The sequence below is a fragment of the Lutjanus erythropterus genome, chromosome 8, assembly GCF_056507025.1.
Source record: "Lutjanus erythropterus isolate fLutEry1 chromosome 8, fLutEry1.hap2, whole genome shotgun sequence".
NCBI lineage: Eukaryota > Metazoa > Chordata > Actinopteri > Lutjaniformes > Lutjanidae > Lutjanus > Lutjanus erythropterus.
The window spans coordinates 3,011,588-3,299,945 of record NC_139324.1 but is presented as its reverse complement, the minus strand read 5'-3'; the positions used below and the strand labels follow the sequence as shown (position 1 = coordinate 3,299,945).

Below are 288,358 nucleotides of genomic sequence, written 5' to 3'. Positions count from 1 at the left end.
AAGCGGAGCGAGAGGTTAGTAATTTGCTTTGTGATCAGTAGAGTTTTTTCACAGCAGCCATATTGATATGAAGTAGTAGCGTAAACACAGGTGTTGCCAGTGATACTAATTACTGTATTAGAGCTTTTCCAGTGCCGACATGCACAACAGCAGCACCCTCCCTGACTCTGTTAGACCCGAATGCAATAAAGTCTTAATTAGCAACACAGGTAACACCTGTGTTTACACTGCTACTGCATGTCAAAATGGCTGCTGTAAAAAAAAAAACTTTTTAAGGAGACCTTCTAACTGAAACATACCAAGGCACACTGCTTTGTGAAAATGAAAAAGCCTTAAACATATTATGTACTACTACTGTCACCACTACTACTACTGATACAGTTGTACTACTACTACTACAACAACTAGGTAAGTCTTATTTTACATTAACATTGGACCACTTTCCTCAGGTCTTGCATGTTGGACAACTTTAGCTAACTTGTTCAGAATGTGTTGTAACAGCTAGCATTAGCTTGTGGCCATCAATATGTAAGCAGTGTATGTGTAGCAATACTAAGAAAAATCACAGTAACATTATATTTATAGCTACTACATTTGACGTTAAACCAAACTGCCTCCAGCGGTGCCTTGGCTAATGTTAGTAATTAAATACGTTTTATAGTCCCTGTTCTTTCTTTTTTTTTTTATGCGTTAAGTTTCATTTTACACCATTGAACTGCATAATTTAGCTAACAGACTTGACTTGTTGGGAATGTTCATGTATATCTTAGCACTAAAAAGCTATTTACCTGTAAGGTTATGTTATAAGTTGAATGGTACAAAATCAGTATCGAGCGTAAAGTTTAGCAACTCATACATCTAGATCACCTTTCTAAACTAAGTTTGAATAATAAGTAATGGTTGATTTCATGCTTAAAACTGTTTAAAGTGTACCCGCGTGGAATTCTGGGTTATTGCAGCTGTGGACATGCACATCACCACCGTGAGGGAAAATCAACAGAAAGTTAGCTAGTGAAATGTCAAGACTGAATTGAGTGAGAAACAAGTAATATATAGATACAAAAGTAAGTTTGAGAAACCAGAATTGAAGGAGGCAGCAAAGGAAGAAAAAGCAGCTTCCAAAAATAGTTTTCGGAAAGATGAGCAGCACAGGTTGTTCCCATGAGTGTATTAAGTAGAGTATCATGGTTTGAGTTTTCTTTATTTTCTGTTTTATTTTGTAGTTCTGGTCTTCCCTCATGTTTTTTGTCTTTACTTCTTGTCTTTGTCCTTTTCCTGCTCCTTTTGATTGCCATTGCTTCACCTGTCCTGTCCACCTGTATCAAATTAGTTCTTTGTCTATTTAGTCCCTGTGCTTCTCTGTTTCTTTGTCAGTTTGTTGTTAACCATGTGTGTCATCCTGCTGTCTCCTGTTTTGCCCTCCTGGAAGCTAGAAATTTTGAAATAAAATTCTTAAAATAAATTTTAAAAATAAAATTCTTAATAAAGAGTCATAGCTGACCTTGTTTGCAGTTCAAAATGTCCTGTTAATAGTTTTACAGACATCTCTTTTATTATGGTGGCCTACAGGCGAAAATGCTTTTTGGAACAGTGGCAAACATTCTGCTGCAATACCACGAGTGGCCACTGGGGAAAATTGGTGTCAAGGCTGAGCGGCTTTATTATAGGGAACTGTACCATAAACTAAAATAAAATCACACATCTGCTACTGGAGATGCACCGTCTTTGGATGGTCCCATATTGTGCAATTGTAGCCAAGCCATAAAAAAGATATTTGTGTACATCTGTCATTTTGGCCTTTAGTTGGTAGCTTCTGCTGTTTTTTTAAATTGTGGAAGTAGCAAAATGTGATTTCACTTTAGTTTACACTACAGATCTGTTGTGATGTGTCCCAAATTACCTTCTAATAAACTTTAATAAGGGTCTAACTGTGGGAAATAATACACTATAGTTTACAGTGCAGTTCTGTTGTAATGTGTCCCTAATTACCTAATAATAAAGTCTAATATGGGGGTCTTATACTATCTATTAAAGTAAAGGGGTCTAATACTATCTTGTAAAGAACATTATTTCTAATTTTTGCCTAATTTTATCCAAAGTACAGCTTGGTATGTCTTATTAGTCTACTATAAAAAGTGCAACCGATAACAACTGTGTTTACCTTAACACTACTATTTCATATCAACATGGCTGCTGCAAAGAAGGTCTATTGCTGTAAGGTCCCGTATTAAGAATCATTTGGCTTCAATTTGATTGAAATATTTGTACTCATTAAGACACTACACAGTAGGCAAGCTTGTTTTGTTGTGTGTGTGTGTGTGTGTGTTTCAGGTGTTTACTATCAATTTTCAGTGGATATAAATCTCCAGATCTGTGTTCTTCCTCTATGGAGTCTCTGGTACCACCTCATCTTTGTAAGTAAATATAGATGATACTTAAAATAGGTCTATATCTATTATAGGGCCACAGCTGCCAGTTTGCAATGTTAATGCAGTGACAATATTTTCTTTTTCATGATATTTGACCACCTCAACACAATTGCAAGGCCAACGTCAGCCACTACATTTGACCTACAAATTTAATATCTGTCCCGTACAGACCACCCCCCTCCTCTGTGCCAAGTGTTGCACCATCTCACATGTTCTACTGACCTCAGGTTGGCTAAAAATGACAAGGGGCGGGAGCCTAGCAGTGAGTGGGCAGACGGATCACCATGCAGCTGTCATTGTAGGGCTTGCTGGGCTGTGACTGTCATTTCCCCCTTCAGACTGACTGGCAGAGGTAGGGGGAGATCATGAGTGGGGTGGTTTAGCTCATGGGGTAAGAGTTGGGGGGGGGCACCGTGCATCTTGCTGGACAGGACTTGATGCATTCAAACAGAAGCCACGCAGGAACAGATCTAAAGGCCGCTGGGAATAAAAAGGGGAACTTGCTGAAGACTCGCACCTTGTTCTGTGGAGAAGTTATGAGAAGTTGGGAAATGGTTACAAAAGGCTGAACAGTCACCGGGAAACGGAGGGGGGAATAGCAGGGCCATCACTTCCAAGAGACAAGTCAAGGGAGCCGTTAATGCAACATGATCCGGTGGGTCTTGCCCTAAAAATACCTCTGGGCAGGAGAGTGGCAGCTATCTCTATCTGCTTAATTACCTGGTAATCAACTATTTCTTTTTCTTCAGACAACAACTGAGGTCAGAGAACAGTGATTTGAAGAGAATTTATCCACAGGAGACATGTTTTTAAATATTTGAATCTGGCTTTTCAAGTAAAAGAAAGTTATAGATGTAAAATTCAAAATGTGACAACCTTGTTAATAGTAATTTATGTGTGAAGCCTGTTCATAGACTCTAATGCCCTCACTGGATTTTGGTTTTGAATACAGAGAGAGGGCCCAGTCAGTGTTATAGCCACACAATCCACACACACAGTCACAGAATCCATTGCAGGATCCAACAAATCAGTTCCACCATGAGGAAAGCCGAGGTGCAAATGACCCTGAAAAAAGGGGCAGATGAGGCAGTGGCACCCCCGAGCCCCATCATCCCCCCGAAGCGGTCCAAAGCGAGCCCGGAGCAAGTCGTCCCGGAGCCTCGAGGACCCGGTCTTCCCACCCCGACGCCGCCGGTTTTTATACGCAAAATGAGGAACGCCGCTGTGGGGACGGGCTGCGACATCCGTCTCAAGGTAACCGTGGCTGGAGACCCGCAGCCTTCATTGTACTGGTACCACAACGATGACCTCCTCAACATGGAGAACCAGGAGTACGGAGGGCTCTGGATTAGGGATTGCAAACCCACTGATGCCGGCCTCTACACCTGCATCGCCAACAATCACCTGGGAGAGGCGCGGAGCAGTGCTGTGCTTGCTGTCTTGGATCTGGGTGAAGGTAATACTCATGCATACATTTCACACTTTGATCTAGTTCAGTCAAAGTCTGTCAGTCAAAAGCATCTATCTGATACCACAAAAAAAATTCAGTCATCAAAGGCACCTTACACATTTTAAAAAATCAGCACTATCATTCTCAAGCTGACTGTAACATTAAGGTTTTAAGTAGAAAATCATTTACTTTAGTAATTTCCATGAAAACTACCCACAATGCCACAGTCATCTCAAAGCCCAGCCCAAAACTTTAACATGAGCCTGTCCAGCACCATTTTCTACATCTTTTTCACAGCAGGTTTACAGATATGAAATAGTAGGGTAAACACTGATTTTGCCATTGATACTAATTAAGGCCCCATCCCATTTAGTGTAAAGTGCCATTTAGTGTATAGTTGTGAAGTTTTTTGATGAGCTTTACCTGAGAAAATAAATGAACATCTGAAGAGTCAGAACTGTTCTTCATTTTTGTTAGGGTAATGATGTCAGAATTTATTGGTAGGGTCCATGAGAAATATGTAATTATCCACATGGTGCATCTACACTATAAAAATATTTAATGACATTCAAATAGTTCTTTACAATATATATCAAAACATTAAATACAAATAAATGTAAACAATTTGAAGTATTGCAAAATATTACAAGAGATTAATTTGTATCCCAAGACAAAAATATTGAGAAGTTGTTGTTGATGGCTTATGCTGGGTTAAGTTTTCCCAAAGCATCTGGAAAGGAGCACAAAGGCCACACTCATAAGAATCTGTTACTGTACAAAGACATCATTGTCAACAAGAAATATTTTGAATAACTTTGAGGTGAGATGAATTACCATATAATGACTCATCCATTTGGATTTTCAGTGCGTCCTTATATTAATCAAAGATAGAAAGATTAATTTCTGAGAGATGTTATACTGAAGTAACGGAAGGATATCTTTTACAGGTGACACAGAGGAGGCCTTGGTTATTTTGCAGATATAGACACTCCATTAAATTGGATTTATTTTCAAGTTCTGAATGTCCTTAAGTCAATTATCTACATGCGTTTTATGTGTTATGCTTTTGGAGATTCAAATGTGAAAACAGTATATATTTTTTTTATTTTCAATTAAAAAGGAATTGTGGGTATCACTGTTTGAAAGTAGCATATGAAGAGAAAGTTGAGTAGATTTCCATCATGCATGCAGAAACACTGAAAAGTAATCATTCATTCGCTTTTGACAAAGTCTGCCAAAGCAAACTTTTCATTGTGTATTACAGTCAGATTCGTCAATGTCAGACCAAGGATTATCAGAAGACTCAACAAAACCTCTTTTTATGCATCTTGTGATCTCGAGCACTGATCTAAATTCAGCTCACCTGAGTGCTTTGACCACCTCAGCTACTTTGAAAAATGGTATTACCAGCTGCACAAACATGCCCTTCATATTTCAGCCCCACTACTCTGTCATTGTTCTGCAGTGCTCTGCGTGAGTGTGTGGTGGAAACTCATCCTTCAGTTTAGAACTGGCTTTTCCTGCTGAGAGACTGTATGTAAGCATTGGCATGCGCAGAGATACCAAGACTAATCACTGCTGAATACACTTCAATCAGTTTAACATGACTAAAGGTCTGGCAAATGATATCATTCTCTAATGATGCAGAATAAAGGAGAGAGTGCTTACATAACCTGCTGATTTCAGTCTCCAAGCTTAGATTTGGGTACTAAAAGAGCAGTGATGTCTGCAGAGTGGACAACGTGATGACAAGGATTCCTTTTAGCATGGGTGGCAAGAATCCACATATTACATTTCCTTTACTGTATAAATATTGGATGCCTGGAGAGAGTCCACATAAGACACACCCATTGACTGTACATAAAGATGGATGATACGTCTCCGCTTCCTCCCACTGTACAAAAATGAAGCCAGAATATCCCAGATATGAGCACTGCTGTCTTACAGTTGTGACATCATTTGGAACATTTAGTGATTATAAGAGCTACCTAAAATGACAGAAACCTGATGTGTGTACTTTTGGTTTGTTTTGGTAGTTCCTCCTGCTAAAATGGAGGCATTGGGTTTATGACCTATACTGCAGCCAGCCACCAGGGGGCGATCAAGATGTTTTGGTTTCACTTTTGGTGAGCTGGCATGCTGTCCATCTTTATATATATGACATTTAATGTACCATCAAATTTGAGTACCTGAAAAATCAAAACAGGAATCCACGTGACTAATTTACAAAAATGATATTGTAGAACTGGCCGATGTCCACTGAATTGACATCTGCTGATGTCCATAGTAAAACATCATGATGGACAATGATACACAATGAATGATGGCATCATCCATTGGCCCAACTCTACGATGCTGATAACAAAACACAAGTAACTGAGCTTTCCTTCTCAAATTCAGTTGTTTTCAGCTTTATATACAGTAAGTAGGACTAACCTTGTTATGAATGAACAGACTGGAAAATGAAGACATCTCATTGAAATATAATACTAGACATTTTTCACCCTTGTGTCTAGATGGAAGCTGAGTGGGACCAAGCACCTTTTGTCCCTTAACCTAAGAAGATCTTAACCACAGCCTTGTCATATTATAAAATATAATTATTTTGTACTACATGCACAATGAAGATCAGCAGGCAGAAATGCTGTGAGAGTTTCTCAATCTAGACGAAACCCTTTTTCATGGCAGCCATATATATGTATATGAAATAGTAGGGTAAACACAGATGTTAACAATAATACTAATTGAAGGAATAATATTAAAAGAAGCAGCAGTACTAGAACGGAGGCTAACCAATTTACTGCTGTGGACAGGGTCAGCAGCAAAACATATTCAGCCACGTGGAAAAAAAGGCCCATCTAAAAAAGCCGTACATTAGTTTAACTGTATGTTATATTCATCACTTTACCTTGTCATCAGACAGCCTTTTTTCATGAGAAAGTGCCGTTATGTAAGACAAATATCGCTCGCTCACCTTTGGCAAAATTTTCATTATTACTTTTACCTCACAGACCAGTTGCTGGTCAGCTGTATCTCTATCTCACAGTTGTGTCACCTCAATATTGCATCGGGTAGCCGATCACTCAAACAACAAACACCTACTGGAGATTCCCACAGTTTTGTTTCATGTGAGATTAAATCAGTTTTATCACTGTTGGCTAGACAAGAGCATTGTTATTATTAAGGGACAATTAAACCCCAAATAAAAATGATATAATATTTCTCCTTTGCCCTGTAGTGCTGTTTATCCATCTAGTTTTTTTATGTGAATTCCTTGACTCCAGTTTAATGGGACTAAATGGCACTAACTTTGTTGTGCTTAAAGCACCAAAAATATATTTAAAATTGAAAACCAGTGTCTCTTTCCGGAAATCATGACTCAGCTACTCAAGATAATCCACAGACCTTGTTGTGACCAGGGTCGTGTTTGTTGTTCATTCTTTCTTCCTAGTAGAAAGAAAGTAGTTCCAGTAGATTCTAAAATAGTTTCTGTAGATTCTGCTGCAAAAAGAAAGCTCACAACAAGGTGTGTAGTAATGGGTTTATGAATTTGGGATTTTTGGTTTTGAATTTTTCTAGTGTATTTGTTAGCACTATGGGCACCACAAGCTGAGTGCCATTTAGTCCAATTACATTTGAGAGAGGGCAGACATCTCTACAGCTGATATCTCCCAAACTCTGCAGCTCACACCAAACAATCTAGATGGATAAATAGCACCACAGGCCAGGGGAAAATGTGTATTTTTGATTCTGGGGTGAACAGTCAGTGAAGCTCATACAAGCAGCAATCCATATGCTCCTCTTGATCCTCTTTTATCTGTTGTGGCACGCTCAGAATGATCTTAAAAAGACCGTGATTTTTATGCATCATAGGGGCCTCCAATAGTAAATACCGAAAACAGTTGGAGCTCCTCACTATTAGCCACAACTTTCTTTAAAGCTTTAAGGCAGGTTTGAAAACAAGCTCTTGGTTCAGAAATTTTCCTTTGTCTCTCCATTTTAACCTTCAGTGTGAATCAGCTCTCTACTGCTTTGCCATGTGCGTAGTCTACAGCTGTTCCATCACTCAATGATGCTGCCCAAACCCTCTCTCTCTCTCTCTTTCTCTCTCTCTCTCTCTTTGAAAATGTCTCTCTGTACCGCCCCCCTCGTCCACCGACTCTGCCTAGTTATTTATACAGTGGAATGTGCCAGGCCTTAGATTTTTGTGATGTTAGCAGGCCAACGTCTCTCCTGTTACATGGGAAGACATCACTGCTAATTTTAGGCCGGCCCTGTATGACTTTTTTTCCCTCCACTGATCAGGCAAAGGGCTGATTTTATTTCCAGAACATCTAGTAAATAAGGATGTCTGCCACATGTAGTGATGTCATTCATCTTTCATTACCCTTACCATTTTGTACTCAATAATGTCTCTATCCTCTTTTGAGCTCTGCATTAGTCATTTATTTGACAAACTGATTAAAGGACCAGTATGCAGGATTAAGTGAAATCTAGCAATGAGCTCGCAGATTGCAAACACCTCGCCTTCCCCTCCCCTTCCAACCATCCAGAAGAACCTACAGTGGCCTAAAAAGTTGTAAAACAGGCCTTCTCTAAGCTAATCTAACTGGCTGTGAGCGGTAGCTTCATATTTGACTGAAATATATTAGAGTGATATCAATCTTTTCATCTAACTCACAAACCAAATATTTCCTGAAATGTCCGACTATTCCTTCAAAGGACCAGTGTGTAGGGTTTAGTGGCATTTAGCGGTCAGCTTACAGATTGCAATCATGTTGTCTCACCCTCCCTTCCAAGCACATAGGAGAAAGTACATTGACCATGAAACTCCCACAACACACAAAAAGGCCATATTTAGAGCCAGTGTTTGGTTTATCTGCCTTGGGCTGTACTGTAGAAACATAGTGGCCTCCATGGATGACAACTTGTGTCCTCTGTGGATATAAATTTATAATTATAGAGTAATGAAAATACAGTGATTCTTATTTTCAGGTGATTATACACTAATGAAAACATACGAATGGATATTATATTGTATTTCTGTCATATTCTGCCAATAGATCCCTGTAAATCTAAAAACAAATCATGAAGTTGTTATGGTGAACGTACAAGCAAATAACTGTCAATTCCTGTTTATTTGTCAGGCATATAGAGCATTATTAGTATTTACTACGCGGTCACCTGTGTTTAGCTCTGTTTTGGTGTCCACCAACTCCTGAGAAAATGATTTGACACTTCATCAGGTAAATGCTGTGCTGTGCTCACCTCCTGGTTGCTAACTTTGCCATTTCTTGCTTGGTATATGGTGGATTTCAGCTTTTTCGCTAAAAATATGTGCAGCTGAAAGTGATGCTGATGAGAGAGTAAATCAAAACAGCAGCGTTGAGGCAGTAAAACCAAGACAATGAGCTGAAAGATGCCAAAAAGTTGCATAAAGCTAACAAAGTTTGGTGTTTAATAATAGCTCAGTAACTGCCATTAAAAAAAAAATCTTGCAGAGTAATCTTACAGTTAGGAGAGACCTGGGAAGTTAAGATGTCGCCACTGAGTGTGACGATGGCCCCTCTCCAGGGTGTTTGGATAGTTTCCTCACCATGTTGTCCTCCTCCTGGACCATGAGCGTGAGTGAACAGGTGGAGCTGCAGTTACACTGTGGAAATCCCCTACACCGCCCCGTTGCTTTAATAAATAGATTTAGTTGTGCATCAACAAAAGTTTTGTAGCAGAGGAGAAATCCTGAAGGGTAATTATGGAGAGAGCTGAACAGTTTTGAGTAGCAGATTTTGAGTTTTCAAGTGTATGAGGATTTTTTTAGTTCCCATGTTCACATTAAGTAGAAAAAATGAGTAACAGCTCATGAAAGATAGAGAAGGACATAGTGAGTGAACGTGTAAATACTGAAATCTGTCCCCACATCACACATGTGCTGAACTACTGCACATGTGCAGAACATGTCCTCCAAGCGGGCTCCACAAACAAGTAAACACAACTAATAGGTGTCCATGATGTCCCCAATTCAGTCATTACCTCACAAGTTGCACAACAACAAACCTTGCACTAAATTATGCAGTTTGCCAAGTCAGCTATGCAAAAACCATTAAAAGACTGTGTAAAAATACAAGTTTTTATGATGGAAATACTGTATTTTATTTATTGAGCTACACTAACAACAACAGCTGTTTTCAATAATAGGTAGTAGGTATTGAATCATTATGGATTTATTTCACTGCATCTCTTAAAAAGTCAGTGCAGTTGAAGGCTGGATTACAAAGCTTCTGGAGGGGTACTTGTAAAGGTACAGCACTAGTGTTAGCATTAGCATAACTTTAGCCTTCCATGCTTTGCTACTGTACATTTACTGGCAGACTGACAGCTTACTGCTAAATTTAAGTTGCTGCTCTGCTATAAGCAGTACTGACAGTCTCGTGCTGACTTTCCCCCACTTGCACACCCCATACGCTCATGTACTGCCCTATACCTTAAAGGAGCTACACTACCCTTATGACAATACGCTTGTCATATGCTATGTTGTTATATGATGCTTTGTCACCACGGTAAGAAAAAATCTAAACAATCACAGCCCTGGTTAGAACAAATCAAGGCAAAGTTAAATCCATTCCTCACACATCTTATCTTGTGCTTGTGGTACCCTCTCTAAATCCATTGAGACATTGAGTATCGTTCTTCAAGCTTGACAGGCCTGTAGTGCCTAGTTACAGTGCTAATCTATGATTGGATAGTTATTATGTGTTTCTGTTGTCCATCAGTGTGTGCTGAGATGTAAGCTAGCTTTCACTTCAGTCTGTTAGCATTAACATTATAAAATATACACAGCTCTTAAGTAACTTTAGATCTTAAAAATGCTCTTACAGAGTTCTTGTTTTAAAATCTGTCAGATGGAAACATTAAAAAGTCAGCGGGAGACAGACTTCTCAGCTCACTCAGTGTGTTCAAGCATTTGCATTAGCTTACATGAGCTATGTTAAATCTGCCACCGTTATCACTATAAACAGCATATGTGCACTATGAGAATGGGAAACGTGACAGGTGCAGCAACAGCATCTAAGGAGGGGGGGCTTAGCAAAGGGTACTGGAAGGCACACCTCACATAGGTGATATTGGCAGGATGTAGGTATGTCATGACTAGATCGTTATGCAATGTGAAACTAAACCTCATGAGATCAAATGTATAAGTTTAACAAAAACTTTCACATGTGAAAGCACCTCAAGAAATTTCTCAGAAAGGCTAATATTTCTACAGTTACAGGGAACAGACGATTATTCTGCTACAGGTTGTTATTCAAGCACACAGCCTGTGCCAACGCATGCTGCAGCTAGCACTAACACATTGTGGTATTTTTGTCACAAGACTGAGAGTCATGACAGATTTCCCCCTTTTTAAACTGATGTTGGATTCATGTATAAAAAAAAAAAGCAGAAAAGGTCCACATAAAGTGCAGCTGCCAAGGAAACAAGAATACACTTTCCATGACCTGAGATTACATAATCAGCAGACCGTGTAATTAAGCCTGTAGGTTTTTACAAATTTTCTGAACAATACACAGTTGTAGCTGCAACCATTAGATATTTAGTATGAATTATTATTTATGTACGGTGTGAAGCAAGTTAGTGCCTTTTTTAGCCTTGGTTTATTTATACCTGTTCGCTTGCACGTGTGTGTGTGTGTGTGTGTGTGTGTGTGAGTGAGTGAACTCTCAGCATGCTCACGGCGTTATTTTGTCCTGAGCACAGTCTGATGCTATGTGAATTGAAATGTCATTCCTAAGCGTAGCTGTTTCTGTTACTGATTTATACTCAGCGGTGAGATGAAATGTGTAAGCAGTGATGCCTTTTCTGTTCCCTCAGGGGAGAGAATTCTTAGAGACTGAGTCATTCAAAATGCACCATGTGATAACAGAATACTCAACAATTATTACACCAAAAGTATCAAAAAATGAGCAGCAACACCAACTGAAATCACAGTGTAGAAACATACAATAGCAGTGTTATATTTTAGGAGTGTAGCAGTGAGCGCTGCAGTTAAATCTATCATATCCCTTGTTAATAGGGTTGCTTTGTGTATTCAGTGTAAGCAGCCAGTAACACATTTGCTGTGAGAGCTAACAGTGTTCCAGCAATGCAGAGAGGAGCGAGGAGGTCCCTGTAGCGGTTGCAGTGATTCTCCCCCTTCTCTGCCGACAACACAACATCGGCTCATTACACCAGTAGCAGAATAAGACACAGACACATGGGGAGGTAGGGAAAAATGAAAAATGTCAACCAATGCTGTAGAAACACTGATCTCAAGAGGGCTGGATCACTCCCACTGGTTTTTCTGCCTATCGGTGTGCACTGCCTGTAGGGTGGAACACAGCGGGGGAAGATGCTTACACTGTCGCTGGCTATTGTGTGGACAGAGGGGCTCCCTCAGAGTGGATGATATGCATTCAACAGACATTTGCACCTGCAGATGGAGGCTCGCGTGCCGTGCTGTTCAGAAACGGATTCTCTGAGAAGAAGTGCTGACACTCCGAGGTGCAACTTGTTATATAATGGACCAAAGTGCCTTCTTTCCATTTTTCTTTGCGTTTGATTGAGAAGCTTTCACCTGCATGTTAGCAGACTTACAGTATATAACAAGTTGAATCTTTTGCATCCAAGTCAGACATTTCTTGGGGATGTCTGTAGAATATTCCCTTATTTAGGCGTGTAGTAATGGCTCGGAACCCCCAGTGTATCTTGGGGAATACCCTGCTGCTGAATGTAAGCCAAGACAAAAAATACCTGTCGAGGACATACCAACAGTGGCCATGAACAAAATCCAGACCAAAGAAAAAAATCAGGCAAGTGCTATTTTATGTTATCTTTGCCAATCATACAGCTATTTGTTTTAGTCCTGTACTGATTAAATCATTTACTGTGTGTAGAAATGTACCATTTCAAATGTTGACAGAAGCATTTTATTAACCTTAATGCTCAAAAACTGGCCACACAGTGTTTTCTGAGCTGATGCAATTACCAATGACAGCCTTAATCAGGAGGAAAAAAAGATTAGACCAGTGTTATTGTGGAATATAATTACCTCAACCAATAGAAACCAAGCTCAAGGCATCGCCATAGCGTTGAACTAACTTCAAAGAATTGCAGAGGACTTTCAGAGTTTCACTAAAATGTTGATATAGTGCGACTTTTCTCAAACTGATGTTCCTTTATGGGCTTTCTAACCCTAATATTACAGTGTGAATCTTAAATAAGCAGAATTGAAAACAGAATCACAAAGATGGTGGAAAAAGAAAAAACCTTTTCTTTCCCGCTCTTATGTCACAACAGCAGAGATGTCAAAACTGAGACACTGAGGAAGTACTCAGCCAAGTATAAATCTCATCTTGGAAGATGTAACTTGAGCTATGTAGTTTTCTGCGGGGTTGCAGTGACGGGTTTATGAGCAACACTTTGCTGGAACTATAGTAAGACGTGTACAGTAATACCCCATGCAGACGCCCAGTGCCATCATACCCCTGACTAATTAAGCTGTGTGATGGCTAATAGACTTACCTAGAACTTGCTTACTACTGAAATTGTGTTTTGAAAAGAAACCTTTTCAATGTATAAACTTTTTTCTAATTTACCTACACATGTACATACCAAAATCTAAGAGGGAGAGGCTCGGATTGTTTGATGAAAAATTTTGGTTACTGTTCGTTTCAGCAGCTTTTACAGGTGCAATGTGTAAAATGTGGTCAGATTTTTCATTTGAAACATTAAAAAAAAATGAACTGACACTGTCAACACAATGTGTTAGCAGAGATATATCAACTAAAGTTAGCATGCTAACCAGCTAGTCCCAGCCCATCCTGTTTAATAATACCACTCAGTGCCTTTAAAGGTGACATTCTGATCCCTCCATAGTTTCAGCTTGGAGGTGCAGGTGGTGAGTTCACAATGTTCTGCAAGCTCTCTTAGCTTTTTTAGTCTTGTAAATAAACAAAATGAACTATACAATTATTAAGATGTCTATGGCATCACCTGTGCATAACAAGTGTAAACAAGACCCTGCTTATAAGAATTGTGCCCTGTAGTGCCACTAGTGGTCGATGCCATGTCCAAAATCCATACTGTAGTATATGCTCCATATTCAACCATACAGTATGCTGTTTTTACACGTATAAATATTTTTTATGCTAACTAGAAATTTCACACTGTCTGGGAACCATGGATGTACACAGTTGTATACCAAACCATCTTACAATGTACAGATGTTTCATTGGATAATTGAAAACTTTCACTTTTCACCTGCTGGTCGTGCATTTGAAAAGTTGGTAAATTACCAAACATCAGGAGGATTCATCCTTTTGAGACCATGAATGTGGACAATTCAACCAATAGTTGTTGGGATATTTCTGTCTGGACCAAAGTGGTAGACTGACTGACATTGCCGTACTTTGAGCCATTTTGTCATTTTTTTCCCTGTAAAAATGACACAGGGCCACATCCTAAGATGGCTAATGTTAGCAAAATTCTTGCCAACTAGCTACCCAATGATTGATGTAGATTCGTTAGCTAGTTAGCTAGCATTTTGCTAACATAAGCTAATTTAAGATGTGAAAATGCACTTTTAAATACACTCGTGGAAAAGGGGCAGGACTTAGCAAGGATCAGTTATAATAAATATGTCAACAAAAACTGTGTCTTTTCGATTTTGTTGCTTTTTAAAAAAATGTTTTGTTTTTCAGTTTTCTCTTTCTCTCTTTTTCAAGCCCTCCCCTCTTTAGTCAGTTTTCTTTTCACGCTAAAGTTATGAAACAATTGAATCTTCAAGGCAGAATAAAGAAAGACATAAGTTTGTCGAGGCTTACAGAGCTCTTACCATTTTGGTTTATGCAAATCATTTGGATTATCAAACTTTACCTTAAAAACACTTAAATAAATTGACTTTTTATTACTTTTCTGATTTAAGAATTGATTGACTGTAAGATACGTCTGTGTCATGTTTTGCTTTGTGAACACAGCTTCATTAAAATCTGATGATCACCTCGGGGAAGGCTATATATGACTATATATGATCTATGACCTAATATGCATAAATAAAAGTTCAGCATTTGTAACTGCTTTATTTGATTATGTGCTATTCAGGGAAAAAGATTGCTTTACAAACATCCAAGGGAGTTTTATTGTGAAATCTGCAGTGCAGTCATATGACATAAATATCTTGCCAATTATTATGAATGTAGACTGAAATGCTTTGGGTAACTTCATTTGCTTGACACACACAAAATGTAAACCACTTCATTCCATCAGTTTTGCTTTTTTACTTGAGAAAAAACAGGTTGACATTGAAGAGCAATACAAATGTACCGTGTAACATTTGCTGGATTTTGTCTTTCTTCTGAATTCACACGAACATTCCCAGTATTTTTCTACCATCAGTATTACCACATTATCCTATTGTGTTCTTTTACTGCAAGGGAACAACAGCCTCTGTTTTTTATAAGTAATTCCACCTACTGTGAAGCAAACACCTCATGAGAGCTGCTGGGATGCCAGTGACTCAATAGTGCTTTCTATTTTGAGTCCTACCAATGACTGTTTTTTCTCTGTCTGAGGAAAATAGTCAAATCTTTTTAAGATGGTACAACTGGAGCAAATTTTAAGGCTTAAAAGAGATAAAATGGAAAGAAGTTGTTTTTTTCTTGAAAATAGTGAAACACCTCTGTTTATTTTTCTCTGATGTGTTATATTCCCTCCCTTAACATTAACTTGCAGATGCTGATGAGATAATTATGAGGGATAAAGACTCAGCAACAATTCAGCTGCCGCCAATTTAGTACATTTAGCTTAGCTGTGCTAATGAGACCCTGAGGGTGACAACAATCAAGTAAAACGACATTCATAATCAAATAGAGTCCAATGCAACACAGAGGGAAACTTTATTTGAATAAGATTTCATTCTCAGATATGCAATTTTTTTTTAACACTTATGATGTATTTTAGAGTAGCTTGCCTGTTTTTTCTTAAAACCTAATATTTCGTTCTAAAGAAATTAAACCATTGAAATGTGTCACCTTCAACATCAGTTTGCACTGAGAATTTTCATTTGCCTCTCACTAAACATCACCTGAATCGGATACTGTATTCTAGTGGTTCCTATAGTAACAGTGTGCCCCCTCTGTTTCTTCATCTGCCTCTATGTAAACATTCTTTCCAATTAGCCTCGCGCAGAGAGATCAAAAACTGAATAATATTCAATTGTGTCAATGAATTTGTTTTGTCAAAAAAATGTCTTTCAATTAGCAACATAAGTAACATTTCATGTGCGAAATGTCATGACATTTAACTTGATGTTGTCATTTAACACACTATTTTCCTCCTTCCTTTCCTATTTTCATCTTATGGGATCCTAGTCAGTAAAAATGATTTTTCCATTGTATTTTTGTCAGATTCCGAAACAACAGAGGATGAAGGTGAAGACCAATATGAGACCAAAGAAGACAGTGGGGATGCTGAGGACCAGGCTGTGCATACAGGTATCCATCATGTTTCTAGCTTGCAATTATTCCTTTAGACAATTTTCTTTTATTCTTGTTTTTACTGAGTTCTATTAGTTTATACATGTTAATGAGAATTTTGAAATATTCAGAAGGAAGCTTTTTCTTTTTCCTACTTTTTGAGCCTTACACACCATGGAATGAGCTGAAAACACCCCATAAAGTTGCAAAGGTATTAGTGCCCTTGCTTATGTAAAATTCCAGCAAATACAGAACAATGTTCTGGTTTATTTGGAGCATCTTTGTGTTTACCTGATGAGTGTAAGTCCAGCATTCACTCTCCCATTAGACCTGTTTTGGGAATACTGATACTTCAGTTGCCAATTGCTCCACTGTGTTTACCATTTAGTTGCTAAGAGCTTTTTCTGTGAAAATGTTTTCCTGCCTTGGCTGCATGCTGAAAATCCAAAAGAATGAACTCAGATGCACTAAAATGCTCTGCAGAGCTGACAGGTACTGCACACATGGATTTTATTTCTCTGTGGATTCTTCACAAAAAGTGACCCCTTTATAGTTTGTCATCTAGTGGTTATGGGAAAAATGATTAGTGCAGCTTTACATTTGCCTTGTTTCATATCATATCTCTTCTTTACACGTGATGCAGTGATTGACAAATGTGCAGAAGATGACAATAGAACACATGGACATGAGGATCACTCTAACACAACCAGGCAAGGAATTATTATTTGACTCAAGTTCCATACTAAAATACAATGTTATGCAGAATGTGAATTAAAAATACACCTACTGAGATTTTGCCTCACATCCTTTCAGGAGCCATTCAGAGAACTTTTCAAGAGAATCCCCTCCACAAGTCCTCCCACCCCCATCCCCAAGACTCGTCAAACGTACCTCCACCTCTCCAATGCCAAGTCGCTCCGGTTCAACTACACCTCTCAGCTTGCGCAAGAAAACTGTTGTGCCAACTGAATACCAAGACACAGTGCCTGGGGAGTTTGAAGAAAAGGTTAAGCAGCCAAAATCCGCATCCCAAAGTAACACCCAGGACTCCCGACCGCAGACTCCACTGAGCGAGTACTCGCGCAAAGAATTTACTCCTAGACCATCCCCGAAGCTTACCAGGGCGAGCTCAAAGGTGTTTGAGAAGGTACGTGGCTTAGAAGAGCGGAGACGAAGCCTTGATATTCCAGAGGGTTCCATTTCGGGAAGATCCTGGGCAGGGTTCAATCGTGCTGGATCTGTAGATTCAGATGACGGAGGAAGCCGGTTGGGCATCTCTAGAGAAAGTTCAAGGGAAGATCTAAGGGAGGCTTTGAAAGAGGATGCTGCTGAACGGAGATCTATGTTTAGACAGAGAGCTGCTTCCCTGGAGGAGAAACCTCGCTACTCCCAAAAGGTTCAGGACATTGAGAACAAGTTCACTGAGGAGCTGCAGCGTATTAAGAAGCTTGTTGGTAAACCTCATATGAAGAAGTCATTCTCAACTGAACAGCTCACTCTGAAGGGCAAGCAGCGCCAGCCTCTCAGGAAAATCGAACCTATTCCTCCTCAAGTGCTTCAAAAGCTCCAAGAAAGGGAACGAGCACAGTGGGCAAAGGAACAGAGAGAAAAGGAACTAAGTCAGCAACCAATGCAGCAAGTACCGCAAGACCAGCATAGATCCCAACCGCAAAAGACAGCAAGCACTGGTTCAACAACTGTAACAGTCAGTAGATTTGGAGAGGTTGCAGGCACCCCAGAGTCCATGCAGTTATCTGACTTACCAGGACAACGATCAGTAAGAGAATTAAGTCGAGTCAGTCCAGTTACAGAAATCATACAGAGGTCATCATCACCAGCATTATATTATCAACAAAGAGAAGAGTCGCCAAGCAGAAATGTTGCTGAGATGACATTACGCAAGGTCGAACGAAGGCCACCAAGTCCACTTGTACAAAGGGTATCTCGAATGCAAGAATCCCAGCACATTCAAGAATCTCTTGGCCAAACATCGCAAAAGGACGAGACATCGGGGAGAAAGACGCCAATAGAAGTAGTACTAAGAAAAATTGAAAACAGACCTGAAAGTCCACTGGTACAAAGACGGGGTGTCATTGTGCAAGATCTTCCTCCGCAACCCCCTCCGAAACCCTCCAGGATGTCACCAGTCATGCCAACTGAGGAAAAAATGGAAGTGGAGCTATCCAAACCAGCCTTAAAGATAAGAATCCCCGCAATTATTGTTGAAGATGAAAAAATGGAAGAAGATGGTCCTGTGGTGACAAGTGAGCCTCAGCCAATTAGTACTAGTGCCAAAGAGGGACAACAGCCGAAGACCAAAGGAAAGAAACGTCGCCCTAGACCCATGTCTCCAGAGTTAGGTTAGATTTGCTTTGCTTCTTTCATCTAGCTTTCTGTAGTAGTGAGAAGTTCAGTCTGCTTTTTTTCTCAGTTTAATCAACCAATTAGTCATTCTTTACTTGAGGGTTTGTATTTCTCTAATTTGATCACAGGAAAAAAAAAATGACTTCAGGCTTTTCTTAAACTGTGTAGATTCTTCAGATGATTCTTATGTGTCTGCTGGAGAAGACCCAATGGAGGCCCCTGTCTTTGAGTTTTCCCTCCAGGACACTGTAGCATCTGCTGGTGCAGATGTGCTACTAAAATGTATCATTGCCGGCACTCCCACTCCTGAAGGTAACATGTTGTACTTTATGTTTCAACAACAAAAACTCTGAGAAATTCTGAATTGTAAATTTAAAGGAACATTTTCATCCCAAAATCAAAACTATATACTTTTCCTTTGGCCTGTAGTGCTATATAGAGTTTTGGTGTGAGTTGCAGAGTTGTGGAGATGTGTGTCTTCTCTCTAGTGTAATGAAATGAAATGGCCCTCAGCTTGTGGTGCTCAAAGCACCAAAAAGATACATTTGAAAAACACTCAACAGCAATGTCTCTTTCCTGAAATCCTGACCTGTTTACTCAGGATAATCCATTGTAAATTTTTCAAATTACTTTAGTCCCATTATATTTGGGAGAAGGCAGACATCTCTATGGTCAGTATCCAAAACTCCGGAACCCACATCAAAACTATCTAGACGGACAGGTCACGCTACAAGCCAGTAGAAAAAATATGTATTTTTGACTTTGGGGGTGAACTGTTTCTTTAAGTGATCAACGCACAAATTATTCTTTTTGTCCTCTCTATTGAAGTTACCTGGACAAAAGACAACACTGAAATCATCGGCACTGCAAATTACACGGTCAAAGTGGAGGGCGAACGCCACAGTCTGCTCATCAAATCAGCTAGAATAAGTGACGCTGGAAAATACTGTGTGACTGCTGTTAATCAGATGGGAAGAGCATCCAGCAGTGCCACCCTTATAGTTAAAGCAGGTCAGTTTGACTTTTGGTGACAACTGTTTTGTGGTGATTTGTTTTTATTTCTGACTCTTCAAAACTTGAAACCTAATCCTAAATTATTTGATTATATTATATTATATTATATTATATTATATTATATATTAGGTTATACATTTATTATTATCTAGGAAGTGGTATTATTTTCTTGATTAGTCAGAATGGATGTATCTATAATGTAAGTCTGTGTATTGGCAAGAATAGTATGAGCAATGAGTAGCAATATGATATATATCACAGTTCAATATTAAAATGTAATTTTAGTAAAACTGTCGTAGTTTAAGGAGCACACCATTGTATACATAAAAAAGACAATCAGAACAGCAAGCATACAACTGTGGATAACAACACCTCTATCTAGCTGTCTACAGTTTAAACACAACACAAACACAAAATGAACCACTGCCACAAATCTTTGATACTGTATCACAAAACATAATATTGTAATACTCAAGTGTATGGATATTTTTACACTCCTGCTATGGTGCAGGTTTTTAATTGTGTCTAAAAAAACTGCAGTTGCTTATTTTAAACCAGAGATGACATTAACATGAGAGCACCATGCTGATATAATCAACATGTTGTTAATTGTTTTATTATCTACAGTGAAAAATATGTCTGTCCATTTCACTTGAATGTTCTCAGTTATTATCATAAGCTCAAAATGGCCATGATAGTCTGTCAAAAATTAAATAGGAAACTTCTTTTCTCCCCATAGATGAATTTAAAAAATACCTTACATAGTCAAAAACAGGCCAATATACATCACAGTATTTCTTATCTGTAAAGCTCCTAAAAAACATATTGTGGTCTCTTCCCACATTGGCATTGTGTTTCAGCTGATTTCTCTCCTGCTCCCTTGTCATTATCTCTCTGAGCAAAATGTCTGTGCCATATATTCCAGCTGAACAACCTCACTTATAGTTACCATAGCAACTCAGAGGCGAAACTGAACCTATAAATTGCCCACTGAGGCTCACTGGCTCCACCCACTGTGAATCCACTATTGTTTGGATATCACATTTGACATCTCAGACTCTAATTGTATTTTAAGGGCGACTTGTTTTTTTTTTTTTTAAATACATGAACTCCTGTGTTCTCAACTCCTCTTAGTAATGTAAAGTAAAATTAAGTCTACAGACACCAAAAGGTGCAGAAACTACAAGATGAATGTAACCTTGTTGTTTTTATAGAATCTGCACATGAGCCGAGGGGAAACCTGGGCGTGCCTATGGATATTAGTAGCCCTATTACGTCTGATGAGGAATATCTCAGTCCCCTGGAGGAAGGCATGGATTTTGGAGGGCCAGAGCCAAGGCGCAGTATTGACACACGATTCAGGCAACCCCCTGCATTCCTGGTGAGACTGTACAGAGCTAGACCTGATTAGATACCTCACTGTCTTTCCCTTTTAGAATATGACATGTATGTTTTAGTAATGACACTTACTCAACTGCATTTCTGACTGGTTGGTTGCTACATATTGCATGACAATGTTTTATCTCCAAGATGTCCTTGATTCTATCAATATTAATTTCTTGTATAAACATGTTGTCCACTGCGTGGTCATCCCATCAACATGTCTGTCAAATAAACCTTACAGGTAAAATGCATCTCTCAGCTTCTAACTTACATTACATTTCAAACAGGTAACAATGAGTGATCAAGCTGTCATTGAAGGACAGGAAGTCACCATGTCTGTCCGAATAAGTGGACAACCCAAACCCATGCTCTATTGGTAGGTCCCCTCACTTCATCCAGCTGCTTCAACTCATTACGTGCATGGGACATGGAAAAGACCTTCTCTGTATCCAGGCCATTCTCATTCCCAGGTTATCAAATACCAACATTTTGTTACACCTCTTGGAGACCAGGCTTTCACTAGCTTCAATGTAAATCCATCCACATTCACATGTGGAGGAAGTGGTGTGGATGGACGATATATACAAAACATAGCATACTTATTTTAACCCAAACAATGATCTTTTCCTGAGCCCAACCAACAAAACAAAACTCTGTGGCAGTGCCTCATACAGATGTTAAAGGTTGCCTTGTGCATCAATATGAGACACAGAGAGGCATGACTAATGCATCAGTATAAGGGTTGTACAATTAATCACAATCAAATCAAAATCTGAATACAGTAAAGTGCAATATCCAAATCGCAAAACAATTACCAAATTGCAATTTTTGTTGAAAAAGGAAAAATGTGTGAGAAAAGATGCCCCGGCCTAAATATCTTGTTCTTCAGATGAAAGAAAATATGTTTGGTCCAGATCCAAACAAATATGACATTGTCACAATTTTTAAAAAATTATTTATTTATTTATTTATTTTTCAGTAAAAGTGAAAACCATGATGCAAAAAGATCATTCCCACTATCGCATATCGCAACTGTAATTTCAGTCAGAATATTTGCAATATGAGTTTTTTACTGTATCATGCAGCCTGAGTATCATTATTATTATTATTATTATTATTATTATTATTGTTGTTGTTGTTGTTGTTGTTGTTGTTGTTGTTATTCTTTAACTGTAAATGGTTCAACACAAATCACCTTCATTTCAGCCATGCAACACCATTCATCATATTTACACAGCAGAGATTTTCCCTGGTTGTCACACTGCACACTGCCAGGGTTAGAAGCTCAAATGCTGTTATCAAAGGATAATGACATGCTGCTGTGTTCCAGGTGATAAGTCGTATAAATGTATGAAATCTGACAAATCATTACTAGTTAACCGCCTCCATTACTAGTTAACCGCCTCCAGACTAATTAGTAAATGTAAAACAATGTAATTTGCTAACCCTTTAGCTAACAGCTAATGTTAGCATTCAGCCACTTCTTAGCTAATGTTACCGTTTGATAGTGTTACATGGTATGAGAAGAAAGGCACAAATGAATTCTACCGCTGATGTTTGCTAAGAGGTGGTTAATCATTTTTCTATTTTTTAACAAAAAATGACATTGACCACAATAAAAAAAAACAAAAAAAAACATAGGTACAGAATAAAAACCTACGTCGGTACTGATGACCTGGGATGAGAGCAAGTTGGTGTGTTACAAACCAGCATGTTTGCTTGACTGCATGGTTTGTTGTAGGGCATGCTGCTTTATTGGATCTGTTAAAGGAAGTGGAAGCTTAATGTTTACTGCCTAACAATCTCCAGGCTGACGGAAAGAGGGAAGAATAACACGCTTCACCCCATTTACAATGGAGCTGCTCAGCGCCCAGAAACATAAATGTCTGGCAGAACTAATGAGCTCTTAGACGATCTGGAATTCACATGTGATGCTGAGGCCATCCAAAGAAGAACCAGACCTGACTGTATGTCTTTGCAAGGGTCAGGTCCTTTAATGTTTGTAGAATACTTCCTCATATCAGCCAGCAGTTCTTTGTTCCTGTTGTCAGCTAGGACAGCAGCTGGCAATATTCCATGTTTTTTTTGTTTTTTTTTCCTCGTACAAATCCCTAAAAAAAAACAAAGTCTGATATATCTTTTTCCTCTGTGCCATACGGCTCCGTTATTGTGGAGGAGCTACTAAATACACATCAGTGAGCCACGCTGTTAACAGTCACGTCAGGGTGATGGGATCCTTTGTTACCATGAGCATGAACCCTCTACTTGATTTTGAGTCAGTCTCACATACACCATCCTCCTGCTGTAAATACTCACAAGAGCACCATCTATGGTGATGAATTAAAAATACTTCCTCACACCTCTCAATGGTGTGAGGAAGAAGAAATGTAGGTTGCACATTATTTTACAATACAGTAATAAAATGTAATAAGCTGTACTTTGTATCAAATTAGACAAAAACTAGAAATAATATGTTATTTATTAGACAAATACAGCTGTACCCTAATTAGACACCATGCACCCAACGGTACACTAATAGAGAGGGAAAGTCACATCCCTCCCAGTGTACCCCATGGAACCTAACTTAAGAAGAAATATGAATTGTAGTCTATAGAGAGAGACAGATCATTGTTTCAATTCCAATTTGAATTGTTTCCTGAATAACACATATGATGTTTGTCAATTTAAAAGACAGTTTTACAAGGCAAGAAACTTGCAATTTGTGGTAGATTTGCTGTAGTTTAGTTAGGTTTTGTGTGAAACCTCTCAGTGAGCTACATCTCTCGTCTTGCACAATATGCGTCACCAACCCTAATCGTTCTCTCCCCTGTAATGTTACTGAACCTGAAGTGTTTTATCCAGCAACTTGTGGTGCTCTTATCATCTGGGAAGAGAACGGCTATTATGTGACAACATCCCAGTACAAAAACACACATGATTTTCCCCCTTCAAAAGCTAACATTAGCCACTGAAGCTATGATGCCTGACGTCACTCAGGCGACTTCTGGGTGTGTAGTCTTTCAAATTACGTATTTTCAAAGTCTGATACCTTAACAGTTTTACAACAAACAGCCACTTTCTTGACTTGTAAAGTTATCTTTTAAATTCACGGACATCATATTTGTGATTTGTTACGAAATTAAAATTGGAACAAAAAGTAATTTGTCTCTCGCCATAGACTAAAATTTACATTTTATCTGAAGTAAGGTCCCATGGTGGTCCACCAGGAGGGTCATGACTTCAGCTCTCTATAAAATGTCACAAGCTGTACATTGTATGAAATTAGACAGAAACTAGAATATGTTCTTTATTAGACAGTCTAATGTTCATTAATAAGAGGGAATAAGCCATACTTTTTATCAAATTAGATGAAAGCTAGGAATAATATGTTCTTTATTAGACAGTCTTAGACCCTTTGTTAGATCCTTATTAGACTTTATTAGAGGGCAATCAGGGACACATTACAACAGAACTATACTGTAAACTAAAGTGAAATCACATATCTGCTATTTAAAACGATGTGTGAACTAGACACTACAGGCTTATTGTAACACTGGGCAGAAAATGTTAATTGATCTAAGAAGTTGGGGTCCTTCTTGGCTGCTCTGCAAATTGGAACAACCAACAATTTCACATAAGTTTACAGTGTCCATAATTGCCCTCTACTAAAGTCTAATGAGGGGCTAACTGTGCAAAAAAGTTACTTAAGTTTCACAGTGCTGTTGTAATTTGTCTCAAATTACTCTCTAATAAGGTCTAAAACAGGTCTAATGGGGTCTAGTAATGTTAAATAATCAACATATTATTTCTAGTTTTTGTCTTATTTGATACAAAATATGGCTTGTATTGTACAATTAAGTGCGACCAAAATGTTTTAACACTTGGACTAACACCTTGTAGGTTTTTGGTCTTTTCATAGGATTTGTGTAATATAGAATAATGCCAGCCTCGTCCTTTAATACAGGAGACACGAATAGTCTGAGTCACTCTGGCAGGTTCTGTCATCAGAGTTAGTCATGACTCTCAAGAGTCAATAGCAGAAAAGAAAGTGCTAAACATAATATTGGCAGTCCTGGTAATAATAACATATCCCACCCCCAACCCCCTTTATACCTCCCAGAATAGAGCCTGCAGTTGAAAAAGTGTGTGCTTGGTCATCTTCCATTGCATAAATTAAATTTAAAAACACTTTTGAGCGCTGCACGAATGATTCATCTCTTGTTTTTAACAACAATTGTTCCCTTAATTCTACTCTTTTGTAGGCTGAGGGACAGAGTTACGGTGAAAACTGGCCCACGTCACATTGTACGTGAGAAAGAAGATGGCACTTTTGAAATGACCATCAAGTCAGCAGTGAGGTCAGACTCTGGGATTTACACCTGTAAGATCATTAATGAGTATGGGACAAAGCAGTGTGAAGGAAAGCTGCAGGTTCAAGGTAGGCTCTGCTCCAAATATCTCCCAAAATATGCTGGTATTTGTTGTTACTTTAAAGGGATAATTCACCCCTAAATCAAAAATACACATTATTCTCCTGGCCTGTATAATAATAGTAGTAATAGTGGATACATAGTATGCTATGTATCCATCTAGACCTTTTTGGTGTGAGTTGCAGAGTTTTGGAGATGTCAGCTGTAGATATGTCTGCCTTCTCTCCAATATAATGAGACTAAATGGCACTCTGTGGTGCTAAAAGCACAAGAAAGATACATTTAAGAAAAACAGTGTTTCTTTATCTACCAGAACTACTTTCTTTCTACTAGAAATAACACTACATGCCAGGGGAAATATATGTATTTTTGATTTTGAGGTGAACTGTCCCTATGAATCCACGTTACACTCAGTTTTTGTGAATAAAAGATCTGTTACTTTTGTCAAGCTATTTCTTATATTATGACCAAGTTATGGACACTAGTTCACTTATTACTCAGCATATACATTCATACCATAACTCCAAGTGAATAAAAACATTCCTTGTGACCTGTGAGTAGTTCACGACACCAATGCTCAGGTGTCACTTAACAGCACTCTTCAGAAAATGTCCTTTATTTACACCCAGCCCCACCAGTTGAGCCTAGCCTGGCTGTCATCCGCCCGGTCAAGGACATCACAGCCAAGGCTGGAGAGACTGTTTTGTTCGAGTGTCATGTCATCGGACCCAAGGACACTGATGTGGACTGGCTGGCAGATGGGAAACTGATCCAGCCGGCATTGCTCAACTGTAAGATGCACTTTGACGGAAGAAAGTGCCGGCTGCTGCTCAACTCTGTGCACGAGGATGACAGCGGGACGTACACATGCAAACTGAGCACAGCAAAGGGTGTGTTTGAATAATAAATATCACAAATATGTGTGATGTAAAATTAAAATGAATTTCATTGTCCTGTCTGCCTCTTGTGCTACTTCTGAATTAATATTTTCACTCTTCAGAGGAAGTGACATCATCTGGCAAACTCAAAGTCATCCCTTCAATTGAACCTCTCTTCACTCGCAAGCTGGACGTTCTAGAAGTGATCGAGGGACGTAATGCTCGGTTCGACTGCAAAGTCAGTGGGACGCCACCTCCTAAGGTCACCTGGAGTCACTTTGGTAGGATTGTATATAGATATTATTACTATACAGAGATATTCACAGTCACATGTTCATTTTAATCACCGGTTAAAGATGCTTTTAGGATTTAGATATTGTTCTTGCACCCAGGTGTATCACAGATTTCAACGTTTAAGGGGAAGATTCACCAGTTTTTATGTGGGTGTCCAGGCAATGTTGATGGTAAATGAAGGCAACTGAAGCAATACATTCCTCCATATGTTCTGTATTGACTGAGAAAACTGAGTTCTCCTGCTCACAGAGCCGTGCCGGCAGTGTTTACATGTACCAGAATTAGGGATGGGTATCCTTAGGATTTTGATGGTACTGCTCTTTCCAATATTTGTTCTTTTTCTATACTAAATATTTCCTTTTTAAAATTAAAAAAATAAAATAAATTTAGAGCAGAATTCAAACTGAATGTTTTTATAACTAAATATTGTTTCTAGAGCAGCAACAGTAGTGTTTACAACAGTAAAGTCACTATTTAAACTCAATAATATGTCACTGGGGAAAAAAAATCAAAATGTCAATGAAATAAATCATATTTCTGACATCAAAATCCTGAGTGAAGTTTAGAAAGAATGAAGAACACAGACATCAGTAAGGTATCGGTCATTCATCCTGTCCTTTCTCTGTCCTTTTGGTAGAGGACATGCTTTGTCTCAGCCAGTGGCTGAGTTTACAAAAATTTACTAAATTTAAAGATACTCAGCAAACTAGACTAAAAAGTTCAAATACACACAGACAGCTTTTGTTTCAGCTTGTTGGTAACAAATATTGTAAAAATTACAGGTGCACATAAAGTATTGTTTTTTTACTTGCAAAGGTTGTATTGCACTTAATTAGAGTAAGGACCATCGCTTATCTTTGAGTTATTCCACCGATACATCTTTGCTCTGCTGTTCAACAGCACTGTTTCATGTATTTGTTTGTGGAGGAGCTGCCTGGACACAGACAGGAGGCGAGAAACTGCAGCGTGACAATGAATTAAATAAAAAGTGCAGATAAAAGAACTGTTGAAGCTTATCACATGTTGCTGTGTCACCACCCTAGCTTAAAGATGTTACTTTTTTTGACCAAAACACAGTGTTAGGTGAAAAAAAAACTCATCTAGCCCTGGCTACCCAGAGGTGGATCCAAGCTGAAACAGCCTGACATCACTGAGATTTCACTGGATTTCACTGAAAGAACGGCAGCAGGAGCACTTAGCTTGGTCTAATATAGCAGTACTGAGGAGTTGATGGCTTCAATAGAGTACAAGAAACAGATTTCATAAAATGTGGCTTCCATACCTTTTTGAAATGACCTGTTCTTTTCTTGTTTTCAACTTTGTCTTTACCTTTAAACAGTCTCTGAGTTTGGCTGTTGATTTTTTAATTACAGTAGGCGACTAGTGTCATGTATAAAGTGATGTATAAATGCAGATTGTTTTTTTTTTCTCTTTAGACCATCCACTCACAGAAAGTGAGGACATCCGTATTCTCCAGGAGGGCGGCCGACACTCTCTCATCATTTCTCATGTGACCAATGAGGATGAGGGTTTTTTCACGGTCACGGCCTGTAACTGTCACGGAGAGGCAGAGAGCTCTGCCGAACTTTACATACAAGAACCGCGACCCGCCATCTCCTCACAGATGTAAAAGCATGCTATTCATTGGCTATTGGTTCATAGCTCTTGTGTATTTTGTGGACTTTTCCTGATTATGGGTTAAAAAAAAATCTCATGCTTATGCAGCAGTTGGAATGTCCTCCCTTCCCTTTAGGGCTAAACTGGAGAAGATGCCTTCGATCCCAGAGGAGCCAGAGGTCCCGGAGAATGAGGTGGAGCGCTTCACCATGCCTGACTTCATCAAACCCCTGTATGACCTGGATGTGATCGAGGGGAAGGAGGCTGTGCTCAAATGTAAAGTGGCTGGTCTGCCGTACCCCACCATCGTCTGGTTCCACAACGGCAAGAGGATTGAGAGCACCGAGGACAGAAAGATGACACAGTGTGAGTGTTTCAAAGTGGATTAACATTCAGAGAGTGTTCAGGCCTGTCAGAGTACTCAAGGCTGTACAAAGCTATTACACTCTGGCCAATTTATTTCAGAGTCCTCTGGTTTTAATAAGAGGAATAATTTAATCTAGTTTTAATTTTAACTTCTGTTTTAATCAAATTAAGATGAACAAAGAACTTTTTCATTTATATGTAGGAAAGAAAACCTTCTAAAATCAGATAAGTATGTACTTGCATTAAAAAAAAACTTGTTATGCCAGTACATGATGTATAATGTTCATACTAACCTGCTCTTGTTCTGAGCAAATGATCCCAATAACAAAAACAGTGCTCAAAGTTTCATTTATCACCAGTATACAGACCAGTACTGTATATTATAAACCAGTATACCTCATATCCTTTCATCTGTGCTTTCTCTTGCAGTCCGTGACGTCCACAGCCTGGTCATCCGCTCTGTGTGTCACGCACACGGCGGTGTCTACAAGAGCGTCATCTCAAACAAAATTGGCAAGGCCACCTGCTATGCTCATCTCTATGTCACAGGTGATTGTCCTTCATTTTTTCGGCATGCAGCTCAATCAAAAACACAAAGTGTCTGGTGCAAGAACCACTCGTATGAACAGATTTGTTGGGTAGTGGCACGAATTAATGATTTAAAGGAGAAAAATAACAACAGCATTTTAGCTGTGGTGTCTCCCTTTGAAATTTCTATTCTGGGCCTGAATAACTGTTTTTGTTTGCCCGTGTCGTGTTAATTAGAGTTCAAATTAATGCTGAATCTTTGCCGAATGAGTAAGAGTCTGTTTATGAGTTGTAAGAAATCATTAATAATCTTGAAGAGGGCGTAGATGTTTATAACTGTTCTGAGCAATATGTTACTAGAGTGTGGCAGGCAGTAAAACAGGCAGTTATTTAACTCAAAGTCCAGAGTGTGTATTTTCAGTGCAGTGGACTTTTGTCTTCAGGACATTGGGCTTAACTTTACATTGACAGACAACTGATAGTTATAAACAGCTGATCAATACAGTGGGTCACTTGGTATTGTCAGGTTATGATGTTACACTCGTCTTGCGCTCCTGCAGTGTTCCTGCAGTGTTCCTGCAGCCTGCCTGAGCTTCCAAGTCTGTGGAGGGTGAGGCGGGAGAAACAACTCTTTTCAACCACAGACTGTATATTAGATCGGATTTCAACCTATTTATTATAGCCTATGGCTCCAACTCACTGTTTGGACTCCTTTTTGTTTAAGCAATTGCTAAATATTTCTCCTTTAAGAGAATTTTACCTTTAACCCTAACCCTTCTCTGATAAATTAAGTAAATACACAAGACCAGCAGGTCCAGACCTGCTGTACAAGTCATGAACGGTTTGCCTTTCTTCATAGGGAGATATCACACTCATTTGACTTGAAAATGATAATGTCTCAGTCTGACTGAGTTTGGATTCATCTTCATGGCTTTACAATATACTGAGAGATTTTTTAGACTTTATCACTTTAATTTTCATATTTCAGCACAGCAGTTTATACATTTTAGTAGCTGATGGAAAAATTCACTTCAACAGCAGCCTCAGAGTTTTTTATGCAGGATTTTTTTTTTTTTTAGCTCAGAAGAAGATAGACATGAAAACATCACTTTAATAGATGCATCACTTTAATAGATGCAAAAAGAAGAAGGACAAACACGTGATTTGTACATGTAGAGCAGTTAAAACCCACAATTAACTCTATATATTGTGCAACAGAAAATAACTATATAACAAGAATAACAAGAAAGTACACAATTAAAATCCTGCACCATCATTAACTACATATTCCTGATTGTCATAAATAGCTCTTGGTTTCCTCTTATGATATAAGCCATAGCATGAACTCAAAAGGCTGTTGTCTGTTGTGTCACAGTCAACCACACTATAGCACTATATAATTCAGTCACTGGGGTGTCATACACACACCTCAAAATAATTCTAGCTGCCTTATTCTTTGCCTTTTGGAGTCTTCCTATGTCACTAATAGCTATATTGCCCCAAATGGCTGAGCAATAGCTGACCCGACTGCTAATTAAGGCTTGGGTTAACTGTTTTATTACCTTCATAGGCAAATAACTAGCTATCTGTCATATAATACATGCTATGCTAGAAATCTTTTTTGATAAGTGGCTGATATGTGGAGTTGAATACCGAAAACTAAAAACTATCCAGTATTATCCTTTGCTGCACCCGACAGTGTAACATCATCTACTGTAGGTTAATATTATCTCATCTAATATTTCTCTGACAGTCGTGTTCCCCTGAGCACCTTTCATATTAGTCATGGGCCAGTTTGCTTAAGAAAGATGTTATTAGCATCTAACTTTATGTCAAATATGTCAAGCCACTTCCTCTTTATTTTTGTCACAGTACAATGCTGTCCTTATATGTCAGTGGCAGCTGTACTATTAATGTTTCCAATTCGGTTCTTGAAATATTCTAATCAGCAAAGTAGTCCTCTCATATTACTATTGAAACTGATTTCTGACAGCAGAACTCGATGATCCGCTGTGTGAAAGTTTTCTTTTTGCTCTTTGGTAACATTTATGTGAATGAAACTTGCCTATAAACGGAGCAAAACAGGCAGACTAATGTGACAATTTTAGGGGTGTAGATTCCGCAGATGAATTCTCACGGATGAGTCACTGTTCATCGGGCTGAAATGAGCGATTTACAACAAGTTTGTGCGATTGAGAGGGTTTGTTGAATTGGAACAAGCAAACCTCACAGAAAGTGGTAGGAGTACAAAAATGCTCATGTGAGGCCCAATGATTATATAATAGTATCAATAATACATAGTAAGTTAATGTTTCAGGCAAAGACAGATCAGAAGCATTTATTGGCCTCTAATTCCACTGTCATCTTTTACAGATATCCTCCCTGATCCTCCCGATGGGACTCCAGTGATAGAATCCATCACTGGTAAAACCATCACCTTAAGCTGGAAGAAGCCAAGGAGGCTGGACCCTTCCATCGGTACGCAAGGATGACATTTAGAATTGTTTTGTCCACCAGATTAAGTAAATAAATTATATTTTTAGTAAATCTATCCTGCTGACATTAATGCACACACATTTAACAAACTGTAGGCTGGAAGACATAATGATCTTTAATAATCTTCTTTAGTAAAATGACATATTTACCTATAGACAGTAGACACAATAGTTTATCCTAGATGTGTTTTCTACACATAACGTCAAAAACAGCATATCGACACAAGATGTTAAAATTTGAAATTTAGTTTACCTCCTGTAGGCTATGTCAAGACAAAGTACTAATCTTAAGGGGTTAGTTCAGATTTTTCTATTGTATTGTACTACCTCCAGTAATACGATGCACCCCCAGTTTGAAAAAGCAGCACCAGTATCAGTGTAGGAAGCTAAGTAATGTACTGCTGTGGACAGGGTCAGCAGCAAAATGTATTTTAGCCACCTAAAAAAAATCAATATCAATTTAAGTGTCTGCTATATTTATATTTTCACTGCTTTATCCTTTTCCAACAGGAAACTGTCATTATGTAAGCCAAATGTTGCTCTCTCAGGCTTATATAATGACAGTTTCCTGTCTGAAAAGGCTGTCTGACGCCAAGGTAAAGCGGTGAAAATATTCTAAATATAACATATGCTTTAACTGATACTGATTTTTTTACATTTTGCTGCTGACCCTGTCCACGTAATATATTGCTCAGCTTCCTACAGTGATGGTCCTGCTGCTTCTTCAAACTGAGGGTGTGTCGACCGCCATCAGCTGAAGGTAATAGGCCTCATACAGTCCCACTTTAAAAAAACCCTAAGTTCTCATGAACTTAGATAACAAAAATGTTGGTTTCTAGAGGAGGGAAAGAATTATTTTCAACACAGTGGTGTCGCATTTTGCCTTAAACCCTTCTTCTGTCAGATCCCAGCTCCCTGATGTATGCCATCCAACAACAAGCCCTGGGCTCCATCCAGTGGACCATCATAGCTTCAGGCCTGAAGGAGACCATCTACACCATCACCACCCTCTCCAAAAGCGTGCGCTATGCTTTCAGGGTCCTGACCATCACCTCCAAAGCCTTCAGCAAGCCCTCACCTGCCACTGACCCAGTGCAGCTCCTGGACCGAGGTGCATTTAGGTTTTTAGAGCATCCATCCATCCATCCATCCATCCATCCATCCATCCATCCATCAATGTGCACTACCAGTTTATTTAATATTATATGTGTGTACATTTTGATTTTCTTCCAGGTGCCTATCTTCAGGAGGCTCCAGTGATTACTGATAAGCCAGAAATTGTATATGTGATGGAAAACCAGTCAGTCCCCATCACCATCACTCTCAATCACGTCAATGCTGCCGTCATCTGGAAGAGGTACCTGAGTCTCTGTTGTCAGATTTCATATTAATATGTCTTTTTATTGATTTTATGTTTAGAAACGGAGGACACGTGGAAATCTATATCAGACAGATTACACTCATCATCGATATGTTTAAAACATAAAGTAACACAATTTAAGACTGTACATAGATTGGTCTAAGGCAAGATTGGTCAAATTCACAGCCACTGTTTCAAAAAAACTAAGACAAGAACAAATATTAAGCAGATATGTGTTTCTGTTAGTGTTAGAGTAATAATGAAAATACTGAAACTTTTCGGTTGTGTTTGCTTGTATTATTGTTATGGAACAGATTTTTGGCATTCTATATGCAAGTTTGTTTGTTTTTTTTCTGACACACTAGGAATATCCATAGACCCCCTCACCATAATGTCAATTTTTGGCACAGTATGGCACAAGATCTCTGTCTCAATCAAAGCAGTAAAATGATGATGGCCTTTGCTATGTTCCTGGCTGGGAGACTAATCTATCTATCTATCTATCTATCTATCTATCTATCTATCTATCTATCTATCTATCTATCTATCTATCTATCTATCTATCTATCTAGCTGTCTAGCTGTCTGTCTGTCTGTCTGTCTGTCTGTGTATGATGAGTGAATTAGTCAAATGGTATATGGTCATTAGGTCGCCACCTAGTGGACTCAGTGTATTACAGGACAGTCGGGGTGTATGACCGACGAGCATAAATACAGTATGACAGTGCATACAGGCAGCTGTTCAGTTCTGAGTGATTATCAAAGATCCCAGGACGGTGAAAAAAGTCTATTTTTGTGCCTTAGCTTCACATTCAAAAACAAACAACAGCCAGTGATAGTCAGCTGCTCTCCTATCTATAACATTTTAATCCTGGTTGACAGTACAAACACTTGTGTACAGGAGGGGAGCTGTCTTATCCAGCAAGCCGGGCCTGTATGAGATGACAATGCCAGATGATGACCAGCACACACTGAAGCTGCTCAAAGTGAAGAGCGCTGACATCGGAGAGATGGTGTTCACGGCCTCCAACAAGTACGGCAGCGACACCTGCACCTTCAACGTGGAGATGGCAGGTAGGTAGGAGATGGATCCCACAAACCCCAATTCCAAAAAAGTTAAGATGGTGATGTAAAACGTAAATGCATACAGAAGAACAACTTTTTGACTTGTATTCAATTGAATCCAGTTCAAAGACAATACATTTAATGTTCAAACAGATTAACTTTATTGATTTTTGTAAATGTACAGTCACTTGATCCATGCATCTATCCTATCACTACAAAGCCCTGCAGTACCAAGAGCTGAGCAAAGAAAAGAGTCCCCTCACTCAGCTGTTCCTGACACTTAGTTCATGTACTAACCCTGTTTTGCCTCAGGACCAGTCTGAGAACAAATCAATAAGAGTTAGCCAAGTAATAACTCAACAGAAACAAAACTACATCACCAATTGGAACACACAGACAAAAGCACAGAGTGAAATGCAGTGCTATCTGGCCCTAAAAAAGACAGCACAGTGTGCCAGATTATCTGCCCACAGTGACTGACCATAAACAAAGAACTTTGTGAACAAAGTACTGACTCAGTGAGCACAGCCTGGCCATTGAGACGAGCTGATGCAAAAAATCATGGCTCCCCAAAGAGGAACACTCCTGCCAGCTGTGCAAAGAAAACAAAGTAGAGACAGAGCTGCACTTTCTCACAGAATGTTCAAAAATATCAGGCAATCCAGATTAAATATTTAAATACAAACATCCTGAATTTGACCAACTAAGTGATGCATAGAAACTACCAGTACTACTGGGGGGAGAACATAGAGAGAGCTGCAAGTTAGCAGCTGAATATGTCTTCTCCTGCCACTCTTTGAGGAACAGTGAGTGATGCCCCCCAACACACACACACACATACATACATACACACAAATACTGCTTAATGTTATTATTGTTATTATTTTCAGACCAATATCTATTGGCAGCACTGTACTTTATTATGGTCATGCCAATAAAGTCACTTTGAATATGAATTTGAATTTGAAAAAAAAACCCTGACATCTGTTGGTTACACTCCACAGATAAACAGGTTCATTTGTAACAGGATCGTGATTGGGGCATCCTTGAAATAGTTCACAAGCATGGTTGAAGTGAGGGTATCCACTTTGTGTGCAAATAGTCAACAGTTTAGAAACATTTCTCAACACAACTGCAGGAATTTAGGGATTTCACCATCCACAATTCATAATATCATTTAAAGATTCAGTAAATTCAGAGAAATCTCTGTACTTATGTGGCAAGGCCAAAAATCAACATTGAATGCCAGTGACCTTTGACCCCACCTTATCATGCACTGCATTAACAACCCACATAACTGTATAATGGATACAACATGGGCTCAGGAGCACTTTGGAAAACTGTTGTCAGCAAACAGTCTGTTGCTGCATCTACAAATGCAAGTTAAGACTCAACCCTGCAATATTATGCTGCCATCCAGATGACATCTTTTTCAAAGATGTTCCTGCTTATTTCTGCTGAAAGTTTTTGCAGATCATTTCATTGTTTTTATTTATTTACACAACTTTTTTGGAATTGAGGTTTGTATAAGTTTACCCATTATCCGTCTAAAATTAATGTAACTTGCTATTGTACCTTTTCGACTCTCTCCACAGCTCCACCAACATTTGAAACTATCATGGAGGACTTGGATGTTTGTTCTGGGGAGACCCCTCGCTTTGCTGTGGTTGTCGAGGGCAAACCCATTCCTGACATCCTCTGGTTCAAGGTTGGTATTCATTTTAGCGGTCAAAAATAATTTAATTAGGTTAAAGTTTTACAATGGAAATGTACCAAAACAGATTATTTTCTATCTTTGAAGACCCATTACTGAAGCTTACAATATTGGCTTTCAGAATGACATCCTGTTGTCGGAGAGCAGTCATTACACGTTTGTGTACGATGATAATGAATGTTCCCTGGTGGTACTTAACGCTCGGCCAGAAGACTCCGGGGTTTACACCTGCACTGCTAGGAACTTGGCAGGATCTGTTTCCTGTAAAGCTGAACTCACCATTCATGAAGGTAATACATCAATCTATCAGAGCCATACAAAAAAATCTAACTAGCCCTTTAAGTGAAGGAACAATAGTACTTTATTTGAAGAGATGTGCATAAGTTATTACACTGTCAGAACCATGTTATGACACCTATCATGAACATGAAAGAGTCTTTATGAATGTTTGACTGTTGTCATTGTCAAGTCGAGAGTCATTTGGTCATTTATGTAGTTTTTAATACAAAGCTGACATTTCTAGAGATGTCATTGTTATGACAACTTAACATTTATCAAGACATCATAACCTGTCATTGTCTTACACAAAACAACTTGACTTTGTCAAACATGAAGAAACTGTTTAGCTGAATGTTTTAACATTATATTATACCGTCATATGTGGTTAGCCTTGTCACTGGCTGTCATGAGACCATTATCAGTGTGTCATGAATATTTTCCTTGGGCTGAGTCAGTCAGTTAAGTGGCTAGCTCCACAGTGAACAAAGCTAACTAGCTAACAACAGCTACAAATAACAACAGACAGCAGTTAGCCTATTTTAGCAACAAGTAAGCTAGCTAACTGTTATCTTTCTACCAGCTGACTCTGTAAGCTAAATCATCCTGGTACAGTACTCTGTCATCAAACTGGCATTATAACATTTAACAACATTTTTATGAGTCCAAATTGCGACCTCTTTAGTTGAAGTCCAGGAAATTATTCATGATACCTTTACAAAAACACTGGACAGTAATAAAATTCCAAAATGTACCACTTTACTTGAGGTCAAAAAAACATATTCTTGGAATGTTCATGATAGGTGTCATAACATAGTTGACAGTCTTATGCACACCCCTTCGGTAAAAAGGTTTTCTGAAAAAGCTAACCTGAATGAATGCCTGCTCTTTCTTGTAATTATTTGTACACTTAGTCAGTTGTATATTTGTCTGTTTAATTAAAACTTGCTCATTACTTCAGCCAAAAGTAAAGAGGATCCAATGGATGATGAGGAGACTATTCTAAGGAAAATGCGCAGACTGACTGATCATTATGACATCCACAAGGAAATTGGAAGGTGAGCCAATTTTAAGCCCACATTTGAAATCCAAACACCGAAGTGCCACTGTTTGGATTGAAAGTAGTTTTTACTGAATGTTCAAAATGAGGCGTTACTCCTTCATGTCTTAATTCCTCCATGTTGTAGACTTCAGTAGTGATGAGCTCAGGTTGAAATCATGTTTTCCTCCTGATTTTTTTCCTCCAGAGGTGCATTTTCCTATGTGAAACGTGTGTCCCAGAAGGTAGGCAAAATGGAGTATGCTGCAAAGTTTATCTCCACCCGGGCCAAGAAGAAGGCGTCTGCTCTGAGAGAGCTGAGCCTGCTTTCCAAGCTGGACCACGAGAGAGTCCTTTACTTCCATGATGCCTTTGAGAAAAAGAATGCAGTCATTATCATCACTGAAATGTATCCTTATTATGCAGTTAAAGCCCATAGTAGTCTGCTGCAGAGCACACAATTAGTGAAATGATATGAATATAAAATGTTTGCTTGTTCTCTTTTCTTGTACTGTGGCTGTATACATTCTGTTGCTCTGTAAAGCATATTATAAACATCCATAAATACTGTAAATGTATTACAGACAAATAGCATGTATTGTACAATTAATCTCCCGGAAAGAAAAGCTTTAATCAATATTTAAAGATGCCATGAGGAGCTGCTTGACAGATTCACAAAGAAATCTACAATACTGGAGTCTGATGTAAGTCCTGCACAGCAAATCTTGCACTAAACATTTTAGTGCAATGTAATAACCAAATGAATATAATCTGATAAATAACAGCTATACTTGTGTTTTGGGGCTGTCAGGTACGTTCATGCATAAGACAGTTGCTTGAAGGAGTGGACTACCTTCATCATCTAAACATCATACACCTGGACATTAAGGTAGATACTCAGTCTCTCACCCTTATATGTTGAAGCTTTGTATTTAAACCATATTTTCTAAAATAATTGCTGGAACTGCTTTTGTTTTTTACATTTGGGAAATGATATGAAATTCATTCTGATGGTACAACATAAAATAAAATACTAATTTCTCATTTTTTCCTCAGCCTGACAACATCCTCATGGCAGACCCCCATGCTGATCAGATCCGAATCTGTGACTTCGGCAACGCAGTGGTGATCACACCTGATGAGGCTCAGTACTGCAAATATGGCACACCAGAATTTGTTGCACCAGAAATTGTCAATCAGACCCCTGTGTCTAAGGCATCAGACATCTGGTAGACTATCTCTTCAAACTACAACAAAACTTCTTTGTTTGTTTGTTTGTTGGCATTTTCTAATCCTCTTCTTTATTTTACCAGGTCAATCGGAGTTATTGTATATCTGTGGTGAGTAAAACTATTATTTTTATTAGAGTTATTTCAAATGTATTCCAGGATACTGAATATAAATGTCAGCTTTTGATGTTTGTGTTTGTTTCTTACATTTATCAGTCTGACTGGAGTTTCTCCATTCGCTGGAGAGAATGATCGCAGCTCATTGCTGAACATCAGGAACTATAATGTGGCCTTCGAGGAGAGCATGTTTTCTGAGCTTTGCAGAGAGGCTAAAGGGTTCATTATAAAGCTGCTGGTAGCAGACAGGCTGTGAGTAACACTACTTGATCTCTCTTTTTCAAGATTCATTTTCTGTAAAATTTTGTATAAAATACAGTACATACAATACATACATACATACAATACAAAATACATCATTTATAATTGCAACAAGGCATTCAGGAAATGACTTCTTAGTATACTAAAGTAAACTAATATGTGGTGGAAATATTTCTGTCAATCCTGATGCAGTTCTTAGTCTATATAGCACAGGTCTTATAAATAAATAAGATATCAGAATAAGCAAACTGGTGAGAACAGGTTTTGTGCTCTACCAAGTATATAAAAAGAAAGTCACTCATGTTAGTGATTTTGTTTTGATATTTGACAAGATGAACATTTGGTGTTTATATTCCAGTATGTTTAGTCTCTATCTGCAACTCTCATACTGTCTTCCTCTGGTGCTTTTCATTTAAGAAAAGACAGTGCAGTTTATTAATGTAGATAATGAAACAATTTTTTTTATAAACCTGGAAAACTGAAATATGTCATAATGTTTCTCTAGGAGACCTGATACTCAGGAATGTCTTCGACACCCCTGGTTCAAGGTAAGACAAGGCCAGTGGCACTTCACGCTATGGTGTTAATCATTCACAACCTCTTTTTATAGTAATGTCTGGGCTGGGCCTCATTACTAATTCCTTTTTATGACATATAATGTCTATTTATTGTGCAGACACTTAGCAAGGGGAAGGCCATAAGCACAGAGGCGCTGAGGAAGTTTGTATCTCGCAGAAAATGGCAGGTGAGGATTTTTTTTATTTCCTGTTCTGTTTTTCTGTGTTGCATTACTCCCAGAATGCCACAAATTTTAATATTTTTTTTCATTTTATCATATTTCTTCTTTCACAGCGTTCACTAATCAGCTATAAATCAAAAATGGTCATGAGGTCCATACCTGAGTTGTTGAACGATTCTTCCAGCCATATCTCCATTGCAGTTCCTCGGCATCTTAAAGAAGGTTCACCTTTGCCATCATCATCCTCAGATTCTGATGAGGACATTGATGAACTGCCTTTTATTCCAATGCCTCTTAACATGGAATTCTCTGGATCAAGGATGTCACTGAATGACATCCAGACCAATGAGCAGGAGACAGGAAAGCAGGATGGAACAAGTAAATGGTCTGGATCTCCTGTTCAAGCGCAGGAGGCAATGGAGTGTGATCCTACGCAAATGGATAAGGAAGGGGTCGAAATAACAGGTAAGAGCCGCCAGCGGAAAAGGTCATCACAGGACAATGACAAAGGTTCCTCAGATGAAGAATCACCCGCTGAATTACCACAGAAGTCAGAGCTGACTAGAAAACCCCTGCGAAGGGGTTCGAGCATGGAGTCAGACAAACCAGAGGGTGGACGACGAAGGGGAGAACTAAGACGGGGAGGCTCAGCCGACAGTGCATTGCTGCTCCGGATCACACCTGAGGAAGGTGCTGGAGAGGGTATCCAAGAGGATGGTAGGAGAGTTCTCAAGAAAGCTGTCTCTATGGAACTACCAAGGAGGAGCACCAGTCCAGGAACCGCCAAGATGAGTCAAGAAGACTATGCTCTGAAACTGGAGCTGATGAGACAGCGACTGCTTCGTGGTGGCTCTGTGGACAACAAGATGAGCGGACTGAGAGGGCCTCTGTTGGAAACATTGGGAATGGGAGATGAAAAACGTGCAATACCCTCGGATCGCTACTCTCGCACTGCTCGTTTGGGCCCTCCTCCTTTAACAAGGGCTGCATCCAGTGATTCTGCAAGGGACGATGTTCCCAAACCCAAAGTTTTGCGTAAAACTGCTTCTTTCAGTCAAGGTGATTCAGAGCCCATAGCTTTACACCGCCGGTCAGGAGCTCCATTGGAGATTCCCTTGGCACATGTAGAGGAGAGAAGGCTTAAGGAGGCTATATCTATGTCAGCTCTCACTGAGCAAATAAAGCTAGACTCACGTCCAGTGACTCCCAGGGAACCTTCGCCAAAACCGCCAACACCAGAGTCTGTTGTGCGGGAAAGTCCAACCAAAACAGAAAGTGAGGAATCATTCATGGAGAAAGAGATCAAGCCCGATGAGACTATAAATGAAAAGATGGATGGGCTCACTACAGATAGTAATTTTGATGAGAGATCGAGCACAAGTGGTTTCTCAGAGAAGGATATGAGCATATCAGAAGAACCAATGATTGAGTCAGAGTATATGGGCCAGCGAATTCCCACACCTCCTCTTGAGGTCCAAAGCTCTAAACCAGAAGAGAAAATGGAGGAAGAAGAAGGAGAAAAGGTGCAAGAAGTAAAAGAAGAGATTATGAAAGAAGAAGAGGAAAGGATTGTCAGTGTTGCTGAATCAGATGCTAAAGAAAATGTAGAAGTTTCTGAAGAAAAGGTGGAAGAAGAAGAAAATATGCCTGCTAAATCTTCTGACATGATCATAACCACAAGCTCAGTTATGGTGAAACCAACACACGAATATTCCCAACCCTCAGCAAATATTGTGTCAACCTATGTAACACCCTCGCTTCCTGCTCGAGTTGTTCTTCCAGATGGAAGGACTTCAGCATATGCCAGTATTATGCAGACCATAATGGTCCCTTCACTTCAGCCTTTCAGTGAGCAGCCTTTAGGCCCCTCTACACCCGTTGTTGTTCCAGCCACCTCATCACCCTCAGCACTAACTGAAACAGCTTTACCCACATACTCACCTGCCAGCATGCCCTCTGCTTTACCTGGTCCACCAAAGCCAGCCATCATGTCAACAACTGAGCACCCTGCCGTATACTCCAGGGTTGCATCACCTGAAATGATCACAAAAGAACCCAGTCCACCAAAGACTATCACACATTCCTCATCTCAACAAGAGCTCTCATCAGGAGCTGACTTTGAGGACATTAGCTCTGAAGAGGTCTTTGAGGCTCGCTTCAAAAAACGAGAGTCTTCCCTCTCAAGAAGTCTGAAATTTCTGTCACGGTCAAAGAACGACGACAAACCACAAGCAGTTTCATCTGACTCTACAGAGTTAGGTGAAGAGATATACAGACCAGGGCCAATTGGTGCACCGTTGGAATTAGCACAGAGGAGACTTGAAGAGAAATCAAAGTCAGTCCAAGACCTTCGTGAAGCTCAAAAGGACCAAGGCTTTATGAGAAGGCTCTCTATGCGCCTGAAGAGAACTCCGTCAGCTGAGCGCAAGGATGAAGCAACCAAAGAAGAAGATTCATTTGCTTCAAGACGCAGGCTTTCTTGGACTCTTGGCCGAAGAGGGTCGCAGGAAAAGAAGGAAGTAGAGATGACGCGCTTGGATGGTGGAGGTGATGCATCAGTGGAACAAGATGAAAAGGAGCTTAAGAAACCTAACGAATCACCTGTCTTGGCGATGCGTAGAAAGATCGAATCAACAGTGGCTGGCATCTCCACAAGAATTCGCAGCTACTCAGAGGAAAGGAGAGCATCAGAAGACAAAGAAACTAAGAGGACACCCATTCTTTCCATGCTTCGTCGGTCAACATCAGAGAGCCGTGCTCCAAAGGTTGTCGGTGTTCCCCAGAACCAGCTGGCAGCTCAGGCCACTAATGGTGCCTCATCAGAGTCTCTAGACTCTATGTCCAGCCTCAAGTCAGACACAGCAAAGGGTATGAAGCAATTACACAATTTAGTGAAAATTTTACTCCACATTTGATTATAGAATAGTATCAATTTCTTAAATGCATGATGATTGATTTATGGAACTGGTTGATCTTGTTTTTTGTAAAGGTTTGGAGGTTGAGCGCAGATCCCGCTGGGATCGATGGGGCCTGACCAGAGGGAGGCGAGACAAGACAGTATCACAGCCTGACATACCAACAGCAATCTCCAGAGAAAATAGTGCTCTGCGTTCACGCCAGTACTCCAAACTTGCTTCTGGTAAGTCACGAAAGAATGCATATGAAGAGATTGTAATTGCACTATGTCAAGGTAATTTGTAGACAACTTTAAGCAATAGTTAGACATTGTGGGAGATATGACTGATTGTTTTCTTCTAGATAATTAAATTAGAAGACCACTATTGTGTCTGTACATTAAATATTAGGCTGGAATGAGCAGGTTAGCTTAGCTTAGCAGGAATAGTGAAATAGGGGGCACATGGGAGAATTAACTTTTCACGGTTTTCTGCCCGAAACCCCTTTCCAGCAGAAATCTTGCAATTTTAAGCTAAACTGTGATTTTTTTTACCCCCCTAAATCTAACCAAACAGAGCTTTCTGGCAGAAAGTTTGAAAGCTAACTTCTCCCAAGCTCGATTTAGCTCTGTTGTTCTTTCCATTACTGTGATGTTAACAGGCAACCAGCTGATACTTAAGTGATTCTTCTGATCAAGAAATTGTTTGGTCCATAATCCCTCGTAAAATCAGAACATGTCATTTTTACCACTTTTCATTAGTGACCTTGAAACAGAGCCAGGTTAGATGTTTCCCCCTTTCTGGTCTTTATGCTAAGTTAAGCTAACCAGCTGCTGGCTTTAGCCTCCTATTTAACATCCATATGAGATATGTATTTGATTGCCTCATAAATGTACATGGACTGCCTTTCTATGTCTTATACATCTGGCTCTTTATAACAGTAGCATCACTGACCTTGGGTTTTAGTTTCACCTATCAATATATTGTCAGGGATGGACATAATTTATATGCTACAATGTCCTTTGCTCCCAGATTTCCCTCCAGTATTCCATATTAAACTGAGAGATCATGTCTTGCTGGAGGGTGATCCAGTCACACTCAGCTGTCTGCCAGCAGGCAGCCCCCACCCACACATCACCTGGATGAAAGGTATGGATGATGTAAAAATGTAAATAAGGGAGCACTACATAACTAGTGGTCTCACAGATGGATGGTCAGAATCACTTCACTTGCTAATTACAGTAATTTGCATAATTATTCTTGGGTGCATGAGTGCAGAGACATAATGATGGCTTACATTGTATCTAACTGTATACTAACATATGGTACCATGACAACAGATGGCGCATACAGCGCAAATAAATTGTACAAGAAATGAGATAAACAATTGAGATTCCTAATTACTATATAAAATGATTAAACAAACAGTTATGTGTGTCTGATCATTTCTTACAGAATACTTTTGAATCTTAACAGTACTTTCTTTGAAAAGTTAACACTCTCCATCTATATCATTTATAATTAGAAAGGCAAACTTAAATCTTCATCATTATGACCATATTTGCACATGTACGTTTCCTCAGATAAGAAGCCCCTGGAGATTGATGCCAGGATGAACATGATCGCCTGCCCTGATGGCCGACAGCTGCTGATGATCATGCAGACCACCAAAAAGGATGCAGGGGTCTATGAATGTGTCGCTACAAACCCCCTGGCATCTGTGTCCAGCTCTTGCACAATATCTCTTGCTCGTAAGAACTATGAAATACATCACTTTTATGTCAGTGTGTGAGGAGCAGTAAACCTGCTCCTATATCTAGTACGCGTATAAAAACATACAGTAATAAATACTTTTAAGGGCTCTGTCCACCACAGACCAGTGTATTTTTTGATTTTTTACAATGGGAGTGCTGCGTTTTTACACTATACTATGAACACCAGCAGTGTGATGAGTCACTGGACATCTATTTTGCACTGAGTGCTGCATTTGTGGCTTTTTTTTTCAGTTGCCATGAGTTGACAAATATTCACCCTAAAACGCTGTGCTTGTCAACGTCAGTTTTTACCCCACCACATCTCACTTACCCAGTGGAGAACAGGCAGGACAAATACCACAGAGATAAACCATCACATCCTATATTTAAAAGTACTGAACACAATAATGGAGGAGAAATTACTTCTTACTTTACTTCTTATTTGACTATCCAGATGTTCCAGATGGCAAAAGCTCGATCAAATGCTCTACCTTCTTCTGACATTTTTACATTCACTATTTGTTGATAACACAAACTATCTGCATAATTAGGCACTTGCAACACATGAATGGCACATTTCTACTACTGTTGTTCTGTATCATGGCACTCTCAAGCGCTCCCAGCTGGACATGTTCAGAACAGCGCCTGGTGCTTTCAGCTGGGAAAATACACTTTGGTGGATACAGCTCCTTATAGTCTGTTGGATAGACAATGGAGGGCCTGGGAAGAAAATGGAGGGAAAATAAGAACCAAAGACCAGATGATATGTATGTCATACTGATAGATGTGTTTTTTCAGGGTTGCCCAATCGTCCTGGGACCCCTGAAATACCTCAGAAGTACAACAACACAGCCTTGGTACTGTGGAGGCCTTCAGACACCATGGCCCCGTGCACATACTCTCTGGAGAGGAGAACAGAGGGTCAGTATTTACTAAAAATGATAAGTTAACGATGTTCCCCTGTTTTTTTTTATTCTCTATGAAATACGATGAAACCGAAGCCGAAGTTACAATGAGTAGAACTTAAGCCAGTTAAAAGGAAGAAGGGGGGCATTTCTATTGAGATGCTTTTATTTTTTAGATTATATTTTGTGGTTATAGCTGAAAAACTACTGCTTTTGTCCACAGGGGGCTCCAAATTCCCACACAATATGAGTGTAGCTTTAACTGAGTGGAGTTTTATTATGTGCTGAAATGTAACGTACAGTCGTGAACACACATGAGATATGAGACTGGTTTATGAATGTGTGTATTTGAATAATGACAAGTTGTGATATAATAATAATATAAACTGTCCCTTTGAAATAACACCATCATTTTCACTCCTCAGGTGAGACCAACTGGTTGATCGTGGCTACAGGGGTGGCAGACTGTTATTACAATGTGGTTGACTTGCCAGCAGGGGGCGCTTTCAGGTTCAGGGTGGCATGTGTCAATAAAGCTGGCCAGGGCCCCTACAGCAACCTCTCAGAAGTTGTAAGCCTGGATGTTTCAGGTATGTTCTATCTCAAGGAAAATCTTAGATAACTTTGTGTTTATTTCAGATAAAGCTTATATACAATACATTGATTATGCATTGATGCATGTCCTTAAAAATGTACAAGTACATGGATGAAAGTCGTAGTTTGTTAAATGTTATTGATGTTTTTGTCTGGGGTAATGTATTTTACAAATTATTTAACCTCACACTATACATTGTATCCCCTGTACCGTGATATAATTTGCCTTAGAATATATTTTATTTAGTGTGTTTATCAGAGTAAAGTAAAGAGTATTGGACACACACAAAAAATATATTTTAGCACAATATTGTGCTTAACCAAGCAGCTATAATTAGTTGTGCTAGCTATCACGTGAACAACTATTGGCTTTAGCTAAAGATTTGGCCCCACCGGGAGCCAGGACAGGAAATGGAGATTGTGTCTCAAGGTGGGTCACATGAAGATCTGACAGCATCAGCTAAGAAATGTGAGGCGCCAGGGTTTTCAACAGAGCCCCAAGCTGCCAAGAAGCTTTGGAAAGCCTGACTTTCTGCAATATAGATATTTTTCTAGGGGTCGTGAACACCAACCTGATTATTCTGTGGGGTCACGACTCAAAAGAGTTGAGAACCACTGTCCTAGTTGTAGATAAATACATTTTATGTATTGCCCATTTCATATATCAAATCAAGTCTTTGAGGTGTATCCTTCCTCTCCTTGTCTTTCATTAGAACCAGCTAAAACCAGTGCTCCTGTGGTGGTCAAAACTGTTCCTGCAACCACTCCTCCTCCCCCTGTGGTGATGATGTCATCCATGAAAGTGCCTCCCATGAAACCAGCTCCTAGTAAACCCACTACAACAACAGCAGTATCACCCACCCCTCCTGTAACTTCAGCTCCTGCTTCATCTGTGGTTAAATCTGCTTCTCCAGTGACCATCAAACCCACTGTGCAGGTCGATGCTAGCCGTCCTGCTGTCACTCCACCAGTTACTACGGCCCCCTCTGAACCAGCTCCCGTTCAGACTCCCACATCTGTTCAAGCCACGCCAGCCAAAGCCAAGACCACCATTAGCATCAGTGTCAGCAAACCCCAAACCAAACTGGCTCCTCCCCCTGTTGTCCCACCCAAACCTCGGAGTCCTGTAAATATAGTCCCCTCCATAACCACTAAACCTCCGTCTCCTGTACCACCACCTGCACCTGTCATCGGGAAACCTATTTCTTCTGTACCGATGTATGTGCCAGCTGCAACCGCTCGTGTTACTCCACCTTCTCAAGAGAGTTCCACTCCAACAACCACCACCCCTTCAGTCGCTCCTGCGACCGTCTCACCGCCCGTGGTGGTGGTGCAGAGCTTGACCCCAGTGGTGCAGGGAGGGGACAGCCGGAGCACACCGTCCGGACGGGTCACACCATCGGGACGGATCACACCTTCGGGACGCAGGACACCGCTGGGCAAGCCTGGGGAGGGTTCTCTGCGCCAGGGAGTCCCACAGAAGCCTTACACCTTCATGGATGAGAAAGCAAGGTAATGACTCCTGATGGAACCTGATGTAAATATAAAAAAAAATTTAAGCAAAACAAACTCAAATGTGAGCTGATAACTATAAATTATAACTGAAAGACTTTAATGTTGCCATAATCAATATTTTTATATTAACAATAGATTAAATGTCTACAGTGTGAGTGTTTTAACACAGAGGCTCTCATTTTTTTTTTTCTTTTATTAAGGTTAGAAAATAGAACAGGGACCCCCTGGACATGAGCATGTCCCTTAGAATAATTTGATGAAGCCTTCTACTTAGTTATTATTAAAATATTTGTGCCATGTCAACTAGAGCTGTCTCTAGATCAGATTTTAAGTGCACGAAAGGAAAGACCAAAAGAATTCACAATAATGATATTATTACGACTAGTCAGAGTTATCTTTAACTTTGTTTGTGGTGCATTTCTTCTCTTTTTTTTTTAGCAAATATATTCCTCTCAAAATACGCATGGTTGTGGAGAAACACTCTGTAAACATGGTGCAGAAAGATGAAGCGAGGACGGAAATTATTTAGGAGTCTGATTAGGAGTCTGAAGAATTATTTTAAATGATGTATAGTAAAAATAAAATATGAATATTAAAAAATAAAAAAGAACAGTATAGGCCTTGCTTGGGACTTTTCATGGACCCCAGTGGACTCTACATGAGAACCACTGCATTGTTTTATTTTATTTTATTTTATTTTTATAATAACTCACAGGCTTGGATTTACATCCCAAAACATATGGCCAGAAACACAACTCCAAATGAATACTGATTCTACTCCGTGTCTGCACAATGTGTAAATAAACAACTGTTTTCTAACAGAATTGCAGTGTCAGCTTTTTAAGTCAATAATATGTCTGGTTGTGTTAACTGCATGTTCCACTGCAAAAATCAGTTAACACAGGTTTACAGTTGTACTGTAAATTGATAGCATAGTACAGCTTTTGCCAATAAAATAATAATAATAATAAAATAAACTTATAGCAAAAAGTAAAGAGAAAAACTAAACTGGCCTTTATAAAACAAATAAGAGATATTTAATCTTTCTGAGACTAACTATTTGATAGTGTGCTCTGCTGAGCTGTCCAGGGAATATAATACATGTTGAAAATTTGCCCAGTTTTGTTCCCTCAATTTTTTTTCATTTAAGAGGACAAAAGAAAATGTTCATTATGAATGTTTTTCCAGTTCTTTGACCCTCAAACCAACAAATGTCATTTACATCAGATTTGGGATTAGTATCTGTATATAAATGCAGCTCTCCCGCAGTTAGAGCATTTGGAGAGGAAACTATTGACTTATTGTTCATCACACACACAGGGGTCGGTTTGGTGTGATCCGTGAGTGCCGGGAAAACGCCACAGGAAACCTCTTCATGGCTAAGATTGTTCCATATGAGGCGGAAAGCAAGCAGGAGGTGCTGCAGGAGTACGACATCCTCAAGTCGCTTCATCATGACCGCATCATGGCTCTGCACGAAGCTTACGTCACACCGCGCTACCTGGTGCTCATCTCTGAGTACTGCAGCGGGAAGGAGCTGCTCTTCAGCCTCACAGACAGGTGAAGCCTTTCAATTAGTCGTTAATCTGATATGAAATCATTTCACTAACAAAGACCACGCCAATGTAGATTTGCATATAAACAGTTTATTGGTAATGAGGAGAGAGGAAGAGGAGAACGTGGATGATGAAGTAGTGGTCTGGAAGGGGGTGCAGGTTGGAGGTAAGGAGGGAAGGGGGAAGGGGTTAGGGTTTGAGAGATGGTGGGATGAGGGTAAAGAGATGTGGGATGAAGGGAGAGGACGAGGGTAAAGGGATGTGGGATGGAGGGAGAGGATGAGGGTAAAGGGATGTGGGATGAGGGGTGAGAGATGGGGGGTTGTTGGATGAGTGGTGAGGGATGGGGGGTTGTTGGATGAGGGATGTATGGGATGGGAGGAAGTGGTGGAGAGGATGAGGGGTTTGAGTAGGATGGATGGATGGATGGGTTTGGTGGAGTCGGCTGGTGGCTGGAAGATGGAATGGAACCAGGCAGGGTTGAGACTGGGTGGGGTACCATCTCTCTCAGACTCATGGGGTCGGGGAGGGAGGGATGTGGAAACAGAGTCAAAGGGTGAGGAAACGGATGAGGTGTGCTTAAGTACTCGTAGTACGGAAATGAATCCATCTGAGGTGTGGTCTTTGTTCCTGAATCTTGTTATAAAACTTCATTATGTGGTTTCTCATTTAAACTGAATGAGCAGATTTTATTTAGAAAGGCATCAGTGAGTGACTGACTTAAAATCGTTCATATTTCAGGTTCCGTTACTCAGAGGATGACGTGGTGACCTACATTGTGCAGATCCTCCAGGGTCTGGACTACCTCCATACCCGACGCATCCTCCACCTGGACATCAAGCCAGAGAACATCATCGTCACCTACATGAACGTCATCAAGATCATCGACTTCGGCTGCGCTCAGAGCTACAACCCTCTCTTCCTCAAGCAGTTCAGCCCTCCTATTGGAACACTGGAGTACATGTGTAAGAGTCCCTGTTTTTTCACACACCACTGGGAATGTAAAGTCTAATCAATATTTTTTGGGCAGCACAGTATGGTTAAAAAAAAGTCATATTGTGATTATTTTGATTGGAAATTGCAATTACAATATGTGATACAATTAATTAAAATTGATCACAGTTTTGATTTTCACTGAAATTTGGGGACCTGTTGGGTTGTGTACCAAACAAATATGTTTTCTTACATCTTGAGAACATTTGTCAACCAGGACATCTCTGGAGTGCAGCAGTACTTCATTATAACAGTGTTTTCACACATTTTTACTTTATCGATTATTGATTTGATTTGATTTATTGCACTTGGCAATATTGCGATTTGGATAATATTGCAATGAATTGTGCAGCCCTAATATTTTTACATGTAATGTGAAAAGTGTCACTTAAAGTGACAAACCCACAGAGAATTATGACCCGGCTCTGCAGATTCTCTTCACCCTTAGAAACTTTTTACCTTCGTTCAGCTCTCTGGGCTTCATGCAAGAACCACTCGTACAAACAGATGTGTTCTTAGGTGGTGTGTACAAGTGATTTAAGAGAACTTGTCGCATTCACCAATTTATTTGTATTTTGAATTTTGTGTCAGATACAAATACAATTTAGGAGATGTCCAGACATGTTGCAGAGTCATGTGCAGTCAGTCAGCTGGTATCCAATCCAAGGTTTTCACTAATAACTGTATATATCATTAGTTTGAGTTTGAAAAATAAATTACTTTTATAATTATCCTTACATTACAGCAATCGCCTTTCCTGTTTTTTCCAGGTCTTTTAATTCCATTGCTGACTGTCATAAAATGACAGATTTTCCATTATGGCTCTCTGAAACCAAGACATCAAAGTCCAAACTCTTTAAGTTCTACTTTTTTCTCTTTGATGCCATTTTCATGAATGAACACTTCCTGTTATATGGGGCAGGAAGCGCAGTTGTATATGGTGTTATTTGGGTGTTAACTATCCTGATTTACAAGTCTTGTGCACATGCACTCAAATATGCACAGGTCGGTAATTTACAGAGTTATTTTAAGTTATAAGCGTTTGTTGAATCTGATCTAGTGTGTTTGTATGAGCCCTTGGTAAGAAAAAAGAGAAATTTAAGATAAGAATACGAAAATGTTCTTGCATGAGGTCCATTGTTTTGGTTTTATGTCCTCCTGACTTTACTGTTTCTGATTCAGTCTCAGTGCTTTCATCATAATTGTTTCTAGACACAGCAAGCAGTTGTTTTCACTGAAACACAGTAAACCATCTGTTAGCTACCTGCCCAGCACCAAATGACAGACAAAGTTAGCAACTAGCTGATGAGCATAGTGGTGAAGGTGAAGTAACTTTGTAATTTAATCAGAAACATCTGTAATGGTAATAAAATCTCAGGGGGCATTTTAATGAGGTGAGGGATTTAAATTTGGATAAAATGCATCAACCCTCTCAGCTTAACACTAGAAGTTTTATGGCAATAACTGTCCTGTCAGACGACTTGGGTCTTGTTGGTATTCGGAAGATATTACATCTAAGGGAAAAGGACTTCACTGTTTTTTCACATCCATATTCAAGCTATTCTAGAATAGATTACTTTCTTACATCCTGTAATTTAGCTAGTCAGGTGGAAACAAAGTATGTCAGACCTTGCACCAGTGGATTTAGTTCTCTATCCTCTAGATAAAAAACCCTGAGATGGTGATTTAATAACTGCATGCTAAACAGGGAAGATAAATTCTAACACTATCAAATTTGCAATCTTTTCTGAGGGGGTGTGTTATCCCAAAGAAAATTAAATTAAAAAAGCAGTATTTAAAGGAAAATTCAGTTATATGAAGATATTAAAAACACATGGAACAACAAGACTCAGATACATGGGGCAGACTGAAAAGATGAGTTAAATGACAAATGACTAAATAGGAAAACTGAACTTGTCTTGTTCTATAAAACGCAAACATGTTATGAAAGGTGAGAGAGCTCACAAAGTACACCCAGCAGAGTGCAGATCTCCACAGGCAACCCTGAAAGAATTTTTGGATCTAGCCCCTAATCACCAACATTTAATGACATATTTTTTCTCAGTAACTACAGCAGACTGCAAATACATTTTGTATGTAATTTAATTATGTGTAATTAGTTATTTCTAAACACTGCTAGTAGCTAAAGCTTGTTGATGACTTTAGGCCTCCTACCAGAGGAGTGAGGAGTTGGCAGTCAGTATAGGTTATATGTAGGATTTTTAAGGTTTTGCAAAACTTCTGAATTACTGCAATCACAAGAGGTCCTTGAGCATATAGTTATAAATGTGCACAATGGATTTTAGGCTAATGGGTCCAGTAGTATGCAAGATTAGTTGCAGACACGCTGCAACCCCATCGGTCACTCACACACACACACACACACAACTCATTTCAGCCAGGCAGCCGCTGTGCAGCAGCCAGGGGCCAACTCTTTGTTGATTTGGGGTACTGACTAGAGAATTTACCAAGCATACACATTTTTAGGTCACATATTTTCTTCAGCAGATATATGAGTAGAAACACAACTCCAAATGAATTGTGATATTGTTCTGTATGTGCTGGATGTGTAAATAAGCAGCTGTTTTCTAACACATTAGCCCTGTCAGCGTGTTCACAGCTTGTTACACTGCCCTCAAGTGACCAGAAAATCAGATCAACATAATTCCTGCACTGATAATTTAGTTAGTGTCAGTCAGTTTCTTGATTTACTCAGTAAATCAGTCTCCCTGTGGCTTTGACAAAAAAATATTATTAACATTTTCATTTTCATTTATTATTGTTGACATACTGTAAAAAGGTGTCACCTATACACAAAAAAAGTTTTAATATTTTGTCAACAAAAATGTGGTTCAGCAGCTTTTCCTCTAAATTTTGCAGGTGGTTACTCTTTAGTCTCCTGTATGCCAGCTGTGGATGGCAAATCCAAAAAAACTGTCTCAGAGGAAAACATTGTATTTAATAGTTGCGTCTCAAGACAGACTTTTTTTTCTTGTTTTGCCAAAAATGGCTCTTTTGACAATAAAAGTTGCCAACCCCTGGTTCATGTCAATGTATTTTTAGCAGGTGTAACTATAAACTATAACACAGGTGAATTATAATCTATGCATTTGCACATTTTAAATTATTACGTTCACAGGATCAAAGGCATAAACTGTAGTTTGTGTGGTTCAAAGACAATTTTCAGATGTAATTAAAGTTCCATGTGAAATAATGAAGTCTGTGCGTTTTTCCTTTCTTCTCCTCGCAGCTCCCGAGATGTTGAAAGGGGATGTTGTGGGCCCTCCAGCTGACATCTGGAGCGTGGGCGTACTGACTTTCATCATGTGAGTCCTGCTTTCACAGTTTCCACCCAGCAAGTCCTCTTTAAATAGAAATGCTATAGTCTCTGTGTGTGAAATGAGGCTTATGATTGAACATTTGTGTGCTACATTTGCAATTCAGATTTTTTTTTTTCCATATTCTGTTATTTTACATGGTGTGGACATCTTGCTGCTCTTGTAATCCTGATTTAATTCACGACTAACCTAATGAACCATCTTTGATGTTATAGTGCGTTGTTGATATGTTTTGAGGGTTCTGCACTGTTTTGTTAGTGTCTAAACTTCCCTCTGATTTTTCCAGGTTGAGCGGCAGGTCGCCTTTCATGGAAATTGAGCCTCAGGAGACTGAAGCCAGGATCCAGGCGGCAAAGTTTGACCTCTCTAAACTCTACCAGAATGTGTCCCAAAGTGCCTCTCTATTTCTTAAAAAGATCCTCTGTAGCTACCCTTGGTAAGTTGAACAGTCTTTTTTATAATTGGCTTATTGTACAGAATTTCTGATCCTGAGTCCTGGACTCTTATTTGTTTTTGTGTGACTGATGGGGACAACACTTTTTGAAATTGGTCCAGTATTGAGCCAGAGCACTGCGGCTGGCAGAAGTGAAACTAATCCCGCACAGTCAGTCCACAAAAAGTGCTTTTTTTGTCACTGACAGGCTCAGACTGTTATTCCAAGTGTCTGACAACAGGATAGAAAGGATCTCTAAGAATAACATACATGTTGTTTAACCAGAGACAGCTGATTTATCGCTGTCACCAAACCCACCAGACTTCCTTTGGAGAATAGAGTCATTATATCAGTGCAAAACACACGCCACTCAAACTCGACAGAGAGAAAATAAAACTCACAGAAAATATCTCGGCTCATCTTGCCACTGTTCAAACAAATCACCAACTCTGGTTGTTTGGTCCAAACCTGTAATTCACTGACTTTGATGAAAAAAATATTCTGGCTGTACACTAGATTCTTCCCCCGCTGCCTCTCTTTATTTTATGGATGACCTCCCTCTCACTCCTATAGATATTTTGACATTTAATGTGGTGAACAAAGAATTCATTTCAACAGTGGAAGTTTCATTGACAATGATTACGATAAAATTATTGTTTCTGCAAATGGAGGTTGGCGAGAGCAATAAAACTGCTGCTTCAGATTAAACAAAACGTATCTCAGTCTTTAACAAAAAGGTCTTTTTTCCTTTCCATAATGTTGTCAGACACTTGAGTATGTCAATGCAAAAACACTCATATCTAGTGGACATACTTTTTTTGAACAATATTTTATTGGGGTTTTCACAACAACATGTTAATAAAATAGTCAGACAAATACAGTAAACTGTCAAATGAATGGGCAAATAAATAAAAACAGTAATTACAACAAAGGTGAAAATGCAGCTATTACAGTAATTACAATGTACAGAAATTATTGGGCTTCATTGATCATAACCAACATTTAGTTGCAAAAACTCCTTGAAGTTTCCTCAAATATTCTCAAAAACTTCCTGCGTGAATCATTTATACTTGGTTTGTCTATGTTTTTCCGTCCAGTTGATGTACTTGATGTACTGCAGTGGCCCATAAGGATTACATTGCGGTCTGTTTCACAGCTGACAGCTGCAGTGGTCTCACTCAAAACTGGACCAGTTTCAAAAATTGTTCTCGTCATTTATCACTTAGACACAAAGCATGGGAAAATTCCACATTCCACAAACATTTCCTTAGTGCCTGTCCTATCCTAAGTTTCAAAAATAGGAATAATCCTATCTTAAAGTAATTCTTAAACTCATGGCTGTGTCCTGTCCTATCTCAGACCTCATACCTTAACTAACTAGAGCTGTAAACTTGATTCTTTGATCAGTACTTGCCTGTATCCATGACAACAGATGTCTCACTTCACTTACCACTGGCTAACTTGTGAATGGACAAGAAAAGACTGGCATTAATTGTATCTTGGAGGAAAGGAAACTTCACCTTTGAGGGAAGATTTCTTGCCAAGTATCGACCCCGGGATAAGAAGAAGAAGAAGGAGGTCTTTTATTAGTCCCCCTTGGGGAACATGCAATGCAATGTCAATCAAATTCAATTCAAAATTAATGGTTTTAGCAGTCGATATATGCCCATTAATACATGATCCAGGAAATTTAAAGCATCGTCATAGGGCTTGAGTATCACCTTACAGGCCTATCAACAGTGATGCTGCTGTTTCTGTGATTCTGAATTTAAGACTGTATCTCTGCCATCCTAAGTTAGGGTTCCTAAGTTTGGAAATTCTTAAGTTAGGACACTTCTGTAATAGTTAAATGTTTGCCTAAAAGCAGTTAGGAAACAGGTTTCTGGAAAATCCAAAATCCTAAATGTCATCTTAAAACTGAGATTAAATGGGATTTCAGAGTTTCAGTAATGAGGCCTCAGGCTGAAAAACACCAAAGTTTACCTCTAACATGTATCATCGCCTACTGCTGAAACCTTACTGTAGAGAAAAACAAAGTGTTGAATAAATAAAAACAGATCAGTTACTCCACCACATCCATATACTATATGTGGCCAATTTTGCTTTTATAAATCTTTCTAAAATATTTGAATATTCAGACCCTCACTGTCTGGTGTTCAACAGGGCCCGTCCCTCCATTAAGGACTGCTTCAATAACTCCTGGCTTCAAGATGCCTACCTGATGCGCCTTCGCAGGCAGACTCTCACCTTTACAACCACCCGTCTCAAGGAATTCTTGGCCGACCAGCAGCGCAGGCGACAGGAGGTGGCCACCAAGCACAAAGTTCTCCTGCGGTCCTACCAGAGCTCGCCACAAACCCCCACCAGCCCCGCCACGCCAAATGTGCCAGCTACACCCACCACACCTGTCACCCAGTGAACACAGGCTTCCAAACAGTTGGCGGGACTTGAAAAAAAACAAGACTTCGGGCCGCGAGGTGGGGTGGCCCCTTCAGGTTTGAGATGGTCGGAAGGAAAAAGAAACCAGCAGCGGCTGTGATCTCCAGAGACGTCACTTCTTTTTCTTTTCTGGTTCTGAAATGGAATCTAAAAGAATTATTTCACAGCAAAGGGAACTCTGAGTTACAAGAGCCTGACTGCGTTTTTTTATATGGTGGACCTTGTTCATACAAGGCAGGATGTTGTCTTCAAGTTAGTACCTCAAGGTTTGTAACTTTACATATATTTTAGATAAATTACTTCCTTTCTTACTGTCAACTCTACAGTGATTAGAGGAGACATAAATTAATACATATTATTAACCCACCATGAACGGCCTAAAATTGCTATAACAGAGTTTTGATGTTAAAAATATTGTTTCATTTAAGTTATTCACAAGATTCCAAAATAATGATTACCTTACAAAACAAGAAGTGCTAAAACAGTTGCAACATCTCTACTAACTAAATTAGTCTTTAGTCTCATATTCAAATGTTTCCTGACCAGAAATTCATTCTGTGATGTCTAATTCTGTGTCCTGGATTAAGGCCAGCCTAGAACGGGAAATATTGCTCTCCATACTTACTCGATGTTGAATGAAAGCAGAGTTATTTGTGCTACAGTACCTGAGTTTTTATACTGCTGTAGCATCTCAATGATTGTCAAGATTGTAGCAGTTCTAGTTCAAGTTCTTTTTTTTTTGTTTTGAGTTTTTAAAGAGTACATTGAGTTCAGAGGATACACTGAGGAGGATTCTCTACAAGGGCTATCAGAAAATCAGCACAAAATTTCTTCCCCAATGTTACAAAACAGCATCATAACGACTCTCTCGTTCTCAAAAGCAGAATTTATTTTCTGGAATTTGTCATTAGGTCATAATTTCTGCTCCAAGCGATGGTATGGGCAGCGCAAGTGGCTCCACGCAGGCACTAGTTCCTTCACCACAAATAAGCTACCACCATCACCGCCGCACTGGCGTCCAGATCAACTAAACTCTCCCACTCACTCAGCCCGGCGCAAAAGGATCCAGTTCAGTTTGATTAGCTATGCAGAGATATTTACACTCATCCCTGAGTTTACTAAAATGAGGTTTACAGGTATGATGAGTCGGCCAGCGTGTGCATCCTGAGATTATCATTAAATGTAAGATCATTCAGGGGGTCAGTGGTGAACCCAGTCGCTGGTGATACTGGGGTGCCTCCAAGTGCCCTTAACCAGTTAGCATTAGTGAGCATAAAAAATAGCCTCCACAGTTCATTGAGAAAGGATGTTTACTGAGATGTTGTTGAGTGTATTAGTTCTTATTTTAGCTGTAATTTTCAATCGCTAACAGCTACTGCTTTGAAAAAAAGGGATGCTTTATTTGGTTTTTATAAATAAAGTTAAGTAAGAGATAAAATAGGTATAATTAGCATTATATTACACAGAAATAATTATTTATTTTATTATTTATTCCCTTAATTAAATGTCTTACACCTTTTTGGCTTCCAGCCCACTTACAAAATGATGTGCGCCGTGATCAAAATGTAAAATCATAAACATAATGCCCCTGCAGACTGCAAAAAACATGAATGTTCACATATGAGACAATCCACAAATCTCTAAGAAATATTCAATTCATTTGTAACTGAGAGACACCTCCTCTTATTCCATGTTCTCCACATGAGGTACACTGAGGTATGTACCTCTTAATAAATAAAGAAAATAGTATTTATCAAAAACTAGTCTTCATTCATCACCAAGAGAAAATGAGAGGATATGTGCCTCATAAACTTGTTGACTTTCAAACCATTACAAAATCTGCAAAATATAAATTTCATATCATTTTTTTTTTTTAAGAAACACATCACTTGTTCTTCACAGGTACCATACTGAAGACTGCAATTCAACACATACTGATTTGTGTCTCATGATTAGATTGAAAGCACAAAATGGTGGTATATTGGTGTTTAAAAGTTATTCATGTTCACATTTGAATTGTGTGATGGGTCATTGAAATGAGTAAAAAAAACTTTTGGGGTTACAGTAAAGTCTGTTTCCAAATATATTTTTTAATTCTCACCTCAGAGAAAATGCCTGATATCCTCTAGTGCCCATTTTTTCGTTTTTTAAGTCTATCCTCAGAGTCAATTCCAATACATTTGTTTTTAACAATACATTGATCATAAATCAGTGATACACTGATCATTTGATCCATACGGTTAATAACTGACTGACTTGTGTTGTTTCTTTTTGCCTTGTGGGGGCAAATTCAGTTTCAAGACCAGCATGTGAAACTTTTGCACAAAAATGTAAGTTTTATCATTTTGTCCTGACGTGTATTGTTATGAAGTACAGATTTGCACACTTAACACACAAAGTGTAATTTCTGTTACAGATTGGATTAAAGGGACAGTTCAGAGTTTTTGATGTGGAGTTGCATTAGGTATTTATCCATAGTCAGTGTATTACCTACAGGAGATGGTGGTTGAAATGCCCCCAGTTTGGAGAAGCAACAAAAATAAAGGTGCTGGAAGATAAGCAGTGTGCAGGTATGTACATAAAAGTATTTTAGGCGCCTAAAAAATTTATATAAGTGAAGGTGTATATTTTCACTGTTTTATCTTTTAAAATCTTTAAATTTCCAAGGTTATATAAGCCAAATATTGTTCTCTCCAAAGCAACCAGACTTCTTTTGTAAAAAGAGTTATTTTACCTCACACAACACAGCAGTTGCTGGTCTACCGCTGCCTCAGTCACTTTGTTTGTTTGTATTAGTGTGTGTCTCTGGTGAATCTGAACTAACCCTTTAAAGCACTGAAGTCACGCAATAACACAGACAAACCAACAGATCAAGGCAGCGGTAGACCAGCAACTCCTGTGTTCTGTGAAGTAAAATTACTGGTTTTGCCAGTGGAGTGGTTTGGTTTGGAGGAGCAGTATTTGGCTGATATAACTGTGGTTTCCAGTCTGAAAAGGCTGGTAAAGTACACTGAAACTGATAGATTTTGTGTTTTTTTTAAAATACATGTTTTGCTGCTGACCCTGTCCACAGCAGGACACTGCTTGGTTTCCTACACCGGTACTCCTGGCACTTCTCCAAAGTAGTGGCCTGCTGACCGACACCTACTGTGGGTTATACACTGACTATGAATAAGAACCTCATAAAACCACACACCAAAAAAATCAAACTATCTCTTTAATTAGAGAAAGCATCAAGAAATCACAATCAGACGCTGATGAGTCCTCTACAGTGATATCACATAAAGCTGCATCAAACATTCAGTAAAACGTTTTAATCTGTGTATTGACTGACAGAGATCGTTGGTACTTCTATGAGATTATTTTACTAGTTCTATATATTCTAATGCTACTGCTAGATAAATACTGCCCTTTTCTGCAGCTCTTTGTCTTTTTGGCTCAGTCATTTTCCTATGCAGAGTACAAGTTAATCACTGAGGGAGTTGTTTCAAACCTGAATGAAAACATGCAAGATCAGCATGAGAATGCAAAGATGCATTGAATTCTAAACGTCTGTGCAATATATTATGTTCTTTAATTATATAAAATGAGATACAAACAGGGTTTTGAAAAAGATGTTGAACGCTCCACATTTTTGTATTAAAATCCTATGCCGTATTTTGTGGAATGTGTTGCAGTGCCTCGTGATGGATATTAGACCCTCAGAGAAAATAGTCTGTTAAATGAACGACAAGTTCCTTATTTTGATTATATGAATGCGACTGCTTTGTGTGTGTTTCGCAATTTGTTTATTTATTGAGTGACTGTATTTGTTATAGCTTCTGCTTTTTATTTTGTGAAATTTCTGAATCTGGCATGGAAAAGGCATGACAGCTGTTAAGGCTATGAACAATAAAGGAAATGTGAGAAATATATGAATACAATGTAGCAATTTGTTTCTACAATGTAAGGAAATTACATATGGAAAGTGGTAGCAGAGTTACATAGTTAGTTATGTATAGAACTGTTTGGAATTTACTATTAACATTTTAATTTTCTATGTTTAAAAATTACCAGTTTCAATTTGTGGTGCCAGTAGCTGCTTAACATAAAAAAGTTGAGATGAAAAGTGTTTTCACTTTAATAAAAGATCACAGTAACACTTTACAATGAAGGTCCATTAATTACCATTGGTTAATGCAGTAATAAGTATTAATAACATGTTAATTAATGTTAACTAATGTGTCTAGTAATCATTTACTAATGATGTTCATAATAACTACTGTATTAATGCATACATTATTTAATAGTTTATAAAGATGCTATTAACATTGCTTAATATTGTAATAAGCATTAACTAACTGTTAATTAGCTCTATAATAAACATTAAGTAACACATTAACATGTTCATTAGGGTCCAAAATAATATTAGTATATGGTTGATAAATATGTTTATTAACATGTGTATCATGAAGTTCATAGTTAAGCCATTTCATTAAGAGAAAATGTTTTCATAAATATTTATTGAAGGGTAATAATTGTCCACTTACTTGTCCATCCTTTAACTTCTGACTTATTTTTGGTAAAGTTGAGATAAGAGGAAACAATCGATGGTCTACATGTAGAAGTTTGCTTGTTGCTTTATCTTCATGTCGATGTTCATTAACTTACAGCCTAACATAATTTACTGTTCATGTTATTAAGTACTACTGAACCATAATTAACCATATGTATTAATGCTCTTTGTCAACCTTTTTGTAAAGTTGAAAGCCACTATTTCTGTTCAGAGGTGTCCTGGTTATGTTTTGCACATGTAAAGACTTTGTCATGATGACATGTAAACACCTTGGGGCTTGTTTCCATATATCATTTTTATATTGTTTGTTTGTTTGTTATTGCTTGTTTGCTTTTTTGTTTGTTTGTTTGTTTGTTTGTTTGTTTTGCATTAAAGTCCTGGCATGAAATTGGGGAGTACGGTAAGAGAAAAAAAAAAAAACACTGCACATGGTTTTGACTTTGAGATTGGTGTTAGATGGGGAGCTAACTTACGGTTGACTACACAGCAAACAACCAGCTTACAATGCAGAGGGTGACAAAAACACAACACTTACCAGCAACATTCAGTGTCCGACCAATGTCCTCCCTCAAGTGGGTTTCTTTTATGATAGTATATATTTGTCACATTAAGCACAAGCTTCTCCTCCATTTTTTTGGTTACCAGGGTGACGAGTCTCCTGCTAATATATGATTGGCTGCCTGAAAAGGAGTGACAGTGATAACACCAAGGCCTTTCTGAAAAGTACTGACATTTTCAGACAGAAAGTGCTCAAAGCAATCAGATCATTAAAAAGCAGTTTTTAACTTGGCAGTCTTATGCTGCTGCGTGTGCTCTCTCTTCAATGGAAACAACTGAAAAATGATGCTGGCGCTAAGAAAAAAAAACTTACATGGACACAAAGCCTTATTCAGGTGATTTCTCCACATGAATGGCTCAGATGGAGAGAAAACACTACTAAACATGATGATCAGAACACTGTTACAATCATGTAAACAGGGATATGAATAGGTTTCTCATGATGTAAGTGAATGCTGTACCTTGAATATGATCAAACTGCTCCCTCCAAATGACCCTGACAACTAACAATCATGTCTTAATGTTCTCCAGGGACGACTCACATTTCAACCACAAACAAAACTATTAACTGATTCTCGGGAGTATTCAATATGAAGGCTTTATAAGGATGGGAAGGATTGCTGCAACATTTGTTGCGCATCTTCAATCAGTCTCGTCATGCTGAGTATTCCTAATATCCAAAGAAGGACAAGGATCCTCTGTGTGACGGCTGTTCGCCTTGATCCTTGAGGACCTAAAAGGCTCCTCCTGACCTCTTAATATAAAGCATGAAGTCTTTTAGATTAGCTGATTCTGGAGTGGATCTGAAGGAGAGTGCAGCTTCAAGAGGATCTTAGAGGTAAGAAAAGAAAGAAATTGTTGGCATGGTACTGGTGAACTAAAATCCTTGGTCAGATTGGCCTTTGTCACAAAAGACATTTTGTCATGTCACAGTTGAAAGAAAAATCTAAAATCAAATTAATAACGAATTAAATTAATGAATTTCATTTAGATGCCTCATTTCAAGGGTCCTGGAATTGTGTACGTTGTTTTAACTGACACCTGAATAGAATGCAGCCGTCACAAGTGTGCTTTTCCCTCTGACAAGTCAAACAGCTGCAGTGAAAAAGGTTCATTGGAACTTCAAAATGTTTTTAATTAATTTCCGTGTTCCTTTATTGCTAACCTGCTCTGATCACTTCAGATGTCCAAAGTGAAGGCTGCACCCCCTCCTGGGTGCACTCTGAACATCAACGATCCTCAGGTCCAGGAGGCTGCTATCAGAATCCAAGCCTCGTATCGTGGCCACAGGTACCAAAATATCCACAGTCAGCTGGCGTTGTTGTCGTTCAAGTTCCTCTTGAGCAGAGTTCAGAGTGTGTAATTGTGCAAGGCTTCAGTATGCTCCAAACAAAGTGCTTCTGGGACCATTGAACAGCATCTGAAACCTCCTTGCCTCCACATCTATCTGAGGTTGGAAGTTGGCTCCGACAACTTTTGTACCCTTTCAAAACTGAAAATTGGACTGAACAGACATATCCACTGAAAGAAGTGACTGGCCAGGTCCTTCAAGCTCCTTTTCTCCATTTTTCTACAACTACATTTGTTGTGTCTATAACACAACAAATGCTTTTGAGAAGAGACGTTTGAAATAATGTGTCATCCCTCTCTATGACAGCAGGCTTTTTAACTTGCCCTTTAGTGTAGCCATTTAGATCATGTGTTCTGGTAATGGTAATTTATATGATACTTTGAATGAATGTATTAATTTGAAGCATACTGAACACTTTTTACAGAAAGTGCCTGTGAAGTGAATTCACTGTAAAAAAAAAACAAAAAACAAAAAAAAACAAAGAAAAAGATGAAAAAGATGAAAAAGAAAAAACACTGGTATTTAATGGAATCAAACAATCTTTTTTCATTTACTAAACATATATATATATATATATATATATATATATATATATATATATATATATATATATATATATATATGCTCCCGCGACCCGGCCCTGGATAAGCGGAAGTCAATGAATAAGTTAAGTTTAGTTCATTAAACCTGAAATTTCTAGCATTTGAACTGCACTTAAACTCTTTGGACTTGAAATGGTGAGTTGGATGAATATACTCTACAGAGTTCATTTAACTCATTGAATTAATTTAATTTCAAAAGAAACATGATCAGCATAATAGCAGACTTCCCAGAACGCATTGTTTCTGAGTTAAAACTCTCCTGAGACCCTTTTTTTAAAGTTTGAAGATAACATAAATGATAATGTCTCTAATACACTTTAAGGTAAGTCATGTTTTCTTGTTTTCACAATGAAAACACTGCAAACCATGATCAGTGTTAGTATTGAATTCAGTCCCTAAGCCCTTACACTTAAAATTTAATAAATTCACTCAGAGCAGTTTCACATGTTTGTCTTTGTGCTAGAACAACGTGTGTCCAATGAGAGCAGCTGCAACTCTGGTTTGTGAGAAATGGAAACACTGACTTTTCAAACTGAGAAAATGTAAAACAAAATTCAATTTGTTTGTAATGTTTGTCAGTGTGACTGAAATTGTTGGTTGAACTTAATATCATAAGCTTATTGAATGGAGTTTCTCAAGTACACCTGAATTATAATCAAGTTTATTTTACTAGAGAAGTTCATTTTGAATCATTATAAAATTACTAATTAATCAAGTTGTCTTTTCAGATTCAGTCAACTTAAAAATTTAAGGCAGCCTGGACACCAACTTTTTCAAATTAAATCAAATTGCTTCTTTTTGCTGTGTTTCTCATTCAGGTCGCGTAAAGAGATGCGGGAGAAGGGCCCTCCCAAGATCCTGCAGGAGCTCAAAGACGTAGTTCTTGTTGAGGGCAGCGCTGCGAAGCTGGAGTGCAGGGTTAGTGCTTTCCCCGACCCGTTCATCGTCTGGTACAAGGACGGCAAAGAGCTGAAGGACGGCCCCAAGTACCGCTATGTTTTCGAAGACCCGGATTTCGTGGCGCTTGTGGTTCGAGATGGGGTCCTGGCTGATCTGGGAAAATACAGTGTCACCATTAAAAATCCATTTGGACAGACAAGTGGATCTGCCTGTATTCTAGTGGAAGGTGTGTACAGATTGTTAGCAATAGCTCAATCTAAGCTGTTTATTTAGCATGACAGGAGGAGTTTGAATTCAAGCAAACACCTTAAAAGAATAGTTCAACATTTTGTAAAATATGACATTGCTACTTTTGGACAGAGGCGGGCTTCCTCTTTGCCCAATTTCCAATCTTAATGCTAAGCTAAGCTAACTGCCTGCTGGTTGTAGACTTACGGGAAAGAGTTGCTTTAAACACCTACATTTTCTGGACAATGCAGTGAAAGATTTCTGACAGGATCATACTAGACCAGTGTTTCCCAAACATTTTCTGGCACACCCCATTTCAGAGGGAAAAAAACCCCTCATGCCTCCCCATCCCACAATTATCATCAATCATTGGGTAATCAACAACTGATCAAAAAGGTTCCAACTGGAGTTATAGTTAAATAAAGGCCAGCATGATAGCATCAACAAACTCTTGTTTGTTTATTTCCCCTACATATATCACATTCATTTAACTCTATATTTCTCCCCTTATCATTCACGCCCACCTGCAGTGGCTCTGTGCCCTCCCAGGGGTCCCACCCCTCAGTTTGGGAACCACTGTACTGGACAAGGTGGTAAACACTAACTGAAGACAAAGATGTATCTGTGGACACTAGAAATGACTTGTTGCTAATGCTTACTTCTGTTACAAACCTTCCCTCTACTCTATTCCTTTAGTTATTACTATTGTCTTTGAGGTAATATCCAGTAGCACTTAGGATCTTAAACAAATCATGTGACTGATGGAGTTTTTGCATCATGCTTCCCCAGTCCCTGCTAAGGTTTCTAAAGGTCCAGACAACCTGAAGGCCAAGCGAGGGACAACCGTGGTGCTGAAGGCCAACATAAGTGGGGAGCCTCCTCCAGATGTGGCCTGGCTCAAAGATGGAGATGACATTGAAGAAGACGACAGGTACGTTCTCTCAGAGATTCAATTTGGAGGAATACTGTATTAATTTATACTCATATGTTAATAATGCTTTGAAGTCATGTTTTTCCACAAGGAAAGAAATAACTAAAAGGAGAAATCTGTAATATATTTACTGTAATAAATGAAAAAATTATGATGATTAGTTATATTAGAGATGACTTGCTTCTCTGAAAACAGTGCAACCGCTGCAGTGTCTTCCTTGGAAATTTCTATTCTGTGGGTTATTGTTTGCTCATTTCACATTATTTAGAGTACAAATTAATTGAGAATGTCCACTGAATGAGTTAGTGGCTGTTTATGAGTCGTAAGAAATCATTAATAATCTTTCAGGAAGCCTAAAATGGTTAAATTGAGCAAAATGTTTATGGAGTTTGGCAGCCAGCAAGGCAGGCAGTCTCTGAACTCCAGCTCCAGAGTGTGTATTTAAGTATCCCTGGACTGAAATTTAGGATAACAGTCTGAGCTTTTACCATGTTCCACTCGTCTTGTGCTCCTGCAGTGTCCCTGCAGCCTGCCTGAGCTTCCTTGGGTTTTGGGGGATGGGGGGCAGGAGGAAACAACCTGCTTCAACCATAGTCTGAATATTAAATAATATTTCAACCTATTTAATATGCTGTTTATGACTTGCTATTTGGACTGAAGTAGTAATTTTTTGGATGCAGAATTGCTACATAGTGCTCCTTTAATGTATTGAATTTAATGCCAGATTTACAGGATGGCATGAATGATTGAGAATTTTGCTGTAGCTGTTTTGCAAAGTTTATTAAGTTTCTCTTCACTCAACAACTCTCAAAATTTAGCAGTTTTTGAAGGAAGTCTGGGGATATTGCAGTTGGTTACTTGGTAAGTAAAAGAGCCTGACATACAACATACCAACATAATTTAGATTACAGTGAACCAAATGGAAATCAGACAGCTGTTTCACATATATGTACAGGATGTCAGTCTTGGGTGCATTCACCTGTTTAACTGATAGGTCAGCTGAAGATATGACAGGAAATGGGGAGAGAGAGTGAGAGAATGACACACAGCAAAAGGCTGCAGGCGGGACTTGAACACACATTATCACATATAGTGATAATAAAGGTGCTCCAATTGTCTTTCAGGGTATTCTTCGATGTCGGAGACACCAACACGATCTTGACCATCAAGAATGCAAAGCTGTCTGATGCTGGCAAGTATGAGGTGTTTGTGGAGAACAATCTGGGCACAGACCAGTCCTTTGCTCGAGTCGATATCCTCTGATGCAACATCTCAGCTACACCACTGCTGACGTGTGAAGCCTTTGTTCTCTTATAGTGCAATCAACAGACAATATACTGGATTACTGCTGCGTTCCAACCTGTACATAACTTCAGTCATGCTCATAATAAAACATAGACTTTTTCTGCTGGTAGCTTTTTTGAGTGTTTCTTAATTATCCACTGCTGCTGACAGGATAAAGCATTTTTCCTGTGAGAGTAATTCAAAGTGCAATATTTGTTTAGTGAAAAAGGGAGGATTTTACCATGATAATAGATATAAGACATGCTTAACATCTTCATAATATGATGAAAGGTTTACCTAAAAGTGTTCATGTGAAAGACTTGTTTAAAATAGCATCCACAGTGGAGTTTTTATTATTGTAATAAATTAATTTAGGGTTTTTTTTGTTTCACCTGTCCTGGTTGATAGAGAGCACATGCTAAATCCTGGGCTAGCAAGTCCAGTTCAGAGATTAGAAACTCTGAGTGGAGCTGAGCTGGACTGAGTAAATAAAAACCACAAGTCAACTAAGTACAAATGAAACAAAACATACTTCCCTTTAAGTCTTAATATTGCCTTCATGGAATAAATATTATCAAGATACGCTTCTCATTAGAATAAAAACAATTAAGATCACAGCTACTCGTGGATCAACAGTTATTTTGTATTTTGAGAGACATGAATAGAATTAATCGTGCATAGTGTGTCAGCAGCATCTAGCTGTGATAAGAAGAAGTACAACTACATTCATGTACTACCAGCACACTGGCTCTACCATATTACTTGATTTCAATGCAGTAAAAACAAGCAAGGAAGGTTTTTTTTTTGTTGTAATTATAGTTAAACAGAGGTTGCACACAGTGGAACAGTCTCATTATAGGGAAAAAGATTGTTTTTATTATTTTGATTTCATCTTGTATGGATATGATATGATTGCTATCATTCCTTAAAAGAAGTAGTAGGGTCCCATCAGTGAGTAGATCCATCATTTTAGGCTGTAAGGCTCCATTTCCAGTACTGTTATTGGTGTACGACACAATACAATATACTTTATTGTGCCCATAGGGAAATTTGTTTTGGACTCAAATGCTGCACAGAATATAATAATTTGCACATAATCCACATTGCACATTACAAGATATTGCACATACAAATACATAACACATATTACACATACCCTGTGGTAAAAAAAAAAAAATAATAATATAAATAAATAAATAAATAAATAAATAAATAAAAGGAAAAAAAGAAGAACAACCTCAGTTGCATATATTAAAGGGGTAGTTCACCCCAAAATCAAATATACATATTTCTCATCTGGTCAGCACTGGTCTACATCTAGATAGTCTTGGTGTGTGTTGCAGGGAAGAGCATGACACAGGAGTGGATTTTCACTCCCACTCCCACAAAAATGCTCCTGTCCCAGTCCCATGACAGAGTTAAAAAAAAAACAAAACAAGAATGGCTCGCGGTACATCCTGTTCCTGTCAATGCACAATCATGTGCTTGCAAAAACTGACCTATTGTTATTATGATTCCTGCTCCCGCCCACTCCTGTTGACTTCTTTTCATGGAATCCCATGTCCTGGGGGATTCCTGAAAGAAAAATAAACCTCTGCTGAAGAGTTTTGAAGATATTGACCATACAGATGTCTGCCTTCTCTCCAGTATAATGGGACTAAGTGGCACTTGGCTTGTGGTGCTCAAAGCACCAAAAAAATATATTTCCAAAAATCATGACCTGGTTCAATATAATCCACACACCTTGTTGTGAGCAGTTTTATGGAGGAACTATTTTCTCCCTATTAGGGAGGAACTAGTTGTGATAGATTCTAAAATATTCTAATAGATTATACAGTAGAAAGAAAATAGTTCCTACATGAAACTTCTCACAAGGAACCAGGTCATGATTTCTGGAAAGAGACGCTGCTGTTTAATTTTTCAAATGTAATTTTGGGGCTCTTTGAGCACCACAAGCCAGGTGCCATTCTGTCTTATTATATTTCCTACAGCAGCCAGGGGTACTACTCCTGCCTGATGTCATGTCAGCTGTACTACAGAATAAAGGCATAACCCCTTGATGGATAAATAAATTATAAATAAAAAAAATAAAACATGCTGAAGGAAATTGTGAAAAAAATGTATAGCAGAAATATGTTATTTTTCATCATCATCAACAGATATATTTTCATTTAAGGCCACTTTCCCCTGTTCCCTATCAAAAGGCCTTTTATTAATGGGATGTATGGTGTACACATTATGACCAAGTTCTCTGTAAACAGTAAACATATGATTGTCTGTATCTCTGTATATCTTTTTCACAGCAGGTGTATTGATATGAAATAGAAGGATACACACAGGTGTTACCAATGGTAATCATTAAGGTCCCATTCCATTTAGAGCAGCAAAGCCAAAATGCAGCAACAGCAACACCTGGTCTGTTTGACCTGAATGGTCCAGAATCTTAATTAATATCATTGTGTGTGTTAGGTAGGGTTCTACCTATTCATGTCAGAATGGCTACTGTGAAAAGGATATATTTTTATTAAGACAGAAATAGAGAGAGAGAGAGCAAAAAAACTAGGACAAGAAAGCTGGACAAAGGTAGGTCAGATTAATGTGTAACTGTACAGATATACAAATAGATGACAAAAGTAAATAAGTTTATAAATATACTGGATGTAAAACAGTGAACAACATCATACAATGACAAACAGTTTCTGTAAAATCAAAACAAGAATGCAAGGGTTAACAGTGCAAAGAGTGCTGGAAGAAATGCTGATTATTAATGGATTTATATTTCCATGATATTGGTTTAGACAAGTTGTAATCAATACAATTGTTGCCACAACTAATTACAATTTAAAAGTCATCCTTGTTTATTTGAGGGAGGAGTCTGTCTGGAGATTCTATTTAAAAAGAAGACGTTCACTTTGATCTTCGCTGTGGGCACTTTAAAGACTGTCCCTAACTTCCTCTTTCTCTCGGCCGGTTTCAAGGCTGCCCCCGCCGTCGCACGTCAAAGTTGTGCGTGAAGAAATTTTAAAATCACGCCACGTACAAGAAACGTCTCAGTTGCCAAAACAAGATACTTAAATATTTCCACAAAAAGGCGAAACTTGTGAAAAACGTCGGTTTTATGCATGCTGTATCTCTTATATTCAGATTTAAGCTGAAAATAATATAAAAACTTAATACACCACAAAAGTATTTAAATGTCCCCACAATGTTTCCTCCAAAGGCTGTAAAGGTAAACGAGTAAACCGTTAGACGTACGGCGATATTTTGTGAAAAGCTTCACATCCTGCATTGTGGCTTTAAGAATGGGGCTTCCTTGAAACCGTCAAGTTCCATGTTAGCATGGTCAAATTGATGAACTTCTTCAACGTAACAACTTTTACAAATAACTTTTTTTAAGCATTTTTAACCTTTGAATTTTATAGACGTCTTGTCCGAAATGATTTCCTTTGTACGCATTTCCGTTGTTTAACGCGTTTCTTTATTTTTACTCTCAGTATGCGCGTTTGCAGACAGGGAGTGGCAAAATATAAATAATAGTTTTTTTGCCATAACTCCTCGAACTAATTTGACTCAATAAAATCGTCCTTGTCTTTGAGTGACGGATCTAATGGACCATTCGCCGTCGATAATCACGCAAGTAACCAGAGACGAGGAGGAAAATGCGACTTGTCGTGAGGAAGGTGAGTTTGGGAAAAGTTTGCTGAACTTTTCAGCTGCGCATGACGATGTCAGGGAGACACGGGACAGCGGTGGAGCGTTATTCAGGACGCCACCGTGTCACAAATGTCAACTGTTCTGCTCCGTGACCGACCCTTCACACTCTCGTCTCCTTCTCACAAACTTTGGTGCCCTTGAGTGACATTGTTGTGCTCGTTTTGATCAGCTTTGAGTAAGTTTGAAGCCGGTTGCCTTGTGGGTAGGCCGGAGCCACGAGCAGCCGCTTGGCCAGAGGTTTTTAAGCACGTGAAGGACAGGAATTTAGATTTAAATGAGCTTGTGAAGCATAAAATACACTAACTTAGTTGTGTTTGGGAGTTTTTCTGTAGTAAAACATCAGAAATAATGAGTCTGCTCAAAGGGGGCGGGGTCACTTTGACAGTTCACTGTTTTTGTTTTGGACTTTGATGTTGAGCTGCTTCAGTTTAGATCCTCAGTCTGTTCCAAAAAGGTATTTCTAACAAAATTAATACAAAATGACACTAAAATGCATACGTTATGGGCTAGTCTCAATCACGTGTGTTGCAGGTATGAGAAATGTAAAGCATGGTCCATTACTCTGTCTCAGATAGTATTGGAGTAAGTATTCAGATGCTTTAATTTCACTTAAAAAACACCAATAATATTCTGTTACAAGTAAAACTACTGCATTTGAAAATGACAATTAAGTGACAGTATGAAAGTATAATCAGGACTATGTACTTAAAGTATTAAAAATAAAAGTACTAACACCACAATGAAAATAATGTTTTACAATTAAACCTCTGCATTTAAAAATGATAATGAAGTAATAAAGTAGTATGTATGTATAAACAGGAAAATACATTTAAAGTATTATACATAGAAGTGCTAACATCACACTGTGAAAATACTCTGCTACAAGTAAAACTTATGTCTTGAAAATGTTACCTAAAAGTATGTAGTAAGGATGCACAATATGGATTTTTTTTTCAGCCAATACTGATCACCAATAATTAGCTGCTTCTTTTAGCTGATACAATCAAGATAAACAATAATTTTCCATTTTTCTGTCTTAAAAAGAAGTTAATATAACCTGGAATTAAAGCACACCTGAAGGTAAGACAGGCTTGGATGTCGTGGACAAAGATTTATAATTTAACATTCCACACCTCTGACTGAACCAAATCTAACTGACATCATTACTACAACACAAAACAATGAACTGTTCTGATTTTTCAAATGTTCATTCATTTTTTTCTTGTGAAGTTCATTAAAAAGCTTCACAAATATACTTTGGCTTTCATAGGGCATTTGCCCAAGAATTCAAATAGAATGCTTTGACATAATTTGTCAAATCAGATATTAATTTGGCCGATATTTATCAGCCAATATATGCAGATTCCAATAGACCAATAAAGCTGGATGGTTCAATATCTGCAGATAATTTATCGGCCTCAGTATTTATCGTGCATCTCTAGTATGTAGCCTGAGTATAATCAGGAAAATGTACTTAAAAGTATTAAAATTAAAAGCCCTCAGTGGAATTTGTCTAAAAGCAGATTTTAACTTTTGCAGTTGGTTTAGGTGGAGATCATATTTTAAAATTATTTGTGTAGGATTGCAGCTAATTATTATCATTATCATCATTATTATTATTATTATTATTTCCCCAAAGTATCAATGCTTGTTTTGTTCAAGAAATAATACAAAAACACTGATCTAAAATTACTAAAATAATTAAAAGTAAAAGCAGCATGCTGTCAGAAATTACTTGAATTATTGTTAAAGTAGCACAATAATTTCCTGTCAATTGACTAATTGTTTCATTACTTCTGTACTGTCCTGTACTTTTATAAACTGGAGGATAGTTTAATTTATAACAAAACACAAATTTTAAAAACTCTTCATATGTTTTTTTTTTAATGACACAATCTTAACATGTAAAGTAAATATTAAGTAAGACTGTCAGCTAAACATGGAAGGAAAAAGTACAGTATTTCCCTGTGAAATGTAGTGGAGTAGAAGTAGAAAATGTCATGAAAAGAAAAGAGTGAAGTAAAGTACATCAGATTTATATTTATATAATCCACCCTGAATAATCAGTAATACTTTTTCCAGGTATACAAATTAGTGATGTGAATGTGATTAATATTTTGTCAGTCATACCAGGTGTTTTATAGACATTATGAGTTAATCAAAAGCTCAATACACTTAAGTTGGTGTGAGCACTACCACCACATTTATGCCATGTATAAGTTGCTTTTACTTGGGTTTGCATGAAAGAATTGCATGCTTGAATTATGGAAGGAACCTTTTAGCCTCGCATAAGCCTAAACTGAACAAGCTCAGGTTTGAGAACAATATATTTGCAGCAAAGGTTCAGATGATGATTTTAAAATCACATTTAGATGTTTAGGTAGGTCTTCCATTTGCCTGCAAAATAATGTTGGTCTGCTGTCAGGGGTGACACCCGTAAACCACACAAATGCCTGTAGGGCTTCAGGCTATTCCACAATCTACGATCTATATATCTCAACATACAGATTTTCTCTAAAATAATATACTTTAAATTTGTGCATATTGTATGGCTGACTGTTGGTGCTTCCACAAAATATTAACACAATGACATTTTTGGTAAATTATCATCGGTAATGTGGATATAATGAATATATGGTTCATAATAATAAAACAAATACAGCAGTCTGCTAAGTTCTGAATATTACTTTAACTTTAAAACCAGGAAAAGATAACAATTATGTCATACCACGATATAATGATATCCAAAAACTAAAACAATATATAGTTATATATCATGATGTTGATGTTTTATTGATATATTGCCAAGCCCTAAGCTTTTCCAGACTACAGTGAGCCAAGTGATTTGTGGTTAAAAACAATAAAAGCAGTATTACTTCAGAATGTTAGGTCTGTTCCATTGTTTGGATTAGATATTCCTAATCAAAGTACTCCCAGTCATAGTAGAGAACTGCAAACTAGAGTCCGGGTGCTGCCACTGTGCATGTTGTCTAACTGGAAAGACTCTGCTTGACTAAATGGAATGGGTCCTTAGTAAGGATCATTGGTAACATCTGTGTTTACCCTGCTACTTCATATCTGTATGGTTGCAGTGAAAGGGGCTGTTATGCAAAGCATTGCCTAATATCTTCTTCTGTTTTCTTTGCACCATCATGAAGTATGCCTGAAGGCTGGCACAGTGGCAGCTTTGTGGTTGGCACTGTCTCCTTACAGAGTTCATCTGTCTGTTTTTTTGTTTTTGTTTTTTTTCTCCTCTGCCTTCCTTGAACACTCAAAGACATAAAGGTGAACATTTGGAATAGTGCTAACCTGGCATCCGAATCACAGTAGGCTGCTGGTGGCTAAAGTGCAGGGGGAAGGTGAAGAAAAAAAAAACCAACAGGGATCAGTCATGGGCATCTTTACTGTGTTAAACATAGATTCAGGACTTAACATATAGAATAACTTCAACTTCAGTATTTAAGTGACTGTAAATTCTAAATGTTTTAATGAATAATATGGCAGTTCTCAATCATTTTTGTAGTCAGTCTTGCCTCAAGTGAACTTTGCTCTAGTCAGTGTTGTATTAGGTTTGAGGTGTTGCTAGACTTGTCAGATCTTTTCCTTAAGTATATACTATTATCATGTGTATTATTAAATCACAGCCAGATGTTAAACCATCTCCGTAACTCCCAGTTTGACCAGACAGAGAATTGAAGATAGTGAAGCTTGTTTTTCCTTGTTGTTGAAAGTTGTGCCTGAAGTAGCCAATCAGTAAAGAGTGTGGTGACTGAATGAAAGAAGACCATGTAATATAAGACTGAAAGTCAGGGTACTGAATTTGTAATTAAACATGGTAACCAGGCTTCAAAGTTGATGTCTTTTACTTGCCCCAAGTCATTTTTTTACTTCCCCCTGTACAAATGTACAAATTGTTTTCTTTATTAGCAGTCATCAAAAATCACCAAAGACTAAAGTCAGTTGTCATATCTAATCCAGGGCTGCAGAGTTTACAAAATGCCAGAAAATAGTAAAAAAAAATGTCCAGCCCAGTTGTTCAGAGTACAAGGTGATGTCTTTTAATGTCCTTCTTTGTCAGTCTAAAACCCAAAGATATTCAGTTTGATCATTTTAATAATAATGTTCATTTTTACATGTAAAATTACTTTAAACATATCAAAATATTTTTTTTTGTTGTTGTTGTTGTTGTTTGGTTATACTTCATTTGAAAGAGTTTGGACAATGATACTGACATGACACTGTCTTAATTATGTCATGATACTGTCTTAATCATGTCATGACACTGTCTTGAACATAGAGGAATCTATAAATATGTGACTGTAAATCTGAATATTTATGACTGTTGTCATTAAGTGTCATTTGACTTATTTATTTATTAGGTGTCATATCATGGTTATGACAGGGTTTGGTCAGTCTTATGCCCTATAAAAATAAAAAGTTACCTTAAATTTTTTTATCATACCACCTTGTGATGTGCTTTGGTACACTGTTCTTGTGCTATGGCATTCCCGTAATCAACAGAAACTAAATGATAGATTTAATTGCGATGATTAAAATGACTTATCTTCACCCAAATAGTCCTACAAAGGGCTGCAGCATCTGGGGGAGCAAGGTGAAGGAAGAAATCCAGCCAGTGCTGAACTTAAGTCCCGTCACAAGGTGGCAGCACTGTCCAGTTTACCAGTACAAGCCAGCTCCAGCCTGCTCTTGGATTATCTCCTCCTGTCCAAGAGGTCATGAGTCCAAAACATGGCTGCTCTCCAGAGGAGAGGGGCCAGAGAGAAAGGAAAGGGGGAGCTGTCTTCAGCCTGTCTTTGGTTTCACAAGTTGCTGCAGCTAATTAGGGGCGTACTTAATCCTTATCTTATGGAAATTTTCTTTAAAAATGTCCTGCAAACTCTTTGCAAAGCTTCAACTTACTGTAGGCTATAGTTCCTATAAAATTTTATTCTATGCCCAGTGTCATATTTTCCTCAAGTCACATTTGAAATATGATGCAATATACAGTCGTATGGCCATGAAAACATTGCTATTAATGTATATTTATAGTTTATATTCTTTTTGGTGATCATTTTCTGCACCATCAAGACATATTTCCTGCTAACTGAAGTCAGCACATCAACTTCAACTGTAATAACTACACTATTTTTTTTTGTCACTGAACACTAGACAGGTGGTAAAGTGAACATTTTAAGATGCAGAAATGTTTAAACCTTGATCTGACCTGACCTAAGTCTGTCTTGCCCACCATGAGCTCGCCATACCATTTGCTCTGGAGGGGTGTGAAGCAAGTTGTCAGATTGTAACAGGATATCAGGTGTCAAAGTGGCGGAAAGTCGGTCGTGGGAGGCCTCATTCTTTCTGCGTCTGGATAGGAATAGAAGCAGCCAAGACCAGAGGCATGCCTTGCCTGAACGGGTTTCAGATAAGCCTGCTTTCAACTAAGTAGGCTAAAACATGCTGATGTGGCGTGAGGTCGTTGCTGCCCCTCGGAAATGCTGTAACCTCATTATCAGTGTCTGAGCCTCTTGGACAGGGAAGTGTGAGGAATGTTACAGTACAGTCTGCTTCTTACTCATTTCTGCTACCTAATTACACACCTGAGCCTCCACAAGGAGCTGAAGAGAGAATGAGGTGCAACCAGTGAATCTGGATACAATCACATTAGTGTGATTGGACATAAATGAAAGAAATACTCTGCTTAAGATCTGCTGTGGTGTAAAGGAGCTTACTTGCTAGAGCTCAGCCGGCTGTGGTTGTTTCTGTTCAGCTTGGCTAAACCAGGTTTGTAATCTAATTGCAGATGACTATGATAAGTGTGTACATCCTTAAAGAGGTGCTCATTTGCAGCTCTATATTTTTATTCTGGGACTGCACCAGAGTAGCTTCAATGCAGCCCCACAGTTCATCCTCTGCCTGAAACAAGCCGGTTTAGCTTCTGTCTCTTAAAGGCCCCCCTCCCTAAATCCTACTTACAACTTGTTTGCCAACTTCCTGGTAACCTGCCATGAGGCAGCACCCATCATAAATGTAATATTTAAACCTAGACAGGGCATTGCTACTCAGCCTTGCCTCTTTTTTATTTTCTAGTGGCCACTCACAGTATTACAGCAAAAAATCTCCAGCAGCCCAAAAAGCTTTTTCACCATAAGCCACCATTATAAAAGAGACATCCGTAAAACTGTTGGCAGGGCACCTCGAACCGCAAACAAACTTAATTATGACTCTCTACAAAGAATTTGTGATTCATGGATTTTTTATATTTGTAAAACTTTTGTAAAGCTGAGAAATACAAAATCTGTGACATCTATGGGCTGAGCGGGGTCTCTCGGGCGGAGGCAAGGGGGGAAAAACTACTGTGCATATTCAGTGGGTCGTATAGGAAGTAGCAGCTCAGAAGCTTGAAAATTTTTTCGTCTGATACGCCAGCTGAGCAGTTCTCACTGGACTGAATGGATGAATCTAGTTCATTATAATACATCTATGGGCAGGAGCCAGTGTTTGTGAGCACTGCCTAAACGTCTTGCCAGTTTCCTGAGTGGCAGACAACAGCTTAAGTAACTTAGCTTGAAAAATAGTCTCTGGGGGAAGGGCATCATCAGGTACTGTACAAGAGCATATAACTTGTAGAACTTATTCACTGATTTTGGTGAAATTGAGTCATTTGGATCATCATTTTATGGGGAATTTATTTTCTGGCCTACCCTTTGATATCCTCCAGCTGCTCTGACTCAACTTTCTGTAATTTATGGAGTTTCATGATAGACAGATAACTTGCTGTTAGCAGTTACCTACTTTAGCGTTCTGCGTCAGCTATTTAGCTCAGTTAGCCATGCAGCTGGCGCTTCTATCAGCTGTTTCTGCTCGGAGTGGGAGGGAGTGTTGGTGTGCACCTCTGGAGCTTTGGAGCACTGAGAGGTTTACTAGCTAATGGCAGCTAAGTTAAAGTTAGCAGGAGTTAATTTCTTGCAACATGTAAAGCTATCCGTCCATCAAGAAACTCCATAAATCACAGAGTTCAGACGGAGCAGCTGGAAGAGATCAGAGGGGAAACCAGAAGATATTTTATTAATAAAATATGATCCAGAACAGAGTTGGCTTCGGAGCTGCTGTATATCATCTCGGTATGGACTTAAAGGCTGAGCAGGTGGATGGTTTTGTCCCTGTGCTTTGTGGACATGCTATGCCTGGAGCAGATGATCAGTAAAGAAATCCATCACAAGCCAACATCATCTTGATGAGTAAAGTTGAAAATATGGTGGAGACATAGGTGCATTCAGAGCGGTGTGAAACCTGAGCGCTTTGCTCACAGGGATTACTTTGTCATTTATTTTGTCACGTTTAATATGAACATCTGACATGTAACATTATATATACTGTATATACATATATATATATATGACAGAAATGTATAGGCCGCCTTTAAATACCAGTTGAGTGTCAGTGTTAAAAGTTTGTCACTGGTCCAGCATGCCATGTAGATGATCAACCTACAGATCAGGATCCAACCTGCAGATGTAGGTTAACACATGGGGCTGCTCAGAGAAAAAACTGTTTATGCCACGTACTGCAAGACTGCAAGTATGCTCTGCATAGAGAGCATATATGATTTTCTTTAAATATGTGTAAATATTTGTAAAACTTTACTTAAACTTAATTTCATAGCATATTTGTGTTTTTAACTTGGTGCATACCATTGTGTTGAGGAAGTGGGTACGCCCACATGACAATCCCATTTTATTTTTAGTGGCGGGGCTCTAGGGACGGCAGTGTTGGTCAGTCCATCCACCACAGTGGTCCAGACTGATCACAACAATTATTGGATGGATTGGACTGCCATTATATTTGTAAATATTGCATATTGCAATTGCAAGTTGAAATAATCACAATTTTATATATACATATATATATGTATATATATATATATATATATATATATATATATATATATATATATATATATATATATATATATATGTATATGTATATATATATGTATATATATATATATATATATATATATATATATATATATATATATATGTATATGTATATGTATATATATATATATATATATATATATATATATATATATGTATATGTATATATATATATATATATATATATATATATGTGTGTATATATATATATATATATATATATGTATATATATACATGTATGTATGAAAGACCTTTTTCATGGCAGCCATGTTGTGTTGAAGTGAGGCAACATGCACAATAGAAGCCCCCTGACTCTGTTTGACCTGAATGGAATGGCGTGTTGATTAGTATCAGTGGTAAAACCTGTGTTTACACCTCATTTAATGTCAGAATGGCGGCTGTGAAAAAGGTCAATACGTAAAAGAATAAATTAATGATTTTACCTTGATAGATATGAAGTACTAGTCAGCTGTCCTTCTTTATTACTAGTTTCCTCACCATCTGCACTCATTTTCTCACTCCAGGCTGTTTCTTTTGTTGTGTCAATAGTGCAGCTGGACAACACAGCTGTTAAATGATTAAGAAATATGATAGGCTTTTTATGACTTACGTACTTTCATGGTGGTTTGCATTGAATGCATTTACGTCAGACTATTCTATTGAACAAGTTTCTCACTGCTATTGATGAAGTGTCTATTGCTGATACATATTACCATGACATGACCCCAGATACCTGCAAAAATAATGACATCTCCATAAAACCTTGGTTGTACTTTGTGTTCAGTGCTAATTAGCAAGTATTCGGATGCTAACATGCTTGACTACGGTGGTGAACATGGTTAACATTACCTGCTAAATATCAGCATGGTGTGATTGCGAGCATGTCAGCATGATGATGTTAGCATATAGCTTAAAATAACACATACAGACACAGTGAGGTCCCACTTAGCAGCCAGCATAATCCACAGTGAGACGGTGTCTGTATGAAGAGATGCTTGACTCAGTCTTTCTTAAAGGTCTTTCTTGTTTTCTGTATGTTTTCCATGAGAGAAAAGTGATTTATTGTAATTATATTGGCTAAACATTCACTGTCTCCAAGCCCATACAGTACAACTGATACTCATGAATGGTAACCATGTACTTCTTTACCACTTGCCCCACATGTTTCTTTCATCAGTCCTGAGATTCTAACCCCTGCAATAAAACCCTATCCCTTAATGCCCATGATGGTAAGGACAGTGTTTCTGAATTCATTTTGCACGTTCACATGATAATTAAATTGTCTGATCAAATTTTGAAATCATTTCAAGATGATGTATGGTAGGTCTGCACAATTAATCGCAAAATTATCGAAATTGCAATATGGCTAGGTGCAATATCTGAATCAGAGAAACTAATCGCAGTGTTTTTGAAAAAGGAAAAATGAATGCAAAAACTGCATTATAATGACATACTGCGGTCCTGCAGAGATACTCTAGGCAACAAATCTTGTTCTCCAGACGTAAGGAAACATGTTTATTTGATACAGACCCAAGCAATTGTCACATTATTCAGATTTTAACAGTTTCTTTTTTTCTTTTTCAATATATATGAAAGTTTTAATACAAAAAAATCCCACTAATCATATTGCAATTGTAATTTCAATCAAAATAATCACAATGTGACGTCTTTACCAAATCGTGCTTCGGTTTCTTATGGGTGATCCTTGTTATGATCCACTAAAGTTAGGCACAATACCAGATGGATAAATTCCTGTTTTGTTAGCTGCACCACCATCTCTGCTATGCGTCTGTGCATCTCTGCTGGTAAACAAATGAGACATGCAATCTTCAACTGAACATGATGGTGGTTACTTGGAATTAAATCCAGTTGCTGGGGGTGATCTAATCAGCTCTACACCAAAACATCAACTGTCTGAATTGCCACGATTTCCACTTGGACATGCAGGCTTGATTAAGCAACATCAAGAGTAAATTATTCAGAATTGTAGTTTTACGTGTAAGATCCAAAAATTTTGATTTATATATTTATTATATTGTTATAAAGCAACCTGGTTGCTTGTCATTTTCTACATCAATATAGACATAAATGTTCTTAAAAAGTGAAAATATTTAACTTGAAAAGCTTGTACTTATTGCCCTGTTTATTGTTTGTTTATTAAGTTTATATACAGTTAGGTGGTGAACCCAGGAAGCTCAGTTACAATACCATTACACTATTATTCTATTTATCTTAAAAAACAGACTGTACTGTACAAAAAACTAACCGTGGGCAATACAGCGGAAAAATATATCATGGTAGTGAAGTTTCATATCAGCCAGTAACAATAATTATTGTTCACATTGGCATGTCATGTACTTAAAAACTGTGGAAGCGGCTAAGGGGATGAAGTAATTTTGCTGTGTAAATGCTGGGTGACAGACAAAATCAAATCAAATATTTCTTACCAAATACCGGGATTTCAGTATTTATCGATATTGCAACAATATTGTAGGTATGACAGTCAGTGCTTTCACAAAATATTAACACAGTGAGATCAATAATCATGTAAAGTAATGTGGATATAATGAAGGAAAATAATGACCATAACATAACTGCTAGAACAGTCTGATATGTTCAAGGAAACTACATCACTTAAAGTGAAATGCAGCCTTTAAACCCACTTCTGCTGTATCACAATATAATGATATCCATCATCTAGTCTCATATCATTGTATGATATAATAAAGACATATTGCTCAATCCTAAAAATCAATTCTTTATTAAGACTTTGCAAATCCCTGCTGGTTGCGTCTGGCTGTTGTGATGGCAGTACAACTGTTGCATGAATGAGATCTGCACTCTGCTCTGTGATCTCTGCTAGTTGCAAATTTTCCCATTGACCTCCCTTTATTTTCCATCTCTCACACAGCTCTCATGCAGTTAACTTGTCTAGTTATCAAATGTTTAAATAGAAATTTTCTTATTAATGTGCAGTTTTACTGATCATCTACACAAGAAATCTATCAGAGCATTAGTTATCTTTAATGACATGATAAAGGGAAACTTAATTAGAACCAGTTAAATGGCCTTTGGTTTACAGTTTGTGACCTCTCTTTTTTTGGATTTGAGCTCTATGAGGAGCCGGTGTCATCTGTGCAAGCTGTGCAGGTTTATGTTGACAGCTGCGATATAGACATGATGGTCAGGAAGCTTTGGGAATGACGTGATGTTGCAGCATATACAGTGTCAGTGGTTTAATTTAGTTCATTTTTCTGTGCATGCACTGAAGCACTTCTGTGCAGAGTAAACACACAGCTTAGCCATTTCCTGCTGCGAATTGTAGGTGACACAACATGGTTTTGTTTGTGACTGTTTATGGCCTGGTGGGAGTATGCGACACTAAATATACACACAGAACCTCATCATTAACCGCTGTCAGCAGCTGCCCCGGCAGGCTATTTTAAGTTCTCAGATGTGTAATGTCAGAAGAGGTAATGCACTGAGCAGCGTGATGTTTTTTAACACTACAGGCTTCACCTGCCCAATTCCTTCACACGTGTTTGCACACAAACCTTTCATCTTGGGACCAAGAGAGGTATGTCCCAACAAGTGTGCCCACGCCGTAATGACCACTCCCCAGTGGCTTCGTCCACTTTCAGCCCCAGTTGAGTGAAGTGGTCAACAGGCCAAAGCCAATAACACTTGAAAGTAGGTCAGACCTGTTCAGGGATGCAGCAGGAACCAGAAAGGTTAATAAAGGTTTTAAGGGAGGCTTTTTCTTAAATTCCATATTTCTATTTTGAGATGGTCACTGATAAATATATATCAGAATTTAATCAGTGTATTAAGATTGTCCAAAGTATTGAAATATCAATATATTTTTAATACTGTGTGTTTAAAACAATACAGTATCTGTTAATTATAGTATTGGAAGTCAGCTCTAAGTGTTCATATATGTTCAGTTCAGTTCAGTCTTTATAGTCCAGCCTGAAATTTGACTTGCAGCAAAACCAGACAGTGCTCAGTGACTTTTTCTGTTTCAGCTCTATGTGCAGGCTGTTAATTAAAAAAAAGATTTGCGTGCTTAGTTCATTTTTTTTTCTTTTTGCAGATGTAATTAAAAAAGAGAGGTATAGAATGTAATTTATTTTATAATTAAATTGTATCAAAGTTGAAAAGTCAGTTAATGTTTCAGCTTTACACTGTATAATGACTTTTAAGATATTTTGTCCATATTTCATGTGTTTTTATTTTGACTTTGTATTTCAGTTTTTTTGGTTTTGTGTTTGTATTTTGTATTTAAATTGGCCACATCATAATGTGATTATGAAAATGGCGTTTGATAAATTGTTATAAAAATATATTAAATTAAAAATCAGTTTTTGTCAGACAGTAGAAATTTAAGAATTGAGAAACTGAAGGTGCTGTAAGCGACTTTGGAGAAAGATATTTGAGTTTTGAGTCTGATCGTGCGTTCATGTGGTGTTGTAAATATAGGAAAATTCACATGAACACCACCGCAAGTCAGAACAACAACTCAGAAAGTCAGAGTTGTTGTTCTGCTGATGTCATTTACACAAGATGACATGTTGGGTGAAAGTAAATATTTGGTTTATGACTTTTCATTAATTCACATATCGCATATGAATATCAATTTTGTTCACATGTGGTTTGTAATCTGGGTTAAGATTGGGACTATTAGTTGCTGTACACACAGAGTGAACTGGATTAGAAAAGGCGTTTATTAGCATTATAGTCTGACCAATAAAAGACATTTTTTGGACTGTACACTGATATGACTGTGCAAAGACACTCAGAGGGCTTGAATAAATAACTTTATTACAGATAATTCCATATTTTATTTAACATATTAAATAATTTAATATATAGATATACCAACTAATTCCAGACATGAACACTGAGAAACTAAAGAATAAATAAAAATAAACAGCTAAATAAACATTAGTGGGGGAGTATTTACACCTGCCAGAGAGCTCATAAATCTTATCCATAATGCTAAATATAAATCACCCCAAGTATTGTTTTCTGCATTATATCTCATTTAATAAATGTTTTCATAATGTAGCATATTGGTCAACACTGATACCAGTGTGTGTGTGTGTGTGTGCGTGTGTGTGTGTGTGTGTGTGTGTGTGTGTGTGTGAATAATATGTCTACTTAGCACTGACCCAGATGGATTCTGAATATCTTTCCCTACCCTCCCATACCCTTAGTAGCCTCCAGGTTTTGTCCACAAAGGACTTAAAAGGTCATGAACACACCAAAGTCTGAACAACAACTTCCTGACTCAGGAAACAGGACCATCTGAGGGGCACATGAATGCATCATAGACTCTTTGGACTGATGACTCAAAGATGGTTGATTGATAAAATGATAAAATATGTCTTTTTAAAATTTCATGAAGCCCAAAATGATGTCATCAAGTTGCCTTTTTTGCCCCACCAATAAAAGATTTGCTATCACTATCACACAAACAAATAAAAGTGCCATTTCTATGTGTTTTGCTTATAGTTTATGCACTTAGATGTTTGACCTTTTAAGTTAGTTTAGATGAGTTCAGGTCAAATCCAAGTGAGTTATATGTGCAATAATGTTCACAAGAACAGTATCACAGTGAGTTTGTACTGACCGCCCGTTGCTCCATGTGTTGTCTTCTAAACAACATATCTGTTGCCCATCAGCGCTACATTGGCAGCCATTACACATTTACACCTAAAGCAAGCTGACAGGTTCATGAAACGCCCCATACTGAGGCAGCAGATTTAGTCCTGTCTGAGCGGCATGCTAATGTCTTAGCTGACAGCTCTGACTGGCCATCAAGGCTCAACTAATTTGTCAGCGCGTTTTTTCTTTCTGCAGAAACACCGGCTCTCATCACTCTGACACCAGATGATGGGGTGTTTTCTACCACTTGCGTGTGCCAATAGTTGTTGATACATGGGTTAGTGATGTGAAATTCAGTCACAAGACAAGTGTCATGTGTATTTTCTGAATTAGTAACATTTTTGAATTCCATGCAGTCATTTAATTGTTTTGTCTGTTCTTTGTGGATATTGTAAAACACAAGCAGAGCAAGGTTTAAACTCAGACTACATTCTGTAATGTTTTTGTCCTTAAAGTCCAGATGAAATGCCATTTCAGGAGTTTCTAGCTTCCATATCATGACATATTTCCAAGTGAAACTGGATAAGCAGGCAGATATTATGCTGGCAGGAATTTGATCTGAATGTTGAAAAGTGGGAGTGTCATAACCAGACGTACCATGCTGTTGCTAGCTAATGAATGAAGCTCTGTGCTGCTAAAAGGTGAAGACTGATTCTATGTCAAGATATTATTGGTTGAAAGTGGTTGGTTCAAGTCCATGTAAGCACATGTTTTGCAGGAAGAAGACATGATTGGATTTTGATATAAGAATACAAATGAATTGATTTTTTGTATTTTCTTTGTATATTTTTTTAAATATTTTTTTAGGCATGTGTTGTTAAATGGTTGACTGCAGATGTGATCTAAAATGGTTAAAATGTTCCAGAGTGTTCCAAAACCTCTTGGCCATCATCAGTGCAAATTATTGCAGGAAATTAAGTTGTTGTGATTTGATTTTACTTCATGGTAGCATTAATTCTGCTCTTATATGTTATTTAAAATAGTGAATATCTCCCTGCTGACCCCTTTATATACTGTACATCACAACTATTTCTGTATGTCATTCTTAATATTATAATATAGCAGTATAATCAAGCAAAAAAAAAAAGATTGTTAAAGATGATACAACATCATGCGCTGTTACTTTGTAGGGGTGAGAACCTCTTGGCACCTCAAGATTCAATTTAATCGGATTCAGAAGTCTAGGATGTGGTTATAACGATTACCGATGCATCATGATGCATAAAAATCTATAATTTATGTATTTATTTTTTTATGTTCTTTTAGTTTTCTCACTATGGGACTACATGCTACTTTGAATACCTGTAATGATCCCTAACAGGTTTAGTTAGACACAGCTTGCAGACAGTGTGGATTTTCTCTAGGTTCCCTCCACTTTATAAAAGCCAAAATTCTTCCATACACCAAGGCCAGGGGATGCTGGCGGGATTGTGTGCATCTGCGTTTGCTCATGCTCAAGCTAAAATACAAAAACTCTATAACTCTATAAACACTGTTTATATCTATCTCATTTCACTGTCCTGTTGGTTCAGCCGTAAAGAACATACATCTCTGTCTTTTGTTTCTGGCCATCTTAATGTCTAAAATTGGGTTTTAAATTTCCAATTATTGACTTTTTTGCATCCATTAATAGACTTTCAAACTAGAATCACAATGCATTCAAAAATCATTTTTCCTTTCCTAGCATTGCTGTACCAGTCATGATGGACAATTGTGAGATTCATCTGCATGGTCACCCCAAAAATAATTACTTAACAACCTATACTGTACAGTATATAACAATAGAAATAATGTTGCCTATGTTTAAATTAAATTACAAGGTTACAGGGTTATTTTAATTATCATTCTACAACACAGGGTTGTACATTGAGATGTAAGATGCACACCACTCTGTGCTTCAGTGTATAAGTTTAATGTTAGTCACATACTTTATGGGAGCAAAACAACAAAATATATATTGGAAATGAAAAGGTCCAGGGTGTTTTCACCTGACTATTTTCGGGGGTGAAATGCACACGTATACGTTGTTATGTAATGTCTTATAACCTTTGGCTGCACAACTGAAATAGCCATACTCAATCAATATATGACATGACAGACACCGCAGGGGTCCAGCCGGCAGACCAGAGTGATGCACAGATCAGCTACACCAGATCAGCACCGGTGCCAATTCTTACATCATGTAAGGGATCAAGTTCTGGCCACATGTTGCTGAAACACTTACTATTTCTTAGTCATTGACAGAATGAAACTGTAACAACAGTATTACATAAAGAACAACATCAAATGAAGATATTAAATCCAAAGAGTATGTTGATAAACAGTATGACTGAATCCATATCTTCACACACTAAAGAATCATCACAATTAATTCCATTTTGCAGAGTTCACAGCTTGACATCAGCTTACTTTCTCACACTAGGGCTGCAACTAATGATAATTCTCATTATCGATAAATCTGCCCATTATTTTCATAATTAATTGTCTATAAAATGACAAAAAAGTGAAAAATGCTCATCACAATTTCCCAGAGCTGACTGACGTCTTCAGTTGCTTCTTTTGTCCCAACAACAGTAAATTCAATAAACTGGAGCCAGCATTTTTGCTTGAAAAATAGTTGAAATTATTAATTGGTTTTTGGACCAGTTGGCAACTAGTTTTCTTTCTATTGACTAATCAATTAAGCCACTAACAGTTGCAGCTCTATCTCACAGTGGAAGTACAAGTATCAGGAAAAATATAAATGGGATCTGTGCATCTTGGTCATGCTGGAACAGTGTGAGCGTCAGGCCTTATGTCTCTTTTCTCTGTCTTCCCCTTCTCCAGGTGCCAACCAGGTTTCCCCGTCAAAGAAGCCTCGCAGCAGAGGTCTTCTCCACAGTCTCTTCTGCTGTCTGTGCCACAAAGACTCAGAGCCGCCTCCACTTAAAAACAATGCCCCCCTGCTGGTTGAAGAAAACGGGACCCTCTCGAAAGTAAGTTCATCCCTCGCTCTTGCTCTTTCTGGTGATATCCGTTTCCCCGTACCCTCCCTCGTTATCGTCTTTGAGCAGCATGTGGTCAGCGTGATTGGCAGCCGCGTGATGCGTAAAACACATGTTTTCTTGGCTCAAACCTTTTCGTGTTTACAAAAGCATCTCTGCTGGGCCGGGAAGTAATGTACGGCAGTGTTGAAAAGTACTCCGTGTCCAGACATCAATCAGGATGATCAGGCGTCCCAAGAAGACACGGAAATGGTGGACAGACTGGAACATAACTGCATTGCAAAAATCCAAGAGCAGCTACTGTAGATGTGTCACGAGCAAGACGCATTACACTAGTGTGGCTTACTGCAGAAAACTGTAATATGATTTAGTATCAGGAGTAATTAAGCATATGTTTTAGTCTCTAAACCTATACTGGATTTAGAAGCATTTAATTATAGAAGCTTATAATTGAACTTATCGTTAAATGGCTTTAATTAATAAATAGAGAATTTCTGGGTAAAGCTTTTTTGAATACAAAAACTGTGAATATTAGGATGTTTACATATGCTAATACAATGTTTGGTAGTCCACCACTATTCAATTTTGGACAATTGACAACACAGCCTATGGTTTAACTACGTATATTCTTGGAAAACAACATGACTTTTGGCAGTTATGGTCTGAAGATCAAGTGGTCAAGACGTTCTCAGGTGTCAGTTTCATATTAATGCCTTAGTTCAGCCTTTTATAGAGATTTGATATTCCAGAAGTTATTTGTCACGTCTTTCCAAGCCCCCAAAATAAATTGCTTGGTCTCTGGCAAAGGAGGGGTCGAGTCAAGTGCTAGGCTCAGTTTTGGTTTGTGACAACCTGTCATGTCAACGTGCATGCTGCTCCTGTTGCTGTTACTCTCTCGGGGCATGTGGTCTCAGTGACTCCCCCCACCAGCTGGGTGACTGTCTGCTCTGAATGGACCCTACGGTTACCTGCCAGACATTTGGACTCGGGACTCTGCAGGATCTGGAACCAATGCACGGAGTAAAAAGCTCTCAACAGGTGAAAGTCAAGACAGAGAAATAATTTCCTGATGTATCTGGAAAACTCTGAGCAAAGTAAAGTGTCCGGAGAGGGGGAGCTGTCCACTGGAGTCATGCTTACTGAACAATGCCAGCTTCCAGAATTAACAGGAGCTGCAGATTTAACCAGCCCTTCAAAGGGAAGTGCAGAACTTGGCATGAAGGTCCTCATGGAATATACTGAGCAGACTGTTGTCAACAGAGAAATTGACCCTTCAATCCTTTGTGTGGAACACTGCAACATGAATAGAGATGAGACTGAATCCTGCACATGTTGCAATGGACACTCTGAGAGCTTTGAGCAAGACTCAGCAAGTGATGGATTTTTTGAACCAGACCAGACCGTTGATAAGTGTGAGGCTTCTGGGTTAAGCCAACCATTCGATGAATGTACTCAACACCGTGAGTGTTTTAAACCTTGCAAGTCCTCTGAGCACTGTGCTAATCATAGCTTAGCTTCCAAATGTAGTCCTTGCTGTGAACATTGTGCAGAACACCTCCAATTATTTCAGCAATGTAAACCCTCTGATCAACAGTTTGAATCCGAGCCAGACAAATTGGCGGAGAACTGTGACAGTTTTGAGCAGTGTGAAACGTCTGATTTCATACCTGAGTGCTCAGACAAGCTCGAGTCAGTGCAACAATACGAGCCTCCAGATCAGCAGAGTGAGTGCTTTGACTCTGAGCCAGACCCATCAACAGAGGACTCTGAGCAATGTGAAACGACCGCATTCACATCTAACATCTCTGATTCAATGGACTTATTGGACTGTGGCCCTGAACTTGACGAACTTGACAATCAAACTGAATGCACCAACGCTGATGATGAAGAGAGCTATCCAACTGAACAAGAAGATGAGCAGAATGAAACAGAGTGCTGCAGATTATCAGAGGATGTAAATTCCTTACATTTTAGTTCGCCTGCTCGTGTTTCTTTTGACCACACTGAGGATGTTACTTTTCTAAGTGAATGCTGTGAGACACACCAGCACACAGATCACTGCGAAGTGTGTGAAATTGATCACTCCGAAACAACTCAAGAATGTGCTGCTTCAGAGCCATGCAGCTCTGACAAGACCTCAGAGTTTTGCACTGAAGAAGACGGCTCCTCAGAATGCTCCTCTATTGAAACCAAATCCTTTAAGACTTGTCCCGACGGCAGTATTCCCTCATATCCCTGCTCTGATTCATCTGGAGAATCCGAGAAAGAAGCTCAGGAAGATTCAAGTGATGAGCAGACGCAGTGGGAATCTTTTGAAGATGATGAAGAAATGGAGCAAAGCAATATTAACGAGGAAAGTAATGAGGGTAAAAAGAAAACACCCACCGTGGATGTTGTTATTGAGGATTACTTCGATCTATTCGACAGAGCTGACTATTTTTGTGCATTTGCACAAAAGCGACATTACATCTCCTGTTTCGATGGGGGAGATATTCACGACCGCCTGCATCTTGAAGAAGTTCATTCTAAGGCGCAGAAACTTGCCAAAAATGCATATAAATATAAAGAAATCAATGAGGAAATGAATGTACAGGAAACTGATACATGTTTAGATGCCACAAAAGAAGAATGTGAAGATACTCATGAGGAAGATTCAAGTCCGAGGGATGATACCTCATCTGAGTCAGAGAAACAACCCGAAGACTGGATTGTAGAGTCAGAATCAAGTTTGGCAGAGGACGAAGTTGAAGATAATGAATCAGAAGGCCATGGCCTTTATGGAGAGGATTGTGAGGAAGGGGAGGATGAAGAGGACTCTTTTGAAGAAGAAGCTTGTGAGTTTGACGGCCAGGTATCTGAAATCTGTGATGAAGAAGAAGCTGAGGTCCGCCTGCCCTCTGGTATGTGTGCGCCATGTGCAGATGACATCTCCGTCGAAGGTGATGCTTATGAAGATGACACTCAGAATTATGAAGCTCTCGGTGATGACACCTCAGACACTGGTCGTGATGAGCTTAAGCCTGAGGAACTGTTTATTGCCTGTTCAGAAATGGAGCCATACTGGTCTCTTGTTGATCATGAGAAAAATGAAGAGATGCGCCAGTCAGATGTTGAGGAATACTATGCATATCAGTTTAAAAGCATCCAGTCATCTGTAAAACAAGCCCTGAATGGATTTATTATGGGAAGATTATACGATCAGATAATCCATGGAAAATTTAAAGGGGATGCTTCTGGCAACGAAAGAGAAGATGCTCTTTTATCCCTGCAAGAGACTGAGTTACAGCCACATGTCCAGAGGAGCCCAGAGGAGTCCAAAACAGTCAGATTTGAAATTACTGAAGTTGTTGACCTGAATGAAGATTTTGCCTACTGTTCTGTTGTGGTAAAAACAAGCAACGAACAGCCTCCTGAGTCGGACGATGACAGTGGATTCAGTGAAATCTCAAGGGACACAAAACCTCCCACCGATATTATTCACAGCGTTGTCTCAGAACTGGCAGAAAACGAGGAAAGGGATGCTCGCAACAAGGCCTCTGAACAAAGCAAGGATTCAGAAGAGGAGCAGAGCGACGATGAATCCTCTGAGCCTTGTGAATGCGAGTACTGCATTCCACCAATAGAGCAGGTATTATATGTCTTTGCACCTCAGCTGAGAAGTGTTGGGGTAGATTAAACTGAGTTTTCAGAACTGAGGGAGAAACTTTAAATTATCCCAGAATCAATCTATGTCAGTCTATTTTTGCATCATTAGGACTGTACTACCAAGTGTGGCAGTGAATAAGTTACAGGAGATCTCAGCTTGGCAGATTGCATGGTATCTGTGTCAAACTCCAGCTCTGCCGTTATCCTCACGTGGCACTTCACTAACACATGCATCAGTGTTACAGGCAGCCTGTTCGCCCATGCCAGCTTGTTTTTAGCATCAGAATCACATTAACAAACACTGATGCCTGGCCACTTGTTGAAGGACAAGGCACAGTCTGGTGATACTTACATGTTCCATCAACATGGCAGCAGCTGTAGCGTCCGAGGCTTCTTGTAATCCCTCACCCGAAACACCACGACACAGTTCAGACACTTAAGTGACAAGAAACACACAAACACACACACACACATACACACACACACAATGAGTCCTACAGGACAAATCGACATGGTAATTTCTCATATTAAAAGTAATGACTTGCTCGTATTGACTTTAAACTTAAAAGAGCGCTGTAGTTAGGGACAAACTTTGTGATAAATGAGGTCTTAACTCTCCTTTTGTCCTCAGGTTCCAGCCAAACCGCTGCTCCCACGGATGAAATCAAATGATGCAGGGAAGATCTGTGTTGTCATTGATTTGGATGAAACACTAGTGCATAGTTCATTTAAGGTAAGTTGGCCTGTGTGACCTACTGTCTCTTCATATGTTCCTTACTGGGATCATTGACAGATTGTCAACCACTAGCAGACATCTTTGTGTACTGTTTACTGAGATTATAATCAAAGTATTCAAAGATGTAATTTGAGGGTCAGCTTATAAAAGTAAATATATAATTCCTCTCAATGGGAGTTCTGTCCATATTGACTTTTTATTATGAAAAGAATATTTTTGTGGTAGTAGCACCATTCAAATCGTTCTGATGGTATTAGACAGTAGGCCTACTGGTGAAAATACAACCCCAATTCCAAAAACAATGGGATGTACAAATATAAAATGTGAATAAAAACAGAATGCATTGATTTGCAAATGCTTTTTGACTTATTTTCAATTGAATACATAAACTTAATTGTTTTTTGCAAATATGCACTCACTCTGAATTTGATGCCTGCAACATGTTTCAAAAAGGGACGTGTTTTTTTTTTTTTATTGTGGAATGCCTGTTTGTAACAGTCAATTTTCTTGATGAGAGGAAATAAAAGACTGAGGTGTCCTGTTAACTCCACCTAAATGCATTTATGCTTTATTTATGAAGTATTTAATGTGCATACGCATGTGTCAAGATAATATATGGTGGTGTGGAAATGACAATAACAATGGTGACGAATGTTCAATACTGCACAAATTATCTCTCCCAAGATTTGTTAATAAGGCATATTGTGAACTGAGTCATGATGATTTGTCATTCTTAAAAAGCAGGTCCCCAGAAACAAAAAGTTTGGGAAACACTGTTATAGAAGATATTACATGAGCTTAGGCACACTTTGGAAAACAGTTGTCAGTAAACACAGTTTGTCTTTGTCTCTGTATCTACAAATGCAAGTTAAGACTCTACCATGCAAAGAGAAAGACATATACCAACAACACCCAAATGTCCACATTTCATATTGTTTTCAGAAAAATGGAACCATCCAGATTGTTACCAGCGTTAACTTTAAAAGCCATCATCTGTGATGGTACGGGGGTGTGTTAGTGCTCATGGCACGGCTGACTGTCACATCTGTGAAGGCCCCATTAACGCTAAAAGGTACATACAGGTTGTGGAGCAGCATCTACTGCCATCCAGACAATGTCTTTTTCAGAGACACCACTGCCTCTGTGTCCTTTCTTCCCAAATGCTTACTGAGTATTGTTGAAAGAGATGGTGATGTATTGACTTGGTCATCACGCCCCTGTCCCAAATATTTTGCAACATGTTGCAGCATCAAATTGTATTATCTATTAAATATCTATTTACAAAAAATGTTAATCAGTTTGAACTATGAACTTTGAAATTTGAACTATTTGAATTAAATATCTTGTCTTTGTACTGTATTCAATTGAATGTAGAATCCCAACGTTTTTATAAATCATTGCATTCTGTTTGCTTTTATGTTTGACACAGGGTCCCAGCTCTTTTGGAATTGGGGTTGTATTTGTTGTATAAAGTTGTTTCCATCAGTGTATTTTTATGCATATTTTGAAATACTGTATTAGAAAAGATTGATGGAAATGTCAAAAAAAAAAAAAAAAAAAAAAAAAAGTCAGTTGATGGAAACATGCCTAAATAATATTTTATTTTTGTTCCTCATTTGCTTGAATTTGCTTGAAATTAGCAGTCCACTTTGTTTGACAGTTCGATGGAAACATGGCTGTGCTCTCAGTCCATTCCTCTTTGTGTCACAGGTCCATGTGGGTGGGGGGATGAAAGGAGAGTCAATGTTGTCAATTAGGTTTGAAGCTTTTCCCAGGATTTAAAAATATCACTTCCCAGGTCTAAATATTTTTCTTCAAAGAAAAATGTGATTTCTTTGTCATTAAAGCAGATAATTATCTAATTAAATTGTAACAATGTGAGCATTTTTAGAAAGCTGACCTGCTTATTACTAGCAGAGTGCTGTTACTAGCATAAGGCTGGTTTGTGCCAGTTGAGCGCTGTTTCCCCTCTATATAAAATGTGACCAACAGAACACCACAGTAACATCCTGGAGTTTTGTCATCATGGTGAAGTTAAACAGAGCCTGCAGGAAGTTATAGTTCCTGAGCAAGCAGCCTCCACCATAAAACCACAACTTCATTCATTTTTACACAGAATATTTTTGCACAGAATGAGCAAACTTGGAATTATGTCTTGAATAGTGAGCTATAGACAAGCTGGTGATGGTGATGTGTGTGTGTGTTGGGGGTGTATCTCAAGCAGAGTCAGGCTCCCTGTTTCCCCTTGTAGTCAGTGTTTGTGCTAAGCTAACTGGCTGCCAACTGTAGCCTCATAGACATGAGAATGATATCAATCCTCTCACCAGTTTTCCACCTTTCACTGTTGAGATGTTTACAGTACAGAAACATGTCTGCAGTTACTGTGGTACAGTGGAGCTCAATGAAAATCTGGTTTACGGTGCTAAAAGCCAATAAGTTTTCATTTTAAATTGTTTACTTTGAGTTTAAATTATGCTCTGAAATGTTACTGGATTTGACATTTAGCCCCACTGTACTGAGGCGATAGAAGGTGTCATCACAGCAACAAATTCGAGACTGAGAATCACACCTAAACTATCTGACTGGATATACAGTACAGCAGTGGTTCCCTAACTTGGGGGGGCGGGCCCCCCTGTAGGGGCGTAGAGCCACTGCAGGTGGGTGGATGACCAGAGGAGAAACATAAAGTGAAACAAAGTTAAATTAATATGATTTATTTAGGGGAAGTAAACAAACAAAGGGGGGTGAACTGTTGTTGCTGGGTAACTAATTTAAGTAAAGCTACTTTTTTTCCATTCAGAGATGAAATAGTGCAAATGTTTTGTATCAGAAAGACTTGTTTATTTGGACCAAATAGCTTTTACAGCTGTTTTTATACCCTCAGCCTTTAATTGCTTAAAATGTCATGTTTGCTACTATTTAAAAATAGCAAGGAGTCACTGAGTATCTGCTGTTAGGCTTCCATATTGACTGTCAAAGCAAACAATTTACTTGCCAAGCTAAAGTAGGCAAAAATAGCAATAGGATTTGCACTTCATCATTTTGCATATATTTAGAGGGTAGACGATTTATTTATATCTATTTTTATCGTAAAGGGCTGGGCTCATGTGCCACCTAAACATTAACCCTATATTTTATGGGTGCTCTGGTTTCATGACACATAGGCCACCTGTGCCCTAAAATCCAAGTGAGATGTAAAAAAAAGTCATTACAATCTGCTTTTGAAGAATGAAAACTGCTGCAAATGACAAATTAAGCTGTTAGCTGCAACGTAACATCAGGTTTTAGTAGATACACGTTACAAAAGTATCACCAATATTTATTTAAAAAATGGCTTGTGAAGACAATGCTAACTTTTGTCATTTATATATAAATACTGTACTTTCATGTAAGAAAAAAAACTACAGCTACACACCTTTTTAAATAGAAACTCTGCACAACATAATTTGCAAACTGTTTAATCAATCAGTTTTAACAGACTGTAAGAAAAGATTTCAGATAAAGTGCTGAGTTTTACATTGTTACCACAAATAAGTGCCTTACTTTTGATCCGTTTGATACCTTTTAAGGTAGCATTTAGCGAACAAAGTAATCAATGCCAAAGTCAAGGCTCCCATGTCACGACAAATTATGTAATGAATGCCATGTGGTGTTTAGTCCTTCTCAGGTCACAGACTGTCCTAAAGGATGTCACTGGATATCACCAGCAGCTATGTGTAAACAGGGTCATCCTCTGTGAACCTCATGTTTAACACAAGGTGGATAATAAAACTCATTATTACTTTGACACACATGCTAAAAATAGTGTTCGGTAACACAGTTTTGGAGTTAGTTGTATCATGTGATAGACAGAGGAAAGTTGGTGTGCCGGGTGACTCCTTTCTTCATCTTTTAGAATGTGAAGTATGCCTATTTAATTTCATGGCAAAAATGGATTAAATTAAACAAATGTACATATGAAATGAAGCTGCTCAGTATTACCATGAAGTCACCTCAACCCAACTGGTTCTGTAGCAGGTTAGTCAGACAAGTGCACCAAGTTTTTAAAAGCTGGCCCACTTCTTCCAGTTTGAGATGACCCATTTAGAATATTACCAATACCACTGCTGAAAATAGGCCAAACATGTCAACAGATGTTATGATATGTACTCCTGTATGTTGTAACTGTCATACAAAATTGTAACCACAAAATAAACACTGAACATACAGTACAGTGTCTTAAACAGTGTCTAATTTTCAGATTTTTCCATAATGATAAAGACAGGGAACTCATATATTTTGATTCTGCTCTTCAGTGGCATCACTCTGGACCAGAATTCAAATCATGAGTGATTTAAAAATGAATGTAGATCCAATTGTGATGAGCCTAATCATCCTTCCTGGAAAAAAATAAATATTAAAATAAAAAAAATATATATGATTATATGGTTATGATGGAAATGAATGATTTAAATAGATAGATCAGTAATAGATCACAGGACAATGGGCACTAATTTCACAGTATAGGGTATATTCAAGTTCAAGTGTTTATTTGTCATTTGCACTGACAGAGTATACAGGAACATAATTGCATGTCTCACAGCCCAAGGTGTTAACACAGACATATAGATATATAAAAAAGCAAATGTATAAAAATATAAAAGATAATAAGACATCAACAGCACACAGGAAAGGTACAATTACAATCAGAAACAGAATCCTGAACTATGAGTCATTTGCCTGTTAGCATTTTAAAGTGCAGTGTGTACACCAGTATGTTAACACAGTGACCATTAGAGCAGAATGGATGAATATTGCAAAGGAGCAGAGAGAGACGATGAGCAGAGTTTACCACTTTTATAATTTTCACTCATAGTGTTGAACGTGACAAACAAAATAAATAATATTATACAGATGAATGATGACGCTAAAAGAATATAAGCAATGTAACAGTTAATCTGGATATTATAATAATGCAGACAGGAATATGTATAAAAAAATAAAATAATGCTGTACAGATTCATTGCAATATATGTAAAATATCAGTGTAGGTGTTAAAATGTAAACAGTGTTTTGGTGCAGTATACCAGTCACTATGAATAACATTAGAATTTGAGGTGCAAATATTTATATATACTGAATTGTTAAAAACTATGACAGTGTCTATAAATATTTATTAATATTGCACATGCAACAGAAAAGCCTGGCAGAACGTTATTGATAAATTGAACTGATTTAAAGAACTAAATGCCGACCAATACTGGATTTTTGTGGTCAGAGTAAAAAAAATCAGTCACACTTTCTAGGATGCCCATGTCTCCAAGGTATTATACACATCGTTACAATTCATTATAATCTGTTTATGGCACTGTATAATTATATAAGCACTTCTAAATATTCATAATGATTTATAACAATAATAAACACATTATAAAACTTTTTTTTTTTTGTTTTTTTGTTTTTTTTTGCAAGGACCATAGTGTATTATAATACAGTAAATAAGACCAGGAGTGTATTGATGAAAGTATTGTTATTGTTTCTAATATAGTATATAATAATATATATAACTACAAGTGAAAGTTGCTCAGTCAAAATTTTACTCAAGTTAAAGTAATAGAGTACTTGCTTTTAAAAATACTCAAGTATTCAAAATTACAGATTACAAAGTACATTTTCTAATATCAATACATTACTGTATTGTTTTCATGATGCATTTACAGAAGCTTGTAACTCTCTGAAACCACATAATGATGCACTGACTTGTTTGTAGAACCACTCTGCTACACAAAGTCTATAGAAACACCTATGAAAATTTCAACATAGAAATACAATCAAAAACAAAAAGGACAGCTGATGTTATTTTCTGATGTAACTGTATTAAAATCACCACATGAAATTAGATTGAAGTCAACTGTAAGGAGTTCTCCAAGTCTGTTAAATAACTGAGATTTCTTTCTGTCAGGATATACATGAATTATGAGGTATTTTTCACCCCAATAAAAACAATCCAACATTAAAAGCTACCTGGGATTATTTCTCTTTTTTAAAATTATAATAACATCTGAGATTTAATTTAGTCTTTCTCCTGCTGTCATCATTACTGAGTTTTGTTTGAATGAAAGAGGGAGAGCTTGCTTGTTCTTGTTACAGAGCGTCTGGATGATGTGTTTCTGTTTTTACATCAATCCCAGTTGAGAGTGAGTACTGTGATTGGTTTCCTTCTGTGAAGAACACAGCGTGTGGCCAGTCACATTTTAGAAAAGAAAAAACACCAACAGCTGACTTCAAAGTTACGATTAGTCTAAAAGTAATGAGTAACAACAACCTACCTAGAAATGTAGTGGAGTCAAAAGTACAATACTCAAGTAAATGCACTTTGTTATTCTCCACCACTGATTATTTTATTCGAGAACATCATCACTTCACTTTAAGTGGCCAGTGATCAGAGTAACTCATAATCACGTTACAATGCATTACAACGGTAATTGTAATGCATTGTAACATCATGAGAATTATAATTGTTTATGATCCTTGCAAAAATGTCAGTGAGTGACCTGCAGTTATGAGGTATTAAGATGCTTAAGACATTATAACATGCTTTATGATTACTATAGACATGCCCGTCAAAGACAGTGTTACCAAAAGTTCTGATATCGATGCATTTGCTGATATTTAGTTTTTAAATATTTAGGTTAAAATAGCAGTTATAATATTTAAAGTATAAAGGAGGGAAATAGGATTAAAAAAACATTATTTGTCCTGGTGTCCCTGGTGTGGGAATTGATAAAAAAAAGAACAACAGTGAAAGAAAGACAGAGACACTGCTCACAATGAAAGCGTAGAGGTGGAGAAGCAGGGCAGAACATAAACCAGCATGAGAGTTTGGGGAGAATTACTGTGCACGCTCTGAATACATGCTCACACTTTCTGTTTACGGTTGACGTTAAGCTTGTTCTGTCTTTCCTGCATTACCTCATACTACACCAATTCAGGCCATGGTGTAATGCCTTATATAGGACACACTTGGGGCGATACTAACATTTGAGAAGCATATTTCAGGTGTGAGACCTGTCTAAATAAATCAGATATGTTTATGAGCCTTGTCACTCTCTGTAGTGGCTGTATTTCAATGATGGAAGCAACAAGAGTCATATTATTTACAGTGTTGTGTTATTTAGAAGACCTTGAGGCGCCGTCTTCATATCTATTTGACACATCTCCACTGCAGATTTGTTGCTATCACTCTCATCTCTATGACCGAGTGTCAGTTTAAAATGAAAAACGTTCTTGTCGTGTGTTTAACAGTGCTACTTTTGTCTTCAACAGCCAGTGAACAATGCTGATTTTATCATTCCAGTGGAAATTGATGGAACAGTTCACCAGGTAGGATATATCTGATATGCTGTTGTGTTGCATGTTATGTTGCTTCAATCACATCACCACAATGCCAAAGCAGAAAGCATCAAGCCATCGTGGAAGTTTCCACCAGCCTGCTTCCTGTTTCACTTCCCCCAAAGATTTGTGTAAACAGCAGGATTGATACAGAGCACCATCACTGTACTGCACCACACACCAGTAACCACAATCTGTGTTATCCACCATCTGACCTGACCAGTACGATGAACTCTAAAATTCAAAATTAAGTAAGTAAAATTCCAAAATCCTCCATACTGGCTCCAGTTTGCACTGGGAGCACTGTGCTAACGCCCTGACAGTGCTGTGGCCCGCTCTGTTGATGGCTCCAAGCAGCAGGTGGCTATTTCCATGGCCTGACGAAATGAGGAAACCCTGGCAGGCTTCTCAGAAATCACTGGCCATCAATCTCACTCCGCAGTGCATATTATGCCCCGCTCATTGGTGCTGGGGAATGGCCATGACTATTCCCTGCAGGCGTTAAATGGTAACTGCAGACTGTTGTGCTGGGCCTCCCCGAAGACAGAGGAGCTTTGTTGTCCAAAGGGCCTGGGTCTGTTTCAAGTAATCCAGGATAGGCTTGTTAAAAGTGGGGAAGGCCTATTCGGGATGACTTGGTTCAGAAACAAGGCCGCCAGCATCTTAGTGGAAATAGATAAAAACTCCTGTTGGGATGTTAACATGTAGTGTTCTTTAAATAAATATTACAGCCTTGTCTTTTCTTTTGCATTATTTGATGTCACTATAACAACATAGACTTATCAATATGAAAGACAATAATGTTAAAGCTGTAACATTTTGCTTATCTAAAATATCTTAAACATTAGACTTATGTTATATATATGTTGAGTTGTGCACTTAAATTATCCCAAATATTTCCCACAATGGTCAAAATCATAGAAATCCATAATTAATTCCAGTTAACAGTGCATTCCCTACTAGCAGCTAGCTACTAAAACTTTGAGGGAAATGAGATACATCAGATATGAGTGTGAGCAAGGAAGCCAGTGGAGGTGACTAAACGTAATGTAAATGAAACTTAAATACATTATTACTTCATGATTTCTGCCCGAGTCACATCAGATAGATTTTGGCTGCTTAACAGTTTGACAATAAATCCCATAATCCCTTGCTACTTTAAGACACGGCTGAACAATTAATCAAGATTTTCTTGAAATCTCAGTGTGTCCTACTGCTGTTTTCAAATTACAGCATCTTTATTTTGTGTATCAAAATACCATTTTGAATTAAACATTGTCAGGCTGCAGAGACGTCCTCCACATCACATTCTATAGCAGGCGTCTTCAACGTTTTTCAGGCCAAGAACCCCTGGAGCAGGGCCCCTTACTACATACATATTGTATTGAATATTTTTGGGTCTTCTCTCGTCTGTACCCTGTAGCTGCTAAGTAAGCAGCATGGCTAATGTTAGCTGTGTTAGCCTCAGCTTCTGCACTTCTACTGAGGTGGAGGGTCTGTCATAGTCTCGTCCTTGTGAAGCCAAAGCTACGCTTGGGACAGAAGTATAGATAATTGGCCAGTGTGTTTCATTAATACATAGCTAACTAGTTCACCATTAGTTACTTAGTAGGTTAGCTAGGTTTTTCATAAATGGGCTAATTTATCTTTGCTGTGTTGGATTCATGTTAATGTGTACATATTTTCAGACATATTTAAAGCTTTAAAATTTTATTTAAAAAAATTAAGGGGGGGCAGGGTCCCCCACAGTATCTATGACAACCCCCTTGGGGATCTGGACCCCCTTTAGAAATCGTCATTTCCTCTAGTATCGCAAATCATATCACAATTGCAATATCAGTTAACATAATTGCAATTCGATTAATACTTACATATTATGTCTTTAAATCTGTTCTGAGACTGTGAAACACCATAAAATGCACAAATATTATTCCTTTTTATACAATTTAACACCTTAATAATGACAAAATTGCTATGGTTTTAGACTGTTATATAATATAATGTGTGTTATATTAAAAAATCTTAAATGTGCACAGATAGATATTCTAACTTGCTCTAACAAATTAAAAATACAAAGTGCAGGTGGGGTATGTTGCAATATATTTTTGTCCTCAGAATTTCTTAACACACAGGTCATATTCTTTATTTATAGACATTCCCCCTTCATTAGTTTGTGTTCCTGATTTCATCACTAATAACTGAAGCTACTGTGGATTTCATAGAACTCATACGGAACTTTTCATGGAACTCATGTGTCTTTTGTGTCTCCACCCAGGTATATGTGTTAAAGAGACCCCACGTAGATGAATTCCTCAAGAGGATGGGAGAATTGTTCGAGTGTGTTTTGTTCACCGCAAGTTTATCCAAGGTCAGACCGCTCTCATTTACTCCAGTGATTAAAATCAGGCTCCTTACAGCAGGCTGGCGCTCTGCACGTGGACACAAACAGACTTGATGCTGAAAGTGACACCTGTTGTTTCAAAACATTATGCTCAGAATTACTGGAAGCCCAGCATGACCTGCCACATAAAGATATATTTATGATACCTGTCAGGCGGTTGCACAGACATTTTAACCTCTAACATTTACTTCAAAGTGTTTTAACCTCAGTCTTAACTTTGTGAAGCATTTGGTCAGTTAAAAGTCAGTGACTCAATCACATGAGATAAGTTAGGCTTTAGTTAAGATGTTTATCTACAGCAGCTGACAGTATCATGGGTATATTTTATGTACATTGTCTGAAAACAGATGCTGGTCTTTTGAAAATGTCCAAGCTGAAATGTCTCTATGGTTGTCACATATTGTATGTTGCCCCCAAGTGGCCAAAAGGATTTTAGTTACTGCAACTTTTACCTTTTTACCTTTTTTTGTTTATTTTCCTCATGAGGAAATACTTCAACCTGCATTGTCACTTAATTTCTTCAGTGTAGTTCAGCTGCATGTGTCTGTTTTGTTGCTTTTGAGTGTAAATATGTGTGTGGCTCTTATCAAGGGGGAAATTGGGATTTGTTATGGGAGGCTCTGTGGTTTCAAGGCTGCGATGCACATTAAAGGCAGAGTCAGCAGGATTTGTCTGAGCTGTTCGTAAATGCATCAGGATTAGTGAAACCTGAGCACTGCAAAATAATGAGATAAATATAAAGAAATCCAGGTAGAAGACAGGGTCTCTGCAGATACAGACTCCACCACACACTCAGAAGTGATGATCGAAAGGGATTATGTAATGCAAATATAGATGTTTTTTGTTTTTAAGGAAAATGTCGTAATGTCAGCATGTTGACCATTTACACCATCATCTAACAGCACAACACATCCAAACAAAGACACAAACATAAACATCATGTATTCATATAATCATCATGTTGCTCCAGGAGATATCCCACAATGGAAATGTAACACATATACAAATACACAAACACACCCTCTTAAACGCAAGACACAATGCACAAATCCAAAGACAAGAACTACATCTGCATCCATTAATGCCACAGACTGTGTATTTGACCCAGTTTAAAAAACAATGGTCTAAAGTCCACAAAATAGAGTCTGAGGATTTTTTTTCCTCCTTTCCCGTGGTTTCACATGCGCATGTAGACTTCATAAGCTGATTGATATCATTTGATAAACTGTAACTAAACTATAACAAGGTCAGGCAACCCTCTGCTCTGAGCTTAAAGTAAGTGTGTGAAGTCGAGTGTCCGCTAGCGACACAGAAGATCAGAGCCGGTCCTGACCTCTCTCAGGCTCTGAGTAAAATTCTGCTGAGTGGCCCTTCTTCCTGACCTGTGAGCCACACGGCTACACGTGACTCTCCAGTGCTCCCACTACAAACTTTCCACCTTTAAACCAGTTTGCTTTATCTGTCAGTCTAAAAATAAGTAGATCTATACAGAATGAGCTATAAACAAACAATATTTATTGAACGCAATATTTTCTATAGAATCTTAAGGTAAGAACATTAACATAAATAAGAAATTGTAGAAAATATAACATATTTTAAATTCATCATTAATTGTTAATATTGTCTTGTTTTAAAATAATCTGAGTCTACGAGGAGTGACATCATGCCCACATATTGTCTGGACTGCTGGTGTTTGTCAAACACAGTAAATAGTTGTGTTTCACTCTCACCTTTGTCAGGCACAAAGTCACAGAACAGCCAAGAGGTTCACTGCCCAGCTCAGTCAACAAGACAGTCAGACTAGAGATGGCTGCACAGCACTGTAGGCAAGAACATCAACTTAACAGTCCTGTTATTTGAGTACATCAAACCTGGAGGACAGAACACGTTTACCTGATTACTATTTCCACAATTCTTTTTTTTCTTTGTGTCTGCTTTCATGCTCAGGAGGATAGTTCCACTTCTTCCTCTTGTCAAAGTTGATATTGTCTTTGACACGATGGGTGGCTGGGGTTCTTGTGTAATTTTTGGGGTTCTATGCTACTTGTTGTTGTGAGTGTATAGGGCCCCCGGCCTCTGTAGAAGATCATAGGCATTACCAGGCCCCAGCCCAATTTGACCCCTGGTTCTTATCTCCCATACACAGTTTTCATATTTTTTCTCATCTTACTTATTTAGCATTTCCCAAATGCCCTGTTAAGTGCAGCTCTGTAGTCATAAACTGTTTTCACATATGCACTCCAAACTCCAATGTCAAGCAAATCAGTTTGGGACTTCGTCTGAATTTGCCCTTTCACACATGTAGCACACAACAGGAGATTGTCCACGTTAGTCATGTTCTTACATGTTGGAAATACTCCATATGATTTAGGAGAGGGTCGGTTCCTGCAGAGCATGCAGGATGAGGCAGAGATCTGTTATGATGACTATTTTTGCATTTATATCAATACAAACCAGGTCTCAAAATTAACCTACTGAGATGGAAGCAGGGGAGAGTGATAGATGCAGAGATCAGCTGACTCAAGTCTGCCTGCCCTGCATGAGAGATGCTGGTGTGCTGTGAATTGTCTGTCTGTAATCTGACATTCAGTAAATTGTGAACTCAAAAATATCAGACTCATGTGGGCTGATACTGATTGGTTGATAGTCTGTATGGAAACAAACTGATCAGTAAAAGAGTGGAAAGCAAACAGGCAAGCAGAAAAGAAATTAAGAGCTAAAATATTTCCAGATCATAACTCAAGATGAAACAGTTGTGGCTATCCAGAAGCAGACGACTTACTACACGTATTTTGGGTTTGTCCCAAACTTGGAAAATTTCTGGTGCTATGTTTTGATATTCTAAGTAAAGTTCTAGAGATAAAGGCACAACTGTGCCCTCTTCTGGCAATTTTTGGAGTCCCAGACAAGCCAGACGTGGTACAAAAGAGACGGACACTATCACTTTCAGCACTCTTTTGGCTCTTCATAGAATACTGCTTGTGTGTAAATCTGCTATCTCACCATCTCAGTCTGCCTGTCTAAAGGATGTGATGTTTTTCTCAGGCCTTAAAAAATTGAATATGCACTCAGTGGAACTAAGGATCATTTTACTAAGAAATTACAAACTCTCATTTTAGATTTTAACAACCTGTCTAGTCATGTGTATTAATTTACCTGGTCCTCTCTATGTCCCTTGTCTGTCTAAATGATAAAGCGCTGTAGTTTTACAGTAAAATTGTTATATGATACACTTCTGCTTATAAAGTATGCTATTGAAAAAAAATGATAAGAGAGCTCGACACACGCTCAACAATACGCTCATTCACTCACCCAAATTTAGTGATAGGGAGTTGGAGGGTTTAGTGTGGGACAACTAATGTGGACATTTTTGTTTGCACATGCAGCTGAGTAGCGTGTTGATACTGCAGAGTTGCCGTGCATGTGTGAAATGCATTATAAAAAAACATACAAATGTAGCTCAGCACTGTTTAAAGCTTATCCCTGGTTATTATTTTCCTGTTACTACAGTACGCAGATCCTGTGTCGGACCTGTTGGACAAATGGGGGGCCTTCCGGAGCCGTCTCTTCAGGGAGTCTTGTGTCTTCCACAAAGGGAACTACGTCAAAGACCTGAGCCGTTTAGGAAGAGACCTGAACAAAGTCATCATCATTGACAACTCCCCAGCCTCCTACATCTTCCATCCCGACAACGCAGTATGCTGTTCACTGTTTTCAGACAACATTAACATGATAATTGCGTAATATTTAAAAGGTCGTCTAATTCCACCTCATCTTGTGTCTTCACACCTCCAGGTTCCCGTAGCGTCCTGGTTTGATGACATGTCAGACACGGAGCTCCTCGATCTTATCCCCTTCTTTGAGAGACTTAGCAAAGTGGACGACATCTATGATTTTCTCACGCAGCAGAGGACTTCAAGTTAACAGAGGCAGGAGACTAGGATGAAAACAATCGCCAGCGGCTGTCGTCACGGGGGCCACGGAGGCTGGTGGGCCGCAGGCTCCACGCTGCTTCCAACTACAAGGACCACACTGCAAAAAAAACACCTGTCATTAAATCTCATATTCTTACAGTGTAGTGCTCAAAAAAGGTGGGAAAAAAATCTCCCAGTCAGGTTTGGCATTGAAAAGTGCACCAGTATCCAATCCCAGTGACATATTCTCTTTCTTTTTTTATAACACTAGCTAAAGACTGAATATGAGTTTCAATGACCTCTGTAGATATCTTTTGCAGTGCAGCTAGTGTGTCGTTGTTGTCGTAATGTGACAGCAGTGACCTATGTAAGTGTGCTGTAAACCTAGATTGTGTGAACAGTTGTTCAGTGCCATTCTACAAATGAACCACATCAATCATTTTCATGTCAGTACAATGTAGCATGTGTAATAGTATTTAAAGCTCACACACAGATCATAACAAGTCATTGACGACTGTCTCTTCAATCCCATTACTTTTTTTTTTTTTTTGTTAAGGCTAAATGGCCCGATGTGTAATGTAGTAAAAGACAATCATTAACTTTAGAGAATTTTGGTTTAATAATTTCTATAACATGTTGTGACACATTTCATCACTGAACACATTTTTGAAACAGTTTGTGTAAGAAATTTGGCTGCAAAAACGTATTACCAGCTGTTGCATTTAGATTGAAAAGGAACCGGAACCAGAACCGGATCCACATCTAGAAGTCTACGGTCATTAACTGTCGTCTTTGTTGATGACATTACAGATGATTGAAAAAGTTTAATCACTAAATTCTAATAGAACTAAAACTGAATTATTAATGTGTAATAACCCTTTTATATGTTTTCTTATGCCGGTCCAGTCACAGATCTTGTCATTCAGTAGTTGACCTCATACTTCAATAATAAAAAATCCTGAAAAAGCTAATAATAAGACATGTAAAATTAAAGGGACAATTCACCCCAAAATCAAAAATACATGCTTCTCATGGCCAGTGCAGGTAAGATGATCAATAATTTCATGTTTTTGTATTTAAAAAAGAGGTTCATATGACCTGTAGTTTATGTACACCTGACTGTAAAAAAACTTGTAGTGAGCAAAGATGGATGACTTATTTCCATCATTTGACCAAATTTGATCTTTACATTTTGTTCTACAACATACAGTACAGTAAATACCCCGGTGTTGAAGCTTTTACAAGTCTTAAAAGAAGGCAGTTGCTAACAAGTGAGTAAATGATTCTCCAGAGGTAGTTGTGAACATTTAACATCATCAGGCTGAACATTTGTCACTTAGCAGTGTTGACGTTGGGTCATGTGACTGTGGTGTAGCTTGTTTATGGCCTAACCTTATCTTTTTACTTCTGGTGATTGTATTTATGCTTCAAATTTCATCAAAGTGGTGTTAGGCTTATTTTCTGCTCTAATCTAAAATCCAATGGAAAAATTATTTTGGCTTTTAGTTGAAGGAGCCAGAGTGATGCTAACATCTGGACTGCCCTTCATAAATAAGTCACTCCTGCAGCACTCTATTACAACTAAAAAAAAGAGCGATTCTGACTCTTCAAATGTTCATCTATTTATTTTAGCAAAGTACATTAAAAAAAACACAAACATACTTAAGTTTTTAAGACAATTTTGCCTAACATTCAACTTTTCCCATTCAAAACTTTGTCATAATCTGTCAAATCGGCTGTATCAGCTATAATTTCATTATAAGCATAATAATATGTTTATTTTTCCAATATTTAGCCCTTAGAAAAAAATCTGTATTTTGATGTATTCATGATTTTTGGGTGAACTGTCCCTTTAAGTCTGGATCTTTTGGCCATTTCAGGATTAGCATTAAGAAAAGAAACTGACTGCACACTGACCGGACCTTTCACACCACTGCAGAAATGGTGACATTATTTTTGTACATACAGTATATCAGGATTTTAGGCAATCGTTTTGATTTGGTTTTAATGTTATTTTACCTGATGTTATTTTATCTTCTGAGTTTTTAAGATGAATCGGCCGCCACAGCGTGCGGCCCGTCAATGATGAAATACTGTATATGTGTGTCGGAGGAGGCTGTAACCTGCTACAGCGACTGAAAAAAGTTTGACCTTTGACCTGAAAGCAAACTCAGCCGCCTCCTGTCAGTGAACTTGAATCCGAGCTGTTTCACGTTAAGACATTAATACAGTCACGTGTGCTGCCTTATTGACCTGTATATTCAGTTTCAGAGGGGAAACTTGTGTCAGACATGTCAGAGCCCTGTATGACTTTGCCTCAGTCTGGAGCGAGTGCGTATATTTGTATGTGTGCGTGTGGGTTTTAGTGTGATTGCGTCAGTGTGAGGATTTAAAAAAAAAAAAAGATACTTTGAATACGTGAAAAACAATAACTTCTCTTTAAATACTTTAAAAACTTTTTTACTGTATGCAACAAGAGTATTAACGTTGTGACTCAAGTAAAGAAACTGGTTCTTGTTTAGTTTTTAAATTGCTGCTGATAAATGTTAAGATTGAAACAAACAAAAAAAAAGACAACCAGAGATATTTTTACCTTGCATCAATAAAGCATGTTTTATTGAAACAGGTCATATTTCACTACAGAACTGTTTTTTTCACATACCTAATGCTCAACACAACATGGCAGCCGTGGAAACAAATGGAAAAATGGAATATGGAACAGATTTCATATGAAAACAACTATCATTATCCGTTAAGTTCAGACACAATACCCACTCAACAATAAAACGAGCATGCCCTGATTATCAATCAAGGTGATCAAGTAAATTTTTTTAACCTATTTCTTTCCTACATTACCTGATTTTTTGGCCCAATGTATTTACATTACAAGCCCCTTGCTGCAAGACAGAACTCTCTTCATTCAAACTTGAACTTCAGGTTTCATCAAAACATTAAAAAAAAACTATACAATGAACAAACAATGAAAACAGACATGAAGTGTTAAATGTGATTAATTAGTCACTTCCTGCCTAAAGCCTGAAGCTAAATGTGAATTTGAGATAAACTGGACGCTTGTTTTCTCCACCTGATGCTGGTGTCTGAGTATGCCCACTGTCACAACAGCCACACAAAACCATGCTCTGATATATGGGGAAATTACAGCAAGTGCAAATCACGTAATACTGCATAGAAAATACCACATGTAGTCTGTAAGTTACTTCTGGTTAAGGATAAAAGTATGTTTTCTGCTTTCATTCATTCTTAAACTGCAACTAATAGACAAAAAACTCCATCAGCCAATTACTCTCAACCATCTGGAGCAAAAAAAGAGTTTTAGTTTTATAATGCTACGACCACAGGCTGGTCGAGCGGACAAGATCGGATCAGACAGTTCTACTTTTTACTTTTTTGAGTTTGTGTTTTTAATTAGAAATGGCCCTTTTAGTTTAAATGTCTCCTCACATGCCTTGTGGCTCAGCTGCATTCAAACTCACACTTCATATTGTCTCATGAATCTAATCATATCTTTTGTCAGGTATTTCTTGTCACAAATACACACTGAGCTTAAAACACAAAGCACAGTGACAGTCAGATCACTTACACGCATTATTTACATCCTAACTGCAGTTTGTATGATAGACACATTTCTCCTGGAAGCTCGTTTCTGCCAACGTGATGAGGAAAAATACTGCACTGATTCTGACAGTCAGTAGAATGAGAAACTTTCTTAACTATGAAGCTGCAAGCAGAGCTGTACGGGCTCTCACACCCCTGCACCCATTGGGGCGGGCTGTGACTGTGACCATAGCGCCAGACGGCGACTGAATTTTGATGTGCCTCAGACATGACAGGAAGAAATTTGATGACACTTCCTGTCTCCACTAGGTGGCCATGCCTATAACTCCTGATTGGCATGTAGATGTTTTCAGGCCAGGACTTTCATCAAACATGAAGTTTGGTGCAGATTGCATCATTTAATCCAAAGTTATAGCAATTTCGTGTTTCATGGCGAGACATCTGAACTCGACACCATGCCGTTTAACACCGACCAAATCATTTAATAACTTTTGATCACAAACTTGTTTAGATGGTACACACCCATTTTGAAGTCAACTGGTGTTTGTTAAAATGTAACACATGTAAATCACCAAAATTGACCATGAAATTCAAAATGGCAAAATTACTTCCTGTTGGGTTTAGCTGATGGGTCCAAGAGACTTTTTTGTGCATCTGGGCATGATACATGTGTGTGCCGATTTTTGTACTTAGCTGTGAAATATGTTGTGGGGGCTGCTGTCTAGTGGGCGTATTATACAAAAACTTTCACCGCGACTAATGCATGTGCCAAATTTCATGTGCCATCGAGCATGATTCACCCCTCAGAAATGTGACTGAAGAGGGAGAAAAAGAAAAAGAAGAAGAAGATAAAGAAGAGGAAATAAAATAATAATCTGAGCAAATCCAATAGGGTCCTCACACCGTTTGGTACTCAGACCCTAATAACAACTTAGTAGATCTAAGTGGTTATTTTGCAACACTAAGTCATTATTTTGATACTAAGTCATTATTTTGAGATAATAGTTTTGCATTAACAACCCTGAATTCCAAATCACATACATTTTCTTTTTAATTTTAGTGCGTACTGCAGCTGCCCTTACAAAGTATGTACTGTTGCATGCAGTATGCATACAACTGGGGCATACCACTTCTCATAACATGGTGCTTTGAACTTGGATCCTCTTGCTCAGAAACATATCACAAAGGATTGTGGGTCAGAATAGTTAGAAAAGCATGCTGGCTTGCATACTGCAAAATACGACCAGGACTCCCTGGTATTTTTGTCATTATGCATTTGACACACTTTGTATTGGGACATACTAAATCTTTTTCAAGCATACTAAATACTATGGTATTATGGTAGTGGAACGCACAGTGTGTCATTATTTTGAGATACTAAGTCATTATTTCAAGAAAGCTCCTCATTATAATGACTTACAGGCTCTTTTTTTTTTTTTTTTTTTTACTTTTGATCACTTTGGTAGAAAGGGGCTTCCATAACTTCTTTGCACACTGACTCTGACAAATTTTATACGAACAGAAATCTAGTTCCTTAAATGCAAGTTACTGAAAAAAATCCACTCCCTGAATTAACTGAACTACATGAAAATCCATTACAACCCTGTTTAAACCATGTTTATAGACATACTGTTTGTAAATATATAAGCAATGCCAAATCAATACAGTAATCAATCCATGTCAGTCAGGCGATGACAGATAGAAGATGTCACTCATGGATCACCTGTGAAATTGGAGAAGAGAGAGAATTAGACTGAGGGCCAGAGAGCACTGGTCCACATGTTTGACCTTATTCTGTCAAAATGGTCACCTGTCTTCTTTGACTGTGTCCATTCCACATTAGACAGTTTTACTAAAATTAAAACTGAGCACTTCTAATCAAAGCCTGTAGTCTCTAACCTTTTGGCTTGTGACTCTTTTAAAACAAATCATAGTTCAACCAAAGAGGGAACTTCCCATCTCAGATTTGTCCATTCTGAAGTATTTTTAGAGGCCTAAAGAATTGAAATTATCCAGTATTTGAGTCAGAAAAAGATTATTTATATATATATATATATATATATATGTATATATAATTTTGTGCAACATAATTATCTATTTTTCTTTCTCTGTACCTTTAATCACCTGGTAACCCCTCAAATTTATCTCGAGACCCCCAGGTAGTAGTGTACTGCTCTTGGCTTAATTAAATACTTCAACAAAAAACCTTACGCAGATTCTGACTTTTGCAAACCCGAAACTAACATGCTACAATAAACCAAAGACCTGAAACCAAACCAGCAAATTATAATCTCCAAATGTACATATATCATATGGCCTTCTTGTATCTCACTAAGTAAATGCATCTACTGTCATTAGCCAGTGTCCTTCTCTCCTAGAGATAATACTATACAGTCTATGATCAGAGGTAGAAGACGTACTCAAATCTTTAACTTTTAGAGACTTCTGTGGAGGACAGAACCTGCCCAACTGCCAACTGCCCAAATCCAGTATAAGTATATAACTGACTCAATAAATAAATTAATATACCTTCAAAAGCACCAAAATTAATATTAATAATAAATGTAGCCTAAAATGCGACAAATTGATATCTGTTTTCATTTGTATTAATTGCCCTATTTATTTACTTTCCCGATTAATGTTCCATTTAATTTGTCAATTTATTCATCTTTTCAAATACTCAGTTAATTTACATAAAATGTTAATGATGTCTGGAACCTCTCATCCATGAGTAGATGCACATTTACTTTGGAAACAGTGATACAGCTGTTTCATGAAGTTCAGAAGACAGGAAGTAGTTCCTACATGAAACAGACATTGCTGTTGAGTTTTTAGTTTAGTTTTTTTTTTACGCGTTGAGCACCACAAGCGCCTAGTGCCATCAGTTCCATTATATTAAAGAGAAGGCAGACATCTCTACGTCTGTATGGCCGCTCACACCAAAACAATCTATACTGATAAACAGCACTACAGGTAAGAGGAAAATGTGTATTTTTGAATTTGTGGTGAACTGTTCAGTATCGAAGTACAAGTACTCAAATACTGTAGAAATCCTGCATTCAGAATATTAATATTAAATTTACAAATGTATCAGCACCATCAAAACATGCATTAACTAACTAAAGTAAACTTACTTACTTATGCAGAATGACCCATAGAAAAATAATACATCACCATCATTTATTTGTTGATTATATTTTGTATTTTTAATATGAATCTGCAAAATTACTGGTAACTAAAGTTATCAACTAAATGTAGTAGAGTAAAAAGTACAACATTCTCAGGAAATAGAAATGCTCCACTTAAGGACAGGTACCTTATAATTGTTCTAGAGGACAGTACTTGAGTAAAAGTACTTTCCATGACTGCCAAAGATTTATGTATCACGCTGCGTTTAGAGTTTTCTCAGCTCAGCTGAGTTCTGGTTGTGCTGCACATCGCCCTTTCCATCCAAATGAATTCACGACAGGTTTACTACCTGCTGCCAGATGATTGAACATAATACTCTTTAGTTGTAAGCCAACATAATAAAACTAAAAATACTTCACTCCTCCTCCTACACATGCAGACAGCTCAAGAAGGTTCTGAGGGTAGGTGCTCTGTGTTGCTTGACCTACATGTTTGCAGACAGAGTCGGACCATAAACACCTTAGACCCGTTCCAGAATGCAGCAGGTCCAGGAGCCAAAACATTTACTGTATTTACTGCTCTGTGCTGCATGTGCAGAGCCAAGTCATGCAACACGCTTCACACGCTGTTTGGAAAATTCAGAGTCAGCCTGATAGATCCATGTTCTTCAAGTGCTTCTCATACAAATATGGCTTTTTTGTTGAATAATGAAAAAATATTAATATAGCTGTAGTGATCAGTCAATTAATCAATTAGCTGTCAACTGCTCAAAGTAATCTGCACTTATTGTGATAACCAATTAATCGTTTTGAGTAATGTTTTAAGAAGAAATATCAAAATTGTCTGATTTCAGCTTCTGAAATGTGAATATTTTCTGCTTTCTTTACTCCTCTATGACTCCTCGATGTAAACTGAAAATCTTTGGGTTTTTGAGGATGTCACCTTTGGCTTCATGGAACATTTTTCATAATTTCTCTGACATATTATGGACGAAACAACTAATTGAGCCAGCCTGGCAGCCCTAAATAACAACAATAATAACAACAACAACGATAATACTAATGTATTCTTCCATTACTTCCACTTCTCACTTGTGCAAAGTCAAGACTTGGTTATTAGCTCCATCTAGTGGTAGATCATTGACCTACATGACTTGGTTATATAGTGAATGTTTCACCAGCCAGTCAGCTTAATTCAGTGAAGCCATTAATGGCAACAAGGAGCCTGACTTCTCCAGCTAATACTCCCCTAAATGAGGCATGTCCAAGGGCAAAGACTCAATTATTGGCTGTTATTATGAAAAAGTAAGGTGTTATCAACTGCATATCCTGTGCTGTGATCTTTTTTTTTTTAATTCAGTACATGGTAATCACTTCTATGAATATTATGATAATAAAGTTCTATCATAATTCACTCTTGAAATCATGATTTGAAATTATGTTGGACAAATGTATAGCAACACTCTGATCACCTAAAACTCTTCATCTGTAATTCATCCCTGCAGCTTTTTATTATTTTTTAAGTATGTAGATAAATCACCCATTCTTGAGAATTAGGACAAATCATGTCCTACCAAAAAAAAAACATATATATACACACACATTTTATATATATACATATATGAAATATGTGTAATTTCTGCATTTTTTTTATGAAAATGTTGTCCCTTTAAAGTTGTGTCCCAGATTTCTGTCAACTCCATCAATTTTTTCTTAAAACATGATTTCATCAGGCATAAAAAGGGTTAGGGTTTCCTGGTTTAAAAAAGGAGGGAATACTGCTCAAACACTGGTAAGCTTTATATTTTGTGACAAAATCATCAACTAATATTGTTATCAGAAGAAAACTCTTAAAAAAAGGTTAATGGCTGCTCACCATGACTATGCTGTGAAATAAAAAACTATAACATTTTGTCAACTCTGTAAGAAGTGAACTCTGTCATCTTTCATCTTTATAACTTTTAATAGCCAAGAGTTTGATCTTTTAAAATTCCACCATAAATCAAAATCTCCTCAAAATACAGTTTTGCCCCTGTTCTCAAAACTGAGTGATATACATCAATTATCAGTAATGTCATGTAAAAATGCTCAGACTACAATAAAAAAATCCCTACAATCACTATTTCTTGGACTTACTCAGGACCCGGAGCTGGGCTCTGCTTTTTGCTTTCCCAGAGGTGAACTCCACCACTCCGCTCATGTCTGGGGAGGTTTGTCGGAGGGTCAGCCGGTGGACTGTGCCCATCTTTTCCAGGAGCACCCGAGAGCTCGACTGTAAGTTCTCCCCATTCAGGCTCCACACGGGGGCTTTGACAGGGACTGAGACCTCACATTCAAAGCAGGCTTCATCAGGGGCCAGGACTTCCACATCCTTCAGCTCTCTGACCATTAACACGGTCTGGGCTGAGTCGGGACAGGGAGAGCTGTTAGCTTACTGTACAACACTTATTTTTAACAGTAAACTTCATGTTGTAGGGTTAACTTTTCTCAACCTGAACCCTATTTTCCCATGTCTTTGTGTAAGTTCCTTATGGAAACAACAATTTCTAAAATTGAACCAGTATTGAGCGAGAGTTTAAGAAGCTTAAGCTACAACATAATCCCTCCAGGCAGCCGCACACCTTATTATGTCCACTGAAAGTGCTTGTTTTGCCACTGACAGGTTCAGATTGTAGGCTACTTTAATTATGCTCACACTTAAAGACTCAATTCAGATTCATTACTCAGATCAGATTTTTTTTTGGCTGTTTACATCTATGTCTCATATCAAATTCCAGTGAACAGGTCACACTCCTGAACTGACCTGCATGTCCAAATGAACAATAACACACAGACTTCACACACAGTGTGCTGCTGTACAAAAGTAAACATGGAGGCCACTGAAATCAGTGCTTCTGGTTTTATTTTAGAAGTTGATGTGCAGTGGAAGCCATCAAATTTTCTCAGGATGTCACAGGCCACTTCTAATTTTATCTGTCAAGTCTTTCAAGACATTTTATGCAAGTGAGTGACATAAAAGTCTCATGAATTCTGATATCACTCTTCAAACTGGTCACATTGCAAAAAGTCTGACCTTTATCTGATTTAGGGCCACATATGAAAGTGGCCCAAATGTGATGAGAAGATCAGATTCCAGTGTGATTTGTGCTGTTCACACTGTCATGAAAAATCTGATCTGAGTCACATACAAGCAAAAAATTCTGGTTTGAGTGTGAACAGAGTCTGACAACATTATGGAAAGGACCCCTACAGAGATATATACCTTTTGTAAAGAGTAAGATATGTTTTATTTAACCAGAAACCAGTAATTTTATCATCATCGTCGTCATCTTCATTCAAACTCAATTGAAGCAAAATAAAACTCACAAAAATCTCTGGTGTGGTTGAAATAAACCCTTGATTCACTGTGTTAGACGTGAAAATATTGAGAGAGGAGTGACTCTGAATATTTTCACATCTAACACGCTGAATTAAAGGTTTATTTTGACCAACCAGAGATGGTGATTGTTGGAACTGTGCAAAGACAAACCAAGATGTTTTTGTTTAGTTTTATTTTGTTACTCTCAAATTTGAATGAAATGTGTTTTACAATGATAAAGTTACTGTTCATGTAGAGGAATCTGGTGAGTTTGGTGAGAGCAATCGATCAGCTGTTTCAGATTAAACAAAACACATCTTACTCTTTATAAAAAGGTCTATCTCTGTAGGGACTCTTCCTCCATAATGTTGCCAGACACTTAAAATAACACTCTGAGCCTGTCAGTGGCAAAAACAAGCACCTTCAGTGGATGCACTTTGATGGTGCACAGTGGCCCATAAGGATTATATTGCAGCCTGTTTTGCAGCTGATGGCTGCAGCAGTCTCACTCAATACTGGACCAGTTTCAAAAACTGTTTTCCCCATTAGTCCTTTTAGACCAAACAACATGGGAACGGGGCTGAAAAATACCAAAGTTATTCTTTAAGAACAACAAACTCCTTCAACTCCAAACTCATCTTTACCCAGTTACTGAAAGATTTCTTATTACTTGTACTAAAATGTTGAGTGGTAGATCTTCACCAGGTAACCCCTTGAACCATAATCTGTTTTGCTTGTTTTTGCTTCCTTCACTTCTTGGCTTATGTCTGTGTTTCCCAAACTTTTTACACAATTACCACTTAAGAAAATGTCGGGCTCTTTAAGTACCACCAGCATGACAAACATTAAAATACAATGTGTATAAAAAGTGTAGGCCTACCCTGTTCAGCTATGGACAGTTTATGCAGGAGGAAGGTTTAGTCCTGTTAAGCTCCACTTCAACTAAATCCAAATCTGAGGTAACTCAAAGTCATACCTCCCGACTGTTTTGCACCGCTTGGTGCTGTGGACACTTCACTGGTGCTTGATGCAACCACTTACTTTCACTTGGTTCATCATCGTCCATTTTGTTTTTAATATGGCTGCTCGAAATATTCTCCCTCTGCTTCATTTTCAGTTTCTATATTTTACCTCTGCTTACTATCTCACCATCACAGTTTTACAACTGGTAATCATAGATGACATATGGACATGCCACGTGCATGATTGTGACTACATAGCAGGCTGATATTGAAACAAAAATACAGGAAATCTAACAATTATTTAAAAAAAAATTTCAATGATTTCTTCTATGTATTTACATTTGAAACTGTAGTATTTTGATTGTATTATGTAGGTTTAAGTAATTTATTTAATTTCTCATTTTTAATATTTCTGACATTACTCCTTCTACCACTAGAGGGAGCGTGCGTTTTTCACTGCAGACATTTTGACTTGTCATAGCAGGATAATCAGAGATCTTACTGATAACATTAATGATGGATTTAACAATTAAGTCATGACAGTGTGACAGTGTGACAGCATGCACAACATTGAGTCAGCTAAATGGAATTCAGCCATCATTATTATTTATTATTATACACCTTTGACTTTTTGGTTGCTCTTTATTTTACAGTACACTAATAAGACATAACAAGCTGTATGTTGTATTAAATTAGACAAAACTATAAATAATATGTTCTTTATTAGACAGTATTAGTTCCTTGTTTGACTTTATTAGAGGGAGACACAGTTCAACAGAACTGGACTGTAAACTAGAGTGAAATCACATAGAGTATCCAAGACTGATGTCCGCTTCTTTGAACAAATCACATTATCTGCCTGAAGTATCACAATCAATCTGTGCAGTCCCCCAAAGACAAAATATTCCTCTATCTCTATAATTTTGGCCTTTACTTGGTAGAGCTGATTCACATATTGTTTTTCACTTTAGTTTACAGTACATTTCTGTTGCAATGTGTCCCTAAATTACCCTTTAATTTAGTCTTAAAAGGGTCTAAGTAAATGATCTAATACTGTCTAATAAAGAACATCCTTCTATTTTTCATCTAATTTGATACAAAGTACAGCTTGTTACATTGATTAGTGTACTGTAAAATATGGTGCATCCAACTTTTCAACTGTGACATGTCAAAATGTCTTCTGTGAAAAAGGCCTATTGTTATTTTCAAGGTCAGGTTAGGTTACTTACTAATATCATCATACTGTATCTAAGTGTCATGTTCATGTGACACTTTTATGAAATGAATTATCATGAGATATTTTGTGACCGGAGGATAGAATTAGATCCACCATCAGAGTCCACTGTAACTGAGGGCTGTTTACTATAAACAGCCACATTTCAACCTAACTAGTGTTCTTAATTACAGAGGAACAATTTACTAAAAGAGTCAGAGGACAGGAAAAAAAAGAGCATCTGAAAAATTTAAAAAAATTTGTGTAAATGTCCCAGTGTTATCCCATCACAACAAGAGAAAATACATGTGTTTGCTTTGCTTTGCCAGTAGATGGAACCATGAGGTTACGTATGAGACCCTACACTTCCTCAGTTGCAGGGTTGGAGGCCTCATCCTGTTGAGGATAGTATTTTATAACACTCTTTGGGTGTGTTGTCGGGCTATGACATACTTCCATTCATACTTCATACTTTGCATTTGTCACTACTAGCTATACTTGTCATAGGCTGCTCAATATGATACACATGCCAATAACCAGTGCTGTAAAGAGTACTGACAATTTGTGCTCAAGTACAAGTACTGTTACACTGTTTAAACATTACTCAATTACAAGTAAAAAAAATACTTTGTTTGCTTAAGTAAAAGTACAAATTATTAGTTACAAAAAATCCTCACTACTCCTAACTGGAGTTGCAAATTTTGTGCAAACATTAAAAATCAATTAATCATCACAATTTCTATGAAGATTTCTTCACTTTCTTTTTTTTTTTTTGGACATTTTTTCCTCTGTCAGACTAAACCTTGTCTAATGATGCACAATTACTGTCATGAGTATTAATTAAATATCTGTCAATACATTTTACATTTTTTAATCGATTAATGATTAATCACTAACATCCTTAAGACAAATGTGAACTGCCACAGCATTTTGTTCTGTTCTCCAGTTGCATGTCTTTGTTTTCATCGGCCCATCTGTGATCAGATCATCTTATTGGCAGCTAAAATGCAGATAAAGGTTTTGGATATGAATTCAAATTGTACTCAGTACTCAACAATGATTTTAAAAGTAACTAAGTAGATTGCATCTTGTAAGTCATACTTAAGTACAAGTAAAAGTACAGACTTGAACATCTACTCATCAAAGTAAAAGTACCCAACAAAACACTTAATTACAGTAATTTGAATATTTGTAATTAGTTACTTCCACCCCTACCAATAACAAGAGCAGTGGTACAGTACATACATGTCCACCCCATAATAATATCACACTAACAACTAGCTCTCTGTAAAGCTTCGTTGTTGTCAGACAAGTACTGAGAGTCAAGTTATATTCTTTTCTGCACTGCACTGTATTGTACTACGCTATTTATATTGTACAATCAGTTAGCCAGAAACAAATGGAAAAGTTTGGCTTGTAACCATGAAGTCTCTTACCCTCCACTGTCAGTTTTGCAGAGCATGTATACTCTCCAACCTGCACACTGTAGGTGCCGTCATCATCTAGCGCCACCTGCTGGATGATCAGTTTGCGGTAGCAGCCTTCGCTGCAGATCTCAAAGCGCTCAGAGGGCAGGATGACGTTGCAGCCTTTGTACCAGCGGATGCTACATCTGGGGTTCGACACAGTGCAGTCGAGAATCACTCGGGTCTTCTCAAGGGCCGTCTTATCCTGCAGAGGTTTGACGATGCTGACAGGCAGCTCTGACAAGGACAATAGATTCAGGATTTACAGGATGAGTGGATGACTGAAGATATCGAAATAAATTCTGATTTGGTATAGGACTTTTTTTCCACATTTTGCTCAACAAGATAAGCTCCAAAAGTCAACAGATTTTTTATCCTGTTTGAGCAGTTTTAATATGAACAGAAAATTAACTACACAGCTTTACGTGGTCATAGTATGTAAACCCAGACAGTGTTTTCAGGGTGAATCAAAAAAAAATTTGCAGGTAAAACACACTGGAAATCCAACAAGTGGATCATACAATGGCTCATACACTTCATGGACGAAAAACATTCATGCTCTATAAAGACACCCTAATAAATGAGTGAATGTATAATAACAGTAACTGTATTGTTCATTTTAATAAAAGTATACAAGCTTAATTTGGAACATCTTGATATATATATTAATTAATTATACCTTCCACCTCCAAATAGGCCACAGATTCAACATTTCTGGCAATGAACTTGATCTCTCCGGAGTCCTCTGCTCGCACATTGCACATGAGAAGAAAATGTTTGGTCCCTGAAATGAGAATAAAAATGTCAAGATAAACAATAAATCAGATAATAATTGTGTCATTTCTACTGGCTAAAATAGTCCAGACATATTATTTTTCCTTTTGTATTAATGGGATATTATTTACAGGATTAAAAATGTCTCCTTTCTGTTAATATCAGAGAATTTCAGAACTTCAGTTTCATGTACAGTATTTTAAAGCTGGGGTCTTCAACATGCTTCTGCTTGAGAGACGCAGCCGAGAACCAGTGATACATGAACTGCATTGAAAATTTTCATATATTCTCTTGTTTGTGCTTATCCACAGGTGTCGAGTCTGCAGCAGTTGTAGCATGGCTAATGTTAGCTGCATTAGCCTCACCCTGGTTGTTTCTGAGGTGCAGGTTATGTCAGAAGTCTCCTCCTCATGAAGTTACAAAATGATCCATTGTGTCTGTACACTTTGGATAATAACACAGCTAATTCACCAGTATGTTTGAATAATAGGTAGCTAACTAGTTTGCCATTATGGATAAGTGCCACACAGTGATTTAGTGCAGTCGTTCCAAACTTTTTTTTTCCTTGGTGCCCCGCTTACTTGTATCTAAGGAAAGCTGAGCCTCCGTCAGCCCAAACACATGCATACATTCACCAAAAAGAATTAATGATTCATTCCAAAGTTTTACCGTCCAGGATAAAAAAGAAAAAAACATGTTTATATTAACTGATTAATCAGTTAATCAGTTGTAAGCATTTTCAACTATCAGTTAAGGAAAATTTGAACAAAATTTGCAAACCTAAAAGAAAGTCAAGTCTATTTACAGACAGGTGGCACATTTTGAAACATGAAACTTTGTTGTGTTTTCCTTTAATTTGTCACCCGTCTGTAGAATTCTATCACAAAAAATAACAGGTTGTGGTTGATAATAGCACAGTAACATCTGATTTAATGCAATGAAGGAGTGAAATCATCATTTTGTGTATAAATATGTCAGTATATTCTCATTCCTCAGCTTTAAGGTGCTGGAAAAGCTTGAAAATGCACCTTGAAAATCCTTGAAAAGTGCTTGAATTTGGCTTTGAAAAAGATGTACAAAACCTGAAACTGTGAGTTTAGTTGACATGTGCAAATTTGATTTTGAGGACCTTGGAGCAGAAAAAGTCTTGGGGACCCCCTGTGATTTCTGGCGTCCTCCTAAGGGGCACTTGGACCTCAGGGTGGGAACTAATGATTTCGTGGGTTAGCTAGTTCACATGATTGCAAGCGGATTTATGGCTTTGGCAATGTTGACTAAATGAAATGTTTTGGGTTTTTTAGTACAAATAGGCTGATTTATTTTTACTAATAATATGTTGGATTCATATTAATGAATGTTAATGTTAAAGTTTCAAAAAATGATCAAACTGTAATTTGGTGGCACCCCTGCAGTAACTCCTTGGGGTTGCAGAACCTCTGTTTAAGACCCAGTTTTCAAAGCATAACACCCTGAACAGAAGTGTGTCAGAACTATGAATCATACGTGTGTGATTCTGAAGCTGACCTTCTTGGCGGATCTTGATGGTGCTGGTGGGTTGTATCCTCTCCCCATTTTTGTACCACTCTCCTGGCACATCCTCCACTGAGATCTCACAAACAAACACTGCATTCTGATCTTCCTGGATGTCCAGGTCCTCAAGGCCCTGCAGGATCAGCAGCTCACGCTCTGAAGAGAGAATTAACATTAAAGGGGATTTAAAATTGCAATAAGCCCCTCAAATGAAAAAAAAGGAAAGAGAAAATAACAACATCCACAACAATCTCAACGCTTCTTTTTCATCTGAACAGGAAGCAGAAAGGATCAGAGGACTACCTTTCCTCTTCCTCATACTGTCTTTGACAAAGAGGAAAGGAGCTAACTGTATAATACTGTACTGTATAATAATAATAATAACAATAACAATAATAATAATAATAATAATAATAATAATAATAATAATAATAATAATAATAATACAAAGAAGAAGAAGAAATACTTCTATTTTTCATACCATAACACAATCATCATCACAATTCTTTATACTCATTATACTAATACTTTCATTAATAGTAATACAAGCTAAGAGAGGAAAAAGAACTTTCACAAACTATGAAAAAGTATTTAATATGCAGCAGGACTGTAAAACCCACGCAGGTGTTTTCTATCAGTCTGACTAATTAGGCCTCTGCTCAGGTTGAAGTTGGGCGGGGCTTTGCTGAGAATTCTGAGATTTGATTGGACCATGTGTAACAATAAGAATGTAATTTGTTCTGCCCTGACAGGTGGTTCAATAAAGTTTTCAGGAGGCAGAGTGTGTGTACAGTCACTCAGTCCTAATCAACCATAAGTGAAATCACCTGTGTGGGTGAGCCGTGGCTGTGCTGACTCTTTTATGTGAACCATGCTCAACAAATTTTATACATTTTGTGCTTCTATTAGTAATAAGCTTTTGTCCTTTCTGCTGTTCATATCTCAGCAGTTTTTTTTACTTTGAATTTGACTGTAATTGAGTAAATTAATAATAAAGTCCCCAACATTAAAGAGGAGCAGCAAAACAAGAGTAGCAAATTCCACTATATTTCTAGGAAGGTTGTTGTTACTTTTTCACTAAGCACATCTTTGAAGTCAGCTGTTGGTGTTTTTTCTTTTCTAAAATGCAGTTGGTCACACGCTGTGTTCCTCACAGAAGGAAACCAATCACAGTACTCGCTCTCAACTGGGACTGATGTAAAAACAGAAGTACATCATCCAGACGCTCTGTAACAAGAACAAACAAGCTCTCCCTCTTTCATTCAAACAAAGAGTGGTAATGATGATGACAGGAGAAAGACTAAATTAAATCTCAGATGTTATTATAATTATGAATTATTCCAGGTAGCTTTTAAAGTTGGATTGTTTTTACCGGGTTGAAAAATACCTCATAATTCATGTATATATACTGCCTCTGAAGACAGAAAGAAATCTCAGTTATTTAACAGACTTGGAGAACTCCTTACAGTTGACTTCAATCTAATTTCATGTGGTGATTTTAAAACAGTTACATCAGAAAATAACAACAGCTGTCCTTTTCGTTTTTGATTGTATTTCTATGCTGAAGTTTTTATAGGTGTTTCTATAGACTTTGTGTAGCAGAGTGGTTCTACAAACAAGTCAGTGCATCATTATGTGGCAATGAATGATATTAGAAATGTACTTTGTAATTTGTAATTTAAAACATGTCCTTTTGAATACTTCAGTATTTTTAAAAGCAAGTATTCTAGTACTTTAACTCAAGTAAAATTTTGACTGAGAAACTTTCACTTGTAGTTGAGTAATATTTGACCAGGAGTATATATACTTTGACTCGAGTACTGGGGTTGAGTACTTTGTCCACCACTGAGTAAGCTAAGTAGCTTACTTGCCTTGCTAGCAGTGTGAGTGGAAACATAGCTGGGTGTGACCCACCATAGCCCTAAAAAGATTTTTCTTTTACCTAATTTTCCCTTTTTCATAGACCTTCACAGCAGACACTTATGAAAGTAGTAAAAGTGTTTAAGTACCTACAAAAACAACATAAACAAAGGCAAAGTTATCTTGTGGTAGTCACAGTGAGCTATCATGCAGAATACAAACAAAGGTAAACTGAATCCATTCTTAAAAAATAAATAAATTATATCTGTGTTTTTCCTGTCTGCCGCCATTAAAAAATGAAAAAAAAAAAATAAAATGGCACCCCAACTGTGAATTGTGCCGCAGCCTGTATGCTGAACATTGAGTTCAGCTCTGTTACTCTTACAGTATTTGTCAGTAAAGGACAACCCCAGCTGAAGTCATGAAAATATAAAATAAATATAAAACAAATATTTACACCAAACTGTGAGGTGTAGCTGTTGTGTAGCTAACTCAACCAACAGACAAAGCTGAAGTTGGCTAAAATATGACCCCCTTGAGAAGAGAAGAGTTAACAAATTAAAAAAGAAAAAGATCATATGGAATCTGGTCAACATATCTAACCTGAAATTTGATAAATGATGTTTAATAATGATGGAAATCTTGGAACTTTTAAATTACATTACAAATAACTTGCTTGTCTTTTACACCTCTAATGTTTGGAAATTATGCTAGCATGTGATCCTACAGCAGTGGTTCCCAAACCTTTTCTGCCACACCCCCTTCAGAAGCTGAAAAAAGTTAAAGATAGAGAAAGATATTTCTCCCCCAGTCATCCATGCCCCTAGAAAGACCTACAAATATTTCAAATCTTTACAAATACATGTAAGTTTTAATGGTGCAACCTGATTTATTAATTCACTAGTCTGAAACTAGCTATTGGTTGCTTAAAGCTTCGGAAGAACTTTGTGTTCAAAATTAGTAAGCCTGATGAATTTATGAATAGCTGATGACACCAAATACTGTTACTGAGTTAGCCACATTTCTTGACAAATTACTGATTCAAAATGGTCTAAAAGAAATGAAACATACAGCTTATTAACTTACTCGTCAAATACCTCAGTGGCCCCTAATTTAGAAGAAACAGCTGCTAATGTTGCTGAAATATTAGTTAAATACAGTGCTTTGTCTTAGTCTGGGCCTCAGTTTGAGCTGTCAGAGTTTTAATACTTGTTGGTATGAATTCCCATTCATATATTGTCTATATAATATTTTTTGTGTGGTTCTGTTGAATAATATTACTCATCTCTGCTTTCATGACACAGGTCACACTGCCTGCCCGTACCACCTCATCACACCACTGTCACACTAGATGCCCTTGTGTGTAATTCCTAGTAGTTAGAACGCAGACCTTACCATAGACCTCCACAGTGCAGGATGTAGTAATATCTCCAGCATCGCAGGTGTACACCCCAGAATCGCTGACGTGACATTTCATGATCTGAAGAAACCGTTTCCTTCCCATCGCATAAATGCGCATATCCTTGCTGGGCTTCACCTCAACCCCATTCTGAAAATAATAATAATAATAACAACAATGCTAATAATAATGATAATAACAACAACCACAATAATAATAATAATAATAATAATAATAATAATAAATTATTAAGTACAATTCATCATCTCCAAACAACTAAAATTGCATTGCATATAATGCATGTCTAGTTGAGAGAAATTATGTCTTTTGTTGATCCACATTGATTAAAAGCTCCGTTGACCAAAATGTTTGTTCAAAAAGGTTTTTGGCTGTTCACAAGGTGTCTTAGGTTTGTGATCCTCTAGGTGTCCATCAGGGTTATTTAGCGTTTGGGATAAGGGCTGACCAGAATGCTTTGAAGTTTTGTAGATTGTACTGTTGCCATGGTAATCGATGTCCAAATCAGTATTTGAATGCTATGTATTTTTGCTCTGTATTTTTGGATAGACAAATGAGACATTACATGAGCAGCACCAAAAAGACACAAAGGACTGAGTGAGAAGTGGAGCTCCTCTATGCTGATTAATTTGTCTCAGAACCTGTGCATGTAAAAAGACAGGTGTGCTCACATGATATAAGCACATAGAACAATATCAGTGAGTAGAAAAGCATCCTTGCAAGGTAGTATTTCTGCTCCATGTGCACAAATCATGGATGGGTAGCACAAATACCATGAGCTCGACTCTCCCTACATACCCGCAACTAAGTGCTCAACTCTTGCTCGCTTGTTGACTTTTGACAGTTTGGAGGTGGGGATTAAAAAGACCACGGGTGATGTCTCCCCTCCTGTCATAAGGACTGCAAATTTGAGGGATGTACGCTAGCTTGTGTTGCTTTGAGTATTTGCTGGTTGTTCTTAATGAAGTGTTGAAGTCTTAAAAGTGGGAGCCTATAGATAATTTGGCCCTGGTCTTCTGTAAAAAAAATCATAAATATGGTTGGTTATGAAGAAAAACAAAAATTCATTACTTGCCTTTATCCATTTCACATCAACATTATGTCTTGACAGCTCACACTCAATAGAGATGACTGACCCATCAGGGAATTTCTGGTCTTCCAGTTTTCTGAAAATGGTCACTGGGGGCTCTGGTGGAGTAAAAGCACACTTAGTTAGGTAACAAAACAAACTTTCTCCTAAAAATGAATACAAGCATATGCATGGCCGCTCACATTCAAAGCAGCCTATACAGTCAAGTTATTTGGACTAAATCACCGCGCTGACATTTTCATTCAATTGTCATCCTCAGCTTTTCAACCCCCAGCTCAAAGGGATGATGCGTACTGAGTGACTTGGCATGGAGCGGATTATTTTACAGCATGAGGTTAAACTAGCACCTGACAGAAAGGACTGAACAGAGCTGCCGCTTCTCAATGGGTCATGCTAGGCTATTTTGTGTTTGTAACGTGAGCCTGGATAAAGGCAACAGTAGCAGAGCCGTCACTTTATTCTATTATCATGCCTCCACTGGCTGGCATTTGGTCTACTCTGAGTAGACCACTTTAGCTACCCGCCCGAGGCCACCACAAAATTAGTACAGTAAAACTTTGTTTTGGTAGTACTGCAGTGTACTGTACGTGGCTTGTGAGCTGAGAAGTTACTAAGCAGACCTTGTAGATAATTTATTGCAACACTATGCATGTTATTTGGCCTTGTAATAAGTGGACTGTCTCAAAATTACTTTTTAATTACATATTAAAGGGGCAGTTTACCCCAAAATAAAACATTTATTTATCCTCTGGTCTGTAGTGCTTTTTATCCATCTAGATAGTTTTGTTAGTTTTCAGATGACACTGAGCTTGTGGTGCTCAAAGCACCAAAAAAAGAAACCTTTTAAAAGTTCATAACCAGTGTGTCTTTCCAAAAATCATGACCCGGTTACTCAGGATAATCCACACACCTTCTTGTGAGCAGTTTCATGTAGGAACTACTTTTTTCTAGTAGAGAGAAAATAGTTACAGTAGATTCTGAAGTTGTTCTTGGTAGATTATTTTGCAGAAAAGAAAATAGTTCACAAACTGCTCACAACGAGGTATGTGGATTATCCTGAGTGACCAGGTCATGATTTTTGGAAAAAGTCATTGCTGTTGAATTTTTCCTGTGCACCCCAAGCTGAGCACCATTTAATTCCATTATGCTGGAGAAAAGCAAGGTGTCTCTACAGCTGATATCTCCAAAACTCTGCAACTCACACCAAAAAATATAGATGGATAAATAGCACTACAGGCCAGGGAAAAAAATGCTTTATTTTGGAATGAACTGCTCTTTCAAGTATGTTACTTTAAATTAAACCACATAGAATTATGTTCTTTTATACTGCTACTATGGTGAAATCAAATATTTGTATCTGATTGTTGAAACATTGGCAAAACCTCTTTTTCAATATGACCTACCCTTCACAACAAGCCTGGCAGATGTCTTCAAATTCTCCACACAGAACATGAAGGTGCCAGTGTCCTCTACTGACAGGTTAGAGATGGTGAGGCTGTGGACTTGTCCTTTGGCACTCATGCGGAAGTGATTTGTCGGCTTAAGTTGGATTCCATTTCTCGTCCAGGTGCCAGTGACATTGGGATGGGAGAGCTCCACCTCAAAAGACGCAGTTTCCCTCTCGGTGGTTTTAATGTCAGTCAGTCCTTTCTTGATTGTGATTTTTCGAGCTGTAAGGAGATTTGCAGAGCTGTGTGAAAGCAATCATTCTACAAGGAAATGTGCATTTGGCGATCTACTTTGTGGATATTTTCGCAGTACCTTTCAGTATAACAAAAACTGAATCATAGTTAATCAAAGGTTATGCTTGAAAGATTGGCAGCAGTAACAAATATTTTCATTCCACTTAAACACTAAGCAGACATGGTGTCCATTTTCTGTCACAGATAGGCTTAGAGTCTGTTCTGTACACAGAGGTCTGCAGTTAAACAATACAAGCTGGCACAAACCGACAAGCCGATATTTTAGTCATTTGAGTACAGGGCTTTACACAAAAGCCGGCTTTGAAACTGCCAACATTTTTCACTTATTCTAACACAGACGAGCATTCCCTGTGGAAAAAAGGAGTGTTTATTTTGGAGACCTGATGACAACAACCTTAGTTTTGAAGGCCAGGGTGTAAATTTAGATGCAATGAGAGGAGATCCAAATTCATAGGAGGTGCCAACAGCAGCCCGAAGTTCTGACTTTCCCCTGCCCACCCACACTAGTGTTGAAAGAACAGCCTTTAATTCACCCACTGGCCTGTGGATCATAGGACTAAGAAACATAAGAAGCATGCACAAAGAAAAACAAGCATAAGTATATCTTAATCACTACAACATGCCGCTTTTACAGTGTGTCAAGCTTGCTGCTTTCAAGAGATTTTAGTGGTGCTTGTTCATAGGAAATGTTTATTTTGTTTTCTAAATGTAATGTAATTCATTGAACACGAGCATCTTAACTTGTTGCTCATCAAGCACATTCCTTTAAACTGTAATCTGGTTTGCCTTTGACAGTAATGAAATAATCAGGGCTCTATTGATCCTGTGTCAGTACAGAAACCCTGCTCTGAAAGTCAGCTCAGGGCTGTAAGTTTATCACCTGTTGGTTGCCATCATGTTGCAGTACAAGTGCCACCCCGGTCCCCGGTCCCCAGTCACTCAAATTACTCTTACTCAGTTAATTGAGCTTTGCCTTCACAAGAAGCAGTGATGGTGCGCGAGAGGTGGAGTCACCAGCAACGGTGGTAAACAAACAACAACAGGGCATAGCGAGAACACGTGCACACTCACGCTCCACGGTGAGCTGGGACTGCGTGCGGTCGTGGAGGGTTTCGCAGCTGTAGGTACCCCGGTCAGACATGGCCAGTTTGTGGATGGTGAGGCTGTGTTTTCGGCCCTTGTGTTTTAGGGTGTACTTGGCCCCCGGGTGGATCAGCACCCCTTGCCTCATCCACTGCACCTCTCCCGAATCCAGACTCAACTCCGCCTCTAGAGTTGCCTCACTGCACTCTTCAGCTACAACTGGTGTCATTTTCTTGGTGAACAGCACCTGTTGCTCTAAAGATGAATTTAAGGAATATCTTTAGGTAACTTTATATGATTACACTGTAGGTATGAATTCTTGTTAAAGGGATAGTTTGGATAATTTCAAAGTGGGGTTGTATGATAGTTAGTGTATTGGTTACAGTAGATGTTGGTCATCACGCCCCCAGTATGGAGAAGCAGAGAAGAGTACAAAATAGCTCTCTCTCCAAACCAACCAAACTCCATAGATGAAATCAGTAATTTTATCTCACAAATCACTAGTTGCTAGTTGACTGCTACCACGATCTGTGTGTTTGTTTGTTTGTTTCTATTATTGTGTGAGTGAGATGTTTTAGAAAGAGTTTGGATTCACGAAAGTGACACAATAACACAAACTAACTATCAGATTGAAGCAGTGGTAGACCCACAACTGCTGTGTTCCTGAAAGTAAAATGACGAAATGATGTCGGTAAGGTAAAACTGTGAAAATATTGTAAACGTAGCATATCTTTCTCTTGATATTGATTTTTCTTTAAGGTGAATGTTTTCTAAAAGGACAGTTCACTTCAAAATCAAAACTCCATATTTTTTTCTATCCACCTACATTGTTTTGGTATGAGTTGCGAGAGATAAAGATGTGGTGCCGGTTGCGGGGCTCAAAGCATCAAAGATAAAGAAGGAAAAAAAAAAGAAAATGACAGAAAAATTCAAAACCTGTGTCTCTTTTCAAAAATCATGCCCGGGTAACTCAATAATCCACAGACCTTGTTGTGAGCAGTGTCATGTCTAGTAGAAAAGAAAGTAGTTCTGGTAGATTCTACTGCAGAAAGGTAGTTGTTCCGATATGAAACTGATGTTACTGTGATACTGCTATTCTTAAGTGGCTAAAAAACCCTCTTTTGCAGCCCCTGCCCACAGCAGTTCATTGCTTTTTCTCCGTGCTAATACTCGTCCATGCTTCTCTTAGCCGGGGGCGTGACAACCACCATCTACTTTAGGTAATACGCTGACTATGGCTAAGTCCCTCATACAACCCTGCATCAAATAATCCGAGCTGTCCTTTAACACATAACAACATGAAGACAAAGCCACACCCACATAAAGCTACAAAAAATATAGACTTAAAAAAATCAGCAAATCAAGTTTAAGCACAGAGAGCGAGCAAGAGGCACTGAGGAGCCTTTCCCCTGCAGCGTCACATACCCCGAAACCTCTGAGCCACTTGTCTCTGTCAGTTACCAGAGGAATTCTAACAGGAGAAGCTGCTAAGTGCCAGCTGTGAAAGCGCCTCTTTAAAAATTCAAACTTGTCTGAAAGGGTCATTATTTAACACATACAGTTTATGCTTATGTGATACTAATGGTTAACAGCCATTCAAAGTCTCTTGTTTTATGTTTGTATTTATTCTAGTATGGCTGAAAATAGCCCACAGTTGAATATACGGTGTTAACTACCAGAGAGATATGAAGATATTGAATGGTAAATTGTTGGTAAATGCTGTGACTTCATTGAGTTAAATATAATTATATTGTTAATGGATGTGGCCACAACTCACCTTGAACCTGGAGTTCTGCCTCTGATACCAGCCCCTCTGCATCAGCTGTCACTTTGCCGCTATCTGAAACCATGCAGTTGTGGATGCACAGCATGTGGCATAGTCCATTGCTTGAAATGACAGTGTGCTCATTCAGAGCTACTTGCTTGCCATTTAAGTGCCACACCAACTGAGTGTCCTCTGGTGAAACGACACACTTAAATACTGCATCCTCTCCCTCACGGACCGTGATGTTACGAAGCTCCGCTATGAACTCAACAACACGGGGAACTGAAGGCAAAGCATTCAACTGAATTAGATTCATTGTGCTCTGAATGTTGAGATGGCACATTGACTATTTTAACCTGTTTTCATGATTCATACAGACCGTTATTTATCTGACCTATCTTTAAGTTTTATGATTCAAGCTGACTTACGTTCTACAGTGAGGGTAGCTGAGGTCTGGTCATCTGTGGATTCACAGGTATACTCCCCAGCATCTTCTTCCACTAGTTGGTGGATGGTAAAACTTCGCTCTCGACCTTGTGCCCGTATTGTGTGCCTACGGCTCGGAGGGATGTCTTTGCCATCTTTTAGCCACTGGACATCTCCTTTGGGCTTGTTAATCTCACATCTTAGTGTAAGGCTGCTGCCCTTCAGAGATGTAACATTCTCCAATGGTCTCACAAATTTCACTGTCATTTCTGATGATAGGAAAAAGAAGCATAATTCCAGAGATATTAACTTTGCAAGTTACAATTCCAGTAAAAGTTTACTTGGAAATGGAGGTCACATTTTGTTTAGGAGTGCCAAATTCTTACCTTTGACTAAAAGACTGAAATACATCTCATCTGTGTTTACGTCACAGACATATTCTCCAGAATCTGACAGCTGCAGGGGATTAATGGTGAGCTTGTGGGTATTACCCTCACTGGAGATGTGAATGTTGTCCTCGTTCAGTAGTTGGCCATCTTTCAGCCACCGAACATTAGCTCTTTCTCGGCTCACAATGGCACACAGTGTGACACTCTCATTTTCATAAGATGAGATGTTCTTACTTTCTTCTTTATTCAGAAACTTGACCGGTGGCTCTGAAAAAGAAAGTGATTTACAAAGAAGTTGCTGATAAATCCCATGTTCATTTATAAAACAAGTTCCTCAAACAAAAAACACAGAAATTAAATCTAAAACATCTTTCAAAGTAATTTAAATCTTACCTTGGACCTCAACGATTGTGATCAGTTTATCATCAATGGCATCACAAATGTATTTTCCAGAGTCTGAGGGCTGAAGTCCAGAGAGAACAAGCTTCCTCACAACGTCATAGCTGTCGATTTGTACACGAGGGTCTGGTTTCAAGATCTCGCCATTACATAACCACTGAACGGTGGCGTTTGGCCGAGACACTTCACACTCCAAAATAAGGTCGTCCCCTGCTACCAGCATATGATGCTCTGGGTGGCCTGAGTTTCCAATGATCTGCACTGGTGGCTCTGAACATAAAAGACAGAACTGTTTTGCACCAGAGTGAAGGGAAAAGGAGGAACGGCAGATAACATTTGTACTGCTTGATAATATGATTACCTTTGACAGTGATATAGAAGACCATCTTATCATCCACTGCATCACAGGTGTATTCTCCCGAATCTTCAAGCCCGGCATTTAGGACAACCAGTGATCTGAAAACACCTTGCTCCTCACTACAGTACCGCTCAGTGTCATCAATTAACTGATTATCTTTGTACCAACTGACAGAGGCATTAGATCTTGATAGTTCACACACTAGAATAATGTCATCAGATACTAAGAACTGCTTTTCTGTTTTTGCATTGGTTTTTCCAAGTATTTTGACAGGCAGCTCTGAAAATGAAGAAGAACAGACAATTTTTATTGGAACAATGCATTTTAGACAAAATGCTTCATTGCATAGTAGAGAGCATCAAAGTCTGAAATCTTATGTCCAGAAGTTATCTCTCATTCTGGATGAAGCCAATGATCTGCTCTAAATTTGCATGATCTTTCTATTTGCTAAGTTTAAAGTCTGTTAAAATTTGCAGGAATTCCTGCTTAGCACACACTTCTGAATAAATTACCTTGTTCTATTACATAAATAATTTATTTGGGACATCTTTCAGGACTTTGAAGATACGTCTTTCAGTATAATTACTTACCTTGAACTTTTACATGGAAATCCATCACATCATCCTTAGCATCACAGACATATTGCCCAGCATCTTCTAGCGTTAGTGAATGAACGGTTAACTGACGCATGACACCATCCTCCAAGATGGTAATGTTTCTGGAATCTTCTACTTCTTCCCCATTCTTCTTCCAGGTGACCTCTGCATTTGATCTTGAAACCTCGCAGTCTAGAACCAGAGTCTCTCCAGCCATTTTCTCCAGTCTACTTGCCATCTTTCTTGGACGTACAAAGCGAACAGGAGGCTCTGTGCATTACGAAATAAAAATTGCACAAGAAATGGATCAACACTAACACAGTAACACATTCAGGGACCTACTTTTTCATTCTTTAGTTTTCTTTACCTGCTATGTTTACAAAGAATGTCATGGAGTCATCTGCAGTGTCACAGACATATTCGGCAGAATCTTTGACAGTAGTTTCAGGTATAATAAGCCTTCTGTAGACACCATCCACCTCTAAAATAAGGTTGTCATTCTCCTCCACTTCGAGTCCATCTCGATACCAGCGCACCACCGCGTTAGGCCGTGAGATCTCACAGCTCAGTACCATCCTCTCAGAAGTCTGCTGGCACAGTTCCATTTGGGACTGACTTGGGGACACAATCCGCACTGGAGGTTCTGGAAAGGGGCATTATCATCCAGTTCAGCCATCACTCATTAATGAATGCTACAAGAAATTTGCATTGCTATCTAGGTGTCATGTTGATGGATATTGTCCATGTGACTGTCTTTGCATTCATCATTGACCCTAGCTTCAAACAAAGTTCTTATCAGTTAACGGAATAGTGTCTGAAACCTCCTCCTGACATACAATTTGAGTGTCAAAATCGGTGGGACTGTTAGGCCTGGGTATTGTTCAAAAATTGTTGATTCTGGTACCCGATACCTTGACTTTGGTACTGGTTTCTAAACAATACTTTTTTGAAATACTGAATCCATTTAAACAATAAGAAACTACATTATAGAAGCTGTTCAGAGACCTGATTTAAAAATATCATAATAAAATTATCCCCATCTCTGAGCACAACATTAACAGTGTTTTTCCTGCATGCCTCTAAGACGTATTACATTAGACAGCATTATGAGAAACTGATGAGATTTACACCTTAGGTATCGAAATTTGGTATTGAATGATGAGGTGTTTTTTTTTGACACTCTATAGGCAATTCAGTCAGTGCCATGATGGTATCAAAGTTTGATATCCAGCTCTCGTAGCTGCATCTGAAAAATTTCTTTCAAAACTTTCTGAACCTGACGGCTTACTAAGTACACCCACTCCACCAGCAAATGGGATGAGAGACGAGTGGGATTTGACTTTCAGACTTCACATAACTATTTCCTTTACTTTTATTGCCTACAACTGAATGAAACACTATGAATGCCCTTGAAGAGAGAGTGTTTGAAAGTGTGTCCCCATTTGTACAATTTGTGGTGTCAATCCAATCATTCAGAACAGGTTTAAAAACTTTTGTTTTTAGACATGTTTAGTGTTTGTTGGAAGCATACTGATGCCTTAAATACCATAATCTACTCACAGTGCTTCTACATTGTGCTTATACTGAGATACCGGCACAGATATATATGATTTTACCTGTAATACTAAGGTGAAAGAATATTGAATCATCAGCTGTATCACAGACGTATTCTCCAGAATCTTCAACTCCACTAGAAAGAATCTTTAGTCGTCGATATGGGCCCTCAATTTTGAGCTTGATGTTCTCGCTCTCTTGCAGCTTTTGGCCATCTTTGTACCAACCGACCACACCATTTGGACGAGACAATTCGCAGCTCAGAATAATTTCCTCAGGGACATGACGTTCAAGATGGACATCTTCCTTGGGGTAGACTATCATCACTGGAGGTTCTTTGGAAGAAGAGCACATGAAACAGCTGAAACATCTGTACATTCTACTTCAGGTTATAAGACAGGTAAAGTGATTTTTGTACAGATTTTATGTGATATAATTTTCATAAGCTAACTTATTACCTCGTATGTTCACCTTGAACATTAAAATGTTGTCTCCTGCACGACATGTGTATGTGCCTGTGTCGGATAGTTGGGATGAATGTATCGTCAGATTCCTTGTGATGCCCTCTGCTTGCATTGTAATATTATCACTCGGTTGCATTTCAGTTCCGTCTTTATACCACTGGACAACACCATCAGCCCTTGATACTTCACATGACAGAACGAGCTGTTCCTGTTCCACGACACTCTTGTAAAGGTCCTCCTCCAGGATATCAGCAAATGTTAATGGTGGCGCTGCAGAAAAAAAGTACACAAAAGAAGTAAGATGTTGCTTGAAAGTAGCATCCATTTTTTTAATGCTCACACATGCAGTACCTCTAAGGTCACAGCTTAGACATGCTGATCTCAAGCCTTGCTGTTTAAACATTATAATGATAGGTGAGTGTTAATCCACTTTTGAAGCAAGATGAAATAATTAATTGAAGCAGTGCACTGATGTAATGCAACTACCGTAAATGTGTTGGGGAAAAAACAGTAGACCCAACAAAAGACATGCTAGACACTGGCCGTACAGGTGAAGCATGTATATGACAAGCGACTAAATGTTTAATGAAATTAGGGGATTTAGAATGAAACCAGCGATGATGAATATGATGATGATGATCAGGTTTTGCTTCCTTCTTAGATATTAGAGGTCAAGAAGGTGTAGACGACTCTACAATTACAACACCTTGCCTAGAAAAAGCTGAGCATATCACCTTTAACCTCCACAAAGAAATCCTCGAAATCTGAATCATCATCAGTTTTACAACTGTACACTCCAGAGCATGAAGACGTGGCCGTCTTCATAACCAGTGTCCTCTTATTGCCCTCTGAATCGATGTTCGTTCCCGATTTTGGCAAGAGTTTTATCCCATCCTCATACCAGCAGGTCTGGCTTGTGGGGTCTGAGATCTCACACTGCAGTTTGATCGGGCTGCCTGCTTCAACAGACTCGCTCCTTTCAGCCTCTGGAACAGCTGAGAATCAAACCGGTGCTATAGGAATTTCAATTCATTGAACAGTGACCAGATAGTAATCAGATTTGCTTTGCTATGCTATCTAACATACTTGGAATTACCGGCTAAAGGCTGTGAAATATACTGCTTTGCTCCATATGGAACAAATGGTGTAGAAATTGTTTGGTGTAATAAAATTTATGCCTATTCAGGTTGACAGAGAGATCACTCAGATATTTTGAAATTGCTAGAGTTGTGGACTCGCATGCAATCAGAGAGCACAGAGAACATAATGGAACATGAATCAGCCCATTTTCAAATGTTTGTCCTTTACCATCATACAGTATAGTGTACTTGACAGCAGTTTAAAAGACAAAACTTTGTTTGATTTGTTTGCTTTCAGTCTGTCGGTCTTTCACTTGTTAATACAGAACATGTAGAGCTGTAATGCCCTTTCAGACCAGGAGATCTGCAGCAACTGCAACTAATCCTTCATAAGTCTCACCACAGTCCCACAATGGTAAGCAACAGTCTGCACTGAATCCTGTGGTAAGTGGCAAAGTTTGACAAGGTCAAACATTGTGGACATTTATCACTTAAGCCACTACCATTACTACTGGGCTGGACAGTTAAATCAGCATGATTTTTTTGTTTGTTTGTTTGAATAAAGTTGTTTGTGGCCATTGATCTTTTTACCCACAGTTTGGTCTCCACCAGTCCCTAAGGATTGCCATTTGCTTCTGAGCAGGTACAGTCTATTTATCAGAACGTTTTGGCTGAAAACAGCAGCCTGTTAAGTGTGGTGAGACTTAACCAACCAGTAAAGTTTCTGGCTGTTAAACCAAAACAATGTGCTGAAAAGCACTAAAATGCTCTGAAAGGCTAACAGGAACTATGGAGTCTGGTGATAACTGTCTCTGGTTTATTACTACACGCGATCCACTGTGCAATCCTGCAGTTTTAAACTGCCACCAGGCTAAACAAGTAATGGACCACTTGCCACTTCCAGTCTGAAAGGGCTTTCAAGTATTTTGCTTCTTTGGGCAAAAATAACATTGAGCCACATGTCACTGCCATTCCTTAAACAAAATCAGCAGTAGTAAACCATCTCTAATCCTTTATGTACATTCAATGATCAATTTAAATAAGCTGCAACAACATTATTCTAGTGTGTACTTGTTAAATAATTAAAAATGTGTACAAATTATCTTAAAATATCATAGAATATATTGTTGAAGTCTAAGTTGGTCTAATAGCCAAGCATTAATTGAAATAAGTTAGTGATTCTAACAAAGCTCAAAATACTTAGATCACCTGCAACATCCACCTTGAATTCTATATGGTCATCTGCGGCCTCACAGCTGTACACCCCAGAGTGTCTGACTTCTGCTGATGGAATAACCAGCGCTCTGAGTTTTTCTATTGTTTGGAATTCATATTCACTCTTTGGAGGTACTTGCTCTCCATCCTTGTGCCAAGAGACTTTGGCAGCTGGCTCTGAGACTTCACACTGCAGCTTAATTGGGCAGCCTGCTTCAATAAATTTGTTTCTTGCGACTTCTGGGAGTGGTGAAAACCTCACAGGAGTGGCTGTGGGGGTTTACAGAGCACTGCTGTTAAGCTTTCAGAACATCATTTAACAACTAGTGTTGTGCACATCAAACATTTTGGTGATAAATTTAGCACATACAATATTAAAAGCTCTGTTCTTTTGTACAGCTCTACAAAATACAGTTACAGGTAATTTAAGAAATGCTTAAATTTTCACACGTGGTAGCTCATGAATTAAAACTGAATACAAGACAATCACCTTCGACCTCCACATGGAATGTCACAACATCATCAGTGAGGCTACAGCTGTAGAGGCCGGAGTCAGAGACCTTAGCAGAATGGATCATCAATTTTCTCAGGTTGCCATCTCTTTTCATATCAAGGCCAGTTTTGCAAAAAAGCTCCACCTCATCTTTATACCAGGAAACCTGGGCAACAGGGTCTGAGACCTCACACTGGAGAATAATTGGACAACCTATTGCAATCATCTTGTATTTTTCTGACAGTGGGATTGGCATGATCTGTGGCGATCGGCCTAAGAGAAGGGAATAACAAGAGTTTGGGATAAGAGATGAATTCACTGACAGTGGACCAAACACAGCCAGTCATACCATGTTCTCATGAACATTCAAAAACCACTCACACCATAGAACAAGATGGACGTGGTAAGTATGATGAGAAGATAGTAAGGATAGAAATAAATCACCTTTTACATCCACTTTGAATGTGATGGTGTCATCTGATGTTGAACATTCATAGGTGCCACCATGTATGATCTCAGCTGAATGGATGAGTAGTGTCCTTGTCAGACCATCTGACTGAATTTCCACATTATTTTGTGGTAGGATTTTCATCCCTTCTTTGTACCAGTCGACATGAGCGGAAGGATCGTGAGAGAGTTCACAGCTGAGGACAATGGGAGAGCCTTCTTGGACGGACTTGTGCCTGTCAGTCTCTTGAAGCTCTGAGAACTTCACAGGTAATGCTATAGGTTTCAGATATTGCAAAAAGAGTGTCTTAATAAACTTCATAAAAGTAATTTCTTGAAGTAATTAAATATCCAATCAACTGTATATTCACTTAGAAAGAGTTTCAACACAAAACAACATAATAACATACAACACGATAAAGACTACAAATTACATAACATAGACAGTAAAACAAAAAGGCAAAACAAGCAAAAGTTTAGAGAGGTCTGAGGGAACAAGAATCGAGCTGTGAAATTTCAAAATTATCCACAATTATTGAACATCGACATAAAAAGCCCAAACAAAAAGCACAAGCAAGACACCAACAAACAAAAAGCACAGGTAAGACATGAGTAAGACAGTGACAAAGCATATTCAGTTAGTACCTTCAATGTAAAAGAATTGGACATAATAAAAAGCTGCATTGTGAAGCTATATGGTTAACTCAGAGGTCACTCAGTAGAGTGCAGCTCTCCACCAGGCAACAGTTCAGCATCTGCAATATCACCACATCTGGCAGATGCATCCAGCCGAGATTTGAAAAGTTCTGAATAGAGATTGAATAGTATAGTTTGTACTCTGTTTTTTGTATGCAACATTTTTTAAAGGTGTTTTTGTATTGTGTAGTCTCAGTATTCTTTAAGATGCAGAAAATACTGTAATGATATTGTAACTTAGCATCCTGGCCATGCCAGTTTTTCTACTGCCAAAGTGTAGCCTAACTTGACTTTACTAGCATAACATGGTTGATACCAGTGGATACCATAGCTCATCTACTGTCATCTATATTTCATGTAGCTAGCTTTAAAACTGAACCTGCAGCACCCTCTCAACGATGGTTACCATGTTGTAACCCTAGTTCTGTTAGCACAGGGGAGCCCTTTACCGGCCTCTACTGGTAATAGCCCTCTCCAATCACACGCAGATATTCACCCTCTGAAAATCTGCAGGTGCGTAGCTGGCTGATCAGGACGTGCCTACTGAATGCCCACTGATCTCGACAGGCTATAGGTTAGTTGCTGCAGCCCTTCTGCTACTTTATAACTTAGACCGCAGAGAAATAGTGAGCCCAAACGAACCCAGATAACATGCATATTAACCATAGCCTAACCGCAGAGCATACAGCAGACAACCTGCTCACCTTATTTGCCAAGTCCTCCTGGTGCAGGAGAATGCAGGCCCTTATTGCCTAGGGGGTGACTCAGATGTAACACACCTGATACACACCCTGCCATTTCTTAAGTCCTGAATTGCACCCACAAGCACAGACCCAGAAAAGAAGCCTATCGTGTCCAAGAGATAGAGCAGTATGTACCGACAGGGTGGGACTATGTTGCCATACATAAGTCCTCGAAACTCATCCTACTCTCAGCAACGCCATCGACACTGCGACACTGCATGTAGAGTGTGCATGGACTGCAGTGGAAGGGTCTCTTCCTGCTTGCCTATAGGCACTGAGAAAGTCATCCAGTCAGGTACTACTTGGATGGGGCTTTTCCAGTGACACTATCTCCATAGCACATGAACAGCAAATCCTTGCACTGGATGGGACCCCTGCATTCACCATAACTTGTCAATGCAAATATTGAGCATAGCAAATGTAATTTTACCTCCTTGTGATGGGGTGTAGGAAAAAATGGCGAAGACATTTGTGTCGCCAAAACTCCTGTGACAGGAAGAAATGGCAGCTGCGTATACTTTAATTATGGCATGAGACAGCCCATTCTCCAGCAGATACTGCAAAAAAGAAAGAATAGATCCCATTGAGCAAGTCAGAGGATCTAGCCTTTACTTGCACCAGCATTGGAATCTTATCTACTTTGCCTTGTAACAGGCAATGGTGGATGGTCTGCATCACCTGTACAGACAGTCCAGCCCACATTAGCCTATCCCTCTCAGGAGCCAAGCCTGGAGGCTGGTCCAACCTGCCTATCATGCCTGCCTCCTGTATCAGAGGAAGTGCCAACATTTGGGTCACCTTCACATACCACAGTGCTCAGTTTCAATCCAGGGCTACGAGGATAACAGTTAACCACTCCTGTCTCACATTTTCCAGTGCTGGGGAAATATAACAAAGAGGAGGAAAGTAATAAATCATCCTTCTTAGCCATGCATCCAGTCCCAGGGGCAGATCTGACTTTTGTTGGTTCTGACTAGCACATGTCTACAGTGTACCAGAGGCTTGCAGTGTTGGAGGACCAGAAACACCTGAAGTTCGTGAAGGTTAATGTTATGGTTTTGGGACCTGGGGAGCAAGAGGGGTTCTGCCCTGCGTGAGCACTCTCTGCCTCACAGAGGTGCAGAGCTGCACCTCATCTCCTCTCTGGGTAGAAGAAGGAGCAAGTGGCAGATGGCAGCTCAGCAGCATCCTCGCCTCCTCCAGGCTTTTGAAGTGCTGAGTCACAGCCAAGATGGATTTGAAAAGTCCCTTAAGGTGAGCCTCAGCCACAGATGGCGAGAGCCTACTGTGGCCAGTGACATCATGCTTGCTGTGGCAGTTGTAACACACTGAATCAGGTAATTCATACGTCCCAGAAGATCAGTCTGATCTGGTCAGGGGGTGGGCATTTATCAGCGCTGTTACAGGTGAGACCCCCAACACTGCTGGCGCCAAGTTCACAGCCATCTGCAAAATCTTTGAGTTGTGGTTTCCTGCTTTCTGACTGAAAGGCCAAGTGAGGAATCAGGAGTGGGTGACGTTAAGGTAAGCTGCCTCCGTGCAGCCCTGCACTCTCAGGAAGTCTACTGGAGCCTGTGGAGCCAGTTGATCAGATTAGTTGGGATAGGTGGAAGCAGGGTGAACCCAATTTGCTCTGCTCCTTTTGGGAAATTTTGGCAAACTGAAGTTAGGAGTGGATTCACAGTCAAAGCTGATGATCCAGACCCAGATGAAAGGTTCTCATCATCATCCCACGAATGAGGTGCCAGTGCTTTCTTAGTGGAGTCTGCCAGCAGGCATGGTGGCAGCATGTCAGCAGCCAAACAAGAGTTCATCTTCAAGGGGGAAGAGATGCTCATTTAACAATTTTCAGTGGACAAACACATGCACATGATTGAAGAGAGCTATTACACATAGAGTTTCGTAGAGGGTGGAGCCTGTGTGAGATAGAACAGTCACACACACATAAACACAACCAAATGCGTGATCCTCTCTAGGCTAATGTCTGGTGGAGATACTATATTTAGACAGAGGATGTCCCATATTATTTAATTTCATGTCTGCTAAACAATAAAAAAACTGACTGAGAGTTGCTTTTCTTTAAAGTGACATAGCATAACATGCAATAACAATTCGACATAGCAAATTGAACTTTATTTAAATTTTGTTAAAATGCAGAAGTCATTATTTTAGGAGAAACACGTTACTTTACATTTTTAGGAGAGTAGTCTGGGAAAATTCCTCTGAAGTGATTAGACAAATGTGACATGATCACCTGCTGTAGCAGTTAGTTGGCCGTGCATGACAGTGAAAGCACTACAGAGTTACTGAGTATCACCTTTTACTTCCACAGCAAACTGGATGTCATCATCCTTTGACTCACAACGGTATATGCCAGTGTGAGTACGCTCTGCTAATGGGACAACTAGACTCCTCAAATTTCCTTCTGACTGGAGGTCTACTCCAATTTGAGGTAGGAGCTTTGTTCCATCCTTGTACCAACTGACTTGTCCAGTGGAGTCTGACAGCTCACATTGTAGCGCAATGGGACAGCCTGCCATGACTGTCTTTTTCTGGTCAGTCTCAGATAAAGCTGAAAACTTCAGAAGTGGAGCTACAGGATTGAATATAAAATAGAATTGGTCAATAAAACAAGTACTACTCTTCACCAAATGAAGCAAAACACAATCCTGAAACTGAAGCCAATCTACAGTATATTCAACCATTAAAAAGGTACATGCGAACATATTTCATCCTACCCAACAATTTTGATTCAGTACTTATAGCAAATTGTGTTTGTGCTCTTAAATTGTATTTTGTACAGTTGACAGACAATGAAAAACTGATATACCAAAAGTACAACAAACAAAAAAATGAACTGAATCATATAGTCAGCTTTTATGGAAAAATGGCACTTGAAAATTTAGAATCAAGCTAAACTGAAGGTTCATGTTGGTCTGTCTGCAACTACTTTAGATATTTTGCTAAACTGAATGAATTAAATCATCTATGGGCAAGCAGGGGCAGGGGACATACTGCACATGGTCTTGAGCCTTTTTTCAGTAAATCTACATTTTGTCAACTTAAGTTATTTAATGCTCTTGTTGGACTTTTGATATGACTGTGAAAACCCCCAGGAGATTAGAATTAGATTAATTAGAAACTAGCTCATCTGGCTGTGTTGTAACATGGTGTGAGTGTCAGCTCATCTATTTACTGAATGCAAGACACTGCGACTATAGAAAGCATAGATTCTGCCATCTTTTACCTTTTACCTACGTGGCCACTTTTAGCTATTTGTTCATGTTAAGTTGAAATATCTACCTTAGGTTGATTATATTCATCCAAAGTGATAAAATAGGAACATGAAAAAACTTTTGTCACCTTTAACATCCACATGAAACTGCACTGCATCATCTGTTGTCTTGCAGCTGTAAATCCCTGCATGGGAAGGCATCACTGACTGGAAAGCCAGCGTTCTTACGGAACCCTCTGCCAGCATGTCTTGCCCAGCTGCTTCATGTAGTTTTATTCCATCCTTGTACCAAGTAACTTGAGCGTTAGGATCTGATATCTCGCATCGAAGGGCTATGGGCTCACCGACTTCAACAGACTTGTTCCTCTCAGCTTCACAAAGTGTTGTAATTTTCACAGGCGGAGCTGGGGGTGTTTGAGGTAACATCAAGAGAAAATTGCATCACTATTACTGACTACAAAAAAAAGTTGCTTTCAAACAACAGAAAAGCAAAGTCACAAATCAAGATTAGTCATGCCAATAAATCTCAAAAGTTAACATATATCATACTGAAAGATATGTCTTTATTATTAGTAATCTAAAGAAGTATCTCTGGTTAGACTTGAGATAACTGGGCATTCAAGTTAGGATTTGGAGCTAATGTATTTACTCTTTCCCTTATCTTTAATATTCTTCACAGACCACCCAAGCTCAAAGTTTTACATTGACTACTTCAGTATTTTTAGTATGAACAAAATCAAGTAAGAAAATGTAGAAATTGTCAAAATGTCAAGGATTGCAAAGAGCAATCTCTTCATTTTGCACAATGTCAACATTGTGCCCGTCCATTTTTTTTCCTTTTTTGATAATGCTAACCATTTAAATCACCTTCAACAGCCACCTTATTTGCAGTGACACTGTCACTCCAGTGACTGTCACATGTCCTTGATAGATAGATCTCTTCTGATTGGAGAGTAGATGCCTGCTTGACACAGTAAGACTCTATAAACTGGGTAGGTCTTTGCCCAGTGTTAACTGGGCTGTCTACTTGGACTTCTGTGGCCTTCATGGTGTGATGACACTCTGCTTGGACTGTTGTGGCCTGCATGGACTGATACAGAACATCTGAATGGTTAGGTACTGCTTGTCCTGTGTGATAGAGGTCATCCGATGCAGACTGTTGCAAGTTGTAATGCTCCCCTTGTTGGACAGTCTCTACCTCTTTTGAATTATACAAGTCCAATGACACAAGGGATGCAGTGTTAGGGAAGTCACCACACTTTTCTGACTGGACAGTTGATGCCTGTAGTAGTCTGTTTAACTCCTCTGATTGGTCAGTTGCAGTCCACAAGGAGTAACATGGCCCCTCTGAAGGGAGAGTTTCAGTTTGTAAACAAAAAAGAGGCTTCTCTGATAGGACTGCTGGCATCTGTATGGAGCTACAGAGCTCCTCTGATTGGACAGTTGCAGTCCTTAAAGATGTAAAAGGCTCCTCTGAATGATCAGTTGCAGTATGTGAGGATTTAAAGGGCTCCTGTGATTGGACAGCTGCAGTATGTGAGGATGTAAAGGCTTCCTGTGACTGGACAGTTGCAGTATGTGAGGATGTAAAGGCTTCCTGTGATTGGACAGTTGCAGTATGTGAGGATGTAAAGGGCTCCACTAACTGCACAGTTGCAGTATGTGAGGATTTCAAGGGCTCCGCTGATTGAACACTTGCAGTATGTGAGTATGTAAAGGGCTCCTCTGACTGGACAGTTGCAGTTTGTGAGTATGTAAAGGGCTCCTCTAATTGGACAGTTGCAGTGTATGAGGATGTAAAGGGCTCCTCTGACTGCTGAGTTGCAGTTTTTAAGGGGTTACAGAACTCGCCTGTTTTGGCTGTTGAAATCTGTAAGTGGTTAGTATGGTGCTCTGACTGGGCAGTTGCAGTCTGTAGGCAGTTACCTAACTCTGACTGGACAGCTGGCATCTGTATTGAGCCACATAGCTCTTCTGATTGGACATTTAGTGTCTTGATAGTGGACTCCTCTGATTCAACATTTGCAGTTTGTAGAAAATTACAAAACTCATCAGTTTGGAAAGCTGTCTGCAGGGAACTAGAAGGCTCTTCGGATGGGGCTTCTGCATGCTGTATATAGTAAACGAATTCCTCACCTTGTGATTCTGTGGACTGTTTAGTGTGATGTTGTATATCAGACTGCATTATTGTTGCCTTTACAGAGTTATAGTAAGGTTGAGATTGAGCATTCAGTGTTCGTTGATTATCCCAGAGCTCCTTTGGCTGATTGGTTGTAATCCGGTCAGTCATACATTCATATGCTGACTGAGAATTTGGTATGTGCCTGGAATGTTCTTCGTATGTCTGTGTATCTCCTCCCTCGCCACAGAAGATGCCAGAATTGCATTTTGAGGACATGCAGTCAACTTCAACAGGATAAGCCTCTTCAGTGGACTTCTTCTTCTCTTGGTCAGAAGAGAGCCTTGGCGATGTAGCTATAAGCATTGTGATGTACACAGAGAAAGGTTTTCAGTGGTTGATGGTCTCAATACTTCTTCTCATAACAGAATTTTACATCAGTGTGGGTTAGCATGGAGTTATGGGATAATTCATTGCAAAGACAAGCAAGAAGGTCGACCAGGTTTGGTCTGAGATTGAGCTCCTATGTTTCCCCCTTCAGCTGACTCCTAATACTATCATACCATCAGTCTGTACACTACCACCTTATATCCTAAAAAGTACATTAATTTTCTTCTCTTTGATAAGAGTTCGTTGTCATTGCAACGGTGAGAGGTTCGGGGCAGCAATGTGAATGAGAGGATCTGGTGATGAATAAGACACAAGATGGACTTAAAGAGTTGTAAGCTGCTTGTTACAAGCAAAGATGGCTGTTAAAATGAAGAATTAATTGACAAACACAACATATATGTTAGTATGAAGAGCAGCTAGGCAGCTACTAAACACCCACATTTGATTAAGAGCCAAAAACTGCAGGAAATGACATGAGACCAGGATTCAATATGACAAAAAGCAACGTTCTAAAAGAAAAAAAAAAAATACAGGTGCCTCAGATGATTGAGCTAACAGTGAAATTCACCACTATTGTTAGTGGCATGTATGTGCTGGGTTAACATGGATGACTGATGTTGAAATATATCAAATCACCTTTGACATCCACAGTGTATTGGGCAGATGCATCAGCTATCTCATCAATCTCATCACCATAGTGACACTGCTCTGCTGTTTGGACAAAGCCAAAGAGAAAACAATGAGCTGGGTGATAGCTTCACGTATGTGACTAAATGCTTGATTCTGAATTGTGCAGGTACAATGTGGAACACCACCTTTCATGTCCACATTGAACTGTGCATCACCAGATGTTTCACAGCCAAATCTCCCATCTCCAGACAAGTCATGTGACTGGGGGGGCAAGGCTTGGCTGCTGCTCTGGGATTCACAGTCATTTTCCCTTTTTGGGTAGATCTGGGTTCCATCTTTGTACCAACAGGCTTTGGCAATGGGATCTGAAATCTCAAATTGCTGAACAATTGGGCTGTGCACTTCAGCAGACTTGGTCTCTTCAACATCATGACCAAGCAGATATGTTGGAGTTGGCACTACAGACAAGCATTGAGGGGACAATTTCAATGTACATTACACTAGCTTTTAGAAAAACTGACTTAAAAGAGATATTGTCACAGATATTAGCTCTGCATTGTAAAAACAAGTAAGAAGACAGACTAAAAGCTACATTAAGAGTTAGTCATAGCTAAAATAGAAAGGACGTTTACAAAACAAAATCACCTTGTTTTTTTACTATTAATTGTGCAACATCATCTGCTGTTGCACAGTAGTATGATCCAGAGTTTGAAGGATGAGTTGGTTCAATAACAAGGGTCTTCTTGATGGCTTCCATTTCAAAATCAGGCTCTCTATCAGAATCATGTTCTTTATCCCTCTGCCATGACACCTGGAAAGCAGGGTCTGTGGTTTCACATGTTGGTTCAGTTGGGCAGGTTTCTTCAAGTGACTGCGTCTCCACAATCTCCGGCGAGGGCAACAACGCCAACGTTGGAGCTAAAGATGATGATTCATGTTATAATTGCGGACTCAACAGTGCATATTCACACTATTATTAAGAAAGGGGTTATAGGTTCAGCTCTCCCAAACAGGGAACTAATCTGTTATGAGGCCAAATTGAAGGAGAAAAACTCATATTTTCAAGAATATTTTCACTTTGTCAGTAGAGATTAATTTTAACATTTAAGAAACAGTTACAACTTCACACAGAGCACCACAGACAGACACATATGCACACTGTAAATGTTAATTGCATCTAGTCTCCAGAAAGCTCTATGCTTTGCTCTAAGATTCAATAAATTTAAGATAAAATCACCTTTGATATCCACAGTGAAGTGAATAGTGTCATCAGAGGTTTGGCAGCTGTACAGCCCTGAGTGCAAGAGCTCAGCAGATGGGATAATGAGTTTCCTCAATGTGCCATTACTCTCTATATCCCAACCATTCTCCGCGAAGAGCCTTACACCATCTTTATACCAGTAGACAGGCACAGTGGAGTCTGCAACCTCACATTCCAACTCCAAAGGTTTGCCCGCTTCAAATGACTTGGTTCTCTCAACGTCAAAGATAGTAGAGCACGTCACTGGTATAGCTAGCATTGGGAATTCAGGACAGCTAAATAAAATCAAGACTGTGGAAATGGATACCTTGCAAAAATGTAACTGCTGAGTAGAAAATGAAAAGGGCTTTGGAGACTTTCAATTCAGGTCACAGCAGTCACAAAACAAATGATTAGAAGTAATAATTACCTAGTGGGTTAACAGTTCTTTAAGGTCATGTGCATGAAACAGTTCTTCATACCACATACAGAAGAAGCAGGGATTATTAGTGGCATCTAGAAAGAGGAGGTGGGGTTACAGTATTAACGCACAAGATAAAAAGTGTAAAGTCACCTTTGATCTCCACATGAAACTCCATGGTATCATCCTGTGTGGTGCATTGGTACACACCCGAGTGGGACAGCTCTGCAGACTGAATAACTAATGTCCTTGTGTTGTCCTCTGAGTGGATTTCTAATCCAGAGTTTGAAATGAGCTGCATTTCATCCTTGTACCAGCAAACGTGGGCCTCAGGATCCGACACCACACACTGGAGTACAATAGGACAGCCTGCTTCGATCGACTTGGTCCTCATTGCTTCAGGAATTGCAGAGAACTTCACAGGTGGAGCTATAGATATGTTTAGATCTCATGTCAACCTTAATTCAACCTCATGCCAGCCTTTAAGATTATTCATCATCATCTACAGACATCTAAATCACTAACATGCTGTAATGCAGTCAAAGAAAAGATGACAGCCTAGCTGCACTTCTATCAAGTGCTAAGAAGAAAGGCAACAGACAACATACAGAAGTGTCATCAGAGTTAGTTGCATTGCTGAGGAGCTTGTTAAAGTTTCACATCGCTTAAGGTAAAAAAAATCACCTTTGACGTCCACACTGAATGTGATGGTGTCACCCTTTGTCTTGCAGCAGTATAACCCAGAGTGGAAAAATTCTGCTGAATGGACAGCCAGCTTTCTCACCGAGCCATCCGTTAGAATATCTAGTCCAGTTTGAGGATGGAGCTTTGACCCATCTTTGTACCATTGCACCTGGGCAGAGGGATCTGACAGCTCGCATCGTAAAACAATGGGGTTGCCTGTTTGGATGGTTTTGTTCCTCTCAGCATCTGGAACTGCTGAAAACCTCACAGGCGGGGCTATGAATATTTAGATATTTTAATGGTTTGTTAAGTCGTAAATGTTACGTTTTGATAAGTCAAACTTTAAGAGAAGATTAGTTGCATATGTACAATAAAAGAAGTGTGTCAAATGACAATAAAGATGGTTAGTCACTGTGAGAGACACCAGTATTGTAAGAAACTCACTCCACTCACCCTCTACTTCCACATTGAACCTGATGACATCATCAATGGCATCACAGCAGTACACTCCTGAATGTGTGAACTCTGCTGATTGGATGACAATTCTTCTCATGGTGCCCTCTGATTGGATATGAAGACCCTCCATTGTTTGTAATTCCACCCCATTTTTGTACCAGTGCACTGGAGCTGCAGGGTCTGACAGCTCACAGTAGAGCACAATGGGGTTCCCAATTTCTACAAATTTATTTCGATCCATTTCTGACAGTGATGAAAACTTGACAAGAGGAGCTGCAAATTTTAGAAAAACAATAAGAACGTCTTACATCACTGTGTCTTGTCATTTAGGATAATAAACTAAAGGATATAGTATCTTAGTCGTCTGGCATTGTTCGTGCCAAATGTACCGAATTCCAGTTTGGAAGAAAACAAACTTCAAATACAACAAATCGTAGGCTGACCTCAAGCAAATTATGCCATTGATCCATACATACCTTGAATGTACAGAGCTGCAGAATCCCGGATGCCATAGGCAATAAATGTGATCTCAGCTCCATTGTCTGTATCACGTACTCCTCGTATGCGAAGGGACTGGTGTGTTCGTGTCCGACGCATGGAATAACGTTCCTCCTCCTGAAGCTGGGTACCATTTAAGAACCATGTACCGATAACTGAAGCAGACAGCTCAATAGTGAAATGGGCATCTTGCCCCTCTGGTACCAAGGCATCCTGTAAGGGAGCTTGTATTCTGGCAACTGGAACTGCAAAAGAAAATCAGTTCATACACGATTTAGGAAGCACCATCCTCAACCATTTTGAAATTTCATTAATCAAGAAAGCAAAACTTTATATGGTTGTTTTAATATTACTGAACTTGCCCAAGTGAACAGCCCTAGGGAACTCGACATTGTTGCTCTTTCCATATTTGTTTACACTGCAAATGCGAAATCGATAATCAGCTTCGCATGGTACGCTGTCACCCAGGATCTCAACAGAGGTCGCAGAGTCTGTGGTCAGGCACTGGAGCCACTCCTGTGAGCCAGTGCCCACTTCCTGGCGCTCAAGCACATATCCAGATGGAGGATTCTTTCGCGAGTCCTGAGCAGGAACCCATGAGAGAAGAGCTGCATTAGCTCGCTCTGTGTTGATCTGCACACCCACTGGACAACTGGGAGGACAATGTCTGGCCGCTGAAACAGGAGAAAACAACCATGTCTCTTTGGACTGGAATAACTGATGTAGATCATATCATATCATGCACATATTGCATTTGGAATACTATAATTAAGATGAGGGATCATACCTTTCACTCTGAGCTGAGAGGAAGTCTTGGATCTGCCTACAAGGAAAGTCACAAGGCCAGAGTCTTGGGGCATCGTGTTGACAAAAACCAGGATGTGAGTGCGACCGAAGGACTTAAGGATGGTCTGATGCGTTTCACGCAACTCCACACCATCTTTGTACCAGTGTATGTCCATTTCTTCTTTTTCCACTTCAACGCAAAATGCAGCATTTTCACCTTCCAATACATCCACTTTTCTTGGAAGCTTCCGCAAAATTGTCCCTGCAAGGAAACACACTGAAAGTGACTGACTGATTTTTCAGTTTGATCAAACTAATCACCAGAATAAGTCATTTGTAATTGCCCATCAGAACGACTGACACCTTAATCATCAGGAAAACATCATAGGTCATTTCCTTCCCAAATCATAACAAATCAGTAGTTTATTAGGTTGAAGGAAAGATGACTTTGTTTTGATTAAAATAACTACTAGTTAGGGTTATGAAATGATTGTGGTCATGGTTAAAAGAAATGCTGTTGACTGCTGGTACAAAATGCAAAGTAAACAGTGGTCTCCCATGTCAAAGTCCAATGTTTTGTTGACCCAACCAACCATCTCCTCCATTTATACTCTTTTTGGCTCTATAACAACTATAACATTTTAACAACATCACATTAAGCCTTCCCTTTATCTCTGTTTTTCTTACAACTTGTTTCCATCAGGCACAGATGTGTTGTGTTATGGCTGCACCATGTCTGCTGGAGCTGATCACTGCCAGTTCACACAATGCTTGTGATTATACCAGCGGCACTGCAGCACATCCCAGAAGCAGCTCTCCACTCTTCTCTGCTTAAAATGTGTGGCAATTTTTAATTTAAAATTTCAAAATAAAAGACCCTGTGCAGACTCGTGGTCATAAAAACAAACAAAAGCAAAACTACTTCACTATGTAGCTTACTTACCCATGGTAGAAACACAAAAAGCAGGGAAGGACCAAATCAATACAATCTGAGCAAGTCAACATAATCAGGAGGGCAAAAAGGCTCTGCTGCTGAAATGCTTCCTAAACGCTGCTGGTGGAATATGCAACGGTGTGGAGGACGGATCAAAGTCATAGTGCAGACATGGCTCGACGGGTTGGTCTTACTATGGACTAGTACTATTGAAACAAAACAACTGACGATACTATTTCTTACTAGTATGATGCCAACTGTGTGTTTCCAATGGACACCGGTAAAAACATAGATGAGAAGTAACGCCAAACAAAGGAAGAGGAAGAGGAAGAGAGAGAGAAAAAAAAGAAAAAGTATATCAAGAGGGTTTTAGTCATAGACTTTTGTCAGGCCTGTTTGTTTCAAATTCAAAAAGGAAAATAAGAAACCCTGCTGTCAGTTTGCATCTCCTTTTTATTGTGTTTTTCAAAGAAGAGCTATTTTACAGTTCATCCCGATTTACCTTTCACAGCCACCTCTGCAATGCTCCTCCCCCCATCGGGCATCTCGCAGAGGTAAATCCCATCATCGTCAACTCCAATGTCACGGATAGTTAGCCGTCGTTTTGTTCCCCACTCCTCCATTCCATATTTGGCCCCTGGCTGCAGTCGTCTATCCTCCAGATACCATGTGATGGGAACGGAGTCCTCTGGAACTTCACACTCGAGAACAGCCAAATCTCGTTCCCATACCTCTAGATCAATGAGAGGCTGCTTGAACCGCACAGGCGGCTCTGGAACCAAGAGGGAAGAACACCAGTTTGATTAAACCAATATCACCTCACCAAAGTTTAAAATATTAGCTCATGATAGTCATATCTACTTTTATCTTTCAAACGGTATCAGTGTGACTTGATTCACATAAATACTTGAGGCCAATCGACCCTGTCAAAACACAGCACATCATCTATGTTCGTGTAGTAAACACTAAATTGAAGCCTATTTGGCAGTAAATTCCAGTGAAGCAAACAAGATGAACAAAATCATGAGACAAGTAGCTCATTTAGTTGAGGAATGGAAACATCATTAACACATCGGGGTGTTAGATAGGAAATAAACTGTTTGTAACTGACACCCTCAGACAGTACCAGACAGTTGTAAACAAAAGAATGTGGACTGTATTAAGTACTCTGTGTGCAAAGCTCTTCATTTCCTTATCTTACTAATGTCTTAACAAGTCCAATTAAACACACAGACAACTGATGAAATACAATCACCTTCTACCATTTAAATCACCTTTAAATCTACCCCCTAGCTAACAATAACCATCAAGCCCATCTCAGTCTTATTTTGTGTGTCTCTGACTGGTACAGTACAATACTTTTTTTGTTGATGTCATAAGTTTGGACTTCTCTGGGCCATGTGAGAAATATGATCCCCTTTCCAAAGACTTGGACACATGGACGCCCCCCTAGACCTTTCACAAGCTAAGTGACTTTGCAGACATCATACTGCTGTTGGAATCCACCTCAAGCTGATGAACTTTGGCTGTTTAGATATCTCTCGGGTCGAATTTCAGATCATTAATACATTTCATTAATTCTCCAGTGGACCCAGGATTGAATTGCTTTTAATGCAGCTGGTGTCATATAATTTAATTACTTATTTGCAGCTCATTGGCCTGCTGACCTGCTGTTTTATGAACTCAACTGACTAATGATACAAAGCCATACACTTGGAAATTTATTTGAATTAGATCCATAAGTAGGCATTTGTGAGCAGGAACCTGTTTTGTGTGATAAGCATTAGTGTGCTATTGTACAGTTTCTGCTGTTCTATGCTTTGTAAAAGCATTGGTCACTTCATTATTTTACCACTCAGATATATTCAGATACAGATTAGAACAGAACATTATAATGTTAGGTGTTTTTATCCTGTTTTATAGTTTGTTATTAGTAGTTTGTAGTTTGTTATTTACATGATTATAAGGTTTCTCTGTGTTTAAGTATATAATTTCAGCCTATCTAAACAATATCATTGTGAAATATAAATAGATTTTTAAATTGTTTTTAAAAGGGCCAGTCTGTGGGATTCAGCAGCATCTAGAGGTGAGCTTGCTGATTGCGAAAACCTTGCCTCACTCTCCCCTTCCAAGCATGTAGAAGAACCTACAGTGCACAGGAAACTTGGTTTGTCTATTCTGGGCAATCTGGTTGCCTCACTGGAATATAGATATATGCAGATGTGGCATTGGCCTGTGGATCGTACAACTACATTGCCGCCATTTTTTTCAGGTCAAGACTGACCTATGAACAAATACGCACAATGTTTATTTCAAATGATCTCAATGAGTGATGTTCTATTCCACGGTTTATGACTAACATGGAGTAAGTTCTTTCTTACTCCATGCAGATCATGAACCCTTGAAACACGAAAATGGCAGCAACATTTACGTAATGCAGCAAAAAGAAAAGGTTGTCAGTGTAGTGTCTATGTAAAATATGTTTATGCTGTGGAAGAGTACCATGGTCTCTGTAGATATAAGGGGCTCATTCTAAGGTAATGAAAACAGAACAGTTCTCATTTTCAGGTGATTATACACTAATGAAAACATACTTATGAATATTATATTCCATAAAATGGAATATTCTGCCAATAAATTCCTGTAAATATTTCACACTGGAACTTTAAAGCATCATAATACAGTCATATGACTTTTAAGATCTCTATTTTGCCTTCCCTGTCTGGCCCTACCCCAATAAATGATCTCAGAGTATCTCTTTGAAGATAACTCACTGACATCATCCTAGCATCAAATGGATGGAAATCTGATCTAAGAACACACCACAGACTCACTCACTCCTTTAAGGCTGCAAAAAGCATCACAGGCTGCTACAGTTCACAAAATTAAAACTCTAGCCACTGTAAATGGACTTACCCTTTACGGAGAGATGTACAGCACTTAAGGTTTGCCCTGCTGTATTTGATGCAGCACAAACATAAACTCCATTATCCTTCTGCTTACAGTACAGAACTTTAAGTGTGAAGTATCCTTCTCTGTCCTCATATAACAAATAACGCCTTCCAGACAGTATCAGCCTCCCATCTTTTCTCCAAATTATTTCTGGTTTGGGTTTTCCAGTCACAAAGCAGCGGAATTTGGCATGTTTGCCCTCTGTCACTGCAAACATTTTCACTTTGGCAGACTTTGTCATGGTGTCGTCTTTGAGCCGGTTTGGCACTTGCCTTCCACTCCTCTGTTTACCCTGGTGGGCTTTCCAGTGGCCATTTGTGTAGCCATTACGATTTCCTTCATCCTCATGTCCTGGGCCTGCGTCAACAAGCAACACAGCTCCTGCCAGCGCTTCCCCAAACTCGTTCCTGGCTTTGCACGTATAAACACCACCATCTGGTGCACGAGTCTTAAAGATCTTCAGCTGGAACCATCCACCATCCTGGTAGCCCACACTGAAATGTGTGCTTTCAAATATTTCATTGAGTTTCCTGCCATCCTTTTCCCAGACAACCTCTGGTCGTGGGTTTCCCCAGAGCTTACAAGAGAAGACAGCATCTTCTCCACGACCAACACGAGTGGATAAGGGCTTGATGAGGAATCGTGGCTTATTTTCCTCTCGTAACTCCAACTCTTGTGCCTCACCTTCCACCTTCAATGTGGCTGCTGCGTACGTTTCCCCAATGCTGTTTTTTGCTTTGCATATGTACTGCCCACTATCCTCTGTGGTCACAGCTGAAATGATAAGATTGTAAACATTTCCGTCTTCAAAGACTCTGTATCGTCCCTCTGGGTCGATCTTTTCATTGTTTCGCTCCCAGATAACTGCAGGCCTTGGATCACCACCAATTTGACACTTCAGGACTGCATCAGTTCCACTTTGTACCACTACAGGTCGAGGATAGGCTAAGAAACGTGGTGCACCACCAAACACATCCATTTCTGCTTCGCTGCTTCAGCCTCACTTCACCGTAAGCAGGCCAGGAGAGTAAGAAATGGCAGTTATTCACTGGGGCAAGACACTCCAACTTCTGCACTGCAAATTTCTAAAAAAAAGAAAAGAAATGACAGAGGGATTACTTTAGTATCCAACAGAGATCTATAGCAAACCTTATATGAAATACCCCCCCCCCTCCCCACCATTCATGAGAATGGGACAAATCATGTCCTACCAAAAATATGAAATGTTTTGGTTTGCTTTAACTTTTTTAATATCAAAACTTGCTCTTTGCCAGAAAACAGGCTTGTCCCAGACAACAATTCACAACTTGAAACAATTAAATGTGTTAAAAGCTGTCAAAATCTGAAACTAACAAACTGATGTCATAGGTAGAAAAAGATGTGATTATAATCTTTTTTTTTAAGTGATTGTTTTTAATGAAAATTTTGGTCCTTTAAAATTGTGTCCACTCGATCAGATTTTTACAAAAAATGATTTAATCAGGTTTAGCTATACCCTAAACTCTCCAGTCTCACTTCCTGGTTTAAAAATGATGGGAATACCACTCAAGCCCTGGTAAACTTTCTATGTGTGATAAATTTAAATAATATTGCTATCAGAACTTAAAAAATAATACTATGCTGTGAAATGAAAAAAAAAGTAACACACAAGTAAGATAAGCTTTGCCAGACTTTCGATCTGATGGAGCTGACATCTACATTTAATAAAAAAAAAAAAAAAATCACTAGGAGGTTGGCCTGTTACAAGGTTTAATAGCCAAGAGTTTGAGCCTGTAAAATATATTTTCCCAGGATAAATGAAGAGTAAATACTAAAACCCCCTAAAATGTGTATTTATCCCAATTCTCACTAATGAGTGCTCATAAGATTCTACTTTTAACCTAAACTTTTTAGCCGTAACAACGAAATGAAGCCTTAGATTTTGGACTGGAAAATAAAACTTTGGTCACTGAAACACTCTGTGTCCGCCCCCTTTATGTGCATGTGGTTCAGCACAAAAGCATGGCATGATTATTAGGGCTAATTGAATTAGATCTGTCTGCATGAGAGAAAAACACAGGCTAGCAGCGAGAGGAGGGGGACGGGGACAGACTCGTCCTGTTGCAACAGCAGCCACAACACATAGCCAGTACAGCTGGTGCTGTATTTCAATGGGAAAGTGCTTAATATAGTATGTCCTAAATAAAGACCTGTGATGGAGTGTGTGTCAGGTATCACAAAGAAGCCTCTGAAACCCGCGTGCTCACACAAACACAGGATGAAATCATGGTCTGCCCACCCAAGAGACCTTGTAGACAAAATATGCTGAGCCTCCATCGCACCCTTTGTTGGCAGCTCTGTTAGGGAATTCCTTCTTTAAATGTCACTGTTAAAATTGTTTTTCTGTCATATTCATAAATAAATATATCAGGCAATCCTAGAAATGTTGTTTATACGAGAGTGCAATTCTCCCTCTCCCCATTTAAAATTATGCTGTCATTTTGACTATTTTTGCAATCTCACCCTTTGCCCAAAACTTTTCCTTTAGGAGCTTCTGAACTCGAAAGGGAGTATTTATCAGTAAACTGAGTTTATGTGTTTTGGAATAGCTCCCACAGAGTGTTGAAACTTTGTCCTCTTAGATGCAAGAAGCAAAGTTTCATGTCACAAAGAAAAAATCTCAGTTTTGAAGCAGCTTATTGTCTATCATAGTATTAAATATGATTTTTTAAAAGTAATTTTACTTTTACATTTGATAGCAAAACATTAAAGATAATAATCATACAAAAATATTGTTGTTGTCAAATACAAAACAACCAACCATCAAAATGAACATGAACCCATGTAAAAATGAAACCATATCATATCATATTGATGTTAAAAAGAAAGTTTGAAGAAAGTATTTTAATTTCTTTAAAAAATTAACTTAAAATTGAACCGAATGTCGATGGAAAACTGTTTTATATATTTTGTATAACCATTAAATATACGATTTGATATAATTGGGTGATTACATTAATTTTCTAAATTGTATAAAGTCTCTTTTCCACATTGAAAGTTGTTTTATTAACTCTGTTTTGACATTGCATTAAAAGTGTCTTCAATATTCCCTCCGGAGGTTTAAAGAGAGGAGATTAACCCCTGTGTTTACGTGTCTGATTTAATTGGAATGACCTCTGCCCCTTGTGAAGCTGTGCTGTGTACCCCTCACATGACCTACCTCGCTTCAGTCGCGGGGAAAGACCGTCAACATACATTCCGCACTCGCAATCTCTCGTCGAGGTAAGAAGCAGTGCCACTCGTCTCCTGAAGGCTGAGTAATGTCCCAAGTTGACTTCAGATTCAGAAGCATGCTCTCCTCAGCGGTCTACTCCAGTACATCTTTATAGACTTTTTTTTTTTTTTTTTTTTTTTACCGTCAGGAAGGATAAAAAGAAGAACTTCAATATCCACACCGACCTCCCGTTTAACAACTTCAGAGTGGTCCCCCAATATCTGTGTCGTTCAGGCCTTAGACACCCCAAGTGTCATTGTTCGTGGAATACCGTTAAATGCTTTTGCAGCTGCTGCTGTCCCCTAAAAATACTGGCTGCCTCGATGACAGCAGTGAAGATAAGTCGGGCACTTCCATTCACTTGCCAGCAGGGACTAAAGATAGTTCAGGTGGCCAGTGCAGGGCAGACTGCTTAGCTTACTTGAGGCTTTGCAATAAAAATCCAAGGAGAAGAGCGAGCTCCTGGTCTCCCAGTGTTCTAAAGATCACCTTCATTTAATCTCCAACATTTGTTTAATTCAGTTATCCACAAGTCATATAGTCTGTCATCTTTCACTGTAGACTGTGACACAGTGTGCTTACAAAGTGTTGTTTGTGACAGAAAGCATGAAGTAGTTAAACAGAAAGTTCAACCTTATGGTGCAGAACAAAAAAATCAAAAAATAAAATCCTGAGCTGATGTTGTATATATGTTGAAAATATCATGAGAAGAGTTTACACACTGATGTAAAGATATATGCAAATATATATATATATATATATAAAAAAAAAACGAATTACACAATAATGCAAAAAATTAGAAAATCAAAAATGTATTGAAATATGATTGCTGTTGGTACTTTTTCCACTTATCTCTTAGTGGAGAACAATAATTGTAATTTGAATTGAAATTAATACATTGAAATACCAATATGACCAGTAATAACCAATCATATTGGTGCAGGTGTACTCTTTCAGTATCACTTTTCTCTCGTACTCTGCTGACTCACTCACAGTGTTGGCTGCTGCTCTGTCCCCCACACCAACTTCCTCATGTGCTAAGTTTGATGTACTGCCCAGCTAGAAATTTCACGTTCCCAGAATGTTCTGAGAACATCCCCACTGGTGTAAACCATGTTGCCTATATTCCCAGGACATGATATGGAGCTCTTTAAAGGATAGGGGGACAGTATTTGGCAGACATTCATGGAACAGTTATGATGATCTAGGAATATTGGGGACTGGGGCTGCACAATTTGTAAAAAAAGTCATTTTGTGATTATTTTGACTGAAATTGTGATTGCAATATGTGATACAATTAGTGGAAAAAAATTCACAGAAAAAACAAAATACTAAAATCATGATGATGGGATATTTATTGAGGTCTGTACCAAACATACATGTTTTCTTTAACTGGAGAACAAGTTTTTTTAGGCCAGGTCATCTATGCAGCACTATATCTCATTATAATGCTGTTTTCTCACACATTTTTCTTTTTTCAAAGAATTGTGATTTGCTTCTGCAATTTGCATCCCACCTAGAAATTATATGTTCTGGGAACGCTCTGACAAAGAATGAAGCTGAGAGGATGTTTCCTCATAATGTTCCCAGACAGATGTGAGAGTCTCTGTACACTTGGCTGATTGGCTTATATGTTTGAATAATACATAGCTAACTAGTTTTCTGTCATGAATAGGTGCAGCACAGCAATTTAGCAGGTTAGCTAGGTCAAATGATTACATGAAGATTAATGGGTAGCCTTTAGTCAATCTTGTGTCCTTACTAATAATATTTTGGTTTCAAATTATGCGTATTAATATCTGACATATTTTAAGTTTTGGAGAAAACTTTTAAAGAACTTTTGAAGTTTGCCCTGTTGAAGATCTATAGTACTAGTAGTATAGGACTACTACTACTACTCTCATGTTTGCAGAACATTTAGTAACATTACAGGAATCTTTAGGGGACCTAGAAATTGTTAAATTGATATGAAATACCATCAAAACATGTTTACAAGTTAAGTTTTAAGTTATCCTTTTTAAATCCCTGTAGGGAATGATCTCTGCATTGAACCCATCCCAAGAGCAGTGGGCTAAATTGTAGGGCTGTAGTCAACCAAAGAAAATCTTGGTCAGCTGTAATTCTACCTGCTTTTTAACCAATCGATTGATTGATGGGGGAGAAATCTACATGTTATCTCTAGATTAACCTAATGAGCCACAGTGAACTGAATGAGTACCTGCAGCTTAAATGGTGCAAATCAAAGTTTTACACCATTGACAAGCGCATGAATTCCTGCAGTTTGACCATTTTCCCCCTATATGTAGCTTTATAGTCACCTTCTGAGCATGTCTGTCAAGTAAATTAGCCTTACATACAACATCAATACAAACACACACCACCACGCCACAGCTAAGGCAGCTTAGACTAGTTACAGCATACTACTGTTATTTAGTTGCTCAAATTGTTGTTCAAATGAGGCTGATATTAATGTTATTAATATTTTTTTCTCCATATTACAACATTAGTCCAACATTATCCCAACCTGCAGGTAGGTAGGTAGATAGATAGATAGACATGATGTGGATTAGTTTGGAGCTGAGTAAATGTTCACTAAATAACTTCACTCAAAAATAAAATACATCAGGTCTGCTTATGTCCCACCCTGTCAGTAATGTATTAAGAAGCTCTTCTCTCCTTATCAAAGTAACACCAGCGACTGTCTGACCAATAACCAACTAAATGATTTAACCAACCAGAGGATGTCAGCCATAATGAAGCGCCTCAAGTCACTTGAGTCAGCATCGGTTGGGTCTGAAGACTACAAATTTGAAAATGAAAAGTGTCTGGGGGTGTGGTGTTAGAAAGAAGTTAGTATTCCAGACTTGTGTTGTCTTCTCCTCATCTCTGTTTGAGGCTAGAGGATGGAGGTTACTTTAATTGCTAATAGCATAACACACCAGAATCTCTGACATTGTGGGTAATGCATACACTGTAGATTAATGTGTTGTATTGATCCAACTTTCTGTTGGATGTGTAAATGTCTTAAAGTCTATGCTTGGCACTGGAGCAAAGATCATGAGATGATCAAAGCTGATTCCAGTATGAATATTACATTATTTGTTTCACATGTTAGTATCCACCCTATCATCCAACAAACACATATGTTGAGCACGGTTATATTATTTACTTTTTCAGTATTTTCAACTGTGGGTTGATACCCAAGGCTAACATTTGTCAGTAGCAGAGAATAGAGAGCATTTCCATCCCATGAAAATACTTGATGTTTTGGAGTCTTATTGGTTGAATATAGTAAAGACCTGCATGTGTTGGGAAGCAGAATGTAGCTCATGTGTTTGTCCTTACTGAGCTGTACTCAAGTTAGTCAGATTACTTCAACCAGTGCATTTATTTACAGTGTGCAAACATATATGAATGGGTCATATGTACAACCACCACTCCAAATATTTTGTCAATATTACTCTATCCAGTATCAGTATTTTAAGGGAGCCAATAGGCAGTATTTGATCCTGTGCCTTGTGGTAATGAGGGGATTGGACAGCACGTGGGCCTGGGTTTTTCAGTGTGTGAGGCTGCTGTGTGATTATGAGACCAGGTCTCAGCATGGGCTGCAGTGTCCCTTCAGCTGTTTAGAGGCTCCACAGCCCACACTCCCTCCTCCCTGATTTCAGCTGTTGGAGTAATGTGATATAACTCAGACCCCCTGTAGCTGGTTATAAAACGCTTTGTGCTGATGACTAACTAACAACTTAAACTTTATTATGCTATCAGATCTCTCTCGCATATCCTGAAATGAAAACTATATTCAAGTATATGGTGTGTGTCCATGTTGTCAAATCCAAGTAATAGTGTTTTAAAATATATTTTGGCTATCAGAGGCTATGAGGAGCAAGGGTTTGTGTGTGAGAAAAACTGTCAAGTAATGTTTTCACACAAGAAAATATGGACAGAGGCTCTGTGGTATCATCCATAGTTTTTTGAAGACCCATTGTGAAGCTTGTGGTACGTTGACATCATCATCATCAACATCTGAGCAGTACCTGACAAAGACGTGAAGCATTGGTGGAGGTGTGGTGGCTAACTAGCAGCTAACCATTGTTGACGGTACCCACCTTTCACTCAAAGCAGACATGGCCTTTACTTTGCATAACTTAGAGCCTATCATTTAAAGTGATAGTTCACCAAAAAATGAAAGTTATTATCTACTCACACTCATGTGGATGGATGGATGAGTTTAGTTTTTTAGTCCACAAAACAGTGCTTGGGTTTCACAGGAAAACAGCATTGGAGAATCTCCCAAACAGTGAAAGTGAATGGTGACCAGTTTTCAGATGGAAAAAAACAACCAAAAAAAAAAAAAAAGAATAAAATGCCTCCATATTGCTCTTATGGTGTAATCCAAGTCCCCTAAAATGGGGCCCAGACATTAAAATAACTTCATCACTGCAAAAGAAAAGGTGACAGCTGTTAGCTTGTTTACATTTGTACCATTAGCATCCCAGGTGGTAATTTCCCATTTTCAGCATGTAGGTTGCAACTTGGAGGTTGTTGTTGTTTCCCAGGCACCTTGGAAACACAGATAGTAGATGCTGCAAGTGCTGACTGAGACAAGCTGTCCAATAGCAGGCTTATACCTGCAGAATTCATCCAGTGTATCAGACTATTTCTGCATTTGCTTCATTGTTCCCTTTGGATGTTACATGCACAAGACTGAATGTGATTGAGCAGCATCATGTTGTTGTTGGCTTGTGTCATTTATTGATGTTAGTGGACTCAGTGATGTTAGCTAGTGTTTACAGGGCAGTAGAGGAGAAGTATAAACATCACGTTTTTAATTTTCCCACAAAAAAACAGGCAAGTTGGAGATGGTCTCATTCTGTCACTTATGTTCCAGTCCGGTCACACATTGACAGTTAATTCATGCAAACTGCTTCACATAGTACCTTTGAGTTTCTCTTCTATCACAAACCTTCAAACCTACTATCTTCAGGATAGTAATTTCATTTGGTAGATTACTATGCCATGTGTTGCAAAAGTTACATTGCAGTTATGTTCCTGCAACAACTCTGTGTTTAGGGTTTCTGAGTATTATTGCTAGCACACTGTATGAAATGTCTGGTATGTTGTCCCAAAGTTTCCAGCGTTTCTGATGTTGTATAAAGTAAATGAAACATCATGCAGAGGACGTTGAACAGATGATGATGCTTTCACTTCTACTCAAATAAACTCTTCAAAATTTCAATGATGTTCGCTTTTTTAGCTAAATATTTTCTCTACAAAACTCATATGAATTAGAATTGTTAACATTAGAATCATTTTTTTTTTACATTGTTTGACACTCATTCATTACATTGTTTTCATTGATAAACACATAGAGAAGAGCTGAGGTGAAATTATGATGGAAAACAAACAGGGATCAAGCTGTCACCTAGTATCACAAGAGTGGTTTATCACTGGACGAGAAAAGAGTGTGAAGCTTTTAAATCTGAACAGTGCTGACAGGACCTGCAGAGCAACCACGTGGTTACAAACACTGTTCTGTCAATAGTGGCTCATACAGTTAGTTAATTTGGCCATGAGGATCTGCACAGTGGGTTACTCTGAACCAGGTGGTTTGGTACATGGAGTTAAGTCTGTTATTCACTCTTTGTATAGTCTGAAGGGTGGTTAGCAGGAGTGAAATGTTGCTGTGCATAAATCATCCTCGAAAGAACCAAATTCCTTAAATGCTGATGTACAACATGTTCACATGTTGGAGGGTTGAGGAACTTTCTTAAGCTGCTGTGTGTATGAAACTGTTTAAATTACAGGAGTGCCTAGGGGTTGTAGACTTCTGGAAGAAGGTCTGTGATATGTTATCCACCATATATCCAAACCAATCCTGTATTAGCCTTCTGAACATTTACTTAAAGACAGCTCTACCTTAGACTTGTCTGTCAGATAAAGGTGCCTTTGGCTGGCCGGTCTCACAGCTGCAGCTGCCTAGAGAGGGAAGTCGCTCCACTCCTCCTGCGCAGATATTACTGGTTACTAGATATTATTGATAAAACCAAGATGAAACTCTGGGCTGCTGATATGTACTGTGCATAAATCCAACAGTGTGACATGTCGGAGTCATATTGTCAATATTTTTAAGTTCTCATGAACTCATTCTGTTCATCTTTGGAGTCCTTGAGGTAGGGTTGGGTGAATGGTGGATAGGAATAAGAAGGAGATCGTGTTTGTTTTTGTTTTTGTTTTTTTGTCTGCTCTGATTCAGGCCAGAATGACAAGTCAGTCATTGTTTCCGCTTGTGATTTTTGTTAGATAATATGAGATTGCATGCTTCCTCATGTCTCTGACTTTAACCATAACCACTTTCCTGTATTTTACTGCAAATTCCAATTTAAAGTATGACATATATAAAACAAGATATCAAAGAAAGTAATTAATTCCAATGAGGATACAAGAAAGATATTTAAAAGGATGTCTTGATGGCTAAGTGACCTATCAAATATCAAATTATCCTTAGGTCGGAGTAATACTTTATGGTATAATATGACGACAACAATTCTCATTATCATATTTACCATATTTAAATTTTTAGGCTTGTTTTGAGAGCCACGCCTCCTGAACCTGTTGGCATGCAAAGGACAACCTTGTCACTGCGCTAGCTAACTCATTGGTGCTAATGTGACAGTTCAGCCAAAGAGGTCACCTTTAATGTTTACATACCACCGGTCACCAGAATGAGCCTCATGTCCATGAGTAGATGCACACGTCCTTCACGCGTTGGCAGGTGAAGTTCAGTATGAAGAAAATTGTTCCTACATGAGTGCCATCTAGTTTCAGTGTATTCAAGAGAGGGCTGACATCTCCAAAACTCAGTAACTCACACCTAAACAATCTAAACAGATTAATGGCGCTACAGGTCAGAGGAAATACATGCATATTTGAATTTGGGGTGAACTGTCCATTTAGAACCACTTGGGCTGCTGGGCTCCAAATGAATGAAACCAGTTAAGCAGATTCAAATAACTTTATATTCAAAGATAATAAATAATATATAAATAAATGAGTTATCATTTTATTTTTGAATCCTGTGCTCATGCACTGTAATTACTCTTCCAAACATTTAGCTTGACTACAACTGTGAGTCATTGCTAATTGCAGATGAAAATAATTAAAGCTGTGTTTTCATTATAGAGCTGCTGCAGACACTGCAGATATATTACTCCTTGTGGAAAGAGTCCCGCCCAGCTCTCTGTGAGGTTACACTGCAACATAGCATTTAACAGACAATTTTACCTTTCTTTTCCCTGACGTTGGAATGTGAGCAGAGCAGACATCCACAGAGCTGTGGACGTGTTCAGACAGTAGCCTGGAGGGCTGCAGATAGAGAGACTAATACAGCAGAGTCCATTACATGCACCAAGAGGCTGTTCCTCTGATAACAAACTCTCTTTATGTGCGTAAAGAAGTCATAAAGAAGGTAGTAATATGTGGTGCACGTAAAGGAGGTACCGTTAAATTGATGAAAGTTGTAAAACTGTCCAATCATATCAACAAAAGACAAAGACAAAAAAATCTGAGTCTCTGTGCTGATATGTAGCTGCATCCTTATTTTGTTTTGTACAATAGACACAAATAACATATACATTTAAATCTCATTAAAGCTTGTTGGAGTTCTACAGGAATGTAACAATCACATTTTGGAGTTTTCTGCTCTTTGTTCAGTCCAACAACCCTTCACAGATGTGGACAAGACTGTCTTTGCATCTAACACATGGGGACATGGAAAAAAAAGAAAAGAAAGGAAAAACAGCATATCACATTAAAACCAAATACAATCAGCAGTCTATACTGTGGGCTGACATCAGTGCAATGACGTATAGACCAGGAACAGATCAAATGTTTCCTCTGCAGGTTTCAAAAAGAAAACCAATTTCATCCTCTGGTGGTCGTCTTTTGTAAGTGCAACACACCACAACTCTGCTCATACCAATGATTTTCAGAGCAAATACAAAGACTGGTTAAATTTGAGTGTTAAGATGATTTAGCCTTGAGGATCAGCTACTTTGATAACACAACTTTGCAAGTTACAATTTATTTGACAGTGGAAGAAGCTGAACTACAGAAAAGCTATCCTTGTGAGAAATCTAATCTAATTTGGTTAACCAGAACTATTAATAAAATACTACTACTAACTACTTTGTTAAAAAGAACAACCAAAAAAAAGGATCAAATTAACAATGTACACCATCCATCCATCCATTTTCTGTGACCGCTTATTCCTGAAGGGTTGCGGGCTGCTGGAGTCTATCCCAGCTGACACTGGGTGAGAGGCGGAGTTCACCTTGGACAAGTTGCCAGATCATCACAGGGCAACAATGTACACGTGATGTAAAATTCTAACAAAATATAATACAAAAAGTCACATACAAGCACAAAATGAAACTCAATTAACAAAAAAAAAAAGTCTTTCCTTTCCTTTTATGACCCAAAATTATAGTTTAAAATTTTTCAAAAAATAAGAATTTGAGTCACTATGCAAATCTGAATGTAACTGAACTACCAGAAATTTAGTTAAACTACTAGTTTAAGTAAATTTAAGTTGCTTCTCTCTAACACTAGATTTATTTATTCACGCCTGCAGCAGATGTAACTGGGAATAAATTTTTATTTATTTATTTATTTTCACTGCTATAAATCTATGTAATGCTGCAGGTTTGATTTTAGAGGTACTACATGGAACTTTAATATCGTGTTGATTTTGGAGGCCCTTGCAGACCAAAGCGGTAGTGTTTCACTGTGATGAGCACAAAACATAACTTCAAAAATTAAATTGTGTAACTGGCTAACATACTATTCATTGTAACTTTGTTTAAGAAAATATAAGCACAAGCTTGTTTCATCGGATTTCATGGATGGTCTTGTTTACACATGTATGTCGTATGGAAACATCAGTAACAATCTGAGACTGATTCATTACCAGTTAAAAACTCCTTGTAGTAGCTTTAAACTGTTGTTGCATGTGAAAGTTAGCCAGTATAATCACATATATATTTAAGTTATTCTTTTGAACTCTCTAAACTAAATGGAATAGCTCACTCAGTAAGAAAATGTTGCAGAATAAAATTGTATTTCTCTGCCAAAAAAACAGTCTGTGTTCCTCATGGAGGTCTCACCTTTCTCTTACCTCCAAGCAGGATAAACCAAAGTAAATAAACCTCGACTGAAACCTCATGTGGTCATTATCTTGTCAAGTCCGTTCTTGTGAGCCCACTACAGCTCGAGAAGGTAGTGACAGTGTAAACTTTGCATGAATGACAGAAGATTTTCCGGTGGAAAACTCAGGTTTACACAGCTCATGCTGTAGTTTTTCACCTATTCACAGACACTTCAGCCACTGTCAGTCTGAGGGGACGTAACCTCGGGTTTGTTAGGTTTGTCACAGGAGAAGCAAGCTGTCTGTTCTCTCTTCATTGTTCAAGTGTGACGACAAGGGGAAGAGGAAGAGAAACACAGTTTTGCAGCCAAAAATAAATAATGAACACTTAAATATTTGTAAGTCAATTACAAAAATGTAAATTTAGTTAATATAAGGGATTGTTAATAACTTTTTGAACCCAGCAAGTCATTTTGATGCACTGTGGGAGAATGACCTGGGGGAAGAATGGAACTTTATTCTAAGTCAATTTTTCCTGTTTTATTTATTGCAAGGCAATATCTTATTCAGTTTAAAGTAGTTCACCACACTCATTGGCATAGGGAAGAATTTGTAAAGATAATCCCTGATACTGACCCTACCTGCCCTCGCTGTAAACTGGAAACAGACACTTTGTTTCACCAATTCCAGTCAAATATCTGGGGATCTGATCTCTTTGAATTTTGAGCCTCCCTCCTTACAGCTATCCTTGGGATTCTACTGGTGGGCTGTCCATCGTCATGTACTCAGTCTGATACAGAAGCATACGTCACTCTTATGTCTTGACTGGTCGTTTTTCTCAATTGAAAACTGACCTTTCTGCCCTCTTACAATCATTGGGTCAGAGACTTATCAGGCTGCCTCAAACTGAGGAAACTTCGGGGTCATTCGCACTTATGATGGTTTTCCATCTGGTCTGATTTGTGTTAACAAAGACAACACTAAAAGAGTCGATACAGGATATTGTGCATCATGAGGCATCAGGTTCTGTCTATGCCGGTGTTGATCTGGAGTGTATATCATCAGACTTTAGAGAGCTGAGAACATCTCTTAAGACAGTGGGTATCAAATAATATAATATAATATAATATATTAATAAAATGCTTCTGCAATTCGTTTGCTCGTTCACCAGAAATGAACCACTCCAGATTTCCCTTAACAGTGGTCCAGCTAGCCCTTCCAGGTGGACCAGAGTTTGAATTCAGCTTTTGGGGTAAATGCTCTAGGGTTTGGTTCAATCAGACTAAACAAGCCTGGAATGAACCCACCGTTAAATTCAGCTCCTGTGGAAAAGTGGAGTGTTTCAGATGTGTCCTGGTCCGCATTCTGGACCTAGTGGGAACACCCTGTGAACCCTTCTGATTCTACACTCTCCCACCTCAACCATCCTATATCTATAAAGCCACATATCCATGGATGTGATGTGACAGTCTCTGGTGTTTTATTTGATATATTTTGGGTTTGTAAACACTCTAAATGCTGTTGTGTATTTACTTTCTTTGCTGTTTGTTCTGTGCTCTTATGTTGATTAGTCAGGCTTGGGGAGTAATTGATTACATGTATGGGATTATGTAGTTATGTAGGATACAAAAAAGGGTAACTGTATTCCATTTCAGTTAACAGAAAAAAGAAGAATCAAATTGCAACATGTTTAGTATAAATGGCGATTATTAGCATACTTACAATTTTAAAGTCATTTTATAATAAAGAACAATACACGACACGTACAGCTGACAAGTCTCACAACAGCACAAATGAAACCATAGCTAATTTAACAGTTATACATTAATTTTCATAGCCTATAGTGACAAAATGATTTCTCTGGGTGGAAATTTCACCCTGATGTTTTTTATTTAAATCAGTAAAAGAGACAAACTAGGGCAAGTTCTGCCAGCTGTGAATTGCTGTCATCATCCAAGTACTCATTTTAAATAAACATTTACAACCAGCCAACTGCTAACATTAGCTGCACAGAAATCCAGTTAGCTAGAATAACAACAGATCATAATAATAAAGTCCATTTAAATGTGCATAATTATAGTTATTAATCTAAACATTCATTTGTGATTAAGAAAGGAAGGAAGAGTTGGACAAATACTTAATAAACCTAAGAAGGAACATGAAACATTATATTAGGCTAAACAATTTCACTATATTGGGTATTAAGGTGATCCAAAAGTAACGGAAAGGTATCAGTTTACATTACTTTATTATTGTCATACCTGGATTAGGTTTCTGACTCCATTTTTTAAACAGGTTACGAGAAAGTTTTATCAGAACACAATTTTAAAGTAACCCTCTCAACAATGTGATTAGACTACTGCCTTATTAAATAACAAACAACAACACATTTTATTTTACTTAATTTATTTTATTTTATTTTGTTTTTGTAGATTATTTTCAGATGACACGGGTTCTTCTTCATGACAAACGAATTGTAACTTGAAAGTCAGTGGAATTTGGTTCCTTTTAGGACCTGGCGGAAGTCCCTGGCGTGGACTCGTGCAGGTCACTTCTCTCGCGCTCCACACTTCTTCTTCTCCTCCTCTGTTTCCAGCAGAGCGCCGCGTCTCCATCAGCTGTTGTAGCCGCATGCAGCAGCAGCAGCAGCAGCAGCGGTGCAGGACCAGCGACACTGTGAACACTTTTTACTCCCCTTCTCCCCGCCAACAGTCCATGTAGATTTCCCACTCGACACCAGTGGAAGAAGACATGAAGATGAGGTACTTTTTGATAGTTTGCTTTTAGAATGAAACTTTTTTTTTTTTTTTTTTTGCAGCTCTCAGTAAAGCGGTGAAGTTGTGAATGTGATTGCTTGCTACCTCTGCAGGTGTTCCTCGTGGCTGGAGCGCCTTCTCTGCTGCGTTCTGATCCTCGTCTGTCCGGCTGCATCGCAGTGGCCAGGTAAGAACTAACACTGAAAATATGGATGTAACCTTTGCAACGTTCATAACGCTCTGTAGCGTCCCGCTGATGTGTACCAGTGAACTCCTGTGCATTCATGATAGTCTTTAGTGGATAAATCTTTTACTACAGCAACTTTTCCTTCAAAATAAAAGTTTAACTGGCACACACTGACAAATGTACCTGTTGGGAAAGCTGCTGGAAATGATCTGCCCAATTTAGCACACATCTGAATGGACTAACTGTAGCAGATGACCAGTTTGAGTTGTGGGAACTTCATGAATATTTGATGAGTGATGAGTTGATGTTTGAACTGCAGCATACTGGTCAGTTTAAACTAGGGCTGCAATGTTCATTGCTGATTAATCTTTTGATTATTTTCTCAATTAATCAATTACTTGTTTTGTCTATAAAATATCAGAAAATGGTGAAAAAAGTCCAAGGTGACGTCCTCAAATGTCTTGTTTTGTCCAGATATTAAGTTTAATGTTATTAGGGTGACCAGATCTCACACTGAATGTGGGACAAAGAGTATGTTTGTGTGGGATATGTTACCAATGATGAGAGGTCTAAAACTTTGTGTCCACCTTAAAAAAATTAACATTTCTATCTCTCACTTTGTCGACACAATAGACAACAAATAAGTATTTTTCCAGTCTTTGTTGTAGCTGTATTTCCTTTTCTTCATGTCAGTATGTGGGATGGGGGGACAAGTGGAAAAATGCTGTGCAGTCCCACATAAAGTGGAACACCTGGTCACCCTAACTTTAGAGGAGTAATGAAGTCAGAAAATGTTCACATTTAAGAAACTGGAATCAGAGATTTTGACTTTCTTTTCTTCAAAAAATAATGATTAATCAGTTATTGTATAGTTGATTTAGGCAAACAGTTGACAACTAATCGATTAATCAGTGAATCATTGCAGCTCTAGTTTGAATAGGATATTTTACAAAATCTATCCTGACAAAGTTGCAGTACCACTTGGTCAGTTGTGATGCTTAAAGCCTACCATCTGTGTGTGACATTTGCTCGCTGCTGTATTTTCTTTGGCTTGGATTGTGTTTGTCCACAGCTTATTCTTTGCTCTTTTAACACACTTCTACAACACCCTTCTCTGGATCATCTAACTGACTGAGTGACTAGCACGGCTGCTCCAAAGCTGTGATGACACATTGTTATGATTCAGTGATAAAACACAGCGGTTTGTCCATTCTGACAAGGTCAAAGTGGCTTTGGGGACTGTTTACTAGTTTTTTTTCTCTCAAGTCCAAAGTCTGCAGAAACCTACATTCCTTCTTTATTTGTCCTGTGTCTTGCTCTGTGTCTGACCACACACTCTTGCTTCTAGCACCTACATCCAAGCACTGAAAGATGCTTTTTTTTTTGCCCCCCTCTGTTTCCTTACTGTGTCATGACCTGTTCGCAGAATACTGTAAGCACAGTCAGGATTCTTCTTGGATCTATCCAGCTGTCGATACATTTGAACAAAGAGGCAATTTTCTTTTACCCTCACACAATAGTAATGGTGTTAAAGGGCTATATGAGCCACTGAATGAAAGAACTCTCTTCTGCTGCTGAATAATTTATCTCTGGACCTCACTAATGTCCTTCATTTAATTTAGTAAACGTTGAGTTGTAGCTGTCAGATGATAGGGAGAGGAAACTGAGAGGACATCAATTAATATTTGATTGACCGTGGTCACCACCAGCTAGATGCAACATTTTAGGGGCTTTGGGAGAAGACTCTTCTTTGTATGTCAAACTGACTGAACCCCTTCTAGTACTGGCTGTATTGTCTTTTGTAACCAACCCAACCCGTCTCATGCTATGAATGGGTTTGCTCAAACATTGTTTGCATTTTGCATCCATTCATCTGCCTCCTTTTTTGTTTGCTGTTATATTAACATGCCAGATCTTGATCTGTCTTTAACCTCAGCGGAGATCAGAACAAGTTAAAAAAAAAAAAAAAAAAAAAAAAAAATGCTCACAAACAGTTCATCCCAAAATCTAAAAGACATATTTGCTCCCTGGACTTTTAGTGGTGTTTATCCATCTAGAGTTTAAGTTTTGGAGACATTGGCCATAGAAAGCCATAGTGTTCTCTACAATATAATGGGACTAAATGGCAGTCCAAACATTTGAAAAAGTCAAAGCCTCTTTTTAGTAGAAAAGACAGTAGTTCTGGTAGATTCCGCTGCAGAAAGAACGGAACTGCTCACAACAATGTCTGTGGATTATCTTGAGTAACTGGGTCGTGATTTTTGGAAAGAGACGCTGGTGTTATATTTTTCAAATGTATCTTTTTCATGCTTTGAGCACCACAAGTCGTGTGCCATTTGATCCCATTATATTGGAGAGAAGGCAGACAAAACTCTGCAGCTCACACCCAAAAAAATCTTGATGGATAAACGGCACCACAGACCAGGGGAAAACGTGTGTTTGATTTTGGTGTGAACTGTCACTTTAAAGGGTAAAACATAGTGCAAGTAACAGTGAAACAATGTGACATTCTCACAGGAATGCTGTCCTGTCTGTGTGTGTCCAGGTTGAAAAGGCCGGCCGCTCTGTCTCAGGAGCAGTGCCTTTGGCCGCTTGCGACATGCTTGAATTAGGTCTGATTCAATCCCGGTCCCTGGCTGGGTCAGGAATCCCTATTGTCATGTGATCTTTGACATGCACCCAGCATGGTTTTTGCCTGAGGGGAGCAGGACGAGGGCGGGGGGGAGGGGAGGGGAAACGGCTGTAGGGGGACACCCCGCCGTGCCTTTTAATGGCTGAATTAGATGCCACATTAAAAATCACAGCTGGCTTGGGGGTTCTCTCCCTTTCAGTGTGGGGACATGGTGACAGGCTTTCAGTGAGCTGGGAAAGAGTAACAAAACATTTTTTTAAATCCCTACATTACTGTATTTGCCCTAAAGCATTAAGCACATCCTTCATTTGAGCATTAAATACATTTTACTCAGATTAGTTGCAAGCTTTTTGACAGCGCTCATGTTTGGAGTGATTCTGCAGCTTCCATCTGATGATCTGGAGCCCTGTTGGTTATAATGATATATGATGGAATAGCAGGTCTGAAGCAGACCACCGTTTGACAAGCATGTGTTGACACGTCACGTATAGTTGCAGCTTTTGCAGGAAAACATCTGCTTCCATCCCTCAGATGTGTCCCGAGAATGACAATCTGAACTTTCCTGCTTTTTCCTCCTTTTCTCTGCATGGCTGCAAAAATCAGTTTCTGTCTTTAGCAACCTTTGAAGATCAATTTAGCTGATTACTGGATTTTCTTGACATATTTGCATCTTTCTCTCATTTTAATGTCAGGTTGCAACGAATCATTATTTGCATTATTGATTAATCTGCTGACGATGATTTTTTTCTCACAGTTACTCAGTTAATGGTTTTGTCTATAAAATGTCAAAATCACATCACATCTTCAAATTGCTTCTTTTGTTCAACCAACCATCCAAAACCCAAAAGACTCTTCATTTACTTTCAATAAATGACAAAAAAGCAGCAAATCCTCACATTTAAGAAGTTGGAACCAGCAAATGTTTGACACTTTGCTTTAAAAGATGAGAACAGTTTATCATTTATTTGAAAAATTGGCAAAAAAAATCCTTTCCATCCGCTAATTATCAGCTAATTGTTGCAGCTGTATTTTCATGACCACGCGTACTTTAAACTCCAGCAAAAATTTTGTTTGCTGTGTGAATGGGTTGTTTTAAACTTTGTGGTTTTCTCGAGACGTCAGTTAAGGAAAGACACTTGAATGTTTATCGGTGTTAAGAATAAGCATGGTAATATGAAGAAGCAGCAGCTTTATCTACTTCCTGAATTAATTTGCAGTGTATTTGTAGTCTTCATGTCATTTTGCCTTTATTTGACAGTAGAAAGACTAACAGGACATTTGAGGGCAGAGAAGGAGGGAAGAGACGGCCCTTGACTGAGTTCAAAGCTGACACATTGTGGTGACACGTACATGATGTGCCTTGGTCTGCTGTGCCGACAGGATGCCCCACCTGTGTCCTATTATTTTTAGTCATAGTCCAAGTTGTAGCCAGTAAATATAAACTATTTAATGACCACAAAGCTAATTCAGGTCTACATTTTCTGAACTTTGTCAAGACAAAAGAATAGAACTGGAAGATAAAGTGAAGAGGAGGCAGTATCATTAAGACTTATAATGTATTTGAATGTAATATTTAACTTCAGCTGTAAAGTATAGAGTCTAAAAACCAAGTGGAACCAAGTCACTGTTTTGCAAGTCAGAAGTCAAGATGGCAAGTTCTAGGTCAAGAGTGACAAAGCCTCTTGTCCTAAACTTTGGGTTTTGGTCCCTAAACATGTAATAATGATCTCTTTATAATGCCATTTAACAACAGGCTCCTATGATATTCTTTAGTTTTTGTTTCATTTGTTTCTGTAGACAAATGAAATCATCTTTGGTATATTTTTTTTACAACTGGAGCTGAGTAATGTAACGTTAGTTCTTCGTGGTTCTTGTTTGAATACTGTTGGATTGGTTCAAAACAAAGTAGATGATGACCGAATTGATTTGTGGTGCTCATTTTTACAAAACATACTTATTCGTCTTTGGGCTCAGTGTGAAATGTCAAGTATTCCCAGCTGAAAAGGCTCAGGTCTAAGGGAAGTCAAGTCACAAGTCTTTTTCTGATTTCGTGAAGTCGTGTCTAAACTCATCAAATGTGTGACTTGAGTCTGATTTGAGTCCAAGGCATGTGACACATTTTCATGGATTTAGACATCCAAGATGCAGCACTAGACATGTGTAGGACAAATTCCACAATAAACTGTGCATGCACAAAATTCTTCCCAAAATTGTTTTGCTTGTGGGATAGATGATGTCTTTCCCTTTAATATCCTGTATATGAATTTGACCATGTTTGTATTCATATATTCAAATGAAAGGGCATTTAAGGATAATTTACAGTTTTATAATGTATTAATATGTAAAGCACAGGTATGACAATTTGTAAAATACACTTGCATACAAATTCTGCACTTAGTGTTATTTATAAACTCACATAAACAACAACAGATTCTCAATGGAGGACATGGACGAACATTGAATTCCTAGAAAGACACCATTGTTGAAACCCCACCCCTTACAGTGTGTACTCTGATTTGTAAAAGTCCGGTTTCGGTGGTAAAAGACTATTAGATTGCCTCTCTTAGGATCATTGTTACTCTCAAATGAAATAAATGGAGCGACTGTGCACAGATTCTGTTGACTCAGTGAACCTTGTGATGTCTAATCCCTGGATTTTCTAGTCAGTAAACCTTCTTATTCATGATCCCCGTCTCTGGAGGTGCCTCATATCAAGGCTTTGGAAGTTCCGCCTGGCATTGTTTAGTTACATTGTGTCGGCCACCGGCATTTAAAAGGTCATTAAACCTCTGCTAGGACGATGGTTTACATGTTTGAGCGTCACAAACAGCGTCTCCACACTCAGTGTTGGCTTACATGTGTGCCAGGTTGTGGGTGGGGGTCATTCAGAATGTCAAGTGGATGTCTGTACCTCCGTGTCTAGCCCCCCCTTTTTTAAACAACTGACACAGGGGATTGACACTTTCTTTATGCATTTATGCTTTTTACTCGTGCCAGTACGGCAACTGTCTTTTGTCTGTCACTCAACAAGATACAAGCTCTCTGCTGAAGTTTCAGATGCTTCAATAATGGACTGAACACGCCTTTAAAATCCCATTTGATGCTTTCCTGTAAAAACACTTACAGATTCCATATGTAGGTGTTTTTTTTCATTTAGACTGTCACAACAGTGTTGATCATTTCAGCCCCCCTCTTAAAGGGACAAGTCACCTCAAAATTAAAAAAAACAAAATTTTTCCTCTGACCTGTAGTTTTGTCTGTCCATGAGTTGCAGAGTTCTGGGGTTATCGGCTGTAGCGATGCCTGTCTAAAGTATTCTAAAGTAGTTCTGGTAGATTCAGATGTGGACAAAAGTAGTTTTTACATGAAACTGCTCACAACTTAATTTCTCAAATGTATTTTTTGGCACTTTGAACACCACAAAGCAAGTGTCATCAATATTTCAAAAACTCTGCAATTCACACCAAAAAATCTAGATCAGTGTTTCTCAATCCTGATCCTGAGGGACCACTGCCCTGCATGTTTTAGATGTTTCCCTGCTCCAACACATCTGATTCAAATGATCAAGCCTCTGCAGAAGCCAGATAACAGTCTGATCATTTGAATCAGGTGTGTTATAGCAGGGAAACATCTCAAACATGCAGGGCAGTGAGCTCTGAGGACCAGGGTTGAGAAACACTGAAATAGCACTACAGGCCTGGAGTGAAATATGTAATTTTGATTTTGAGGTGAACTGTCCCTTTAAAACCCATACAGCCTAGCAGGACCACACTCCAACACAGCACAGCTGGCCAAGACTGAGACAAAAAAAAATTGTCTCTGTATGAGTCCCTCACTGACTGAGGAGACTGAAAAGGAAATCTAGATACGGTGTAAGTTTACTTTAATGTGGATGTGTTTTTGTAAGAAAACCACGGTGGTCACATCCTGCTTTGATTACTTAATTCAACCCATCTGGATCCTGTAGGGAATCTGAAGAGTTGTATATCTGTGCTGGACAATGAAAAACATGTCCCAGTTTGAAGTCAGTCCTGCGTCACCAGGCGAACTGTTTGAATTACGGTGTATACGTCGGAAAGATGAAGTAGAAGTGATTGTCACTTTGTTTTTCATATTATTTTCCATGATTCTTACGTACCAATTAATTATTGTGTATTTTCTAACATTCTGGTGCATTTAGACCACTTCTACAAAAGCTATTAACATCTTAGACTCTTAAGATTTTACCAGAGATTACCTTTACAGATTTTATTTCACCCCACACACCCAAGCTCACACACACACTCTGTAACTTTATGCACACCCTAGATAAACCTACCTGGATGTGTCACGTTTGACCTACATGTAACAATGTGTGACCTGTGACAACATCCTTTACCTGTCGCCTTTGAATCAACTAAAGAAAGAGCTACACCCATGTGATCCTAGATCTCCTGAGTTCATAATTGTTTGGTTGTGTGTCAAAGAAGAGAGGAAGTGAATTTGGCCAGAGTCCCGGGATAACTTTAGTCTTGGCAGACACCTGATCAAAGTGAAGGAAAACATAGAGGGTTAATGTTGGATTTATTATAATAAAGCAGGCTTCTGCTTGCTCTATTCATTTGAAATGCACTAGCTTGACTGATCCACAGCATGAATAATTGAAAAGGACAATTAAGGACTTTTCATGGTTAGTATTTGTTTTAATGTAATTCTGAAGGTGAGATACTATGAAGTGCATGTAGCCTCATGTATGACCTTGTAAGCGTTTGAATTAGAATCAAACAAAAATCTGATTGCAGTCAAAAGAGTGACATGAAATAGAATTTTTTTAGCATTGCCATGTGTGAAGAAATACACTCGCAGTCTCTGCATTTGCTCTCTATCTGCAATCCCCTATCATCTACCTTTTCAGGGCAGAGCATCCTTTTGAATGTTGCTGACAGCTGTTATTTGTATTTTTATGTGCTCCCACCGCTCGGCGTTTCAGGTGCGCTCGGCTGCTCTCTCATGCCGTCCCTGATGTCAAAATGCGGGGTTTGACAGCGGCAAAATACAGAGGGACACCATAATTACTGCTTGTGTTCCAAGAGAAGAGGACTTGTAGGGCCACTTGCTCGGTACACCCGGCCATCTCCACCACTAATGGCACACTGAGTGCCCTCTTACCTCTCAGCACCTCTTTCCTGTTTGCGGTGAAACCCTCACTTATTTGCTTGTGTTTCCCAGCCATAATCAAGGTAACACTTAGTAGGAGGTGTGAAGCCTGGCTCTGCAAATGACAGGACTACAGTATATAAAGGTTTTGTTTTAAAGATCTGAACACGGCAAGATGGGAAAACTTAATTATCACCAACACTTTAGTAAAACTGAGCCTTGTCCTTCTCTCTAACTAGAGTTTTGTAACGTACAAAATAGTTAAAACCAGATTTTCAGAAATATTTCTAAAGTCAGAATCGTTGGAACATGTAACCTGATCGTGTTAGGTGTGCCACAACACTATCTTCTTTTCAAACTAAACTGAAAACGTTCATAGCATTGCAAAGCAACACTCCTTTTATCTTATTTTTTCTCCCTTTTAAATGGTTGATCGCGGGCCTTATTTTATTTTGTATCTCAGTCGGTTTTTCAGTATTTTTTTTATGCATCTGTTCTTGTGGCTGCAACTTTATGGCTCACTCTCTGTGCAGCACATTGTGCATCCACTTGAATGAAATATGTTTTGTTTTGCTTTGCTGTAGTTATGCATAGTTGAAGATATTCTCTGAACCCATCGGCTGTTGTCTGATGATGAGCTTTTAGGGGCAATGGCATAGCTAGAAAATATCCAGATAATGGATTTCCCTGCCGAGACTTCTTTATGAATGCTGCTAAGTTTTAAAAAAGAAGCTAATAAATGGCTAAATTGTCTTCAGATGATGGCTGATGGGTTCAGAGATTGCATTTTGGCCAAAACGTTCTGCCTCTTTAGCGCTACACAGACAGTTTATCTGCGTGCAACCAAAGCTCACTCAGACACGGTTTGTCATGGTATTACTCAGACTACAAAGAGAATCCAGCATACTTTTGATACCAAAATCTCAACCCTTGGCTACAGATTGTGCATTTAAATGCAGATATCTGTTTCTAGAGATTCATTTGAAGATACTGCTGAAATGTATTTACTTGGGGAAACATTTCTAGACATATGGACAAAATTAATTGTGCTTGCATTATACATCATAATACAAAAGGGAGATACGCGCTGTAGTAAGAAAGCTGTACAAAGCTGATTTTGATTCCAATAACTTTGGAGCACTAACAGACTACAGCATGTTGGAGCAAGCTACCAAGCTCAAGCTGTGAAAACCCCCCACATTGAAATCTGTCACAGGTTGACACAGTGTGTAGTGTACTCTAACCTCAAAACTTCATTTTGTTATAGACACCAAAAGGTATTTAGCCTCTGTAGAAACCATTACATTTTAAGCCAGGCTCACTTCCACTCTCTGTGGTCAGTTTGTCAGCACTGTAGGCTGCGGCCTTGGTGAACCCTGGTTTCCATGGCCACCAGGTGCAGATTTTTCCACCACAAAGCCGTATTTGGTTGTTGCAAAGGAAACCGGATCCGTCTACCTGGCACTTTGTCCCTGTCTCCAGCTTTAGGGAGTGTTCGCTTGTCCTCACTGACAGCCTGCGGAACACAGAGAGGCATGAAACTAGAGACCCTCCCTCCACCCATTTACATTCTCTTGTCCTAAGAAATCTATACCATAAGCTTTTCACTCTCCATGTAGTAGGACTGATGCAGAGTGACCAAGAATGTTAAGACCTCTTCATGTGTCCGGTTAGAGATGTGACAGATGTGATCCTCTGACATTATTTCTAAGGTGCTCTGCAGATTCAGACCTGAAATAAGCATATCTCAACTGTCAAGATGCGAACACTGTTAACACAGCACCGGCTACCACCCAAGGCATTTTTTAATGAATGAATAGACCATTCAGCATTTCATGAGGCCCCTCTCGGGAATGCCATTGTGCGTTTGAACCTCACTTTGTCGTTATATCCCCCTTTCGCACTCCACGTCTTCTTATCTTCTGATTGACTCTCATGATGTTCAGGCTGCTTTTCAGGGCATCCTTGAATTCCACTCATTCACCCGTCCTTCAAGAGCGTCCATGTCTGTAGGCACTTACCCCCTCACAAATCTCACACCATGGGGGTGTGAACTGAGGAGAATCCCATGGGACGGGGAGATTACCATCAAGCCTAGAGCTCCTGTGACAAAAGAGGGATTTGCTGAGTCCTGTACCTCTGTCTACCACTTTCGTATGCTCTCGCTGGAAGTAGACTTTGGGTGAGGTATGAGATTCGATGACATGGCCTGTCTTCACTGTACCTGTCAGAAACTGAGACGTGGACTTTCCAGGTGCACTCGGTATTGGATGTTATCTCATGAAGTTGACTTAAATATAAAAAGAGGCAGAGAAAGAATCAAAGAAAGGGAAACCAACAGTATCTGTCGTCACCTGCCACTGTTTTTGGTCCATTCAGTTTACAAATGTCTTATAAATTTGTCTTTGCCTTGAAGTTAACTGCCTCTTAACATCAACTTCCATGCATTGCTGAGAATCTTAGGGCTTTTTCACATGTGAAAGTCTGGGCCATGGTTCATGTTTTGGTTGCATTGTGCCCATTTGATCTGGTTAGTTTTGGTTTCACATTGCTATGATGGGAACACACTAAAGAACTATACATGACATTCCCCCATCTTGTTGTCATCACTTATTTGAGTGTGTCTCCTTTCCAGCAATTAACTGGTCTGTAGATGGTTTTGCCTCTGATGCTGACATGTTTTCAATTCGGTACAATTTCTCTTTCTTGGAAAATAACTGAAACAGGTCAGAAATTCTTTTCCAGGGGACTCTTCATAAAGCCGATAGACGAAATGTCAACTTAACATTTCTTTTCCTCCTCTCCCTGTGTCCAACTGCGGCTCATTTTGTTGTGTTGCATTGTTTTTCCTTTCTGATGACAGCCTATCAAAACTTTGAAGTCAGAGCCATCCAAAAAAAAATTTATGCTAGAAATTAACCAAACCATAGTTAAATTTGATTTGGGCCAAGACCATCTCTTTCAGGCGGACCTAAGTTCGACTGTATGGTCTGGACCCCGTGGCACCCCTCTATCCCCTTTTGTACATTACAGCTTGACAGTAAATGAGGACCAGCGGTGTAAGAGGTACTTAAATCCTTTACATAAGTAAAAGTACTCAATTGCTACTGAAAGTTCTGAAATCAAACTTCTACTGAAGTTAAAGTATTCTAAGCTAAAGTATCAAAGTATAAGTGCTTGTTTTGCAGAAAATTTGCCATTGTCCATTGTGTGGTGACAAGACCGGATCCTTTTGGACTGGGCAATATTGTCGTCCATTGTGATAATTCACATTAACAAATAACGTCAATATTTATGCATCAATATGTAAGTGGCCTTTCATGCTGTAGCTGCCTGAGGTTGAGCTAGTTTAAACTACTTTATATATAGTTTGGAAGTTTAGTCCAGTGGCTCTAGACCTGGTGGTTTTTGCCACTCTAAAGAGTCACATGATGAATCTAGGGAGCTGTGAGATTATTAAGGAGGGAGGGAAAAAAAGTTTGGTAAATGTATTTAGTCAGATTCCACCCCTGCAGAAGACCCTTGTGAGATCATGTGCTGAGCCTGGATTTTTACAAAGTGAATGCCTCGGCTGCTTGTAACTTGGAAGCTGCTAATTGTTGTGTGAATCATGAGCTCGCAGGCAACGAAGGGTGCCCTCTATTCACTCGCTGGTTGTTATGGGCCAGGTGGCACAGTGCCATCCATTGAGAGGTTTAGAGAGCAGGAACATAGGCCAACCATGGGGACGTTAAATATTTAGAGGTCCAGTGAAAGATTTGTGGGGCCATTCGTCTGCTGATACAGTGGCATCATCAGACGGGGAGATGGGCTGAAAGGTCTGCAGTAAAACTCCTCCCTCTGTGGCCACTTGACTTGCTGAAACATCCCATGAAATGTAGTGTCATGTTCAACAGAACCCTGTGGTTTCACAAGTCCTGTTTACAACCTTATTATTTGGGCTTGGTAATAGACTTGGCTGTGTAAAGTTTTTGTAACCTTGAGTTTCCTGTCTTGAATGTGTCCGCCTGAGTGAAAAGCAGAATAGAAGGTAAGAATGTAAGAGGATAATTGCTGTGCAATACTGTGAAGTGGTAAAGATGTCTGTGCTGTACTGGACTGATCTTTTTCTCACACGTTTCATCTGCATTTTACAGTCGCACCTGAGAGAACAGATCTGCTTCTATTTTAATCAATACAGTTGTCTACATACAGTAGGTCACGTAATGGCTTGTGTTTCATTTGCTCTACGCATGTACAAACCAGACCCAGAGAGCCTTTTTTTTTTTTAACTGAAGTCCTATTTCCTCACGTTTTACACAGTACAGAGCACTACACAGGCTGTGCTGACATTTTGTAACATGTAAAAGTAACAATTTTATTTATGAAGCTTGGTGGGAGCACTACATATGGATGAGGGACCATGGTCAGCTTCTTAGTTGTAGGCCTGTACCATCCAAGTATCATCAACAGGTCACATACAACTTAATGCACTAAAAGTCATACCTGCAAATTTGTTGCTTATAGGCAAAATTTGGGTGGGGGGACTGGAGTGAGAACAGAGACCATTTCAGAAAGCTGTTTTCATGTCACGATCTTCTTTGCAATAAAACATCTTTGTTGAGACGTTACAAGTCTTTTGGCCAAACATGATCAAAATAACGGCATCGTCGTCTTTTCCCTCTTAAACATGAATGTGTACAATGGACACTAGTTTTGAGCAGAGCAGAGTAATATGCTGTTTAATAAACTTAACGTTATCCGAATAGGTGCCTAAAATAACTTTATCCTGCCAAATCAAGTTGAATGGTGTCTTAATGTAGCCTATCAGAGCTTTCCCAATCTGTTTATAATGGAAAGCATGCCAGCTTGTTAGCTTGTTGCTAACATTACCTCCAGAGAATTGTGTATTAACTTACAATACCAGCGTTACAGTTGACAATCATTTTGCTGAGTTAAGGCTGACTCCCGCTGCATCCGTATTGTTGTCCGGTTTTAACATCCATCACTGTCTTAAGTTACGAGGGAAATAAAAACAAACGCGTAATGAAACAAGACCCACCGGTGTTCCGGTTTAATGAGTGAGCGTGTTAACTGGTGTCTCAGCAAAATAAGTCGAGTGACTGTGTTACAGCGCATCTGGTGACCCATCAGATTCTGTGACCTGCAGTGGTGGAAAAAGTACTCAGATCCTTTTGCTTAAATATTTATCTGTGTGTATACAATCAGAAGGCTTGAAAATGAAGGGTGAGGGTTTAGCTTGTTGACTGCAGAAATGTACATAAACTATGCACCTGAGTGAGAGAGGATAATAATAATAAGTCTGTTTATCTTAGCAATACATGAATCAACAGTACCCACTGTTGAATTGGTGTGTCAGGACCCTCCAACAAGCACATGCTAGCCTCGGGCCTTGGAGGGTCCTGTGCTTGTTTTCACTCAGGATCTTGTTTCCTCCCTCCTTCTCTTTCTCTCTGTGAAACTCTGAAAGCGTGATAAGGTCACCGCTCTACAAACGCCTTCGGGTGAGAATAACTGTAGATTTCTGGTTTGGCACAGGCTGACTATTCATACAGTGCATCAGATCAGAAGGAGCGGTCGCCTTTCAGAATAAATTCTCCAAACTTAGTTTATATTTGATCTTTATCTGTGTCATTTTGTGTGTCTGCATTCTGCAGAGCTTTGTCTGAGTTTAGACTGGCAAAGAGACTTAAAACTGATACAAGCATTATGGAGATTGATCTGTCTTAGCTCTGATGTTGGTTATCATTTTTGTAATACCTAGATAAATTTGAGAAAGTCACACATCTCTGCTGTAGGGGCATCATATTTTTTTTTAGCCGGTTCATTAAGTTCACTTGTTTTAAATCAAGTTGGTGCACCCGCTCACCAAAGCCCTGTCACGTGGATTATAACATGCCTTTGCCTGGCTTAAGCTGAAACAGAGGAAGAGCATGACCTGTGGGCTTTTTGTGCTAAAGTGCCCAGTGGGGGGAACAGTGAACACTGGCACCCTGGACCCTAGTCTGGCCTGTACTAATTGAGGGCCCTGATATTGTCTTGTCAATGAAAGCCCTCTTTGTCCGACTTATTTCTCGTCATCTACTGTATCCCCCCGGGCCTCTGATATGGCCATAGGCATAACGTCATTCCCTTCCAGCCATTGTCTCCATTCATTACAGGGGATTAAAGTGTCAGTTGAAGGTGAAGTATAAGCTAGCCTACATTATTCACTGCGGGTTGATTGAAGGCGTTGAGCCTCGTAAGCTAAAAGTTTGTGCCCCCCTCAACACCCCTCTTACTGTAAAGGGATGCCACAGTGACAAAATTTTCCCACTGGTTAATAAACTCACCACTGGTGTTACTGATTACACCGATATTTTATCAGGAAAATATTCTTCTCACGCTCAGTATCTGTGACTTTAGAGTGCTTACTTTGATCTTTTGCGATAGATCTTTAGATCTGCCCCTTGTTTCGAACAGGTTGGTTCATAAGTTTTGCCTCGTCTGTCTGACCCCAACAATTGACGTCCACAGAGGAATTGTGAAGAAACGCTAACATTAGCGGAGAAATCTGTAATATATTTACTGTAATAAATCAGAAAATGACCATGATATGTCATCAGAGATCAAGGAAATGTGTTATGTTGAAATACTCGCTTCTCTGAAAACGAAGCGGCGTCCCCCTTGAAATGTCTATTCCAGGCCATAATGACTGTTTTTCTTTGGCTGTTTCATGTTAATTAGAGCTTAAATTAATGCCAAATGTTCACTGAATGAGTAAGTGTCTGGCAGTGGCAGGCATTGAGCGACTTAACTCAAAGTTTTTTTTAGGAAAACTGGCTTAACTTCACATCGACAGACAATTAAAAGTTATAAACAGCTGATCAACTTACAGTGGAAGACTTGTCCCACTTGTTATTGTCAATTTACCATGGTACACTTGTCTTGCACTCCTGCAGTGTTCCTGCAACCTGCAGAGCTTCCCCATGTCTAGGGAGAAGGAGACAGGATGTAACAACTCTCCTCAACTATTGATTGTATATTAAATAGGATCTCAACCAATTTAACATACAATCTTTTGTTCCAACTTGCTATTTGGACTGCTGTACTTATTTTTGCTCACAAAATTGCTACTTATTTTTACACGGCGGTTGTAGTGTTAGCTCCTTGCTCTTTGGCTTAATGCCTTCATGATAATGTACTGAACATCAGAATACTCACTTTTATGTCTGTCTGCACCCCATGATGGTTTAATGATGCTGGGGCTCCATATAATTGCATTGCATTAGAAATCTGACTCCTAATTTGTGCTGCGACTCTGCTGCTGCTGTACGGAGAAGACACTTTCAGTTAATAATTGTTACACCCATCATTTGACAAAGTATTTATAACATGCTTAGTATTTTACAGATTACAGTTTTTTTTTTTTAATTTAATGAATGTGAACACTGATACACAAAAATGAATAGGAAGAGGAAGCATGGGAAGGTTATGTAAGTGTGTATGCCTGAACCCATTGTAAGGTGGGTGATCTGGAGGAGATCAACTGAGGGAGAGGTCAAAGTCTGTACTTATTAATCTATGTGAATAAGTTGTGATTGGTGCTCAGTAGCTGAGTAACAAGGATTAAGACCGAAGTAATGGCTAGTGAGCTTTTAAATATGGTGACAACTCTGAGCATCAGTTCAACCAACTCAGTGATTTGTCCACTTAAAACACATTTACATATGTACTTGTGGAGTGCAGGGTAGATGAGTGGGGAAGCCCACAGCTCCTGCTTTCATCTCATTTGTTGTAGTGGTTTCCTCACTGGAATTTGTTTCAGTCTGCTGCAAATGTCAAGGGTTTGAGCCTATGATTCCCTACCAAAGAGGAAGCTTAATGACAAAAAAAGAAGTGTTTTACCCCCCCTCCCTTTTCATGGTCGGATTTACTGTCAAAGTGTTGATCTCCATTGACAAGTTCTTGAAGTGCTGTGCAAAGCTGAAACTCAACACTTAAAGTGAGGCCCAGCAGGTTCAAAGAACCAGCAAAAGGACAAGGAGATGGGACTGGCCAACAATCTGCTCTTTGCACAACCTGGCTAACGCAGAAATGAGATCTGCATGCACATTCTTTCCACATGAAGCCCACGTCTTCAGTGGAGGATGTTATTTACTTATGCATTCAGGAGAAACAACAGGGATGGAAGGAAATTGATTCTTGGCTTATGCTGACTGCTGAAAGGATGTGCATATACATTTGCACCATTGCCAACATTTTTAGCTGCTTGGTGAATCTCAGACCTGTGTAGGCAGGTAGAAACTGTGCATTCATGGTGAATGTGAGGATCTGATGGGCCATGAAAAGAAATGGATGTGTGAGGGAGTTGAAATGGAATGATGCAGTTATAAATATCACATTTTCAAAGCGCCTTTTGAAACATTTACTTTCCATCTCTAGAGAGGATGAAACTCACAGGAAGGAGGCCTTATAATTCAAAGTTTCAAAGCTTTTTAACATTGTGTGGTATAATCTAACCAAGATTGTGTCAAACAACTGTTTTGAACTCGCTGTAAGTAGAGGAGACCAGAATTTGTGGCGTAGAAAAGGTTCTAATCTGAGAAAACTCCAAATGATGAAAAAGGGAGGAAATTAGAGGTTTAAATCAGACAGCAGCCCAGAAATAAGTCATCTGACATTTAATCATCAGTGCATTGAGACATACAGCAGCCTGTTCCCACTCCAAGGTATCAGATACAGCAGCTTGTTAAGGTACCTCTCTAGAACACACAGGACTTTCACCAGGAGTGCAGTGTAAAAACAGTAATTCTTTTCCTTCTTTTGAACTCACGTTGCATTACATTGCGTACGTGAACCCATAACTTATGAACTTATTTTAACCCAAACCCTTCCTAAACCTAACCAAGTACTTTGTCTGTCTGTTATGTCCTGGTCTAGTGGAACCATTGATATAAAAAGTAGTTTTTGGTCTTTTATTTTGAAAGTCTACCTGCATGTTGCATATTTATTATTACAAGTTAAAGTTCTAGACACACAAAAATTTTTTCTTGTTATTTTATCACCAGCCTGCACACAAATCTGGTCTGTAAAAAGTCCATGAACACTGCTTGGTTTTGCTGCAAGCCAAATTTCAGACAGGACAGTAAAAATTGAGCTGACCCAAATGCTTGAATCATTTTTTATAACAGCTTCAGCACTTTCAGTACTATCAAATATTGGTATGGTATTGTTTTGTGGTTTCAATCCTTACTGCAGTGTCATAATTTAAAGCATAGGGCCACTGAAGAAGCTGCTGGCTTTGATGAGTTAAGAGTAAGAAGGTGTTAAATACAGCTGCCCCAACATACTGTAATTTTGTTCTCTGTACTGTCAATATTCAGTATGGACATAGCATGTCAGCGTCAGGTATTGCAAAATGAAGCTTTGATATCATTGAAATACATGTCAACAGTCTATGTGATAACTTCATCTCAAATAGGTCTATACATTTTAAATTCTTTTAACAGAAATTGTGCTGTTTTTACTTCACATTTTTCCTTAATCACTTGAGCATCAGTATTGTTGATAGTTTATTCATGGTCTATCAGGCCCAAACCATTCAAGATCTTCTTCAGGCACTGATGAAAAAATCAAGATAAAATCAAGCCTGCAAGCACTACCTTCAATAATGTTTGGGAAGTGCTTGAGCAATCCATGTCTAGGCACATGCCCAGACGCAGGCTTTACAATTTGTAGCTCATAATCCAGACTTCTTTCTAAGAATGTCTAATCTTTGAGATCTTGCCTTTCAGGGTGATGAAGACTAACCTACTCCAGCCAAACCACCTTGTCAGTGTTATGGAGCAGCTTGTTGTTGACATACTGTTACTGTACAACAAGCTTTGATGCGAGCGTGCATAACAGAAAAAACTATGAACCTTGAATTTTCAGTGTTGAAACATCAAGGTTGTTAGATGGCCAGTCAATAAATTGTCCTGTGTGACTGGCAGGAGAATCTTAAGAATGCTGATAACCTGGGAAGTTTGTCAGTGGACAGTCTGCACGCCAAAGAGGTGGGCCTCTATTTTATTAGATATGAGCACGTCTTGGAATGTGACCATAATGTACCTTTTGACTCTTTGAGCCAACAAGCAACAGCAAGTTGTTGAGTTTTTCGACTCCTTTGAGCTCCTTAGTGTTCGACAGGTTTTGTCAAAAACTCTAATTTCTGACTTCTTTGTCATATTTTTGAAGCAGTTTATTAAGTACCTTTAAAACTGGCAAGTTCTTGCTGTCTGATTTACAAAGTGAGATATAAGATTAACATTTCATTTTGTTCACGCTGCTATCGGCACAAGGGTTTTCCTTTGGCTGGTAGGAAACAGCGCTAGTCTCAGAAAGCAGGTGGATTCACTGATGGTGTAAAGTCGATGCAGACTTGATACTTTCTGCAGCTACTTCACAATAAAAGCCCTCATTCAAGAGCTGGAAATCTGCGCTGATCTCCAGATTCAATTCAATTTCAGTTCAGTCCAGTTGATTTGATTCGCTGTGATCTGATTCTTTTTAATTCAGTTACATCAGATAAATACCAGTGTCACTTCTCAGAATTTATCCTGGAAACTTGCAGCTCACAGCATGGACTAAATTGAGGGAAATGCATTTCCCGTTTATAAACCTGTCGGCCAGGGATTTATTTTCTTTGGTGAAAGCAAAACCACTGAACCGCAAAACCACTGAACCGCAAAACTTCTCTATTTATTTAGGCCTACATGTGGAACAGTTGAACAAGAATAATATGAGACCTGCAGCACTTGCATGTTGCATATATTCAGGTTTAAAAAGATACATGCTATCCTGTACAGGTAGACATGGACCGTCGCTACCCAATGCTTCAACTAAGCACAGTACATCCACTGTAATGATCACTTTGAGCACAGGCAGGGCAGAAAATTAAAGTCTGCTCACTAATCCATCTGCACTGTTTGTGTTGACAAGACATCAGCTTGATTATCTGCAGACAGCTGGCTAGTTAGCATCAACTACCCAGCAGGGACAGACTCATTGACTTCCACAGCTTGACATATCACAGCCAGAGATGATGTCTGGTCAACAAACACAGACTGAGAGCTGTGCAGTCTTTTTTTTTTTCAGTCTGTTCCTCTTGAGGACGCGACCTTTAGGTCAGGTGTGAGCAGGCTCAAATGGAATCTGTGGACTTTTTTTCTTTTCTTCTTTTGCAGTTTTCAGCTGTGTTCAAGAACTAAAAATCCACAGAATTCTGCAGAAAGTTTTCTTTTTTTGCTTGTAATGTGATAGATAATCATTTAAGATAAAAAAAAAAAAAGATTAATTTTATATTAAGTTAATATAAAGGCACAACATTTCCTAAAAACAATGCAAAGATTCATATGAACATAATCCCTTTGCGTTGTGACTGCGCTCGGCCTGTATTTAATATTTTGTCTTGTTATTTTTCTGTGCTTGGGACGTGTCCCCGACCCAAAACGTTCTGGTGTGTTTACGAACAGCTCAGACAAATCTTGAACAGATAAAAAGAATAGGTAATATTCATTTAAGATAAAAAAAAAAGACATATTTTTTAAAGCAAAAATAAATATAAAATACATTAAAACAATCAAAAAATACCTCAAACAGCTGAAAGAGATGTTTAGTAGATTTTAGTAGAACCTTCAAATCATCAACAGAAAGTGTGAACATTTGCTGGAAATGTAGGACACAGCCAAATGACAGGATTCAATGTGGAGCAGAGAGAGCAAAAATTAATTTGTGAAACCATAACCATCAATCATTCATCTCTCAGCAATTACCACTTCAACACATTACAAACAAATACTTTAAAATCCACCTCGTCATGTTTTAAACAATATAAATTGCTCTGCAAGAAGTAATAAATGGTGTCTTTTTTAAAAAAAATTATTTTGCTCCTGATATGTCTTGTAACACAGGAAAAACACCACACGGAATAATTTAAAAATAATTCTAATAAATAGTCATAAATGAAGAACTTTGGTAAATCTGTAGAAAAGTAGAAAAAGTAGAAAAAGAATTCAGCACATTTACTTGATTGTCTGCCTTCTGAGTGCGTGAATGTATTCACTAATATTGCCTTAAGAAATTCCCCAGATGGAACAAAATAAGTGCCCATTTGTGCACAATCCTGCAATGAAATGCTCCATTTCATAGACGAGAAAATTAGCATCACCAATTTACTGCTCGCTGAGCAAACATTTACAGTTATATAGGGAGTAGTGAGTGAGCGAGTGGTTTTGGACCAGAGTCAGCTAACCATCCTGAGTCTGACAGTCTAGACTGTAACTTTTCATGTCAGAGTTTCTGGGATTATCATGACTCAGGGTGGTTTATATAACCAGATATCATCGCGATTGCTTTGTGACTTAAAACAACCAAAGTAGACATTTAATACATCTTGCAGCTGTAACTGAACCATCTAAATAACAAGTAATCACTGCCCACACATGGCAGTGAGCGCAGCCTAAACTCATTTTCCAGTTGAAGGTGTAAATTATGCCGGAGGGGACGTATTCAGACACAACTGCGGTGAGTCAGAGCAAGGCTTTACAGTCACCTGGGGAAAAAGGGTTTGGGTTTCTTTGATTTGAAGCAAAACGTTGATTGATGAGCTGAATCAGTATTTTTTTTAATGTGTCTCTGTTGCTGGATAATTCTGTCCTGAGTTCAGCTGCAGACACTCAGTATCATTTGGGAGAAAACCTCCAACATTCATTAAACCAACTGTAATGACTGAAATATCTAACCAGCGTGACACATTGGTGAGTTCTGGTCCTAAATCTGCCGGGAGTATCAACTTCCACATTTTTTTTTATTTTGTTTTTACACAAACAGGTGAAAATGGAAAGTCTAAAGCATTAAGTCATTTATCAACATTCTTTCAAATGCTTTAAAAAGTGATTACAGACATTTTAGTGCTTCTGCTAAAACCTCAGACTGCCAGAACAGAGTCAAACTGAATTCCTCTCTTCCACCACTCCCTTGTTGTTTTGTTCATGGCATTTTTTTTTTCAAACTGGGGTATGAAGCTGCTGCTAAAATGAATCAAGTGGGAAGATTAGACAACACAAGCACTCGGATGTGTGAACCCTACGGTCTGCGGTTTGGACCCACGTTGTTTACTGATTTATCTTGTAAAATCCGTTTCTGATTAGACTGAGTGCAATTTGTTTCCTCTCTATTTGTGCATGAAAATAATGTTATGCTTCTCCCCATCATTTATTACAGTTCAGGCCGGCCTTAGAAAAGCTGAATTGAGTTCTTTGTTGTTTTTAGTTAATGAAATCTGGCATGTCCTCATAGCACAAGTTCACGCTGATGTCAGAGGATTGCATATATGCAGTCAAAAAACAGTCTGCTTTATCTCACTGAATGCTTACTTTAGGGATAACTCTTAGGCAAGAATGTTTAATAGAAAAAATGAGTTATATACGTATTTTCATCTGTTTAGCCTTCTAACTTGATAGCACATGGCTATTAATGTGATTTTTAGCTTTAGAAAATATGAATTTACCAAATTACTTATTTCGTTTGTTCAAGTTTTGAGAGGATGTCTAAGCATTGGCTTATTTCTATTTCTGTGGTTTTCTGACAGTGTTTTTTTAGTGGGACAGGGACATTTCACCCCCAAATCAAAATAACAACCAATAATTACAAGAAGGGTTTGGCCTCTGATCTCTATCCAGTGGGGCTTAACATATTGCTAATACAGTTCATGGTACTTTTTTCATAAATAATACTTTTTTGAAACAAACTACCTACCCATTTGAACCCTTTAAAGGGGCATTTCACCCCAAAATCAATAATACAAATTTTGTCTTACCAGTAGTGTATCCATCTAGATTATTTTGGTGTGAGTTGCTGAGTTTTGGAGATTTCATCACCTGGTTATTCAAGATAATCCACAGACTTGTATCACTGTGTAGAAGGAAGAGTGCATCTGCTCATGGTGTTAATGGGTGTAGTTCAGTAGAACTGCTCGTGAAACTGCTCACAACCAGAAGGTTACAGTGCTTGAAATTGTAATTGCATTAGTTTTATAATAAATTGCTTTCTGACTGAATAGGCTAGGTCACTTATTAGAAGAAGTAACATAAGTCTGAAAGAGCCTTAATTACTTTTTTCACTCAAAATGGAAGAAGATCAATTTGGTTTAAAAAAAAAAGGATTTCATTGAAATTGAAGTTACTTGTCCAGTAATTATGTAATTGAGTGTTCGTTATATTGGCTCGGCAAGGTTATATCAGATGCCAAGTGTGCTTACAGACAGGTTACACATGCAGGAACGTCAAACTTTGTTGTCCTTTCATTTGTCCCCCTTCTGTAGAATTCTAACATGAAACATCATTTCTGTTGTTTATAGAAATATAAAATCTGATTTAATCCAATGATGCAATGAAATGAAATAGGGCCTAACCATTTTTGGGCATATATTTAAAGCATATATAAATATGACATGTGCCTCGTTCAGCTGCTGGAAAAGCTTGAAAATGCACCTTGAAATTGTGTAGGTGTAGGAACCTTAAAAACAATCTAAATGGCTAAATGGCACTACAGGTTAGAGGAAAATATGTATTTTGATTGTAAAAAGTATGATTTATGGAAAAGTACCAAGAATTGTATAAGAAAAATGTTGAGGTCGCACCTTACCAAACCTAATCATTGCTTGTAAAGCCTCATAATGTAGCGCTGTGGCAGAAAGGCAGGTTCTAATCTAATTCTGACACCTGATATTGGGTTGACCTAGATCAGATTCCAGTGTTCTGGGCTCAACACAATGAACAACAGGAACTGATGCGGCATCAGTTTTAAAGGAACACATCCCACCTCTGTAATTTTACAGGCTTCAACTCGCTCATGGCTCCTAAAAAGCTACTAAAAGACTCCTGCTGGCTGACGTACTTTGCTGTTTGTGGTCTGGAACTGTATGCTTTTAAAATCTCTCTTCAGCCACAAGATGAGATTATGTTGATGATTTCTGAGTCATAACAGTTAAAGTGTGTAAATGTTGTTTTATTGATGAGGATCCAGTCAGAGTGAACTTGGTGTTTGTGAGTAAAGACCAGCTGAAGTTGATGTATTGTGCAGTGAACCACAGAGGCAGCATCCATTAAGCATTCAGACAGGTTTTCTCAGTATCTACTATAAAGTCGCAGAATTTGATGTGGTAACTGCTGTAACTCTGCAGTGATGAATGGGTTTTCTTATATCCAACACCACTGCAGTATGTGCAGCCTGAAGGCAAGTCTAACCTCTCACTTCCCCACCCTCTAAAACCCAAGTGTTGCCTCAGGCCTCCTGACTGTGTCTCAGGCCGGGGCTGGTGAGGTGTGTCTGTGCGAGTGGGGGGGGGGGCAGGGTGTCCACGGGGGCCTTGCTTTAAGAGGCTGGCCACTTTCCAGGACTTTAATACATCACTGGAAATTCACAATGGGGTGAAAAGTCCACTGGCAACAAATGACTCCATGATAAACTCGAGGGAGAGCTGAGCTGATGGTGGAAGGATTTTTCAAAGTATATAGGAAGATCTGTGGGTGTTTAACGGCTTCAGTGTTCAAGACAAAAAAGCCTGTTGACTCACATGAGGCGTGTATTTGCCTCCACTTCCTGCTCCTTACCTTCCTATACGCCCTTTTCCTCCTGCCACCGCTCAGGTATTTGGACACATTCCGACCATGCATACCGCCACTCGGCCCATACAGCGGAGCAGCGCTATTGGGTTACTGCAGCGTTACCTAATAGGTCTGATCTGGGCTCAAAAGCGGCATAGTTGTAAGATTGGCCTCCTTATTAAGTTGCGGAGCAGAAAAGTCTGCACCTCTTACCTTTTTTGCAGGCTAAAATGGCAGAGCCAAAACTTTTCACCCACTGTACCTGCAAAATAAATGCTTACATTGTTTTTTTTCCCCCAAGTGAAACCAGAGAGCTGTATGATTTACTTCCAAATAAAAGATGAAGTTGATTCCCTGAAGATCAACTGAGTAAAAGCCCAGAGCCGCCCCAGGGGTTGTTAAATGCCTATGAACACTTATCACATACTAACAAGCTGTGAATAATAGTTTCCTAGACTTTTATTATGAAGGTGGGATTATACTTCTGCTTTTCTTTCAGAAGGAGGGGGTTGGAAATGTCTTTGCCACTCATCTCGAGCTGTTCAAGCAGTTAGTCCTGGCAAATATATTCTCATCTTACACTTGGTAGTAAATATTAAAGGGGAAATCTATAATATATTAACTGCAATAAATCATACAGTGACCATGATGTGTCATCATGACTTCAAGGAAACATGTTAAGTTGAATTACTTAATACTCTGACATCAGCGCTACAGCCGCTGTGAAATTTCTATTCTGAGCTAGAATGACTGTTTTAGTTTGCCCATTTCACATTAATTAGAGTTCAAATTAATGCTGAATGTTCGCAGAATGAGTAAGTATCTGTTTATGAGTCGTAAGAAATCATAAATAATTTTTAAGAAGGCGTAGATGTTTATAATTGTTAAATTGAGTAAAATGTGAATGGAGTTTGGCAGGCAGTGAGACAGGCAGTCACTTGTATGGTTTTCAGAGCAGTTGGCTTTTGTTTTCAGGATAACAGGTTTATCTTTACTTTGAAAGACAATTACCAGTTATAAACAGATGATTAACTCACAGTGTCTGACTCATTGTCTCATGTTATTGTCAATTTACAATGTTGCGCTTGTCTTGCATTTCTGCAGAGCTCCTGCAGCCTGCCTGAGCTTCCCCAAGTCGAGGAGTAGGGGGCAGGGGGGAGACAACTTCATTCAACCACAGATCGTGTATTAAATAGGATTTCAATCTATTCAATATACAATCTGTGTCTACAAGTCACTATTTGAACTGCTGTGAAAAATTTTGCAAGCACATTTCCTATATGTTGCTTCTATAGCTTTAAAATAAATTAGAAAAACGGAAAGTCAAAGTCCAAGTCATCCTGCTTCTATCAAATCATTCAGCTATCTCGATACATATCTCTCATGTGCATGAATATTCTTCCTGTAACATTTTTTTGTAGCTTTTGTTGCATTTTTTCTCCAGTTGAATGGTGCATTGTTTGTTAGAAAGAAGAAAATGAGGCCACACACACACATCCACCTCCTCCTCCTCCCAACTGGAGTTCACCTTCCTCTGCTGCCAGAAATGCCATGGTGTTAAGCTTAGCATGTGTGAAGCTCCAAATTCTGGTGTGTGTGTGTGTTCGTTAGGTTAAGGATTTCTGTCACTCCCAACAAAATGGTCCCGTACCCCCTCCCTCACCCCGTCTCTAAATCCTGACTTCATTTCATCTCTGCTCCCCCTCAGTGAGTCCAAATGGCCACAAGCTCAGTGGCTAAAGTCGAAGTGAGGGGTCAGCATGCTCTCTCTGTCTCACGCACACACAGTGAAGTCGCCTTGGTGAATAGTCGCAGCTTGTGGGGAATGTCTCAGAGCAGACAATAGCCATGTATTCTTACTTACTTCTCCCACCATCCAACTGATCTAGTCTGTTCCCTCCTTAGCTCAGTGTCCCAGGCTGACTGGTTTTCCTCTTGTGACACACATCTGTGTGATTAAGTAGGTCTATATTGTGCGTTTGTTAACCACTGAGAACAGACAACTGCTGCTGAGACCGTTTCAGAAATGCATTTGAAATTTCAATCTCAAATTTAACTTGTAACTGAAGAAGTATATGTTTGGCATGTGGCAGTAATGGTAGCCTGAATTCACCTGTCTGCATTGTTTTCCTCTGTGACAGCAAACACAACACAAAACCTTCCAATAAGAAGTATTGTATGCTTATCTAGCCACCTTAGAACTGCAGCAATGTGCTCCAGCAATTTGAAAGAAGAATTTGAAAATGTAAATGACAATTGTCAAGGCATAAAAGCAATGATCTGTTGATCTTTACAAAACAATATTATAACAATGGCATAAGTGTGAGTGCTGGGAAAAAAAAAAGTTTCAATTAAAAATTGGATGGAATCGTGCCCTCAAAATCGAGTTGTGGATTTGGAGAATCAGAAAAGTGCAAAAGTGAACAGTCAGTCACTTAAAATGTACTCTGAAAGAATGTTATTGCATTACTGTCCTTTTTTTTAAAGAATGGTAATGCATGCAACTTGAAATACAGCAAAGGACAGTACTTAAGATTTAAAAAGTACAAGTACACAAAAAATGGCTTTGTTACAGTAACAAGATGTAAATCATCATCTCCCCTGGTGAGCTCATATTTGTATCGGATATTAGGAAGAGTCTTCAACCATGCTAGCACCACTGAGAAGCTGCTAAAAACATCTCAACACATTTTCATACCTAAATGACAGAATAGGTTGATTGCCAATGACTCCCTAAATGACATATATGACCGCTGGAGAGAATCAGTGCCAGGCCCAAGTTTAGGAGAATGGGTGGTACCCAGTCTCCTGGGTAAAAGTCTTTTTTTGACCATCCATCAAGCCCAATCTCCTCCCTACTGTATGTGAACTGTGATGAGTGGAATATCAGCACGCTAACATTAGCAGGACTGATGACTAGTAGGTAATGTTTTTTCATGCTCACCATCTTAACTTAGGATCGTAGTATGCTAACATTTGCTAATTAGCTCTTAACATTATATAGCTGAGGATGATGGGAATTTTCCAGATATTTTATCACAAATCAAAGTATACAAATTTAAATTTTGGTCTGATTGGTGTAATTGCAATTCATCCTGAGAGGACACGAATGTGGGCCAAATTTGATGTCAGTCTTTCCCCTTATTGTAGAGATGGGACACTAAAAACCACAAATGCAACCTAATTTGTGGCACTAGAAGAAAAGTCGGGATGACCAGAGTCAGTAGGATTCATCCTCTGGACACCATGGATATCTGCACTAACTTTCATGCTAACTGCAAAAATATAGAAAAGACAGTTGAGACATTCAGTAGAAAGACAGAGAAGGATCATAGAGTTACAAACATTGACAGTTACAGTGCATGATGTCAACCACAGTACAAGGACAACAGACCATTATGTAGCAGCGGGGACAGTTCTCTTGTGTGTGAGAGCGGTGGAATGTTTTAGTTGTTCAGCTCTGTACTTGTGGGTCTGGGTTTGCCCCCTCAGCCCTGTCAAATCTTTGATGTCTAGGGATGAAAGGATGCAGCCTTCCCAATGTTGTCTTTCGTCTTCAAGGACAGTCTTGTGTACATTTAAGTGTCCTCCACACCCATTGCGTTTCTGCTCGGACTGGGTCATAAAAGTTAACTTGCAGGGGACAGACGGAGAGAAGGCACAAGTAAAGAGAGCAGGTATTGAGATGTACACCCCACCCAGAGTTTAAAAGGCAGCATTGTGTCTAGATGACACAATCATTTAGGACTCTTCCTGTTTTTTTTCTTTGCTGCCTTGTAAGTTTTTGCTGATGTTTGATTTGAGTTTTACTGTATGTTTAGCTGCCCTTGAAGCACCACTTTAAGGTTAAATCTCCCTTTCACAAGTAGAGCTGTATAAATCTTTAGGTATGTAATGTCTCTAGCATCGTCAAGTATTGAAAGTTGGCGTCAAACACTTTGAGATTCTTAGTCTTATTTACATATGCTTTAACTGTTTCCTTATTTTAACAAGTTTGGGCAGAATGAGAGAAACTGTGTTTAAATGCTTGATGCTGTGCCAGGCCTAGACTGCAGCCAGCTTTACTTCTTGTGAAAATGTTTCTGGGGGCTTTTGCTTTCCATCTGGTTTTTAGTAAATAAAACACATGCTCATTGGATTGAGGTCAGGTGATTGACCATGGATAGTTGAGGCCAACTGAGGACTTTCAGTGTTCCTTGTGTGTATGTTTAGGGTCATTGTCCTGCTGCATTGTCCTTAAATTACAGGGTTAGAGGGGCCATGAGTCTTTCATTGCTAGCCCAAAATAATTCAAGAAATTATGATATAGTATTTTTAAAATACGTTATTAATTTTTTTGCCTTATTTAAAATATGCATATAGTAATTTTGGAACATTTTAGGAGGTAGGAGGTTTGGTTGGGTACTAGTTGGGTACTAGTCAGATTTGAACTGGCATGGTACTGGTACTTTATTGTCTAACAAATGTAGTTTCAGTTGTACAAATAAGTCCAAACTGACTTCACTACTGCTGGTTTTAAATGAAACTTGACCCCACTTGAAGGCAGTATACCGCAGAGCTAGCATATTTCCCCATAAATAGTATACAATTCATGCACTGTTGCTTTCAAACTAAGGTTTCAGACATTCTAAAAAATCTCACATGCTGTTTTAGTGTACTAAATAATATGTTGATTAGGTATTACGCTCATTAAAATGCAAAGCTAACATCAACCAAGACCGTGGAAAAAAACAAGAAAACATTATCTCCCATTGCAACTTGTCCAACAAGCTAATTAATTACTTGAAGACGTTAGTGAAGTTGCTGATGCCTCACTTAAAGTTTTGTTGTCCACGGAGTGTTAAACTTCTTCAGGCATGCTAATGTTAGCTGCTATGCAGTCTTTATCTTTTAGATATATTTTGAGTTTGATCAGGTGTTTTCTCAAGTTAGACATCTTTCCCTGGCCAGCTTTGCATTTGAACTTACATATATTGCAGCGAATTTTGAAAAGTGACGCCACCAAGTGCGTCCTTAGGTACCGGAATTTTGCCCAGATTGATTAAATGTGAATCGGTATTAGAGACACTAATGATTGATCATTAATCGATTAACAGCCATTAAGAATTTGACTGCTTAAAATGTATCAATCAATAATTAATCAGTAGTCTAGCAATTGCAATATTACCCCCTTATTTGACATTGTTGTCTGTGCATTTTAGCATTTTCAACTATCAGTTAAGGAAATTGCGCAAAAGTTGCAACCCTAATTGGCATTCAGTAATTCTGACATAATTTGGTCAGTACCCTGTACTGAATTCGGTAACTCACTGTAAAAAAAAAAAAGACATTGCTGCAGCTTCCTGTAGTGATTCAGTAACATGACTAATACAAAGCAATGATGAAGGAAGTCCCTGTGCATCTGTTTAAATGATTGAGGCCCAGTCATCCAGTTGCCGTGTTGGAGTTTGTGGCAGTTCGTGCCGTCTTCCAGACATCTCTCTTTCTGCCTCCCCCTCCTCCCACACTGTCAGCTATATTTTTCCTGGTGCTTCACGAAAATGTTACGGATGTGAAGTAAATCACATGTGGTTTGAGAACACCTCCATCTTTTTCCCCTCTCCCAAATCCCTCAGATCATTTAGACATGCTTTACCAATCACTGACACTTGACTCTGCGACTCCCCCGCTGCAGGAGTTTGCTCCGCAAAATAAAGATTCATCATTTGCAGTGGTTTTTCCTTCTTATAGGAAGTAGGAGGCGTTTGTGATGACTAATGCCTTTCTGATATTCTCATCTTATGATTCAGGGTTGTAGTTTTTGGAAACTACTTTTATTTCGTGTTTGACGACCAAATATATATGAGGTTCGAGGGATTGGGAAGTGGTACAAAAGGTTGTAGCACTGTTCTGCAACTGTTTCCTAGATTGCCATTTATGCTAAGTTTCTTTAAGGACAAACAAAGGTATTTTCTGACTGACAGCTGAGCTGTCTTGTTTTCAGGAGGCTGTAGGTGGTGGAAAACTCCACCCTCTCTTACTGACCACACAAAACCACAGCCCAGGGGCGATACTTTTGGTGTGCCTGCCTGCCGGTCCTCTTTCACATGCAGTATTTTGGTATTGCAAAGCCTGAACCAACATGATTGGAATGCTTCTTTTGCCTCTTTTGTCCCCTTTTTTTGTAGAGAGGCTCTTTTGTTCTAATGGGATAATTTAAGTAGGAATGTTTTCACTTCGGGGTTTGGAGCTGGGGGGTCGGGGACTGGTTAGGGCTGTGAGTGAAGATTGAAAAGATGGACACTGCAGAAAGACCTTTGTTGGTTGGAGGTGCTCTGTCACTATCACTGTGATGAGTTGATTCAGTCCAGTCCCAGTGGAGTTATTACTGAGTTGAGTTTACTCAATTACCACACTGATTGATGCACAAATTTAGTCCTGTTTAAAGTCAGTTTCTCAGTCATGGTTAGTACTCGTTATCCTGTGAAAACAAGTTCGAGAAATTAACCCTGATGATGTCAACTTTGTAACATGATGAGCAAACCTGTTTCACAAACTAAGGACACATGTTTTGAAAGATGTGGGTATTTATGAAAGTCTCATAATGGGAAATGTAGTATCCAGTGTTGGGTGACCCTATAGGCCCAGAAAGTCAGGATAGCTCAGCCTCTGAAAGACAGATTTAGACCATTATGTGTTTTCAATCTGTCTCCTGTGGGTCAACCAACTTAAAGGGACAGTTCACTACAAAATTAAAAAAACAGACTTTTTTTGGTCTTATCTGTGGTGCTATTTATCCATCTAGACTGCAGTGACATGAGTTGCTTAGTTTTGGAGATATTGGCAATGTCTCCAGTTAAAAACAATCTAGATAGATAAATAGCACAACAGGTAAGAGGAACATTTTTGGAGGACTGTCCCTTTAATGGTCGTAGATGGCTGGAGGAAAATGTTTACTACCACTTTTACTAACATTTTTCCCAGTCTAAGACAAATTTTACAAGGTTTTTTCTAAAATAAAGAATGTAGATGGTCAACCATAATAACAGTATTTTCTTTTTAGAACAGGAAGGCTAAAGCCCACAACAGTGTCTTGTGGTGGCTTTGTTTTGTCTGCTGGCTTGACAGGGGTGTGATTAAGGGAAGGTGAGTCCTGCAGTAACTAAAGGGAATGTCATCCACAGCATTAGTTGCGAGAATAAAACACAACATAGGAACGGTCTGTCTGGTTGTCCAGGGATGTTCCCAAATATTTGAGATGAAATGAAACTGTGATTTGAATTTCAGACAGTTACATATATACGGTAGCCTGATGTTTTCGTTTGCATGGCATTCAAGTTGGGCTTTCATTCTTCTTTCATTCAGTTACTTTTACAGAGGGCCCTCTGGTTGTTTGGAATTACGTGGTAGTAACTGAGTTCCTAAAGTACGGCAAAAAAAAAAAAGAAAGAAAGGAAAAAAGTGATTTTAATTGTACTGCATTCTTGCAACAGCTGTCGTTGTCATTATAGCAAAAAAAAAGTATTAATTACAATTATGAAAACACAATCAGAGTAATTGCTTTGGTGGTTCTTCCCAACATTGATGTATAAAGAAAATATCCCTCCTGAGGTGCTTCAACTGCGTTTAGCTCATCCGTCAGCCTGGTTTTTGTGGCTGGGGTTAGTCTGCTGTCTTCTAATAATGAGTCAGCAGTATTCTGGGGTTTTATTACCACTGTCTTTGCATGCTTGTATTGTCTTGTCTTGCATGAAGGCTTTCATCTGCAAACAGTTTCTTTGCTTACAGTAGATTATGGAGATGAAGTTCCACTGAGCATGCAAAACCACAGAATTTCCGCTTCTTTTTTTAATCCCAGTTCTTCCCTCACGGCTCGAATTTAGAGCAGATCTGCGGTACTAATGGAACAATTCCTTTTGATATCCCTTTATTGGCAAATGTGTGTTAGGTGTGTTGGCTTTGCTTGTGAATATGTATGGTGAATGCTTTGTGCACCTCAGGGCTCTGTGCTGAACCTCCTGACATTGCATGTGTATTGAAACCATCATTGATACTGAGATTGCTTGTCGATCATTATTGATACTCTTATTAATACTACTCATCATGTGTTGGTGCAAAAAATGAAGACGATGCAACACTTATTTTATTATTTTTACAGAAGTAGGGCTGCAACCAATGTTTATTTTCATTGTTGATCTATCTGTTGATCTATCTGTTGATTATTTTCCCTAATCAATAAATTGTTTGGTCCAGAAAATGGCATAAATGTTGATCAGTGTTTCCCAAAGCCCAAGATGACGTCATCAACTGTCCTGTTTTATCCACATCCCAAAGATATTCAATTCACTGTCATAGAGATCTAGGGAAACCAGGATATGTTGACATTTAAAAAGCTGCAATCAGAGAATTTTGCTCTTTCTCTCTTAAAAAAAATACTTTATATGATTAATTGAATATCAAAATAGTTAGCAATTAATTTGAAAGTTGACAACTAATGGCAGAGCTATGCAAAGATACAATTGTTTCTTGGGTTGTTGCGTTTCAGTTTTTGGCATTTTCATTAAATTCAGTAAAGTGAACACTTTTTTAATGTTTTGCCTGCCAACTGTTTTTGAAATGTTATGTAACTTTACATAAATATCAATAGCAGCGACATTTGTCCAGAATTTTATCCTTATGCTGGGACTGACCAGTCAGGAACTGGTACCAATTAAGTACCAGCTCTCAACACCCATTCTTAACTGCGGTAAAGACACAGTGGAAAAAGATCTATTAAAGCATCCTTAGAAACATTTGCCTTCCAGCAAAATCTACTTCTGTGTTTAATAAATTCCAAACATTTTTTTTTGCTGACACATGGTTTAAACTGCTCTCTCAGCCATCACACACACACCACCCTGCAAAGTTCAATTGGAGGTGTGTGTGTGTGTTGGTTTACACACGTTCAGAAATCTGATCATAAATCTGTTTTGTTTTATGGCCTATTAATTCTTGGATAAGTAAGTTTTAAGACGACTAATAGAGTCATTTCATTATGAATGTCAGCAGATAATGATGGCATCAGATCGATTGCACAATCATTTTACAATTTTCTGAGTGAGCCACACTACCATGTACTACTGTTAGACTTCTGCAGTATTTTGGTTTGTTTTTATATTTTGGTGCATTTAGGTTGCACTTTTTAATCACTGTGCCTGTTCTATGTCAGACACACTTTTAGAGTGTATGTTTATGAGCAGGTTCGCCTAAAAAGACTAATAATTTCAGGGTGATGTGGTGGTTTCATTTATTTTGTGTTTAGTTCAATTCAGTTGTTTCTAATAGACCAATTGAGGCCACTTAATGCTTGGTCTGCTGAGTAAAGCTTCTGGAAGTGACTCTCTTTCATTGGCATGGTCACAGAAGAATGCTTCTCTCACGGCCACAGTCCCAGGACCTTTTGATGTTTAAACACATGCTTCACTCATTTTGGGATTAAGAGGCTGAGGAAATGGCCTGGCTGGAATTACCCAATGATTTGTGAAGTCCGAGGCTTAATTCGTGCTTTAGCGTCGAGCTGGAACTCTCTGACTCTCTGACTTGCGTAGGGACCGCGGTACGGATGCGCCTTAATACGCACACATATACCGAACCTAAACATGTTCCCTAAACAGCAGACGTACTCTTTTGTTGGAAATTAGCACCTGGATGGTTCCCACTCACTATCTGCTGCAATGTTATTAGATTTAGAGACTGGACCCCTCTTGCAGGACAAAGTCATTGTTTCATCTCTACAAATCAGGCCTTATACACATTTTCCATTTCTAAATTCCAGACTTAAAATTCCAGACTTCTCTATAAATTATTTCAGACTATATTTGACATTGAGCTTTCTTTTTCCATTTTGAATCCTTCCTCAATCCTTCCTGGATTTTCAAGCCAGTCCCTGAAAAACACACGAGGAAGCAAACTAGCCAGTCCTACCTATACTTTATACTTAACATATGAAATAAATAGAGGGTTAGTGGGGGCTGACTCATTAGAACTTTGGTAATTCACTTATTCTTGAGAACTGGAACTAAACTGTATTTCAAGGGGGTTTTGATTTCTACTCTTCAATTATGCTGGAAAATATATTGTAAATGATCAAATTCCTGGCTATTAAAACTTTTGACAGGCCAACCTGATAGTGATTCCATTTTTAATCAAATGTAAATCTGAAATATGCGAGTTAAAAATTATTTCACAGCAGAGTTGTAGTGAGCAGCCATTTATTTTTTTAGTGTCTGAGTTCTCTTAATGTTAATCAAAATACACATTCTTATTTAGCTTTGATTTAGAAGGGCTACAGAGTTGACATGTTATGTTGAGACACATCTAAAGCCAATATTATTTAATGAATTTGTTGAAAAAGAGAAAGCAGTATTCCACCTTTTTTAAACCAGGAAGTGGGTCCTTAGAGTATAGCTAACCCTGTTTGTGCCTGATTAAATCATGTTTTTGTAAGATTTGATAGAGTGACACAACTTTAAAGGGCCAATATTTTCATTAAATAAATGAATTAATAAATAAATACATATATAAAACAAAGATTATTAGAATAAAGCAAACCAAAACATTTGATTAAAAAATTGGAGTGAAAGTTATTGATAATTTTTTAAATTTGTTTTTTGTAGGACATGATTTGTCCCAGTTCTTAAGAATGGATGAAATAGAAAAGATTAAAAATAAAATGTTCTGAGTAGTTTGCACAGCTGGTCCAAAGGCCAAAAAAAAAACAAAGTATGAGGCTCACAGATCTGTTACTTTGACAACATTGTTTGCACCAGATGCCCTCCAAGTGCCATGAAAAACATTCTGCTTATATAATCAGCTTTTTTTTTTTTTTTTTTTTTTTTTTTAATCAGAGTTTTATATTTTAGAAAACAGCAGGGACAGTAGAATCAAATTCCATTTCCATACTGCTTAGGAACCCTGCTTAAAGCTGAACAGACTGAACAGTCAGTGTGTTGTCCACCGCAGGAACCTTCGTGGACACGGCCTAAATGTTTTTGTGGGTATAAATGTTTGCAAATCCTTGTCGCACGAAAGGCCAGTCCTGGTGTTATTGACCGTCTGGTAATAGAGACGTCTGGATTTCCCCTCCATCTGTTAGTAAGCAGGAGAAATTTCCAGTTTTCCTCTGCTTCTCCTGACTCATGCTCTTTAGCAGCAGAGCAAAGTTTTACTCATTTTGCTGTGAGTCAGGCAGCGGAAATAAACAACGTCTGAGACTCCGAGACTGAGATATCATCTGTAATGAATCCAAAATGCTTTGTTTTGAATGTTTTGAATGTACCATCCATGACACATGAACTGACTTTTTACTGCATCACTGGCTTTATAGATAAACCTCTTCTCCTCTGAGAGTGGCAGCAGCAAGACTTTGACAGCACTTGTGTGTGTGTGTTTGTGTCTGTGTATGTTACGCATGAGCCAGTTTTATAAATTAGCCAAAGAGTTTGTGGTGGGATGATTATAAATAGCCGCACATGATGTTTCAGATCTCTGTAAGGAATGAAAAAAAAGAAACACTCCTGTAAATTCATGTCTCAGCTCATCACCGTCTCGATCTGTTCCTGGCAAAGAGAGGATGGTTGGTTTGTTCTGAGGCCAAGTTTACCAGCCTGTCTGCCGTGCATGCCCGCACATTTTATCACACGGGTGAGAAACATTAAAGAGATCACCGTAAAAAAAAACAGCCAAAACCTTTCAATATGTGTGCCGGGAAATTCTCAAATAATGTGGGTAGACGGCACAATTACCCGTTTCGTTTCGAGGAATTGTTACAAAAGTTAAACATGAAGTCAAATCCCACATGAAAGAGAACCTGGTCACAACAGGGAGATTCTTTTGGTTATCGTCTTAATGGTGCCTTTCATGCCGTATCGAACAAAGTGAACCCAGACAAACAACCAATCTCTCTCCTGTTCACACGAGAGTTTAATCTTATAGTCAGGTTACCTTTAAAGAATCTGGCACTTTTAACCACGTTTTAAAGATTTAACTAGCTGATAAAAGCATAAACGTATGCAAAGATGGAAGAAAGGCTCAGAGGTGCAGTTGGAAGTCCACTCACTGCATCGTATTGAGAAAGTGGGGCTGGGGAGGGGGTGCACAGGACAACCACTGTAGGGGGCGTGGCCTCATACCTACATAGTGTGTGACGCGGGAGGTAACAGCAGCATTGTGTTTCATCACAGTATAGTACTAATAATTACTGTAGTGGTAATAAAATTTTTGAGTCTCTAAATCAAAATTAAATATTATCTAGGGCTGTACCAGACAGCTGGAAGTTTTGTTCGTAACACTGACATTTGTAGATTTAGATTTAGATTGTACTATTTGTAATTTTATGGTGTAATTAGATTCCAGTGGTGGCTGTGTAGGATTACTTCAGACTTGAGTGATCTAAACATTTCCAGTATCTCTAGATGGCTGTTAAATGCAAACGTCAAAATCTAGTGAAAAAAGATATAATCATTATCAAAATTCATAACATGTTTTTATCCAACAGAATGTTCTGCTTCAATCCATATCTCACCATAGGAAAAAAATTAGAGGCTACTCAAAATTTCCAGGGCAACTTCTTGCAATACACTTTAAAACTTTAAACTTTATAAACTTCTTGACTTTTAAACTTAAATCTTTCAGTTTTAGAAACTCAAAGCTGCAGCTCACTGTGACCAATTTTTGAAATAAAAAAAAAAAAATTTGCCATTATTTTTGATTACCTGAAAATCAAATAGCTTCAATTGGAAATATTAAAATATTAATCAGTGTTCACTGTCACTTTTAATGAGTTTACTGAATAACTTTTGAAATGCATTTTTTTTGGGATTTCTAAAACTCAACGATTTAAGTTTAACTAAAAAAGAAAAATAAATTATCACAACAAAACATAACTTGGTAAGACTTGTTAGAAACTGAAGTTTGTGTTGTAGTAAGTTTAAATTTAGAATTTTCTCAACTTTTTCATTTTTGCAGTGTCGCTGGTGTTTTTCAAAAACATAATTTTGACTGCCATCAAAAAACTAGTTGCATTTATTGGGGTTTTTGATTGTGTATTTCTAGGGTGGATTTTTAGGGTGATGTTATAAAATATGGCAACAGCCATTCAGGTCTTCATTCGACAACCTCAGTAGAAACTTTGAATATACAAAAAAGACATTCAGTACAGCCCTAGTATTACCCTTTGTCAATGGCTGCATACGCTGATACACTGTACAGGGAAATTCTCACATAGCCCATAGTGATTGTGCATCTGGGAAAGAATAAAAACAACCACCCACGCAAAAATAAATATGTGCAGGAACAAATCCTCAGGGGACAAATCCAGTGTATATATTAGTCAGGACATGCCAAAGAAGAACAGATAGTCTTTTTGAGAGAAAACACAAAGGTCAAAGGATTATTTAAAGATGTCAGTTGTGTTTTCCGTTTCTCTGCAGTCACTTACACATGCCTCTCAAAGAAGTATCTGGATAATTTGTTCTCTTTCTGCCCATCCGGTTATGGATCCTAATCCCCAAAGTCAACACTCCTAATGCCGGACTTCCGATCTGCACGTTGTTTCATCTCTGTGGGAAGTGAGAATGACAGTGTTGTCATCCACCAGCTGGCCGACTCCTCCCCAAACACAATGCTGTGGCTGATCAGGTAGCAACCGTCAGGATTTCTCTTTGATTGGTGATGAGCTGCTATTACAAAACCTGAAATTATTCGCCCTCCGATGCTCAGCCGGTGGTTTAAAAGAAGTGGCAGCAAAGTATCTGCTGTTGTTTTTACACAGCATTTTAAAGATGGTTTTTGTAAACCCAACTTTGGTTGGAATCGGACATTTTATAAGGAGGTGTAAAAATATGGCTTTGCATTTGGCCCCAAATTGGACCCCTTGGCCTCTTTGATGTGTGTCAGATGTCTGCAGAAGGAAAAGTTCAGACTTGCTGTGCACTGTCCTGGTAGGTAGTCCCAGGGAAACAGGTGGTATGTGCAATTCCTCTCCTCACCTTTCCACCTCCAGACTCACCTCAACTGGTGTTTAACAGTGGAAAGCTGAGATATGAACCATTTCCCTCTCTAATTTCCTCAACGGGCTGTTAATGTGGTTATGCACGGAAACAAGTTAGGCTGCATTTGATCAGCCTGAACATAAGCAGAATTAAGAGACATTTCATCCCACAATCAAAAATACATATTTTTCTCCTGGCATCTAGTGCTGTTTATCCATCTAAAGTTTTGTTGACAGTTGACAGTTGGACTAAATGTCACTCTGCTTGTGGTACTCAAAGCACCAAAAAAATCCATTTGAAAAATTCAAAACTAGTGTCTCTTTCTCTCTTGTGAACAGTTTCACAAAGGAACCACTTTCTTTCTGCAGTAGATATGATTTTCTCATGTCTTTTTGCACTTTTAGTTGTTCAATAAATAAAAAAAGCATGTCTGAGATGCCTTCTATCGAGACAGAACTTTATTAGATGACATATATCACATATCAAAGTGCAGGACTTAAACTTAAAAACCTGTTGTAACAAAAAAGTTACAATTTTATTTTGTTTTTTTGTTACAAAAATTAACCTAAATGCTGCTGAACATAAAAAAAGAATGTTGATGCACTGTATAATGTTTGTGTGATTGAGGTTTGTGTGGAGTGATGGTTGAGGTTTTGTAATGGGATTTGTTTGACCTACTGGAGTGAATGAATGTCATCATTTAGAAATGAGACCACATCTGTGTATGAATCAACATCACACTTTTTCTATGGTTAATTGTTCAGCCCTATTTAGAATCAAGTGGAACTACTTTCTTTTCTACTAGAAAGGAAGTAGTCAAACTGCAACTTCTAGAATCTAGATGGATAAATAGCACTACATGACAGAGGAAACAGTTTTGATTTTGTGGTGAACTGTCCCTTTAAGTAGGATTACTCAATCCGTGTGGCCTGCACACAGCTGATTTGCTGGGGGGTTTTAGATCGTCAAAGCCATTCGATGCACAAATATCTAAAAGTTGAAGGCATAAATTAAACTAAACTAGAGGCAACTGGTTGACCTGCTCACAACCTGGTAACGATCCTGACAGTCATTTATCATCAGCCAGTGAGCGGCTCCAATTGGAGGTTAAGTGCCTTGCTTAAGGACATCTTGGTGCCAGTTTGTCAAAGCAAAATGACAGTCACTCATTTATTCCCCCCAATCCAGATTTTCCCAGCTGGTCTTGGGAGTCAAACTCATAACCCTGCAGCCAAAAAGCCCAATTCTCTGACCTGTAGCCACCTGGATCCTGCTAATGACCCCATTCTCCACCACTAAGACTAGAAAAACCTTACTGATTTCTTCAAAGTTAGATTTTTAAACACACCACTACCATATTCAATGCCTTTTCTCTAGCCGCTTAATGTTCATAGTTAGAATGGCTTTGCTTTTATGTTTTATCCGAGTGATCAGACACAGATATCCTGTGGTAAATATGTAGCTGACCTGAATGGGCTGTTTTCAGCTCTGTGACCCTCTAACCCTGCCCACTTTAGACAAGCAGAGTGTCTGGATTCCAGGTGTGGGAGAGTCCCTCTCCATTCTTTTCAGGTCTAGAAAGCAGGTAGATGATTTGTCAGAGTGGGATGACCCTTCACTTCAAGTTCACCCAAAGACTCGCTGGGCCGTCCTTTGAAGAAAGAGTTAACTCTTACATGCACATAATGAAAAGATTGTAATAAAAATTAGGTACAAAATAGGTTTCAGATTATTGATGTTGTCCAGTAGTTGATAATTAGTCTTGGTAGAGCTGGACTTGATTGTAATGTACTTCTTTCTCTGCATTATATTGTGTTCCTTTACTGTGTTGGAAACAAGGCAAATAACTATTTTAGGCAGTTCAGTCAGTTGCTTGCTGGCTCGAGAGAGGATGAAAGGATGAATCAAGGGTGACATTAATGCTTGAACTGAATGAAGTATTTTCCAATCAGTCAGGTTTCTAACGCTGATCACAAGTAAAAGGCAGAACCATGATTCAGACAAATATATGAACGTGTATTAGAGCCAGGCATAGGGGGAAAAAATGATAAGACAAAGAAGTTTTTTGTTTTTTTTTTAATTTTGCATTTTGAGAAAAAAGTCAAAATGACTTTATTCTTGACAACTTAAATTGACTTTATTCTCAACATTTCAACTTTATTCTTGGTATTTCAAGTTTACTCGAAATTCCAACTACTTTTGACATTTCAATCTTATTTTCAACTTTTTGACTTCATTCTTGGCATTTTGACTTTATTGCCCAGCACTAATACTCTAACTTACAAATATGTTTCAGCAGTGGGTGGGACTTTTTGCACTAGAGCTGCAACGATTAAACAATTGTTAAATTAATCGCCAACTTTGTTGATAATCGATTAATCAGCTTGAGTAATTTTTTAAAAGAAAAAAGTCAAAATTCTGTGATCCCATCTTCTTAAATGTGAAAATCTGCTGGTTTCTTTACCCCTTCATGACAGTCAACTGAATATCTTTAGGTTGTGGACAAAGCAAGACATTTGAGGACGTCACCTTGGACCAAACAAGAAATCACTTAAACAAGAAAATGACAGATTAATAGATGATGAAGATAGTAGTTAGTTGCAGCCCTATTTTACACATTTTTACTTTGACTCAGACTTATTTAAGTTTGGAGGCAGTCACACACGTGACCAAGTTAGGGATTTATTATTTGATTATTATTTTCTAAAGATTATACAAATGAGCATCATTAGTATAAGTTTAAGTGGGAATACAAATATTACAAAATTTTACAGTGGTGTCTTTTTGCAGCGTAATCTGGTAGTACAGTGTATGTGTTGCTGGATATGGCATTGTATTTGTATTGCATTTAATTTTGCTATGATCTTATAAAATGGTGTGTGGTCCCTTTTTGGTTTCTAATAATTTGGTATTATAGTGTCTAATACAGTGGCTATTTCTGGTGTGTAATTTAGGCTGTAACTGTGTTTGTTTACTGTCTAATAAAGAACATATTTCAAGTTTTTTTTTCCTTTTAATTTGAAACAAAAGTACATCTTATTAGTTTTCCTTAAAATAAAGAATGACCTGTGTTGTGAGAGTAACCTCTGCAGGTGATGTTACTCATCCTAAACGTCTGTCTACAACCTGGCAATTCGCCGCAGGTTACTGTAACTAAATATTTAGGCTGTGTTTCCTCAGTCGACCTGGGTGGACTTTGTCATCCTGTTTGTCTGCCCCGCCTGTCTCTGATTTGAAAATCGTGTGTCTTGAGCATGTGTGTGCATGCCGATGACAATCCTGTGACCTCAGTGCTTTGGACCGTAATGAGGTCAGTGTCCCATTGAACCCCGTCATAAACCTCCCAGTGTCGTAGTCTCCCTCTGCTGATGGAAGCAGTCAACAGCACGAGCGAAACCAGGAGAATTGGTTACATTAACAAAAGCCTCCCTGTGCCTTTGATGAGAATATGAAGGTTATGTTGGTATTCTGCGTATTTTTGGCGCAAAATTTTCTTTTGCATCAGTGATTCATATGTTTTCTTGCAAGTCATCTCATGTGCTATTAAATGTCGCAGAGTCGACTCCTTTAAGATGTCATCCTGGAGTCCCATCATCCAGGAAACATGATAACTATGATTACGTGTTTGTGGTTGTTTCTTTGTGCGGTGACATCAACAGTACAGGTGTGTGGGGAGTTTTGCCGGAGGCGCGGCCACCACATCGGTGCAGCTGATGAAAATAAACACCTTGTAATGAGATTATTATCTTAGTGTGCATCACATTAAACAGGGGTTGTGTATAAAGCAGTCACTTCCTCTTGACGTCCAGCTACACACAATCGTGTACAAGCGAACAACTGAACACTTTTCAGAACTTTTTTTTTTTTTTCATATCAGTTTTTCCTCAGCGCCTCGACCATGCCTTATCTACTGTGAGGTGCTGTTTGCTGTTGACAGGCCGTGTGGATACTGTGTTTGATTTTGCACAGGTGTGTTTTTGTTAGGGGAGCACCACCTGTCGGGTAAAGTTTGCTTTTTGTCATTTGGCGCGGCCTGCAGCAGTGAGGATGTGGGACAGCATGTCAAAGAGTAACAATATTTCCTGATCATCATGAACATCTCATTCTTCATGAGACATAACAGCCATTCTGAGAGTTAACAGTTCATATTCGGCCACTCAGTGGGATGAAGACTGCTTTCCATTCTACTGTGGCTGCATTTTAAATGTAGGTTAAGATTAATCCGTTTATAATAAGCAACTGAGGCAAAGCTGTGTGATTACAAGTCAGCCCTTTGTGTGTTTTACTGCACTGACTGTGGCTCGCCCTGTGGACAGTAGAGGGAGTCGTTTCCCCACAGCTGCGTCTCACCGCTGTGGGATGTGAAGTGATACTGCAGGCAGACATGCACAATCAGACTTTCCTAAACTGCTGCTTGTTATCTGTTATGCAGCTGTAGTTGTCTGCGTAGCATGTGTTAGTCTGTTTATCCCAAGAGCTCTGCAGAACAGTGGGAGTATTCTTCCTGTCCAACACTACGAGCAAACACAGCCAACACGCTATAAAAAAAGAAAGCTGAGAAAATTCATAATTCAGAACTCCAACTTTTTGAAATAAACTTGAAAACAGCTTTGCCAGCCTGTAATCTTTTGTTGAGATAATTAATTTTCTTCTTTAAAAACTTCTTTAGAAAAATTGCTCATGTTCACAGTGAGCTGTGAACCCATTTTGTAATTGTTTGGTCAATTATTAACCGTTCTTCACTTTAATGAGTTTTGAAATCCAGATTTTTTTCTAAAAGTCAAACATTCCAGTTTTTCTAAACAAACCTTGTAAATTATCTCAAAAGATTATAGTTTGACAAAACTTTCAAGTTTATTTCAAAACTTAATAGGACCCAATAATCAAAAATACTTATGATTCCTCTTAGCTGTTATGCTATTTATCCATCTGGATAGCTGTGAGCTGCAGAGTTCTGGAAATATTGGCCATAGACATGTTTGCCTTCTGTTGGATGTAATGGAAGTAGATGGCACTCAAAATGCTAAACAAATACATTTGAAATATTCTGAGCATACTCAACAGCATTGTCCCTGTTCAGAAATAATGACCTGCTTACTAAAGATAAGCCAATGGCCTTGTTGTGAGCAGTTTCATGTAGGAACTATTTTGTTTTTTCTACAGAAAGAAAGTAATCTTGATGGATAAATAGCAATATAGGTCAGAGGAAACATGCATTTTTGATTCTGGGGTGAACTGTCCCTTTAAAACTCCAAAATTTAATAAGGACATTTGCCTAGAGTATTTTTTATTTTTTTACAGTGAACAGTCAGTAATGATACCATGATTGTATGTAAACTCTTACAAAACATCTGTAAACCAGCCAAACCACTTTTAAATGTCTTTGTGTAAAAAGGCAGTCTTTATGAGCCAACACACATTCATGTGGTAATCGTCTATTAGAGTAATGAGCTCTGCAGCTCGTCTCGCCGTGTACCGCAGTCTGAAGTTTTGTTCCAGGCAGAGGAATCAGTAACGTGTCTGTCATTAGCTGAGCCAACACCTCCCAGGCATTGAGAGCCAATTACAGTCAAGACTTCACCGGAAGCTCTGAGTTGACAGCACACTAACTGGTGGAGTCATTACAGGTACCAGGACTGGAGTGGACTGGACTGGACTGGGAATTGTTTGGAGGACGACTGTTATCAATTATTTTAGATTGTTTGGTCGTTTCCTGTATCACACTTCCAGTTATAACACGTACTAAGATACATCCTGAGAATGATGATAAAGCTGAGTGAAGCTGAAACTGAAAAGGACAATTCACCCCAAAATAAAAAAATAAAAAAATTTGAAAATGGAATAATCGGTTTGAGTAATTTTTTAAAGAAAAAAAGTCAAAATTCTCTGATTCCAGCTTCCATCCCCCTGATTCAAACAAGCCAGGGACGAGCATAAAGGGAAGAACGAGAAGAGGAGGATTTTTTTTTTTTTTTTTTTTTTAATTTTGCATTTTGAGAAAAAAGTCAAAATGACTTGACAATTTTAATCAGCTTTATTCTCAACATTTCAATTTTATTCTTGGCATTTCAAATTCACTCTAAATTCTAACTTTACTCTTGACATTTTGACTTTATTTTCAACTTTTTGACGTTATTCTTGGCATTTTGGCATTTTTGACTTTAGCATACACATATGTTTCAATACTGAGTTGGTGGGACTATTTGCGCTGGAGCTGCAACGATTAATCAATTATTTATTGATTGTTGAAGTAATCCCCAACTGTTTTGACAATCGATTAATCGGTTTGAGTACATTAAGAAAAAAAAGTCAAAATTCTCTGATTTCAGCTTCTTAAATGTGAATATTTTCTGGTTTATTTACTCCTCTATGACAGTTAATGGAATATCTTTAAAGTTGTGGGCAAAACAAGACATCTGACATTTTATAGAACAAACAACTAATCAGTTAATCAGGAAAATAACTGACAGATGAATCGACAATGAAAATGATTAATTGTAGCCATAGTTCTGATAGATTCTACTGCAGAAAGGAGTAGTTTGTACATGAAACTGCTCAAGCTCTGTGAATGATCTCGAGTCACTGGGTCATGATTTCTGGAAAGAGATACTGGTTTTGAATTTTTTTCATATGTATTTTTTGATGCTTTGAGCACCACAAGCCATCTACAGTCGTGTCTTTACACTTGAGAGAAGGGAGACATCTCTACTGCCACTATCTCCAAAACTCTGCAACTCACACCAACAAGCTAGATGGATAAATAGCACTACAGGGTATATTCTTGCTTTTTGCGTGAACTGTTCATTTAAATAAACTGATGTAAAGACTTGTGAGTCTGTTTGCTGGTGCATGGGTAGCAGTTCCCAAAACATACATGTTTCATGGGGTTTGATTAAATCTCATGCCAAAGAATCAACAAAGGAACCAGCGACTCATTGGTCACCAGGAACTTCATGGCATTTAAAACTAAGTGGAACGTATAGTTGCTATATTCTCAGGGTGCATTAATGTACAGGACAACAGTATAGCTTTGATCTGCTCTGCCAGATAAGTGATGGTGTTTACTGAGAAAATTACAACACATTAAAGATGGTAAAACATGAGTGCCTTCCCCTCTATCCCATATGCAGCACACCCTCTGCCTCTTTCCTATACTGTAACTGTTGTTCAGGCACCACAGGCTACATATTCTCCTGTTGTTATGGAATGTGTCTTATTCAGAGTGACAGCTAAGCTGTTTCTGCTTGCCTGAGCAGGACTGTGAGGAACCCTGCAGGGCTCCGTCTGACTGTCTGTCCGTCTGTCTCTTTCTGCAGGATACTGGATTGTTCTGTTCAAACACTTGACAGATGCAGCCTAGTCTGTAAAGCGATCATTTTTTACAACTTTGCAACAAAAAGCTTATCTTAAATTCAGAATCTGATGACAGTTCTGTGCTTACTTTGCCATTTGTTTGGCTTTTTGGCTTTAAAATGTTCTTTCTTTTGGAGGAAGACAATTTCTATCATTGATGGAGAAAAAGCATACATTTGTTCCCCTTGAAAGGGGAACACCACTTCCTTACCCTGGAAATTAAGCCTTCAATACTTGTTAGAGTGAACATAGATCTCCAAACACAAAAAACAGAAGACTAATGGTGCATCTGGACTGCCACTGGCACTGGGGCAAAAACGTACTGTAGGCTTCCTCATTCGTTTCAGTGGCGGTAATGGGGCTGTCACTTTTTCCAAAAAATCAACTTGGAAGAAATTCAAAGTGACAGCTAATTCATTCAGATTAATTTAGTCTAAACTACGGCGTTAAGTTTAACATTAATTAAGTGTTCCATTCACTGAAGGTGCCTCTGCTGTTTTATTTGAGTGACAAGCTGATGTTTCAGAAAGGTGTTCAATGCATTTTATCCAAAATGCTTCCTCACTTTACTTCTCTGATCATTCACTGAGCAGTACTCACTGACTGTCTGCATTTTGCTTTAGCAAAATTTACTCATAGGGCAACAAGGCTGAACACAGATTTCAAAAAGAAGTCTATTTGTATGCAAGCTAATGAGAAAATGACCCAACTTCTCACTTTATTTATTACCTCTGTAAACCATTTCCTCCTGAGTTTATGGTCTCGATCATTAGCCTCAAGTTTTCTTCAATACAGCATTGTGTTTATTTTGTAAATTATGGTCACATTTAGAGTAAAATAAGACTGTAAAGCAAGACCTTCTCAGTGAGTGTCCAGTACAACACACCAGGCTCACAAAATTCATATCTAACTATCAAACCAGGTAGCATTGATGAAATATGGATCAATATTCTCTTACTGCGTTTCTCACCTTAAATGATGACAGATGACATATTTTAGTGCAGGCAATCCCCGAGACTGGGTCATGACCCACAGGAGATTTTATTTGGGTCACCGGAAGTAATTCTGCAAATTTAACATTTATATCTGTATGTGTATCTTTAAGAAAACATTTAAAATGTCCTATATTGTTCATCTGAACAATGAGCTGGCCTGTCAGCTAAGCCTAAATGCATTAATTTCTCATTTATAAAGTATTTAACGTATATATTTTTTCAAGAACAGGTGTCCAGGTAATGTAAGGTGATGGAAAAATGGTCAGGGGTGTTCATTTACATATAGCTTGCAATGCTTTGTCCCTTTTAAGAAGTGGGTTCCTCGAGAAAAACGTTCGGGAGACGCTGTTTTAGTGTGCTGTTAAACTGTAATATGAGAAACTTAGTTGCCAGGCAGGCAGCCATTTCTTCCCCACTAAATGGACGAGCCAAAGCCAAACACTGCCCAAGTCACAGTACATCGTTCACCAGCTCCATGGTCTTGTACGTACTGAGAAACCAAGATGGAGACCCCCATAACGCTTCAAAACAGTAGTCCACAAACCAGTGGGAGATGCCACGGTTGGTTCAGACTTGGGTTGAGGGAAAGTGGATTTTAGAAGTCCATTTTTAAAGTACAGGAAACAGTTTGTAGTACTAATAAACTGAGACTAAACTGAGATCTGTTCCAGATCCATGTACAAATTATAGCTCGATCAGGTAGTCGTGGTGTGACCATAAAGGGCTGGAGGAAAAAGGGTAGACAAACAGAAAAGTTGACTCTGGCTCCTTGCCGCAGCACAGTCTGATTTTAGCCTGCATTGCACAAACATATTTTTCATTGCATTGTGTTATTTCCTGTTTTTCCTGCAAGCATCAAAATGAAGAATTCCATAATCCTGCATCAAAGGATTGCAAAACCGCTGTGCAATCCTCTAGCTTTTGTTACTGACTCCTTGATTCACATCAGTACTTTTCACTTGCACACTGCTGCAGCCCTTTGTGTTGTCAGCACTCCTCCGTAGACAATGAATTTAAGAAACTTCAACAGTTTGGGTTTTACAACAGTCATCATGTCTGAATGAGAGGAAGGTCCCTCACTCACAACCTGTTCCTTCAGGCCACCCCAGGACTGCGATAAGTCTCCATTTGTGGGAAACAGGACCCCTTTCCCTCCTAATCTGATAGCTGTGACCTCCTGACCCCGACTCTGTTAGCCAACCCCCCACCCACCTCTCATTCTCTGGCTGTCTCACGCAGTCAGTGACACACATTCACTGGCTGGAGATCTTAGAGATGTGGGAGAGGATGTCATTTGAATTAGGGTCTTTGGTTCAGACGTGGACTTTGTCCTGTGTGGTGTGGCAGTATAGAAGCACTGTATACGTTTCAGACCACAGGCTGCTGCTGCCAAGTTGAATTAAGTTTATAACATTGTTTTTCTGAGTCTGACACAAATGCACTTTTCCAGTCTCAGAACTGGATCTGTGTTGGACTATTTTACTATCTGTTTGCAATCTGGCAAGATAAACTTTTACTCAAAAGACAGTGAAGTTTACATTATGGCTGGATGATATGGCTTAGAGATAATATCGAAATTTTTAGGATATTCTGCAATATACAATATATGTATTGATGACAAAATACTTTTGATACTGCAGAATTATTGTAGGGATGACTGTTGGTGCTGTCACAAATTATTAAAACAATGAGGTAAGATTTTCCACAAATAATCATCAGTTCATCACCTGAACTTTTGTGCTGCCGCCTAGGGCTGCAGCTAACAATCATTTTCATTGTCAGTCAATCTGTTGATTATTTTCTTGATTAATCGATTAGTTCTTTGGTCCCTAAAATGTCACAAAATTGTGAAAAATGTCAATCAGTGTTTCTCAGAGCCAAAGATGACATCCTCAAATGTCTTGTTTTGTCCACAACCCAAAAAAATGTCAGTTTGCTCTCATAAAAAGTAAAGAAAACAGAAAATATTCACATGTAAGATGCTGAAAACAGTAATTTTTTGGAATAAAAAGGCAAAATTCTCTAACACATTTATTGATTAGATTAGATTAAATAGGCTATAGGCTATTAATATAATAATCGATTAATAATCAGTCAGTTGATTAATCATTGCACCTCTGCTACTGCCAATATGCATCCTACTTGAAATTAATAAAACATCACAATTTTTGTACTAATCATGCCTTTGGCACAGATCATACTGCTTGCTTTATACTACAACTATATTTACTTATGTCTGTCATGTTTATAGCTCCATTTGCACAAATATACTCCATGGTTCAGACATATACTTCCTCAGTCAATACAACTCAGCTAATTTTTGATCAATCATATTTTATTTTATTTGTATGCATGTATGTCCCCTATGTCCCTCACCCTGCACTGTTTCAGTGAAGCTGCAACCCTTATTTTTGTTTACATATGTACCTGCACATCGTTTTAATGACATTATAGTTGAATTGAATTGTAATGTGGATATAATGACCAAGTGGGTGAAGGCAAATACTAGAACAACAAGAACAGTTTAGTGAGTTCAGAAAATTCCACCACTTTACTGTGATGCAACCATTAAAACTTATATCACGATATGTAATACAGTGATGTTACAACAACAAGAGTACTTGGGCACACATTGCTGATCGTGCCTTTAAAAGAGGGGATGAGATAACTGAACGCACTCCGTTTTCAAGATTCACAACAAGCTTTAAATGTTGCCTGAAAGCCAGTGAATAGTCCCTCTGCAGTTCAGTGATTCAGTGTGTTGAGACCCGTTGCTCGGGGATACAGGGGTCAGATGAGACAAGTCTTTTTTTCAGCACGTACAGTTAAAGAGAGTGTTGGGGATGATCAGGTGATGGTATTACAGGCATTTTCTCATGTGTTTTTATTCCTGCAGATGATTCAATTTGAGATTTGTTTACACTGCTGCTCAGCTGTGACCTGCTGTATGGCTGCAGCTCAGGCAGGGGAGACCTCTGTGTGTGTGTGTGTGTGTGTGTGTGTGTGTGTGTGTGTGTGTGTGTGTGTGTGTGTGTGTGTGTGTGTGTGTGTGTGTGTGTGTGTGTGTGTGTGTGTGTGTGTGTGTGTGTGTTCAGCCATATGTTCACTTGAGTTTATGTCTGTTTGTGTCTCACTGTTTACACTGCGGCTCAGCTGTGACATGCTGTGTGACTACAGCCCAAGTTTGTTTGTGTGTGTGTGTGTGTGTCTGCCGCATATGCATTTGAGCCATACGTGCACTCGTTTGTGAGTGTCTGCGGATATCCTAACTTGTGTGTGTGTGTTATTCAAGACTCCCCAACTATAGGAGTGCCTCGGCGCTTCATGCTTGTGTAACTGCAGAGATGGTGACTGCACTATGACTCACAGTGAGAGGTCAACGACCCCCACTTGCTGAAATAACATCAGTGAAGGTGTAGGGAGGGCTGCCAAAAGGCCCTCGAGTCGCTCTGCTACGGCCTGCAGAGAATAGACCCTCATGTTTTTGTATCGTCAACCTGTGGTGTAACGTGCGTCCGGTTTCATGTCTCTCTGTTTGTACACCAGTTACACTGCACGTCAAAACGTGTTGCCTTTGCAGTACTTTCAGCTAACTGCATATTAAAGGGACAGTTCACCAAAATACATATTTTTCCCCTGGTGTGAGTTGCAGAGTTTCAGCCAATGAGATGCCTTCTCTCCAATATAGCGGGACTAAATGGCACTTGGCTTACGGCGCTTAAAGCACCAAAGAAAAGCATTTATTTTAAATTCAAAACCAGTGTCTCTCCAAAAATCATGACCTGGTTACTCAAGATAATCCGCAGACATTGTTTGGAGCAGTTTCATTTAGAAACTACTTTCTCTCTCTATTAGAAAATTATGTAGTTGCAGTAGATTCTACTGCAGAAAGAAAGTAGTTCCTACATGAAACTACTCACAGCAGGGTCTGTGAATTGTCTTGAGCAATCGGGTCATGGTGTCTGAAAAGAGACGTTGTTGCTGAGTTTTTCAAATGTATTTTTCTGGTGCTTTGAATACAACAGGACAACTGCCTGGATGGATAGATGGATAAACAGCACGACAGGCCAGTGGAAATATGCATACTTTCTCTCTTTCCAGTGCCACTTGTGTTACATACCCGCGTATTCTTAAATTATTCACAAAAGCTATATTTAGCACTAGTGAAATTGGCACTTTGCATATGAAATCTGATATCTGGATGACAGTCAGTATGACATAAAATACTGCTGACAGATAATTGGACGCCTTTGGCCCCCTCGTGGATTATGTTCAGCAGGTTTTGTTGGTGTTGTAATTAGTTGATCATTCATCCTCCCATTGACGGTCTCAGCCCTCCGACTCATTCCTGGTCTTAGGTTTCACGCCTTTGTCCGTGTATTGTGAGGACAGACACTGGGGAGGCCTGGAATTTCAGTTCATCCCCTGCTCAAACACCTCAGGACACACACACAACAGAAATGTGTAAGGAGTACCACTTTCTTATAGCTACACAGTTGTGTAAAGAAGGCTTTTCTGAAAGAGAGAAAAATGTCCAGTATTCAGTATTAATAGCAAAACCTTAGCAGTCAAAAACAAACCAGTAAATGCAATAATCAGTATGTTTTTAGTATGTTTCTATGTTAACATCTCCATAGCCAAAGATTTATTACATTAGTGTCAGAATTATGATGTGATAATGACTTAACCTCTTGTTATGGTTTTAAGTTAAAGGACCAGTATGTAGTATTTAGTGGGGATGTTCTTGGCGACTAATTTCCCTGTCGATTAAACATGAAATTTAATTTAGACTAGTCGACCAGTCTAACACTAAGAAAACACTCAGAAAACAGTTAAAATTTAGCAGAATTTATTCATTTATAATGTTAAATACTGTCAGTAAAAAATACTGTGTGTATTAAGAGTCATTTGAAGACATTAATCACAGTCTACAATTGGCACATTGTTCTTTAAATCCCGCTGAAATGTGTGGTACTTTGCACTGTGCAATACAAACATTACATATTAACGTACAAAACATGACAACAATTCACTGAACACTTCACCTTTTCAGACCGAAGAGGGGCACAGAGCTAACGTTAGCTGCCAGCCTGACACACAGTGTGGTTAACGTTAGCAGTGCTAGCAGCAGCAGCAGCTGCTCTGCTTGTAGGTTTATGTCTGTGTCTGTGCTTAATGTGTGCACATGTTTCTCCAGTTGAGTGAATATTTATCAGCTTATGCTATCACAGTCTAATATTTAGTGGCCTCTGGTGCTGAGCTTGCAGTTTGCTTTGGCAAGAACCTATGGTGCCCACAAAAGTCGTGCTAAGTGCAAAAGGCCGTATCTAGAGCCAGTGTCTCTTGGCTATTCTGGGCTGCTGTAGCAACATTGTGGTGAAACTAGGGGTGGTTAAACTGTCTGATTTCCCGATCCGATTCGATTACGATTATTGAGGTCCCGGTTCGATTACCAACCGATTTTTGATTATTAATGATTCTCAATTAGCGATTATTGATTTTCCATTTGAAAACAGTAACCCAAAATGCACCACAAAGTTATTGCACCATTAAAAAAACTTAACTCTTTTATTGATTAACAACTCAAAGCACTTCCTGTGTAGTGCAAAAAAGAAAAAAGTGGTGGGATTAGGGTTAAATTATTTTAAAAATGCACTTGTCTTTGATCTTTGTCTGTCTGTAATTATCACCATAGTTATGTAATGTAATAATAATGATAATAGTAATGATAATGGTAATATATTAAAAACTTGAAACTTATACAGTGTTGTATGTACATATATTAGATCATTATACACTGTACAGTATAATACACAACTACGCTCTGTAGTCTGGCTCAATGTCCCACCTACAGCAGCACATCTGATTGGTTAGAAGTCATGATCAATCAGCAGACACACTGTGTCACAGACGGGGTGAGACAGAGCTGCACCGGTGAGCAGAGAGGAGCTGTGTAGAAGTTAAGACAGCTGATATCACCAAAGTTTCAATGAACACCACAGTTTTATGATCTGTTTCTTTGGTGATAGCATAGTTACATCAGTGAAAAAAGTTATGGTCTGGATTTCACTCAAGGTGATGTGACGACTTTTAAATCAGTCGCTCTTCACAGAGATGAGCTGCACACAGCAGCATCCGTCCTGTCTGTTCACTGCAACTCTGCATTGAGATTTCTGGTATTATAACTTATACAAAAATAACAGTGACAGTAAAACTATGATGCTCACATGTGGTCCGCGGATCACATGCGTACCGATCCGTAGAGGGCGATCCGTACGGTACACGGATCAACTGCGATCCATTGCACCCCTAGTTGGTTGCTCGTTGCTGGTTGATCCTCGTCCATTTTACACACCTGCTCGTACGGCTCACTCGCTCTGACCGCTGCACGCACTTGCCAATTGGAACTGGGCGCGCTCGCGTGACATTCAACTTCCGTTGACCGCGGGATAACATTTTTGCAAAATAAAAAAATGCAAAAAGTAATCGATTTTTGAAAATTTAGTAATCGATTCATACTCATCCATAACATAATCGCGATAAATTAATAATCATTTTTTTTCACCACCCCTAGGTGAAACATGGCTGCCTCTGTGAAAAAGGACCCACACCATCTGCACATGTATACAGCTCATTCTAAGGTGACAAAAACACAATTGTTCTTATTTTCATGTGATTATACACTAATGAAAACATATGAATATTATATTCCACTTCTTTCATATTCTGCCAATAAATCCCAGTATATCTTACACTGGGTAGAGGAGGAATATGTGAGTCTAGAGAAAGATAATCGATTGTTGAGTCTCATTCCCAGTTCATCAAATACTTTGGGCTGGTGGCACAGAGAATAATGAGTAGTATATTCCATTTTGGTGATTTCATACCACTAAATCTCCCTTTAATCATCTCACAAAATTTTAATTAGTTCCTGTGTAACACATGAATTTTGTGCCTCTAGTTGCGGATTCATGGGGTCACTTCAGCAAGATCATTAAAAAACATCTTTTGGTGTCAAGCCATGGAGATAGTTTTGGTTTTCTGCCACCACCCAAATACACTGGAAGTGAATGGAATTCCATTAGTGGTGTGAAAAGAACTTAAAATCTTGAACTGACCCTTTACATTACTAGCGATCCCTGCTGAGATTATGGCCCTCTGTCAGCAGGCAGAGGTTTGACGGCAGGTGACCAGCATGTGAACAGAGCTACAGCAAAGTTTTTAAACCCATATAAAAGACAGTTGGGAGTCTCCACAATAAGAACCACTCTGTTTTTAAAGCAAAACAAAAACACAAGAAGATGATTTTAATTTACTGATCAAATGAAATATTCTGTCCAATTTTATCCATTGCAAATAGGGCGGCAACTTGATTGTTTTCACGATTAATCTATTAATCATTTCATCCAGTGGTTCACAACCTTTTTGAGTCTTGAGTCTGGGGGTGTCCAGAAATCTCACAACCAGAGAACCACTGGTTTAGCCTATTAGACAAACCACTGGTTTAGCCTATTAGACATCAAAAAAAGTTTAGAAATTCTCATCACAGTTTCCCAGAGCCCAAAGTGACATCTTTAAATAGATTTTTCTGTCAAACCAACAGTCCAAAATCCAATAATTCTTCATTTACTGTCATAAATGCCAAAGCCGCAAATTCTTCAATTTAAGGAAGTGTCCATGTAAAAAAAAAATGACTGAAACGATAAATCAGTTATCACAATAGTTGACAACTAATTTTATATTGATGGACTAATTGATTGATCCAAAAATTGTTGCTCTAGTTACAAATGTCAAGTGCATTTTGAACATAGTCATGGTGCTCAGTACTTGAAATTGACAATTTTCCAGTTGTTTTCTGTCAAATGATAATAGGAAAATTCCAATTTTCTAGTCCCACCAAGAAATAATCTTTTGCGCTGTCTGAAATGACACATTAACATCAACAAGTCGAGGGGGTGTGTTCCTTTGTTCAGTCTCCTTTCTGTCTTCAGCATGCAGCGCAGTGCAAACTTTTCAACCATTCTTACTGTAATTACCTGCTCCAATTACAAATGCCACTCTTGAAAACAGGAAATCTTCTGGCTGTGTTGTCATTATATCTCACAGCCTCTGCTCTGTAGAGGCAGTAATGGAGATCAAAGAGATGTTGAAAAGAGGAACAGACTTTTGACAAGTTCAAGGTTTGTTGATAGTGAGATAAGTGCAGATTACCTGTGCTGAAAAAAAACTGTCACTCCAAAGGTGCAAACGTACTGCGTTCATTAAGCGCAATGCTGTCTTTTAGTTGTCAGGTTTTTCCATAAATAAGCAGACCATTTCCTAGTTAAGGTGTCGGTGTGTATGCATGGCCACCCATGTCTTTTGGCAAGTTTCCCAAATTTCAAGTGTGTGTGGAAAAAAAAAAATCCAAACTGTGTAAAATCTCTCATTTTTCACTGTCATACAAAAACAGCTTCAGGCTACGTTATTGTCATCTTTGGGATAATAACACTCTCCTAATGATGCATTCTTTTACAATTTCTTCTTTATACCTGGATTATGTGTGTCATTAGGATTTAGAATGTCTTGTAGTGAAAAGACCGGAAAAGGGTCAAAGACTCCCCACAGGAGATGGAACGCATACAAACCCTGAAGGCTTTTTGATCACTGCTTGATCAAGGATTTCTCAACATTATAACTTATTCCATCATTAAGTTAAAGTGATCTAGTCTGAATGACCCCCCTGAAATTTCGTCCTGATTTTCCTCTAAGAAAGGGCCTATTTTGCTCTGAACACAGTGAACCAATGAGTCCATAGAGGGTCGAGCTGATGTTTAATCATTACCTGTCACAAGACAGAGTTTATTACCTAAAGGTTTATTAACCAAGTCCCCACTCTAAATATTGTGTTGATTTTGGTTTACAGACTGACTTATGTGGCTTTGATCACTGAATTTGTCCACTGACCACAGACAAATTGGCTTGTGGCTGCTTTTGTGTGACTCTCACAATTTGCGATGGTCCCTTTCTTGCACAACATTGCTTGAAAGTCTTTGAAAATGAGTTACTTTTCTCAAAGAAAGTTATAATTCTGCTTTATTTAAATTGTTTTAGAGTGAACTAGAGGAGTGCACTCACTAGTATGCAGGTCTACGCTAGGCTTGTGAAAAGAATATTTGGATTTAACACCTTCGTAATCACAAACATTTTGATAAGTCTTGAGATCATGTTCACAAGAACAGGATAACCCAAAATCCAAATGCCTCTGGCTATGGATGCTGCTGTCGTGGAGCTGTAAAAAAAAAAAAAAAAAAGGTTTCTCAAAAATTGTGAATCACAGGTTCTTCAGTTTATAGTCAAAAAAAAATTTAGACTGATAGGTCCAGTCATATGCGAGATCCATGTTTGTTGACTACATACACATGTAGGAAATCACATGATCTCTCCAGGCTTACAGTGGGCAGAAAGATGACAATTACTTGGTTAAGATAACTCCTTCTCACCCATGTGGTCAACTAATCCGCATTTTCTCCAATAATGCTACAATCAGCCTCTCAGAACTGTGTGACCAAACTGAGGATAAAAAGCCTTAGCTCGTCCAGTCTTGATGTAGCATTCTTCATCAATTATTTCAGTGGCAAACAGACCGTTTCATACGTTTTTTACTTCCTGAAGAAATAACTGTTCTTATGAATAGAAGTCTGTCAGACATCAGCTAAAGACAATCACAAGTCCCTTAGTCGTGTTTGGCCAAAAGGAAGCCACTTTTCATATGACTACACACAATATTTTTCTTTCATTGAATATTTAAACGGGGCAAAAAGTGCAAAAATAGCTTTGCCTTGTGATAGCTACACTGTATTAGTCCTTTAATAGGTCACAGTCACCTAGTCAGCACTTAATTAGTGAAGGCTGTATTGTTTGCAACTTTGAAATTTTGCAAGTTGTCAATATTTTCTGCCTTCTTCAGTGCTCCCCCTCTCCCTTTGTTAGACCAGACAAACATAATCCTGCAGACTGGGGTCAGTAGGATCATCAGTGACCCCAGGCCATGACAGAGAGCTACAGGATAAAGTTGTCAAGCTCGTGTCAAGACGCGTATGCATCTCAGTGTAAGCACCTGGAACCTTTATAAGGACGGCGGCAGTTCGTTTCTATCAGCAACTGAGGTTATGCGCGCAACATGCCTGCCTTTATTTTAAACCCTGGTGCGATTAAAGAGACACTTGCTCAAACCTCCTGTTCCTTTTATCACTGAGCTCCCATTAGCAGATGTCGAGGGTCTCTGTCAACTGATCACATAGGCAGTATGAGAAAACCAGTCTGGGCAAGAATGTGAGGCCCGGATTACTGTGTAACCACAGAACACTGAAAACGAGGGTCTTAACTGAAGTGAACAATAAATGGCACCATGTAGAGCAGAGACAATGCATGCAAGGACATTTGGTTTACATTCAATGGGTTTGCATTGTATTTTTATCTTTTTATCCCTTAAAAAAATTCAATTGCAGCAATAAGATGTCATTGTTAGATTATATTTAAACATATTAACATTAACATTAACAACATCTTTGCTCAGTAATTTGTTGCAGTACTCCAGTGGAATGGAAACCTTCACCACAACATAGCATTAAGTTCTTTCTGTTGAAAACATAAATCAGCCACAATATTCCCACTGTAGTTTCTCACATTTTGCATTTTTTTTAAAAAGCTAAATATCTGTAGTTTTCTTATTATCATGTTTTAACAATGAGAACAAGTCAAGAGGAACAAATTGCCCTTCTCTGTAAAACACTGAAAGCATCAGTATTGTACACTGAAAGGCAAGGCTGCCGTAATTCTAAGGTATCAGTCAGCAGGAGAGATCGCTTTTCACTGCTCTGACAAAAGGAGAGGGGGGAGGGAGGAGGAGTTAGGAGAGGAAATATTGCCAGGGCAGCCAATACAGAGCACACCTCCTCCTGCTCTCCCCCTTTACTCTTTTGAATGGGGCACTCCTCTTCACTTTTCCTCTCTGCCTAGTGGAGTGTGTGTGGAGACAGAGCTGCAAAGTGTGTGTGTGAGGAGTGTAGTGGCTGTGTGGACATGTCATAGTTCACTCTGGGAGCTTGATCAAGCGGGTGGACGTGGTCAAGACTTTATATTATGCCCAAGATGAGGAGTCAGTTTGGAGTTTTGTTTTTGTTGGCCCTGTGGGTGGTCTACTCTGATGCTTGGTTCTGGTCCTGGACTGGTACTACGACCGTGCCCCCGACCGTGGACCATGAGGGATCTGGCAGTCCAGCAGGTAGTGGAGAATCACCATCAGCAAGTGGAGTGGAGATCATTGATGAGGGACACGGGATCCAAAAAGTTGTTCAGACTTGGCGTGAGACCACTGAGGCTCCTAGACTGACCACTGCTAGACAACCAGAGTACGAACGTCCACCAGACAGGGGAAGAGCTGGGATTTCGTCACACATACGTAAACCTGGTAATGGCACATCTTCACTAGAGGGTATGGGGTCTGGAGGATCTGATCATATTAGGTTTACAGAAAATGTTTCAGGACTTGGATCTGGGCTTGAGTCTGAATTGGCAACAGACACTGGGTCAGGTCTTTGGTCTGGCTCTGGGTTCAGGTCTGAATCTGGATCCGGATCTGCAACAGGACCCGAAACGAGCTGGGGATCTGGCTTTGAAACACAGGGGTTTTCTGGGGAAAACCAACCAGGAGAAGTCATGCTCACTGATCACAGTGGGTTAGATAGTGGAGGCAGTGGAGAGTCCCAGACAAATGAGCTAAATTTGGAGTTTCCAGCAGGTGAATCAACAGCTAAGCCAGAAGATTTGCCTAGCCATGTGTTACAGACTACACAAGCTTCATTTGCTAGCGTGCCACTTTCTACAACCCATACACCAACTAGTACCCCAACAATGTTAATTACCCAACTACAAACTGCTAGTGAGAAACCAGACCCTACCCAGCTAACTAAGGACAACCAACTAGAGGAAGTTACTCCTTTACTTGCTGGTGAATTAACAGCTAAGCAGACAGATTTACCGAGCCAAGTGTTACAAACTACACAAACTTCATTTGCCAGCCAGGTATTTTCTACAACCCATATGCCAACTGCTACTACAACAATGTCAATCACTGAACAACAAACAGCTAGCAAGAAATCAGACACTACCCTGCTAAGTAAGGACAACCAACTAGTGGAGGTTACTCCGTTACCGGGGTTTTCTGAGGCAAGCCAACAAAGAGAAGGCATGGCCATTGACCTTAGTGGGTCAGGCAGTGGAGGCAGTGCAGATGGTGAATCAGCAGCTAAGCAGGGCGCTTTACTTATTCAAGTGTTGCAGACTACAGAAGCTTCATTTGCTAGCCAGCCAAGTTATACAACCTATACAACCACTAATATCCCAACAATGTCAATTACCCAACTAGAAACAGCTATGAAGAAACCAGACCCAACTTCAATATCAGAAACTATCCAGAAAGTAGCCAGCCAAACTGGTGACATTTTAGATGCTAATCAAATAACAGTAAGTGAGCAGGAGCCCAGCCAAGCAACCTTAATTACCCAGACAGCTGTAGGCAGCTGGACACCAGCTGAAAGCCGCACAGAAGTAGCTACCCCAACACTGGTCATAGGATCCCCACAGTGTTTATTGTTAGATAGGGCTCTACCTTTCTGCTCCTCCATGGTTGGGGAACACTTCATTGTGCCCAATTACCTCAACCAGAGCAGTGTGGAGGAAGTCCAGTTACTTCTTAATGATTGGGCATGGCTGTTGAGGTCACATTGCCACCATAGTTTGGAGTGGTTTTTCTGCCTTCTCTTGCTACCAAAGTGCAGCTCTCTGGTCCCGCTGCCGGTGTTGCCTTGCCGGAGTTTCTGTGAAGTCTTGAAGGACAGTTGCTGGACACTCCTTGATGAGGGACGCCTCCCTGTGGAGTGCCACACTCTACCAGACGAGGATGGGTACCCGTGCTTGTCAGTTAGTAACCAGAAAGGTAATCACTGGTTCAAATGAATCGTCGTTTTGAGATTCATTTTCAACCAGTTTTCAATATCCCCACTCCCGAGTTTGTCTGGTGTTACCACCCACTACCCACCCAAAAATTTGACATTTGTCCCTGTCAGCCCAAGCCATTAACAGTGTATTGGTTCCCATGTACAGCAAAAAATCATTTAGAATGAAAAATAAGCATGCCTCAAGTTTGTCAGTCTTGTTGCTTAAAGGAAATTATGGCTACAGTCTAACAAGCATGGTGCCAGTGTCCCCTACAGTGTTGCATGTATGTGTTTCTCTTATCCTTTGGATCGCATGTACTTTAACTACTTGAAGGTCATTATAACACACACACACACACACACACATATGGTTCAATGAGTTTGTGGTCCATTTCAAAGCCAACTGATGTGCATTCCTTCAGTTCTGTATTTCTTATCTTGTAGTACAGTCGCTGCATCAACAGATATACAATAGGAAGTGTCAAGAAGTATCAAACTTCAAGCATGACATACCACAAAAATGTGTATTGAAAGAACCTCTGCAAAGTTGCAGATTGTAGTAATATCAGAAGACACAACCATTCAAAAAGCTTTGTTTCCAATACTATTAATAATTATTTATATACAATAAAGTATTAATTAAATGGTATTTTCTTTGTGCCTTAGATGTAATTGTTTTTCTTTTTTGTACTGAGGAAAACTGTAGCTGGGCTTGCTTGTTCTTTTAGCCTTAACACATCTGAAATAGCAGACGCCCTCCTTCTGTAAACAATTAGTGCATGGAATACTGTACAAAATTTGGCATGTGGAGTTGCATGTCTCTTTTGACAGCGAGTGGCTTGATGGCAGCTTGATGTGCATTTGTCTGTCCATGAATGGACAGATTAGGTTGTCATGCATGGGAAAAAGTCATTTTTGCATCAGTGGTTTTTGGTGGGATGTCAATTTCAAGGCAAAAGGCAAAAGTATTTATGACAGCTGGACCAGCTACTGTCCTCAGGTGACACATTTTAACAGGTGAAAATCTGAAGGTAAAAGAAGTGAATCACAATTCAAGGCGCGTGTTTCTATCAGATCTGGATGTGGATAATCTTGGTTTTTGTAGTTTAATTCAGTTAAGCAGCAGAGAATTCTTAGATCTCACGAGCTTGTAATTACTGTGTCAAAAATGCATTTAGATTCAGGGAATATGACATCTCAAACACCAGAGCACTTCATTGTTGTCTCAAATGGAACTGTGAAACAGCAATTTTCAAGCCAAGGAGTTCTACATTTCACCAAGATTGTGCAAAATATTCTAGTAGTTGTCTGTTAGTTTATGATCAAATTGGTTGTGATATATAACAAATAATTCTAGAAATGAAGGACCAGTTTATATTTGAGTATCTTCTGGACTAGCAAGTACAATTTGTGACCCTAGTTACTAAAAAAAAGATGGAGAAAATGAGTCAGATGTTCGTTATTAGTGAGTGCTGATTCATGTGAGAACATCCGGCTTTCTTATTTCTGTATCAAAGAATCTAACAGGAGAAAATCTATTTCTGTGATCAAGCTGCACCTGAAATTATGAACCCCTTTAAAGCTTAATCTCCTTGTTACTGGGCTGCTGTCCTGCCCTGCACTCTCAGTTCATATCACTGGGAGCTGGAAGACTGTGTCCCTTTTACAGCCTAGCTATCTTTCTAGCAGCTTGCTTCATTGACAGACATGAGTGGACAAGATGTCTCTGGTTCCAGGACTAAGAGACACATCTGGGCCCAAATAGATTTGTGTTTGAATTATTTTTAAGGAGAAATCTGTCATACATTTACTGTAGTTTATCATAAAATGGTGATTGATATGCATCAGAGATTAAGAAAACATGCTTGAAGTTGAAAAACTCACTTCTCTGACAACGCTACAGCCACAGTGTCCTCCATTAGTATTTCTGTCCAGAATAACTATTGTAGTTTGCCCATTTTACATTAATTACAGTTCAAATTTATGCAGAATGTTTGACAAATTGGTGTCTGTTTTTGAGTTGTAAGATACCATTAATAATCTTGTAGAAGGCGAAGATGTTTGTATAACGGTTAAATTGAGCAAAATGTTAATGAAGTCTGAACTCCAAATGTAGAGTGTGTGTTTTTGAAGCAGTGGGCTTTTGTTTTCAGGATAAAAGGCTTAACTTTACATTGATAGACACCTGGCAGTTATGAACAACTGATCAACTTACAGTGGAGGACTCATCCTCACATTTTATTGTAAAATTACAACTTTGCACTTGTCTTGTGCTCCTGCAGTGTTCCTGCAGCCTGCCTGAGCTTCCTCAAGTCTGGGAGGGGGATGTAGGAGGAAACAAGTCGCTTAAAGCATAGATCATATATTAAATAGGACCTATTTAATATGCTGTCTGTGGCTCCAACTCACTATTTGGAGTGCTGCATTCATTTTTGGATGCACAATTGCTGCATATTGCTCCTTTAACTTTGTATGTGCTGGTGTGGGATGGTATTAGTTTCTACATCAGGGAGGGCTAGGATTAACATGTTGTCTAGTTGTAAATGACACAAAAGTGTAGAGTTAGCTTTTCTGGTCTTTATTGTAAAACTTCACACTTCAGTTGTTTGGTTTAAGTGTTAAGTGAGGTGTAAGGAGTTTTTAAATGTTCCATATTTGTGTTTGAAAAAGCTTAAAAAAAGGTGCTACTTTGAGATATATGTTATGACTTCTAGACATAGCAGTCCTCGCATTGTAAATAGACCTTAGGCAAATGAAAAAGTATGATCTTATTGCCATCTTTACACCCAGAGGACAACTTTTATAGTTTTTCCAGAAGCTGGTTCACCACCAAGAAATGCACGTAGTGTATTACCTGTTTGAGTAGCCTAAAGGCACCACTGAAGTGCTTTCAGTCACTCTAAATCAGTCTTGGATCGACAGAAGATCACTGCAGTCAAGACCATCTGGTATCACTCAGCGATCTTAAAACTCTACCAATGGACACTGCTTGTTAAAGTGATGGTTGAGATGGAAGCTTGAGGCTGAATGGACTTGATGAAACAAATTACTTTGCTATTGAATTACTACTGACCCTGTGAGGTCTCGCTGCCCCCAAATCCTCAAGGTGACTGATAAACTATAGTCAATTAGATGTTTCCTACAAGCATTCTGACCCCACATGCTTTCTGTTAACAAAATACCTCATGCACCAGTGCCAATGACTGCAGCAGCCAGTGGTCATAATGGTAAATTTATAACAGTGGTTAACAGGTTGGTGGGCTTTGGCTTAAAGCTGAATGAGATCATGCATAAATGGCTGAGATAATGTGTCAGACAGCTCTGTAAATGCATGCCCTGGAGTCAAAAATGCCCAATTTCATTATTTTAATAGTCCAATAACTTTGTCTTTGGCTGTTTCCTACTGTGTCTGCCCACTCACGAGTCCTTTGACCTCCTAAATTCGCTGACCAGAGCCCCTACTATGCAGTGTCTGGGAAGCCTCAGACGCTTTTCACTCTCTGCAGCTCTGATTGCCTGACGTGTGGGAGGAGGGCACTCATACGAGGGCCTTAATACCACCCGACTCCTATATCATCTAACTATGACCTGTCATTCAAGAATGTCTCAAGATATATAGTTACGTCTTTTGGGTTGGTATTTTGGATGAAATTAAAATGGGTCTTCAGCATGGGAAAGGAAACACAATGTCTATAGACGAAAATATTTGCATGTAGCCTAAAGACGTGTATGTATGTGGGAGATTACTGTGGGAAGATTGCAGAGATATCGGTGTGTGCATGGAAACTTTGTAAGAAATCTGTCAGATGTGATCCTTTTACCACGGGGGGGCTACCCTGTGGTAAGACAGGATTGTTAGGGCACAATAGGCCTTTTAATGATGTTTTTCCATGGTTACCAGCCTCCTGCTTGAAAGATGAGCAGTCATTCATATCAGGGTCTAGAGGTCAACTGCAATTCATTTTGGTCAGCTCTTGAAGGTAAAACTATATCCTGTATGAGAAACTCCAGCACCGTCTCTCAGTTTTTGCTATTTCATTGAACAAAATCAAATTCTACCCCTTGCTACATCTTTGGTGGTCTAAAAACATGAAAATGATTTTTTCCTGTTAAGATATACACTGTTCTTTTGTTGGTGTCTGAATGTCTGTGTACATGTAGTCTGTGTTTTGTTGCGTGTACTCCCTTTTGGTGGTCTGACACTGATTTGTAGCACCATGGTTCCATTGAGCCGAGATTGATATTGTATCTCATGACAGGAAGGCCCGAAGCTGGCTCCAGTTCTCCAGCTTGCTCCTTGCCAGGGAGTCATTTTGGGTTGGCTCTCAGGGGTGTTCCAATTATGGGCACAGTGTAGTCTGACTTTGCTGCTGCCAGAAATTCGCTGCCCCCTCTGGTTTGTGTTGCATTAGTAGAACACGAGAACTGATGAGGCAGTGTTGCAAAACACAGGACTGAGGCACAGGGATGTCTTGTGCTGGATAGTAGCCCAATTGTGACACTGTTAATACCTTTTTAACACTTACTGAAGGACAGTGCTGCTGGCTCAGAGGTTTGAATGAGCTCTGAACCTACTTAGAGGCAATTCCGTTGTGCCTCAAGCAGAATGATATCCACAGAGTTCCAGAAAGTCATATTTATGAACTTAACAGTATGTAGCAAGGGGTTTGTGTACATCCTGCATGTTGCATCAAAAGTTAGTCCCTCAGAGGTAGAGAACTTGAAGAGTATCATATAACTCCTTCCCCAAAAAGTGAAGCGCACAGCTTGTGGCAGACCCATCTTTCCTTTTTGTGGTTTGGGAATTACAGCTCAGTCTTCAGGGCAAGCCAACATGAAATCTCCTTCCTGGACTGTGATGTGGTTTTTGGTTTAATATCTTTTTCCGAGCACCACCAGGTTAAAGATGCTGCAAAATTTGTCCGGAGGTTCACAGAACATCCTTTGCAGAAAGAAAGAGGACCATTTATTCAGTGTGTTGAGAGACTTCATATTCAAATCATTCCATGTTCATTGATGTTCATTTTATACAGTATTCTACTCAGACAGATAAAATTGATTTTGCTAAGTGGTTAGCATGGATTTAAGCGTTACGAATGACTTTCTTTAACCCTGTAATTAGCTAAACATACATGAAACCACAAGATCAAATATGGGGTCAAATATGCAGAAAGTGAAGACAACTACCATATTTATTAGAAAAGGTCATGTATATTTTTATCTCTTCCAGACTTGACTATTGCAATTTGTTTATACTGGTATCAGCAGGTGTAACATCACAAGACTGCAGTTTCATTCAAAACTCTTTTGCCAGGATTTAACCAGGACACATCCTAAGAGAGGCAGCACACCAGTCCTTGCTGACCTTCACAGGTTACCTGTGAGGTTTAGGATGGATTTTAAGATTTTACTGCTTGTTTTTAAAGCTTGAATGGTCATGCTTGTGCTCATGTCTTTGATCTACCAACTTGGGTTTGAGACGATGAACGATATTATCTGGCAGGAACGTGAGACAAAGATAAAAGGATATCATCAATATCATGATAGTTATATTGTCCTTTGCTAATTCAGTAGATATTCCCCAACCCTACTGCCATCTCCCTATGAGCCTTGTCACTACCAATGGCCCCAAAATCTGAACTTGTCACTAAAGGTTACTGGGATTTTTCTGTCTGGGCCCCTCAGCCGTGGAGCGCCATGTCTGGGAATCTCTGGCAGGACTCAGTATCCTCTTTTAAAACTCCCCTTATTGTGAGCAGTTTCGTGTAGAAACTTATTTCTTCCATAGAGAAACATAGGCATAATGCTGGCAGTGTGTTTTAGATAGTATAGCGGCAGTTTGAAAGCTAAAGAGGCATCCCATCACGCTGGTCCTATGCTGCTGGCTCAACAGTGGACTAACACCCCCATTTCTGTGTTCACATGTTGTCTTCAGAACAGTGAGGCAGAATAATGTAAAATGTAATGTAATGTAAAATGGACCAAATTTATGTTTTGATAGTAATTTTCATGTCTGCAGAAGTGAACTCTGACACTCCAAACACACGTCAGACCACTGACCAGCTTTATTGCAGAGTGAGAGGAGAGATTATTGCCCTTGTCAGCAGGCCTCAAGGGATGTTTTAAATGGTGATGGAGTGTGGTCAGTGAAACCACAATGTTGTCTGGGACAGTCCAGCTGTTCCAATGTTTTCCCATGGATTATACAGGATCCTGTACTTCCCAAAGCTGTATATACAGTCTCACACTGTATATACAGCTTTATCAACAGGGTATCACAAACTCTGGTACCCCGTCCTGGAATGTTAGGAAATGAAAAAGAGCAGCATTCCCGGTCAGTAAGCAGCCTTCTTGACAAGACAAACTAGTACCATAAACCCAGCACCGCTCCATTCATCAACAGTGCTTTTCTATGGCAGACCGGCCTTGAAGCTGTCATTGGTTAACAAAAGCTATTTGAAAAACCTGAATTGAGATTGCACTTAAAATGCTAATGGCGAACCTTTTGTACACCCTACAATTTTTGATCTCTGAGAAGGAATGACTGGCTGGCCCTTTGCTGACAATGCAGATTGAACAGGCTTCAGAAAATGCATTCCTTTGCAAGCGCAAAACAGGTTGAACCTTTTCATCTGCTTTAGATCCGGTAATTGTCTTTATTTATACTTCTAAGCTTCCTTTTTTCTGGCATCTGGCACAATTATATCTGGGTACTTCTTTTTTAGATTTATAGTAAAAAAAAAAAAAAAAAAAAAAAAAAGGATTAGTGTTTGTTCATGGTCTGGTTCACACGGATGTGGCTTCTTTTTGGTAAAAGAGTCCAAAAGAGTACACATCTGGCCAGCATGAGTGATGACTAATAGAGATGTTTCCTAATGGTGGGTTTGGGAGGCTTGCGACATGAGTGCACGTTTGAGGATGTCTGCTGTTCGTTTGGCAAATGCTTAAGCAAATCAGATGTTTGAATTGTAAAGAGATGGTCATACTTGACAGACAATCAGGCGCTGTTTGAAAGATGCGCCTCACATTCCTGCTCATTACAGGCCTTGAAGTTTAATCTGCACACAAATCAGGTAATTTTTATGACCAGCTGCTAATTATGCTTAACAAATTGCATGTTTCTTGGAAATTATCAAAGAAAGTGAATTGCAGCTAGTAGAGATGCTTTTAGTATAAATGTCATTACTTTTTTCTGCAAATAGCATTATAATACATGCTCAGTTATGGAGTGTTTCTGCTTGCTTCTGCATGGCAGCTTCATTGCCTATAACAGGGGAATCACAAATTAAAATGGTGTGCTTTCCACATGATAGATTTCAGCACTGAATTACTGCAGGTTTTTTTTTTTGCCTTTCTCAACTCACCCCGGCGGAGATTGTGCTCATAAGTGAGAGCCAGGTTCAGACTTGTGAGCACAGGCCCACTGCAGAGACCCCTGAGGTTTCTCATTCTGACGTTATCAGAGTAAACATCTGTTTGGCTGGGCGCAAATGATGCACAGCAGTCAAGGAATCATAGTCTACCTGAGGTTTTCTCATCCTGGGTCTGTGTCTGTCATTTACCGTTACAAACATTTTCTAATTTAGATTGTACATGTCTGTTTCATGCTAAGGTCTTGTTTGTTTCAGGAGAGGAGCTGCAAGGATTAATCAGTTAATTAATTAGTGACTCGAAAGAAAATTTGTTGCTACTTACTTTGAGTGATTGTTTCATTGGAGTTGCTGCTTTTCTTTGCCATTGATGATAGAAAATGAGGCGTCTTTGGATTCTGTTTGTTGGATAAAATAAGAAATTTGAAGACGGGGTTGGGAAATTGTAACAAGCATATTTCAAGTTTTTTGAGAATTTGTAGACTAAATGAGAGGTTCCCAAACTTGTGAAGGACCCCCACAATAGATGAACATTAGACCATGGCTCCCGAATTTTAAGATGATTTATCATGTAGTAATTTTACTTTTAGGTTTGAGGACAATAAAGTCTTCATCATCATTCAATGATCAAACTAGGATCACCATAAATTTGGGCAGCAAGTATCAATTATTTTCGATTAGTTGTTTAATCTATAAAATGCCAAAAAATGGTGAAAACTGTTGATCAGTGTGTCCCAAAGCTCAAGGTGAGGCCATTACATGTCTTGTTTTGTCCACAGCCAGTTTACTGTCATAGAGGAGTAATGAAACCAGAAAGTATTCACATTTAAGAGGCTGTAATCAGAGAATTTTGACTTTTTTTCTTTAAAAAAAAAATTACTCAGACTGATCAATTGATTACCAATTAGTTGCAGATTAATTTAATAAGCGATTGATGAAGTAATTTTGGCAGCTCTACTCTAAATTAGAATCAGTCAAAACAGCCAACCCTATGTCTTCACTTCTTGTTCCTACTTCCAAAAAATGTGATTAAAGTTAAAATTTTCTATTCCTCCTTTTGCTGTTTGAAAACCACTCGGCTAAACAATAAATTGATCGATCGTGAAAATAATTGTCACATCAACAGATAATGAAAATAATGACCAGATGCAGCCAAACTCATGAGTTTTAAAGGTCAAGAGAATGATTAAATGAAATATGTCACAAGAATCAGGCAGTCATGTCTTTTTATAGACAGCTATCCAGCTATAATTATCACTTATCTGTCGTCCTTTAATCTGCCTTTTAGCCTGCTAGTACATGCTATATTAGATATACTCTATGTATATCGACTGATGTAGGGCATCTCACAAAAGACTTTAACTTTATACATTTGTGCCACTCATCATCTAAATGTGCTTTTCCAGATATGGTTATTTCTGGCACATGATTATTATCTTATAGATATATATATATACATATATATATATATATATATATTCTGGGGTCATGTATATGGTTCAATAAGGACATTAATCGTTTAGTGATGAAGCTTCAGCCATGTCTGTCTGAGTGGTGCAGAGGAAAACTCCATAATTAATACTGGAAAGTATTTTTATGGAAAGTATCCTGTTACAGCTTGACTGGCTCCTCTGTTAGCTCCGACTCAGAATGAAAGCATCTTTAGTTCTCAGAATATTCAGACTTTATGTTTGTGGCTGTGCAACACAGAGCAGGACCTCGGGTTCAGCTAAACACCTCATGTGTTTAAGCTCTCAACAAAGCCGACTGCAGACCCTACTGATCTCCAGCACTCGGCGCAGCGGGGAGGCTTTGAACCGAGCAATAGAGCCCACACATTAGTCACCAGGTGGTGAACCAAAGCATTTCTTCAAAGCGCCAGAAACTACGTTGAGAGTTCTCCCAAAACATTATTTCTGATCAAAGCGGGACAGTTTAGTCCCAAGTTTGCTGAGTAAAAGTAAATGATAAGCTACCCACCATCTGAATGAGTACACATCGTTCTTTGTGGTCCTTGTATTTCCTAAACATGCTGATTATCATGCACTGGCCTCACCAGAGTCACCCAGGGTGATGGAAGAGAGAGCAGAGATATGCAGGAGGCCCAGCTGTTGGTCCGTGTGCCCCGGAGCAGTGACATTTAGCAGATGTCATACAAGTCGGAAGAGCTTTTCGCTTTGTTTTTTAGTGTCTTCAGGACTGTGATGCATTTTCATTTTCTATTTCTGCCTCTTACAACGTATTTTTTAAGACCCCTTTTGAACCAGACAGATATATTGGTCAGATGATATTATCGGCCTGATGTTGGCCCATATTAGTGTATCTTGTTTTTTAGTTTTAGAGGCCAAAAATCCACTGTCTGATCAGGCTCTAGACCTTCTGTCACTACATTGAATAATAAGGCTTAAAGGACAAATCTGTAATATATTTACTGTAATAAGATGTGTCATCAGAGATCAAGGAAACCTGTTAAGTTGAAATACTCACTTCACTCAACATGAATGTTACAGACATGGTTCCCCCCTTAGAAATGTCCAGACCATAACTGTTTTGTATATCTAAGTCGTAAAAAATCAACAATAATCTTGTACAAGCTAGAAATGTTTATAACTGTTAAATTGAGCAAAATGTTAATTGAGTTTGGCAGGCGGTGACACAGGCCGCCACTTAACCCACCGTCCACAGTGTTTTATTTCAGAGCAGTGGGCTTTTGTTTTCAGGATAACAGGATTAACTTTACATTGACAGACAGATGACGGTTATAAACAGCTGATCAACTTACAGCGGAGGACTTGTTTTTGCTTGCTATTGCCAATTTACGCGGTTGCGCACATCCTGTGCTGTTGCAGCCTGCCTGTCTCTACCATGCTTAGGAAGGAGGGGGGCAGGTGAAACAACTCCCTTGAACCATGGATTGTATATTAAACAGGATTACAACCTATTTAATATATAGTCTATGGCTCCAACTCACTATTTGGACTTTTTATGTACAACACAGCAGATATATAAAGATCTTCTTTCTTGACACACATGGGCTCATATTTAAGTGTGAACCTGTTCTGACTCTCGCCCTGTACTGTATCTTCTGGACAGTCCCTTTACGTCTCCCTTCAGTTTAGTAGAAGTTGGCTGGAGTACACAGGCCTTTCGATGTCTGCTAAAGTGATCATCTTTTCTTAGTCTCATGTGGCCTATCCTTTGCCTTTTTAGGGGATGTCAGTCTGTTCCATATTTTGGTCTAGAGGTTACAAAATGGTTTGTTTGTTTATGGTCCTTGGGGCAGAGTCGCTTTGGCAAAGCTTCTCCAAGAAGCTCATGGTTTGTTTTAAGGCAGTTGCATTACCTTTGCATCTGCATTTAATGGAATGTGTTGATGCACTTTTTATTACTGTTGAAAGGGAAGACAGCAACAGTAAAGACCTGTGTAAGTAACAGCAGTTGTTCCTGCATCCATCAGGCACATTCACTCTAAGTCAACTCCCAGCAGCCTAATAGAGCCTGGTCTAACATTCCCCTGCCATGCAGCCCTCCTCTCTAATCTCCAGTAGATTTCATGTGTATTGTGGCCTCACATCCTTTTTCTCTCGTCCTCTAGAAGACAGCGGGGTCTCCCTGCTGCAGCTGATTGGGGATCCTCCTCCAAGTGAGATTGTCCAGGTCTACGGACCCGACAACAGCCCTGGCTACGTCTTTGGCCCTGATGCCAACACGGGCCAGCTGGCCCGCGCCCACCTGCCGAGCCCATTCTACAGAGACTTCGCCCTCATCTTCAACCTGAAACCCACCTCTAACAGGGGCGGCGTCATCTTCTCCGTCACAGACGCCTCACAGCAGATCATGTACGTGGGTGTCAAACTGACAGATGTGCAGGGCGGCAAGCAGAACGTCATCCTGTACTACACAGAGCCTGACTCCCAGCAGTCATACGAGGCGGCCAGGTTCCTTGTACCCTCCATGAGGGATACCTGGACTCGTTTTGCCATCGCTGTGAGAGATGAGAAGGTGATGTTCTACCTCAACTGTGACACAGACCCTCAGGTGATGCGCATCGAGAGGTCCCCAGACGAGATGGAGCTGGAGGCCGGTGCTGGGGTGTTTGTCGGCCAAGCTGGAGGAGCTGATCCTGACAAGTTTCTGGTGCGTATACAAGCTTAATCTGTTCTGAACAAAACAATATTCAAACCCATGAAATCAGGAAATTAAAGGCACAGTTCACTTTCTTACTGGTACAAAGAAAGCAACTCCAGTAGATTCTACTATAGAAAGAAAATAGTTCCTATATGAAACTGCTCACAATAAACTCTGTGGATTATCTTGAGCAACCAGGTCATGATTTCTGAAAAGAGACGTTGCTGTTGAGCTTTTCAAATGTATTTTTTTGGTCATTTGAACACCAAAAGCTAAGTGACCTTCATTATACTTAAGAGAAGACAGACATCTCTACGGCTGATATCTCCAAAATACTGCAGCTCACACTTAACCTACAGGCAGTGGAAAAAATATGTATTTTTGATTTGGGGGTGAACTGTCTCTTTTAAGTAATTTAAGGGCTATATGACATAGAAAGATGTACTGTGTTTATTTTAAAGCATTCAAAGTAAAGACATATTTTCAAGTTGCCTCTGTACTGAATGAATCAGACTAATTCTTGTCTTGGAGTCAGCAGTGTGCACATGTGACATTCCCAAACTTCTTCTCTCTAGAACCAACACAAAGTGCGATGAGACAGGACTGCTGCTGTGTGACGTTTTGGAAAAGTGCAGTATAGTGTTTTGATTCCATAGTCAGTCATGTGAAACATCTTGGCTCACTAACTCTCATATGATTTGATTGCTAAAATTGGCGACTCTAAACCATAATATAAATGTCGACATCACCTCTCCCCCTTCTTGAGGGTTAGTCTGCAAATAATTGGCAGCCCTCACAGTTGGGATGTAATTAACCTGAGTCATTTGACTGCTGTAAATCCCAGCAGTTGACCGCAACAACTGTTGACCTTAGCTGTTAAAGGGTTGCAGTAGTTCGCCCCTGACTACCTGCATGGACAAAACATGCAACTATTCATCCTACTTCTGTGCATGCATTTAATTATTTTCAAAGATAAACCATGGGCTGTAAGTGCAGGACGCGTTTCTCACACAAATCAAAAAAGAGCCTTGAATATTGTAAATGGATTTTAAACAGTATTATATGACACTCTATTGCTTTATTGCATCAGTAGTGACATTGTTTTATGTCCTGTGTAATTCACTAAGAATATGGGAGGAAATTACTCTCTGGACTCAATTAATAGTTTGACAATTATTATCCCAAATATAAAAGATAGATTTTTTATTTATGTTACTTAATTTCTTTTGGAGTGACACCTGAAAACATACACTGTAAAAAAGTTGAGAAAACTCGTAATTACAAGGCGAATCTTTGATAGAAACTCACTCTTAAGTATTGAAAAAAATTTTGAGAAAAAAAAGACTTTAATCTTTGAATTTTAGATTTTATCTTTTATCTGAGTTTTAGAAACAAGCAAAATGAACAAACAAACAAAAAAAAAATCAAAACTTGTTCACTGCAAGCTGTAAACCAGATTTATCATTATTTGGGTGCTCGCAAATTCGTCGTCTGTAGATCGCAGGGTCAGCGGTTTGATCCCCACCTCCCCCTGGCCACATGTCGAATGGTCCTTGGGAAAGACACTGTAACGTGGTTCCCCAGCCACCGGGGATGAACAAGCTGGTGCATTCCCAAACTGCCAGTCCCAAGCCCACATAAATTGGCAGGGTTGCGTCAGAAATGGCATCCGGCATAAATAGCCTATGCCAAGTCAAATATGCAGATCCATATGGGGTTGGGTGGGGCCTGGCCTGACAGTGAGCAGATGATCTGCTATGTCGACCCTGAATGACCCCTAAATTTAATTCTAAACGAGAAAACAAAAAACTTATATGTTGGCAAAACTTACTATAGTTTTTTTCAAAACTTGAAGAGTGGAGTTTTATTTAAAACTTGAAACATTAATGAGGACTTAAAATAAGTTGCCTTTTCTTTTACACTTTACAACCCAAGTCTCATGGGGTCTAGGAGATCTTAAATTCATGCTAATCCTCTTAATTTAAGACACTCAAGAGACTTTTACTGTGTTAGCTGGAAGCTATTCAACGTCTGGCTTTTATCTGCATTCAGTGGTTTTATTTTCATTGCACGTCTTCCTACATGACCTTGTTGTCTTTTCTCCTTTGAGTTACACTTTAACATGACGATGAGGCTTTTCTTTTGTTTTCACTGTTCGGTGTTGCTGAGTGCTCAGTCTTGTGGCTTAGATGGAAACAAATGACCTCCCTGTTCTGGTAATAAGGCTGAATTGAGCCTTAGAGGTTGAAGCACTTTTGACCAACTTTACAGGCGAGTCAGAAAAAGTTGGATATTCCCTGTTTTAATAACAACAAAGACAAAGAAATAAGACATACTTTCACTACTAAATATGTCACAATTCCAGTGAGTTCTGTGCTTCCACAGACTTGAAATAAATAGTTTTGAGTGTTTGCTCAGCTGAAAAATCATCTCTCCCTTCCTCTCTCAGCTGTAACACTTGTTTCACTCTTTTTATTGCCATGTTTGAAGACAGCCACTTCTTTTGTTGTAAACCACTTTGTAACTCTGCTACACAGTTCAACGTTTTTCTGTTTTTAGCACACCTCTAAGTTATTTCCTTGCGGTTGGATATTTTATCAGAACCCTCTTTTGAAAAACTGCTTATTTGGCAAAATATGAACCTTCTTTTTCTCAGGAATTGTTGACCATGTGCTGTTTGTTGAGCATTGCATGGCCCTTTGCTAGAGAGGTCTTGTGAATTTAATTTCTCTAATCAAATCAAGACTTGGCAAGCTCCGTTGGCATCTAAATATTTACATTATGTATTTATAAAGTGGACATTCCATTTTGAAATAGGATTTGTTTAGTACATGTCCCTTTTTCTTATTATCCATCATTTGCAAAAACAAGCTGCAGTCACAGTTTAGTCTTTCTTGTGAACTGGATCTATGATTTGTTGTGACGATCTAAAGCAGTTAGAAAAAAGACCAGGACACGTCGACTAAACATTGTGCAAGTTACAAAAAAAGTTCAACCATTAAAAGCCTGTGTAGAGACGGGGTTTAAATGTCAAAAAGCCTTTGCCATTTATCTTCAAAGCTCTCTTAAAACATCCATTTGACTTTTTTTTTTCCTCTCAGGACATAAATGTGTCCCTAAGAGTCAACTTCAAATAACTGAGGAGCAGAGAAAGCGCCTCTTCATACAGAGCTAATGGCCCTTTGATAGGCAGGCAGATAGCATTCATGCTATCTGTGTGAGTATCCTGTGTGGGAACATGTATCAGATAGTGTGTGTGTGTGGGGGGGGCAGAGATAGTGGCACTTCACAGGCTAAAACTGGAGACTTCAATAGCCCCTCTGATTTTGTGGGAAGGGGGAATTCCCTGAGAAATATCACAAAACCCCCCAGTAACACGTTGCTCTGCCATTATTATATGTATCATCAAACAGCTCAAAATACCTTGTCCTTGTTTTGCATCAGGGGGTGATTGGTGAGCTGAGGGTGGTGGGAGACCCCCGTGCTGCTGAGAGACACTGTGAAGAAGACGAAGATGACTCAGATATGGTGAGTGACGATCACATTTTGAAGATAACTGACTACATGTGATAGAAATGTTGTAGTGACCGCAGGGGAATAGAAACACTGTCTGTCAGAAAGATAAAATGGTACGTGATGATGTAAGTGTGACCGCATTTCAGTCTGACTGACTGAAAAACCCCTCCCCCGATCACTAATTGTCCAATTGTAGCTCAGCAACAGTAATGAGGTGCTACAGGCCTGTTAAGTCCAGAGTAAAGAAATAATTACATTTTATTTGCTCTAACAGAAGCTCCAATAGATCTTTCACGGCAGATATTTTGACACGAAGTAGTGTAAACACAGGTGTTGCTCGTGATGCTAATTAAGGTTTCATTCCATTTTGTGTCAGGGTGCTGCTCTTGAGCATGTTAGCTCACTGGAAAGGCTCTGCTACACTAAATGGGATCTTAATTAGCGTCACTGGTAACATCTGGGCTTCCTCTAGTATTTCATATCAATATGGCTGCCGTGAAAAAAGGTCCACTGGCTAATTTGTTTAATGCTACTACAAAAGGTGACTTAAAACAGCATGCAACATTACTACCACCGCTCAATGAGCATTCACTAGGTCACAGTAGTTTGTGTCTCACATGTAGGACTTCCACTGTGTAGTATTTCTCCACTCTGTGAAGCCAGTCCAGAGGCTATCAAGAGTTTAGGCTAATGTTAACGGCTCTGCCGTCCTCGATAGTGTGTAATGGGAAAGTTTATACTCCTCTAAGCACAGCCAAGCTCTTTTGCCAAACACATCGGTTAGTCCTTTTCCTAAAAATGTTTTTCTAGAAGCTAAGTAGCCAAAAGGGGTTATATGTCAGAATTAAACAACAGTCTGATCTCATATTTTATACCTAGTTTACTTGGACTAAGTAGCTCTACACTACAGTACATGATCATCAGCTGGTGAGAATGTTGATTTCTGTTGCCTGGAACATCCAGTTTTAGCTTCAGCATATTATGAGATTATTATTTTAAAACAAGTTTATGTTTTCCTTGTTAAAATGTCATCATTTTATTAGTAGGTAGTTTGAACTCAGGCTATTGTAAACAGAAGCAATTTAGGAGTCAAACTGGATGAAAAAAGATGTTAAATTCAACACTGTGTTTATTAAAACAATGAGCTACTTCTAATCTAGGATTATAAAGGTGCATTGTTTTTTTTCTTTTGGTACATCATTTTTCTTTTCTAATTGTGGAAATAGTAAAAGTAGAGAAAAAATAAAAAGGCAAACTGTTTCACACATTAAGATTCCTAATTTTACAGGTCAGACATAGGAAATGTAAACGTCTGGTCCCTTGGCACTTCAAATCTGGCCCTTCCAAAAAATAGGAATGAATTGACTGTATTTAGGGGGTTTTATTGCAGAATATGGAAGAATGGAATATAATATACATAAGTATTTCTTCATTAGTATATATTCAACTGAAATAAGAACTACTGTGTTTTTGTTGACTTAGAATTATCAGTCTATACTTATGGAAAAAGTGGGTCTACTTACATGGAGGCTGCCATGTTTTTACAGAAGCCAAGAACAGGCATACCGAACACTGGCTCTAGATTGGGCCTTTCACACTTTTTGCTGGTTTCAGGGCCATCAAAGGTTCTCCCACACGTTGGGAATGGGGTATGAGGGGAGATATTTACAATCTGTGAGCTCACTGTTGGATGTCACCAAATCCAACACACTGGTCCATTAAACTGTAATAATTTAACTAGTAGAGAAAACAATAATTAACTGAAAGTTTCAGCCAATCTGTAAATTGGCGGAAATGGTTAAATTAGGGCAGAGATGCCCCAAAGTAACACAATGACATTTATTCCACTTTGCTGATTCCAACATGTTGCATCACTTCTTAACACCAGTAACAGATAAGAGTGACAGCGCTGACCCTGACCACCCACACACAAACACAGGTGTTTCACTGCAGCCCACCAGCAGCCTTTACTGTTATTTAGTAAAACACTGCCTCCACAGCTGTTCTCCTCACACAGACCACCAAATCCTCATACTGACAGAATCAGGTTCAACATTTTACCCCTTGTTGTCATCAAATCTTTAGATGCTGCTCAGATTAGACGGGAAAATCACATTCCACATGGAAATGACAGGTTTCCAATTTCAGGATGTGCCTTTTATCTCAAATGATAACCTCACACACAGCTGTTTTCCTGAATAGAGCACACATTCAAGGTATTGAATTACCAGCAAGCTTTGAAGCACAGAGATCTACTTACTGTATTGTACATTGACTGGTATAACAAATATACCAGCATTTAGCTTAATGACATCAGTGCAGAGACACAGAGTACTGACATTTAGATAGTTCACTATTAAATTACACCTTAATTTAACAAAGTAAAAGGCTCATTAAGATGTTTTTTTTTTTTCAATAGGGACATGGCCAAGAAAGTGGCATGAAAAACACATTTACTGCAATAAAGAAAACACAGATGACTGAAAACAGGAGCAATAATTCTGTCACACAGAGCTCAATAGCATAGAGATTATATAGTTAACATATACTGTATGTACTGTACATGTAGCCCATTCAATATAAACACTGCCCTAAGTAGCTAAATTCCTTTACAGCTGACTTGAATTTAACAAAGAATCCAAGTAGAGTTCATGAACTGACACACATGATGCAACACGCAGTTCAAAGATTATTTTTAGGTATCTCAACATACTGAGATATTATATTTGACTTTATTGAGGGGATGGAAAAACTCAAAGGTGCCCTCTTATCAGGAGTGGTTTGTGAAAGGTGGCGTCATATGAACAACTTTTCTATTGAAAGATTGAACTTAAAACAAGGAAAATAACACATTTATCTCCAAGAATGAATGATGCTGTATTTTTTTGTACCTTTAACATCAGAGGTGTTATGTTCCTCCAAATTCACGATTTGATTTGACTTACAATTTTCAGGTCTCGCTTTGTTTTTTTCTTTTTATTTTATTTAAACATTTTCCTTTTTGCGCTGATGGCTGTACCAGTGTTTGACTGATGAGTTGTGGTTTGTGAAGATCAGTAGATCCTTGGTTTAGAGCCCTGACTATTGTTATTTATATTGTCAGATTCTTTTTTTAAAGAGATGGTCTGTGTGGCATCTTTTGTTTTTTCTTGAGGTACGCTCTGAATGTTGCATGTGGATAGCATCGGAGAGTTGCCAGTTCTGCCTTTTATTCAGACTGTGAAATTGAAAGCTCTTTTTCATTGATTTGCAATTTAGTATTGAAATTGTGACAGCCATGTTTAACATCATGTGCTTCTCTAAGTACCTTTCATGTGTGTTTTAATGAATTATAATTGCTTCAGTATTTATTTATGAATTTAGTTATTTTATTATTTTCTTTATATTTTACTTTTTTATTCCTTAATTTATTTGTCTTGTTTAATTTTGGTGTATGTTATATCTATTCCGATTATCATTAACTGTATTTTTATTCTATTTGTTATTATTTATCAGAACTGTACAGTGCTGGGTCCTATGTGTGTTAAAATAGAAATATGGCAAAAAAGATATTTGTAAGATTTTTTTTTATTAGATTGTATTTAGATTTCTGATTATATACAATAAAGACTTAACAAAATATCAAAACAAAGATCGACTTGATCTAAAAACAGAACAAGTCAAAAACCAACCAAACTGTCGGATCAGCTTCATCTACTCAAATCTTCCCCAATGAAATGATCTTTCAGGTTGTGACCAAGAACGGAAAATATATAAATAAATAAAACAAAACCTCAAATCAGGTTCAAGTACATCAACCACTATTTTTCTCCTTTTCTTTATGCACACAAATGTTTATTTGTAATATCCAATCACTAAATAAAACTAAACTTTTTAACTGTATGATTGGTCTCCTCAGGCTTCAGGTGAAGGAAGTGGCTATGTGGAAAGCAGACCCCCAAAGCCAGCCGTGGAGACGCATAGATGGACGGTAAGGAAGAACTGTAGTTTATTATTGAGCTTGTTTACTTATTGTGAAGGTTCAGCAATATTCACCTGCTGCTTTTTCTTTCTCCTCATCATTTAAACTTGGTTAAATGATGATTCATTAATGGTACTGTTCTTTGCATCCATTTAGCTATCTTTAGTTTTCCTGGTTAGAAATATTATGGCTTTTCTCACTAGAAATTGCTCTGGAACAATAAAGCTTTGATGCAAAATGTAAATCAGGAATGCTTTGTTACCAACAGGAGATTTAAACATCTGATTGAGCCTGACATATGTACCTGACTGACTATATTAACAGCAGACTGTGCTTCTGCAAACTGAGTCATCCCTGTTAGATATACCACTGATGTCTCAAGTTACTCGCTATAAGTGAATGAACACTCATCCCTAAAGACAGATTAAAAACTGCTGAGTTGATGGCAGGAAATTGAGCTGCTTCTGTCTTATACATTTAGGGACAAAGACTTTTTACATAGAACCTTTCCTCTTGTTTGACAAGAGAAGAAACGACCTTGGAGATTTAAAACTGGATCTTTGCAACGTTTAGGGTTTAATAAAAAAAAAAAGAATCCATCCAAAATTTTATTATTTCCGCCCAGAGTGGATCCTGCATGACTGCATGCTCAAGTGTTTTAGTTGCAGTGATTCACAGTTTCTGAAAAACCTTCTGTTGACTGCTCTGTTTTATGCCAACAGCTGACCCCTTACTCCTCTTAACCAGCCAGTAGTGGCTGCAAATCATCAACAACTGCTGGGCTAAAAACAAGGCTTACCTAGTCTGCTGCAGGCCAAATTGATATTTACAGTTTTGCTTCACCTTGAACCTAAGCATCTGCAGATTAATTATGTCAGATTTATTATACCTAGTATGTTATGATCCACTAGAGTTAGGCACGATACAAGAAAAATAAATCAGCTATGTGTCTGCCATTTATGGAGAGTGGTCCGCCAGTGAACATTAGAATAATGCGGACCCAACTACAAAATAGTGAGTATAACTCACTCATTTCTGAACTGATCTTTATGAAATTCGGTTTCATACAAACATGAGAATTAAACACGAAACTAGTTACTTGTTGGAATTAAATTAATTAGGTAACTAGGGGCGATCTAATCAGCTCTGTGTCAAAACATAGCTCCGATCTATGAATAGGCAACATCAAATTTAAATTATTTAGAATTTCATTTTTTGCAAGTTTCTCCCAAGATTAGAAGTTTAAACTTATTTTTGTAAAGCAGTCTGGTTGCTTGTAATGTTTTAACTAGATAAGAAAATTTTCTAAATAAAGAATAATTTTTAAATTGAGAAGTCTGGACATATCATCCCGTATATTGTTTCTTTATTAAGTTTATACAGGTAGGTTACCATACCATTACACTATTCTATACAGAAAACTGAGACTGTAGAACAGTTAATTCAAAACTTTGCAAATCTCTGCTAGCTGCATCTGGCAGTTGCGGTGGCTTTGCAGTAGGTGTTTCACCATCTGTTGCCAGGTGAAGATCAGCACACTACTAAGTGAACTCTTCTAGTTGTTGTTTTCTTTGCTTATAGCTGCCCAAATAGAAAGTGAAGAAGTTTGAGCTTTGGAATGTTAGTGTAGATCTTCAGCATAAACTGTACACGCTCAAAGGAGAAATCAGTGATATATTTAATGTTTTAAATCATAAAATGACCATGATATGTCCTCAGAAATTTAGCATAGATAGTTATAAACAGCTGATTAACTTACACTGGAAGACTTGTCATTGCTTGTTATTGTCGCCACAGACTGTTTATTAAATAGGATTTCAGCCTATTTAACTTACAGCCTGTGGCTCCAACCTACTATTTGGACTGCTGTACTCATTTTTGGACGCATAATTGTTACATATTGCTTCTTTTAACAGCAGGAGATTTGGTGGGTGTCAGGTGAGGTGTGTCTGCTCTGAATAGCAGACTTATCACCTGGATGAAGGCCTAACACAACAATAATCGCAACAAGGCTGATAGATAATAGTCTCTTACAGACTGTGCACATTTGCACTGCCCAACTCACACTGTCACGTTCATGCTATTGTTCCCGTTATCTGTAAGCAGTCACTCGTGCACATTCTGTAAATCATTGCATGTATCGTTTGGTGCCTTCTCTCTATCTGCCCCATTTGTCCTTCTGTCTTCCTCTCTCTGCTTTCCATCTCTCTCACACTCACACACAATCAGATTCCACAGACACCCACTCACATCTTCCCACCCCTCAGAGATAGCCACGCAGACTGAAATATAGCGCTACCTCCGCCCTGCGCCGCCACCTCCGTGTGTGCGTGCACTCCCACTCACAATTATAGTGGAGAGTTAGAAAAACCAGATGTCAATTTGGGCTCGATCTGATCCAAGTCAGAGGCCCCCCGCCTCCAGGCTTTGTTATTCGGACTGGTTTCTCAATCAACTGTGTACAGGCACTGACAGAGGTGGAAAAAAGTCCAAGAGGGAGATGGGGAGGGCAGGGTTGCGTACCTTAAGTCGGAAGTCTCTTCATCATTACTGCCTCATATTCTGCCTTGATGCCCTGCGACTTTTACAAGGGGGCTTTTCCATCTGTTCAGTAGGCATTTATTAGCATCGTGTAATATGTAATGTAAAGTAAAAGACAAACAGCTGGCATCTAATTCCTACCTGCCGCTGTTTTTCCATCTGATGTCTGTTCACACAAAGTAGAAGCTACACTCCACGCAATTGTCCAACTGGTGCAATTAAGGCAAGTCTGGGCAGAGATGAGTTGGAGAGGGAGAGTTGTAGAAGTGAAACTTTCCATTTTGTCATCCTGGAATTCATGGTGATAGATGGCAGAGCAGGTCGGTCATCCTTAACAGTGTCACTGCTGGAATCCAAGTGTCCCCCTGAGCATGAAGCCTGAAGAAGAAACGTTTCAAGGGCAGAGTTCTGACTGGATGCGATTCAAATGATGGTTTCAGGTAGATTATAGACGCTTGTTATTAGCAATCATCTGTAATGTCCGTCATGTTAACAAAGACTTACAGATCACATGAAATCGTATTTTCTCAGATTAATTAAAATATATTGCATTGAACTATCTTATTTACAACTCTGATCTCCACCTGGACTCATCTGCTATAAGACTCGACTCGACTTGAGAGCAAAAAGCTGAGGAAACTTGACTTGGTGACCTGTAAATAATAAAACCTGATCCACTGAATGTAGCTGTAGATGCACCTTGTGGAGTGCTGCCAAACTGTCATAAAGAATTAATAACATCACCAGGATGTGTGCAACGTCTCCATAATCTAATGCCCACTTTCAGTAGCAGCTGCCTGCATAAAATGGAGAACACTCTAAATTCAGATTAAAGACATTAGCTTTTCATCATAAAATTAATTACTCTACACACATAAATGAGTAGCTTAATAGTTTCTCCTCCTCTTCAGCATATTGCCTATTTTCCTCCCAGCGGCTGTGAAAATTATTCTGACACACTAATCATTCATTTAAAAACTAGTTCCTGCTTTTAGTTATTAAAAGCCCCTTTTTGTTGCAGCAATATGTAATAATTACCAGCTGCCCAAATAGCAAGTTGGAGCCATTAAATAGGTTGAAATTTTATTTAATATACAATCTGTGGTTGAAGTGAGTTATTTGCCCCACCCCCTCCTCTCCAGACTTGCAGAGGCTCACGCAGGCTGCAGGAACACTGTAGGAGCACAAGATGAGCAAAATGTTGTAATCAGACAATAACAAGTGATCCAACACTGTGAGTTGATCAGCTGTTTAGAACTGTCAACCAGTTATCCTAAAAACAAAAGCCCACTGCTCTGAAAAAATTCAATAACTGCCTGTCTCACTGCCTGCCAAACTCCATTAACATATTGCTCAAATTAACCATTATAAACATCTACTCCTTCTACAAAATTATAAATGATTTCCTATGACTCATAAACAGACACTTACTCATTCGCTGATTATTCAGCATTTATTTGAAATGTAATTAATGTGAAACGGGCAAACAATAACAAGTTACAGGCCAGGATAATAATTTCAAAGGGGGACGCCACAGATGTCGCACTGTTGTCAGAGAAGCAGCTATTTGAAACGAACATGTTTCATTGATCTCTGATGACACATCAGGGTAATTTTATCATTTATTACAGTAAAATATTACAGATTTCACCTTTATATATGATTATCCATGCTTTTCCACATACTAACTTCCTTACTGATTATTAGAAATAACATGCTGAACACATCATGTGAAGGGAAAATTAATTATTATGAATTCTTTCAAGACTTAATGCATGAAAATGCATGAATTCATTCATGTTGTGCTATCAAGAATGTACAGGAATTAACAGTATCACCAATTTAGTTGAAGAGCTACAAACATAATGAAGTCACGAAGACATAATGCTTGATTATTAATTATACAGTATTTGTGCACTGGTCAGTTTTTTGTCCTGTCCTTTTAGCTGCAGACTTACCTATGAAGAAGACATGAACACCATTGATCACTCAGAAATCATGACTGAAACATTGCAGTTGTTGCATTAATTAACATACAATTTTTGCATGAAGTCTTGCATGAGATCCTGTAAATTCTTGCACATTACTTGTAGTTCATAAAGTACTACATGAATGAATGAATGCTCTTTCATGTATGAATACATGATCATTCATGTACCCTTGCCATAAAGTGTAACCAATAACATGTTTTTTATGCCTCCTACCCTGCTTTAAACAAGATGCTGAATCGTGCATCTTGTAAGCCTTAACGAAACTCATTAGTGTTCACAGAAAAAGGGAAAATACGAAAAACTATTTCCACTTTATTATCAAATAAAGTGAGTCAAACCTTGTTTTCTGCATTTTTGAACCCTTAGAAAAAAAAACAAAAAAATGTGCAAATTCCAATAAGCTTCCTCTGTGATATTTAATGGGGCATGCAGTAAAAAAAACACTGCCGCAGACTCAGAGGTGGAATATGTTCATTGCCGAGGGAGCTGCATACCTGCTCTTGGATTCGGGGGGTTGTGTGGTTCAAATCCATCAACGCCGTGTTCTAAAGATGGGAGCCTCCCACCCGTCATCCCCTGCTATGATGGATAGGTGGAGGAGTGAACAAGAAGAGTATTCTTTATCACATTAACACATATATCAACTTAAAACAGTCAACAGCCGTCCGGCCAAATTCTTAGCATAGCCAGCGCCGTGCAACGCAGCGGGGAGAAAAGTTTCCCAGAGAGGAAACTGGTTAATCATCAACGCTGGCTTCACTTGCCCCTTCAGCTGCCCCCTGTCTGACATTCTTTATCCCGATCCTCTCTAGAATTCCACAGGTGACAATTCGAGGTGTGTCACCGGTGAAGAATGGGCTACAGACGGGGGCGGGTGTTTGCATTATTCCCTCCCCCTCTCTCTTTTTTTACCCAAAGGCGGTTTGGAAGCAGAAGTGACCCCATCTCCCACCCCCCAACCCCCCAACCCCCCAACCTTCAATTACTCCTGTTGCTTCTGTCAGTCCTGCTGTGGTTTTTAGTGATGGGAGATTGTCCGTAGACTGGAGGTTGACCTTTCTTTCCTTTGTCCATAAACCCATTTAGATAGATGTTCTTGTTTTTAAGCCACACAAGCCATCAAGCCTCTGACATTGGTGGCCAAAGTAGATTTGATTTGGTGGTCCAAATGGAAAAACAATTCAGAAAAGGCAATTCAATGCAACTTAACAAAACCTCCCTTAACTATGACACTTGTATTATTCACCTTTCCCCTGAATCAAGATGTGGTGTTTCTTAAAGGCAATGTGCCTCATGCAAGAACATGCACACACTTATTTTAAATTTCATATGGTGGGCTTGTATGACTTTGCCATGTCAGATTCAACAAAAACTCTGTGTGTCTGTGCAGGTTCACGAGACTTTTGTTAACATAATTAACTTCCTAATAATACCATATAAGGCTACACATCCTGCCCCCATAAGTCAGGAAGAGTTCATTCATGAAAATAGGGAGAAAAAAAACAAAAACAGAACACAACGAATTTGGCGATGAAGTCCTGCTTTCGGAGATCCAAAAAGGAAAGTGTAGAATTTTAACAGGGTCAGCGGTAGAATTAAGGGAGCCAAGAAACGAGCTGGACTTCACAGCTTGTTGAGAAAATTGGCGGCATACACTGCAGTACATTATGACCTTAAATGTGGTCTATTCTAGATGCTTCATTCCACCTTTTGTGTTTCTGGTTCCTCTGTAAGGATTGCATTAGCAGGAGAATGGCTTATTAAACCCATACCTAAACCCATACAAGTAGCCCCAACATATCAGTAGCTAGCCAATGATGAGTACTGTTTGCCCTTTTTATATAGTGTTGAACTAAAAGGCACAAAGGAATCAGGCTATTTGTTGAACTGTAACATTGTGATTAATGAAAGCTCATAGTAAGAAGAAAAAACAAAAAGACTAACTTTTTGTGGCTACAGCCCATTGGGTCATAGTTAATGTCAAACCCTGTATTATATGTGGTGTGCAAAATTTCAAATACATTAAGCTATTTTGACAACATGTAGTAAATTCACCCCTTTTTATTTGATCATGGGGTTTTGTGGCAGCAATGACATGACCACACACACACATTCACAAAAAATAAATGTACAGTGCATTCCAAAATCAGCATTAACTGTGGTGCTATCTATCCATTTAGATTTTTTTGGTGTGAGTTGCTGAGTTTTTGAGATCAGCCATAGAGATGTCTGCCTTCTCTCAAATGTACTGGAACAGTGCCACCACGGTTGTGGTGATCTTTTTCCAGATATCATGGCCTGGTTACTCAAGATAATTCACAGACCTTGTGAGCAGTTTGGTGTAGGAACTATTTTTCTTTCTAATGAACTAAACCAACCAACTATATCACAGAAGATGGAGAACAGCATTAATCCAGTACTGTCATGAGCATGAGCCTCTCGTCCATGAGCAGATGCACACTTCCATCTGCACAGTGATATGGTTGACGTGTAGTCCGATAGAAAGAAAATAGTTCCTATATGAAACTGCTCAAAATCTTGAGTAACTGGGTCATAGTTTTTCAAATGTATCTTTTGGCATTTTGAGCACCACAAGCCAAGTGCCATTTAGTTCTGTTATATTTTGAGAGAAAGCAGACATCTTCATGGACAATATCTAAATAGGGCTAGAGGCCAGAAGAAATATGTTTTTTTGAATTTGGGGTGTCACTTCAATACCCATGCAGGTTAGTTTATGTTATTTGTATTGTAAATAAACTCTGAGTGATGACATTTTGCAGCTAAGAGCAGGAGCTGTGTTCTCTGACAGCCTTCATAATGTTCTCTGACAGCCTTCATAATGTCCTCATAAAGAGCAGTTTTGCAGTTGGCTTGAGATGTCTGACAGTGATTAACACATAAACTGCAATTACTGACAGCAGTAACGATTTACTTTAGAGAGGAAAAAAAGGAAGGACAAGGTCTTGTTCTATCCGTGTTTCACCACGCACATGTTGACTCAATCATGAGCTGGGAAACCATCTCGTAAGTTAGGAAGAGAGCTTTGGCTGCACAGACTATAAACAGTAGTGTAAGTGAATGGAGGGCTTAGACATGAATCGTTTTCTTTGGGATTGTTTGGGATTAATGTTAACAAGTCTGACTTTTTCCCATGAAGCGGCATGTTTCTTTCACTGTTTTTAAAGGCTCTTCAGTGTGTGGGGGGGATACAAGTGGAAACAGAGCCATAAAATCTACAGCAGACTCACAGGCTTCCAGTAAATGTCACCCGTTGCCCTTTTTAAATATGTATCTCTCTCTGTTGCATGATGACTTATCTGCAGACGACTCCTCCATCTTCTCGGCCCATTCAGCAGCCGCCACTGACCAGGAAGGAGGAGGTGTCAATTGCAAGAGAAACAGGTGAGTTTACCTGGACACAGTCCTGAAAATAGACAAAACTTTATTTGCTTTGACCAGTTTGACCATTTCTACGTCTTATTTCTGTACAGAAGAGAGAGGAAGACTTTGTCAGTCAAAACGTTTAGCATACTTTTTTCTTTTTTTTTTTTTTTTTTTACATAAGCCATCTTCAAAGTGTTTTCACAGATGCCTCTGGATGTGCCACTTGCTGTTTTTGCACATACCCATCTTTCATAGATTCATAAATTTACCTTGAAAGATGGAAAGGTAAATGTGGTACTTCTACATGCTGACACGTGACCCAGCTCACCTGTTGGGTGCATAGAGAGGAATGTTTATGACGGCACGTGGTGCTGCAGAGTTCATACTCCTCGAACATGCATGGCTGAGCTCATCAGAGCTCGCGGCAAACACATTCACTGACACATGTCTCCATCTAGTGGACACAAGGATTAATGCAGTACAGGGGTTGGGAGTTGTGATGAGCACTGAAGTGTTATTCTAGCTGTTCCATGCTGAGTACATTACTTCAAAATTAGGGATGTTTGATGATTACTCATTAATTACTGGTAAGAATTTAACAGATTAAAAAAAGTATTAATTGATAGTCTAGAAATGTCAGTAATTGTGCCATTGGACATTTGTTTGTCTAGCAGAGGCATTTGTTGACCAAGGAAATTTAAACTTTAGCTTAAAATGAGAAAAAAGTGTTCTCATTAATTACTAATGAATTGATCATTAGTATTTTCAACATCAGTTCATCAGTTAAGGAAAATGCTCACTGCTGCAGTTTTTATTTGTAGAAGAACACTTTCCTTGTGTTCTATCATCCAGGGTTATAGATGACTTGAGAAGACTTTCTGTCTGTCTTAGTGATTGATTAACCCGCTGACAGTGTGATTTTTTTTTTCTTCTGCTCTGTACTGTATTTTCTGCGTTTCGCAAGGTATTCCAGTGGGGAATGTGTCAAATTGGTGTCATGCCACTTTGTTTGTGCTTAAAAAATGCCTTTCTTTGGCACCATCTGATGGCAGTGGCATGTGTGACACATACTGTATCAAAAATTAATAAGTCCCTAGTTTGACCTACTGTGGCACAGTGCTTGTGCTTAGAATCTTGACGTTGCAATATAAAGTGTATCTAAGTGTAAAGATATAAGACTTTTGGAACACTTTTAGTAGTCATGATGGGATTGAGTCATGAACAGGTCCAGTTTCACTAGATTCACTAGTCAGTCTCTAAATGCTGCACTCGAAAGAGACAATCTCCCAGCTTTGGGTACTAAAGCTGAGTGAAAACAAATACAGTTTAAAAAAAACCTTCATTGCTGAATCAATCCAAAGTCTTCACAGCAGCCCTTTATTGGCGTTGTGGCATCATGTGCTTATGACTGACAAGAATGGGGCCACAATGTTTCTGGTGAGGTCTATTCTTGAAAAAATGTAAGCGGTGTAGGTTTGTTAGCAGCCGTTCAAGCAACTACCCAGCATTTAGAAATCCCCAGACAATCAGTAGGTAGGGAGATCTCTGATTGTCTAGTATCATGAGTGTACAGTTCTGCAAACAGTGATCTTCAGGTCAAATCCTGACCCGACTACACACTCACTCACTTGTGTTCTTGGAAAAGTATCTGTCCGTTGTTGCAGTTTCTATGCTCCTGTAACACATTTTGGCACTTTATACAAGCAGTGAAGCCACTGAGAACATTATGCTTACAGTCTCTGATCACATTAATAACACCAATACTCCCATATGTCTGACTTGTATTGTCCTTGATTTGGTGTTCACCACTGGCTATTTTTGCCTTTATGTCAGCCATTTTGATGCACTTCCTACCAGCTAGCCCACGTTACTGTAGGATCAGTGACGTTCCATTATTTGACTGGATATATATTTAGGGGTCAAAGGTTCTGTTGTTTATAAAAAAGAAATCCTGGCAGATGATTAGCCTTGAAAATATTAGTTGATTTAAATGTTTAAAATACTGCATTGTCATATTCATGTCTGAGTTCTCAACAAAAACTACAATATAAACACATTCATATACTTTTACCTGTGTCTGTGAATTTATATAAATGTATTTTTTTTATCCGTTACACACTATTTGTGGGTTACCTGGCAGGTACGCAACCTGGTTCAGGACTGGTGTGTGATGGGATGCTGATATCAGTTCATGACTGAGAAAAAGCTATTTTTTGTCTTAAACTGACAAACTATCATGAGCAGTGTATCTTTAAAAAGTCTCATTTCGATTTGAAACTGAAACTGGGAAGATTAGAAAAGAGTCTATCAGTTGTAGAGGAAAGACACAACATGTTGGCTGTGTCAGCCAGTTTCAATTCCATAAAATGTTACTTATAGTGATTACTTACCTGTACTTTTAATTGTACAGTATTTATATGTTATTTGCAGTTACAAAGTTTGAGATTTAATCCACCCAACATGACATATATTCATCAGTATTCTGTTGCTACTGAATCCAGATTTGACTTTAGATGTATTTTTAAGTTGTGGCTTGATACTACAGCAGTAATTACAGTGAAGAACTTAAAAACTTAATTAAAAGTGTTAAAGTTCCTTGTTGTTCAGAAAAGCATTGGCAAGAACTGACTCAAACAAGAAAAAAATGATCATGACCGAATGAACAAAATCTCAAAACAGCTTACCTCACATCCTGCAGCATCCATGCAACTGTCCTGGAAACAGCATTAATCTGGAGAGTTAATTTAACACTGTCTTTTGCGTTGTGTTCAGCGAGCGATTCCCAGCACGTTTCAGTTTCTGTGGCGTCCAGGCCCGGACTTCCTGGGTCACCAGGTGGGTCCAGAGCGGGTTTGAAAACACAGAGACATGCATCCAGATCTCCTGTGTTTTATTACTTCTTTGTTCTGTGGTCTCATATTCAGCCGACTTCATGTGTACTCCTCATGCAGGACGTCACATGGATCTCAACAGCACACGAGCACAAGAATGCATGAGTCTGTCTACTTTATGGTTTTGAATTCATTGACATGTTTGTATATAAGCCAGAGAAGATAGAAAATTGGGCCGTTCAAGCTGTAATCCCCTGGAAAAATAGATGCAAAGACAGAAAAGAGAAGAGCTCAATTGAGAGAGGACAATAGGAAAAGAGAGAAAAAGTGAAAATGACAGGAAAACTATTTCAGCAAATCTTCACATAGATTTTTATTCCTTAAAAATAACAAGGATTGGACAAAGACAACTAGTAGGACATATCGTTTTAGGCTAGTAATGCTATGATACATGTTTTTTCTTTTGTTTTTTTTGCCAAATATTAAATGCTTATGTATCTGTTCAGAAGCATGGGATGTATTTTTCCATCACTGCACTTTAACCCCTTAACTGAAATATTGAAAAGCCTGCTTGACGCTGACATCATTTCGCTGTGCATGTCAGCAGTTTTTGGAGATGGACGACTTCTACACAACTGATGAAGTGGCCAGATTTCATACAAGCTCCACTGAAAGTGACACATTCAGTGGGAAGAGTTTAAAGGGATAGTTGGGATTTGTGTATTACTTATAGCAGATGCTGGTCGACATGTCCCCAGTTTGGAGAAACATAGAAGAGTACCAGCATGGAAGCTAAGCAATATACAGCTGTGGACAGGGTCATCAGCTCAACATATTTTAACCCACCTTAAAAAAAAAAAAAATATCAGTTTCAGTGTACACTACATTTAGAATAGTTTCACTGCTTTACCTTGATGTCAGACAGTCTTCTTTTCTATGAGAAACCTACCATTGTATAAGACAAATATTGCTCTTTCTTGGTCAATTTTGCTTAATTTAACAGAGCACAGAGTTGCTACTACCACTGACTATTTTGCACTGTATGCAGCACGGCGGTGATATATATCCTGCACATCTGAAGCAGCACATCAAGCTGCATGTCCTTTTAAATGAACTTAGTTCAGAACCAACTTCATGCATGAGGCCACCAACCACCGTACAACAAGTAGACATAAAGCCTGCCCTGCAGGTCATAGAACTTTTAATGTTTCTCAACCTCTTTTTCCTTGTCTGCTTCTACAAACTGGGGCCGTTACGACCGTCATCTACTGAAGCTCATACTACATACTCATACAACCCCACTTCAACTATTTTTTTTAAAGTCAGTTTAGCTTGCAGCAGGAAATAAATCTCAGGATGGAAGTGCATGCAGGTGTCTTCAGTCACCACAAAATCTTCACATGGCCTTTTAAATTACAGCAGTGCACACTGGGATTCTCGCTCCATCAAGCCAAAAGTCATTTCCTTTTCCTCTTTTCTGCTCTTCTTTTGGGTGCAGGAAATATCCTGTTTATTGTTTGGGATGTGGGATGCAATCATTAATCATTTTTGAAAGGTCTTTTCATCAGGGTATTAATGACTTTATCCTCTGTCGCTGTTTTCAGGGCCAGCTGGGGCGAAAGGAGAAAAGGGTGACCGAGGGGACAGAGGAGAGAAAGGAGACCGGGGTCCACTTGGGCCGAAGGGAGAGTCTGGCTCCAGCTCACGGGGTGGAGCCCGTGGAGAGAAGGTCTGGACCTTTTTTTTAATATTCTTGTCTGAGAGCGGATGGAGGTCTTGCATTAGACGAGTCGTCTTTGTCATGCAGTTTGAGAGCTGGGAATGCACTGGTGATGCAAGAAAACATTTTTTGTACTCTAGTTTGTCCTTCTGAAGTTTGCGAGGGGCAGTGAGTTAAAGTTAGTTGTTCAAATCATGAGCAAGGACAAGAGCAGTGATGTGAGCTGTGGTGTATTATTCCAACTGACCACTAGAGGGAGCTGCAAGTCCTAATCTTATGCAAACATATGCATTATAATGTCAAGCCATTTTTATGTTACCTTGCCATACATTCTGGATTGTATTTATTTTCTTACATATTGTACATTTGAAGAAAAAAGAAAATGTTGGCACTGACATGGCACTGCTTCTTCTTTTCATTTTCAGGGAGAACCAGGGGAAAAGGGATCAAAGGTGAGTTAGACATCATCTCATTACTGGGCAACCTTTGGCTCTTTGACTTGAGTCACCTAGAAGCAGAGTTACAGACATGTATAAGTTATATAAGGTCTCCTGTACAAACAGAACTGCAGTCTTCTGGTGTTGCTCAGCTTGTCGTCATGATCCTTGATGAGGAGAGGACTGCTACAACATTAAGACAATTTAGTGTTTTTTTTTTTCATTTCATTGTTTAAACAAACAGGTCCACCTTGAGCAGATGCAGAAAATCTTACATTTTCAATTCCCATGCCTTTCCACAAGAAAATAAAAAAAACAGCCTGTTGGTTGTAAAAGCCCTAATTTGGTGGCCTCTGGTAGACTCTAATGCCACTATTCCATCATATACACTAATCACAGTAAGCACTTCTGAACTTTCTCTTTGGACTCCATGACATGATAATCAAACATGTAGACTAAGGTTGAACAATAAAGAGGAGGCAAAATTGTGATATGACCCCCCTGTCTCAAATGTGTCTCAAAATATCATTTTGAATTAAATGTTGTCATGCTGTAGAGATGTTCTGTCCTACACGTCATAATCTAAAGACTTTCATTATCACTGCCTGTTTTAGTCTGTTTGCTCTGCATCTTAGAGAGGCTCTGCTGCTAAAAGTGCAATGTACATTTAGATAATTCATTTATTTCTTCATTCACTAAAGGTCCACTGAGTAGGATTTATGGGAATTTATTTTCAGAATATGTCAGAAATGGGATATAATATTCATAAGTGCTTTCAGGGACCTTTTCAATGGTTACTTTGTCAAGTTGCTGCTACCTGTGTTTTGTTGTATGTTGCATGTGGGGGGCGGGCTGATACACACCGATAGGCAGTAGTGGAAAAAGTATTCAGATCCTTTATTCATATTACTATTACATTAATGTGTGTCTTTAATTTTACTGCTGTAGATGTTTAATTTTAACAACTTTATTTCCTATTGGCTTGTTTAATCTACAGCAATGCATCATATTCTATAGGATCATTAAGTAAGGGATAATGTACAGAGTACATGTACATTATTCTGCTTATTACATGGATATTTATTAAACAAACAACAACAAACAACAGCAACTAAATATTAATTTAAAAATGTTTTTATTGCTCACCCACAGTCTATGATCAGAACTGCGTCTGTAGCAATGGTCTGTTCTTCACAGCAATGGTCTGCAGTATATATAGAATGCAATAATTGACCAATCAGAATCAAGTATATAACAAAGCCATGGAATAAATGTTTGTAGTGTGGCTGTCCTGGGTCCCGTGTCCCATGAAAGCTCATAAAAACAGTCCTGTTTTCAGCTTTGTGAGAACATATTTTCCAGCTAATCCAAGAGGTTTTTTAAAAGAGTTTATTTAGCTCAGGATGTAGCAAACATCATGCTCACCTTGCTTAGAAGTGGAGGCTTGTGGTGATAAAATGTCCACATACCGGATCACAAATTGTTAGAGTCCAAAATCAATATAATAAAGTAGGGTGGACTTGAACGAGTAGTGTGTAGGTTGGCCGGCCACTGGCGCTGATGGAAAGCTGTGATGTCCTCCTGTTAAATCTCTGCCTCAGTAACACTGATGCCTCTTTATCTCCAGGGCAGTGCAGGCTTTGGCTACCAAGGATCGAAGGGAGAACCCGGCCCTCCTGGGCCCGCCGGTCCCCCCGGCCCTCCAGGACCCGCCACTGAGTATTCGGTTGGCAGCGACGGCTCAGTTAATTCAAGAGTCCCTGGACCCCGAGGACCAGCTGGACCGCAGGGTTCCCCGGGCCCCCAGGGACCACGAGGAACTGATGGAGAGCCTGTTAGTAGACTAGAATTTAATTTTTTATATGGAAACACAATATGCAACAGACTGTGATTGTTGAATCAAGATCAGCTGGATTTGTCACAGCATATATAGACATTTATATATATATCACCCATTCTTGAAAACTGGGACAAATCATGTCCTACCAATAAAAAAAGAGAAAAAAAACTTGATTGATACCAACACTCTAATTCCAATTTTTTGGTGAAAATTTATTCTTTAATGATTTATATATATTGAAATATATGTAATTTATGAAACATTTTGGTATGATTTAATTCTTTTCATTTCTAAACTTGCTCTAAAAATATGTTAAAAGCCTTCAGAATCTAAAACTATCTACTGATAACATAGGTGTACAATTGTGCTATTATGAATATCTGTTGACCCTTTAAAATTGTGTCCCAGATTTCCGTCAACTCTGTCATACTTTTACAAAAACACGATTTAATCAGACATAAAAAGGAAAGAATGTAACATTTTATCAACTCTAAGATCTCAGCTCCCTCAGAGGGAAAATCTGACAAAGCTGACATCTACATCTAATAACAAATTTGATCACTCAGAGGTTGACTTGTTACAAAGTTTAATAGCCCAGAATTTGATCTTTTGAAATATATTTTCCAGCATAATGTAAGAGTAGTAATCAATCCCCCCTCAAAATACACATTTGTCCCAATTCTCAAGAATGATTTTTTTTTTAAGTCAGTGCAGTCGACAGTTTGATCCCAAAGTTTCAAATTTGAACTGTTTTACAAGGTGTCATAAGAAGTTAAAACCTATACTAAGTGTGTCTCAGAGGATTTATATTTCTCTATTTCAATCTCAAAGGGTGATCCTGGCGAGGATGGAAAAACTGTAAGTTATCTTTTTTTTTTCCTGCAATATACCAAGAGCACTACTGAACGTCTTTAACTCTTATTAACTGTCAAAAGGTTCTGTGGTGATGGATTGTTAAAGCAGAAACCTGTTCCTTTACAGCTTAGCTTTTCCTCACATTAACACCATGACCACCTCATGTTTCCTTAACACAGGGTCCTGAGGGACCTCCAGGCTTCCCAGGAACCCCAGGAGACCCTGGATCTAAAGGAGAGAAGGTAAGACGCTCAGTTACATTAACAGAGTAACAGAAAAAACATCACCACAACAGCATGTGTGAAGTGGAAACTGTCTTGAATGAGTCTCATGTGTACAGGGAGACCGTGGAGAGGGTCAGCCTGGCCCCAGGGGACCCCCAGGACCTCCAGGACCTCCAGGACCAGGACTCAGATCTGTGAGTTAGTCTTGGCCTCAGTCACATGCTGTATTGTACACCACAAGACTGACTGCTTCATGAATCCTTTGTTGAATAAAACTGATTTGAATGTGTTTCAGACTTTTGTGGACATGGAAGGCTCAGGGTTTCCGGATCTGGAATCTGTTCGGGTGAGAAAAACTGGAATTTTATATACATCCCTCAACAGTAACAAAGTCTACAGTAGAGGACATAATCTTGTTGTTGTTGGACTGGTTTGATTATAAGCTATCAGCATGTATATAGAGAAAGGTACTCCACGTGTAAGGCATCAGCACAACTGACTGATGATTTGGCATGAACAACAGGAGGCTGGTAAGAGCGGTGATGTTGGATTTAGCGTTGCTTTTGATATTACTGATCATTGTCTATTGGTTGGAAAACTCAAATATTATGGTTTTAAAATCACTGCTTCATCATGGATGGACAGTTCCTGGTCCGGAAAAGAAGACAGAGAGTGTTCTGCAATGCTAGCTTTTCTGATCGCAAAAGAGTTACAATGTGGAGTTCCTCAGGTTCTGCTCTGTTCTATACTTACAAATGATCTCCCATCAGTATTAAGTAAATCAATAATGGTTATGTATGTGAATGATTCAACTATGTACAGTACAGCATTTTTAAAACAAAATGTATGGTGTATAGACCTAAACATATGCTGGACAGTAATACGAAAGACCAAGCTACTTGGCATTATCTTGGATGCTAGCATCATGGATGGAGCACATTGCTAATATTGTAAATAAAATGTGGAAGTTTTAACAATAAGCATTGCTGTTGCCAGGAAATGTTCCAGTAATGCAACATCAAACACTCTGAACTGAGTGATTCAGGCTTGAGTTTTGTCTCGACTACTGTCAACTACTGGTCATCCAGAGCTGAGAAAGATCTCAAGAAACTCCAACCCGCTCAAACAAAAACCCAGCCAGATTAGCTCTTCGCTATTCAGTGCACACTAATAGTAATCAAATCTGCCAAAATCATTTTCTCCAAAACTGTGGAGAAAAGATTACAATGCAGTCTTCTGATCTTCTTCAGCAATTTGTTAAATGACAACAAACCACAATACTGTTCTGTTTACATCACATGAAGATCTGACTAGACAGGGACACAAGGAGTATGAAATATAATTAGACTAATGAAAGACTTGCTCTGTAAAATTGAATATGTTATAATGTAATGTTTAAAATTTTTGTAAACCTCGGGATGACTAGCTAACATCATGGTGTTAGCTAATGGGGATCCTGATAAACTAATAAACTGTAACCAGCACATGTAAAGATCATACATGATTGAAAACTTGGTGTATGCGATTTCTTTTGCTGTTGTTATAGGGACTGCCAGGCTTACCTGGTCCCCCTGGTCCTCCTGGTCCTCCTGGTCTCCCTGGTCCTTCTACAGCAGGCACAGGATCGAGCTCTGGGGCATTCGGACCACCAGGAAAGGACGGGGCACCTGGCCAACCTGTAGGTGTCAGTGTATTTGTCTCTTAGTGCCACTAGCCAAATAATTCTCTAAACCCTCAAACTATCTGAATATTGACTGAAGTGACTGTACAGTCTAACCAAATCAATAACTCCTGTAAACCAAATCTTTTGGACTCTAGGGCTTGCCTGGTTTGCCGGGCACTGATGGCCTCCCAGGAGCTCCTGGTCCCAAGGGAGAAAAGGTAATCACTTTGAAAATGATCATTTCTTCTGTAGAGACTCATAAAATCAAAATTTTACCATCCTTAGAGTTTAAGCCACAGTGCAAATATGAAATGTATCTATTTTAAGTAAAATACAGGAATTAAAATTCAGTTCTGGTAAAGAAGTTAGTGCATACATCCTTGGTGTTTGTTAACAGTGTTAATATCATTTCAAGTCCAACAACCATACAGGCAATCAACCAGCTGGGGGCCGATGTCAGCTGTTGCTTTGAGATCAGAATTAGTCTGTGTTGCAATTTGAGTCACTGGGGAATGTATGGAGTGCTGAGGTGACACGACTACTCTGTGCTATGACATTTGACATTAAAGGGATAGTTCACCCCAAAAAATCTGTCATTATCTACTCACACTAAACCTAACCTTCGGTCGGCATGAGGATGAGGAGGTAATGGCTGAATTTTCATTTTTGGATGAACTATCCCTATAACATCTGGTCGTTAGCTTCCACCACAACTGGATCCGTGAACAAGAGACATTTATGCTAGCTTGACCCCTGCGCCTGTACTATAATGCAGTTTAAACTTTGTGAGTGGGGGCTGCCAATGACTTAGCATATTGTAAAAGTTATAAACAAAAGTCATGTCTAGTGGGAATTAGTGCTAACATTAGCAATCTAGGCTAACTAGCTCCCACTTTCCAAGAGAAAGTCAGTTAGCACTGCTTGCTGGCTTCCAAATGGGAAAAACTAAGTCAGCCATTCCACTCAAATGTTAAATGTTGTTAAGCCGACTATAGACCGTATAATAAATAGTGGACAGAGCTTGTGGGTCTGCATTGTGAAGCCAATGCAGAAATGCTTTAATCCTGCATTCTTTCTAGTGGTCAGCAGGGGATGACTCCACTGGTTGCAAAAAGAAGTCCATCTGTATGTACCCTTATGGTAAAATGAGCCTACTTGTCACTTGATTATGACCTCAGTAAACAATGTCCTGGTCTCAATCGGACAATAAAGCAAGGTATGCTTTAGGGCGGGGCTACTGTTTGATTGTAAAGTCATTCTCAGTGATCTCTGTGATTTGTCCAGTGAAATGCACAGGGCTCACGAAACTCACATCAAACTGTCCAGCCAGACAGCAGTGACCAAAATTGGACTACATTGCCTATTTATTGTCTCAAATATTTTCAGAGACACATTTTAGTATACTGTTTCTTTCTCGATAATAAATGAAAGATTGTGACCAGGCGGCTGCCATTGTGTTTCTGGTTTCCAATGGAGCCTCGCAAAATTCATATCAAACTATCAAACTAGTCAGTGTAGATCAAATATGGATCAGGATTCTGCTTATACATTGGCCTTTTCTTGCCAAGAATATTTTCAAGAACATATTTTAGTGTACTGTTTAGCTGTAATACGAGAACGGTTGTAACCAAAAAGGGTGCCATTATTTCCTAATGTTCGTTCCAGGATGGTGAAGGCATGACACTCCATCCTCTGACTCTGATTGGTTTACCCTGATCTGACCTTACCCAGTCTCACTCCTCATGCCACCCTAAACCAATAAAGGTGACAAGTACTTCCAATCAGAGTCAGCATGGGGCAGGTCTTAACTTTGCCATGCTGGGGGGGAAAAGATTTGGGCTTCATATGTATTGTTCCAGTCAGTAGCACATGGTATTCAACACATCATCAGATGTCTGTCAGCTGCTGCCATGGAAACTATCCACACACAGGCTTTAAGCTCAACAAATATGTCCATATTTTTTGTCTTTAACTGTTGTGTTGGTTGACATGTTTTGTTCTACTCTTATTCTTACACCAGGGTGATTCAGGCGAGCTGGGTCTTCCAGGAGCAGTTGGAGAGAAGGTGCGGATTTAATTTTACCTTAAAGTAGCTGCAGCTTTACAGTGAGACCTACACTCCAAAACACAACCAAATACAAATTTATTAGACATAATCCTGAGGAGAAAGTATAGTCAAGTGTAAATTGGTGGCTTGCGTTCGATAACTAGAATGACATGTCAACTTTCAACTATTTCTGAAGCTTTTCTCATCCCTTTCGTTTCTCCAGCCAAGCTCCTACCTTTCCTTTCTCACCAATCTGCTGCCTCACTTTTCATCCTCCTCCTACTTTCCTAAGCCTTCCCATCTGCAGGTAACCGGGGCTCCAGCATGTCAGCCATCAAAGGGGATTTGTGTCTTCTAACTATATGCAAATATTTGTCAAATATTGTCAGACGTGACTTACAGTTTAATCTGAGTGCTGGCTATGGTTTGGTTTGACGCCTTCTGACGTCTGAGTCCCAGAACAATGAGCATGGGTGCTCGTGCAGTTACATTAGCCTATGTGCTTAACTAGTCCTGATAAATAAATGCTGCATGAGACAGGTGTTCCTGACAATGAATTCCAAAAATCCACACTACTTTACCACGGTTAGATGCACTCCACTTAAGATGAAATGTATTCATTTATTTATTCTGAACACTGATTTTCCTCCTGACATTCCATCTGCAGGGAGCTCAAGGACCATCGGGTTTACCTGGACCTCCAGGAGAGGCCGGACTGGCTGGTCTGCCTGGACCCATGGGACCTGTCGGACCACCCGGACCTCCCGGGCCTCCCGGACCAAGTTATCGTGTTGGATTTGTATGTTTTCCATTTGTTTTAGTGAAGATACCTTTTGTTAGATTGGACTAAATCTCAGTGACAGATGCAAATGCAAAATTCTATCTCTGTAATTTGGCTGTTTGTTCTAAATTCTTTGCTGGTGTTTGAAGGATGATATGGAGGGTTCTGGTGTCACCAATGGACTTCCTGGTGCCACAGGACCAGAAGGAAGACAGGTTGGTAATGTGTATTATCTAAATTTCATTACAAACCAAGTTTAAAATAAGCAACAATTTCCTCTTGTGCTAATATTCATTGACTATTATTTAGTCCTCCTATTGCAAGACAGAGTCCAACCTTAGATCAGAGTTCCGTATTTGTCAAGGACACTCTTACAAGAAAGAGATATACTGCGAACCTATTATGTATGTCCCTTGAAATAACTTGACATAACCTATTTTTTATACTTCTATAGTCGTAGTTTTGTAAAAGAGCAACAAAACAGAAATAAATTAGATTAATTTTTAGTAGAAAGATTGAAATACATGAGAAAGACACACACAAGCTTGCAAATAACCAGGACAAATATGTTTTCTTTCAGGGTTCTCCTGGCTTGCCGGGACTTCCGGTAAGTAACTGAATTTTTCATTAACCTGTCAAAAGGTGATCTCTCTCCATGTCACATGGTTTTTATACTTTTAAAGCAAACTATTAGATCAAAAATGGTCCGTTTTTGAGTTTGTGAAATTAATGGAAACACAAAGAAGCCTGTGGCACAGCTGCCTGGAACTGAGGTTACATCTCTGAGGTAACAGGCCACTGTTTAGCCCTTGTGCTCCCTGTCATGTCGGAAAGAGTTTCATTCAGGTTTGATTATTGGCGGTAGACTTATCTTTGTTACTCTCTCAGCTGTCCTTTTACCCTCATGGTGGGGAGAAATAAGATGCAGCTTATGATTGCTAAGAGGAAATATGGTCCATGTGCTGTCTAAAGAAACAGACACAGGAAGATTGAAATAATACAAGCATACAAACAGAAAAGAAAGCAGAAAATATAGAGGGCAGAGAGGAAAATTTATAGCAAAACAGCAAGAGTTTGTCCCCAAGTTAGCATGTTAGGTGAAATTTGTCTGTGCGCTTGCACATCCAGCTGAAACAGCAACATCACAAATCCATTTTTCAGTGGTGTCTGGTTTGGTTCACCACTGCATGATGGTGGTGGACCAAAACCAAAGCAATGAGCAGAAAGTAACTGAAAGCTGCAGAGTTGGGTGTTGATTTTCAATGTGATAATAAGCAAACTTTTCTCATGACGGCCAGCATTGTAGTAGCTTTCTTTTTGTGTTTCACTGAATTTTGTTTTGACTCTAATTTGAATGCACCTCTGCAGGGTAAACCTGGGTTCCCTGGTCTACCAGGTCAGAAGGGCATTGAAGGTTCTGTAGGAAGAGATGGGCAGCCAGGGTTGGATGGCTTCCCCGGACCTCAGGTAAAACAATCATCTTCCTCTGGACCTGACATTCTTATGAAACGTCATAAAACTAACAAATTTTATGTTGAGTTCAGACTACATGATATATTGGTCTACACAGTGCTCACTGTGTCAGATTACACAAGGCAGACTATGTTCCCAACCAGATGTCCTACATCTGCTGGATCGGGCTTTAGTCAGGCTGATATCGTGTTGTCTGAACCTGATATTAGATATTTGAATCTTGTGCAATAGCCCAGAGCATTAGGTTAACTAAAGACAAGGCAAGCTGCCAAAATAAGAATACTTGACTTTAAAGGACAGACTGAAACAGACCGCCTCTCACTGTTTCATCTACTTTTTTCTCTTGGGATTGTGTTATCTAGCAGCCTTCACAATAAAATCATTATTGAAACTAACAAGGCATTTGCAATCTCAAATATCTGTGAAATACCTATTGTGGCCAAATGGTCCATAAAAGTAAGGCCTTTATATTTAATATACTCTGGCATAAAAATTATGGTTTTGGTTTTTGGGGAAAACAGCTGAGTCTGCAGCCTGGAGTCATACAAACATTGGTACAATGCAGTAACAGCAGAAAAAACAAATCCCTGTGTCAACTGATCTTGTAAAAAAGTAAATGCAACTGAGGAAATGAAACAAACAAAGAGGGGGGAAAACAGAATCATCGTCATCTTTGACCCATCCTGCTGATTCTGCTGCTGTTTGCAGCACTGCAGAAGTTAAAGTCCTTAAAAATATTTCATGGTATTGTCATCTATTACAAGTTCTACCCAATATAAACACAAAAGTTCATTGGAAATAGTTTAACTCAGGGTCTACTTACTGTCTTTCCCATCTTCCCGTCTTTATTAGTGCATTTTGCTCGGTTGTCATGGAGATGACAAGTCCATAATTGGGTCACGTGATGTCAACTGGACAAACACAATCCAAGACAGTGAGACGCAGTTATATAACAGGCATAATGTGGCTGTGTGTAGTAGCTGACAGTTTTGAATGGACTGATTAATTGACCAATAATATCTAATCTTTTGTTAGCATTTCTTAAACTTTTTGTGACAAATGAAGGGACGTGATTTTCCTGTTTGATATTTAAAAACACTCATTTTTACCTGAAGCAAGATGGTGAACTGCTTCAGTAAGAATAAATTCCAATGAGCAGGTTTATCATCCAATAACATAATGGAACATAACATAATGTGTGCTTGTAGTATCTTCAGTTTTTAATGATAGGGAAGGTTGTTCCTTTCGTCCTTTGTCAGTCCTTTATAAAAATTTGGACATACAGTGCTTTATTACCCCCCTTCTGGTCCATTTACACTGGCCTCCTGTTCGCTTCAGAATTCAGTTCAAGCATCTAACCCAATACTCTGCACCACGATTACTCAGATGTGCTGACCGACTGCTCTTACATGTCCCACGGCCCAGGATCAAAACAAAAGGGGACCGTGTGGACCGTGTTTTTACTGTTTTAGCTCCAACACTACGGAAGTGCCTCCCATTCACTGTCAGGTAGCTGAGTGTGAACCACATTGTAAAACTGTTAAAAACCTGCCTCTCTCCAGGCTGGCGTTTTTATCGGTTTGCTACCTGCAATCCCAACCGGCTTTATTTGTCTTTTGTTTTGTTTGCCACTCCGCTTTAATTGTCGAGTATCTGCGTCCGTTTTATAAAAAGTATTTTTACTTACTGTTTTCATGCTGTCTACTACTATGCTTCTCTGTGTACCAGCACTGTTTTGCTTGTTAGATTGCTTTTTGTTATTGAGTCTCTAAATTGTACTTTACTTGCTTTATTAACCTTGAAGCATTTTGTACCTACTGTTTTGAAAAGTAATATATAAATCAAGGATGCACAATATTGGATTTTTGAAGATATGCTATACGCTTATATTTTACAACTAATTTTGGCCAATGCCGATGTATGCAACTTTGCTATCAGTTTTTATTTCTTTCGGGCAAAAACCGATCAGGGATGTGACAGTATATTAAATATTGCAATTTAAAAAATGTCTTGATAGTGTACAGGACTGTAATGATATCTACCATGATATTATATGGTTAGTTATTTTATTTCATTGTTTTTGTTTTATTTTTATAAAAGGGCTGCTACTGACTGCTGTATTGATTTGCAGTTGTACAAACACAATTCAAACATTCATGTCCAAGGACAGTCCATGCAAGTTTTTTGCACGTAGGTTATGGCTCGCTACTTTTATTTTATTTTATTAAAGAAGGGAAAGAGGAGCACTTAAAGTTAAATGGAAAAACAAATTTTATATGAACAAAAATGCTGTACACATTACATTTACTATTAAATAAAAGTAATAATTTCTCTTTGTTTTTTTTAAATACCGCAGTGATTTATGGTGCCTTGAGTTTTTTAGAATTGTTCCATCCCTTATACAGATATTTAATCTTAACGCCGTCATCAGCTGATACAGATGATGTACTGATCTTATTGTGCATCCTTAATATAAATAAAGCTTACTTACTCACTTTCACCACCTGAGTTTGGTGCCTTTTCACTCCTGACATGCTGGTACTGACATGTTAGGAGTAAAAGGGTTGAAGTATCTTTTGTCTCATTCTTCTTTCATTTTACAGGGACCAAAGGGTGACAGAGGTGACAAGGGAGAGAGGGTGAATATCACTTTTAATCCTAAATATTCATTTTTGTTCACTACAAAGCAATTATCTGTGAGATGTTGATCCAGTGTTGTACTCAAAAAACGTGTCAAATTATTTCTTTTTATTTCTTTTGTAGTTACAGTTAATTATTCTCTGGAGTTGCTGATGTTTTTTGTTTTTTTTGTGTGTGTGTGCTGTGGTTTTAGGGTGACCCGGGTCGAGATGGAACTGGACTCCCAGGTCCACCCGGCCCTCCTGGACCACCAGGACAGATCATCTACCGGACAACTGGCGATGTAAGTTGATAAAAAGCACACACTAACCCAAACCACATTGACAGTATGGATGATAGATACCACTCTCTCATGTCCGATACGACAACCTTCAACATCTGCCAGTACAGATCCCAATCCGGTACCGTCCCTTTTCTCTTTTTTAAACAACTAAGCTCTTAATAATACATTTTGTATGGATGCTCTTTGATTTTTTTATATTGCTAGGTTAAGTAACCTGTGAAACAAATATTCTACTCTTATGAAGGAAGAAAAACACACAGCCCACAACATGACCCAGTTATGCAATAGTGCTGCTTTCTTTGATTTAAACCTTTTCTCACACAGACCTTATAGCAGCATTTTTGATCGGTCAGCAACATTCAGACATTCCAAAATGAAATTTTAAATAAATCACATAAATTGCACTGCACTGTTTTGCTTTTTTTTCCTTCTGTGAGTTTAAAATAACTCCTGCTCACTCACATTCTAGCTACTGTTCACATGATACATGATGCTCATCTGTGTAAAGGTCCATCCACGCTAGGAACCATAAATATAACTATAAAATATTGTTTTAAAAATTGCTGTAGCTCAAATGGATTCAGGAGTGCACACCACAACTGTAAAACTGCCCTTCAGATGTCACCATACACTGGAGTGATTTTTAAGATGATATTTTTATAGTTGTAGTTATCGTACTTGGTGTGGACAGATGTTTACTTGTGACTCATCTCTCTTTACAGCATGTCGCTTAAAATATTAAAAGTTTACATGAGAGTTCAGGCTAATAGATTGTATTGGATTATACATTTTTTTCTTCTAATATCTGACTCAGTATCTGTACTGAGTATCAGAGCAGCACAACCCTAATGCAAAGAAGTACTAGTAAGCACTGCTGTTTGAATTTATACCAATCAATTTTGTCGAGACTGAAATCTAAAACTAAATCTAAACAGTCTACAACTCAACTTTATTCTCTGTGTTTCACTACAGTTTGATGGTGTTGTTGGCAGCATCGGGCCTGAGGTTTGTATTCATGTTTCTTAGTCCTGAGATTGTGTTTGATAATGTGTGAAATTTTTGCACGTGTGTGTCTGCACAGGGACACAGAGTTTTTGTGTTCACACAAATGTCTCATCATTTTCAAAAGTTCACACCGGTACCACAGTGTTTGACTTCACACTGAGCTCTAGATGCATTCGGTGTGATTATAAAATTTATTTATTTGTCTTTGTATATTTCACTGAGCTTTTTACAACACACATAAAGTTGATTGTGCACTTGAAATTATAAGCACAGAGCGTGCTGTCAGCTGAGACATGACATGATATTATACCACACGTTCAAACATACAATTAACTCTTCCTTTTCTGTGTTTTGTGCAATTATGGAGCCACTATTCAAAAGACACATCAGTGCCAACAGCGTGTGATGTTTTCAAAGATGATGAGCGTATAGGATTGTTGTCATTACTGTCTGACCTTTTGTCAAATATAACCACAAAACAACAAAACATCTTTTTTCATTCAAACATATGACAGTTGTCAAGCACCATTCATCTACACTGAGTGAAGCTGCACACATTTCATTTTAGCATGAGCTCAGACCAGTCCTGGCCAGAATAAGCTGTGTGTGGATTTGCGTGAACATTTGTTATTTATAGAATTGTCAGTAGAAACACGTTTGCATGATAACCAAACACTGTTCTGATGAAGCTAAATGTAAAAACACGTTGTGTTCTCCTGCACAGGGAGGACCTGGTGTGCCTGGTCAAGCTGGATTCCCTGTAAGTCTCCCTGTGTTTAATAATTAATGCACCTTGCCCTTATTAGCACCATAAATGTGAAGTGTGTTTACCTGCACATGCATAATTGAGGAGTTTGTCTTTCTGGCATTCTGTGGGATTATCAACAGGTGATAATTAAAAATACAGGATTGTTGTCTAACTGTTGTTAATATATGTCTTTTATAGTAAAGAAATCGCGTGAAAAGACCAAAACCAACAACAACAACAACAACAACAACATCTGGGGCACTCAGCCTCAAGAACACTCACTTGTACTAAAAATGCTAATCTTAAAAAACAGGTGACAAATATAAAGTTTCAGAGGTGGTTCAGAGAGGACATGGTCCACAGTCATTTCCTGTATCTGGAGTTTAGCAGCAGGTCCTGAGTCTATTCAAACAAATGGGTGAAGTGAACACTGTGGCTGATCCTTTCACCCCGTAGTCACCAGTAAATATTGGGCCCATTTTTCACAAGCCACATGATGTTATCTTCCAAACACTCAGACACTCAAATGGTATTTTGCAGACAGGTGAATCAGGAGTAAGTAAAAACTTTGTTTGAGACCAGTCTCTGTCTTAACACACTCTGATGAGATCTGGCAACACAGATAACTCTTCCAAAGATGCCCTATAACAATATTAAGCACATTAAAGCCACTACAAGGAGTTTTTAACTGCTTATGAAACAGTTCTGGATTATTACTGATGCCTCATTATAACCTACATGAGCAAATGAGACCATCTTGATTTCTGCCACTGAGGCAGATTTTTCTTGAAATTAGATTAAATGAGCATGTGTTTACACTTTCCCAAAGTTACAGTGAGAAGTACATAAGCAATACAAAAGGAAGGAAGAGGAGAATTTTTTATTCATATATATATTTTTTTCACATAATTGTATTTTTGACATTATTCTGTGGTTATTAAGGTGGAAACACTACTTTGTCCACAGGGGTCTCCAAAATCAACACAGTTGCAAAGTTTCTTGTAGTAGCTTTAAGAAAGCAGATGAAAACAAGGGCAAAATGAGCCACAAATGAGCCAAAAACTTTATACTGTATCTAGTGTTGTACTGATCTGGACAAGCAATAGTCCAGCAGCAATAGTTTTATTAGAAATGCCCAAACCTTGGACGAGCAATAGGCTGTAATATCAGTAACATCTGTCTTTTCTTTTCCAAAGTATGCAGACAGGTAAGTAATATGTAGTGTAATGTAATGTAATGTAATGGAGTAATAATATACAACATTTCATACCACTGGCACACTAGCTAATGTATCATCTTGTTATCGAGCATCCTTTAATTCATTCTTAAAGTAAATTAAAGGGTGTGAAAACCTTTTTTTTTTATATTAGCTTCCTACTATAGGTGATGGGTTCCTACTAAGTAACATTTAATCAATCTACCATCAAATAAAGATCTGAAATATATATGTGTATGTATGTATATATATATATATATATATATAGAATTTATTCATTTATAATATTAAACACTGTCCAAAAAAAAATACTGTGTATTAAGAGCCATCTGAAGACGTTAATCAGTCTACAATCACCAAATCGTACTTTAAATGCCACTGAAATGTGCACTACTTTGCACTGTGCAATACAAACATTACACATTAATGTACAAAACATGACAACTCAATAAACGCTTCACCTTTTTAGACCGAAGACAGTCACAGTGTGTGCAGGTAAAGGACCCAGAGCGAACGTTAGCAGAGCTAGCAGCAACCCTGGGCGAGAGAGGCTGCCGTCTGACAGCACCACAGCCCCAACTAGTGGAGGGCAGCTGCATAAAATCTTAGAGGCAACATTTAACTGGCATCGTGCATGAATGAAATATTGATAAATATTTTAAATGACTAGTATCTCTGGTGCCAACTAGCGAGGGTGGGGGCGTTTAATCCTATAGTCCACCTATCGCATGCATCCCTAGTTTGAAGTGCGTAGTGCTCAGTTTAAAAATGGTGATTTCAGTGCACCAATCAGGATTAAACATTTGAATTAAAAAGTGATGAGCGTTGTTGGAGTGTTGTTCTGACTGAACCACACCCACACAGTCATGATGAAGTGGATGAACCACATTTTTAAGAGTTGAACTCTTGATAAATATTAACCAAGAATGATTTTTTTCCCCTCTAAACTCTCACTAAATTGACTTGGACTTTTAGTAATTAATATTTAATGTTACGGAGAGATACTTAAGATTTGAAATCACTTCATCAGGGGCTTTAAGTAAAAATTTCCTTAAACAGTAGGGCACACTAAAAAGATTTCTCAAACAAGAGTAAATCTGTTGGCATAGAATAATAACCTGTGTCTCTCATACACAGACAGTACTTGTTAAAGGATCAATTCACTGGTTTTGGTGGTTTCATTGAATTATTGGTTTAAATTCTATGTGCATCTCATCTGCTAATATCTACAGTCAATATCTAAACAGTGGTCCACTCAGCAAATCAGAGGCTGTACTGTATAGACAGAGACTAATAGATCATGTGGGCTTGAATTGATCCTGGGGGAACAAAGACTTTCCTGCTGCCAAGCTGTTACTTATTATTTAACAGAGCCTATATCTTTATCCTGCAGGGTCCTATTGGACCAAAGGGTGAAAGAGGAGACCCAGGCCCTCCAGGCTATGGAGTCAAGGTAAGTACCTTTTGATTGTTGTTAATTTTGCCACTCATCATCGAGACACGGCCATAACTGATCTGTGTTGTCTTGTTGCTGCTGTACAGGGAGAGAAAGGTGAGCCAGGCTTAGTGATCGGACCTGATGGAAATCTGCTGTCTCTGGAGGGACTAACAGGTGTGAAGGTGAGTCTCACTGTCTGACTGTCTGCATGTACCTCTCCTCTGCAGTACATGTTGATATGTTTCATGTCTAAATTTGCTGCCTGTTTTGATCTGCTGTTTGCTCTGTATTCAAGCTTTTGTGTGTGTGTGTGTGTGTGTGTGTTCATTCGTTAAAGTTGTATTTTGCTATTGAAACTATTTTGCTTCCTTCCCATGCCTGTAGGGAGACAGAGGACCACCTGGACCTGTTGGACCCCCTGTAAGTGTTTGAGCATTCCCATCTAAGATACCTACACTCCTGCACCCAAACAGTTTTGAACCAAAGGGGTATTTTTATTTTCACATCATCTTTAACTTCATGATTTAATCTTTGTAGGGTCAGTATGGACCTCCTGGATTAAAGGGTGAAATTGGAATGCCTGGAAGACCCGTAAGTACCTCTACCTCCTGTCCTTCCTGCCTTATGCTGTTATATTTGAATAAAATAGTGTGTCTATTCTAAATACCATATCTTTATTTTGCTGACCTAATTATATATTGCTGTAGTTACATTTACCATTTAACAATACCATTCTTTCTGTTTTTCTCCCCTCAGGGTCGCCCCGGTGTAAATGGATACAAGGGTGAGAAAGGAGAGCCAGGAGGCGGTTCTGGCTATGGTTATCCAGTAAGTGTTAATATTATTACCAACCCTTATACAGGTGATTTTTCAGTGGCAATAGACTGTATTAATAGTGGATGGATCTTCTGAAAAGTGAAGCCATTGCAGAAGGTGCTTAAACCTGCATTCTTTCTAACAGCCAGCAGGGAGCGACACTGCTGGCTACAAAAAGAAGCCAATAAGAAAATGACCCTACTTCTCACTTGATTTATAACCTCAGTGAACAGTCCTGTTTAGAGTAAAATACAAGATAAAGCAGGTTATTCTAAAGGGTCTGACAACCTGGTGCTGCCATGGTGATCTACCCACTCTCTGCTCCACTCTCTCCTCCAAAGACCCCAGAAGGTGACCTTAATGCCAAACTTGAGGCTTTAAGACGTAGGCCAAAACAACAGTGGGTGACATCTCAATTGCTACATCCACTTCTTTTATACTATCTGTGAATGAGATCTGTCTGTGACCGGCTTTCTATCAGAAATGGTTTAGCCCGCCACAGGTGACACATGTCATGAACTTCACAAACTCGATGAGTCTTTGAGCATCAAATACTGATCGGCATTTTTATACGCTTATTTTCATTAAGCCTCATGTAAGCAGGAAAGCCTCTCATTTAGATCTGTTTTCAAGTGACAGTAATTGGCTCGCTATTTAAATATTTTGTATACATTATTTATGAAATAATTTATTTTGATGTGGTACAGTACCACTAACATAACATAAATCTTCTGTTTAATCTAACTAATGTCAGCTGCTCTGCTGTGTATTTCTGTCTCGTCAGAAAAAACACAGTATGTGTGCTACCGTTCATTTTGAATTTAGATGAGCTGTTGTTTCTGAATTAGTGAGTGCCACTGTGATAAATGTTGATAGACATCAACATGTATGTAGATGCACCGTTTCTCAATGAATGGATTCTTACAGTGAGAGTCCTTAATCCTAATCAAAGCTGTGCATTTGTCAGTCATTGTTTGCTAGAAGAATGTCCTAATAAGGCTGCACAAGATGTCAGGGTTTTTTTTTTAATTAGATTTTATTTTAAACATGTTCAAAGAAAAGAAAATATACAAGTACAAAAGAAAACAAAAGCAACAAATGAACTACACAGCAAATTTTCGATAGGAATAATTGAATGTCTGAAAAGGAGTAGGAAAAAGTAAATATTGACCAAGTCCTACCCTAAAACAAGAAGCCATGCAGCATTCAAAATTTGAGTTAGAATTATAATGCCAACGTTATGAAGAATTGGTGCAGCACTATATAGTAATGTTTGCATCAGTGCTAACAATCAATCTGTCCAAAAATGCTGTCTACGTTATCAATGGTGTGTCAGTAATGTCAACACAACCTAATGGGAAACATTCTGTCTACACACTGAACAGTTAAAGGGAGTGAATAACTTTGTTACTGTTTTCATCAGGGAGTCCCAGGCCCACCAGGCCCACCAGGACCACCTGGACCGGCCTTCCCTGTTGATCGCTTCAATGTGAGTACACAAGATCCCAAATCTCGTTCTGCGAGCTATTATAAAAGGACAATTTCACAGAACTGGATGGCACCACTGCTTGTGGTGCTCAAGGCTCCAAAACAAATTTGGAAAAACTCAGCAGCAATGTCTCTTTCTTTGAGCAGCTTCATGTTAGAACTATCGTCTTTCTACAAAGCTACACCCATCGACTGAATCACTGTGCAGAAGGAAGTGTGCATCTACTCATGGACAAGAGGCTCATGACAAAGTGTGACATAAATGTTCACGGCATCCTCGGCTGAGCTGTAACCTCTTGACTCATGCTTCCTTCTGCACAGATTTGGCTGGTGAATATAGTTTGGTAAAGAGAAAATAGTTCCTACATGAAGCTGCTCACAGCAAGGTCTGTGGATTTTGTTGAGTCATCATTTTTGGAAAGAGATATTGCTACTGAGTTTTTCAAATGTACTTTCTAGGGCTTCGAACACCACAAACTGAGTGTCATGTAGTCCTGTTATATTGGAGAGAGGTCAGACATCTCTATGATTGATATCTCCAAAAATCCGCAACTCATACCAAAACTATCTAGATAAATAAACAGACAAATAGCTCAACATGTAAGCAGAAAACTCAGCCTTTAAACAATCATTATCTGGTACTTTTGTTGCGTTGTTTTTGCCTTGTTGGAAAACTACTGACTCAGTCGCTAATTGGACAATTAAGCATTAACCCTAGAGAAATCTTGCCTCTATTGTTTCTGCTGTTGGGAATTGCTTAATTGAGCATTTTCTTCTATTTGTTCACAGCGCTATGATGAGACTTCAAGGAATTACCCAGGTATGACCTCCAGCACTCACATCGTTTGTAGTTTCAGCACCAATACATAATACTGTAAGATAGAAGGATCAGGATGGAGAAGTTAAGTAAACGTGCGAGTCAGGGAAGAGAGATTTAGAGAGCTTTAAAGTGTCTGCAGAGATAAACACTTCTATCTTAATTTCAGTTTGATCCAGCTGCCTCAGCCTGAAGGGGATATACACTCTATTGTCAGGAGATTAAGCTGTCAAGTCTTACTTTTTTGAAGAATGACTTGATAAAACACAGAGGACATCACTATGAAAGATGCGGTGCCTATGGTGCCAATGTGAGATACACCTGTGGGATATCATGTCTAACTCACCAATGTTAAATTATCTTCTGCTGTAGCAATTAAAGGGGAGAAAGGAGAGCGTGGTGATCGAGGACTTCCAGGAATCCCAGGTAAATCCTAGTTAGCATAAAATTTACATTCCATACCACTGCACTAGAGAACTGTGTGAAGTGAATCGTTGGTATTTAATTACTAAAACATCTTTGTTTTTTTCCAGGAACAGCCTCTAATTTCGATATTTACACTTTTAAGGTAAACTAACTTATCATTACACCACCAGTCAGTTTCATTAGAAAGCTGGATTTACTGTTAGAAGAAAAATCTTCATAATGTTCAACTGTTCCTACCAGAATGAAATGAAGGGAGAGCGTGGAGACACAGGTGTCAAGGGAGAAAAGGGAGAGCCTGGTGGTGGATATTATGACCCACGTTTTGGAGGGGCACAAGGTCCACCAGGGTCTCCTGGCAAACCAGGCCTGCAGGTGAGAAAAATGCCATTATTACTCAAGGTACGATAATACCATGATAAAAAAAAGTAAAAAGTAATAATAAAAAGTCCATTATAACAATATTTATTGTGATATTAAAAAGAAAGAAAAATGATGACTCGAAAAATCAGATATAAATCTGACGTACAGCAAATCCGTTGTTCCTTTTGACTTAAAGCTACTACAAGGAACTTTCATATTTGTTGATTTTGGAGACACCTATGGACACAAGTGGTTTCACTGTAATAACCACAAAATAAACATCAAAAACTCTCCTCCTGCTTCTTCTTAACTGGCTAACATACTACTCACTTTAACTTTGGCTGGAAAATGTAAACACATTTGTTTCATCTGATATCATGAAAAATCTGACTGATGGTGGAGGACATTAAGATAACTATATAGAAATAGTCCGTCTTCTCACTGATGGTCATACAGAGGCATCGGTATTAAATTGACTGTTTCATAACCAGTTAATAACTCCCCGTAGTAGCTTTAAAGTGCTTTTGCTTTCCTTCTTTAATAAAATAAAATGAAAGTCAGCAATGACTCAAGCATGTGGAAAGAAGTCAGAAGTAGTAGTAGTCAGTTTTATAAATATAATAATGTAATATCATATATTGTCACAGACTAGTGCAGTACTGAGACTTTTTTATTGCAATATATCAGTATATTGTTACATTTTTGTAAACAATAGACATTTTAAAAATGTGATGTTCCAGTCATTTTGATTTTTTTCTTTCATGTTAGGGTCCAAAGGGAGATTCCATAAGGGGCCCTCCTGGACCCCAGGGGCCACCAGGGTCACCAGGGGTTGGTTACGATGGGCCTCCAGGTCCTCCAGGCCCACCTGGACCTCCAGGACCCCAGGGATTCCCCTCATTTCCTGGAGCATATCGGCCCAATCACCGTAAGTGTAGAATATTCTGAATGTGATACAATGTACACGCCTCGGGACGTTCTGAAGACTAAATGAAATACAGGTTGTAATCTTGAGACGTTAAGAGCCATATTTTGCCTCCTTTTGCACATTCCTCCACTGGAGCTGTTCATAAACCAAATCATTAATCAGCTTTTGTTTTCATTTGAAGCTGTCAGTATCCCTGGACCTCCTGGTCCTCCTGGTCCACCTGGAAGTCCTGGTCTCTCCTCTGGGGTAAGTGACATCACTGCATTTTAATAATCCTCCAACTGTGACTATGTGATTGTTAAGAGTTGTCCACACCAAGAACAATAACTATAACAAAAACTATAATTGAATGGAGGCTGTAACGACATCGCAATCACTGAACAGTAGAAACACTGACAGCCAATCAGAATCCACCTAAACTTACAGGGTATTGCCTACAACTTCTTAAACACTTACATCATGTAATATTAGGCTGCAAATTACGCATAAAAAAAACTTATTTGGATTCTGATTCCTGATTCCTCTGGTCTTTGAAGAATTTCATAAACACATGTCCGTCTGGTATTCTTTTTGTTTCTTTGCTCAATGCACAGCAGTAACAAGTCATCAGTATCCATTTTCCTGAGCTGCTGACACAGCTGGAGCGTGCAGCACATGCTTCACACCACTGTTTAACATTCATCAGTGTGGATGATCACATTATTGTTCTTTATTGTTCTTGGTTTGCATGGCCCTTTCGGCTCATGCTGAAAATAAGTTCTTGGTAATGATCGTTTCTGTTCAACAAAAAGCTAATTAGCATGTGTATTTGTTTTCCACAGGTTACAGTTCTGAGGTCATATGACACGATGCTTGCTACAGCCAGACGGCAGGCAGAGGGCAGCCTCATCTACATCATAGACAAAGCAGACCTCTATTTGAGAGTTCGTGATGGGCTGCGGCAAGTCATGGTACAGTAACGTAATTTTCACCCAAGAAAATGCAGTGCTTTGACTTTTTAGACCTCAAAACAGGCATAAACCATACTATGGAGTTTTATTACTGCTGGTGTAATATTTTTTTTAGCCACTAGGGGCCAAAAACACATTAAAACAAGTTTACCCAGCTGCTGTCGCATCCCTGGTTTATGGAATAAGTATGGCTCACATTCGTGCTAGATGTGCAAAAAGAGCAGCAATCAATGGAAAGTGTATATTTGACTTGACATTATTCTCAGTTCAAATTATATAGATTTTTTAAAGCATTTATATGTCTAGTTATTCAAAATAACTTCAAATGGTGCTTACAGATACTGTAACATTTTATTGTTTACTTTTATCAAAAAGTTTGCTCAAGAAATTGATTAAATGTTACTATAGAGACAATATACATTAGCTGTTATGTAATACAGTTCAAAACATCTGATTAATTCATTCTATGTTGAGTGTTTGCTAACCAGCTTTCTTTCTCCTCTCAGCTTGGAGATTACAGTCCCTTCTACAGAGAGCTGGTAAGAAGAAAAATAGAAAAAAAATGTTTTGCCTTTTGACATTGACACTGACTGTTTTATAATCTTTTCATGTCTTTAATTTCATTTAAAGGAGAATGAGGTGGCAGAGGTCCAGCCTCCGCCTGTGATTCTGTACCCGCAGTCTCAAGACCAGTCCCACAACAACGGAGCTGGCCATTACTCCCAGGGTGGCTCTTCCATACGACCCATCGAGCCTCCGCCACAGCCGCCTGTAGAGCCCAGATACCCTCCACAGTACGATCCCAGGTTCCCAGACCCGAGGCACACAGGTCAGACAGATGGAAGACTAGTCACGCAGCACACTGACAACAGATACCCCGTCACTCCTCAGCGGAGACCCAGCCCACCTGTAGCACAGCCTGTTGGCCATGTGGACACATCAGGATCAGGAGTGAGTATTTTTTATTTGTTACTTATCATCGGACATACTGTATCTAAGCTAAGCTAACATTTGCTGATACAGTGCCCAGCATATTTAGTGGTCAAGCACTGCCATATTCTCTGGACAGAGTAAAGGGCTGTCCACACCAAGGACTATGACTATAAAAGCTACAAATCTAAAAATCATTTTAACTTAAGTGGTTGGCTGAGTGTGGACCACACCTTTATAGTTATGGTGTAGACTACAACAAGTTATAACAATTTTTAGAATGATATTTTTATAGTTAATGTTCTTGGTGTGAATGTCCTGTAAGGGTTGCACAATGCCAGACAAAGAAACATATTGTGTACATATTAGGAAGGATCTAAAAGTATTAGAAATGAGCTTTTATCCAAAATCAAAATGTTGTCATCTTTTTGAACACTGTTCTAATAATTGGGCTTGAACTCGGCGTGCTTATTTCTGGACATTTATTATGAAATCCACATCAAACCTCTCTGCTCTGCCATAATCTGCCTCTTTGACTCTGAGGCAGACCAACAGTGGGGAAATTAAGCCGTTCTTCATTTTAGCTTGCAGAACAGAGTTGCTGGTCTACCAGTGGCTCAATCCACAGCAAGTAACATTAGTTCAGACCCAGAGTAACTTATTAAAACACCAAAGTCACACAATAACAAACAAATCAACTCAAGGCAGCAGTGGATCAGCAACTTCTGCATTCTGTGAGGTAAAATTTCTGTTTCTGATCAGAGCATAGATTGCCGTTTCAGTTTCTCATCAGAAAACTCTGACAGCAAAGCAAAGCGGTGAAAATAATGTAGAAATAGCAAGCATTTAAACTGAAATTTATGTAGGAGGTTAAAATACATTTTGCTGCTGATGGTGCAGTAAAATACTTACCATTTGTGCAGGCCCTCCTGAGGGAGATACCATACAAACATGTGCTACACTTGCAAATAGAAATGGTCTAAACAGCAAAATGAGTTGTTTTTAATAGTTATTAATGTTTATTTTCACTCATATTTTTGTGGATGCTCAAAGATACAGTCAACTTGGATATCAATAAATGCATTTTTTGTATTTCAAGCCAGATTTCCAGAGGCTGTAACATAAACCTGTCCTCCTCCTCAGCTACATCTCATCGCCTTGAACACCCCTCAAACCGGCAACATGCGAGGAATCCGTGGCGCAGACTTCCTGTGCTTCCAGCAGGCCCGTGCTGTCGGTCTGAAGGGGACCTACAGAGCTTTCCTGTCCTCAAAGCTTCAGGACCTCCACACCATCGTCCGCAGGTCGGACAGGGACAGCTTCCCCATCGTGAACCTCAAGGTGAGATGATACTGCTGGGGAAATTTCAATATTGCCACAGGACCAAGACCAGTGGATGTGGTTCATCAACAACACCAACATGAAACCAGCGTATTTCAGTTCAAGCACGTCATTTTGAACCATTCTGAGCATTTCCACCAAAAACAAAACTGGTTCAGAACCTGAAAAGTTGGTTCTCTGCTGAAACCAAAAAATTGTATTTTTTTTTTTCTTGGGAATCAGAGTGTCTGTTGTGCACTACACAACATCCTCTGTTGCTCAGATCCTTGATTACAATGGTTCCACTCAAAACTGCTGGAAATGCAGGTTAGTTTACCAGGTAGAACCAAGGTTCCAAGAATCATGAACAGACCCGGTTCAAAAACCAGAACTAATCTGGTGGAAAAGGGCTTTCATTAATTTGGATTCTGTCTTAATGCTTGTGGTTGACTGCTGTTGTCTCAATCGTTATTCTGTGCTTTACCAACAACACATCATGTCGGAGAAATTAAATTCAAGGCCTCATCGTCTCTCCCTTGCAGGACCAAGTGTTGTTCAGCAGCTGGGAGTCTATCTTTGGTGACGACGCGAGCAAAATGAGAGAGAATGTACCAATCTACTCCTTCGATGGTAGAGATATCCTCAGGGACAGTGCATGGTGAGTCTTTTGTTAACTGGGCGTCATGTTGATTGTGAAATAATCTCACATTAAAGGAGAAATCTGTAATATATTTACTGTAAGTTATAATAAAATGAGCAGCAGAGATTGAGGAAACATGCTAAGTACAGCTGCATTGTCCCCATTTGAAATTTCTATTCTGGGCCAGAATAACTGTTTTAGTTTGTCTGCTCCATGTTCAAATTAATGCTGAATGTTCACTGAATGACTAAGTGTCTGTTTAAGTCATAAGAAATCATTAATAATCTTCTAGAAGTAGTAGATGGTTGCAACAGTTAAATTTAGCAAAATGTTAATGGATAGGGACAAATAGGGATTTAAGTTATTTAACATACTCTCTGTGGCTCCAACTCCCTATTTGGACCATAGTACTGATTTTTGGACACACATCTGCTTCATATTGCTCCTTAAAATGCAGCACTAATATGTAGCTGTTTCAGTAGTAGTAGCTTTTGTTTCCTTTGCTGGTTTTCTACTTGTGCACATACAGCACTACTACCATACACATTCTGACCTGTGTGCTTGTTCTTGCTTCCCTCCAGGCCAGAGAAAATGGTCTGGCACGGATCGAGCAACAAAGGCCACAGGCAAACGGACCACTACTGCGAAACATGGCGAGCGGGCGACCGTGCCGTGACTGGCCTGGCATCATCGCTACAGAGCGGCCACCTCCTGCAGCAGACCTCCAGCAGCTGCTCCGGCTCCTACATCGTCCTCTGCATTGAGAACGCCTTCACATCACACTCCAAAAAATAAATCCCGTCCATCCTTTTTTTTTTTGTTTGTTTGTTTTTTTTTTTTTTTTATGTTTTTTGTTGTGGGCCCTTGTTAAACAGTTTTAATTCCCTGATAAGACGCCTTTTGAACATGTGGCGTATGATGAACTGGCCCCGTGGCTCTTTGCCTGGCAGAGACGCTTTGCATTGTCTGCTCCTCCCCTCCATAAACGCCAAAGAGATGGGTCGAACAGAGGGGTGTTGGTCCTTTTTCTCGGGGGCATTGGCACATATTTTCTCCAAGGGGTGACACGAGAGCGGAGAAGCTAAATGCGTTCTCAAATCGTATCCATTTTTTAAAAAATTCTGTATATTTTACCTGTTTGTCATTTGTGATTTCTTTTTTTTTGTTTATTTTTTGATGTTATCAATGTTTTACCTTTTGAAATGTTTATAATAATGCTATATCCATACTGTTATTGTTTTTTTTTTTTATTTTAGGTATTGATCATTTCCACATTTTTTTCCAATTTCATTTTAGATTTGTGGTTTATGACGGGGTACAGCAAACTTTTAAAGACTATTTTAAATTTAAAGAAGATAATAGATATTTATTTTTAAATGAAGTTATGTAAGGAACAAAAAAATGATTTGGAAAAATAAAAAAAGTGTTAAATACCCTAATTTTTACTCTACACAGCACAGACCATTTAATTCTGTTTCTAAAGAGCTTCTGATCAGAAACTGTGCCTTATTACACAACCAGGACTGCTTTACAGAATAAGCTGATATATTGGACCACTTCTTTTGTATTCATTATTCTACAAACATGTAAATGTTACAGCTGTTTTTTTTTTATTATTATTTTTGCTCGAGTGCATTCAGATGCTTTTACTTCACACTAAATTTAAATGACCTTGTTGGACACAGACGCCACTGTAATGAATAATCCCACATCCAGAGGGCAAGATTCCTTCTAGCTGAAATTGAGCCTTCTGAATTGAAAAAAGAAGATGATTTTCCATTTTATCACTTTATAAAAACCTATCAGTGAGTAAGCTGGAAGTGATTAGTTCGCTGCTAATCTTTGTTGGAGTGATTGCTGTCACGGGTGTTGGACAGGAAAACCAGTATTTACCAGTTAAAGAGACAGTTTCCACAGTAGCCTTGCATTGAATTTCAGACACTAACCTGGACCTTAGTGCTACTGATGTCTTGACTGAACCTGTGGATATCCATTTTTATAACAAAATGTGCTGTACTGTTTCTCCCAGGCACTGAATAAAAGTCTTTTTCAACTATGACAATACTGTGACGTACCTCCGACAGCACTGTGACCTTCATACGTTTCACTCAGCAGCCCCGACCAGCAGTTTCATGTCCTACTCAAGGACATGTCACTGCTGGTGGCATTGACTCCACCACAATCAGTGTCTCCAGTGGCCACAAGAGGCTCAACACACCAGTCATCCATCAGGTATTTACCTTCACAGTTAATCTAAACCCGTAAATTGATTCACTTTAATTTAACCATGAAATCATGACGATAGAATTGATCACATCTATTTATTCTATTCAACTGTCACTGGAGGTCAACTAAATGACCTCATACATCAGTATAACCTCTCCTAGTATGTTAGGTCATGAACTTCATACAACCGTAATACCTGTTCATAGCTGTTAACTAGTGATCCAGAATGCTCTGCTGATGAAGCAGGATGTTGTGGTGGCATTCATGAACGTGAACTTTTCCTCTGCATCAGCGAACCCAACACACAACCTTCCAGCTGCAATATGAGCATCTAGTCCCTCTCACAGTGACAGCGCTGCAGCAAATGTTCTACTGCCCTTCTGCAGAAAGGAGATTACCTGAACATGCCAAGCGTGTTTTATTGGCACCTTTTAGTGACGCTTTACTACCATGCACTGGTAAAAACAAAGGATTTTTTTTTTTTTAGTACGATAATCACATACACAATTTGATTTTACAGAATTTAATGACTATGAAAAGCACAAGTCAGCCCTAAAATTTTAAATATCTTCATTGCTTTTCTTTATTGTCAGACAGACTTTTACACCGGGAAACAAACGTTATAGAAGCCAAATATTGCTCACTCCACAGCCACCAGACTCGGGTAAAAACATTCATTTCACCTTGCAGAACACAAGAGACAGCGGTTTACTGCTGCCTCGATCAGTTACTGTGTTTTTGTGACTGTAACTTTGGTGAATCTGAACTAACCCTTTAACACACAGAAGTCACACAATAACAAAAACTAACAAATTGAGGCCATAGTAAATGAGCAACTCCTGTGTTCTGTGAGATAAAATTACTGTTTGTGCCAGAGGAACCTGATGAAGAGAGCAATATTTGTCTTAACCCTTTATATCAGCAGTATTCCATCTGAAAAGACCATCTGAAATTAGGTTCTAGAGAAGCACAGACTCCAATTTCCGATTTTGTCCAATAAGAACTATATTTCACAGTATTCACAAACATTTTTGCAACTTTTCTTGTAAAATTTAATTGGATGTTCACAATGAAACACTGACTATTAAATAACTTATACACCTTCTCAAAAGTGCTCCAGATTACAGCCAGGGCTTATTATATTATTATACTGATATTATGTACCAGAGGGAACACAGTCTCATGTGGAAGCAGCTGTAGTAAAACTTTTCAGTGAGAAAAACAGAAGCAGAGGTTAAACGAGTCTGGATGAGAAAATGTTTGAGGAGACACGTCAGTGCAGGTTGTTTATTTTTCAGCCATAACTGTCAGTCTGCTGCTGGCTAACATGAAGCATGAAGGGCTGGAAAGTTTACCGCTGTTTTGCGACGCTGTCAGCTGCTCTGTCTCGTTGTAGACTGTCTGTCTTCTCTTTATCTTGTTCTTGGAATCTATCGCTAACACCGACTTCATGTGAGCAGTGTGTGCTGCTGTGATCAGCGCTGTTGTGGGTGTGACATCACGGTCAGTGTCTGCTGTGCACATGACGTGACCATCGTGCAGAACGTGTACAAATACAACTGGCACAATATCAGACTTGACGCTAACCGGCTGGTCACTGGTCAGAACCACTCACACAGAAAACCAGCCAGTTCCAGACTCTGGTCAGTCAATTGGTGCGTCCCTTTTAGCTTTCCACTCTGGTGCTCCTGCTGCCACCCCAAACTGAGGGTGTGACGACCGCCATCTACTGTAAGTACCTCACACAACCCTGCTTCAAAAAAAAATCTGAACTATCCCTTTAAGTAAAACTACTGTTGGGAGGTGGGTTGCATTGTTGACTAATTAGGACACTGGTCCAACAGTCAGAAGTTGCCTGAACATGTCAAGTTTGACAGTTTTTAAAACAGAAATTACCAAGCAATCATGAATACATTGGCTGTAGGTCTACAAGTAAAGTGGATTTTGAAAGAGAACTGAATTAGGTCACCAGTCATTGGCGATGGCTTATGAAATCCCCTTAAATCTCTTCTTTAAAGTTAGGAGGCGTTTCAAGATGATATTTGATTAAGAAGATTAATTTGAATTATTCAGAGTTGGCCTAATTTGGTAGTCACTTTAAAATGATATTCCCACCATAAGAGACTTTTTACATTCAGGTGGTTATGGTGGACAGAGCCTTATTTATCTCTCCACACGGAGCCCAAAACATTAATGCAACTATAGATAAAGCTGGCATGTTGTTACCATGTGACACAGCTAGTGAAATAACACAGATGTTTGTAGAATAAGATAAATCACAGCATTCAGCTGAATAACATGGTTCATCAGTCGATCCTGCTCAACAAAGCACAGAGATCTATTTCAAGTCAGCCATTGTGAGGGAGATATTCCTCTGCATCTAGATATAGAGTATGTCT

At 38.8% G+C, this 288,358-nt stretch overlaps 5 protein-coding genes across 8 annotated transcripts; 4 read left to right on the top strand and 1 right to left on the bottom strand.

Annotated features, from left to right (window-relative positions):
* Positions 1-2,847: 2,847 nt before the first annotated feature.
* spegb (striated muscle enriched protein kinase b) lies at positions 2,848-57,849 on the top strand. The gene is made up of 41 exons (XM_084724256.1): positions 2,848-3,885; positions 16,320-16,406; positions 17,032-17,098; positions 17,202-18,748; positions 18,921-19,064; positions 19,581-19,763; positions 20,981-21,147; positions 21,437-21,525; positions 25,412-25,587; positions 26,209-26,469; positions 26,580-26,738; positions 28,188-28,377; positions 28,505-28,734; positions 29,164-29,283; positions 31,636-31,740; positions 32,662-32,868; positions 32,991-33,114; positions 34,018-34,190; positions 35,777-35,889; positions 36,017-36,185; positions 37,133-37,229; positions 37,419-37,619; positions 37,857-37,914; positions 38,022-38,099; positions 38,267-38,439; positions 38,524-38,550; positions 38,656-38,808; positions 39,323-39,365; positions 39,494-39,562; positions 39,670-42,424; positions 42,546-42,695; positions 43,483-43,599; positions 44,034-44,201; positions 45,003-45,125; positions 45,535-45,699; positions 46,417-47,215; positions 48,539-48,778; positions 49,516-49,739; positions 53,018-53,093; positions 53,392-53,541; positions 55,702-57,849. The coding sequence occupies exons 1-41, from the start codon at positions 3,468-3,470 to the stop codon at positions 55,955-55,957; spliced, it is 10,851 nt and encodes a 3,616-aa protein (XP_084580382.1). The 5' UTR covers positions 2,848-3,467; the 3' UTR covers positions 55,958-57,849.
* A 757-nt stretch (positions 57,850-58,606) lies between these two features.
* On the top strand, positions 58,607-66,513 carry LOC146322308 (SPEG neighbor protein-like). Of its 2 annotated transcripts, XM_084724255.1 has the most exons (6): positions 58,607-60,932; positions 61,622-61,928; positions 62,274-62,380; positions 63,862-64,169; positions 64,961-65,102; positions 66,227-66,513. In XM_084724255.1, exons 3-6 carry the CDS (start codon positions 62,274-62,276, stop codon positions 66,363-66,365), a joined length of 696 nt encoding a protein of 231 aa, XP_084580381.1. In that variant the 5' UTR covers positions 58,607-60,932; positions 61,622-61,928; the 3' UTR covers positions 66,366-66,513. The 2 variants fall into 2 exon arrangements, with proteins under 2 accessions (XP_084580381.1, XP_084580380.1); XM_084724254.1 differs by lacking the exon at positions 58,607-60,932 and having other exon boundaries at positions 61,046-61,928.
* A 3,126-nt stretch (positions 66,514-69,639) lies between these two features.
* LOC146322307 (carboxy-terminal domain RNA polymerase II polypeptide A small phosphatase 1-like) lies at positions 69,640-105,259 on the top strand. Of its 2 annotated transcripts, XM_084724253.1 has the most exons (7): positions 69,640-70,066; positions 86,535-86,683; positions 90,969-91,070; positions 98,379-98,435; positions 100,720-100,812; positions 104,356-104,541; positions 104,641-105,259. In XM_084724253.1, exons 1-7 carry the CDS (start codon positions 69,994-69,996, stop codon positions 104,767-104,769), a joined length of 789 nt encoding a protein of 262 aa, XP_084580379.1. In that variant the 5' UTR covers positions 69,640-69,993; the 3' UTR covers positions 104,770-105,259. The 2 variants fall into 2 exon arrangements, with proteins under 2 accessions (XP_084580379.1, XP_084580378.1); XM_084724252.1 differs by lacking the exons at positions 69,640-70,066; positions 86,535-86,683 and adding an exon at positions 87,504-90,320.
* Positions 105,260-109,253: 3,994 nt separating this feature from the next.
* On the bottom strand, positions 109,254-156,550 carry LOC146322306 (obscurin-like). Its single transcript, XM_084724250.1, has 39 exons — positions 156,088-156,550; positions 152,853-153,973; positions 150,439-150,708; positions 149,004-149,264; positions 148,579-148,890; positions 148,195-148,461; positions 147,716-147,991; positions 147,263-147,538; positions 146,732-147,007; positions 146,155-146,430; positions 145,563-145,835; positions 145,103-145,375; positions 144,924-144,998; positions 143,474-144,253; positions 142,646-143,305; positions 141,907-142,182; positions 140,861-141,136; positions 137,102-137,380; positions 136,655-136,930; positions 136,159-136,434; positions 134,605-134,865; positions 133,865-134,140; positions 133,469-133,741; positions 132,220-132,495; positions 131,847-132,122; positions 131,260-131,535; positions 130,893-131,168; positions 130,497-130,766; positions 130,113-130,379; positions 129,697-129,966; positions 127,908-128,174; positions 126,537-126,803; positions 125,119-125,231; positions 124,022-124,175; positions 120,761-120,922; positions 119,142-119,246; positions 118,433-118,699; positions 113,600-113,866; positions 109,254-110,058 (listed from the first exon to the last, which is right to left on the bottom strand). The coding sequence occupies exons 2-39, from the start codon at positions 153,865-153,867 to the stop codon at positions 110,048-110,050; spliced, it is 11,007 nt and encodes a 3,668-aa protein (XP_084580376.1). The 5' UTR covers positions 153,868-153,973; positions 156,088-156,550; the 3' UTR covers positions 109,254-110,047.
* An 11,329-nt stretch (positions 156,551-167,879) lies between these two features.
* Positions 167,880-285,795, top strand: col18a1a (collagen type XVIII alpha 1 chain a). 2 transcript variants are annotated; one of them, XM_084724249.1, is made up of 42 exons: positions 167,880-168,051; positions 168,159-168,232; positions 237,932-238,473; positions 241,909-241,992; positions 245,879-245,950; positions 253,797-253,875; positions 258,293-258,417; positions 258,834-258,860; positions 260,473-260,679; positions 261,517-261,543; positions 261,720-261,782; positions 261,881-261,958; positions 262,060-262,110; positions 263,311-263,442; positions 263,583-263,645; positions 265,448-265,492; positions 266,142-266,273; positions 266,405-266,470; positions 266,836-266,862; positions 267,624-267,722; positions 270,332-270,367; positions 270,562-270,651; positions 271,624-271,656; positions 272,381-272,416; positions 275,014-275,073; positions 275,163-275,240; positions 275,443-275,478; positions 275,596-275,649; positions 275,815-275,886; positions 277,298-277,363; positions 278,152-278,182; positions 278,552-278,605; positions 278,713-278,747; positions 278,846-278,977; positions 279,734-279,893; positions 280,075-280,139; positions 280,715-280,843; positions 281,350-281,382; positions 281,474-281,794; positions 282,917-283,114; positions 283,636-283,751; positions 284,315-285,795. In XM_084724249.1, exons 1-42 carry the CDS (start codon positions 168,041-168,043, stop codon positions 284,526-284,528), a joined length of 4,053 nt encoding a protein of 1,350 aa, XP_084580375.1. In that variant the 5' UTR covers positions 167,880-168,040; the 3' UTR covers positions 284,529-285,795. The 2 variants fall into 2 exon arrangements, with proteins under 2 accessions (XP_084580375.1, XP_084580374.1); XM_084724248.1 differs by lacking the exons at positions 167,880-168,051; positions 168,159-168,232 and adding exons at positions 224,981-225,438; positions 256,630-256,692.
* The last annotated feature ends 2,563 nt before the right edge of the window (positions 285,796-288,358 follow it).

Excerpts from the sequence above, each read along its gene's own strand:
- LOC146322307 (XM_084724252.1), top strand. The coding sequence starts at position 87,762 with ATGTATCTGGAAAACTCTGAGCAAAGTAAAGTGTCCGGAGAGGGGGAG. Across the intron at positions 91,071-98,378 it reads TAGTGCATAGTTCATTTAAG|CCAGTGAACAATGCTGATTT; the intron begins GTAAGTTGGCCT and ends TGTCTTCAACAG. Across the intron at positions 98,436-100,719 it reads TTGATGGAACAGTTCACCAG|GTATATGTGTTAAAGAGACC; the intron begins GTAGGATATATC and ends GTCTCCACCCAG.
- LOC146322306 (XM_084724250.1), bottom strand. The coding sequence starts at position 153,867 with ATGGATGTGTTTGGTGGTGCACCACGTTTCTTAGCCTATCCTCGACCT. Across the intron at positions 149,265-150,438 it reads TGCAGAGGTGGCTGTGAAAG|GGACAATTTTGCGGAAGCTT; the intron begins GTAAATCGGGAT and ends GTTTCCTTGCAG. Across the intron at positions 132,496-133,468 it reads CTTTCACCTTAGTATTACAG|AACCTCCAGTGCGGATTGTG; the intron begins GTAAAATCATAT and ends GCCCCTTTCCAG.
- LOC146322308 (XM_084724255.1), top strand. The coding sequence starts at position 62,274 with ATGTCCAAAGTGAAGGCTGCACCCCCTCCTGGGTGCACTCTGAACATC. Across the intron at positions 62,381-63,861 it reads GCCTCGTATCGTGGCCACAG|GTCGCGTAAAGAGATGCGGG; the intron begins GTACCAAAATAT and ends TTTCTCATTCAG. Across the intron at positions 64,170-64,960 it reads TGCCTGTATTCTAGTGGAAG|TCCCTGCTAAGGTTTCTAAA; the intron begins GTGTGTACAGAT and ends ATGCTTCCCCAG.
- spegb (XM_084724256.1), top strand. The coding sequence starts at position 3,468 with ATGAGGAAAGCCGAGGTGCAAATGACCCTGAAAAAAGGGGCAGATGAG. Across the intron at positions 44,202-45,002 it reads TTGCACAATATCTCTTGCTC|GGTTGCCCAATCGTCCTGGG; the intron begins GTAAGAACTATG and ends GTGTTTTTTCAG. Across the intron at positions 49,740-53,017 it reads TGGAACACTGGAGTACATGT|CTCCCGAGATGTTGAAAGGG; the intron begins GTAAGAGTCCCT and ends TTCTCCTCGCAG.
- col18a1a (XM_084724248.1), top strand. The coding sequence starts at position 225,111 with ATGCCCAAGATGAGGAGTCAGTTTGGAGTTTTGTTTTTGTTGGCCCTG. Across the intron at positions 278,748-278,845 it reads TCGATATTTACACTTTTAAG|AATGAAATGAAGGGAGAGCG; the intron begins GTAAACTAACTT and ends TGTTCCTACCAG. Across the intron at positions 283,752-284,314 it reads ATCCTCAGGGACAGTGCATG|GCCAGAGAAAATGGTCTGGC; the intron begins GTGAGTCTTTTG and ends GCTTCCCTCCAG.